Consider the following 288358-nt stretch of genomic DNA (forward strand, 5'->3'; position numbering starts at 1 on the left):
GATGTGCTATTATGGTCACTATTGAAGTTATCTTGTATGTATGTACAGGAAGATAGCATTCTCTAACCCTATCACTAGAAAGAAATAGCATATCCATGTAAAAGAATTATTCAGATTTCTGGATATTGGTTCTTTGAAAAATGTGGGCTATGAACATTTTGCATTAATATGGGCTTACATTATAGTAAACCTTTATCCATGAGGACAAACATCTCATCATAGATGTTTTCAATTAAAATTTAATAAATTATAGCCATGTTTTTCAGCGGTTGTTATTCATTAGTGGAGCTCATAATTTCTAAACTCCAGTCTGCTGAAAATAATGAAATTAGATCAATACAATTATGTTTAATGGATTGTGTTATGCAGCTCATCTGAAAGAGCTGTAAATGTACATTCTCATAAGGTCTGCATTACTCAACTCATTGACCAGAGTGCGTTGATGAGCTAATGATGTTATTTTTAGTACCTGCAAGTTTTATCCCAGGCATCTTGGAGAGAAAGAGCAAAAATGAACGAACGCACTGAATGTGGAAGCAGAATGCATTATAAAGGACTTTTAAGTTCTGTTTTCAGGAATAAAAGTTAGTCAAACTTGAGTAGTGTTGTAACTGCAGTTTCCTCATTTTAACGACTCTAGTTCAGGGGGTTGAGAATACTGCCCGTTTTTCATATTTTTATGGAATTTGTGCATTAGTTACAGGAGCAAAGAAATTGCTCTACTGGACTGGACCTGTAGGCTATCCTGTATCTAATCATGGCCAATACTAGAGGAAGATGCAAAAAATTGTATAGGTGCTGATTGCAAGTCCAATATAGATCTCAGCCTAATTCCTACTCCCTCAATTCAAGACCATATCCATGAAGTTTTCTTATTTCTACCTATGTGTTATTAGCATTGATCATTACAACCCTTATATCACTCCTACGTAGACAGGGTTAGGATTATAAGCAGGTAGAATGGAAGATCCTTTTACAGTAACTCTTTTGCTCACTTTCTAAAAAACCCAACATCAGTATTTTCAGACTCCCTTTGTAGGAATACTTTCCTCTCTTTTATTTCTCTCACTCTTCTGCGAACCCTTTGTAATTCTGCAGGAGTCTTCTTGAGATGGTGAGACCAGATGCATGCTCCACGCCGGCAGTCAGGGGGCCTTTTCTGTGGCTTTACAGAGAACACCCTTCGAAGGTACTTGGTGATACTCTCCAGTCCTTTCCTCATGCTGCCTACTAGCTTGCCTGATTTTGTGCTAAGAAATGCACATGAAACAGAAGCCTGCCTTTTTTTTCCCCTTACCACAAAACCACTTTTGCCTTTATTGACTTCATTAACAGTGTAGTGTTACAGTACCTATTCATCTACTTCGATCAGAATTCCTTAAGCTTTCTCGTCATCTTTTCTGGACTTAATTAATTTTAACTCTGTTTCCCAAAAGTAAAATCCATATCATTTTTAGACTGATCAGAGTCATAGCAGAATACTGGGTTTTAGTAGAGTGCTTTGGATTCTCATATAGAGAAAATATAAAATTATAACATAATAACAGTATGTAGCTGTGTACTATTTCTGATTGGAATTTTTTAATTCAGAAAAGATTGTGGCTGGTCCAACAGAGACCTGTTTCCCTAACATTTTCTTTGCTCTTGCTATCACTGTGTTTATAAAGACATTTTAAATTTACAAGGGTAAACGGGTTGAGTGCCTCTTAAAGAACCATGTTGGCTCAGGCCCAAACTGTTTTAAATAATTAGAAAAGTAAATATGGGGCCCCATGGGATATTTTCAAAGGCACAAAGGACAGTTAGGGAACCAACTCCCAGGGCAAATCTAAGCCTCACTGCTGTTTGTGCCATTGAAAATTTCTTTTTGTAGTAGAGCTACATCACTTTATGCAAGCTGAAAAATATGGTCCACAGATACTGGCATATTTCTGAAGCCTCAATCTTAAAAAACATCTAATAAAAAAAAGAGTGAGAGAGGAGGAAGCTGGAACAGTAGGTTGTGTCAAGAAGTAAGATTCATAATTACAGCGCAGGAAATGGCAGCAGATTATGAAAGATTTTTGGCCAGAGATGATATAGTAAAAATCTCTAACCAGCTGGTTAAAGAAACATTAACAAGTGCCTGAATTTCTACAGATCTTCTGTGTTATTGTATGTGAAGCATTTCCAGCTGAAGAGAACAAGCGAGTGTAAGACAGCAACTTTGATTTTTCTTTTGATAAATATTAGGAATTGCTTGTAACTGTATGTTTGTATTTATTCAACTGGTACTCCGTAGTGTCAGGCCAGCAAAACCAGTTTCTCTGGGCTTGTCTAGAAAGCACAATGGACCTTATGAGAGATGCTCAGTCTTGGGCTGGCCTGTGCTTATGTGTAAACTCAGTATAGTGCAAAAGATGAGAGATCTGACTGTGATATAATCACATAGACATAGCCTTGCTTCCAGACTAATAGAATAAAACCAGTCAAGAGAGAGGCAGCATCACAATAGTGTTTTGGTACTACTCTGCTTCCACCGCAGCTCAGCTGTGCTGCTACGCCCCTGTTCTCAGTCTTCCCACTGCATGGTGTGGATTTACCAAAGAGTAGTTAGGACTTATACATTTTATCCTCTATTAATATGATTGCCTACATGACAGAAAAATATATTATCACCAGAATCCTCCACTTGCTTTGCTTCAACTTTTTTCTATTTGGGTCTTATATCATGTTTAAATCCATATTAAATTGCATGTGTTCATAATAACTTGCATAATAAGAAATGTGTATATGTTTTTGTGCCATTGAAATCAACTTCCTTTCACTTCTAGAGCCTGTAAGTTTGCATGTAGTGAAATTGCATTAATATTGAGATATGACAGAGTTAATTAACTGCTTTATTGCATTTTAAAGTACAAACAGTAATTTCCTGCATGGAATCTCTCCTTAAAATGTGGGTAAATTTTGAAATGAATTCTTTAATAATTAAACATACTCTTGCGTGGTTTATTGCATTATATAAATGGAAGTGAAAAGGCAACGTGGACAAAATTGTCTTATTTCAGGAAAAGTTTAACGTAATGTTATAAAAAAATTAAAAATCAATAAAGCATGAGATTGATGGCCTTGTTTTTATGACTAAAACTATAAAGCTATTTTTAGTGAGCCTTGACATTTGCCGTAGTATCTATGATTTATTAATAATGTTGTTGTGATTGTTAGTGGAAAAACTGCATCGCTTACGCACCGGGGGATCCTGACTGTAAGTGGTCCTTACTGTGTAAACAGGTGTAAATATAAAAAAAATCTCTAAAAGTCTGTCTCTAGATGATCTTAACAGGCAAGACCAACAATAGATAGCAACCCAAACAGAACTGCAGAGCAAAGAAGTGGCTTATCTGTGGTCCCATCATACATAAGGAGGAAAGCTGAAAATAGAAGGCAAATCTCTCGAGGCCCAGCCAAATGAGTCTCAGACCAGTGGCTGTTCATTACTCCATTTTGTCTCTGACATGTTTTAGGCTTACTTCTCTATCCCATCTAACAACTACTGATCTGGAAGCAATCTGCACCAATCGAAATTTAGCACATCAGTTTTAAAGGCTATTTTTAGTCTTTCTGGTTGCACAGAAAACCTTCCAAATTCACAGAACTGCAGTAATAAGGAAACACTAGTATAGAGACTTCAAAGAAAAACACATTTTTTGCAGAGCATATAGATATATGCTGAGTGGCTTACTTGTGATACTATCAAAGTTCATGTTAAGTATATGCTCGCTATGAACGTCTACTTTGACCATGTCCTGTGTGACAGAGGCGGATATTGTTCTGCTTGATGTTGTTGGCTGTTGGCTGACCTCAAAGATGCTACTGGGTGTGTATTACTACAGTTACTTCTGCTTTATGCTAAATTAGGAAGCCACTGAATGTCCCTTTTTAGTGATAAATAATGCAGTAGAAGCAAGTTTTTACTGTACAAGGTCCAAGTAGAATTTTACCTAGCCAGCCAAAGGGGCTTGCCTCAAAATTGACTGCAAATTCAGAGACTGATTTATTTATTTGGTGCAGTTGTATACATGAAGATATCTAGAAATGGGAAGTAAAAGTAACCAGAGAGCAAGGGAAATACTGTGAATGTATTCCTGAGAGGAAGACCTATTAGAGAATGGGAAACTTATTTTGAGCAGAGAATTTGTTGGAGCACCGGACTTGGAAACTTATAGGCAGGAAACTCTTCCAATACCTTTCCTACTGGCTTCTGAGAACTTTGTTCTTCTTATACATTTCCAAGGAACAGGATGACTCCATGGAAATAATCTGAGTCATGCAATACATTTCTCTTTCAAATGGAAACAAAATGGTTTGGCTATTAGCTAACATTTAAAAGATGGTTGAAAAGGATTAAAAGGTTTTAAAGTGTGAGACCAAAAGGACACTTTCATGTGAGGAAAAGCCACAAAAGATTTGGAAATCTTGGAAGAAAAGACTATGAATCCCTGTGTCAATTTTTGGCATGACTTGATGCAGATAAGGACAGGAAGAGATGAGCTTCCCTGTGATTAGAGCCAGAAGTCTTCCACTGACACATTCTGGTTCTTGTGAACTCTTCTCTAGAGGTGCTTAGTGTGGGATAAACTGTACAAGTGGAGCTTAAAGATCACATCAGATATAAACAGGGTTGGGTGCTGCACCCATCAGAGTTAGTGACAGCATCCCTGGGAATTCAGAGTGCAGATTATGCTGCTGTGGGAGATAAGAAGTCTTTCAGAATATAAACTGTAGAAGGATGGCATTTTCTACTTTTGGCATATATAGTGTGTTATAGCACTTTGTCTTTATGAAGCCATAGTTTAAAAGTTATATTTTGTGAATTTTTAATAAACAGTGAAAAAATTTCTTTGTAACAGTGGAATGATAACCTATATTACAGAATGCTTCACATGTGATGTGCATATGCTGAATGAAAGCCTACATAGCACTTCACTAGTGAGAATCTGTTACAAGCAAAGTAAATGGGGTTCTCAAGTGAATGCCTTGAAAACAGAAATTTATTATATAAACATGAAAGAAGTATAAAGGTAGTATGGGCCACATTACCCTCTTGGAGAAAAACATCACATGTGAAATGTGACTGCAAACTCAAAGGAATTGCTGTTTAGCTTCTGCCTGCAAACACTGACATATTAATTGAATTTCTCCTCAGGAAGTTATTCCAGTCTCCTCATTCACTTAGTTAAAATCCATCTGATGTAGCAGTTGCTATGGTAACAGCTGTTTCAACATTTAAACCTATATAAATATTGCTGGATATAGACTTCTTTGATAATACAGTTAACTTGTGTAACTGTACTCCTTAGAAGAAAATTACTGTCAATATTAATAAGCAGATCAAACAAATTTGCAAGAATTTGCTTCCGAGCCAGGGAAATGCCGGTTGCGTAAAGCAAGCCTGACCCCTGGCGGCTCTTTCTGTTATACACAAATACATTTTTTTATATATTTAATACACATCCAATTTTATTTAAAATAGTGTTTTTAATTCTCCCTACATCAGGAGAGTTTTAGTTTTCTAAAATCATTCCCTATTTCTAATTTTCTCATTTTTTTCTGTATATTGTGAACAACTGTTTAGGGCTCATAGCTCGTATTATGTAATGTAAGCATATCCTTAGAAAAAACATACTCAGAATTTGGGCTTTCAGTTATAACTTCCCTGACTGCTTCTTCATGAAGTTTAACACTTAGGAAAATGCCACAAATTGGCTAGTTAGGCATGCTGATGGACTCATTCAGAGGAGAACAGGTCCTTCTTATCCCTTTCTAAATACCCTTTGTAATTTTTTGAGGTGAAGAATGAATGAATACGCAACAAATAATCTCCTCCAGGCAGAGCCTATCTGAAGCTTACGTCTTATTAAGCATCATGCATATAGTCAGTGCTTAAAAATGCCAGAAATAAATCCAGCAATCCTGTATGCTATCTATTCTCCAGGCACTTGCAAGGACACAGCAAAATCGTGGGGGGGAACTGCAGGTGCACTGCAGCACTGGTAATTCCTGAAAGCACCGTGCCTGTCAGCTCTCAAGGGCAGATGGAAAGTCTCGGCGTCAAGGAAAGGATTTCTCCAAAGACAAGCAGTTTGTACGTCCCCATTGTGGGGTATCGCAACAACTCCCTCTGTTCAGTTCAGTAGCTAGGGTGAGAGAAAGAGAGCAGAGCTTTAACTGCCCTCCCTCCTGCTCTACTTTCCTTAGAAAAGTGTTATGCTGCTAGCATTATTAACTCTGAAACTCCCTATACAGCTGTGGGCTGCAAGGGCTGGGTCTCCCGCGCAGCCGTGGAAGAGACACAAAGGTTTCCTTGTGACCGCTCATTCTTTTTGTGTCCCCACAAAAGACCAGTCACAATGTAGTGTGCTGTTAATAGCTGAAGCACAAGATGTGGTAATGTAAATGAAGCCTGAGCAGCTGAATCTAAGGTTTTGGGGAAAGTGGGGTCTAAATGGTTGTGCTTTATCTCTCTTATTGAGTCACTGCCACATGACTCTTCTGGCTTAATCCTTTCACAGCATTTTATGCACAGACACCGTGTTCAGTTGCTTAAACAGGAATTGATTATGAGCTGTATACGCTCAGATGTGCTTGCATGTGAATATGGCTTTGTTATTACTCTGTCCTCAAGTAGATTTTCATCTGCCAATGTGATAGGCACTGAGGTATTTTGGCAAAGTGCTTCATTGCAGGGCTTTATTTCCCACTCCTTGACCATGTTCTTTCATTAGCATGTGTCAAACTGCACTTTTCTGTTTATTAAGTGATTATTAAAAGCCTGCAAAATATCAAAGTGGGAGCAAAGAAGCATCATTGAAGCTATGTGTGCGGTAAAGATCCAAATAGCTCTCACTTTTTTGAGGAGAGCAGGGTGGGACCCCCCGAAAGGTGAGCTAGTACCATGAATGTCTCCTCTGTTTGTTAACTGTCCAGTCGTGTCAGTGAAGCTCCTATCTGAGACAAGCAGACCAGACAGATAATATTGTGTTTTCTGTTTTTATTCCTGCCTTGTCTTCAATTTGAAATCCATAGATTCCAGTGTCAGGATAAGGTGGGTCTAAGTAAATGGTCTCATGAGTCCTGCTCTTCTAGGGCATGGGAGTTCATGGTGTGGATATTAGATATATTTCACATTTTGCTACTATGGAAAAATGACTCTGAGATGAAAGTAAAAAGTGAGAATACCAAAATATTAGCATGAGGACAAGCTACTACAAAGACTTGGACCTATATCTAGATGTAAACTGTGTGGCCTGCATAGAGTTTCTAATTTGCAGTTTTTTTCTGTGTCAGCTTGCCAAGGTGAGGGAACAGTAGTGGCACAGGCTGATGCTATAGAGCCTGTGGAAAAAGAAGGTAAGAAAGTTCATCTTACTGATGCTATGCAAAAAGCAAGAAGGTGGAGGGCAAGGGGAAACCTTCCATGAAGGCTGCTACAGAATCATTCAAAGAACAAATCATATTTCTTAAAGCCTCTTCAGCATTTTCCTGAGGGTGAGCCAGGGGCAGAAGCAACTCTGATCTGGATGGAGAAAAGCACTCCATCATACTTACATGACTCCAGGTCTCATTAGCTGTACTAGTGGAGAGAAAAGAGTAACAGCCCGTCTCCATCATGTCTCTTCACTGTCCTGGTAAGTGGAAGATGAATAAGCTGAATAAGAGCTACTTTCCTCTTATGGTCTCATGTTCTGTACTTATTTAGACAAAGCTCATGTCCTTCTGGTACCAAGCTTCAAGTTTCTGCTCATCATTTACCATTATGAAACTGAACAGTTTTAGGACATCTGACAACTTCATCATATTGTTTATAATCTTCTGGAAAATAATTTCTATTTTTCACCTCACATTCTGCTAACTTAGGTGTCCATGGCTCCTACAGTGGAGAGCTACTGGATAGAAGCATCTGGGATAAAGACAACCACAGTAAATTATTTTTGTTACAGGAGTGTGGATATGTGAGAAGGTAATAGGCTAACATGGTCTGAAGTCACTGAAATTGTAGTTCTGGTTTCAAGGAGTCATACACAGCAACGAATAAATATGGTGGGCCACATTTTAACCATCAACTTAAAAGCAGGATGTCCCAACTCCACTTCTAGTGAAAACTGCTCCTCAAAAATCTATCAACTGCCCTGAGCATCCCCAGCACATCTGCAGGTAAGAAGAATGTCTTTTGAGAGTAATTTCCTGAGAAAGGTTGCACATAACTAAACACAAACCTGAAGGATCATTAAAGGCACATGGAAGCATACGGGAGTTCTCTAGTTCCAAGTTTCACCAGCCTTTATGCCACTCAGGGACCCTTGAGAACCAGGCTAGAGTAGTAGTTAGAAATACTAACTTTGAAGAAATTCATCCATCGGTGAACTCTTCATTAGCAGTTCATAATTAATAGTTTTCAATTACTTCTGTATTCCAGAGCAGCTCTTAGTTGCATTTTTCAGTTTACATCTCCACGTCAGCACCTTCCTTCAGAGAAAAATACATTTTGAAGCAAGCAGTCCAGATGCTGATATCTTTCAATTACTCCCTATATAGTCACCATAAAGTTATTATCTGCAGGGGTGGGGGAACTCACAGAATCACAACTGAGGTTGGAGAGACCTCTGGAGACCATTTTGTCCAACCCCCTACTCAAAGCAGGATTGACTACAGCGGGTTACGGAGGATATTGTTCAGCTGGGTTTTTAAAGTTGGAGACTCCATAACCCATCTGGGCAACTTGTTCAAAGGTTGACCACTCTCATCATAAAGAGTTTTTTCTTATATTTAAAAGCAATTTTCTGTGTTTCAGTTTGTGCCCATTGCTTCTCGTCGTTTCATTGTGCACCACTGAAAATCGTCCGGCTCAATTTTCTTTACTGCCTCCCATCAGGTATTTATACACCCTGATAAGACATCCCCCTTCTACCTCCTCCCTCAACTGGTCTCTTCTCCAAACTAAACAGTCCCAGCTCTTCCTGTCTGGGAACTCAGGACTGATCTGAAACCAGTGCTGGAATTGACAGCTTGGAGCAAATCAGTGAAATTCTGTGCTGTGTCTCCGGAAGTCATGACCCAGAAGGAAGATAGATTAAAGTAACTTCAAGACACTTTTGTGCTCCTTTAACCTTTGATTGCCCTGGGGCCTGGTGAAAGCTCCAGTGTAATCTCTTCAGCTCAGATCATGGCTACTCTGCACGGTCCTAAGGGGATGTGAAATAGGATAGCATGAAATAGAAATGTCACGGCTGAAATAGCTGTGGTGCTTTTCCTCTTGTTCCCGCTCCAAACTCTAGCACAATCCTTACAGTAGACCTTGAGAAGGAATATTATGAACAAGGCTTATGGCTTCCTTTCATAATGTGTCTACCAAAGAAACTTTACTTGGTACGAGGGATTTTAGGGCCCATTTATGCCTTTGCATTCCTTCTGTGTGAATAAAAGTGAAGATGAGGCTTTTCTGTCTAATCTCTCTCAGTTTCAGGTATCAATGGTTTTGTTTTTTCTTCTCCTTACATTGTAAGTTTTTCGGATTAAGGACTGTTTTATTACATGGGTTAGGCCTAGAGTGGGGAACTCAGTTTTCACTGGGATTTCCTAATAATGTTGGAAACAATAATTAGGACAGTTGATTCCTATCTGCAGTACCTGATTTTGTATTCATTTTAGTTTTTAGGGGGGGCCTGACATGGTGGGGGGAAAGGGAAGGAGAAAATCACTCATTTTCCCTACAGTGCCTTCTGGTGGTGAGATTCGAGATGTGCTATCACAGTGACAGCATAAATCCAGACTTCTAGAAACATTTCGGTAGGAGCTCTGTTCAGAGGCTACTGTGATGAGGTGATAATGTTTTCCTCCCCATGCTCCTGATGTCAAGCTGGAATTTATCTTATTGACCGGGTAAATTTGATGCAGGTCATCTTGGCAGCTGCTGAATTAAAGGAGTGTTAAGAGAGTTGCATAGTTTTTAAATTCTTCTCTCTAGTCGGGATACTTTTCTGTCTTTTTGCCAAATGACTGTTTCTTAAGATGGTTTACATTAAACAAAAGGAAACAACAAGAAAAGTCTTTCAAATATTTGTAAGGTAGCCCACTTCAGGATGTGGAGTATGTTTGAATAAGAACTAATTAAAGATCAGTATATAAAAAGTGAAAAAAATGGGGCTTGTCCTTGGTCTGGTGACATGTTTGTTTCCCTTTACTCTTTAACAATAATACAGATGCCATGTTAAATGTTACACTTTCACACAGTTACTCAATGTTTGTCAATATTCCCATTGTTATTCGAATCATATGTCCTACTCTTGTATTCATGCAGCAGTTAAAGTTGTGATTGCTGGATTATAACAGTCTTTATCATCATAACTACATTTTTACCTTGATTTAAGTAAAAAACTTTAATGCTCCATTAACATATTGTACATTGGATAAAAGGCAGATGATGAGATTTGAATGAGCTCATATTTCTTGATCTTTTCATCTCTGTGCATCTGCATGGAATAAAATATGGTCTTGAGGCCAACAAAAGTTGGAATGATAATGAAGAGTAAAGGATTATTTGAAACTATTTATTTAAATATTGGAGAAGGAAAATATTTATAAATGAAGGTCTCCTTGAAATATAATCATGCAGAAATGAAAATAGACACTGACAGCAGAAGAGAAATGTTTAGTGACACAACCAATGATTTCTAAATTAAGACTCTGTTCTCCGAACAATTAATTTCATTCTCTTCCAGCTTAATCACAAGAAATCACAAGGTCTTTGTCGTCCACCCATGAAGAAGTTCTTTCTCTTTTCTGATGTTGGAGGCAAAATTCAAGAAGTAAGTTAGTATCTATGTTGAACTAAAACTCTTTTGGATTTTTTTTCGTATTTTCTTCTGAAGTCTACTGAAGCCTGGAAGAAGTAAGCAAATCTTCAAAAACTGGCAAATACTTCTCTGCAAGTCAGAGAGGACAAGAGTTTTCTCATCTCTCCATGATGATTATGAACTACACTAAAAAAAAAAACTATAATTTTATTACTTGTCTAAAAAATTGTCAGAATGAGTACAGGCAAATAAGATTCTCTTGCATCATTCCTTGCTAAAATTTTTCACTAGCTTGTAGCAATTTTGAAAGCCAGCTTTACTTGTGCTCACCCTCTTTTTTCAGACCTCTTGTTCTAGCTTTTGTGCCTTTAACTCTTCTTGGGATGAAATCAGGTGACCCTCCCTCACATCGACTAAGTCCTGATCTGCAGTAGGCAGCCCAGACTGAGTTTAGTGGTTAGACAGCTCCAAATCCAAGACAACAGTAAGAATACAGCAGCTAGAAAAAAAGATTTTAAAGCAACAGTCTCAGTATATCCCTGAAATAGTCTCCTTTTCCTAAAAGCAAGCAGACCTACCTTTTTCAACCCCCTCCAGCCAGCATCTGCTTAGACATGCAGATGCTTAGACATCTTTCCAGGTGCCTTTTCCTGATAAAGAAATGTTAACTTTTTATGCAGTCAGAATTGCTTTATCTCTTCAGTTCATGGAGGACAATCAGGTGGGCTCACTGGCAGGCTGAGATAGTCCCCTTAGGGCTACTGAATCTCCTGTCTACCAAGCTTTGCCAAGAGATGCTCTATCTTCTTATTGATTCTCCACCTTACCTATTGCTTAAACACCATATTGTTTCAGCTGTAATCTCAGTGGAAATATCTGATGCTTAATCCCTGTATCAAATGTGTAAGAACTGAGTCAATACCCATATTAACAGTTAATTGCAGTGCATTGCCAATTTGGTCTATACAAGTCACTCAGGTAGAACAAATTTTCCTGAAAAATCAGGCATACACAGCCCTGAAGCCTACTAAAATTTCCCAAGGTAAATCCTGACACTCTATTTTAAAATTCAGTGATTAAAAATGGCTCCTTCTTATTTAGTTTGTCCTCTCCCTGCGAGCTAGTGTGCAGTACATAGCTGACAGACCTATGAGCAGTTGCTTCAGTGCTCTCATTATTCTGATTTTTTTCAGGCTTTTCACAGAGATATTAGAACAGTCTTGGTTTCTAGTTTATTCTTTTGGGGTTTTATTCTGAGCTCATGACCAAAGCAACAGAGTGACATGCAGTAGAGCACGGAGCAGCACGACGAACAGCTGGTGTGTGTTTGTTCTCTCATCCTCTCCTCGAGGGGACGAGTGTGTGCAGCAGAATGTTTTCATTTGGAATTATTTTTAATACTGTGCTAATAAGAGAGAAGGGAAGGTAGAAGCAATGTGTTTGGTGTTCAGAGTATGAGCAGTGAGAATGGTTATATCCTTGTTTTCTTGCTTACCCCAAGCGTTAAACAAGCCTCCAGGAAATATCTGTCTACTTCACAGACAGACTTTTCTCTTTGTAGAGAATATGTTATGGATACTGTCCCTTAGCTGCTCTAGGGAGATAAAGCTGATCATTTTCTATTTTTTAGTAGAACAATCTGAAGGAAAGTCCCCCAAAATTGAATTTCTCTGTCTCCAGATCCATAAATGGCTATTTTTCCAAGGAAAGGGTATGCTCCTAAACACAGAGAAATAGCGCTGTTATTTCAGTGAAGCCAATGACAATTATACTTATCTATAGTAGAATGTCTGTGTCTGGAACAAGATGAAAATTGGACAGGAAGTAGCAGTGAGAATTGTTCTTTTGGAAATGAACTTTGGAGCCATTACATATTGTCCATGGCATCCTGTTCAGAGCAGCAGAAATGGAACAGAATGAAATTACTGCCATTTTATTCTCGGATACTTCTTCTTTCTATCAAAGGATATTTTCTAAGCTGAACCTCATAGTCTTTAATCAGGCAAAATTTGATTCCATTGTCCTTATATCGTATCACTATAGCAACACAACATGAAATGGCATATTGGGCTGGCTATCACCAGCTGCTTCCCCCTTCGGCCCCAGTGTGACCAGACTCTGTCACAGATTCTGCACTCCCCCAAGTAGAGGGACCAGTGACTCCTGATGCCTCTAGCAATACCAGTTAGCTCTGCAAAGGAGCCTGTGATGAGCTAGAATAATCACATGGATGTTTTGACAAGTTTATACTTCCACAGGTCCTGGAGCACACCAGAGGAGCTCTAAGTCTAGAATAACTATGTACAGCACGGAGCATATGATCTCCAGGAGCAGTGTCTCTCTTTACAGTCTCAAAGTGCCTGATTCACAGGGGCTTTCTAGAGCTAGCTTGAGACCAGCTGGCTCAGGCGCAACACGCAGTGCATCTGTGGCAGCTGAGGCTTCACAGCTCAGCACGTGCCTGTGGTGGAGGCAAGGCAGTACAAGCTGAGAGAAGCTGTGCTGCTCTCCTCGCCGGACATGCGTAGGTTATGCCACCTGAGCTGTAGTGATGCCTCTGTGCTCTTTCCCTCTAGACTTAAATTTTCCCAATGTTCCCTGCAAGGCAGAGGAGGCTGATGTGCACTCAGTGCACATTACTGGGCCAGCGTGGCCTGGCCTACTTTTACTTCTCCTAAACAAATATGCTAGTAAGCTGTCTTTTCTATTCTAGAAGAGTAATAATGATTCTTTCTGGAATGAAACTTTATCCATGGCAGAATAATTACAGTGAATTAGCTGGGGCACCTTTCCAAGGCAGCAGTTCCCAGGCACTTGCATTGAGGAATGTACCTCTGCGAATGTGAGAAGGACCATTTCTGTCAATCTGCTATTGATTGCAGAAAATTGTGGAGTTCTAGTTTTACCCTCAAACATTTGTCTCTACATCGCCTTGTTTTGGAAGATGAAGCTTCAGAGAAACTGAACAGTAGGTCTTATTGATGTCAACTCTATTTTATCTAACAGCACATTTACCTCCTTCCCCCCTCTCTCTCTGCCTCCCTTCCTCCCCCTTCCTTGCTGCTGCTGGCAAACTAATTAGGCTGATCCCTCAAGAAAAATTTATCCAAGGCCATAATAGCCATATCAGACCATATCAGATGGAAGCTAGGATAAAACTCTCCACAGTGTAGGCTTATATATACCTCTCAGCTTGTAATAATGTTTCTCTGCCTGCTTTGCTTTTATTCCTCACTTTACAGGGAGAATTCTCTCATCCTGTGTTCTATGTGAGTGTTAAATGAATTAATTAAAAGAAATTATGATGTGTGTTTCCTAAAATATGCCTCTTTATTTCTCTTTATTCCTCTTTTTACTTAAACATTTTTAAGGTGCTGAATCTCAAGTTTTGTCCGACAAAAATGCATTGTATGTTGCTATATCTTTCCTTTTGTAAGACCTTAACCTTCTGTTAGACCAATATATTAAAATTCTTCAGACATAGAGTAGCAATGTTCATAATCTCCAGTTCATTATCTTAATTAGATCTGTCTTATATTATCCCACAGTTTATTCTCATTACTTTAAAGGTGATCAGCCTTAGAAGGGAATGTGAGCAGAATTCTGTGAATTCTATTGTGGCAACATTTCTCTGATCTGGCTTTGGATCTTTCAGGTGCAATAATGGTAATGCTGCTGGTGCAGTTAATTAAAAATTGCATTTGAATGGTATGAATATTCATTTTGGGGAATGAACACAGGATTAACTCATGGAGGTAAAATGTCTTCAATGGCCCAAGGATGTGAAGTGCAGCCTAGATCCCCATTAAAACACAAATGAATCATTAAAAATGATGGAAATTCAAAATCCTCCCACCGCACAAACTATTAGCAAAGTATTGCCCAAGTCGAATGTGTCTCCTCAGGTGGCATCAGACATTAATGTTCATCCTTTGGTAACAAATTGTATCACATATTCTTGACATACAGCTCTATCCAAGAGCTAATACTCTGTGCTAAATCTTCATCAAATAATTAAGAAGGCTACCGGCTTTTAAAGTTCTCAGGTTATAGTGCTATATCAGTAAGATTCAGGTTATTCTTAATAGCTTTCTATGGATGATAAAAATTGGTTTCCCAGAAAGTGATTGCGACATCTAGGATGCTGCTCAGGAGGGTACAGACAAGAAGAACTGCTGAGACCTTTGATAATGAAGCTCTCTATACCCAAATCTGGCAAAACCTTGGACTTTAATATTCTGAGCAAGGATGTTAAAGATGTATCTTTTTTTTTGTTGTTTTGTGAATAGCACTACTGAAAATATCAAAATGGTGCCTATTTTTTCCCCAAATTTATTTGTTGCCATTTTTTTCTGAACAAAGGAAACATCAAATAATGAACAGCTTTTGTAAAGCTTATCTGGTACTGCAGGACGCTTAAAAAAATGAGACTACGAACTAGAGATAAAGCCTCTTTGGCACAGGAACATTTTGTGAAGTTTAATGGGCATTTGCCAGAGAATATTTTGCTGGCTGTTAGCTAGTTGCTAGGGGAATTCACAGGATGCATATTCTAGAATAAAATGCTCTGTGAGTAAACTGGGGTCAGTTAAGGTAATTTGCATGGTGCTTTTGACTGGAGTAACAGGGAAGCCCAGAGATACTGCACTGATGTGTGGCCTCTCCTTCCTCAGACCCCATATATGTCCTTCTTATGTGAGACACTTGTAGCTTGAGGTCTGCACTAGGCACCTGCCTGGGAAAGTCCAAATTCATTCTCATCGCTTTTCACATGGAAGACAGGATGTGGCCTTCTTTGTACAATCGCCTTGATATGAAAGAAAGAGTAGCATTGTTTCCTTGCAGTCCAAGTTGTATCACTGAATAAAGGAAACAGGGGTTTTCACAGTGAGAAATCCTTCTTAAACAGTAAGGTAGATAAGAATAGAAGGATTCTACTGACTGTATCTCCTTGGGTTTGCTGAAGAGGAGATAAAGGCACTTTCTCTAGGGCACATGTAGCACCAATGTGGATAGTCTTTCGAGACAAATTCTTTTTGCATTGGAGTCTCCAAACTAAACTGCTTCACTTTGGCCAGGTGGGATAGGAAAAAGAAGTTCTGCCCTTGGCCCTGCAGTTGCTTATATTCAAGAAGGGATCTTTTTTCTCAGCTCCCATGAATTTTTTGAAATTGATCTAAATTTTGAAAATAAGAATAAATAAAGATTAAAAATGGAAAGCTACTACTAATATTTAATTCATTTTTATTAGCAGCATTATTTTTTGTCTTTTAGGTTGAATAAATGAAATAACTCAGGGTTATTGTTTCTAGATACAGTACAAAGAAAGTGAAAAATGTCTTGATATGACTTATACTGAACAACTAAGGGGCATAAACATAAGTGCCTAATGGAGATGCAGTAAGGTATGTGTCCAACCCCCCAACTTAAATGAGTTCAGTTATAGAAGGTTGCTCAGGACCCTATCCTGCTGGGTTTTGAATATCTCCAGCGATGGAGACTCACAACCTCTCTGGGCAACCTGTTCTAGGGTTTAAACAACCTCACAGTGAAGAAGTGTTTTCTTATGTTCAAGCAGATTTTGCTGTGTTTCAGGTTGTGCTCATTGCTTCTTGTTCTGTCGCTGGGCACTGCAGAGAAGAATCTGGCCCTATCCTCCTTATATCCTCCATTCAGATATTTATATGCATTGATAAGATCCCCCTGAGCTCTCTCCAGGCTGAACAATCTCAGCTGTCTCAGCCTTTCCTTGTATGACATATGCTGCAGTTCCTTAATCATCTTTGTGGCCCCTTGATAGACTTGCTCTAGTAAGTCCATGTCTTTCTTGTACTGAGGAGCCCAGAACTAGTCACAGCACTCCAGATGTGGTCTTACTAGTGCTGAATAGAAGGGAAGGATCACCTCCTTGACCTGCTGGCCATGCTCTTCTAATGAAGCTCAGGATTCTTCTGGCCTTCTTTGTGATGGGGGCACCTTACTGGCCCATGTTCAATTTGTTGCCCACCAGGACCCCCAGGTCTTTCTCTGCAGAGCTGCTTTCTAGCAGGTCGGCCCACAGCCTGTACTGGTACATGGGCTTATTCCTCCCTAGGTGCAGGACTTTGCACTTCCCTTTGTTGAACTTCATGAAATTGCTCTCGACCCATTTCTCCAGCCTATCAAGTTCTTCTGAACAGCAGTGCAATCATCTTTTGATTAGCCACATCTCCCAGTTTTGTGTCATCTGCAAACTTGCTGAAGGTGCATTTTGTCCCATCAGTCAAGTCATTAATAAAGAGGTTAAACAGTGTTGGCCCCAGTGTTGATTACTGGGGAACACCACTAGTGACTGGCCTCTAGCTGGACTTTGTGCCACTGATGACCACCGTCAACCCTGTGGCAGTTCAGCCAGTTTTCAGTCCTCCTTACTGACTACTTCTCTAGCCCAAACTTCATCAGCTTATCTGTGAGAATGTTATGGGAGACAGTTTCAAAAGCCTTCCTAAGGCAAGGCAAGCAATATCCATTGCTCTTCCTAATCCACCGAACAGTCGTCTCATCTATCAGGTTGGTTAAGCACAATTTCCCCTTCACTCTGGATTGTCTTTGACATCTTAGTTCTTATTTAGGGAAACTATTTGGATGTAGGGGCACTCAGTCCTTTCTGAAATCAGACTCCTTTGATATCTAAATACCAACAGAAAACCACTTGAGAAAATGCATGCCACATGCAGACTCTACTGAGTAACATGAGGGCTTAATTTGGCCTGCTAATTAGACTGGAGAAGGAGACGGTGGCCAGACAGCAGCTGTGGGAGCAAAGAATGAACAAACTCAGACTTTTTGTTCATCTGGTCATGCTTTTCATCTTGGTTTGACTGTAATCCGGCAATTATTGTGCATACATTTGTATTCTTTAAAATTTACCCTGCAGGTGAATCCAGTAAGTAAGGAACTGCTTGTTTCTTTCCCTCCCCTGTGGTTTCAGCCCACTGTGAAGGCTGAGCTTAAGGTGATAGGGTACCTGAACTTGCATTAGTGCCAGCTGTTTTCCTTAGGCTTTCTTTGGAAGACTAATCACATTAATTTATTCATGGAATGTCACAGTGCTCAGTTCAGAGAAGGAACATGCACTTGCCTTTCGTACCCTGCTTCAGTTCCTTATATTTTTGTGGAGTCCCTGTGTGTACTGCCTGATAGCTAATCCCATTGATAGTCTGTTTTAATAGGAGGAAAGAATGATATGGCTGCATCCTGCCTATTTTGCCCTTAGGAAGTAGATTTTTATTTGCCATCAGATGTCACTGGTGGAGCATTTGGCTTCCTTTCGTCAAATGACAATTGCAGTTTTAAGAGTACAGTACAGAGTGCCAGTTTAAAGCCAAATGTCTCAATTTGCAAGTGAGGGAAGGATAAAGTTGTGCAGCTGGAGGATGCTATTTCTTCTCAGCAGCTGTCATTGAAAAGGCTTGTGAATGCTTATATGTCAGGTGTCATAAATGCTCCATCCAGGGTTTGTCACGTGCTTGGTAATATCATGTGAAGTGTTGGATAAAAGTTTCTGTATACATTAGAATACTTCTGTGGATGAGTTTTCCTGGAAATTTGCTATATTAAAGTTTTAGTAGGTGAGAAATTAATATGAGTGAGATCAACAGCAAGATCTGTATGTTTTACCAGAGTCACAGAGCCTTTTTATGTCACTCAAATCAGAAAGTGTGACTTTGGTAGAAAACTTTCCATGAAAACTCCTCTACCTCATCCTCAGTTCCCAGACTCATTTCATATACCTATAAGGTGTCCCCTGCACCTTCTCAAGACACCTGCATGTATGTAGTGATGGCCATGAATTCAGTTTGGAAGAAACAGTATTCCAACATAAAACAAGACTTTACATGTTATGCTGTATGCCCTACATATACTATACTAGTAGTTCTCAAAGTTTTCCTTATACTACCCTTTCTCTTTTCACTTCCTTACCTCACACACCTCATCACAGGGGTAGAAGAAAAGGAGGACAACTGAAAGCATGAAAAGCATCCAGGTCATGCTCATGAAGAGCATCCAGGGCACTTGAGGCCCTTCAATTTCAATGGCTGGGAGAATTTCAATGGTTGGGAGAGCTGGTGTGTGAAGGTGACTGGGAGCTGAAGCTGAGGATCCTATGTCTCAGACCTGTGATTGACATGTTAGGTACCTTCGTTTGCCTGGAGACTTCCCAGCTTCCCAAAGTTGCCAGTAGATTGCTTTCCAGAAAGTAGGTGGGTATTGATTTATCGTGATATTCCTCACTTCGGCCTCTCTCCTCTTTCTCGAATATTTCCGTTGTGGTCTATACTTGAGAACTACTGTAGTATCCACACATAGGAAACAGAAGCACTGATTATGTCAGTGAAGAATATCAACTTAGTAAGTGTTGAACTCTTGATGCCTGGTGACAGCTGGGCCAAGGAAAGAGTGAAATTTCAATCTTATTTAGTGATCTCTTTGGCCTTGGACTCCAGTGTTAACATACAGGATTTCTGTAATGTCCTGGCCTTTTCCTGTTGGCACTGGTTGGCTTTCTGCATATATTTGTTCTGTCAGAATGTCTTTTCCTATTCCTACCGGCAGTTGCTAAAGCTACTCGAAACAGAAATGGATATACAGAAGAACACTTTCATTTGTTGTTATGTCAAGTGAGGCTGTAATGCTAGAAACATAAAGCTGTTTATTGATGCAGAGGCCACCAGACAGAGTACTGGAATTCTGCTCAAAGGAACCAAGCCAGATGGGGAGAGAAAAGTAATCCCCAGCTGTCAAGTGTCACATCATTATAGGTGAGTCTAAAGAATAAGAAGTGGCATCTCTGAGCCTTCCAGTCCATTAGTGTCTCTGCACTAGGAATCCTTTGATGACATGTGCCTGTGGTTCATTTAATGTGTTTTGAATCTTTTTAGATGAAGATTAGGAAAAAGTTACATACCATGTGCCTCCGTGTATTGAGTTCACATCAGATTTCATAAGACAAGGAGGACTGGGCACCATTACACTGTTCTCCCTTCTATCCCATGATTATAAGAGATTTAAATAGTTTAAATCAAGGACAACAAGGGCTGAGCTATAGAATTACCAGTACCACTTTACTTTTTTTTATTGCTTACTACAGGTCCACGAATATTGTGAATGACTGAAGTAATCATTATTTGTGTGGAAGAAAAACTCATCATTTTAATTAGTGCCTTCACAGAATGCAACTGATTCATGGTGCTGTAATAACTGCCTTATTAATCTTATTAAAATAAGATTGCCCCAGACTTTGAATTTCATGACTTCAAAATAGAGTTTGACTGAATTTTACAGAAATTCATCAGAATAAATTGGAAAAAATCACTTGCTGCTGCAAAAAATTATTTGCTATTTCCTGTTGTTATGAAGCAATCATAATGATATACTTTGATTTTTTTCTTATTTCTTTCAGAATCTTAGATATTGTGAAGTATTCATTTATCTACCATTAAGACTCCTCTTGAATTTTCCACCCTTCCCCCAACTGACAGTATTTCATTGTTTAAGGGAGCACTATATATAGTATTTAAAGTGTTTTTGGCTCACATATGATGAACTGAATTTACGTGACTATATTTCTTTTGATAGCTGCCTTAAGATTGTTGATGTGTTTCCTTTAGTAAAGCCTGACAGTTTTTTTTTTTTTTTGAAGCTGATTGTAGTTTGTCAAAATGTTCACCTTTTGAGATAAAGTTTTTGAGACTAGATTTTGATTGGCACTTTGGACGTGAATCATCTTTAGACTATCTGAGGAGAGAAATCACTTCACTCCTCACTTCTTAAGTTAAGGTAGAATGCAATAACCAAGAACAATTCCTTCACTGTAAAAATAAAATGTTATGTACTCTATTTTTTAAGTGTTAGCCATTGAAATAGGCTGATCTGTGCCTAGCCTTATTCTTTGGGCAAATTGTTACAGTTTCTTTGTTGGTTCTTTTGTATGGAAATCATAAATTAATTTGTAAGATTTTTTTCCTGTTGAATGTATTGGTTATTATAGTCTTTGAGGAATAATATCTGATAACATGAAAGATGATTTTCTTAATGGTCAAAGAAAAGGTTGCATGTATAAAGTTATTTTGAGGGTTTCCAAGGACTATACTTAATAAACCTTAATGAATATAACCTTAATGAATGATAAGTATTGCATTTAGATTGGGTATAAGATTTATTCACTCTTTATACAAACTTGGAAACAAACACTCTGATCACTTGACTGTGTATTTTTTCTTATAATTTTCTATACAGATAAATTTGTATTGTGTGTTGAATAAAATGTGTCTTTTAAGATGAAAACATGGTTTGATTTTCATACAAGAGTAACAATAACAGGAAGAAAAGGAAACAAAAATGTCAATCTTTAGCATATAATGAGAACAGGCTACATTTGTATTATTTCCTGTGCTTAAGTTTCATTACAGTAATTTTCCCAATGAATACGTTGCATAGTACACTATTTCCTCTTCTCATTACCATCTTTGTCATGGAGAGGAGGTTATAGAATCTTAATGATTCAGTTATTTAAACCTTTTTGATAGTCTCTGTATTCTGAATGACCTCTCTGTTTCACCTCTTCCCTAAGGTTACTGTTCCTGAGAATAGGCATTGCTTTCAAATCAAATTACTCAACAATGAAAAGGATAAGATCATTTGGATTACTATTATCCCAATTACACAGATTATAGCAAGGATGAGAAAAAAGGCACATTTTCAATCCTTCACTAGCACTCCACTGTGAAACAGAGCAAACAATAGTAATTGCTGAACGTGCATTTGATGCAAAGCTCACTGAAAATCACGGATCCCGATGCATCAGCGGTAAGGGATTGATTCAGTCAGCATCAGATCAGGAGTAGTTGGATCTGGTGTCAACGGTATCAAAAACCTAAACACCATCCAAAATGCTGGTGATCACTGACGCTGTGATCTCTACAATTTTTTCCATCTTGAAAAATGTACAGATGTGATTGATCATGTGCATTTGAAATGTTTCAGGAACGATGATTTATAAGACTCCTTTGCATTCAAATGCAGGGAAGAAAGTAGATCTCTCTAGGACAGGATCAAAGGTGCTAGCCAGTGATATGGATTGAAATGAGCTGAAAACTGCAAGGGAAAACACCATAGTCCCTGGGGGAAAAAGGAAATGTGAAAAGTACTTGGTAAAAAACATTCATTTGTGTCATGATGCAAAGTACCTTGCTGCACACTGTGGCTAAACAGATTCTTTCTGCCAAAAAAGCTTTCATCATTTAAAAGCATGACTGAGTAGCTTGTGATGCTTCACAGACATCTGAAACGCTCAACCAAGAACATTAAATGATAAAAACCAAGATTAAGGATTCAGTATTTTCCAGTATTGTTATGACCCTAAATGTGTTCACCGACCATCCTAAATAGTAAACATGCTTCACAGGCATATGCTCTGCACTTTATGGAAAGTTTGCTTTCCTACAGTGAGAAGGAACATTGCATGAAAGCCTCATGGAAAATGCACAAAGAACAAATACAGTCAAAGGATTTATTTGCAGAGAACTTTTTGAGTGCAGGGATGCTGTGTTTACTCACATTCAGCTGTCTTGAGCTGAATAAATACTGGTGTCATGGGACATGCTGCAATACTGATAATGAGTTTTATACTCATTCACCCTGAGAAGTTTCAACTGATATAGTTTGCCTATCAAATGGATTTAAAATTGTATTGTCACTGCCTTGCTTTCTGCACTGATTGCTTTTGTATTGCAGCTCCATGCCTCAATAGACACTTTGATTGTCTATATCTACCACATTGTTCACTTGAGTCTCCCTATAATAACCTGTAATAGGAAAACCTTCGTTTTAATAGTAAAACTCAACATGTGCTCCTACAATGATTTTGAACTTGGGGATACAGCAGCAAAAAATGATATTTTGTTTTCTATTCTCTATTATTTCTATGTATGTTGCATGGTAGGCAACAATCCACTTAGTTCAACAATTCAGCTTAGAATGGTGAAGGAAACATTTCAGCAGGGAGGTTATGGGTACAGCTGCAGACATTTCCATGGTTCTGATTACCATGCTGCACACAGCTATGATAATAAACCTTGACTACTCTCAGCTTAGCTGTTATTTTAAATTTATAAGATCTGAATCCTACCTCTCAGGGCAAAGTATGACTGTAGCTTAACGAATCTCTTAAGCATGTAGTCCATTTCAGACATGTTAGCTTAAAAAAATGAATGTTAAATGTTTTACAGGACTGATGTTTTAAGACCTAATACTTTGTAGACTGAATTTTATCAAAATTGAATCAACCTGCTGACAATTTTGAATGTTTGTTCCTTTTTTCCTTGTACTATTGAAGTTATCCAAAACTGTTTCAGCTCAGTCTCCTAAAGAAAGGAGCCTAATGAAATCATGAAATCTAGGTTAACCTGTGTGTGGAGTCATGTATATTTGACTGCTTCCTTTTCTTCTTATAAACACTGAGTTTTATGGCCTATTCCCAGCCAGTCTGAGAGAAAAACAGCAATCTTAAATTTCCATGCACTTTATAAAATAGACAGCTGGCAGCTGAGACAGAAAGAAGAGTCCTCTTTTTGCCCTGAGTAAAGGCTGTGATGTGAACATAGTCCTGATTAGATGCAGGAGAATCCAGTGATAGCACAGAAATCCATACGAAACCATCCATTCTGTTGCCTCTTTGTGCTATGCAGTTGGCTGCAAGGACGACCACAGTTTGTTTTGCATGACATTGGTGTAGTTATGGCGGGTGTTTTCCATTTTGAGTCTCCTAAAAAATAAATAATATTTCAGTACAGTGTGAGGAAATATATCAATGGACTCTTACGGTATTCTAATTTGTGGAACTACTTTGCCAAGGATGAGAAGAGATGGGGCAAAAAAACCCACAGAAAGCTAAAATTGAGCTAGGAGAGTGAATTTGCAGAATAAAGCATCTGAGTTTTGTTTCTTGCTGTGTGGGTCTGTCAGTTCTCTTCGTTTAAGAATTTCATAATACTTCATAAAGATTAATTATGCCTCATATTTTAGGGCCCAGTTCTCACATCTATCCTTGCTTCTGTCAATACGAAAACTGAAGTATTGGAAGGTTAAGCAGATAGATGACTGAAGGCTGTACTGCAAGTCTCTGTTTACATCTCCAGAACACTGTGCTCTGAACAAGCTTACTTGGGTACCAGAAGCAATGCAGCCATTCTAACTAAATGGCCTTTTAAGGTTGAATCACCCTCAGCAAGTGACTTGAAACTGTAGTATGTGTTGTAGATACATCCTCAGTCAGGATGGGAATCTCTGATTCCAATGCCTATGTCTTAGGTGACACCCTGGAATTTTGCCATTTCTTTACAATAGGACCAAATTTCAACCTGTTCAACCAACTTTTAATCTGTTAGAATACCTTGGCTTATTGTGCTAGCTTTTGGATATAGACTTTTAAATATGTACAACATAAAAGACCTAACAAAACCCATTTTTTTTCCTCTAAAGAAAGGTGAAACGGATATCCTTTAGATATCCTTTGAAAGGATATCTAAAAAAAAGAATCCTATACATTGAAACAGAAATATGGGACAGCAACAGTATATTTCAAGTTTTAATGCTTTTTCTAGTATGCGAACTCCACAATAATGCAATACAATTTTAAAAACTAATGAGAGCACATTATTTCTCTGTAGCCTGAAGAACAACCATTCACATTTCTCTTCGAGGCCACAGTGTCTTCAGATTTCAATACACTTTTGAGCATCTGCTGAAACACCGAAGAATTAAGTTTTAATATCAAGCAAGCATGTTCATGTCCAGTAAAGTGAAATTGTGCACGTTAGTTCTCTTTTTACCTAAGTGGGAGCTTTAAAAATTCCTAATAAGAAGACTAGAAAATGAGAAGGATATCAAAGGATCACTTATGAGAAAGATTTTCTTTTCCAAACTCATGTAATGAAGCAGCATTTATCATTTTTAATCCTTTATTTTCCCCCCAAACTAAATTCAATCATCTATTTAATGTGCACTTCAGAATTTGCATTTGAGCTTGATGGCAATAATAATCAAGTGAGATAAATTAAATTAATATCCTTGCAGATACAATTAGTTTAATAACATTGCCATTTCCATTCCCTTTTTATCTGCTTTACCACAATTTGATAATGTACTACAGTAAACCAGTGCCTCAATAAACTTCTCTCTGTGCCTAGAGTGGAGAGATTATGATTTCTTGTTTTATTGCTCAAATTGTCATATCTTGCCTTATATAGCACCTTTTATTGTGAAAGGAAGCCAACTGCTTTGATATAAAGAAGAATGACATTTCTCAGAATTGAAATGTATATACTTCTGAGATGGAACAGAGACCTTGCAGCCACCAGAAACATCATGCATACCCACAGAACTGGAGACAAATGTATTTGGGCTTTATGCAGATGGACTATGGATGGTTTGTGGAGCCGAAATCTGCTTTTTAACCTGGGGCTACTGACTAGGACTGTGAAGCTGCTTCTGCAACACTCGCCAACAAATGGCAGCCTCTATGTATGCTGCCTGCTGGAGATATTGAATTCACACAGGGCGGATCCCACAGTCTCCAAGAAAATCCTCTGGATTAGGTGTCATGAAGACCTCTTCTCTGATATTGATGATATTCCTCAGTGGGAACCAAACGCCAATTATATACATATATTTATACACAAACACTCCCCCCCACTTTTTTTTTTTTTTTTTTTTTTTTTTTTTTTAACATAGCTGATTTCCATCTTTCCTATCTGGTTTCTGTAGGATCTGAAGACTCAGCTAGGATGTCCTTCTCAGCAGAAAGGACACATTTCTGTGGGAGCTGTGCTGTAGTAATTGTGTAGGGTCAGCAGTCTATTAACACTGGCAGTTTAAGCTACTATGTTCATAATTGTCCTCTGTATGTTTACAGAAAAGATTAATGTATACACATACAAACCTTTCAGGCCAATGTGTGGGCTGGTTAATAGTTTGCCAAGTGTTATCAGCTAGCCTAGTCCTCCCACTTATTCTTGGTAGTGCTGCTGTGTGTACCTGTAGCAATTTTTAGTAGAAGGGTTATTCATTATACCAATAACTAGTGTTTGGGACCTTGAGGCCCTTCCAGATGCACTAGAAGGGAGCAAGCCACTTGAGGGAAAAGGTTTGAGTCCATTGCTGCATCCTAGACTTCTGCATGACCTTGGGTATACTCAACAATTCACATATATTTTGATTTATAGATCCAGATCCATAACAGGACTGGTGCTGGGAGTGGGGTTCACAACTTTGAGTTAAGTGCTGAATGTTTAGGGGAAATTAAGCCCCTCAGAAAGTGCTTCCTGTTGTTTATGCTTCCATGTCAACATACTAACATAATTACATCTATTTCTTCTTTGAAGCTGCAAAGAAAATATGGGGAGAGCAACTTTTATATGGAGGTTTAAAGGTGAAAGCCTTTTAGCAGGGAGTAGAAGACCCGAGTAAATAGATTTTGTACATGTTTATACATCTTGATAAAGTACAGCACATGAAGTATGGCAAATACAAGGAAAAGTAAAATTCATACAGAAAACTGAACATGGCGTGAGTTTCCTTTTATTAATGTCAATAGTTTTTCCTATGACCACAATGTCACAATTTATTATTTCTGATGTAAATAGCTTTTCTTGGAACAGTAGGGGAGGGGATAGAAAACTTGTGTAGAGCACTGTACGATCATATGTACCAGTATGATTCAAAGACATTTGAATGTGGCTGTGCTCACACATATTCGGTTAAAATTGTTTTGGTTTCATCAAGGCCCAGAAGAAGAGCTCTCCTGAGGTTGCTCTGACAGGCTATTTAACTCTGCAGAGCTCAGTGACAGCTGAAGCTAAACACATTCAGCCTTTGCAAAGGAGCTTACGCATACCAGTAATGAAATAAATAGAAAATAAAGAAGATTTCTAGATCTACAAAAGAACTGATGAGCGACTGACACAAATTCCACCCTTTAGGAACTTCCTGTGGGGTCCTTAATGTTGTTGTTTCTTAGGATTTCTGTGCTTTTTCTCTACCAGACTCTTTTAGCTTCTTTAGGGTTTTTTTGCTACTTTTATTAGCATTGCTTTTAGAATCCAGTTTTGAATACCTCTTCTCTTCTTGTCCATCCTCTGTGATGTTTGTATTCTCTATTCCTTTTTTGACTTGCTGCTTGCAGTTATTAAGGGTTAATGGCTCAGGCAGTGGCTTGGCTTACTGGGGAGAAGCCACACAAGCCTTAGGGACCTATTCCTCTCTCTCAGACAGGATCTGTTTTTTGCATAAATATATTCTGCTTTGAAAGTAACATTGAGAAACACGGTTCATAAATTAATGGAAATTCATAATTCTACTGAATAATATTCTCCCAGTCATGACAGAAGACCAGAAGTTAGAGTACAAATAGTTTTGAAACTCTCAGTAAATTGGTGGGTGACCCTGAAATAAAACCCAGGAATCTCCACACCCACTCCTTCAAGATCATATACTACACCTGTTTTTTAAAATATTTTTTATGAATATGGAATGTCTTCACATGTGTTCCAAAACTTTAAGAAATAAAAATATTTGAGGTTGAGCAAAAAAAATGATATAATAGCATCACACTGGATGTTGAGTTTCTCCTGTCAAACAGGTTTGTGGCAGTTACTAAAAGGTAATGATTTGCTATATATATATCAGTTTCTCCATAATGTATGATCATACAAAATAACAAAAGTTTGCAAAATGAGAAGGGGCTTAGTTCATAGCTAAAATTTTTCCTAAGGAGGTTTAAAAACCACGTACTTTTCTCACTTGAATCCATGCGAACCTAACAGATCTATAGCTTTTTGTGAGCCTCAGTGGACTGAGGACATCAGATGGGTCAATATGAAATTTATCTGATTTGGATGACAATCTTTGGGGACATTTACCTGTGTAAATTTATTCACTCATGTAAATATATTCATTTACATAGGTAAATGAATTTCCTATTTATCTGGTATGGTCTAAGAGCATGGACATCTAGACAGTTATTGTGGATCAGCTAGTGCAAGGTAACTATGCAAGGTTTGTATGTTGTAACTCAATCATAGACCCTAACTTTTGGATTTGAAGACAGTCACAGATCTCACTGAAATTACTGGGCCTGACTATCACTGTTCCTTAACATAAATGAGGGTAGTTAAGTGATAGTAGCTACCAAGTAATTAATTAATTCCTCTGATTTGGATTGGAAATATCTGTTCTTTTCATAGCTGCTGAGTTGCGAGAACAACAAACAGAAAGGAACAGTAAAAACAAGAGACAGAGAAATATCTGTGACATGACCTTGAATGAAAGCTGAAGGAAAAAGAAATAGTTCTGGGAGTATAATGATAGTTAAAAAGGCAAATTTAGGATTCTGGAAAACAAAAAATATATTCTATTGGAAATTCTATTATTCTAATATTCTATTCAGGGATTTATGCCCATTCCTTGTAAAGAAAGAGGGTTGTATCACAGCAATCACAGACACTCTCATCAATTTATCCCCTTAACAAAACAATTGCAAAAACCCCAAATATCTGGTTAACTACTTGGATAAAAAAATATAAAGATATAAAAGAGAGAACTGTATTTCCAGCTGTGGCATTTGCAGTGAAGTGTGTTGTTCATCTGAATTTTGCATAAAAAATACATTTATGTTGCATTTCTAATGCAAATAGCCCATATTTTACATGGACAGAACGAATCCTTGCTGGCTTGATCTTCAGCTTTTCAAATCAATAGAAAAGACTCTAATATATTTTCAATAGACTTTGGAGCAGGCCCTTCCTCCCATGCACTCAAAATGACTTACGATCAATTTATGGCAAGAATCCACTTCAGAAAGCCTGCAAACTACAAATACGCAGTTTTGCAGGGAAGCTAGCATCAGTTGCCTAAAAATAGAGTCAATTCCAATACACTGATCCAGATGCCTGCCTGTGAAGAATTTACTCCCAGTGCACATTCTAGCTAGTTTGTAGCGGCTTGAACAAACGAGCCAGAAGACTATGTTTAAGGAAGAGATGACAAGTGCCTCTTTTTGTCAAATGTTCTCTGCACCAAAATGGAAATACTCAAAGAATTCATTTTGACCACATGTTATTTCCCCCCCCCCCCAACACACACCTCAGTAACTTTTCAGGCAACTGATTTCAGGAGTGTTACAGAGAAATGGATCAGCTGCTTACATTCATACAGATGGGTCTGTAAAGAACCCTTCTATATAGTCTGCTCTAATGCAGTGACCCTTTTTTTTTCTTTCTTTCTTTTCCTTTTTTTTTTTTTTTTTTTTTTTTTTGTTTGTTTGTTTTTTTCCTGGACTGTATCTATACCTTAGCATTTGGGAGTATTTTGCAGCTTCTAGCTGTGGAGGCACACTCCAACAATGTCCCAACTCCCATTTGAGATAAAACTAGGAGAAATACCTCCCTCCCTACACCCTCCCTCACTCCCAGAATATTCTGAAGTTCAAAAGTATGACAGAAGAAGTTGAGGAGGAAGGGATAAGAAGAATTGCTCTGAGGAAGCAGGCAGGGGGCTGCAGAAAGAGCAGTGGGCAGTTCAGAGCAGAAAACTGCCTGGAGTTATTTGTGAACAGAAGAGGAGAAAAAGGATGAGGATAAAGGATTAGCATTCTGGTTTGGGAGACAATAACACACTGTTGCGTGTTTCTGAGTTCTTGCAATGTGGAATATGGGTGTTCTGGGAGTCCTGATTAAGGTTGAGAGGGGTCATGGGAGTCTTACCTACCAACAATGTTTTTCTTTGCTACATCAGTTAAAGCACATCACACCAAATTCATGATATTAACAGCCTAATGGAAAAGCAGGAATATCAATAGAGATATTGCTAAAAAGTCCCTGGCAGATTTAACTGAGTCACATTTAGCATTGTAGGAAAGTTGCAATGAGCCTCATAATACTTTGCAAGAATCCCAGTTGAGAGATGAACAGGAAAAAGAACAAAAGAGTTAGTGCCAAAAAATAACAAGTTTCGACAAAGACAGTTAATCCTGAAGTAGTTGTGAGACTGCTGTGCAAGGAAGCCTGACTCGCTTTCCTTCTCCCCACCCAACAAAGAGAAAAGCTCTTGGACAGAGAGTCACCCCCACTATGAATGTAAGAGAGAATGATGAATGCCATTGTGAAATGCCTGTCACATGGACGCACTACCAACGGTCCTTAACCAGATCCCCTAGGGTCACTTCTCTGAGAAACAGCTCAGCCTGACAAGGAAGAGGTCCAGAATGATGATGACAGAGCTGCAGAGGTACCATATGCTCACTCGGATGCTCGATAGTGCAAACAAAGAGAAAGCTGTGCTCTGGAGGATGATGTAGAGACCATTTTATTTCTTCTAAATGATAGGAAGGCACTTCTCCCTTTTTTTCTGAAAAAAAAAAATGTAACCCCCAGATTTCCTAAAAGTATCAACCCAACCAATATAATTCAGAAATACACTCCAGCACTTTTATACCATTGCAAGAACTGCCAATGTCTTGCTGATACAGACAAGGATTTCACTGAGTCACTGGAGAACAGAGCCAGAACCTGGTGTGAATGCACCTGGCAGCAAGGACTGCCTGCTACGGCTTCCTTCCTTTTCTCTCCCTCGGTCCCTGTTTTTAAAACATCTCCACCAATTGTTGACGAAGAATTTTCACTGTTTACATGCTCAGCACTCCAAACTGTGAGAGAGATGCACAAGGCGCTTGCTCATGGCCCATGGACTGGGTACTTTCTGGCATTTGCACATGCTGGCTATGGAGTCTGAATCTGTGCAGGGTAGAAAATGTTGTGTTGAGCTGGATTTTAGTGAGATTAAGTCAGAGTGGCAGCTAAGAAAAAAAGTCTTATTCTGCATATTCTGAATATCCTTGCTTCCATCAGAGTGCAGGAAGATTAGCAGTGCCTTTTTAAGTCGACAAGAATGCCACTTCCAATAAAGAGATACATAATAAAAGCAGTTTTCTCCCTATTATTTTTACTTTTATTTTTACATCCCATTTCATCCCTAAATCAGTTGCTTCTAGGCAGTGAATCCTGGCATATGCTGCCCCACAAATTCATGCTTTGATGCTGATAGCTCAGCTCTGGACGCTTCTTTTGTTCCAGACCAGATGTTCTACTTCTCTCTGGTAATAGTTAACATGGTGCTACCTCATTATACACCTCTCTCTGGAAATTATGCCACTGCTACTTCAGAATCAGCCAAGAGCCGTGCTGAATCAATGAGACAGCTGGCGCCCTCCCTGGGGATGGAGTGCTTTACCTTTTCGATTCAGGCCGTCTCTATGAGCTGAGATCCAGGATGCCATGAATGATTTTTTGTAGAGACAGGTGAGAACAAAAGAGCTTTGTAAACCTACTTCAATAGAATCTGAAGACATGGGGCTCTATCGATTAAAAAAACCCACACATACACAGTCCAGTTGCATTTTCCTCTTAGAGGAGTGAATTCTGTCAAACAAAAGAGTACACAGAAGTCTTTTCTTTATATATCATTAGATGAGTAGATTTTTGCATATACGGACAGCTGTGTTGTGTTTTAAAAAATCAAATAATACCCTAATAAAGCTCAGAAATTGTAAAACGATCTTTTTGATCTTGTCCATAGCATACACATATCCTCAGATGTCCAGAGAAGAAGGGGATGAGATAGCACAAATAAAATAAACATCTGGTTAATATATAACATCTGCAAATTATGGTTTGAGGCCAGCCCATAGTTAGTATATTTACTTAAAAAAAAGAAGGCTTTACAAGGAGAGTTTAAACAGAAAGAATTTGTTTAGAATTTGTTTCTTTTTCTGTGAAGTCTCATTAAAGTGCAGGTTGGGAAATTCTCCTGAAAACAAAAGAACAGACCACACTTAATTTTCTCTCTACAGTGCATATGCCTGCTTTCACAGGAAGTGCTTGACAAACCCCATCAGGTGTAAAGCATTCAGTTGCTACAAACACTGTATGACTAAAACAGACTGGAGGATTCTCAAGGTAGTTCCTAACATTACTTATGAGACTGCCTGGCTTGATTTACATCTCCTTCTTCAAACCATCCTAAGGAGCACTCTGTGCATTGTACTACTTCCCTCTAACTCTGTCTGTGTATTTAATTTTGAATTATAATGCTAGAGATTGGTCTTTACTGTTATTTGAAAGTCTCTAGGTCATTTTGAAACAATGACTAATAATAACCATTATCCTTCCAAAGTAGATGATCCTCTAATGTAATAACGAAATATGTTTCTGCTGTCTCCCTCTGCCAGGACTGCATGGAATAACATCTAACCATGCCCTGTCTTTACTAAGATTGTTGAAAACAATGCTAACATCTCATAATAAGTACATTCCCTTATTTCCTTTCAGGAGGTTATTTTTTTTTCAGATAACAAGTCTCCAGATCTGCAAAAATTAGGGAGATAGGAATGAAAGTGCAAAGTACCTATGGAATTAGCAATCTGCCAGCATTTTTATCAGGAATGGTACTGACTGTGTGATAGCTGACAGAGATCTCTCTGTGTTTCTTTTTTTTTTCCCTAAGTTTGATATTCAAAGCAAGCACTGGTTCTGCTGAACAGAAAGAAATACAGCTGAGTCACTTGTCTTCAAAGCAACTGCAGGAAAAGACCTGAAAATGCATTAGCGTGATGGCCTTCCTTAACAACAGTTTTTATGCATCCTGTAGAGATTCTGCCTGTCAGAGAGAGCTGTTTCCTGAAAGGAAAAATGCTGTGATTGATTTTTATTTCCTGTCTGGATTATCTTTCAATTTTTATTCTGCATAGTCAAAAACAACTTCCTCCTCCCCCAAAATGATGAGGGAAACCGAAATCTCTAAAAATAATGCTATATATTAATTGCATAGAAACGTTGTGAATTCCCCTTGTAAATACACAGCTCATCTGTATACCCGTGGTGCTTTTATCTCAACCCCTTTCAAACAAAGGCTTAAACTTCACAAAATACCTATGAGGCAGGTAAATCTTTTCATAAAAGGATTATTTCTGTTGTTACTGAGATACAGGCACCTTGAGGCTGAAACACTGTGGTTGTTTAACTGCCTGTAGCCACACAACACAAGAAGTGCGGGGACAGGAAATGAAAACCATCCTATCCAATTTAATTTAAAGGGGAAAACAGATAGGCAGAATGTAAGCTTCACAGCTGAGATTTGACCAGAGTAGAGGAAATAATAGACTTTGCAGAAAAGTGTCATAGTATCTTTAGTGACTGTAAGTAGCAGACTCTCGGTTTTACATCTTATCTGGAAAACAGAACCCTCTGCAATTTGTTGCTCTGCACATCGTCCTGAGATATCAGATTGAGAATTAGGGTTAGAGGGGAAAATACAAGCTAGTAAATTACCATTTTCCCTTCCTGAGAATCAGGTTATTCCTTAGAGGTTCACTATACAAACACTACCCAAGCATTGATGATGAGTTATGACAGTATCACAATACAAGGCGGTGGGATGCAGCAGATATTTAAAAGTGCCACTGCAGAAATGTGTCAGAGGAAAGGTTATCTATGAAAAATGCTTGCTCCTTTTCCCTAGAGTCTCCCAACTGATATCTGCCCATTTATCCATGTTTCTGTGGTGACTAGAAATAATTAGGTGTCTTAGGATCTTTCAGAGAGTTCTTCCCATCTGGCAATGAGCCTTTGCACTCAGACCACCAGGTCAGGATGGAGGAACAGGAAATTATACTTAAAGCTCTGAGGAGGCGTAAAGATGTAAGAACAAATGGGGACAAAAACGTATGGTTTGATCATGTTTGACTGAAACTGAAGAAACCGGAAGGAGGGGAGATGAGGGCAAAAGTAAACAATTGCTGTATTCAGGTTGTGTTTGTCTTTTTTGAGAAGTTACCATCCTGGAAGCAAACCTACTCCTTTTATTCATCTTTTCATTCCTTCTTGGCAGGACCTATAAACCTGCCAGAGTCTGAGGACGGTGTCTGTTTGGGAAGAGTCTTGATATGACGTGAAGGTGAGGCTGCAATGGAATAACTCAATGCTGCTGAAGAGAGGAACAGCTATGGTCACAGAGCAAAGCTTGTACAGCAAAGAGAACCTGATTGATGAGAAGCAGATGAGACAGGGCAGAGAAGCAGAAACAGTGAATGAAATCCTGCCCCTATTAAAGTCATAGGAATTTGGTTTCAAGAAAATCAGGATTTTGCTCGTGAGGAGGTAGGATATTCTGTTCTTGTTTGTATATTTGTACACTTTTATTCCATGGTATGTGCATGTGACTTCTTTATCTTTGAAGATAAGTCCTTCCACAAGTGGTTAAGGCAGTGTTTTGAACTCAGAAAAAGAAGGATGGAATATGCTTATGGAAACTCTGCTGTGTACCTTTTCTTTATGGATAGCTATTAAAGGAAACCGAATGTCTTTTTATTTGTAAATGATTTGTCAGGAGCCACAACAATTACCTTCACAGAGCTTAAACTCTTTTTTTGTGCACATTCTATAAATTATGCATTTAGCTCTAACTTCTCTGAGTGAATCCAGACAATTTGCTTTATTGTTTATGGGTGGCCTTCATGCTTCCCATGTCAAGTTACAACTCTTCCCAAGGCTCCTCAGAAGGTGAGGTTCTTCCTTTAGGGAGTCTGGTGATCTGTAGGGGACCACTATGAGAACAAGTATCACACATTCGACTTCCTCATATTCCCAGTGAGAGGAAATGCTTTTTGACAGAATATCCAGCCTTACCTCATATGGATACGTCATAGAGTTATAAAATGTTATGCAGTTTAAAGAGGACAATAGAACTGATAACTGTGGAAATTTCAAATAGCTAGTGAGTTTTGAGTCATAGGGACAAAGGCCAGTTTTAGTTATTTCCCTGTCAAAAGAAGTGTGAATTGAAGTATACATGGGGTGATTAAAATAAAGACCCTGGAGGTTACAGGCACAAGCATTGACCAGGAGAGTCTCTGAGCTAGGAGAAAGGGACATTCAGCTTTCTGCTGTTGCAGCAGCTCCTGCTATGGCACTGTCAGCTTTCTCAACCAGTGGTCAGGCCTGCTGCAACAGAGAGTGGAGAGGACTAGATCTGACCCCCATTTCAATGAGGGAGAACTGGGAGAAGAAGGGACCAACTTGCCTTTCAGCATTCAGCAGTGAAGGTCTTCACTTAGGAAGTGAAATGTGCCAGGAGAAGGGGAAGAAAGGTAGAGATTCTCCTGGTAATCTTAATGCAAGCAAGAGCTGGCCTACAAGCACAGAAGAGATCATGTTTAAAAGGGTGGAGATTCTAAGATGTACAGTTTTCACAGGACTGCCAAGAGGTGAAAGGTGAAGATGTAGAAAATGGTATGCATTTTCCATAATTCAGATTCAGTATTGTGTGCTGGAAGTTAGTGATATAACAGCCATGGAGGTGTCTCCAGCAACAGACAGTGTAAAAAATTAACTTACTTGTCTTCTTCTTCTTCTTCTTCTTCTTTTTTTTTTTTTTTTTTTTTTTATATATATATACTAAGGTCTATCATACCATTCTGTTATAGACAGAATTCTTGTTTTGAGTTATAATCTGATGCTTAGAGGGGATACTCAAAATCCTCAGCTGAAACAGTGAGAAAGGAGTCAGTTTGCATGAGAAACCTAAAATGTTTTGAATGGGATTTTGCAGAAAATTGAGAAGACCAGCTGGCATATATTACAGATTTGTGAAGTGATGCCTGGACCCAGCGTGAGTCAAATCTGCTCACAGTTTCTTTGATATATGGTCTCATCTCCTCTTCTTTCCTACTATGAGCTACTTTATCTCACACTCTGTCGGGTACTTTGTTTGCCTTCTCTTTATAGAGAGAGAGAGAGGGAGAGGAAAATGGTCTGAGGACTTACTGCTTTATCCCCAAGGCAACATCGAAATGAAGACAAGGGACATCATTGTCAATAGACAGTAAAATGATGGGAAGTAATGAGAAATACACTCAAGGAATGCCATCTAATGCTCACAGACATCTCAAGATAGTTGTAGCACAGAGCATCTTGCATTTGTCATAACGAATCATCCTGAAATTGTCATGATACTTAGCGAACTAAGAGTTTACAGCACTGCATATTTTATTATATGCTCTATGAAGAATACTGAAAGAAGTACAGTGCAGACACTATGACAGTAAATGAAATTTCTGATTAAGATCGATAAAAAATACAGAAAGTTAAAATAAATTTATGGATAGCTGAAATATCATTTCATGCAGATGTCACTTGGGATAACTAGAGTTCCTTTCTAAAACAGTTCTTTCAAAGTATTTTTGCTGAAACATTACCTTATTAAGGAGTTTCATAGATCACTTGTCACAACTTGATTGTTCTCAGGTAATCACATGCCTATTCGGGAAAGCCAAATAAATGCTATCATCAGAAGGCACAGTACAGAAGGTATTCTATGACTTGGCAGGCTGTACCTGAGGGGAAAAGACTCAGCAGAGGTGCCCTCAGTGGTATGCAAGAGGCTGAGGTCAGATTTTCTGCCTGTCCACATTATTAATTGAAGTAGCCTCAGGCTGTATGGTTGGTATTTGGGGGCGAACTTGCTATGTGAGCTGTACTATAAAGCCCAGTCAAGGATTCACTGACTTCCCTGATGGGCTCTGGCACTGGGGGTTAGGAGTCAGTCTGCAGTCAGTTGTGGTTCTGCTGTTTTAATGAAGAAATGTGAGTTGAACAGCTCAACTTTTCACAGACACTGCCAATGATCCAAGAGGTCCCTTTCAGTACATAAATTTCTAACACTGCAAAGTTGCTAATGGGATTAGACTGTTTTTAATCAGGAAAGATCATCATACATCTGTGCAAAGATAACAAAAGAGATTTCACGTCATTTCAGAGTTGGAAACACCATGGGAAGCTAAAGTCTTATGTAAGGGATAAAAAGAAAAGCACAGAGGTTGTGGTCTTGTAAAGGACAGAGAGGTTCTCACCACCCTTTCAGCACAACACAGAAGTAACCAGCTGACACCATTAATATGTTCTTATAAGATGCACACAATAGTGACATTTCTGTGTTTTCTTCCTGTTATTATTATGCAGAACCACGCTACCCAGCAGCTGCAGTTTCCAGAAAGTCCAGCTGAGGCTCAACCTCATTGTACCTTCAGGCATCATTTTAGCTAGTATCTCTTATTCTTTTACATTAGCTAAGACAAAAGTCTGTTTCTTGGAGTCTGGCTCTTCTGTTTTATGTGGGTAGGAACATCTAGGCAAACTTAGATCCATGGAGTAATGAGTAAGTGACAGAATCTGCACACACTGAAGCACCTGGTGTCCTGGCAGCCCCTTCAGAGGGATGAGAAAGGAGAGGATGTGGTTTTGGTTAGACTTTGCAGCTCTGTGGAAGGAGGAGAGGAAAGTAAGAGAGGAAGATATTCTATAGGCACCTGTAGACACAGGTATACTGCATAACCTTTCCCCCCAGTCAACACTTAGACTTGTAAAACTTCCTTACCCACTTCTCTTCCCTATACATCTACTCACATAGCTGCCTGGTTGGTCTCACCTACTAGAGCCGCCTACATTTTTACCACTGAAGTATCCGGGAAGCAATACTGTCATTTGCACAATTTTGTTTATTCCAAAGACATTTACAACATTTTTCTCTATCAGCTCTTCTCTTTGACTAGGATTGAAGCGAAATTCGGATAGAAACCTCAGACACAGCCCCTGTTACAAGGTCCTGCACTATAAGAACCCCTGGAGACCCCTGCCAGCTCTCTGTGACTTTTTTCAGCAATTTGATGCACCTTGTTTTTGTGGTTTCACATAATGACCAATGCCCAGCTATCAGTTCTCATCACTATAAGCATCCAGTGGAGACATTGTGCACAACCACATCTTTTACTAAGCGACAAACAGTCTCTCACAGCTTGCTCACCAGTACCTGTTGGTTGAATAACTTGCTTTCTTGGAAAAAGCTACCAAACCCTTGCCCCTTGATTTCTTGCAGCTCTTTGCTGATGTCTGCTTTCTCAGTGTGCTCTGATGAACAGATTCCTTTTCCATAAGGACATACAGCAGCAGATACTTTCCTATCACTCACCAGTACTTTAAGCAATTTGGTGGCAATTCCTCACATGGCTTAGTTTTTTCATTTATCATTTTTTTTCACTTGTTTCTCCTTGAGTAATACCATTTTCATATAGTCTTTTGCTAGCAGCTCACCCAGCATCAACTGATAGACAGTAGTACAGTATTTCCATTTTCAAGAACTTGCTGCTGTACATAAAAGGAATCCTTTCATCACACAGTATTCTTTTACATCTTCGTCAGTCGCTGATTCCAGCCCAATGACCTTTTCACTTCCCTTTACAATGAGCCTGTTTACAATCACAAATCATTTTTTTGCTTTCATTTCACCTGCCTCTTCCACTTCCAGTCTCTTCCTCTGTGAGGATTGTGTTATGTCACTTCTCATTGCTGAGTTGTCACCTCTTTATTCAGAACTGATCTTGTATCTTGTTTTTATCTTCTTTTCACCCCTGCCCAGTGGTACCTACAGGAAGACCATTGGGAGTTTCAGAATTTTGGCACTCCTTCCAACAGAAGAGAGCACAAAGTTAGGTGAGGAGAAGCTCAGCCAAAGCCATGCTGTTGCTGCAGTCTATTCTTAGAGTATTCAGTCCACTGAGATTCTTTTCAAAATCTTCAGCAATGCCCTCTCAAACACACAAGATTAATTTTATGCAAGTGCTAAATACAGCTGTGACTTTTCCCTTGTCCTTTGTTCCAGTCGTAAGCTGCATGTCACATATTCTTGGGTGACAGAAAGGAGATTTCTGACTGAAGAGCAGCTCAGCATGTTTTTCCTGTAATTAACGTAGGAGAAAACTCAACTATTGGTTCAGAAATGCTTGAATGCCTCTAAGTACAGGGACATTGTGAAAACTGGGTATCCAGTGGGAATTTTGATAAGAAATAGATACAAGTGGAGTCATTTTTCTTCAGGCATTTGCTAATGAGGATAATGGGTGAATCAAGTGGGCAACATATGACAGCTAAATGGTGTATTGGTCTTTTATTTATAAGTTTGCTTATTGACAGCAGTTAAATTTGGAGGGAACATCGCCAGTGGTGCTGCACAGTGAATATTAGTCTATTAATCCTCCTCTAGATGAGCCCCAAAACTACACAAATTTGTGCTATGCTCCACTATACTGCTTTTTACCATATTCAGACTGTCTGTCTTGGTACTCATTCATTCTGAAGCCTACTACAGCATCTCAGTTTAAGAGAGTGGTAAATGATCCATGATAGAAACACAAAAGTCCAGGACTCCCAGATGAGTTCAGGACTCCCAGCAAACATGGTTTGCTGTACAATCAAAGGAGGCATCTGGAGTAGGAGCATGAATACAGTCCTCAGTCACTGAAGTCTCTGTGTTAAACAGCGGATGGGAAATTGTTTTACCTAGAATTAGAAAGGCACAGGTATCCTGATGTTCTTGCACATATATTATTCATTTATTTTCAGCTAGGTTGCTGAGATGGGCTTCTCGGAGGAATAGATCATGCTACAATGAGCTTATTAAAAAGGCTTCTTATTTATATCAAGCAGCATGTGAACAATTCCAATACTGAAAACTGTATTTGAAAATAATTGCTGCTCTCTGACAGTAAATGCTCCTGGTCTATTCCCTACACACATGTGGGGGTATTTTGCACATGCCTATAACTGAACACAGACTTCATGTTGTCTCTTAGCTTGTAATTGCTTAACATTCATAGTGGAGAAAAAGCAAAGGGAAATTTTGACCATCAGGGTGATTTCAGATTGGGATCCCAAGCAACTTTTTAGAAGACAGTTTCTAGTTTTGATCATTTGAAGTAATTGGGACTCTAAGGCTAGCATTTTAGTGCCTGGATAATGTATCTGGAAGCAAAGTCAGGCAAAGAATTATATAGATATCACTGCTTAAAATGCACAATTAATGATTCTAGCAGGTCAGAGGACATAAGAAATGAATTTCATTGCCTCTAACTTCAGCTGTCTGATATATAGGGTGTAACCTATGCTGGGCCCCAAGATCTCTTTTGCAGACAACGGACAGAGATGGCATCTTCAAAGAGCAGTACACTTTGCCTAAAACAGGTGTCTAATTCGTGCCATTAAGGTAAATCAAATGTCAAAGTGCTCTAAAATTTCATGTCTGAGTTAGGTGAAGCAAACTGCCCTCTAGAGGTTTCTCCCTCAATCTTTTGTGAAGCCTAGACAATGAACTAAATCTACAAGTCAAAATTTTGACTACATTTAAATGTGAGAAATCCCAACCAGAAATGACAGTTATGGAAATACTACCCAGTATTTTCATAAGATAGAGTGATCAGTTGAACAGTCCCTCAGAGAGAAAATGCTCCTTCTTCATACTCAAAGTACATAGAGGGATGTAAAGAATATGAAAAAAATTGCTTTATTTCAATGGCCCAGCAAAGCATTTGCACACTGGATCCATCGCTGCAGCTGTCGGCACAGCAATGCAGCAGGTTACTTGCTTTCAGTATGTAGAAATTACAGTTCAGCCTTGATGCTGGAGCTAGTCATGGATTTATGCTGAATAACTAGAGTTTGTTTTTCTACTGAGGTTAGAATTTATTCAGGCCTTTACATTTTCCATCTTACAATTCCCACATAAAAACAAGTATTTCTGCTTCAGTTATTGTTGTGAGAATGAGTTGTTTAATCTTTGTAAAACTCTGTACCTGCAGAGATATTAAAACACACGAACACCTCATGCAGTTGACAGTGAAGCATTATGCATTACATAATTCTATATTTAAGGTCTGTTAAACAACTGTCATATAGGTATTATAGACATACATATACAAAAACTCTGTCAATTATAGCAGCAGCTGCCTACTGAAAGCTATATTTTTCAGCCAATTACTTCTGCAAATGATTCTATGTTTTCCATAAATAGGTAAATAAATAAAACCCAGACTATACCATACTTATTCCAAAGTGTAGACACAATTTTGTTCATAGCCTAGGCCCAGTCAATAGGGTTCTCTAGAAGGATTCCTAGACTTCATTTTGTAAGAAGTTATTGGAGGCAATGTGGGTTATAGATTCTCTTTTGGACTTAGTTGCCTGCTGCAGTGTTATGAAGAGAAGAAAATATTCACTTCAGAAGTTATAGCAGCTGGATAGAGAAAATAGCCTGAAAACAATTTTGATTGGAGGTTTTATATTTTACAACATGTCATGAAAAGATAGTGTTGTTTGTCCACAAGTGAACTGTTTTGTGGTTTTAAACTGTGGAGACTTATGCAGACAAAGGGTTTCAGTTATCAGTCATCTTATATATGTGTACATGCCTATACCTGCCAGACACTTCTCTGAGCATGCGTGCATAAATGCAGACTGTGACCCTGAAAACTATTAAATGTGTGTGTAATTTAAAGAGCATCACTGTTGCATGGTACTGCTTAAGTGAACAGAGATAAAGTAGATGCTTATAGGATCTAGACTTAAACAGAGATGTAAGAAACCTTTGTCTTCATAGACAGTCGTGTTAGAAGAACGGCATGTTCTATGTGAGTCTACCCAAACATCCCAAAACTACCAGCATTGTCCACAAAGTCGCACAAAACCTCACAGGGGCCATGAGCTGTTAGATAGAAAACCTTTAAAAACAAAGTTCTACTATTAGCCTGTCTTCTCGGAGAGTCACTAATTTTAAAGTAAATTATGCTATTTGCACAGTTCTCCCACTCCTACATAAATGTGCTGATATGATTTTGGTTTGGGAGAGCTGTGCTGTGTGTCAGCACTGTGTGTTACTGAAGACTAATCACTGCACACAAAAGTATTTTGGTACCCAGATAACACACAATTAAGCTTAGAATACAGCAGTAAAATGGTTGGATTGCTTTTTTTGGAAAAGCTGTTGTATTTTCATAGTGCTATCCTCTGCCCACATATTTCTCCTTTTTTCTTTGCAACAGTGGCTTTTGGGATGAGGCCTGAATCCTGATGTAGTGGATCTTCTCTTATACACTTTGCATTAGCAATTTCCTGCTTCAGTGCTTCTCCACTATGAGACAAGCTTTAAGATTTAGTGATCGTATAGCAGAGTTGAATAACAGCACTTCCATTTCCTTTTACAAAAATTGGCATCTCTCTTGCCTTCTATGAGCCTTAGTCACTGTCTTTTAAATGCAGCTAAACAGAAATTGCAACAGAGATTGGAAAAGTGACATCAGCCTTTTAACGACAGCTCTCAGGCATCTGTATTTTTAGGAATATAAGAACAAACAAGTTGATGTATTTGCATTCAAAGGGTTATTTTTCAGCCAGTGTAGTTCAGCAAAAATCATTGGGCTTTTTGGCCCTCTTCTGTTGGATAGATGTTGACTGCTTTCTGCTGTCACTGAAGAGTTTTATTTTACTCAAGGAGGGATGGAGGAGAATGGTGGTGCCCTTCATGTCTCTGTTCTCTTCTGGTAATTCATTGCAGCACTGTCTTTTCATCTTTTACTTTAGTTTTTAAGCATGGGGAAGCTTTTATGGTCCCTGATGACTACTGGCTCTGGAACAGATGTTCTGTAGACCTTTTCTGGGCTAGGCAGCCACTGCTACAGGTCTGTGATTCTGGGGACTAGACTCAAAAATTCGAATGCTTTCTTCCAATCATGTTTTATGCTCCAATGTGCCTATTCTATACGGGGAGCTGAACAGATAAAAGCTTTGTTTAGCCCCAAAGTCTGCCTCTGACAGTAAATGCTGAGTATAAGAACAGTTTCCCAGGTTCGGATAACCAGCAATTTACACGCTGACTGATCTAAAGAATGCAGCTGGGCCAGTGTCACTATCTGCTAGCACCTGATGGCTCTATCCTGCATGGATTTGTCTCTTTTTTAATCTCTTCATATCTATACCTTGCACATCCTGTGGTCATGAGCTCCAGAATTCACTTGCATCTTGACCTTTGCTTTCTTTTAACCTTACTACCTTCTCAGTTCACAGGGTGAGCATTTGTGCTTGAACTAAGAGAAGTAATGCAAAATCATTACCTGTGTCCCTCTCCACACCATTTTCTTCTTTGTCATTGGTTTTACAAGCTCAGGAGTCTGGTTTGTTTAGTCTTGCCCTAAGTGGAAGCTGTAACATAGATGTGATTGCTCTTATCATAGTTCCCTACAGCCTTCATAATTCTGTTAAAGTCATTTGCAGATATAGGGATCAGACCTGCACACAGTCAACAATGGGGGCATATGACCATTTGTGAGGGATGCAATGAAGTTTTCTGACTTTGCTCTTCATCTTTAAAAAATGCCTAGTATCTATTTGTATATATATATTCACTGATTGTTAAGCTGACAGTTTCATAGCACTTCCCATGCAACTATTTCCTGAGCGGAAATAACTAGTTTAAAACTGTATAACTAGTTTAAAAATGTATATATTTAAATAAGGCTCTACCTTTGAATTTACTGACATTGATTTTCACTTGACATTTTATCACTGTTTGACCCATAAACCACTCAGGAAATCAGATCCTTTTGCAACTCTTCACAGCCATATTCATTTTTTTCTCATCCTGAATAATTCTGTATCATCATTAAATTTTGGAACTTCAATATGTAGTCCTCTTCCATATCATTCACAAATAGGCCATTCTGAATGCCAGAAATGCCAGCACAGATCCCTGTGAGCCCCATCAATAATTCCCTCCATTGTAAGAGTTCTTAATTCACAACAGGACCTTCACCCTCATTCCAGAGAAGTTAAGTGTTTTTAAAGCTTTTACACAGGGAATTTGTCAAAAGCTTTTAGGAAATCCATGTACTCATCATGAACCGCAGTATCTTTGTTTACATATTCGTTGACTCCTTCAAAGAAATGTAATAGATTTATGAGGCATGACTTCCCTCCTTAAAAGTCATATTGGCCCTTCCCCAACACATTATATTTATTCCTGAATCTATACATTCCGTTCTTTAATAGACTTTCTACCAAATTGCCTATGATGGAAAACAGATTTCCTAGGTTCATGTTGACAACTATTTACAAAAATTGGCATCATACTTAACAACTTTGGCTCTGAGGCCTGTGTAAGCTTTAGGTTACCAAACAGAGCTAGCTGTTCAGCACAAGTGCCTCTGCAGCTCTTGAGTGAACATTATTTAGTCCTGGAACCCGATTTGTTACAACTCATTTTATAATTTGTTCTAAAATCTGTTCTTCTGACATTTCAGTTCGAGACAATTCATTATATTCTTTCTCCATATAAAATATTCTGATTTTTGAGCCCCCCTCAGATCCTCCACCATGAACATTGGTGCAAAAATTCATTAAACTTTTTCAGCCTTATCTTCCTTGAGCACTTCTTTTACATCTTGATCATATATCTGCCTGACTAACTAGCTGGCAGGCTTCCCACTTCTGAGGTGCTTAGAAGGATTTTTTTTATGAATCATTTTTATGTCTTCAGCAAATTGCTCCTAAAAATATTTTGGGCTTCCTTGTGGTTTTTCATTTAACTTGCCAGATTTTATGATCTTCTTCTTTATAAATCTTCTTTTCTGTTGTTTTTATTTTTAAAAGCTTTCTTTACCCTCTTGTTTACTGTAATTGGCTTGTGATTTTGTTCCTTTTAAAGTTCTTTGATAGCTTTTACCACTTACTGAGAGCCACTAATATGACATCTTAAAGCAATCTCTGCACCATATAAAAATGTTTACCCTTTAGTTGTTATTTTTATTTTTCTCCTACCCAACTCATTTCCCTTTTTTATGCAGTTTTCTTTTTGAAGTTAAATACCACTGAGGGTAATTCGTTCAACCCTTTTGCTCCTATGAGCATAGTCACTGTGCATATATTATAATAATATATTAGGCTTATTTGCAGGCTGCTTTGAAACGGGCCGCTGCTTGGAGCTGAGTCAACAGTAGATTTTTCTCTTGTGGACTCTCTGAGTAGTTGTGCTACACAATCATAAGTGGCCAGTATGTGTATCTTTTGCTAAGGCAGTCCAGCAATATGACACAGTAGGCACTTCAGACACCCTTCTGCACAGCAGCAGTCCACCAGGATCTTTGAGCACCTCTAGGAAGGTTCTTCTAACACTTACCAAGTCTTTGATCTGGCTTTATCACATACATTGTATGATCTCATCCTGCCTGGCTACCAAAAGGCCAGGGTTCTGTTTGATTTATCCACCAGCATCTTTTAGCAAAAGGAGATAATGTCTGAGGCAAATGGGAATTCAGGAGCTGAAGATTTCCTCCAGGGTATTGCATCCACAGGTGACAGAATGTCACACTGTTATTCCTTGCAAATCCTTACAAACAAAGCATCTTCTTTTTCCCCCCTTGGCTACATGCCATGGACACAGAACAGACCCTCTCTGCTAGTGTCAAGAGCACCACGCTTTTATGCCTTTTGCTTATCAAGAATGTACCAATGCTTTGGACATGTCAGCTCCCAGCCCATCTCAAGATACTTTGAAACAGGGCATTTAGTGGCTTGCACAGAGCTGGGTACTTTGGAACTGGGCCTGAAGTCAGGGACAGGGGCATCTGCCATTTGTGAAAATACTGGGATATACAGGTACTCTCGTCATTTGATTCACCTCGGCAGCTCCTCAGGTACCTGCGGCAGGTCTAGCTCCGGGGGCTGAAATGCATAGTCCTTTCTTAATGAGAATGTATCACCCTCGGAGGCACAGAGGGGAGAGAGCATCCCCTCAGATAGTGTGACAGTCAGGTCGCCTGTGAAGTGAGAGGCTCAGGTGTCCTGCCAGAGCTGAGAACTTTTCAAATGAGCCGATAGCTTGGTTCCAGTTTGGTTTTGCCTTTCTCATACAGATGTCAGCTATTCTAAAAAGCTGCAAGAATTAACTCTTTGCTTTGTTATTTCCTCAATCATACGTTTGAGCCTCTCTTTTCTCTGGCTCTGAGTGTGGCACTGAGGCTACTTCAGAGTACACAGCTGTAGTGGTCTTGGCCTTTAGCACCCTGCTTTATTAAGGGTAAGATAACATTTTTTCTTTTCTGTTCCTCCCTTTGACACTGACATTATCATGGGCAAGAGCCACCACATCCTCTTACTTTCTTTGACAAGAAACTGTCCAGATATCTTCAGAGGTCCAACACTATTACACAGGGCATGCAAATCACCGTCTAGTTTTCCCTGGCATCGGAAACCTGATAATCTGTATGCCTGACAATAGAATCCCCTGTAGCGTATTTTCATTCATAATGTGTGCTAGGTTCCTCGTCCTCAGACTGATACCCTTAGTGCAAGAGAACCATTTACTGAAGATGTTCTGTCTGCTTCATACGTGTGCTGCCCTGCCATAAAAATTTCTTTCTCTTTGGTAGCACAGGCACTGTTAGCTATCAGCTGAGACTGGGCTGTGGGATCTCCAGAGTACTGGTAGCATTATTTTGTTTCCCAAGTTCCTTCAGTTCAGCACATCTACTAGGATCAAGAATTTGGTTGCTTTGAGTGCACTGCATTTGCTCAAAGGGCAATTAATTGTGCAGATGATACCTGTGCATTAAGTGAATCAAGTCGCTTCCGCTCTTCTTCTGGTCTCATTAGATAGTTTGCTCCAAGCATCTATAAAGGAGATAGTTAATTAAGGGTAATTAATCTATTGCTGCAGTGCCCATTACACAAAAGGAAGGCAAACAGCTACCTATTTATCATTTTCTCAGACCAGCTTTATACTGGAACCAGTTTAACAAAGCTTGTTAAATGTGGATTTAACTCAGACTAGGAGTTTAAACTATCAAGCTCCAGAATTTACTAAATTATACTAAATTACTAAATTATAGTCAACAAGGCCTTAAGCTGAATAAGTTTTAAAACAGAGCTCTGCAAGTATGTTTTATCTACATGCAGTCCGCTATCTTGACAGTATTTCAGATGTAGCTGAACTTAAAATCTAATTGAACTATACTCCCCCTTAAATTTAAGTGTAATACGCCTTATCTGATCTCTAGAAACCAAATTTGCTGCTGCAAGGTTTGAAATTAGTCAGCTCAGAAATGCAAATTTTATTCTAAACTGACTATTTTTACTGAAAAGTAATTTTATACTATATATCTGAATTTGGAGATATATAAACTTGAGAAAACAGTACATCCAAGTTCCGACGTGCACATGTATGCCTAATTAGTTAGCATGTGTTTGGCTGAGATGAATATATTCATTTGTACAGAGATCTACCAGATCTGTAAAGGCAAAATGAGATATGCAAGCCTCAATTACCTGGGGAGCTGGAGCAATCATGGCCACCTTGATCTAACACTGCTGTTTAAATCAGGGCTCTGTCAGCATCTGATAGTCTCCTTAAATCTATATGCGGGTATAAAACCATGGACACATCTTATATCCTCCAGAGGAGGATGAATCTTCCAAAACTGTGCTCCTAACAATTATGTTTTATGATCCTATTATCTTATGAGTGGTACACTACATAAGCTCAGTACCTTTGAAAAAGGCATAATATATACTATCAACAGATGACATGAAACAACATATTTGTCAGCACACATTTGTATGGAGTATAGGCTGAAAAGAAAAGATGGATCTGCCAGTAGGGTAAATGGTTGATTCTCTAAAACAGGAATCCTAATGAAAGCCTTGATATGTAACGCTTCACTGGCATTGCATGATCATCTGAGACATAATTATCCAGGAAGGGCTTTGATCTTAGTAGCCACCCGCTTTAGCAACCTGGAGATTATTTTCATACACTTGTCATTTGTTAGTTGCATGGATTTTCAGACTCATGGAACAAGCAACTTGATTAACCTCAGTTTAATTTTTGATGTCCTCCAAATGTTGTTGTCATCACTGCAAATTTTGTACAGCATGGAAGGGCAGTTTCACAGTAAGATGTGAGGTGAGCCAGCCTGGGAGACTTGTACTGTCCCATCTGTGAAATACCTTTCAGAGCGTCAGTTTGAGTATGAGCTGATCTACAGCTGTTGCAGCTGCCACTACTGTTGCTGATGATGGACTCTTTGTCTTGTACTTTTTTCCTTCTCAAAAATATGCCTTTCCTGTTCAAAAAGGTTATGTCCTCCCGGTCATGTGCATATTAAATAGATCAATTTAATTTCCACATGATATATCTCTTCTCACTGCCAGCTTTAAGAAGTCCACCTGTTTGTTGATGGAAAGCCCTTGTCACCAAGGTACTATGCAAACAATACTATATTTGCATTGCACTATGCAGAGTATGCTTGTATGATTCTTGTAACAATGTCTAAGGGCTCTGTTCAGGAATCACAGTCCAATTGCTGTAAGTTGACATAATGCAGTCTCAAATTGCAGCAAGGGAAGTTCTAGTTAGGTCAGGAACAAAAAAAACTTCACAGTGAGAGTGGTCAAGCACTGGAACAGATGCCCAGAGTGACTGGGAAATCTCCACCCTTGGAGATAATCAAAATTCAACTATGCACGGCCCTGACCAACTTGATCTGCTTCGGAAGTAAGACTGCTTTAAACAGAGTTGACTACAGAACCTCCAGAGATCCCTCCTGACCAAAATTCTTCTATAATTTCTTAATGATGGTGATAGAAGGGCCTGGGGTATACCTTGCAGATAGCGCTTTGGAGAATATCTTGAAAAACCTGATTTAGCTCTTGTCTCTTGCCTGCGGCTGAGGTACAATAGCGATGAACTGTCACTCATCCTGTGGGGACATGCAAAATGATACCTCTGACTAGAAGGAGTTCTGACAAGCCTCTGCTGGCCTCATTACCCAGAGGGCTACTTTAAGGTATCCTATGTCTCATAAATGCACTTTTCGAGGACCCAGTAAGGATATGTCAGCAGTTACATTTCATTTTTGTCTCTGACTTGAGATCTTCCCGTAGCTCACCTGCTTCACTGAATGGCTTAGAGGTGAAGAATAAAGACATGGAAATAATTTCCCTTTGACCTCTTCACAGGCATTGGTGTTGCTAGAGGCAACACAGAGAGGTGTTACCTCTCTATTGTCCCTTCCATGAGATATATGGCTGAGGTGTTAGTGTTGTAGGACAGGGTGAAAAAGTTTGGAAGTAAATGTTCAGAAAAACAAGAAAAGTCGACTTTAATCTTACGTATAGATACTATACTGAGATTAAGTCACAGAATCACAGAAAGACTGAGGCCAGAAGGTACTTCTGGAGATTGTCTAGTCCAACCCCACCCAGCCCAAAGCAGGGTCAACTAGAGCAGGTTACCCAGGGCCATATCCAGTCAAGTTTTGAATGTATCCAAGGATGGAGACTGCACAGCTCACCCGGAAAACCTGTTCTGGTGTTTAATCACTTTCACAGTAAATAACAGTTTTGCTTAAGTTTAAATGTAATTTAATGTATTTCAGTTTGTGCCCACTGAGAACCACTGAGAAAAGTCTAGTTCTGTCTTCTTTACTCACTCTGTCAGGTATTTGTACACATGGATAAGACAACCCTCTCTCCTGTTCCTCAAAGCTTTCTCTTCTCCAGGCTAAACAGTCCCAGCTGTCTCAGCCTCTCCTTGTATGTCAGATGTTCTTTCCCTTAATCATCTTAGTGACCCTTTCTGGACTCACTCCAGTAGTTCCATGTCTTTCTTGCACTGGGGAGCCCAGCACTGAGCACAGCACTCCCAATGTGTCCAGATGTGTCCTCATCATTGCTGAGCAGAGAGGAAGATCCACCTCTCTTGATCTGCTGGTAACACTCTTATCTAATGCAGCCAGAAGGCTGTTGGCCATCTTTGCCACAAGGCCATGTTGTGTTCAAATGTGAGTTCTCCACACAGTGATGCATTCTGTCATCTGATGAAATAAGAGCAACAGTTTAAACCAAAAAGTGCATCCTTGCTGCTGAATTACATGGTGTGTATGAAGCAATGCTAATGTAATTCTGATAAGGCCTATTGCAAGGGCTGTTGGACTCTCCGTGGGTCTCTCCACAGCATGATTTAGAGCACATCCTTTGGATAACACTCAGATCTTTCCTCCAGGTGCAACAGATGCAACTCTTTATGGACAAAAGCTGCTATTTTGTTTTGGCAGGGGCAGAATGTTGTTCAATGCATAAAATGAAATACTGTCTTCTGACTCTCAGCTTGTTAACTTAACTTTATAGACTGTTATATGTATAACTGGCTATTTATGCTTTGTGAATGTGAAGTTTATTGTATTTTGCAGTATTATACTAAGCCACAAGGTGGCACTGGAAGATTGTAATAATCCCCTGTAATTAAGTCCCTCCAATAAATCTTTGTCAAAGTCAAATAAACCATGAATTTTTATATTAAATTATATAAACTGTGAGAATTGGTTATTTCTCTTTCTTCTGATTATTGTCTTCACTTGCCAACAATTTTTATAAAGTTTTCTCGAGAGTAAAATGCAAATGCATCTGTGTACAGTACAGCTAATACAACATGCAACAAAGTAACTCAACATATCAACATTCCTTTGTTTTTAAAATATGTATTCATTAATACTGGTGATCCTGACAGCTGCCTCTCCTTTTTTAGCCAAGTATTCATACCTCAACAGCAACTGCATGCAAAAACAGGAATTTCATTTCCTCTGTAATTTCTTTGATATTTTGCCTGAAGCTTTCTCTTCTCTCGCAAAGTAAAGATGAAAGACTATTTCAGGTTTTCTTCAAAGGTGAAAGTTCTTCCAAGATTTGTCCATTTTCTTAAAAATATTTCACAACATCCTGGTCCAAAATATCTTGCTTTATTTTAATACTGAATGTTGGCTTGGTATAGAAAAGCAGTTAATTATTGAATGCTGTTATTGGTGAAATCTGACCAGCTTTCACATGATTTTACAAAGGATGTAGCCTTTCCCTATAACCTAATGTTATATTTTTTATCCCCTAAATACTAAAAATATCAGAAGTAGTTCACAGCTGAGTAAAGTAAGAAGATACTATCCACCTGAGTAGAATGATGCCTGACTGAAGATTAAATCCTTTGCACCTGTGAATGTCTAAAACACACAAGACTTTAATGAAGAAGTCTGAGGAATTTCTATTTTTACTTCCACATACAGCAGAGGAAAACAAACTAGAAAAAAAGATCCTCCTGGATATGACTAAAAGAATCTCTTACAAGTACTCAAAAACAACAAAAAATCACCAATCTGTTGGGGCCCTTTTAACCTTGATTGCTATAGTTAAAATATAAAATCTGGATTCTGAAGCACAGAGAGGCTTGACTGGATTTAAGAGGACTCCTCGCTGGGTTTGAGAGCTGGCCATTTGGAATCAGATCCTTAGATAAATACTGTCTTGTAAAAATTCCTAGCATTGCAACAGGTGTCCAAAAAAGAATCCGAACCAAGGCTCAGCTCCACCTCGTTTGAAGGAAGTCTCAAAATTTTCATTTGTCTGAAGAGGAACAGATTGGCTACCTGAATTTAAGGGTCTAAAATATAAAACAGAGAAAATTCTGAGTTGCTTCTTAATAGCTCATTTTGTCTTGTAAGAAAAACTATACTAATTTTTTTCACTGTAAAAGATAAAATATCTCTCTCACTCAGATTCTGCCACTACCTGAGTTTCTAGTAAAACATGATAGGTAGTATCACAGTGGTAGGTAGGACTCAGTTTACAAACCCACCATAAAGTAAAAGAAAAAAAACAGAAGAGGTGTGGAGTGCCACATATCATACTGAAAGCTCGCACAGGAGCTCATTTCGTCTTCGCTACAACCACTAGTGACAGTGATTGGCACGAAGAGTCCAGAAGCTGAGCTCAGCTCTGAGGTTGACCAAGATAAATTTGTCTCTACCAGATGACTCCTCAGAGGAGAATAAACTTCCTGTGTACACCAGTGATTCTATTCATTTACCACCTGTATTTCCCTTTCTGATATCAGCTGTGTTACCTGAAAAGGCTGTTTATTGCATTATGTAAAATCCATAGCTTCAGTCTGGCTCTCGGTGAGCAAGTGAGCACATAACAGAAGAAACAGCAGTGCTTGTAGCACTGGCTGTTGGCCTTGCTCTGTTGTGCTCAGCATGAAACCCAAGGGCAGAGCGGGTGTGAGGGGAGAGCCACCCTAGACCCTTGTCACGGCTGCAGCAGAGGGAGCGGCCGTCCGGGGCTGCAGCCTGGCATCCTGCCCCTTCTTGGCTTCTGCTGCAACCGGTCTGTAGATAAACAAATAAATTCTGTCCTTGGGATGATCGACCTGGCACGGTTTTGGGGCATAAGCGATTGATGTAATATGAATGAGAAAAAATAAAAGAAAGACAGCAGGAGATTTTCTTCCAGTGGCCATAAAGCTGTGTCAGGAAGTTTGCTCCCATTTGCATTACTGGGAATGGAGAGTGTTTGACTACACTGCTTCAAAAGATGCAGTTACATTTTGGCCACGGAGCTGTCGGCCTATCTCCCTGCTCTCTGCTCCTCAGTGACCCTCCATGGAGTGGCCTTCTCCATTGAATGCTCATGGATGGTGCTCCATGGGGCGCCGGGGGCAGGTGTCACAGCAGTGCCCCAGGCTGCTCTCCATCATCGCTGGCCGCACAGGCGCTGTGGGGAGCCTTCCTGGTGCTTCCTCACCATCTTCTGCACCTTCACACAGAAAGTAAAGGCAACAGGTCTTGCAGAATCTATCCCCATCAATTTTTACTTTAAGGCAGTTTAACTCTGTTGTGTTTTAACTCTCTTGTTAAAAGTCTTCCTGGGTGATGGTGTATAAATTGGTATATATTACATACTTTATATCCATTGCAGTTAAAAAGACATACACGCTGAAAGCTTTTAATAAAACTTTCATTATCAAGTTTTATGATTTCAACAAGTGTTGCTGTCAGCTAATAATCCCTAGAGTTCCTATCATGAATTAGTTCAATAATTGGATTTTAATTAAGAAATTCACTTAGTCCTACACTATTTTTTAAATCTAATTATGTCTTTAGGAAAATCACCCAAGTTGTGGTATTTTCTGGACAACATTACTCCTTGTTTAGCGCAGACTCCTTCCATTAGTTTTCTTTAAGTTCATTTTTCTCTCTTCTTTTCTTCTATTTCCTATATTGCTATTGTAGAAAATTGTCAAGATCTAATGGATGAAATACATGTGGAATGCAAACACCAATGTTATAGATATTATATTAGAAAAAAAGCTTGCTGTGGAGATAAGATTAGAATTTTTTTTACTTGTTATAGTCAGGATCTTCAGATTTTGCTTTTTTTTTTTTTTCCCTTGGATTTTATGCCATTATTAATGAGCTGGATATAACCCTTACTGTAAATTGTGTTTGTATGGGCAATAATTTATGTATCACTTCATCTCAAGTATTTGGGGAAAAATCCTGGCTATATGTACACAAGTGTCACCTGAAATAAGTCCAGTGAAGCCTGTGGCTTGCTCATGTTTATATCACAGAAGCATTGAATGACCCTACTGTATGTATGTTACTTTTTAGTCCTTTTTGATCCTGAATGTCATATCTCATACCAACATTGTGTTACAAGAAGAAAAATTATGAGCATCATGAATTTAAGACATTTCTCTTGAGGTGATTGGAATATTCCTGTATTTTTCAATATGAAATACAGATTAACACCACTTTATGTGACTTTGACTGTAAGTAGGCAGAAATCAATGTAATAAAAATAAAAGTCTCACAGAGATATTTTTATATTTAGAAATACGAAAAACATGTACAGTAATATTTTGACCTTGAAAGATGGAAATAAAATGTGATAAGGGACTCCATTTGTTGTATTTATACTAACCATAAAAATACTCTATTCAAACATGAAGATTTCCTTGAAACAAAAAAATCTATTAAAAATCTGAAGAGGCAAAGAGATAAGGAGAAAAGAGGATCTGATGAACTAATGGTTGGCACTATAAAGAATATTTCAGTGAGATTATTTACATGAGAGATATGAGGCATCTGGCCTGTACACTGTATAGCACAAATATAGAAAAGCTGTGGAGGTCATAATCTGACATTGTAGTGCATATGCAACTCCAGTTGAATTCAATAGTACTTCAACATGCATATAGATGAGATAATATTTGCTCATAGCACAGGCTGATTTTTTATTCCAAAAGAGCCACTGTTAATATTTTAATATATCCTTTGAAGATATGGGAGAAAACTTTCATTGACTTTCATAGGGCCAGAATTTCCATCCCAAGCATTGGAGACAACCCTGAAACACTAGAACACTAAGAAAATGTCTGGAGAGGCACAAGCCATGTCTTGTGGTTAGGTTGGATCAGTTTTTCACCTTTGAAGACTCTTGTTTCAGCCCTCGGTATTCTGTCCCACCTTTGTCTTCTTTACTTGCTTTTATTTCCCAAGCAATGTTCCATTGGAACATCTAGCAACTATTAATCACTTACTATTGGCTTTGGATTTTCTTTGTGTGACCCTTTCAATTCTACAAGCCAGGAAGCTATCTTCATAATAACGGGGAAGAAGTCTAAAGGTTAGAATATATTTCAAAGCTTTAAAAATAGTTCAATTGCATTTTAAATTCTAATTGGACTTTTAAAAATCCATTTGTAAAACCTGAAATTGTTCCTCTTTAAACCTCACTAACTGACACTACCTTGCTGAGGACCTTATTGCTAAGATCCACTTTATCAAATAGCATCCAAATGGTTGAAATTAAAATTCTCTTTAAGAAATCCAATATTATACTTAAGCTGCTGTACCAATATTACAGAACCAGGTAAAAGTCAAATGACTGTGTCCTAAAGTCCTAAATGTCAGATTTTCATAAGCATTGCACTCCCTTTGAAAAATCATCACATGTTCAGAGCTGGAATCCTTTGGAGCCTTTCTTTTTAGATTATTGTTCTGTTTTGTTTTGCGTATGTGTTTGTTTGCTTGCTTTTTGTTTGTTTACTTGCTTGCTTGTTTGACAAAAAAAAAAAAAAAAAAAAAAAAAAAAAGGATCAATTCAGGTTCTCACATGCTCCTTGCTTCTGGAGAGACAATGGTAGGAAGTGACAGTCCAAACAGCTTTTCTGAAGGAAAACTCAGTTCCACTGTAGTTAAATGCATCCCAGTGGCTTTTGAAGAAGTGAGCTGGAAAGCAAAGAATCCCTTAGTGAAGCCAATTGAACCTTGAATCAGCCCCAAGCTTATAGAAAACAGTTTCATCTATCCTTAATACCTTTCCCTTAAGAGCCTGCTATCAAATAGGTAGTGCACAGGCAGGACTGTTCATAGAAGCAGCTGGACTCATTGAATTCAGAGGAGGAGAAATCTTCTCTAAGCTGAAGTCAGGAGGAGTTGTACTTGTGATTCCAATGGAGTCAGCAGTTACTTCTAAGTATTCTTCTAAATTACATATATGGATCCAAATGAGAAAAACTGGGAAGATATTCTTCCCTCAGATCTACATGATGGAGGAGTTCTCAGAAGAATATTTCCTTGCTTCCTCCAGGATGAACACGTTGATGGAAAGACCTTGGGGAAGCTATTATCACGTTACATAGACACAGGCCGTAAAGTTGAATAGCCCCTTTCTCTGGGTCTCAAGAAGGAAAATGTTGACCTCTCCACTCTCTCATTTAGTCAAGTGAAAGATGTAGCATCAAGCCTTTCACAGGTAGGCTCAAGATACTCATTCAGGAATTCAGTATATATTAGAATACGGTAGATCTTGCAGCTCACAGAAGGATTTGTGTCTCAACTGTGGAGTAAAATTGAAAATCTTTGTCATGACATTGTGAGAGAGGTTTTTTCCCACCTAAGTCTTCTGCTCTAACCACAAAGCAAGGAGTCATTCTTTCTTCAAGAAATTATATCTTCCTCAGGGCCCTGGCTCACTGAAATCAGGCAGACTTTGCATTGACTTTTCCTACTCCATATGAGCTTCAGGTAAGAGTAACCATTCTAGATCCAAATATGTGATAGTGGCTTCTTGCAAGGTCCCACGGCCTGGATCAGCAAGTTTGTTCTGTATCTGTATTGTTATGTATCACACACACACACACACACACACACACACATAATATTTATACATTACTAATTGCAGGCAGAGCACTTCATTTATGGGGACATAATAGTACCATAGATAGGAAGGAAGGAGGAAAAAATCAGCTGTGATTTTTTATTTGTTGCCTATTTGAAACAAGAAGTTTCTAGGCAGGTTTAGCCTACACTATAATGCAGAGGCTGTCTAGAGGGGCAGGATGACAATATGATTTCTCCAGGCTGAATGCTTCTGTTCAAAGCTGTGACGTGTGTATCCCACATGTCTAGCAGAAGGATGGTTCTGGACATATGGAGGTGTCCATCTTCCAGGTGTTTGGAGCAGAAATGGCCATGGGGGAGGCTCTGGTGCAGCTCTCTGAGAGAATATTCATCACCTGCCTCCTCCCTTCCCCTCTCCCCTTTTAGTACTGTTTTCCAAATTCAGGTCCCCAAATTAAAACAGTATTTTACAGATTGGTGTTGAAAACTCAGATTGCAAATATTAATCACCAGGACATTCTCTAAGAGAAGCAGGGGTTTGGCAAGACAACTGAGGACCTCTCATTTCTTGCTCCAGACGGCACTCTAGCTTGCCTCTTGGTTCCCCTTTGAGAGGTGATAAATCAGAGCTTTGCCATCGAGGCTGGGGAGCTGGTAAGGTTACCCTATGCCGTTGGCACCTTCCTCTTCACCCTGCCACAATGTCACTTTGGTAATGATATGGTTGGGGAAAGGAAGATGGCAAGAAAAAAGCTCACAAGGGGTCCTTGTAAAGAAGAACAGAAACAAGGTCGATGAGACCTTTCCCTTTGCATGACAGCTGGCAGGATTAGCCACGGCACCAGGCAGAGATGAGCTTTCCAGCTTCACTCCGAGGGACTGTCCAGCTACAGGTCCTGCTTGCAGGGCAGGAGCAACCCTTTAGTCCCAAAGCTTGGCTCCTGCCCCTGTAGCTTAGCTCTGCTCCAAGATCACAGCAGCTCAGTGCCTGGTTTACGGGTATCTGTTGCCCTGACAGGCTAAGCAGCTCTTCCGTTGCATGAGACACCCCTAAAGGGGGGGTAGGGGGAGAAGAAAAGGAAAGAAAGAGATGCTCTTCCAGGCTTCTTCACAGGGCTGGGCAGGCAGCCGTCTCCCGTGGGCTGGCAAAGGGGTGAGGAGGCTGTGCCCGCAGGCGGCAGCGCTAGCAGGGAGGACAGGCAGGGCCGGCAGAGCGGGCAGCGCAGGCAGGGCAGGGCGGGCAGGCAGAGCGGGCAGCGCAGGCAGCAGGGCGGGCGGGGAGGGCAGCGCGGGCAGCGCAGGCAGCAGGACAGGCAGGACGGGCAGCGCGAAGCAGCTCACGCCGCCCGGGGAGGGCTCTGATTCATCACCCCGTTCAGAGAAGAGGATGGGACGCCGCTAAACTCCCCTTTCTCCCGCCTCCCTTCCCCCCTCCGCCAAGCAAGCCTCCCCCTTCCGCCCCCCCCCTCCGCCGCTCTTTCTCTCTCCCCAAGCAGTGAGGCTCGGACAGTGCTCGGCTCCAGCGCTTTATTTTAAGATGATCGGCCAAGGTCTTTGCAGATAGATTTTATCAGAAGTTAAATAGCAGGCGCTCGCCGCTCCCTCGCCAATAAGTCATTTTTAATAGAGACAAATCGCCCTGGACGCCCCGGAGCGCCGGTGCCGCCGCTCCTGCCCGCGCCCCCCGCCGAAGGCGAGCGGGCAGCCCGGGCAGCTCCCGCCTCCCGTAAGTGCCCTGCTCGGCGGACCCGGAGCGCGGCTGTGTGCGGAGACGGGGAGGCGAGGGGGGTAGGCGGCGGGGGGGGGGGGGGGGGGGGGGAGCCTGCCAGCCGCCCCGCCGCCCTGCCAGTGCCTGCGCTGGATGCACAGCGGCCGCGGGACACCCCGGCGCGGAGCGCGGCGAGGAGATGCGCAGGTGCGGCGGGCTGCGCCGCGGCGCTCAGCCCCTCTAGGCTGGCCCATGGAGCGCCCCGCGGAGCCCCGGCCGCCGTCGGACCCCCCACGCCGTACGTATCCCCGCCGCGCCCCCCCCCTCCCCCCCGCGGCGGCGGGGCTGTCCGCGGGGCGCGGGGGCGGAGGAGGGCTGGGCCGGGCATGGGGGTCCGCAGCCGTCGGGGCGCCCCGGGGCGAGGCCCCGGCCCGGGGCAAGGCGCAGCGCGAGTTAGGAGCGGCGGTGGGCGCTTGTGGGGGGTACGCAGAGCCGGCTCGGGGGTCCTGGAGGCGAGGCTTTTCGTCCCGATTTTAAGCGCCCGGGAGCAGCCGGAGCCCTGACCGCGGCACCTCCTGCCCCCTCTCCCCGCTCCGGCTCCGCTCCCCTCCGCTCCCCAGCGCGCTGCCGGGGCTCCGCGGCGGCGGCGCCCTCGCGGGCGGCTGCCGCCCGGTCCCCGCGGGGGCAGGCAGGCAGGGCAGAGCTGGCAGTGGCACCCCAGAGCCATCCCAGCCCACACCACGGGGCTCTCCCGCCCAGTAAAAGGACCGAGCGCCGGGGAGCGCTGCCTACAGGCGCTCTGCAGCCAGCTCGGACCGTGCGATCACTTTGCTCTGACGCTGGATTAACTCGATTTTAATCGTTTTTTGTTTCCCCCACCCCCATCCACACTCCCCATCTCCTCCTTCTCTCCCGCCCCCCCCCCCGTTCCCTCCACACCTCTCTTTCCCCCTTGTCTCAAGCCTAACCTTGTCTTGTGGTCATGGGGTCTATAATTTCATTTTTGTCTAGGCTGGTGAGAGCTCTGCTTGTTCTGTAAAGTGGATGTCAGGTGGATCTATGTTCTGGAAGGAACAAAGAGGCAGCAAAGGCAGCGCGGGGGAAGTTTGAGCGGCGAGGATGCAGGCTGTGTACTGGTACGCGGTCCTTCTGCTGCAGCCCACCCTCTACCTGGTGAGTCCTCCTTGCCCCTCGCAAAGGCCGGGGAAGGGAGACCTCGGGGTGCCGGGGGGGTGAGTGGTGGCGGGGGTGCACCAGCCCGGAGGAGAACGAACAAACTCACGACAACTACCCGCGGCGCGTTGCCAGCCCGGCCCCGTCCGCCCGCGGCGCGAAGCGGCCGCCGCTGCTCCGCCGGGGCTGCCGCCGCCTGGGGCCGCGCCGGGGGCTCCCGCCGGGCCGGGGGCAGAGCCCTAACTTCTCCTGCGCGGCGGAGCGGCGCGTCGCCGGGCGCGGGGCCGGGGGGCTCCCCGGTGCCCACCTCCCGCGCCGGGCACCCTCGGCGCCTGCGAGGGCACCCGGAGCGCGGCCGCGGGGCTCCCGCCCTGCCTCTGGGCTGGAGGCAACTTCTTCTCCTCTCTCGCCTCCGGAGGGTGGGAGCCCTTCAGCAGGGGGATCGCTGTCAATGTGCCACTACAGGAGACGTCTGCTCCGCGGTACAACACAGCACAGGCGTGCAGACACTCGATGACAAGCACAGCTGGTATTTTCCGTGTGAAGTGTCATTGACTTCCGTAGCAAATCCCCTTTAACATTACCGGGGGAACACAAGCAAACATCGGTGTTACCTCCTTTAGCGCATACTTTATTCCGTCTACAATCACAACGAACAAAACAAGGCGGGCTGCTTCTTTGTAGCCCGCACTCCCGCTCGCCTATGATGCATTAAGCTGGCAAACGCCGCTCGGCAGCTCTGAGCAGCTCGCGGCGGGCGAAGGAATAATGAAAATAAATTAAAAAAGGGAAAAAGCAAAAATCAAACCCTTCTTCCCGGAGCGCTGCAGAAACGCGCACCCCGGCGCCGCTGTCGGCGGAAGGGCCGCGGCGGCGCTCCGGATGCGCCCGGCGGCGGGCGAGGCGGGGGCGGCGGCTCCGCCTGCGCAGCGCGGGGCTGGCTGCGCCGCCGCGGCCGCGCCGCCTGGGGGCGCTGCGCGGCAACCGGAGCGCGGCGCGGCGCGGGGCAGCGCGGCGGCGGCGGCCAATCCCGAGCGGGGCGGGGGCGGGGGCGGGGGGGGCGCGCTGCTCCCGCGGCCGCGGAGCGCGGCCCGCGCGCCGCCCCGTGTCCTCGGGGCGCGGCTGCCGGCGGAGCGCCCCTGCCCCTGCGCCGCGCCGCGCCGCGCCCCGTCTGCCGCGGGTGTTTCGCCTTCCCACGAATTTTATAGCCGGGCCGGGGGGGGGAGGGGGGGGAAGGGGGAGAAAAGTGCGCGGCAAATAATCCATCAGAAACCGGGGCGAGATCGATACGTCGTGTTAAATTTTAAATGTGTTTGCTGGCAGTTAAACTGCTCTCGACTCATTACAACAACAGTGCTGGATTTATTCTAATGCGCCGCAGTCTGAACAACAAGCGCATTAATTCTCCTTTAATTGTAAACTGGGAGCATTTGAAAACCATTCAGTGTGCAAATTATGCTGATTCAATTACCGTTTAGTTACAGACTTCATTACCTGAATGCCTTTTTTTTTTTTTTTTTTTTTTTTTTTTTTTTTCCCGGAGGGCTTGGCATTACAGAGAAAAGGAGACAATTTTCCAATTTCCCTCGAAACAATGAGAAATATGATAAAAAAAAATCGGGAATAAAAGGCAAGTTAGGGGGACTGGGTGCATTCTTCAGCTGGGCTGTGTCGTCTTCTAAGACACTAAGGGGGGTGAAGGGAAATCCAAAGGATTTCCCTATCATGATTCTTCTAAGACGATGCTTCTGTATGTATGCCAATATCTCACTCCCTGTTCTCTGTATTTAGGGAGTGACTCTGAAAGTTTGCGTTAGGCCATCGCGTGATAATAGGCTGATTATCAGCACTGAAGCATGAAGTTTTGATTAAAGCTTTAATGCAGTGACACAAAGCAGCAAGGTGCAGTATTTTGTTGCGCCTGTCCGAGTGTGTGTCTTCTGTGTGGACTAGAGCAGTTTCAAACAGGAATTATAATTTCAGTACCGATGTATTAGGAAGGGCAAATGAAATAGAAATGCAACCAGCTTTTAATAGATTTTTTTTTAAAAAAACAACTTTTTGAGAATCATTAATAGTATAGAGGAGAGGGAAAATAATATGTTTCCTCTCTGTCTGAACTAGGCAGTATTCAGCGACCGTGAGCAGCCGAAGCAAGGCTGGGTTTCCTTGAAGTTACTCATTTGTAGACATTTGGATGGCTTCTCATTTCTCTTCACCCAGCAGACTAGTGGATTTTCTCCTTTTTCTAATGAAATCTTGGGGAAAAAAAAGAAAAACAAAAAAGTGCTTCTGCTCTTCTCCCCCTTTTTAGTAGAACCATTTTACCTTATTGCCTGAAATTTATAGAGATCGCGGCCGAGCACACTGACTGCGAATTTTGCTGGGGTAGGGAAGGTTTACTGTATTATGTTCATTGATAAGAACATTAGTTAGCCTGTGCGAGACATACATTTCCTCCTTTTGTTGGACTGTGCACGGTATTGAAAATGCTATATTTGATTTGCAGTGGAAATGCACTTCCTTCGGCCTAAACGAATAACTTAGTACTTATTTGGTAGAATTATGAGTTAACCTTTAAAGGCTTGCAGTTATTTTGTTTCTTCAGATTTAGAGAGATACAGAAGTATTCAAAATACTGCACTCAGTCTTGTTTACCATGAGGCTCCACTTCACTGCTGTTCTTTCAAAAGCACCTTAGTCCTATTTTAACGGTTAATGTTTTCTTTAACAGTGATGCTGTGTCAAACTCAAAATCATCAGTAAGGAAGCACGTGAATAGTAAGAATGGAAAAGACACCCGGGGACTGTAGCCTCTTTAAGGTTTGAGCTCTGTGTATTTATAAGGACAGCAGGGTTTTACATCACTCTCTTAATCGAAACCTTCTTCTCTTCTAATTCCTGACTACTTCCCGGTGAATTTCCAGTCTGACACAAAAGGACAATAAAACACCAGGCCGTTTTTTTTTTTCATTTCTTTCTTTTTCCCGGGTAGAAGCAACATGCTGCAGGAGCGACAACAAAACATGCGGGTCGCTGGCAAAGACGGCAAGGGTTCTAACTCCAGTTATTTCTCAGTAGCGCAGGTCGAGGATGGGCCAAAGGGAGGAGGCAGCCGCTTCCCGCGCCGCCCGCGAAGGCAGCGCTGTGTGCGAGGGCGCCGGGCGGGTGCCGACCAGCGGCTCCCCCCGACGGCGGCTCCCCCCGACGGCGGCCGCTCGCCCCGTCCGGCCGGGCAGGCGGCTCCTGCCGCCGGCCGGACCCTGCGCACCCCTCCAGCAAGCCGAGGGCGCCCGAAGGCAAAGCGCTTTGCAGCCTGCAGGGTTTGGCACCCTCCCGCCGCCCCCATGATCGCAGGCTCTGCCTCCGCATGCTCTAGAGGAAACTTCCCGTGCAGTACAAGAAAGGAATAACGCTTATTTTGCTGCGATTATTCCGGGTTAAAGAGACTTCAGTTCACTACCTAGGTACTCGCTATCCAGAGCATCGGGTACACAGCCAAAACCAGCCGGACTTTTGCGTGGAAGGCTGCTAGGGTAAGAATTCCTCTCCCCTCTCTCTCCTCCAGCTTGCCCCCTTCTCCTAGCAAAGAGCTGCTTCACCGGTGGGTTTGTAAATTAAGTTTTACACCAGTGTTGATTGGCATAGCGTTTTTCCTCCATTCAGTATTTAAGCAGTGCAAGAGTGCCATTCACCCCGCGATGAGGGCTGCGAGAAAGTTGTTTCACGGAAGAGCCTCTCTGCGTGGCGCTTTGTCAGGGAAGAACAACTGCGAGGCTCCCAGGGTCTCTTGATTCACAGGGCGATGGCATTAGCGAAGGTCTTGAAAAAAAGCCTACTAGCCTGCTCCCCGTATTGCGCTGGTTTTTACGGGCTGTTTCGCACCATCATTGCAGTTTAGAGGCCTTCTGACAGCCTAGAGGAGCTTTCCTACAAAAATGCCGTGAATAGTAGTGGTTCAAAATTGTCCTTAGCGGTGGCACACTTAGTACGATATTTGCTGAGAGGGTAAACAGGAGGTTAGTGGCTCCAGAGTTTGTGTACATTTAATTTCGCTCTGTGTTGCACTGTTTGCGGTCATTTCTGCCAGGTTAATGAAAGCTAAGGAGAACGTGAAGAGAAGATAGTTCTTCCTTTTTTTTTTCTTTTTTTCCCTTTTCTTTCTTTTTTTCTCTTTCTTTTTTCTTCTCCTTCCTTCCTTCCTTCTTTCTTTCTTTCTTTTCCTTTTTCTTTCTTTCTTTCTTGTTTTTTCTTTTCTTTCTTTTTTTTTTTTTTTTTTAAGACAGGTGCTGATTGTGTTCTACTTTGTCGTGGGAGGAAAAAAAAAACCTCTATAGGCAGCAAAGATAAAAGAAAACAAAAAACAAAAGAGAGACGGCATTGTCCTATCATAATCACCACCCACAGTATTTTCTCAGAGGCACTGGAGCTGAAAGCGTTCGAGTATTGCTTTTTTTTCGCAAATAAGCGTTTTCTTGCAATTTTCAGTTTGACGTTGAAGGCGGCGGCGGGGGGGGGGGGGGGGGGGGAAGGGAGGACTGGAGGGGGAGGGAGAGAGGTGCCAGGGCTTTTTATGCAAGTGAGTTAACATAGTCTTGAGACAGTCTCGCTCCACCTCTCTCTTTTAAAGGAGTTTGAGACACTTTCGCTGTGGTGTGTAGAGGAAATAGCTACCCTTTTGGAAAGTAAGGCACGAGAATAGTAATCAGAGTCGGATCGCCTGCAGCTGGTGAAACGAATTTATTTGCGCTCTAGTTTTCTGTTAAGCGGAGGATGGTGCATTCTTTTCCGGGCTTCCCTTCTTCCTAGCCATCAGGGACCTGTGCAAGGAGTTTAAGAAGCGGTTTCCCTGAACTGAAAGTTCCTTTTCCTGGTGCCTAAGGTATAGGTGCCTATACACCGTTTTCACTTTTTCAGTCCCTGGAGAAAGCAACTTGGAACAGATTTAGCCTTTTAGGTAGGCACCTGGATATAATCTAGCATCCCCTCCTTTCTTTGATTAGCCACATCTTCCAAGTCAGTACCTAGAGGTATCCATTTTAAGCTCTTTAATATTTCCCTTCATCTCTAACCCGCCATTTTAATTAACCAAAAGCCACTTTCCCAGTCGTCTTGGAAAGTGCAGAGAAGCTAGTTAAGAAACCAGTTGCTCAGAATAGTCAGTACTTGGAGAAAATGAGTCTGTGAGATATGCTTCCCTCCCTAGAATTGGCTTCTGTTCTCCCGATTGGGCTTGGGTGAAGTTAGTGCTGTGATTTATCAGATAGTTTAACTCCCAACTGGCTCTTCTTGTAAGTCAGCATTAAACCACCTCCTGGGTGCTTTGTAAATACAGCTCTAGCATTTTTTTATGCAGCAGATTGACATGTTGACGATTCTGCTTTAAGGAATGTGACAATAAAGTGGAAAACCAAAGGCTGGCAAGCACTTCATCAAGGATAAAAAGGTTCTGCTGTAAGGATGTCACTCAATTTATTGTGAAAGTCGAATGAATTACGTTTAATGAAAGTGCTCCCCAGATGAATATTACCAGCAATTTCCTGAGTTGGCTCTGTCAGATTGATATGAGGAAATGCCAACCCATATCAAAAAAGATCTCCAATCTCAATTACTATGCAAGCTTTCGAAGAGCTGCTTTTTATTGATATGATATATATTGGCGGGTTCTCAGTGCTGTGGAAACTGCTCCCTGTTCATCAGGACAGCACATTTCCTAGTTTGTTACTTAACCCTGCGTTTTTCTGGTTGTTGTTTAAATTTCTGCTAGTACCCTTCCTTTGGAAGGAAAACTGCCTCTCATCCTCTTTCCCTTTCTGTAACCGAGTGATCGAAGTTGTGTGTCTGCCAGAGACCAGGGGCGATGCTCATTTTGAGAAGTTTGTTCAGCCTGGATGGACAAAGCCGAAGGTCAAGAGAAATGACGCGGCTGAGACAATGGCATCGGATCCCCTCATTATTAGTGCATTTCTAGGCGGCAATCCAGAGCACGGCAATATTTGTTATGACTAGCAGTCCCTATATTCCCGCTCTTTCTTCCTCATCCCTCTAGGGCTTCCTTGGACAAATTAGAAATTCACTAAGCCCATGAAGAGAGAGAAAAGCTCTTATGTCGCCTCATCTACATAAGAATTGACTTTGTGAGAGGCTTTTCTATTCTATTTTAACTACTATGACACCGGTCGCTGCTTAGAAATACAGCTTCTTTCCCCAGAATCCGTCTTCCTGGGCTTGATAAAAGGAGGGATTCAGTTAGCTTTCTTCTACCACTTTTCCCTACTCTTTCTATTTTTTTTTTAATCGAGCTGGAGAAAAAAAGAGATGGTATAGAAGGACAGCCGGCAAGTGCTCTATACTCTGCAGCAGGACAGAGGCATGGGCACCTGCACACATGGAGTTGTGCACACAGCACAAAAAAGAAGGCATAAAGAGCTTATCCTTATCCTAAGTCGGGTTATTCTGGGTTCCTATTTTTCTGTTCATTACCGGATGTAAAAAACTTTCTTCTGTGCACGATCAGCCCACACGGTGTTTAAAAGAAGAAAAAAAGGTGTATTTCCCACTCTCCGGAACTCTGAGTACTTAGAGCCGGGGAAGCTTAGTGCCAGCGCTGCCAGGAGAGCAGGCGGACCGGCGCAAGGCTGACTTTGCGGTGTTTTGCTTCCCGGCTGTTGGCTGCTAGCGGCGCCGCTTTCTCGGCGGCCCCGGCGCTGGGGGCTGCGGCTCGCTGGCGCTCCGCTTCGCCCGCCCGCCGCCGCCGGGCAGCACCCTGGAGAGCTCCGGCGGGGCCGCGCCGCGCCGCCAGCACCGCGGACAGCGCCCGCCCGCCCGGCGCGGCCGCCGCGCTCCGCTCCCCCGCGCGCAGCCCCGCGGCCGAAATTCAGCGTCGGCGCCGTCTCCTGCGCGCTTCTGGGGACCAAGACAGACCCTTGGAAACGCCTCTCTCATAGACGCCCTGTTGCTGCTGGTCCATAATTCAGGCCACTGCTGCACAGCTCTCACCTGAAACCCGCTCTGGGCTTGGGGTTTGACTGCGTTTTTGTAAGGGAAGAAGGAGACGGGTGCACACACAGATCCATCTGTTCAGTGCTATTGCTGACTGGCTCTTTTAATGCCTAAGCAGCTTCTATCTTCTGGGGGCAAACTGCCCAGAGGGACAATACATACATGAGGAGGGAAGCAGGGACAGAATCTTGGATTCATCATTGTAAGGTCCCTGGCCAAATGACTATGGGGCTCAGGAAGACTATTCTGGGGTGCTTAGGCCTCTCTCTTTCTGGATCAGGGCCATAGAATCATCTCCCTCTGTTGGGGAGTTCAAAGACATCTGAGAGGATCACAGTCCAAATGAGTGGTGGCTCATAGCTAGCACTGAAGCACATGAGATGAGAGTGAGAGCGAAGAGTAAATTAATGGTGAATTTTCCTGTCCTCTGGGTGATGGCAGGAGTGTTTCTCAGATATAGTCAAGAGTTGAAGTTATTTCTGAGATGGTGTGGTGGCAGTCTGAGATCCTTGTGAAGAGTGGCCAGATCTGTTCTCTCCCCCCCTCCATACACCTGTGTCTTGGCAGCTGAGGCTCAGGGTATCTCCCAACCTCATCCCAGGTTTCAAGAGGAGATGACTGCTGGTGAGATCCTTTACCTCTGTAAATTCCCACTTACTATCTACAGAGCTGTCTTCTAGAGGACAGGCTGCTTTGCTGCCTGAAAAGTGCTTGTCAATGAAACACCAACAATTGACAAGGAAGGTGTAAGTGGATGACTGAGGGAGACCCCTTCAATAAAGGAATGTGATGGGAATTGACTGGGCTGTGAGGGAACCGTCTCCTCTCACCCCTCCCCCACCCCACACTTTGCATCCCTATCAACTCTCTAGACAAAAGTATAGGACCATTTATTTCTGATCCATGTTCTCCCATGAGCATCAGTTGTGAGCATCAGCTTTCACTAGACATGAGCCTTTTCCAGGTCCTTCTGATTACAGCATGTCCCCTTGCCCAGTGCCTGGAAACTCCATTGTCTGCTTTGGAGACATTGCTTTTATCTTCCAAATGCCACCCTCATTAATGTCGATGTCTCACAGTCCAGCCAGTGATGAATGTCTCAGGGATGTTCATCTGCTTTGCACACTGCATCCATCTCTCCAGGCACTCTGTATCTTCCTCTCCAAGGGGTAGTTTAATAATCTCTTCTCCCTTGCCCCTGTGTCTGCTGTGAAATGATTTGTCCACTAGTCGTCTCTGTCCTGTCTGTTCACATGCTGGATTGTCCAGCTATGCCAGTGCCCTCTGGGGTGTCACTGCTCCCATTAACCATAACACTTTAAGGATAGTTTGACCACTGCACAGAAAGACAGACTGCTCTTTCCACATCTGCAGATTGCTGAAAGAGGAGAAATGAGGTCTTTCTGCTTTCAGGGAGCCTAGTAAATGATAATGATACTAGTGCCCTGTTTTCTTCAAATCTTATTTTCTAATCCAGGCTCAGTTGCTGCAAACATGTCTAAAGAAGCAAAAGGCTGGTTGTTTCATTGTGTGGGTGTGTGTGATTGGATTGTTTTGCTTATTTTTTGATGAACTTTTGAAAGACTGATAAGTGAAATAAGCCTACATTATTTCTTTGTATATTTTCTTAAACTTTAATGAGTGCTGGGCTCGTCAAATTCCATTTAGCAGCCAAAATAATACCAGCAGAGAAGTGATCTAGTAGCCTTTGTTCTTGGAATCACAAAACCTTCTTGAGATTTTGTAATTATAATCTGACACATGCATATAAAATTTATTAATGGAATGTCTCTTTAAAGCTATGTTTATGTATTCATTTAGGAAGAAAAGTAAAGAGACACTTTATTTAAGCAATACACTATCCTTGGTTGAAAATCAAAAGATGCTCTTTACCATTTCATTTAAAACATGTGACACTGATCCAGAAATCTGCTGGTTTTGGATATGGCCCTATGAGTAGAGTGATTTTCCTGATACTACATACCTATGGGACCAGTAACACAAGTAACATTACAAATAATTACTGAGTGTCGTATTTTGCAGGAATAAACTCTGTCCCCCTCAGTGTCAGCCATGCATTATCAGAGAGTAATTTTTCACCTGGATCAGTATTTCCTGCATTTATCCTGAAGATGCATAAGGACCACTAGGTAAAATATATATATGTATATCAGACATGATAGAAATATTTTTCAGAATGTTCTTGAAAAACAAGTGCTAGTGTAAAGCAAATCCTATGAACTGATCCTTCAGTATTATACAGGATAGGATTCCTATGTAAATCAATAGTATACTTGTATGAAAACTACATATTCTCTCTTCTGCTGATGACATAGACCATTTCTGTCACCAAGGATTGCTTATTATTCAGGTGCTAGCTGAAATTGAAAGTGTAATTGGCAGTTCTTCAAAAATTTTAACGGACAATATTTCTGTTATGGAGAGTTCAAACCACCAGTACCATAATATTTATCTGCTCACTCATTTTTATAAGCCATTCTTGATTGAACTTTAGAAAAACAATTCTTCTGTTAAGCTATTTTGTCAAGAAATGTTGTCATAGTCCTTCAGGTATATAAAACTGCTTATATAAAATTAATGGACTGCTTTATATATTTACAATCTCATCCATAGCATTTGAGGTCTTTATAAAAGAAGGCATGAATTTAAAATGGAAATTATAGAAAAGTTGCATCTTCGTGGTTGCTGCACAGTCAAGAGCAGTACTCTAAAATATTGGACTTTAAAAAATCAGAATGTTTGTTTGTTATTTGGCTCTAATTTAGAGTGATTTCTGTTGTCAATTTCTGCAGCTACTCTGTCTCTCATACATGGAGTTCTTAACATTTACGTGGGGAGTGCTTTTCATGTTGAGATGATTTTGTAAGCAATATTGCTAGGTAAAACATAGCAATAATATTGTAGCTTTATGAAAGACACAATTGCTGACTGAACAGATACTTAAAGAGCAGGGAAATAAGGAGTACAAACACAGAGATGTGACATAAAAGATGTGAATAATAATAGCACATCAAAATCTTCACCATTAAAAAAGATGGACTCCATCTTGCTGTCTTCATCTGTAATGTATATTACCTTACCAAGGCCTACAGTTTTATATTCTTACTTATTTCTCTTTTCTGCTTCCATAAACAATTCAATTTGCTTCAGTGGACTACTTCTAGTAGGTAGTAGTACACGTTGCAAACAGAGGTATGACAGTATGTCCCTTAAGTAACCCTACTTGACGATATTATAGAATTAAGTGATTTTGAGTTGCACAAAGGATGCCCTTAACTTCAGTGGAGCCACTTCATGACTCGCATGGCTTGAGTTACGGGCTCTTGATCATAGGGCTCTTGATGAGACATTACTCCATGGGAATCAGCTGCTGGTTCTTCTGTTTCTTCATACGGGATCAACTACTGGTACTCAGGTTTTGCTATGTGCTTCCTTACTCTGTGAGCAGTTATGCAGCCTCTACTAGCACTAGTCAATGGAATAAGATACCATTCCACAGAATTATAAATGTATGTGTGTGTGTGTGTGTGTGTGTGTGTGTGTGTGTAATATGTGTGTGTATATAAGTGTAGCCTGTGTTTGCATTTTTAAAGCACATAATATCGGCTAGCTAGAGCAGAGTGGAATTCTTGGAAAAGTTATTGGGTGGGTTCAAGGCTAGTAGCAGATTGTAATGGTATGTGTCAGTCTTTCAGATTAATGCAATCCAATGAATATGGAAATCTGTGACTAACTAAATTAGAGGAAGGTGCAAATGCTTTGCAAAAACTTTTCTTCTCCACAACTTATGAAATATTCTGAAATATTCTGAAATACTGGGTTATAGCATGACTTTTTTTCTGAGTTTTACACCTCCACTAAGAGGAGTGTCATATGACTATGCAGCTGTACATGTGTATGTTTGCCTGTTTGTAAACGTATTAATGGTGTGGGATGCTGTAACATAGTATGTAACACATTTTAAGTGTTAGAAGTCCTGTCCCAGCAAAGCATTAAAACATAGACTTCAGAATAGATGCTAATGGATTGCAAATACTTTTTTGAATCTAAACACAAACTTAACTGAAGACAGGAGAATTACTTATGTGTGCATCGGTTCTTTACTGATCTGGGAGAACAGAAAGCAAATGCAGTATGGATTTTTTATTTTTGCTTTTAGGAAATGTCTTCAATATCAGAAAAGATCATGCATCTATAATTTTATGAATGTTACAAAGTAATATCTTTGCCAAGAAGTTGCTGAATTTACCTCTAGGTAGTGGGGATCTATTACAGTACTTATAAGTAAGCATTATGCTGCATATGAGCCCTTATTCTAAACCTATTTTATCTATTATTTTCACAAAACATGTATAATAATTAATTATTTGCTTAATTTTGAATTTTTGGAGTCATGAGCTGGGACTTATTCCCACTACTAATTAAACTTCCTGAGAAATATTCTGCAAAATATCTTTATCTTTGAAATTAAATCTAAACAAAGCTTTTCAAGTAGATCACTTATGTGAATTTTTTGCTAAAAGTCTTCTTGAAGTGTTCAGGCACCATCATTGTTTTCTAAAATTACAGATATACAAATGGTGGCATATCTGAGGAAGCCACATGTGGCTTGTACAGTATAGTATCTGTGTTCTAGATGTGAAGTCTAATTGCTATGATGTTGATTTTTTTCCTTTTGTAAGAAATATGTCCTTGAATGATGATCATGTAAGGCAAAAATTTAACCTTCACAAGAAATTTGCATGTTGATTTAAGTCTATTCACACTCTTGAGGACTTTGCCATTGATTTCTTTGGTCATAAAATTGTGTATTTAGCTTGATATATATATTTTCATTTTTATAAGATGGTGGAAAATGATGATCATTCCATTTTAGCCTGAGTTACATAGTGTGAAGTGACTTTTCATAGTTAGCACAGGAAGGAAGAAGAAAACATTTCTAATATGTGTAAAAGAGTATATATGTATGGCTATAAAAATGTTAAGCATTTCACTTGTAGTGTTGCCTTTAGTCTGAGCAATTTACTTTCCCGTGAAATTACCAGGAGCTGAGTAGATTCTATTCTCTTTCATTTCTGATGTTTTTCCCATGGTTGTTGTACGCATTAGTAAATATACCAAGAAGAATGTGGTCTTTGTCCACCATGAGACTCTGTCTTCAGGTCTAAGTCCTTTAGTCCTTCTGGTAGAATCTCAATGGATACAGTACTCCCTCACCTAGAAGCATGACTACATGATTTGTCCCTAAATTTTTAGGTTTTATTTTGTTCAAGTGGCACCTTGTTAGTGGTTTACATCTGGGAAAAAGTTATTAAAAAAAAAAAAAGGATCTGTGCTGCTGGCTGTAATAGTCGGATGATTTACTTTAGCTCAACAGGTGGAGCTGTGACTTTGCTAGCTTGTGGATCTAGGCTAAAATATAGCTAGAGCCCTGTCTCACTATTGCTTACATATCTTATACCCCACAAATTTGCACCTATATTTCAATTGCTCATGAAAATTCTTTAACCTCCTAACCTATAAAAAATCCTTCAGGTAATGAGAGGCATATATGCTCACATACTCATCAGGAAAAGCTGTTCATCGGTAGGAATGTGGTGGTTCTAGGGACCCACTATGGATATCTTCTTTTACCCCAACTCTGCAGGTTAATGAGGAAATTAGTCAGAGTCTAAGATAATATTTCCACTTAGCCCCCTCTGAATATGGTCCCCATTGCATAACTGATTTAAGATCAATCACTGAATCCTAGGAATTTCGGTAGCTACAACTATGACCTGCCTTTTTGTCTAGCTCTCAGACACTACGGAAATATTTGAAATAGTTCTCTCTTAGGTATGTTTACAAAAGGCCAGTTACAGTGGATTTATATTAATAGCTTATTATGTAAAAATAGCAAACTCATTGCTTGTACACCCCAAAATTCTTGTTTTGTAGAATACTTGCATCTCCTATACACTGTGGTCTGTGCTGCCCTTTTCTCTTGTTTTAGCTGCAACAGGGACTGAAAATTGTGAAGTTCTCTGCCAAGGTTTTGGAAACTGGAAGAAGTTGAGCAAAATGTTGGTATACAGACAAAACTGGAGGGTTCTTTGCATTCCCTTTGCACCTCCAGAGTTGGCTTTCCAGTGCTCTGCTGGATGCTCAGCCACAAGAGCTGACAGAAACAGCCACTCTGACTTTTCTGAGAGAAATGAGGAAGGCAAGCAGTTGGAATAAGTCCAAATGGAACAGTTGATGAGGGCCAGTCACCTGTGTTAGCTCTTTATTTGCTACAGAAACTGACCACATACATAACATACATGATGACCATGCTACTGTACATGATCCTTATACTGTCCATGCTCTAAGCATGTTGTGCATGTAATTTAGTCTTGCATGGCCTGCCCAGACCAATGTTATTCAAGAAATGGTGTAACTGGGAATTGTATTTTGCTCTTTGTTTTCAAACAACAACTTTAAAATAGCATAGCTTTTGCCCTGAGATCATGTTGTGCTTGAGGGAAGGGATGAAGGACCTTTCTGTGTTGGGGAAATTTCAAAAAATGAGAGAGTGGATTGAAAGGAACTGGGACAATAGCATGAAGATCTAGCTATGTAAGTTCTAGTTCCCTAAAAGCTTTCAGTTCTCCTGTATTCTGATCCTTTTATATTCTATTTTATATCTTCTATGTATATTTTATATTTCTCTCCCTAATATTTTACATATATCTGTGTAAACATGCTTTGTCTGATGAATTCTGATGAATGTTTAGAGAAGGGTTGTCTCCATACAAATTTTTGTATCCCTCAGCAAACCAGTGATTCAGACATTATACTAGATGTTCGCTAATCACATTAGAAGTGTTCATGATACTGCACTTACAGTGGCAAGGCCAAATAGGGAACAAAAAGAATACTCTCTGAAGATTTCAACCCATACTATCTTCAGTAAAAAATTTCCCCCTGTGATTAGACGAAGCAAAAAGCTTCCAAACAAACTCCAGTCTAAAACACACTGAAAGTGTTTGCCAAATGCTTATGAACAAAAAGAACAGAAATCAAAATGGGGAATTTCATGACCAGAAACATAGGGTAAATTAATCAAATAAATTATATGGTATTAATAATGTGACCAGCTACAGTCAGATTTTGGTAAATATGCCTAGTGTGTGGTGGAAACGCTACCCAAGTAAAATACATTGATAATATTTTCCTAATTTCAAACGTCTTCTGAGCACATATTTAAGGAACAAAAGCTGTCATGAAAATAGTTGAGACTGTTTTATACTAGGCTATCTTTTTAATTGAGATACTTTGACAATAGTATTAATTTTCAGGTTATTTAAGGATGTCAAATATATCTCTACTTAGGTAGAGAATTCTTAGAAGAAATGTCATCAATAAAAGTGACCTGCAGTGATTATAAAAATAAACCTTAGGTTGTGCTCTTTTGTTTGTCTTCATGATAGGTAAACATGGCATAGGAGATTTCCCCCCTTTTTTTTTCCTTTTTTTAAAAATCAAACAGTTCTGCCTGTTTAATACATAAAGAATGCTAGCTATGCTCATTGCTACTTTTGCTAGAGGACTTATTGAGTATGCATATTACCGTAACTGGGAAGACAGGGATTTTTCATCTTTAATTAAAGTTTGTTACTTCTAAAATATGAATGTATCACTGAAGCTGCATGGAAATCAGTAGAGTAACCAAACAGCAATCCTAGTTCAAATCAGTTATGTAAAATAACACTAAAATATCAAAAAAACAAATAGAATCTGAATAAAGATTCTTCCTCTCCCAGTTACTCAGGTTGCAGAGTTTTGATTCCTTTGATACCTATTTCTATGAGTCTGACTCCTATAAACCTGTGTCTCTATTGTATTCTTGGCTATTGAAGCATCATTTATCTAACAGCTAGCATTAATGGGGACTGATTCAGTGTTACCCACAAACTTAAGACTCTGACTTTAATCACAGCCTTGGTTTAAGGCTGAACTCTTCACTTTGGATCCTTTGCTCATGTAATATTACTACCATCAAGCATAGTAATGAAACACTACAGGGGATCAAACTGTCCGATGAAACGACTATACAAAAAGCTTCTCTTAGTGCAATATTCTTTATGCATCTTCCTTTTGGTTGTCTTGTGTCACACCCTCTAGTTTTAATTGGTTAATTACTTCATTCTCAGATCATTCGTGCACTCAATATCTGGTCTTCGTTAGTATGATGATTTCAATTCATGAAGCTCTGAATACCATCTTTAGACATCTCTCAGTGTGCATGTCCTTGCTGTGCACAACCTTTTCTGTGGCTGGTGTAAGTCAGATCGCACTTATCTTGTTTTGATCAGCCTGGGCTCAGTTGTCAGCTTCAGTCACTTGTTCAAGCTGGGCTCTGGCATCTTATTTTCTTGCTCTAGGATATCAGAAACAACAATTGCCAGGATGTTATGGCTCAGTGCCTCTAACTCTGTGGGCTGGGGAAAGCACATTGTTATATGGAGCTGAAACGTATATTGGATATTCCATGTAAATAGCTCTGAGGGCTGGAGCATGTAAAGATATTAGTAATTTTTGGCTGTAAAAGCTGAGGTGCTTCTGGGAAGAAACAGTTCAGATTTCTACTAGACAGTCAACAAACTAGACTGACTTTGAATGGATATTTCAAGAACTGTAAAAATTATGTGCCTGACAAAAAGGTCATGATCTACTACATTTCAAAGATCTTCATCTTCCCAAAGTAAGGGAACATTAGCACTTCTCAAAGAAAAACTTTTGGCTTTCAAAGCAAGGTATGTTTTCCAGTAATCTTGTTATTTGAACTATTTTGTGGGAAACTTTCCACAAAGAACAAACAAATAAGCCTTGAGGCAGATATCTTGAAGGGAAAATTTTACTTCAAATGGTTAAAGTTCAGCAAAATCATAAGCAAATCAAAAAAGGTCTTATTATGGGAAGATTCAGACAACCTTAATCATAGGCATTGCTACAAGAACCACCTGTAATTTGTAGGCACATGTGCCCTTGTAGGCACTCCATGTGGCAGTACTCTCCAAAATGGTGTTATCCTATAAATATCTCTTGCTTTTTTTTTTTTTTTTTTAATATTGCACTTTGGATAAACCGGAAGTGTTAAACAGAATGGCTAGAAGCTTATAATTATTGTTGTTATTGATAATTTGTTTAAACAGTACCTACTGTATACTGGTTACAAAGCAGACTTTCCATAATAACTTTTGGTCATGATGTACTTGTAAAAAACAGAGGAAATGCTAGACAGTAACGGGAGGTATATATATATTTTTTTAATTAAAAGTGTCAGCTAACTACATTCCATACATACAGAATAAAAAAAATTTTAAATACCTAAATGTGGAAATTATATGACACTATACAGAGCTGTAATTATTTTCTAAGCATACTATTCTAGGAGTGGGTATTATAGTGCTGTTGATCCAGAAGAATATGGTTGATTTTTTTTTAAATACAGCTTTCTCACCCTGCCACTTCTTTAGTTTGAGGTTTCAGCTCCAAGTATAATTTGCAATTAGTTTGTGCAGAAGTAGCTAAGGGACATAAGAAACAAAGCCTGTTCTTGTTCTTTCTTATCTGGCCATCTTAAAATATAGAATTTTTTCAATTGGTAAATGAAAATAGATCGCTAGTGCCACCAGGCTAGGGTGAAATATTCTGGCAGCAGGATGAAGAAAGTTCTGCTTCATTTCAGGCTACTTGTGACCTTGGGAGAGCTTAGTTATACCTTGGGACAAAAAAAAGAAAAAAATCATTTTATAGTAGTGCCATCTTTCGTCTTTACATGGATTTCAAAATGTAAATAAAATTGCTTTCTGTCAATGGCAGACATAGAGGTCATAGTCCTATTCACTACAAAAATTCAAAGTGCCATTTGACCCATTAAGGATTCAATAGATAACAATGCAGTCTATTCATTTCCAGTAATCAAATTTTTAAACATTTTACAGCCCTATATTTTATGCTTAGCTGTTAATTTCAAAAATAAGAAATAAATCACTGCACTTCATTGCAGATTTATTTATAGAATAACTGTGTATCAAATAAAAAAGTTATTTTAAATGTCAGGACATCCTGTATTACAGTCTTAGTGGCAAAAATGGCAAGACTGAATTCTAGAAAGATAGGAGACATGATTATCAAAGGACTTTAAGGGCTCCTTCCTAGTTCTACTTTTAAGTTCTATGAGCTTATTTCATGTAATTCTTTCACAGAACTTCTTTGTAGCAGATTTGGCATAAGTTCTTTTTTTTTCTCAAAATTCAAAACAGGTAAAAGGTATCATGCCTGCTGCTTTACAGATGGGGATAGCTAAAAACTGATTGAATTTAGATTATATGGTATAAATGGGATTTTCAGGTTTTGGCAAGGCAGGACATAGGAATACGTGTGCAACAATGCAGACTACCCAGACGCCTGCAGATTTCTCTCTGGATACCTGGAACATTTGTCAGCCAAAGCTGGTATTAAGTCCGGATGGTTCCCTTGATCTGGCCATATGTGCCCATCCATACCTTCTGCTGTTGTTTCCTCTCTTGGCCAGCAGACCAACTGTTCTGAAAGTGTATAAGCTGCCATGCTTTGAAACAGAAACCAACCCTTAAATGTGATGTGTTAGAAAGAAACTTTCCTACACACAAACAGAACTGCAATTGTTCAGGAAAAAAAAAAAATAGATGTTCCTTTTGCTGGAATGTAAATCACATTTTATTCTTAAGTATTTCCTTGCTGAATTATTTAGAAATTCTTTGGAAACGTCTGATATTGGTTATAGGTAGAATCAGGATACTGGATTAGATGAACTGATTTGGCCACTACTTTGTTTCTATACCATGTGGAGCTCACTGAATACATGTTACCATTAGATTATTTCTACCTAGTTAAGAGAAACTAGTGAAGGTTAAATACTATTAGACTGCAGATGTTTTATGGCAACAGAACCATGATGGATACTACTTCACAGCCTTCCACTAAATATCCATGGGTCTATAACAAGATCTGACTTGCAGTATTAAGCTAAAACATTGGAGAATAAATCTTTACAAAAAAAATCTTAAATCTCATATTCTGGGATCTTCTATAGCTTCTTGTACTAGGAACAAAAGGAGCTGTCACTAGGGCTGGTAGTGGGAAGCTCAGCATCTTCTATAAAGTGGAAGAGATTTCTGTAAAAAGTTATGGAGACTATATTTGTTGCTCTTGCTCAGGGCACAACCTCAGAGCCAAACACAAACAATTACATGCTCAGTTAGCCCATTTTTGAGCAGTGGGACACGAAGTTTCTCGAATCTTGAACATATGTGGTCAAGTTAGGAATGGCAATATTTGAGCTAAGAAGTTCTGTCTCTCAGATGGGTAATTAGATCAGTAGATTAGTATGGGTATAGTTGTGCACAAATGTAAATGGTTGTAGCTTGGAGTTTGTTCACATATGGACAAAGTTTATGCACTGTATTGGATCATGGATATATGTTCTTGGTGAGTTGACAAAACTCAGACTCAGCACAACTAAACAAGGTGAATATTGTATCTGAGGCATAGAAGATCCATCTTCCTGAAGTGTCTCATCCTTCCTCTGGTCAAATTCTTTTTCCTGGTCTTTGCTTACAGGTGTGTTTTGTATTCAATAAGAGGTAGACAAGCACAGCATTTGTTTATAATAATCACAGTAAGTCTCAGCTTGAAGGAAAATATGTGAAAGCAAACTCATGAATCTAAAAGAAATGATTCTTGTGTTTATTAACCAAGAAGGAATATTTTTCGGAATGGATGTGTTTAAAATGAGTTTCCTGTTAAGGTCAATGAGATCTAAGAATATGTGCTGACTATAACCAAGATTGCTACATGATCTGGAGAAGTAAAATTTGTTTTGATTTTTTTTTCTTTTGCTTTTTTATGATGGCACTTTGAGAAAACTATAAGCAGAAGGGAGCCCTGAGGGTTAGAAACTGTACTGTCAATATATTACAAAAAGCAGTAAATGCGGATAGAAAAGTATGCCAGTTGTCTATGCTATACATAGAGAGATTAATTTAAAGCCTGTCACTGAGATAATGGCTTTTTTCCTACCAGCTCCAGACAAGTTTAGTTTAGGTTAACAAAGTCTTTCATCCAAAGATTCCAGAGCTTTTTACAAAGTAAAAATATATATAAAAAAGTTAACTTTCAGCAGAAGCGTCAGGGAGTAAAAGATGCTGCCACTGCAGGCACCTTTAATTTTAAATATGCAATACTTATTTCCCTCTCTGAGTGACTAATCTCATGCGAACTGGTGATGAGGTTGGAGATGGAACACAGTTCTGCTCCGCAAGTCTGCACTCTAACCACAGGCACTAAGCATAAGCCACAGTGCTGGATACTGAATGAGAATTCATATTATAGCTACAATATCTCTGTGTGAGGCAAATGTCCTAACTGCCATAAACAAGGACATTCATATACAAGTAGGAATACTTCACCAATTGAGAACAATTAACAGTATGATAGCTCAACACATTTAATCTTTAATTGAAGTTGCAGAGCTCACCAAAGAATAAAACAGCGAGGCAGAAATACTAGAAAAATATATTGATTTGTCAGTAATTGATTTTTTTTTAAACATGAATCCTGCTCTCATTATGCCATTTCAGATCGATGTTTTAGGATATTATGTGTTTTTGCAACTAACTCATCTGTAATAAAAGCCCTCAGAGCAGAGAAATTTGATTAGAAAAGGATTTAAAAGCACCAAAGAAAACTGAACGTTTCATGATGGCTTATAAAGCTATTCATAGCTCATTGTCATTGATAAAGACCTAGCAGAAAAAATGGTGAACAATCCTTCTTCTTGGTATTAGCAGAGCTGTACCAAAACCTTTACATGTCATTAGGTTCTGCTGTTTCTGACCTTGTCTGAATAGCTGGGCTGTGCTCTCTGTAAGTCTTTATATGTTACTTATGTGATTTATACATTATTTGGAAGATAATGGTAGATAAAACAAAGGCTCTTTGCAGATGTGTTCATTATACTGTTGCAAATAAATCCAGGCTGAGATTTAGTGTTAATTAATAAATCGTTTACTGTTATGATGAAGAGGAATTGCTTGATGTCATTTTTACTGACATGGAAACCCTGTTAGTTCCAGTCCATCAAAGCACCAAAGCACGTGCTTTGCTTTAAGCATGCAAGAAATCCCATGGACTGCAATGACACTCCTCACAAGATTAAACATTTGCTTCCATCCTCTGCTGGATTGAGGGCCTATGTCATGCAGGAGCATCTGTGAGTACTGTAAAAATGGATGTAAGGCTAAATTCTTTCACTAGCAATAAATTAATATTAAGTGGAATCTAATTCTTCCATCTAAAAGATTACTTCATAATACGTTTCTTAATATAATATGCTGCCGCTTTCTCTACTGTGGCATAAAAATTAAACACCAGAGCAATGCCAAAGTTCACATAAGAAACCACTGTCTGAATTGTGTATCACTCTTGAGGCAGTAGCTTAAGGATTCAAAATAGAAAATAGGCCTAACAAAGATAATTGATTGTTTGATATTGTGTCTTACAACTTTATTACTCACTTACTGGTGTGTATCTGATTGATGAGGGATGATGATGATTTTGTATAGTACAGAAGATGAAGATCTTTACCCTTTTGGCAAGACCCACAAGAAGATTTAAGTACCATCCACAGCAAGATTTAAGTAGGATAAAGGAACAGTTTGGGGGTGACTTTCTGTACATACCTGGATTTTACTTATACAGGATACTGAGAAATAAATTCAGCCCTGAGGTGCCTGAATACTTTGCTGGTATTACAAAAGCTATATTACAACCGGCTTTAATGCTAAGCCTATTGTAAATTATAAGCTGCTAAAATAGTAGAGAAAACAGTGGAATGACCATGTGTGACACACTGGTGAAAGCAGGAGGTCTACTTCACTCACTTTTTGGTCACAATTCTGTTTGGGTATTGGTTTTCTAACATAAACTCTGATGCTTATTGTAAAATGACTGTGCTCACTGCTGGGGAGTACTGATTGCTACTTGGTAGGAAATTATGAGGATCATCCTCAGTTACACCCCACAGAGTCCCATCTGAGACTCTAACTGCAGAAAGACCATATGGGCAGCCGCAGTTAGAGCCGACTTCTTCCTGACAGCTATGGACAAGATGTGTCTGAGGTTCTTAGTTTAGAGGGAAAACTTGTCTTTTTGCTTTACGTGCTTTTGCTAATGCTAGCCAAGTGTTGAGAAAAGGTAGCCCTGACTTGTCTCTGTTTCAAACCCTTGGAGAACATATGATGATTTCAGTGGATCTTGGCACTCAGTACAATGAGCATAAATATGCCTGCCACCATTTTATCTCCCCACTGTTATTATACAGATCTGTGGCTCCTTATTCTTGCTCCTGCCTCTGCTTACATTTTGTGTCAACTAGTGAGAGCAGTCCTAGCTTTATTCATGCATGTACCAGTGCTGTCCGTTACCAGTCTGCACTGACATAAACTTGGTTACCCTCCCTGCTGAGAAGCTTACCCAGCTTCCTCCACATCGCTTCTCTCCTCCCTTCCTAGAGCTTTGAGACTCTCTTCTCTAAAATGAGAAGTAAGATGAGCCACAGCCTCATTGTAACCTGATAGGAATTGTCTCCATCCCAGGCTAGGTGCTGGGTAACTTGGTTGGTAATCACCCCTCAGTTATACAGAGTGGTTTTCATTGCTATAGGAGAAGAAATCTGTGCAGAGAAAGAATGTATTTCAGGTAGACGTATTTGTAAAAACTCACATATCAGTCTGTCCACTTTAGTATAAATACTCATGCAGAACACAAAATGTGAGTGTCACACTTGGAAAACTACATGCCCTACTTGAGCTGGTGGTAATAGTTTCCCTTGTTACACAGAAATTCCATTGTGATAATGGCCACCGTATCTATGCTTCTGTGATAGTCCCAGTCCCAGTTTCTCTTGGATCTCTCAATTTCCCTGAATCAGCATCCTGGGCTGTGTATCTGGTGACTGAAAGGGCTAAAAAATCAGAAGAGTGTGCTCTGTGAGAGCTTTAGGTTTTCACACATTTAGTTTGGCCTTACCCTCCCCCAGTCCCTGGCTCTGCTCTCTCTGCTCTCTCTTTCTCATTTGCTCTTTTTGAAGTACAATCTATTGTTACTTGGCTGTCTACCTTGTTTCGGGGTGCCTTTGATTTACCGTCTCCTTTGTTGTTGTGTGGAGGAGGAATAATCCTACCCATAACTTGAGCCATCAAAATGAACCCTACCAAAGCAGGTGATTGTTCACTGCCCTGGGAACAGGCATATGTATGAGAAGTGGACCACTTGTGAAGATACCTCAAGTATCTTCAGTACAGGGCCAGACTGAAATGGTTCGGATGTTGAGTGATGGAAGGATATACTGGGCAAGATTAGAGGCTAGGAAAACAGTCTGCATATCTTAAGGAATGCATCTATATGTACATGTATAAATAAGAACTTGGACTTCTTTTGTGCAAGCCCATGCCAGGAGAGGATTCTCTTAAGACTGCCTGCCTTTTGCAGAGCCTTAGGTCAGGATTCAGACAACTGAGATGTGGCTCCCCATGAAACACCATGTTTGAAAATATTCTGGGGTGGGCTAAGGGTGGTAAGTGCCATACTTGGCTTCTACATCAGCCAAAACACAGAAGAGCACTCAGGGTACTGTCCTTAAGGCAGAACTGTCAGAATTCATTCTTTGTAAAGAGAGCAAAGCATAGAGTGAGATGAACAAAAGTCTTTTGTCTTTGACAACAAAAAAAGTTTGCAGAGCAATAAAAACTGTGACTTGTTGACGTGTCTGTTGCTCATCTCCTGTCTATCTAACTTGGAAGTGACCTTGGCCTTGGTAGTATCTCATCTTCTATTCTTTTACTCCTTTTTCGTGTGGACTCAAGAAGATTACACCTTATCTTTTCCTCTGTGCTGTGTTCTGTGTGTCTTATTTTGAGTGTTGGTGAGATCTGATGGTTTGGGATCCTATCAGTGGGAGAGGGATGCTCCATGACATCCTAGCATGAGTTACACACAGGGAGGTGATGGAAATAGATCACAGTACATGCTGCAGTGCTCTGGCCTGGGTCCTTGGGAAAATAGGTACCTGTCTGCTACCCTGATCTTGGGCTGCCATTTACAAAGTGCACATATGCCTGAAAGAAGGCCAATAGCAATGTCCACTCTGTTGTCCAGCTCTCCTTTTCCTTTGGCTATAAGTACTAGTGAATCCAGTGATGAAATTCATTGCACTGTGCCACAGCTAGAGTGTTATGTCACAGTAGTGACATAAAGGCAATGCATTTGCATATGTTCCCACTGTCTGGAGGAGCTTGGTGCTCGTTGGACAGCACAGTTCAGTGTGCTCCTTGTAACAGGGCTCACATCAACATACTAACCTTTGCCTTTTAAATGTTTCTATGGAAACTTCCAAGGTTTTTGCTCAGAATTTGGCCTTTGGTTCATAGAAGTCACACTAATTATATCACAAATGACAAAAACTCTTTTTTATAAATAATCATCATTTCACAGTACACTTTAAACAGAACCTGCATTTTAAAATCCTACATTTTGTAAGTCTGAAAGGCCTCCATCTTATTAAAGTCAAAGGGAGATTTCCACTAGACCATAAGCATGATAGGAAAGGGATGTAACTGCAAATTATGCATCTGATCTATTTTTCTCTCTGTTATTTAAAAGGTAAATGAATGGGGAGATCAGAACTACAAAGGAGTTAACATACTGGTCTAGAGTAAAGCTTTATCTGCCTACCAAGCTGTCATTGCTCACAATAAAGTGAAGCTTCTCTTCTTATGCAAACACTTTTAACAGCTTGAAAGCTTTTGTAGGCCATGCTGTACAGCAAGGCTAGTATTGCCAGGCAGAAATCTTAATTTTAGTCATATACAAGACCTACAGTATTAACATTCATGAGGAGTTTATGAATAGGAATCAAGAGGAAATTACCTACTTCTTATCAATAGTCACTATTTCCTCTTTATGCCAAGAAGATTGGGGGAGAATATTTGGTATCTTTATTATCAAAATGGCAAGTTATTTCTTTTGTGGACTTTTGAAGTGCATGTGTTGTATTACAGCACAAAGGGTGCATATCCTTTGTGCACAGAGAATATAAATACTCTATAATATACTTTATAATATTGCAGTATATAGTGAATGGAATAAAAATAACATGCATCCTTAGTTTTCCATGTATAGAAGGAGAGCTCAGCTGTTTCTAGTTCTCTGGAGGAGACTCAGGGAGTGAAGTATGAAGTTTGCAAGGGAGAGATTTGAAGGAACCCTCTAACTGCCTACTCATAAGCACTGGCTACTCTATAATGGAAAAGGAAGGGAATGGGCCCTGGACTCTTCTCCATCCTTTGCAGAGACCACTGAGCCTGGCTTTTGCCATGCTCAAGACGCTGGGAAACATATCTGGCCCTCTTCAGTAGGTGTTGCTCTCTCTCCTGAAGGAGCTTCCCTTACCCTCCCGAAGATCTTTTTTTTTTTTTTTTTTTTTTTTCCCAACAGAAGAGATGTTGGTTGCTAGGCCTGATTTGCCTCCGATATATATTTTAAAAGGGTGCAACATGCATAAAGTATCTCATGATTTACATCAAGAGAAAGTAAAGGAGGATTTGGCCCATTAAATCTTCTTGAGAACATGTGTTTTCAGGATCTTGGCACCACTTCCTACCAAGGCTGGTGAAATTTAGGGTACAAACAAGCCCTTTCATGATTTTTACCAACTAGATGTAGCTGTTGCTATTCTGTACCTTAAGCTGCCTGAGATTAGATAATGGGCAGTAACTTCCAGAACAGTATATTCTGGATGGGGAACACTGCTGAGCCACAAATGGTTAGAGAATGGAAGGATATCCCGAGGAAATTCTGGGGCAACAGACTTGCCTCGTTCTTATACTCTTCCCTAGGTATCTTTTGCTTGCTTACACTGGAGGTAGATCTTTAGTCTGACCCTATCTGGTTGTCCTTGTGCTCTTATGTGAATGGCAGTGAATTTGCTTCATGTAATATTATTCTACTCTGATTGGCGGAGGAAGGAAAATGGTTTTCTGTGCCACATCCTGGGACAAAGTACAGCCACTGAATCTGATTCTTCTCTTCTTAACCTGATCTCCACATCCATCCCTTGAAACACTGGCAAGTACGTGAGCAGCTATAAGCTGGGTATAATAACTCTTTGTAGACCATTCTTTTTTCTACATCTAAAACATGCTCATGCAGGTGGATAATCTAATGCAATCTGACTATATTTTCTGACTAAAGGAAGCATGTGTCTTATTTAAGAGACATCTGCATCTACTCCTAAAATGAAATATTCTAGTTCAACTAATAGAAAACAAAATTGACAAGCTCTAAAAAATTAACATTTTCCTATGCAAACTTGAGCTTGAGATTGGCCATCTGAAAAATGAGAGACTCATTGAGACTTGATTTTCATTTACCTAGTTCTGTTGCTGTTCTGTCTGCTTCCTTTTCTTAAAAAATGTCAAAATATATGCATTGCTGTATTGCTATTTATCCACTGACTCACAAATTAAAATTATTTACTCTTTTTTCATACTGCTTCTACTTCTGATCTGATTTGTTGTTCATCTAGCAATTCAGCATTGTATTTACAGCCTCTGTGGGTTTCTAAAACCACTGTGGGAATTCTTAACTACACAATGTTCTATAAAAAATTCATTAGATAGTATCTATTTCAAAGTTTGAATGGAAGTTTCAGCTGACATTCTATATAAAGAATGCCATATAAAGAAGTTTCAGTGGGTAACCATACTCATTACTATTTCCCTGTTTTTCTGTTCAGAAGATGACATATCATAGAGGAAATTCAATCAAATAGAAAATATACATATTTCAAAAAATAATTCAAATTAATTTTCCATAAAGTACACAATAGGTTTCTTAAAATGTATCTTTAATGATATTAAAATAGATGAATATGATTCTCTACTGCTTAACACTAATGTTGACTCATCCCTCTCTTGACCAGAACAATGATTAGAAAAGCATGTATTACATTTACTTTGTACAGAGAAAAATGAAAATCAAGTGATAGATCAAGGCCAATGCCTTCTTTTGTAAATAGGAAACTGAGTCAGATCAGCTTGTCATCATGACTGAGCCTAAAATGATATTCCTTGGTCCATGTTTAAACAGTAGAAGTTGTCAGAGATGACGATAATCTGGTATCTCCCATTTTTACAATAGATACTTTTGAGTGTTTAGTGCTTTTGAAGATAAAATCATTTGTGGAGGTACCTTTCATGTCTATGATTCTCTAGGGATTTAGGAGTCTACCTTTATACACTATTTTGATATTTCAGGACTCTGTGTGGATGAAAAGTGGTCCTAGAGTTTATTTTTGATTTTAAAAAGTGTTTATTTTTCATAGTGTGCAATTAACTTAGTTGTTTCTGTATACTGTAATTTTTTGAACACCTCAAGAACAGATAAAGAATAACAACTATAGGTTCAGGGAATCATTTTTTCTTTGTGTGAACATGACATTTCTACATGAAGCAGCTGTTTGAATTTCTGGGCATTAAAGGGAAAAAATACTGAAAATAGAAAATAGAAAATGCAAAGAACATAATCACTGAAAAAATTAACAAAATAAAAAGTTTGGAGGACATTGTTTTTGCAATATTCATATACATATACATATGTATAATATACATATGAATACAACTATAAATCTGATGTCACTGCTATCTGATTTACTTTTGTTTCCTTCACTCTGCTTATTAAAAGAAACCTAGAAAACATGACGTGTAGCTGTAGAATGCTTAGATTCAATACCAAGAAGTGCTGAGTGCTTACAGTGTTCATGGGCACAAGATTGTAACAGGGGAATCAAGAACTGCACCAACCCGCGTGAGAAACTGGTGCAGTAACTTTACTGCAGGTTGAAGAGCTTCTGCATTTTACATGTTGGGTTCCTTAATAAATTTTACTCCCCATTCATTGTCCCAAGTGAAGTAACTGAAGTGGAAAAGACTTTCCTTCTTCTCCCCCCCACCTCTCTCTCAAACGATCTCTCTACATTTAAATGAAAAGGCAGTAGAAAAGAAATATTGATTTTTATCATGTGTACAAATTCCATTTTCACAAATTAAAGTAAAAACACTTCAGAAAATTACTGAAGTTGTGACAAAACTATTTATACTCCATTAACTCTCCATTAACTCCATTACTCTGTTGGTAGTGAATCATAGATCTTAAGTAATCAAACACAAAATTAATTAGTTTGTTCAGTAGTGAAAATACATCTTTAAACAACAGTGACAACGAATCATAGTGCTAGTATTTTCACGGGGGGCCAAAAACACAGCCGTGACTTTTGGGGCCAAACATAGCTATTTCTTGTTCATGATGGGAAGAAGACTAGTTCTGGTTGAAGTAGTGGGAAGGGACAGGGAGTAACAGGTTTGTGAAGGGGATTGTTTATGGAAAGGTAGAGCTCTGGAAGGGAAGAGCAAGTGATTTTTATTGAATATGTAGCATACAACGGTGTACTCTAGACGCTTGCAATGAATGTGGCAGACTGTTTTGAAAAGTGCATTATGGCAGGCATTGCATCAGGGATATTCTCATTATATGTCTTTTTGTTGATCTGGTTGCTGAGTGAAATGATACAAGAGTGTGTCAGGGAGAAGTAGAAAAAAGTGTGCAACTAAGAACAAAATATCCTCTGAACAAGGGCAAATGGGCTGAAGCTTTTGAAACATTGATGCAAATCTGTGTCACATCTTCCTACTTATCTGTAAATGACTAGGCTATATCAAATTTGTAGAATCTGGAAATGCCCCCCCAGCTTCTGGATCAGGGTGCCTGACCTGGCCATTTCCTCATTTGTCTTCCACCATTTTTATCCTTCCTCCTCTTCCCCATTCTCTTGCTTTCACTTCCCTCAGAGGAAGGGCACATTGACTGCAGGGGAACTTGAAATTAAATGAGCTCCGGAAATGAGCTCCGGACACATCCTCAGTCTGCCTGATCGTGAAGAAAGGACTGCAGGGTGCTTCTGGGGTGCACACACTGCACAGTCGAGGCACCGTCTTAGGGAACAAAGCCTTTGCTCTTCAGCTCTGGCTCTGGGATCAACAGCACAGCTGAGGAGGAAAGAGAGGGTGTTTTAAAGCACTTTTAATTTCCTATAGCTGTTGGAGGCTGCATGCTGGCTTGACATCCTTTGTGCAGCTCCAAGAATCCAAAACAGCCATTTCTTCTAATATAGGGATATGGTTTTTTTTGTTGCTCATTTCCTCTAGATGTTTTCCTTCTAGGCTAGATGTTTTCCTTCTTTGTGCTAGTGGGAGTCCTCTATTTTGAGTAGTTGCCCTAGCTGATTGCACTGTCTTTAGGCTTGCTTTTCACTGTTAGTGTGGCAAATGATGTTCAAGTATAACTAAAGATTGGGGCCATATGCTGTCAGACATGACTATACTGGCAGAATTGAGTCCTTTAGTAATACCTGAAAAGCAAGAGCAAGAGGTTTTCTCTGGTCATATTAATGTCATGCTGCTTTTCATTTATTTTCAACCAAGTTTTTTCTTTACTATGGTGAAAAATCTCATAAATAAATCATGCAGCATTAAACAACTCAGTATGAACTAGGTATAGGAAGCATTTGCCTTTTAATTTTAGAAGTCTTTGAAACCTACTTTAGATGACTCTAATATTATTCCAAATGTTCAACAGCTGTGGCATTTCTTCTGTTTGCTGGTCTCTGCTGAAGAAATGTCTGAAAAAACACTTTCCTGGAGAATTAATTTCTATAAAGAAGGTTGCTTACTCATGACTACCTTCTAGGTCATGGTTGAACTCATCCATAGGTCAGAGAGGGAGAACTTGTACTTTAGCTGCCTGTAGTGCTGCTGACACAAAGATGGATGGTGATAAATTTGGGGTACCACATTGTAAGTCCCCTACATATAAGAAGTTTCTACTTCAAAAGTTTCTCTTGTGACAAATACAGAGGGAAAAGTCTCCATCAGGGAAAACATAGTGCATTGTTTAATGTTAACATGAGTTCTGTGACTGCACCAAAGTCACAGTGTCACTAGTAATGTTGAATTCACCCAGTTTGTGTGTTCTCTTCCTGTCAAATCTGGAAAGAAGAGAAAACTCTCCACCTAGGAACATGAAGCCTTTTCCCTCCTTGGAGGAGAAAATTGGTATCTGTAGGTTGAGGGTAACCATGAGTAGGTAATATATTTACAAGGCTGCTAGGAGAAATAAGCTTCTTGTGGCTGTGTTTTGAAACAACTGCCAGTAAGCTGGATCAAGTTAAAAATCTGTACACAGATCAGGTAGGCTAAAGAAACTCTGGACACAGATGGATCAAACATTTGCCATGTAATTCAGATGGATATGTCCCCGACAAGGTTGCCAGAAGCTGACAAGATACTGGGGTAAAGTGGATGGGTGCTACAGCAACATGGGCAGGATCAGAGGCATCGAGTTTTTGCTATGCTAAGTAAGGAAGGATTAGAGCAATCACATCAGCAGAAACAGTGATTCCAGCTTGAACATTATCATTCAATGCAGAGGGAAATTTAAGCTTTACTCTAGCAAATACCACAGGTACCTGCACATGCAGAAGTGTTACTAAAACTGGACATAGCATGTAGAAGGTGTGTGCTCATGAATTTTTGTGCAATAGACCAAGCATGATGAATAGAATAAGCCTCTTATAAATAAACAATCAATAAAGCAGCAGTGTGTTATTGCTGTGGTTTTAGATTTCTTTTTCTTTTGCTTCACCCACTTTCCTTTGAAATTTGTCTTTTTTCCCCAGACCAGTGTTTTCTATTCTCTTAGACTAATCTCTCATTTCCTTCTTCTCCAGTGCCATTTTCTTCTTCTAGAACTGTTTCCCAAAACTTTTTCTCCAGTCTAATTTTATCTTTTTTGATAACGTATCTCTATTCAAGGTTTATTTTCACTCTTTATTTTCCTGGTGTTCGTGATTCAGACCTCTGTCTTGGTTTTCTCCTACTACTTAACCCTTTGAAGACCTACTTCTTTTACTATCACTTTATCAGTCTTATGCCTTTCTATTGGCAGCAACTTTTGTCCCAGGTTTCATCATAGATGTATGAGGAAGTTAGTAAATCTTTGAAAAATCATGTGACTATAATGCTCTAGGCTTTGACATTTTTATTTGTGAAAGTCTTTCGGGTCTTTGATATTTTAAGGCAGAAATGAAATAGTCTGCCTTTCATAATCAGGTTTATTACAGAATCACACAATAATTTTAGTGACATATCAGGATTTTTTTGACAGCTTGTAAAATCAATATAATTTGTTTCACTTTGTGTAAATGCCTATAGTTTATGTAAAATGTAACTCCATTTACAGTGAATCTTTGCAGCTTCCATAAAAAAAAAATGAAATTGAAACTAAAGGAAGGAAATAAAGAACTGATATTACATTTCCAGCATAGGATAGGCAGCAGAAAAGTGTATAAAACCAAGAAAAAGGAAAAGGTTTAGAAGTCAGAAAATCAGGTATGTGTTTTAATGGTAGTCCTCTACAGTCTTCCAGTGTAGGACAATAAGAAGTGATGAGACCTCAGTAGAATGTAATGTCTTCATTTTATTCGCAAGTGCAGCACATAGTAATCACTTAACATGATCAAACAAATTGTTTATGAAAGTCCATAGGTTCTAAGAATGTGAGTAAAAGATTTCTCATATTCTGGTTAGGAAGAGGGGAATACAGATAAACATATCTTGGAATTCTTATTCTGTTAAATAAAATAACTTTTTCATAATTTTGAGACATTAATCCATAGAAAGTGTAGTAACTGCGTACTAAAGAACAGGATAACAAACAGGATTACCTTGAGCCGATTGTTTAAGGTTTAAAAATTGCATCAAAAACAGGTGAGAGATGTATTTTAAAGCTGATGAATGAATTGCTGATGAAAACCTTTTAAAGTTCCAAAGCAGCACTGCAGGACAAGACTTTAATTTTAATATCAGAGAAAAGCAATTAGTACGAAATAACACACATGAATACTTAGGATATTCTCTCATTCTGACAACCTAAAATAAATAGTCTAACAACACAAGCTATCTGTATGGGAAAGGAAATGCTGATGTCCTGTCTTCTATAGTTTTGCCTAAAGCAATCAGACTAACCCAGATAATTGTAGATGTCTTTAGTCTGAGAAAAATATCTTGAGGCTCTGCGGATTCTGCAGGCTAGAACTCTGTTGGCTACTCTGAAAGCTTAGACCCTCTTCATATACAGAGACCTACATGAACCAACTAAATTTCTCTGAATCCCATTCTCATTCTGAAAGAGGCTCTTATGAACATTTCTTATGTCACTTAATCTGACTATTGCTGGTGTAGGACGTTTGGTTTTCTGTTGCCATTTGGTGACTTTCTCCAGACTTTAAGGCAAGATGAACAACTGTGGAGGTTGGGCTTGAACCTCAAATAACATACAGCCTTAACAAACTCTTTTAGGCCAGTAGAACAACTGACAGTATTTCATATCCACCTTGCAATTTCAGCAGGCAAAACCAGATAAGATCAATTTCTCAACTAAAGTATATTTGCCTAATTCTTTTAGGTTAACTAAGCTATATCTGCTTATGGTTGCTGAGGAACTGACACAGGAGAATAGTAACATTTTTAGCAACTCTTTCATTAGCGTTACAGAATCATAGAATCATAGAATCGGTAAGGTTGGAAGGGACCTGTGGAGATCATCTAGTCCAGCCCCTCTGCTTAAGCAAGGTCACCTAGAGCATGTTAGGCAGGGTTGCATCCAGGCAGGCATGGGTGAACTGAAAAGAGTTTAGCCCCATTCCCTTGACACCTTCTCTTCAGATACTTATACACATTGATAAGATCCCCCCTTCAGTTTTCTCTTCTCCAGGCTGAAGAGGCCCAGCTCTCGCAGCTGTTTGTCATAGGGCAGATGCTCCAGCCCTCAGATCATCTTTGTAGCCCTATGCTGGACTCTCTCCAGTAGCTCCATGTCTCTCTCATACTGGGGAGCCCAGGACTGGACACAGTACTCGAGATGAGGCCTCACTAGGGCTGAGTAGAGGGGCAGGACCTTGCCCTGCTAGCAACAGTCTTCCTAACACAGCCCAGAAGGCCATTGGCCTTCCTGGCCACAGGGGCACATTGCTGGCTCATAGTCAACCTGTCATCCACCAGCACTCCCAGGTCCTTCTCTGCAGAGCTGCTTTCCAGCTTGTACTGGTGCCTAGGGTTATTTATCCCTAGAAGAAATGATTCCAAGATTTGCTGGAAGGGTGCTGTAGTAAGAAAAGTTTATTTATTTATTTCCCCATTGAAACAAAGGTATTTTACCATGACTCTATCTAAGGAAATATCGTCACTTAGAAAACCTTCTTGTATTATGCAAATATTTAGGAAATATTCATGCTCCATACTTGCAATTCATATTAAGTACCATGAAGAGTATAATGCAGAGTTTGTCTTATGTGAAAACAGAATGCGGCTTTTGTAATGGGAGGTAGGGAGAATGTCACTTAAAAATTAAAAAAAATCCCCCAATCCTGCTATTTGACACAATGCAATGTGCTAGAAAAACAACAGATTTACTATCCCTGGAAATCATGAGAATGGTTCATTTCTCAACAGGTCATGGTTGCTTATCAATATTCAGTGGGGTGTGAGCACTACTATTTCACTCTTTCTTGTAAGTATTATTTTTCAGCTTATGTATAGTACCCTGCAGTAGATAAGTTCCCCAACCACAACTAATGCTGAAGAAAGGGAGGAACAAAACCTATCGGCTATAACAAATTATCATTTGTCTAAGAGAAGTATCCAGCAGAGCCCAGTTGTAGAATGGTCCATGAAACGATTCACATTACAGCACCAGCACCATGCTGGAGAAATGTTGAAGCTATATAGAGCAAACTGCAGTGAATGTAGCATGCAGCTAATAGTATCTTTAATGAAAACATTTGTTTTTGCCTTTCTCTTTACAATTTGATTGCTAGAATTTGCAGAGATCATGATTATTATGGTAATGATAGTAGCCACTAAATTGGTAGTTGTTTGTAGAGACTTTGGTTTAGCACCTCAAAATGATTAAAAAGAGGTGTGTGAAGAGATGGTCTCTTTTTGCTAACGGCTTACTCTGTGAGGCCAGGCTTGAATCCAACAGCCAAATACAAGGATCAGAAGGAAAAAACAAAACAAAAAAAACCAACCAAACAAACAAAAAAACCCCAAGATGAGACAAAAAGGACTAGTATACTCAAAAGTGAAGGAATGTCATTGTAGAGAAACAATTGCTTCTCTATAGGTCATACATGTGTTAAATATGTTCAGTTCATTATTTTAGAATATCATGCTAACAAGTATCTCATGACTGCTAACTTCCTGTAGGAAAGGAGGGGTTAGATACCATCTAAGGACCTTTAAGTTTCCTAAAAAGTGGTGAATTTCTGTCCCATGACATGAATAATCTCTATTGAATAGATATAGAAAAGGAGTCTGGAAAGCTAAATGTCATGACCAAGGTCAAACAGAAAAGAATGGTAGAGTTGGGATTTAAGCTCACTTCTCTCCCAGGTGTCTTAACCACAGATCTAATCTGCCATTCTTTCTCTTAAATGTGATTTATTTTATAAGTCAAATTCTCAGTATATTACTCCTAAGATGTAGCAGGGTAATAAAAATAATTAAGCAGATGTTTGAATCACTAAACGAGCATCATTTTTTGTTTGAAGGCTATCCCAACATGAACTCAGATTTCAGTCTCCAGTGAAAATGTCTGATCTAATGTTGGATTTTAATACATTACCAGAGAAAAGAATCTCTAGTTACCTTCAATGTATTCAGCTATTTGATTAATTGAAGGACTCAGCAGTCAGCGGACATCTCATTAGCCACTTCACGTAGGCATGCTGTGACTATTTTGGATCACATATCCACAATTCAAATTGATGGTAAAAGTCCAATTAAAAAGTAAATGTATTTTCATACATTGTAGCGGTCGTGTTGTCGTGTGGCTTGGGTTTTTTTCCTTTTATTTCATTCCCAATTACTCATTTTAATGATGTGCTTCTGCATATCAGAAACTAATGTTCTTATTTGGAGCTCTGCTTAGAGGAGTTGTCAGGCAACCTTCCTCATACTGTTCTGCTCAGCTGCTGCAAACTTGTGTACTTTGACTACATGTGCAGAGGTTATTGTGCCAGATGGTGTGGTTGTTTCTGGGATGTGATGAACCACAGAGAGGCCCCTGAAATATATCCCTTATGTCATAAAACATCACTTTAACTGGCTTTTCAGAGATGAGACTTATAGGTATATTAAGGTGCAGAGAGCCAAATTATATCTAACATTGAATATCAAAAAGGTCAGCTAATGCATTTCCAAAGACATTCAATTCTTTTCCAGTATCACACTACTTTTTGGCAAAATACATTATTCACTAACATCAGTTTCTTGATTTGTCCGGTTTAAAAAGAGAGAATGATAATTTATCCATCAAAATTGTAGCTTGTCTCTAAATAATATATTTTGTTATTCATAATATATTCCATAGTTTCATAAAACAGATTATGAAATATATTTGTTAGTACCTCAAGCTAGGCAGAAGTATACAGTTCTACTGCAGTGGTGCTGAACTACCACAGACGATTGGTTTGGTCTAAATTACACTGGCGTGCGAGCAAAGAATTTAGGGAGCTGTGACTAGTTTTCTATCTTCCTTCCCCCTCAGCCTTTCCCTCCCCCTAAATAAATATTTGCCAGTAAACCAGTAAACTGACTTAGCTCCTTAAACAAGCCTCTTGTTATACGAAGCACATGTCAGTGCTGGACCAAAGGAGTGGGCAGGAGAGCGGACTCCTTCTTTCGAAGGTAACCTTATGGACTGAACTCTCCCACGAAACTGATCTCTCCACTCAGGACACAGGAAGGAGGGTGTGACATACTCCCATTGCCAGTGAACTCTGCTAGCTGGTGTGGACTGGGCAAGTTTGGGATTCTGCAAGTCCCTTTCTACTTGCTCCAAGGGTAATATCTGCCTGGGAGCTATTGAGTTTACTGCTGCACTCAAAGGTGTTGAAAAGGCTACGCAAGCAGTGTGTCCTTCTAGCCACAGGCAGCTATAACCCACCAAGTAGTGGATTGAAGAATTCTAAAGTATCGGTGAATGCTCAGTTGTTAATATGAGTCATTGTTTCCCCTAAAGAACAAGAATACTGCTGTGAATATGCATTTTCTTCGCTTTTCTTCATATATACAATTCCATTACCCCAAAGGCACTTAGAACAGTCCTAAGCCATGCCAACTTACACGTTCCAGTTACACTCACGATACATGAATTTCAGGGAGCTGGCACAGCCCTAAGTGGCTTATGCATTCCTTAGATTTCAGTGAATGCAAACTAACATCTGACGCAAATTGCAGTTCCCAGAAAATACTGTAGATCTTTATTAAATCTACCCACCGAGTGCATGAAGTTGTATCCTGTGTATGGTACCAGAAAAAAAAAATAAGAGAAAAGATTTACTAGTGACTGGAAACTTATGAGCAAAACGTTTTTCTGATCAGTTGTGGAAATTAAAGTTTTTTCCTGGGGCAATTCATAAGTGTGTGCAATTCAAGATCCTTACATTTAGATGTTGGCAATAAGGTTGCTACTTCAATATTTTTGATGTTTCATGGTCAGCTTCTTTCATCTTCAGTGGACTTCAGTTACTGTCAAAAACTGTACATAAGTGCTTTGAATAGAAAAGTTCCATTTGTAGATCACCACAGAATGATGAGATGAGCGTGTGTACTGGGACCAAAGTTTAATGAGATGCAGCAGGCTAATTCATTGACATAAATGGAAATTTTTGAAGTTCATCAGTCAATATCTAAAATAAGCATTTTACTAACCAAAATGCTGTGTAGATTAAACTAAGGTTTAGAAAGGTTATTCTAATTAACTTTTTATTTTTCTTATTTGTTGTTTTGTCAGGTGAATTGGGAAAATATAATTTAAATTATTTAGATGTTTATTGACATCTCATAACTTACAAGAGGGTTACTTTATTTTTCTATGTCATAAAACAATATCTTGTTTCCTTAAGGTGTACTAACTAGTCAATCTTTTCTGTCTGTCGATATCCAGTATCTGTCTGATACTTCATTTAAGTATCATTTATTCACTATGAGTAATAATCAGATCTGGGCAAGAGAGATAAAACAAATGTAAAAATATTCCTCTGTCTCTGAATTATTTCTTGCTTTCAAGGCAGAGGAAAAAGTAAAACAAGTCATTGAGAAATTAAATACGTAAAGATCAGAGGTGAGATAATGAGCTCATTTGCATTGCATGCAGGATTTGTTTTGAACTTCAAAACATCAGATCATAAACCAGTCAACATTTAAATGCAGCCATCTATATAAAAGACTAAATCAAAATGGTCTTCTTTTTCATCCCCTAATGATTATTCTCTAGCTAGATGGTTTCAGTCTTTCATTTGGTGATCTCTGGATGTGAAGTTCAGTATTGTTTTCATTTGTATTTTTTTTAATTGCTAGTAACTCAAAAACTCTACTGTAAATAGCAGTTAGCAGAGAGTACAAGAACTGTAGGATAGATGCTGTACATGAAGCAGAAGTGCAGGTATTGGGTTATTCAAGAAATTTGCTTTAATAATGCTTTCCATTGGTCAGTTCAAGGCTTGACTTAAGGCAAATGAAACCTGTGCTATATCACAGAAAAAACAGGGCTGAGGTAATTGACTCCAAGCGCAGTTTTTCTGTCCGTTAGAAGTTATGTTATAGGCTTTTCCCACTGCTGTAGATATCTGTAGCTGTTTTACAGACTGCTAGAAGAAAAAAGCTGTATTCTTATAGTTTGTGGCTTTACCTTCTGCTACAAAATAATGGAGGATACACAGGAGAGCTGTACTTGCTCTGCTCCAGGAGCAGACCAAAGGACAACCTGAACATGAGATTATGATGGGGGCTCTGTGCATGTATATTAGGAATTTACCATTAAGATTCCCATCTTTTTCTCTTCTATTCCTTGTCCCCTATTATTTTGCACTTTTTTATTGAATAGATTATTTCTCACACCCTTCTGACCTGAGATGAGGGTGGAAGATGCCCATACCTGCCTTAACTCCTTCAATTACTCGGATACATCTTTCTTATTCTGCTTACAACAGACAGATTCATATTCTGAGCAGGGCTGAGCAAGGACCTATGTTTATGTCAAGGATTTTCCTTCCTCTCTTTCTCTGAACACCCGATCAAGGCTGTGACAATTTTAGCTCACTGTGATAAACTATAGCTCAGTCACCTTACAACTATGCCAAAAGAGGGAGTTTAAAGATATAACAGGGTAACCTTTCAGGGATGCACAATTTTTCTCAAATAAATAAAATTGGAAAAGGGCACCATATTTTCCCTTGATTTTTGTCATGTCTGGAACTAATCCATGTCTCAGCTACCACATAACTATAAAGTCATTTGATTTTCTGTTATCTAGGTCTTTGGTTCAAATTCAGTCCAAGATGTCACTTGGCCCAATCTTTTATAAATTAGATACGCTTGACTAGGGGTACTGTCAGATACTCAGCAACCATAAATGGACATGTAAAATTACACCTTTGCTTGGCCGGTATAAAAACAGAGGCAGAGACAAAAAGTGATACAAGTGAAAAGCAGCTCAAGTGACTTTTTGCAGAAAGCCTAATAGAATCTACAGTCAGCTCCCCTGATAAAGCTGCTACTCCTGTTTACTCTCTATTTTTGAGTGAATCTAATCAGCCAAACAAACACAAAATAATCTTGTTTGGTGCAGACTGCTGTGTTGGCACCTGAACAGCACCTAATGTGCCAGCTGCTGCTTTGTTTTGTTTATTTATTCATTTGTTTGTTTCTTGCTGTATTAATAGATTGTCCATCACTTTTATTATCCAGTGGAAATACATTAAAGGCCATTCAGGATGTGCGGATGACAAAATGGTTTCATGGATTTGGAGGAATTTGGATGCATAGGATCTGTTTTTTGGAATGTATGATCTTCTTTGTTTTCACTTGATTACACCTGTACAAATGTATGGCCTGTTTACTGTTTTGGGTGGACATGAAGGATACACTGTGGATTTTTTAAGGGTGCCTATACACCCCAACATTTTTCAGCAGACATTCTCCAGAACTGCTGTCATCATCATAAAGAATCATTCTGTGCCTCTTTTTATCCTCTATTTCTTTTCACAAGAAAGCCTGATTTCAATCATGTTAAATTTTGTAGGGTTTTTTGGTAGAAAGGAGGAGGAAGGTTTATGTGAGTTCTTTTAATTGTATCAGCATTTCTTATGTTTCTTTTTTGCTTCTTTTCATATCCTCAACTGTCTGTTTCAGATGTCTCAGTACCTTCCTTTCTTGGGTAGTGAAAATAGCAGGAGAAAATCCAGTATCATATTATTTTGACTCATAAGACAGTCATCAGGACTAAACAAGTGTATAAAAAATGCTCATAAATGTGAAAGACATGTATTTAGGGTTACTGATAAATTTGGATGGACAAATTTTGCTGAGAGATCATTTACTTCCCCTGCTAAAATTAGTACTAATTTATCATTTCTGAAGCAAGTAAGAGATGACTTTTAGGACTTGCAAGAATTTTTGAATACTTGTGGAGGGAAGTATCAGACAGAATCTCAGAACGCACTAGTTATGGCTTTTTGTACACAAAATTGCTATTATTTTGTACTTAATCCTCATAACTTGCACATATAAAATAAGCACTGATCTTCACATACCTTTTGGCATTTACAATGTCCATTTTGTGACTTTGAAAATCATACCGTGTTTTAGACCCGAAAAAAATGATTTAGCTTGATTTAGTATGTTGCCTTAAAACATTCCCACAGTTAACAATCAAATTTGTAATTGTTGTAAATGGTTCATGAAATGCTTCATTTGTTTACTTTAAAGAGTTTTATACTGGCAATGTTTATAAAATACTTTGGAAAAATCCTTGTTTAAAAATATTAAGGTAGTAGTTGTCCTTAAAAACATTGATGATATTAAAACAGCAATAAAGGTGTAAGGACATAACATTCAGCTTATTTTTATGTCTGATAATCTCAGCCATATAACTTAATCACAGCTACACCAACTTCTTGTTCTTCAATTTTTTTAGAAAATACATTTTAGGAATAAAATATTAGACTAGTGGTTTATGGCACATAATTAAACATGAGCAATAATATAAAGTGCATAAAATTTATAAAGCATATAAAAATTTAGACAATAGTGTGTCAACAGAGACAAACAAATAGGCATTCAATTGGATACACATGCAAAGCTTTTTGATGTATCACGATATGGCACTTTTAAAATCATTATTACCAGTGTTTACCACTTGCTTGCTTTCTACTCTACATGGATTATTGCTTATTATAATTTGAAAAGATTATCTTACTAGGGTAATGAACAATAAAAAATTTGTAATTCATCCTAATAAGCTTGAATGGTAACCCACATGCCTTGGACATTTCTAGCCAGGCATAATTTATCCACATCTTTGGCTGTGAAACAGTGTGGATCTTCTTAACCGAGTCCCTGACAGATGGTTTAAGCTTTTTCAGGACTACATTTCCAATCATTTTGCCCATATTGCAAAATTGGCCTTGAAAAAGGGTAAAGAGTTGTTATGCTGCATTAACATCTCTTCTGAATTGCTTGCTGTGAAGGACATGAAAAACGAAGGAAATCAAAAGAGGAATGTTTTAAAAAGTTACAAATGTTAGACATAAAAACCATCTTAAATCACATCCCTCTTCTCAATTTGAATGTGAATGTGGTCACATTATGCATGATAATGAAAACAAAACATTCAGTTACCTTGCTTCTTAAAAATTCAGATGGCATTCATGGTATAACATGTTAAAAGTGCTGTAATTAGAAAGACTTCCTATAGTCTTAAATCCTGCTGATGGATAGCACAATTGACTACTATTAGATGAACGGGAATTTCTGTGGCATATTTCAAGATTTTTGCTACTCAGAATGAAAAGGCTTAAATATCTGCATTCATTTTGCATGCAACATGAATTGATCACACATACTATGCCAAATTCTCATTTTCTTTCGCAGCTTCAGCTGACTGGCTTCTTCATAGAGTGCTGTTCTTTTCTTCTTGCTACCTTTTAGTTTATGATAAAAATCAATGCAAGCTGAAGCCTTCCACAGTCATCTATAAAATGCAATTACTGTATACAACACACAGTAAAACTCCTGTGGTGTATATATGTTGAGACATAATTTATGCCACGTACCTCCAGAGAGGTATTGATCTTCCTCTGTGAATTCCTTACAAAAGGGCCGTCGAGTGCCAGCTCAAGGAAATATGTGGTTATTGGGCTTGATCTATAATTTGATTAATAATGACCTATTTCTTGAACTCTGCTCCTTTTACTGCACTGTTTTCTGTGACCCAGCCTTATATCTTTGAATATCCCTCCCCTGCTGATCTCTTTCAGAGGCTTACTCTCCTACCCCGTCTTGCTCTTCTGGAGGCTCCATTAGGGCCATGCTCTCTGTGATCCACACCAACGGAGCCATAGGAGAAGGCCAAAATAACCTGGCAGGTTAGGTTATTACTATTATTTTTTTAATTGCCACCAGTCTTTGCTAATCCTGAAAGCGGTGGTTGATCAGCACAGCCTGCAGCCATTTTGTGACTGGATCCAGTCTCCGGAATACCCTGCTGCATACGGGAAGGAAAAGCAATTCTGAATAAATAGTCCAGCAAGGCATAGTTAAAAACTCCATGACTTGGCTTAGTTCATGGCTGTGAGAGCTGCAATTTAGCGTATAAAACACCAGGAAAAAACCCTCAAGAATGATATAAAACAGAGAATGGGCAGATTTTATGCAAAACCTTTCAGCATTCTAGTGGTGGAAGAATAACTGCACAGTGAAAGTGCTCTGTTTGCAAGAATAACCTCTGTTATTCAATATCTCAGCACCTAGTCTTAGACAAATTCCTCAAATAAAGGATTGTTGAGTGGTGTCTCTGACCTGACAGTTTCCATTTCAAAGTTCATGTTCCCTGAGACTCTGCAAGAGTGTTAGCAATTTGCTGTACTATGTTATAAAACATTGTGTATTCATAGAATGGGAGTTCAGGAGAGTTTAATTCACTTTGGGCAGAGACCTGAGTAGCAGAGTAAGCTTCTCCATTATACGATTACAGTAAATAGTTCAACCTTGTTCTGACATAAATGTCCTGGTCTGGGATTTGACAGAAGTTAATTGCCTATTGTGATTGCACTGTAGTTGACAAGTGTTGTGATAGGGCATGATAAAATAATATTTACTGAAAACGAGAAAAATAGCCTGTTTAAGGAAGGGTAGTAATATATTTTAGTCCCAACTTAGCCTAAAGTAAGTCAAAGCAGAAATATGCATAATTTCAGAGACAGCCAGTGAAGCTTTCTTACCCGTCTATTCACTGGTGGGGTTTTGAACCAAATACAAACCTGTTTTACCAGTTCTGGAAAATCAGAAAGTGGCATTTGAGCAAAGAGCAAAGTAAAATACAACAACCTCATTATAAATATGAAAAAAATAGTCTAAGAGAACAAAATCAGAATCTGAATTTGATTTTAAAATGCCTTTTGTTTTACTAATCATGTTATCATGAAAACCTAGTCTTAATTAACTCAATAGTGTTTTTTTTTTTTTTTTTTTTTTTTTTTTTTTTTTTTACCAAATATCTTAGAGTAAGGATTACAACTGTGATTTCTGCAGCCAAGACTGTTATCCGCTTGAGCAAAGTCTGTTCAAGGCTTCCTGTCTGAGTTTTCCCACCTGTAAGAGGTTTTTTATCTTCACAACATTGCTTTCAATTCTGTTGAAACTATGAAACCTGTATTTAATGAGAGATTTAAAATCAATAAAGTTGGAATCAAATCAACGAGTCTCACTGTGGATGATTAAGTATTTTTTTCTTGCAATGTAATTTATAAAGTTTTGTTCACTCTAATGAGAAAAATGACTTTTTAATATTGAGATGATGTGAGTAAAAGGAGTGAGCAGAGTTCCTAAAACAGAGCAGCGGTCCAGTCCAACCACAGAGCAGTCATCCCATCCAGGTATGGAGTGGAAGCAACATTGCTGACACTTTATCTGGAATACCATGTGCAAGTCTCATCATTCATATTCAAGGAAGAAAGAAAAAACTTAGGTACAAAAAAAAATGATATTAAAATTACTCTAGGAAAGACCAAACCTTTTGGAGAGGAGACTAGAAGATGGTATGATAAGCCTAGCAGAAAGGGGTTATGTCTGCTTTTTATAAATACATCTGGGGTAAATACAAGAGAAGGGGGACTTTTTTTCAGCTAAAGAACAATATTTGCGTAAGAATGAATGCCTAACAATGGATTGTGAATACGCATAGGCTAGAAATCATCTGTGGAGTTGGGTTCATCTGAACTCACTTACCTCGATGAAGGCCTAAGAGAGGGTAGGCGAGTTATTTTTGATCTTTCTGATGGCAGAGAGGTTGAAGCAGAGTAACCTAAGACTAAAAAGTCTAAAGGGGTCATTAGGTGAACCAGAGCTTCACAAAATGCAGCCATGTTACTTACTTTTTTTACTTACTCTTTTCACTTACTATGCACACTGTACTGGGAATGCAGGCGAGAACATTGCGGAGGCTATGCAAAGAGGATACTGTTTGGAGGTTACTTGCCAATGGAAAAATCATCGAATAGCTGGGTAACTTTGACACCTTTTGAGCCTCTGGAATGAGACCAGACTAATTGTACTCACCCAAGTATGTTCTAGTTATTTAGATAAGTAAAAAAGGTGCTTCTATTACATAACAGATGTTGAACACATTTAATTGATCTGACAGGTTGGATCTGTAAGTTTTCTTTCATTCATATTGGAAAATGATGAATTCTGAGGTTATGAGCTGAGACTTATATCACCATGATACCATGAAGCTGACAAGCAACCATGGCTCGGTGTAGCTTGAGGGACCTGGAAGGGATCAGTAAATACAAATGGTGTTTATCCTGCATTTGACAAACAATTTATCAGGTGTGCCTGGTCGCTGGCACACTAAGTCTTGTGTGACACTGAGATTGGATGTGTTTGAGCTACAGGAACATGACATTGAGAGAATAAGCCTTTGCAATATCCAACCAGCATGTGGCCAGCAAGGGTTCTTTGGTAGATAATTACAATTCCTGATGGCAAAATTAAAGCTGATGGGAAGAAATACCTTACCTACAATATTTTAAGAATTCACAGAATTCACAGAGGCAGGGATTAGTTAAATGGTTGATTTGGTCTATCTTTGTCCATCTACTTTCCCATTTCCTGTTTCCTGCCTATTATGTTGCAGCCTGGCAAAGGATTTGGATGGTGGAGCTGGGAGTTGGCACAGGAGACAAGGGAACAGCCTCTGTCAGCCTTGTATCTGCTGTGATTCTCACTGTGCAGAGGAAATCTCTAGGCAAAAGTGTGTTCTTTGAGGGCCTTGCATTCACTTTTTAGCCTCAATGTAGCTCAAGAAGAGTTCTTACATGCTCAATTTATTTATTTATAGATGAAATAGAAATGCTAATTTCATACTGTGTATTTCAGTGACTGAAAGTCCTACCATATTTTCCAAATGGATGCATTTTGAGAGGTATACTTTGGCTATAGAAACATACTAAAGCTAATACGTTTGAAGACAGACCTTGTCCTGGTGACCTAGAAAGTACCTGGCTGTAACCAGGTACTTGACAAGCCGTAACATTTTTTTTTTATTCCATGGGCAGTATATATTACATGGAGTTTATTTCTTTACAAGATTTCTTAGAGTTTCTCTGGTAAATTGAGTGACATTTTCATACTTTTTACTTGCTAAATCCTTATTCGTATTAGCTTATGTCTAGTCAGTTTCTGTCTCCCAGTTTCAAGTACAAGATCTGTACTTAGGGAGTTTTCTAATGGTTTGTGAAAATGGGAAATTGTGGTTTTGATCTGCATTCACATAACAATGGCTTAAGATATTGTGTTTCTTTGTGATCCATACAGGCTGTTACTATGCTGCTGCTGCTGGGTGATAACTTGCCAGGATCTTAGTTTTATTACTTTCAGTTGTGTAACTGTACAACAGAAATGTTCTGTGCAACCTGGGTCAGAAAACAAGGCAGATATAAAAGCACTACTTTATTTCTGAAGCGAAGATTCAACAGCAAAAATACAAATGATTTATACATTTCTTAGCCAAGTTGTGGCAGACAAAGACAATTCCCAGGTGTGTTTAGTAGGGCTTTAGGCCTGGGTTTGCCTTGAGTGCAAGATGCAGCCCACTGGATTTGTTTGCAAGTGTAGCTACTACTATGAAGCATATTTTCTCTTATCAAGGTTGACTCAAAGGAAAGCAGCCACCAGAATGCTAAGGGAGTCCAGAAGCAGATTGGCCCCACATCAGCCTGAGGGCTGTTGCACAGCTGGGAACAAAGCCAGGGCAGAGGCTAGAGAAAGGGCTGGTCACAGATGCAGATGCCAGTGCTCAAGAAGTATAATCTGGAACCTGACAGCTGCCAAACTAGCCCTCAGAGTGGCCAAAATGGTTGGCTTTTTCTTTCAAAGAGATGACAGAAAGTGACCAAAGGGACCAGGAATGGCAATTCTCCAATTACAAGACTATAATAAAGCCAAGTAAACATTATGATTGTACTGATGTTTTCGGAGGGAGAGGCACTATCAGCAGACTCCTAATTCAGACATTCGCTGTTGTTGCAGCCATACCTCCTGAAGGGCTTGTGATTAAACCTAAGAACAAAAATGATGCTTCCCTCACTTGTCCTAACTCCATCCCTGTCCAGGGAATGGAATAATAAAAAATAGATGACCTGTCCATCTCGTAAGAGCAAACCTTCAAATTAGCAACCAACTGATACTAGTTCAGCCTTGATTGTTGGGCAGCTGGGCACCGGCCAGATGCGCCACCTCCATTAGTAAGTCCACTTGCTATTATATGGCATAAGGTATGAAGTATTTAGAAGCAGACTATGATAGCTTAGTACCTCCCTGAAGTTCATATTAAAAGCTGGTGATTCTTGCTAACCTCTCTTCTCTGGCCTGCTGGTGTGCCTGGAGCTTGTGACTGACCTGCCAGCATCCCATCCTGTGTCTGCAGACTGAATTCTCTCCCCGCTGCTGGGGGAGGACAGGGTAGGAGGAGGCCTCTGTCCTCAGCCTGAACACCTCTAGCAGCATGCTCAGCTAATGAAGCTCCTGAACTGTTGCTATCCCAAGAGGAACACTGACTCTGCCACCAAAGCAAGCTAATGTCTCTCAGCTTTATCCAGGCCTCTCCTCTCCTTTTGTCTGGCTAAGTGAGAGACATTATGCTAGGAAAGAGGACAAAAAGATGTAGAAAGAGAGAGAGAAAATATGAACAGATGATGTTTTTGAAGTTAGAAAAAGGTCTGGGGAGCAGACCGGGAGAGATATTTCTTATTTGAGAAACAAATCTAGTGTGAAAGGAGATGATTGATTTCTAAAGGAAAGGCAATATGAAAGCTATTACTAGAATTAACTTCTATACAGCATGCACCTAGTCCATATGAAGAAATTCTTTGCACCTGATACACTACAAGACCTTGCAGTAAACTATGGAATCACATGATAACTGAAGAGATTGTATTCCTCTGACCATATGCTCTTCATCTGTTGTATACCATTTGCTCACTGTCTCATCTTTTTACATTTGAGCTATTATCTTAACACGAGAGAGATGTTTCCTGCTTCTCATAAATATGGAATTTACTCTACAATAACTTCAACCAAGTGCCCAGGAAAGACATGATATAACCATACTTTTCTACATGCAGAAATGTCACTTCAGAGTACTTTATCTCAAGTTGTGGGTTACAAAGGGAGCAGCCATTGGAAAGTTTATATTCCTAGCTGGTTGATCATCTGCCTGTAGCCTAGGAGGCACTAAAACTCTACATAGCTAAGTTTTTTATATATTAACAGGCCAGATGGTAAATGGGAGACTCAAATCATAACTACTTAGGGACATTGTTTTCATTGCTTGCAAAAGTGGAGTGTAAATTTTTCCTGTCTGCATGTTTTACTTAATGGGGAGATACACTCATGGGGTTCTTTCTTATAAAACTCATAAGAGAAGCATAATGTGTCATTATTGCAACTGTTATCACAGTATCAGATAAAACATGTCTGGAATCTATTCTTAAAAAACAGTAATTTTATATAAAAAATGGATTTTATAATCTTTATAAACTGTTCTGATGCTTTACTCTCCTCATGTTAGAAAGTTTTTTCTAAGGCCTACTCTCAAGTTTCCACATTTCCCACATTCCATTATTTTTTGTTCTAATCTCTGTGGATGTGGAGAACAGTTGATTCCAATTCCTCGGTAGGATACTATTCAAGTCTGTTATGGCATTTCCTCTTAAATGTTCCCTTCTTCAGACTAAACAACTCTGATTCTTTCAGTCTTTCCTTGTGGGTCACTTTTTCCAGAGCTTTAATCCACCCTGTTGCTCTCCTTGCATTTCTTCAACAGGTTCACATATTTCTTGAAGTGTAGTGCCTAAAACTGCTTGTGTTAGTTTGCTGCTTGCCAATTCTGAAATATTTACAGACATGTTTTAACACGATATTTTACTGTCTATGTAACCTGGGCATCGGTAGTATTTTTTGCAGGGAGGGCAATATTGTTGACTTTGTTCAGCATGTGATCCTCTGTAGACCTCAGACTGTTTCCTACTAACTCATTTTCCATCTTCTATTTGCACAGCTGATTACTGCTACATAAATGTAGCACTTTCACTTGTCCTTACTGAATTGTATCCTATTGATTTCAGACCACTTCTTCAAATTGTCGAGTTTATTTTTAATGGTGAAAAATGAGGTCTCCTACCTCAGAGCCTGGCTGTGCATAGCTCAGTATGCCTACATAAGAGGCAGAAAAGAACGACAGACTTTCCTCCACTTGTATTCCCGTGCAGTGGCAGGGCACAATGACAGCCTCTCTACTGGCATGAGTTCGTACCTTGGAATAGGAGAAAGTAATCTTATTTTGTTACAGCAGAGATGAAGATGAGACAAATTCATTCTACCTTTAGAAACTGTTTTCTAATGCCTCATGTAAAGTTTCCACATTGCATTGCTTCTGGTCTTGAAAGTGGACAGAGAGAATAATGTACTCCCATTCCTCAGCAGGAGGACAGTACCTAAGTACTGTCTATGTATAAATCAGTAAATAATTCCTACCTGATAAGTTTACAACCTAAATAGAAGAAACTGGAGATGGAGGCAGGGGTCTTAATAGGTAATGGACAGATGGCAGATGATATGTTTGTTATGGCACTTCCTAGGACAGGGCTTAGTCAGGAGTTGACAAGAGAAATGGAAACCAAAGGTTTAGGGAAGGGTGCACTGAAACAAAGGGAAATGAAGGGTACTGAGCACAGAAAGGAGAACAAAGGGGAATGAAGTCGAAGGGAAGAGACTATGGAGGGAGTTTGTCAAAAAAAGTCAGACAAAGGCATACTAGGAAAGTCCAACCTGATCTATTTAACATTATCTGTGTGTCAAAAGGTCCCCATTTCATCTTCATCATACACCATACGCTTAGCTGTATCCACACTAGTGTTTTCCTTTAAGATCATAAAGCAGGAAGAAAGGCTGCAGAGGAATGGAAAAGGAGAAATAACAGATTCGTTTGTGTCTATGTGGATACAGGTGTGTGTGTCTCATTAGCACAATTCAGGAAAGTGCTAAGAGCAGGGACGGTGCAATCCAAGCTATGTTCCACACGGAGTGACATGTCCCACCCAGTGCAGCAGGCTCTTTGCAAAGGAAGTGTATGTTGTAAGTTAGAAGAGGATGATGACACAACCATATTTCTCTTCTGCTTCCGGGACATTACCTTCAGGAATTTTTGCTGTATCAGTATTCTTCTATGCTACCTTTAGAGTGTGCTCCTTCCACTTACTTTTAAAACTCTCTAGCCCAATGCCTAGAAAAACACAGTCTATTTTCTGTTATTGAGACTGAGTTGAGCTGGGTGCTAAAATGGACTGTGCAGAAGGCTGAAGCTGTAACTGTTCATTATAATTCAAGTTCTCTCTTTGTTTCTTCATTTCTTCTCCCCTCGACATAATTGGAGCACATTAACATCACTGTCTCAGTTTATTAGATCATTTCTGAAAATCGGAAATCACAGTTTTGTATTCATTGATGTCTTTTTACTTGTAGGAAATCGTTTGCAATGAAACTATTTCTAAATTTCCCACTGTGTAGAAGACTCCAAAGCTGCTTGCTTGTACTTCATCAGAAGAACTGCTGGAAATAATAGCTCTGAATTAGGGAATGATGTTGCCTGAGGTCTCTAGCTTTGTGATAATTAAGTGTTGGTCTCTCAAGGTGTTGAAAACTATCAATTGTCATGGGCTGCAGAGGGCACTGAGGAGCAACACCAGGACCTAATTGTGAAGTGATGGAGTAAGTTTTTCAGAACATGCACCAGGGCAAGTTTGTTCTGCTGCAGCACCCAGAAAAACAGAGCAAGAACAGATGAACAATATCTCTGAGACCCATGGGTAGTTTGCTTTAGGCTGTACCAGTGATGCTCTTTGCAGCATATAAGTTTATAACTGGTTGGCTCTGGTCCATTTCTATTTACATTTTACATGTGTTTCTGACAGAAAATAAAAAGAAATAGAAATTGGGAATTTGAAAAGATGACCTATAAAGAAAAGAATATATAGTTTGCTTGGGAGATGCTTTGATTGAATCTTTATCTGACCTTCACAGAGGAAGAAGAAACTCAGGATTTTCTCTTCAGGGGAAGCAATAGAGATCATTTAAAAGTTCCAGTGATTTGTAAGTTTTTACTGATTACTGATAAAGGAGAACTCTGCTCCTTTCCTCTCTCATAGCTTTTTTCTCCAGCTGCACTTCACACTTCCCTTTCTTCTTCTGTCCTCTTCATCCCCTTTTCTGTCAGTGATATCTATTCCCTCATTTATTAAAAATAAAATTAAAAAGTTTCAACCTAACCTGTAAGAATACTAAGCCAATTTAGTCTACTTGTTTTTAAATGGTATATTGACTCCAACTTTTCTTGGCTATTTCACTACTTGTTCAAAGATATTTCCAGTCACTGTGAATATACATTATATGTTGTAGAGCAGTAAGCATTTACCTGAGACTTATTACTGAGGGAGCTGAAGACTTCTCTGAATTTTCAATGTGAAAAAGACTTTTTCAGAATATTCTTGCTATTCTTGCTATTAGGTTTGCTTCATATTCTAAAGTTATCCCTTGTCTGCCTGCAAAGACTGACCACAACCTGCATGGGAACTGCATTTCGTTGCTAGATTGGCCTTGAAAGTAAACACTTTCATTGGAACTTTAATGGGCATGGAAACCTTTTAATCCAAAGTTTTGTTTCTGTGAGGATATTGTGCAATACTGCAAAGATAAGGGCTGTTCCTTAGCTTCTATAAAAGAAAGCTGAATGAAAAATGGATGTTAATGGAGATTTGTGCCACTAACACTAAAAATTCTGTTCCTGGTTTGTGGTGATTTTCAAAAATAGCAAAAACATTTCAGTGATGCCAAATACCTAAGCAATTGTAACCCATATCAGTCATAATGCATAGGGACTTCCTAAAAGAAAGTATTTTTGAAAGATGAAGTGCACTTTTTGTTTGCTTATTGTAATATGGTTTTGTGAAAGATATTGATGGTCTCAGGAGGTCTCAAGCAAAACCCTTTAAAACTGGCAAAGCTCCTCTAATACCAGGAGATGTGTTTGGCACTGGGAGATTCATTTATTAATCTCAATCAGGGACTTACTGGGAAGGTGATGTTTGGGAAGCTATGTGTTGTAAGTATCGAAATGGATAATTTTATGAGATGTCAGTAAGGATTTGGCAAGACCTGGGAGTGTCTTATGACCACGGTCTCAGCTTCTACCTATGTATGAGGAAGTGGGAAGGGAAACAAGACTCTCAGAAATCAAATTTAAATTATCAAGAAAAAAGTGCACAAGTGCACCTCTAAGCAACTATTTCATGAAATGCATCCAATTTTATCAATATATGCAGGATGGAGGGGGTGTTCAAAATCTCAGAACTGTGATGAGAAAACTGATGTAAAGATAAGGAACTTAAATCTATCTAGAACTGTAGAGAGTTTTGAAGAACAGAAAGCCTCTGCAGAAAGTCATGTTTTATCTTTGCCACAACAGAACTGAATGCTACCACAGAGAACGGACAATGTTTAGGGAGATTTTATAAAGCAGTAGCTGGAGAAGTCTGACAGATACTAAAGCGTATTCAGGTCAGACAAAGACATCTGCCAAAGACATCAGTCATATGAGATAAGGAAAATTACATTTGAACTAGGGGAGGAACAGGAGCTGCTCACAAAGGAGTATCTGAGAAAGCTAATGGTATGCCAGAACAAGATGTTAAGTAAAGGAGCCAAAAAATTAAATAAAACCTAAGTATCTTGTACAGCTGAGAAGCTTAAGTAGTTGAACTTGACTGCTTGGGCACGTGGTTAGGAAACTCCTGAAACCTGGAGAAATGACAGGTGTCAATAAAACATTTAAAATCTGACACTATAATGAGTAGATTAAGTTGTCATATGGTTGTACCTAAATTATTCTATATTCTCCAGGGAGATACAATTTCTCAGTACAGAAATACTGGCTTTATCTCAGAGATTGTTCTGTTTGTTACATTAGCAGCATCCTGACCAAGCAAACAAATATTCTTCATGAGAAAATAAAGGAAAGCAATAAGATATTTACTGATTAAAGAACACAAAAGCAATGGCACTGAGTATTTGGTTTTAAACTCAAAAGAGTAGAATGTATTCTTTCTATAACACACAAGACAGTCCAATTGGTAACAACAGCTGAGACACCAGATGTGACATTGATATAATTAAGCTGGTTTATTAAGTGACCGTGGAGTTGGAAGCACAGAATTCGAGGCTACTTTGGACAGCTCACCATAAATCTCCACAGTAATCAGCAAAGAGAAATAATACGGTAGGGAAAAAATAGAAAGATGTAGTACCATCACTTTATTAACTGTATACTCTCAACTAAAACTGTGCACATATAAAGTGGAAGAGGCCAATAGGTGCACTATGGAAATGATTAGAAGCATAAAGTAATTTTAATGCGAGGAAAATGATGATGAACTTTAAAGAAGAAAAAAGACACAGTGAAGATGTACAAGGTAGTGAATTTTAATAAGAAACTAAATCTGAAACTTCTATTTACTTTCTAAGATTTCATCAAAAGGAGTTTGTTTTGAAATTGAAAGCCTCTACAATTAAAACTGATAAAAGGAAATAGATTTTAACATAATACTTAATTAACCTGTGTCATTTAGATAGGCAATTCAAACATCCACAGTACATTAAATAGGAAACAATAAACAAAACAATAATCAGAGACTTAAGCCTTCAGATGTTAACATATTTGCCAACCCGGGAAAAAAATATCCTGCAGTGGGCAGACTATTTTATGAATTTTGTTTTTTTCCCTTTCTTTCAAGCAGATATAGTCCATTGCTATAACCAGGTTACTGGTGTGTCTGTGGGTTGTTGGTTTTAGATAGGATATAAAAAATGAGATGTTCTTATACCCCTGCAAAAGTTGCAAGAAGTAGTTTGACCTGCCAGATACTCTTTGAAATCTCAGATTCCAAATCTGAAAATACAGAATATTTTCAAAGCCCTTGGAAATTCATATGGGAGAGATATCATATACTTTCTTAGCAATCTACTTTATTTAAAAGTAGAAAAGATTTTGCTGTGCCAAAGTAAGGGCAGAAATCATTTGAATACTAACTGGTTGGTTTGTATCTGTTTACATCATTCATGCATATGGGTGAATATGGGAAGAAAGAGAGAAAGTCCTAAATATATTTAATTTCTACTGGGATTGTTCCAACGTAAAAGAGAAAAGAAGTCCTAGAACTGATTGGTCTTCACTGAATCTGAGTATTGTTTCAGCTTTTGAGGTTGCAGCTCCTGTTAGAGATGGCTTGTGGGACTGGCATGGTTAAAGCACATCAACAAGATGCAGAATGGTGATGTGATTAGTGTCTTATCCAGCTGTCCTCGAGTTCACCGCTCCTGTGACCTAATCTATATTCACATAGACTGTCGGGGGAAATGTGTGTTAGGAGGAAAGGCAGGAGAGGTTACAGCACTTGTCCACAAGAAAGTTGACTCATGTTAAGCACAATACCAAGACACACTAACTACTCTGTTTTTGTGCTCCATGAATTCCCTGGTAATGCCATTTCACAGAGCTGTAACCTCCTCACTGTGGCGTATTTGTGTATGTCTTAATGACATTTATAGTTAAAAGGCTTTTTTATGAGTTTTTATTTCTTTAATACCATGTTAATTTTCCACAGCCAAAACCAGATTGACATTTTCATATACAATTGTTTTAACAACTGTTCTTTCAGACTTGTTTCACACTATGCATACTTATTTTAGAAATCATATATAAAGCACTTTAAAATTGCATCACTAAGTCATCGTTTGGCTCTGTGAGGATACTTAAGAGGACCAGGGAGGTACAGGAGCCCATACTCGCCTCACAAACAGAGGAACGGCAAGCCTCAGGGGCTGTTACCTGTGCGTGAATGAGGTATGGGGAGAGAAAGCATTATTTCTTCCACCCAGAAAATCAGAAAAAAAAATTAACTGATAGAATGCTATATGTGTGTGTGTGTGGCGGGGGTCAGAATGCAGAGGAGGTAAACTTCTAAGAGCAGTCATTCCTGAGACGGAGGAGGGATTAGAAAGGGAGTTGTGAGTCTTAGGAAATGGTATAGAGGGATATGGCAACTAAGAATTTCCCATTTACTGGGAATGAGAGGAAATTCTCAGTTTAGTCCTTAACTGAGTATTTTCTTACAACACATTTTGCAGTGCATTTTTTCTAGGTGCTTTCTGTATGGATAATTACATAACCCTGCTCTAAGGAGCTCTTAATTTACTATCACATTGGATATTACTATAAAAGGCACAATAGGGCAGTTGGAGGGGGGAGGTCAGAGCAGTAAGGCTGGGGAGATTTGTCAGAGATGGCATGGACACAGCATGGCTGCAGATATCTTTTTGCATTTACATTTCCATTTTATGATTGTTCTACAATGCTAAGGTGGTATAAGGAGACATTGTGGAAATGAATCAAACCCATAAAATGAAGTGAATGTTTTATAATTAACTATAATAATAAAGTGAATGTATTAGCTGACACGTTTTTGTAGCAGTTGTGACAGAGTAGTTTTAAAGAATGTCTGAACATGGTCATGACATTGTCGTTGACTGCCTGGTTTGAAGAAGGCTTGCATAATACTAGAGGGATTTCCTCTAAAGATGTTTTTATCTACTACAGCTGCTCATAGACAGCAGCCCTCCAAGGTGGCTGCTCCAAAACTATTAGACACTTAAGGCTTCTATCACCATGGGCATTTTGCGGGAGGCAGTAGCAGAAGCCTGCTGGGTGTGGAAATGGGACATATTTCCAAAATATGTGTTGGCATTATATGTGCCGAGCAATTGCATTTCAAAACTGTCATGTTTTTCAACATAGGACATCTGTGCTGGTAGGCAATATCTGTGAAATGCAAACAAATCAAATTAAATGTACAATAAATATGCTCAGGGAAATAATACTTTTCAGGAGAGAAGCAGACGTGCAGAGTAACTCCTTTGTCAGCTATTTCTTTCTCTCAGGGAAGGTACTTTCTCTGTTCAACAGTCTAGCACGAAGACCAAGTGACAGGTTCTATGCTCCAGAGTGTTGCTGGGGCTGTAGGATTTTTCAGTCAGATAAGACCTGCCATCATGAAAGGTCTAGTTTCCATGCTCCTTGGTACACGCCCCTTGCTGAATGTTTAGGCTGAAGTTCCCCTCACACAGAGTGAGGCAGATTAGGTACCTAGTAAGGGAGTCACGGAAGCTCATGGGCTTCACTGGAGTAGCTAATTCATGCAACAGGATATGCCAAAAGGAAAAAAAAAAAAAAAAAAAAAGGATGCAAGCTACACTCCTCCATCAAGCCAAGATTCAGAGCCTGGAACTGCTGTCTGCATTTAGGTGTCTCTGTGATGCAAAATGTTGGGCTTTCTTTTGATGGATGGTACCTAATAAACAAGAATATTCCTGAGCCATTATGGGCACACGAGAGCTTTTACTTGCATTGTCTCACAGATTTTGCCTACTAGAAAATGCCATCACTACCACCTTTTCAGATTGATACACTCTGTTTCCCTCCCGTTTAAGCTGTGCCCCCACTTTTGAGGCAAAAACTCTAAGCACTTGGCCAGTGTATAAGAGGTGGGTATCACCCACCACCATGGCATTTTCCAGATCTCAAAGCAATTTGAGTGAGCTAAGTTTGATCAGAACATGACTAGAAGTCTAGGCTCCCTTGAGATCGCAGTATGTCCTGAATTCTTAACTAATGATGATTTATCTAAGTAGCCAGCTAAATAAAAGAGAAGTATGAGTGTGAATTTCCTCAGTGATACATCTGAGACCTACATGGGTTAGGTAGCGTTTTCCTCTACTACTCTCCTGATTTTAAGAAATTAAATTGAATCTATGTTGTGCTTTGGGTTTGATCAAAGCCTACCCATGGTCTAACAAAGGCCTATCACATACTGCTTCAGAAAAGACATGACAAGTATGTTGTGTGAATAGAGAGACTTGAAGCATTCTCAGAGCTGTAAGAAAATCTGATTTTTTTTTTTTTTACATCAGGAATGCACTTCTGGCTCTGTCTCATTGTTGCTGCAGGTAGAAGAGGAACAGTGGATGGAGAAGAAGGATCAGAGCATGAGGAAGATTGAGCTAAGCAGAAATGGGTTTAGTGGTCTTGCTGTCATCAGCAATTGCTGCTGTGATGGAGCCTCCTCCACCAACTAGTAGCAGCTACAGTCCAATGTATTCTAATTCGTTCTTCTGCAGAGCAGTAGCAGCTGCAGTACACAGCTTGGCTTTCCAGGGCTCTGGCATAGACAAAGTAGGTAGAGCGGTAAAGGAGTTTTTTTTTGTTCATGTTTGTGTGTTGACTGAAATAAATGCCTACTTGACTTTTACATAAGACAAGCGTGCCTTTGACATTGTAACACATTTATTAAGCTGAAAATGAAAATGTGCCCAAAACTTGATTTTTTTGGAGTTCAATGCCCATTCTTTGTGACAGTGGCATTAAAACAAATTCTTTCTTTTATCACACACATATAGAAACTCTGATATTAACTCCTATATGGAAAAAAATGGAAACAATTCCCTTCTTTGGAAATCTTCACAAGTCCTGTTTTGACACATCTGAAACAGAATATTTCAACTTTTCACTTTGCAAAAATTTTTGTTTATGAATTTATTTTTACATACCAAATAAAATGTATTTAAAACTCTCATTGATATCTTCATGAAGCATTTACAGATTTTTATTTGTAAATACGATTCTTTAAGGCAACTGGGAAAAAAGTTGTGCTTTGGAAAAGATTTAAAAGTTTTGCTTGCTTGTTCCAAATCAGGGCAAAAAGAAAATTGAAATCTTGCAATATTTCCCGGGTAGGTGACTATTGCTTAGTCTTCTCCTGACTCTATTGCACAAAATTAAGCTAAAAAATTTAATTTTGGTCCAGTAATTTAAATATTCAAGCCATTTGAAAAGACACTGTGATCTAGTAAAGAGTGCAGGTTACTATTGTGCAGAAATTGTCTGAAAAATATATATCAAACATTTTCCCCTTTGTTTATGGATTAGCATTGGATATCTGAACATGGCCAAAGGATAAACCAAACAAAATCACAGAATCACGGAATGGTTGAGGTTGGAAGACACCCCTGGAAATCATCTAGTTCAACCCCTCTGCTCAAGCAGGGTCACCTAGAGCGCATTGCACAGGATTTCATCCCGGTGGAATGTCTCTAGAGAAGGAGACTCCACAGCCTCTCTGGGCAACCTGGTTTCAAGAAATTAGCTTTTAGGCCTGATCTTAACAACTTGATTGATGCCTTTTAGAGAACGAATCACATATTAAGTACTGAAAATGAAGTTGATATTTTGGAACTGATTCCATCATAGATCATTACAAACAGCAGCAAGCATCTCAATGTGCTTGCTCTTCAGGAGTGAAGTGATTTATTCCCATTCTTTAAGCAGTTACACTTGAATGGATATGCTTTTTGACAAGCAAGAGTGTTTTTGTCTCCTGTTTTTTTAATTGTATTTCTGTTTATTTCATCTACAGGTGAGTATGAAGTGACTTGTAGTATTTATTTTCTATGCCTTTTGTATCTCCTGAATTTTGGGTGTCACTAGCCTTTTTTTCTTCTACATGAACGGATTTTAGCAGCAATTATTCCAGCCAGATTAGTATTTTTCTTCTTATTTCAGTGTATATGTCTTTTCCTGTTTTGCCTGCTTTATCATAATAACTAGCAGATACTGCTTACATTAAAAAAAAATCTCTTTTTTTTTCTATTCAGTGGTATATAATACCACCATATATAGTGAATAATTGGCAGGAACTTATTGGTAGTTAAACAGGACAAATGTAGTTCATTATCTTGTTGTACTCTTGTGCTTTTAAAATTTAATTTTGTATTGTAGAGATTGTCCATTTCCAGTGGAAATTTTAGTGACCTTCATCAGCGTCATTTTGTCTCCAAAGGTAATTCAAGAGATGACATTCACAGGGTCACTCCGGAAGTTTTTTCATCTAACACCTTAGTCAGGCAATGAAATTCTAAACCATGATGCTCTCTCCTCCCTCTATCCCTCCCTCTAGCTTTTGCCTAACCCGAGGAGTTGACACCTCAGTCTCTAAGGCAACTGAAGGTCTGCTTCTGGACCTGCCCACAACCATTTGAGCCCAGATGCAGACACTAAGCACATAGCCCACACCTACAGCCCAGGGCAATGGAAAAGGCATTAATTTACCTGTTTTACCTGAGAAGCTTTGTCTGACAGATATGCTGTGAAGACCAAGCGTTAATCTTTCTTCTTCCTTCAAAATAGGGCCTCTTTATGGATTCATTTGCCATCTGTGGAATTCACCTAAAACACGGGAATGTGGGGTTCAAATCTTTGCTTACCTTCCTTCCTCAGACATGCCTCCTTTCTCCCTTAAGAAAGTGCTCTTTGCTGAAGCTTTGTCTTCAGTGTCCCCTCTGTTGCCGCTTGAGATGCTGTTTTTGTATCTTGTGTTCTGAGGTGCCCAGTTTGTCTTAATATTGAACAGGGAGTCTGCATTTCTCTAGATTATGGTATGGTAAATCTGTAGGCAGATGCTTAGGATCGCTTTGGCTGTTTCCTTTTGTAAATCTGGGCCCATCAGCTTAACAAGTGAGGTGAACAGATGAAATTATTCACAAGAAAAAAATCACTTCCATCATTTATTTAATCAAATAAATTGACATTAGCAAAAGAATATGAAACACAAATTCTCGACTTGTGGCTCAGTCTGCAGTCCCAGGACACGGAGGCTTTCTTTCCTCCATGAAACAGCTTCTGTTTTTTTTGTATTGTTTTCTGCATTTTTTTTTCCAAACAATTGTCACTAGCCTATTGCTCTGTAATAAAATGTAATTACCCTCCGGAAGCAATGGGAAACAGCAGAAAAAGTTTAGCAGGAGTTTATAACAGGAAGTGCTTTACTACTCCTTAAGAAAGTAGACGTGGTGATTTAGATATGGTATAAATAGCTGAGATAAGTAATGTTTCTTGTCTGAAGTACCTACATAGCCTAAAACATTTGTTCACTATAAAGAAACTTTTACCAGCAGTAGTGGAAAGTTTAAGAAAGTTATATTTAACGTGGATAGAGAATATAAATGTCATATAGAGTGCGTTAAATTTGCAGTTGCCATTGTGTTAAAACATTTATATTCAAGATCTGTTCTATTACTTGCAGTTAGGATCATCCTTGAAAATATATTTGTTAGCATAACTCTATGGTGTACTGTATGTCAGGTTTATTGATGCTGAAGAGAATGTCCTCGGTCTAGCATTTGTTCAAATTTGTCTAGGTATCAAATTTGTTTGGAACTTCATGTTCCAGATTTAACAGAAATATATCTGCAGATATTATGGAAATGATCCTGAACTTATAGTTCCCAAGAGTTGTTTTTAATGTAGCCTATCCTACAAACAATATTTGGCTATGAAACACAATTTAATGGGTATAAGAAATTCTTCCATGCATCTTTCATTGTAATATGCTGTTCATTGATAGTGTGAAAAGTATTATTGATTGCTACTAGGTATTCTGGTACAATACTTTGCAAGGATTGAAGCTTACAGATTTATTATAGTATCATGCAGTACATTTATTTTTGGCATAATATCTACTAATCATTTATTATTTAGAAGACAAACATTAGTTTATGAGTGTGAAACAAGATATTGCTTTGGTAGAATGCACATAAATCTTTCTATGGATGATACTAGCTACTGGTATAAAAGGGATTTCATGCATTCTGGGGAAGTGATGTTTATCAAAGATTATTGAGTTTGAAAAATCAAGCCTTCAGACTGTTAAGGAATACCAGATTGTGTATATACTTCCAAAGATCTTAAATCTTTGTAATATGTTTCAATAAACTGTGATAGAATGTACTGAAATGTTGTAGATAGTCTTCACTTTGGAATTCCTTTACGTTTTATTGAGATGGCAAAATAAGACATGTTTGAGGAAAAATAATAATTCAATTTTTTAAAATGGAATCATAACATATTAACATGCTGACCAAATTCCTAACTTTCTGGGGTGACTTTTAGAGTCATTTCAGTGGTTACAAATGCTGTCCTTGGATCTAGAGACCATGTCAGAATTAATGCTATTTTTCAAACTATTACTTTTTCAAACTTTGACTGCTAAATATTTTTCACACCTGCTCCTTATTCTTTAATAGAAAAAGTGAACTGAATTCAGTGTAGGAAGAGAAAACTTGTTTTCTTAGATCTACTGAAAATCTAAGGAACAAGCCAAGTTTTAAGACTGCTATTGAGGAACTAAAATTGTCAGTATTCTAGTCCAAAAGTCTATTAGGTGAAGACTCTTGGCAACCTGAATTTCTCTAAATATGTGATTTTTCAGTCTTAATACCACACTGAGACTCACTCACGTCTTTTCAAGTAAGGGAGGAATCAAATTTGATCACTGTAAAAACAGAAGTTTTTAAGTAAGAAAAATACTGATGAGAAAAAAAATTCAGATATATAAGTAACCTCCTTTTTAACTGAATAAAGAGGTTAAGATGGAAATCAGAACTCCTCCTGTGTGTGTGAATATGTATATCCACCTACCTTTGTTGGCTCCAGTATAATGAAGCAAATTAACCTCAACTGCTAGAGATCTTACAATACGCTCTCTAGAAATAATGATTTATAGATAAAGCAATAAATAAATTTTAAATGTATAATAATGAGGAATTTTCCCATTATGCTATTTCATGACAGATTTGAAATTTACTTTTGCAAAGAGATGTTTATGAAGACCATAGCGCTTTCATGGAAAAATACACCCTATATGTAACTGAAATTGTAAAACTTACTACCCAGTATTTTAAGGATTTAGTACAAAATGTTTTGAAGTTTCAGCATATTATTACTGGAAAACTATTTTTGGCTTCAGAGACCTTTCTTTAAAGCTTGTTAAAATGAAATCCTCTTTCCTTCATGTCTAAAAATAAGTATCGGTAAACCCTGATTTTCTGAAGGTCGTGACGGACGACTGAAATCCTCATAAAACCTGTGTTAGCTATAAGAAGTTTCAGACTTGATACAATTTTCGGGTACAAGGATTGCTATGAATTTTGAATACCAAAGACACTCAGGGCTTAGCCGCATTTCCTGCCTCTGCACCAATAGTAGTGTTTATTTTTTACAAGGTTAAATTATTGTGCTTTGTCCAGTGGGCTTTGCTCTGACAATAACTATCATAAAGAAAACCCAGGCATTTCCATCCCCTCTGCAGGCACACAGTGCCTGAATAACAGCAAAACGGTGTGGCTTTGCTGTGTGTAGTTGTTAGGGAATAGTCAACAGAAAGCTCATGCAGAGATGGAAGTGAGGGTCATGTGTACTTCGAACTGTGCTCTTAAGGTCTCCATTTATTGTTGCAGAGGGAAGGAAGGCTTTACGGACTGGGAGAAAATGTGGTGAATGCAGATCTACCAGTTAACCTCTTGACAGTGACTGAGTATATAGGGAGCAGTTGCTATGCAGGATTTAATCATAAGCTTCTAAAAGAGTGTAGCAGCTCTTGAAAGCTGGTTGAAATTTTTAGAAGAATTCACAGTGTGACAAAGGTGGCTAGAAATGCTTATAAAAAGAAGAGCAACACCTGACATGTTTACCTGCTTTTTCAGTGCCTTACTGAATCAGTAGATAAAGATATGGCCATAGATGCTGTTTACCAGCATTTGGTGATGTGTCACAAAGAGGTTGATCCGTAATACTGCAGAGCATAGTTTGCAAATGATTTGTTATGCTGGAAACAAAATGAAACACATTACATCAAAAAACACATGTCAAGATGGGAAGTTTGTAAGAGGCAAGAGATTTTGGCAAATCTCAGGACTGAATCTGATTCAGGTTTTAGTGGCTTGTAAGCTGCCATGAAGATGATGAAGTGCATGTATGTAAACTCACTTTGAGAAAATTTTGATTTAAAAAATGCTTAATTATCTTGATAATCAATTTGATAGAATCAGTATATGCAGGATGCCATTTCTTAATGGATTATTTGTATATGCTGGTGATCAAGAAAAAGCTGGAGAGTCTGAAGTGAATACATTTTGACACATACATCTATGATTAACTGATGTCTTCAGTTAAGCATCAAAATACCAGGCTGTGGAGAAAAATGTGACCTTGTGAAATAACTGGCTCAAAGACTGAGCTTCAAACGCAAAAATGTCCATCTGCATGGCCAAACTGTCACTAGGAAAGAACATGTTTAAAACTCTTCTAAGAAATTAAACAAGTGCCATATGGACAAAAACTCTCCTTAATCACTCAGAGAAAGGCTGACTGGTGCCTAGAATACAGATAAGATTTCTAGGAACTCAAATTTTGGGTTGTTGATTTGTCCCTTCTGGAACAGAGGTGGCAGAAATTAAAGATGACTAGAAGGCAGAAGAACTTAGGTCAAAAAGAATTAAGAGATGACATGCAATCTTCCCCAAAAGCAGATCCAAGGAGTTTCTTAATGCTAGGGAGGGAGAAATCAGAAGTTGATGAAGAATGTTTTGAAGTCAGATATGAAAATCAGCCAGATGAAAATTAAAACTAGTCTAGAAAACCATATATGAACCATGTACTGATATGGAATTACAAGACCCATTGTTGATTCTGATTTTCTGTCTAAATCAAAGAAGTAAGGAAAAATGTGGTTAACTGGTTAACACACAGGAGGCTTTCCACTGAAAAGGTAAAGAGCCAAAATCTTTGTCCATTTCTTCAGAACTTGCTACAATCAACTTAGGAAGCTGGCAAAACATTTGAAACAAAAAGAAATTGTAGGTCTGTGAAATGTTCAGTGTTTCCTGGTTAAACAATGAATCAAGAAAACAGTGGCTTGTGTAAGAAAACTTACTCATGACACTGCCCTTCAAAGGATTCAGGTGTTTCTGCTGGAGAAATTACAGAAAGTTACAGGAATCCCAGAAAGCCCATTTTGGTAGCGTATGAAATGATTTTTTGGGGATTTGAGGAATTGTTAGCCTCTGACTCACTAATGAGACTTTTTAGGCTGCAGCAGAATATAGTACCAGAAAAAATGAGTGAATTATTCAGACTTGTCTTTGAGGCCTATATCCATAGTTTGGTGTCAAATATTTGTGTTATCTACAGCTCACTGAAGTCCTGGAAAGGGGAGAGCAAGAGATTATAGAATCTAAGGGTAATGGTGTGTCACACCTAGCCAGAAACCAATGTAGACTCCCAGAATAAACTGACAATTAACTATTTATTTATACCTGACCTGGTAGGAATCTTTAAAATTAGCACTTGTGCACTGAAGATGAGGAAAAGTTTTTACAGTGGATTTTTTTTGAGCATTGGAGTCTCCCTATACTGAAAGAATAGCTGTTCTGTATATCGAAGATATATCACAGATCCGTTAGGTACAGATATGTGTCTAGTGTTCATGAAGAGAGAAAAGGTCCCAAAGAGATGCATGAAATGCCTCAGATACTTGAAAATAAATTAAATTTAATTCCTGGAACTAACAGCCCATGCAGTAATGCAAAAAATAAAAGAAACTAATTTCACTAAACACTAGTACATTAAAGATTACTTTGAAAGTGCTTTTTATAAATGTAGCACAAAATAGGAATGCACATCACAGCCCTTTTGGAAAGGTTCTTTCCTGCTAGGAAATAAATGGAAGCAGAACAAGTGGAAGAAGCAGAACAGACATATTTAATTGCAGATACTTGCTTCAGTGTGTGTGGGCTGTGCAAATAATGCCCTAAATGGGTGAGCAAGATATTGTGCAGGAAGGAGGAGGAGTAGTGGAAGTACATCTTTGATGAAGTGTTAATCTGGGAATTGGGTTTGATTTGATGCTTGGAGATGCAACTAAGCCTATGATTTGCAGAATTGCAAAATCTATACTATTACTGGACAGTAATAGAAAAGAAGCCAAACAGATAGTTCTCGTCTCAGCTGTATATCAAAATGGTTTAATTTACAGTTTGTGCTCCTTCTCATATAAACCGGTGACAGTAGCAGGAAAATTAAGACTTAGAAGAGAAATTTGCTCTTAAAACACTATTTTTGGATTCTGTGCCAAGTACCTCAGTGTAAATGTCTGTATGTAAGCCGGGTATCTAGGTTCTCAATATAATCAATAGGGCTGTTTTCAGTTGATTAAACATTGTCATCTAGTGCCATTTGAGAATCAGACCATATTGCTTGCCTGCTGCTGGTCCAGAATGAACTGGATCTGCCATGTGTCTTATATTTACCACATTTGTCAGTTTAGGTAGCAGAAGTACAAATTTTCAGCAACTGAATTGAGCCCATAGTGAGTATTGTTATGAAGCTTAGAGATGTATCAAACTGACTACCTAGAAGATATCTGAGCTCCACTGCTCTCCATTGACTAGTATATGAGTTGGGCATCTATTGTACACGTAGACACATACAGATACCTAAAAACATGCATCTTAATCCTGGACTGAATCCTATCCTATGTGACTGGAACAGTGCTTAGGGACTCAGTTAAAGTTGCCCAAGTCAAGATGTCATTTGAAATACCTTAGGTGTCTGTGATATCAGCATGGCTTCGGCATGTATGGCACAGGGTCTTCAATACACCCATGCCCTTCTGGAGAGGCAGCTGGACACATGGCAGGCTATATCTTAGGCTGTCCCAAAGGCATTAAATACCTCTTTTTAGGCAAATTAATATTGTTTTATTTAAGGCACTAGGAAGTGCCCTAAAAAAATGTTCTATGTTAAGAAGCTATACATTTCCTAAGGAAATACAATTCCCTCCTTTCAAGTGTTCCAAAATAGAGCTAGGTTATTAGGATGCTCTGCTTCTCCTTTCTAAAATGGTCTGTTTTCCGAAAGAAATAACTGATTTTCAGACCTATTTTTAAAGTAAGAAAATTAATATTGTAATGAGAGTACTTTGTAAAGGCACATTGTTAAAGTCCATACAGAAATGGACTCTGAAGATAATAACTATGACAGAAGTCAGATTCAGACGACATCTGGAGTCTGAACAGTGCAGGTTCAGTCAAAGTCAGGGTTAGAGCTGGGTTTGGATCAGCTGCAAGGGATTTAGAATTAGAATTTATAAATGGTGGAAGCAGTGAGAAAGCAGCTGTTCTTATGGGATTTTCAATTCTCCAGTGCTTAAATCTTGGCAAAAATATGTTTTTACTTTAATGAGGTCCTAAACAGAAGGAGAATTAATTCACATCCAAGTTGGCACTTGGGACCCAAGAGTGGGCTCAGATCTAGGAATTCAGAACCAGTCATTCTGCAATTGTGCTGGGATAGGAACACCTTTCAAATTCTAGAGCTGACCAATTCCTAACTCTATGTCATTTTATAAAAAAGATCAGTATGCATACATACATTTTATATTAATAGGAGATAATGTTGTTTTTTAAAATCAATATTGTTAATGCTTAGGTCATGTCTTATGATTGCTCTTATCATTTTTTGTTTTCAATAGTAAAATATTAATGTGTGTGGGATACATGGAGGAGGACCTTGATCTTGTCATATCTTAGTGCCTTAAGCTCTTATGATTATTTTGTACATGTTAAGATTTGCTGTCTTGTACCAGATCACCAAAGCTCCAAACTGCATGCTTAAATGCATCATACCATGTTGTCTAAAAAAGTCAAACCAAAACTGAATAGCTCAAACCTTGCATGTATTAAAAACACAATATTATATTTTCAATGAAATTTCTACTGATGCCGTGATAAGATATTGTAATGCTATCAAACATAAAGAATGTCCAAAGTGTATCATCTCTCATTGTTAAAGAAAAAGATAGTTCTCTAAGAGCTCAGAAAGTGTTTGTTGGATATGAAGTATGCAGATTAAGAGGTGGAAGATAGGCCAGTTTGACAACTCTCCAAATGTCCCTCTTGTCAGTAAGCAGCTTCCAGATAAAGAAAGTTGAGAGAAATGAAAAGCAGTGTTTTCTGTAGATACAAACCAAATTTTGTCAGGTGGCAAGTTCCTTTAATCAAGTGAGTTTGGCAGCTTTCAGGCCTTGGTTAAAGGAGAACTGAAATAACCTGTGAATTATTCTATAGCTATTATTACATCTTATTTGTATGGTAAAATGACAATGCTATACTAACAGTAGAAATCACAGCATTCTAGAAGGACTAGGGAAGACCTTGGAAAAGTGAATTTATTTTCAGGAAGAATATATTTCTCTGATTCTCCACAATAATCAATAGATTGGTCTATTTTAAAAAATGCAAAGGTTCTATAATATTGATTATTTTCATAATTAAAACAAAGCAAATTCTAAATATCAACAATTTTAGTGCAAATGGCTTCATTAACATGCAGCAGAGAACATATGCCTACATTGTTGGTACCATTTTTCTTGTTTAAGCCATGGCGGCTAAGCAAACTGGCAGCACTTAACATGATTATGTCAAGATCTCACACAAGTTAGCTCACAGCCAAAGGCTGACATATAGAGTCAGGGCTAGTTATGTTGATGCAAAAAAGTTACCTTTCTTTGTGTGTGATAAATATTTCATATAGATTAAAGCATGCTTGCGCTCTGTGAATTTTACCCTAAAGATTGTACCAAAAGGTCAGTAATCTTTGATGCAATTTAATTATTATAGTGTTGATTATGCATGCCTTGTAATCTGATACTCTGATCAAAGTCAAGTGTGGGATTTGAAAAAAAAAAGTATGTATTATGACTGTTAATCACCATTTCTGCTCAATGATTATGTCTGGCAGGACCAGTAAGGTCTGCATGTTAACCTTTGAAACGAATGTTTTGACTACATTCACTGTACTTGGGTTTTAGCTCTTGTAAATTGGAGGCATTTAGCATATTCTTTTCTGGGATATTTTATGCTGTCTGTGACATGTACATGTAAGGAGGAAGAAAGCTCCTAGAGATCCTCTTAAAGGCTCAAGGATCAAACTTTTTGCATTCTGTAGAAATAAAAAATGTCCAGGGCTTCCTGTTCTCCCTTCTGATTTCATTACATTCCCTCACTGCCAACGGAAGGCATATTGCTTATTTCATAATGTTTAAGCTCATCTTTATTTTACTTTTAAGTTATTTCTTAATTTTCAAATGAGCACAGTTATTTTGCACTGCAAAAACATGGCTTAGCTCATGGGAAAAGCATGGACATGAGCATGCTGGAGGATTAACTCCCATCTTAATCTGTCTGGTTTGCTTCAAGCCTCCTCAAAATTGTACAGCTTTTTACTCATGACAATAGGCATACTGGTCACGTCTTGTGCCTGTATATTTTGTATATACGGTGCAAAGGGGTGCACATAATTGTCAATTGGTGGGCACACTTTGAATGTATACCTATTGCAAGATATCTGTCATTTTGGAAATAGAAACTGTTCAGTAGCCAGTGTAAGATTATCAAAACATCTTCATGAGCTGCTTCTCCTTTCTAAGACTCAGAAACCAGCTTTCTAACCAATCTTGATGTGTCAGTGTGCTGTGGCATAGCTGAATTCTTTCATCACTCCCCTCCTCCATAGTGCATTTCTTCAGTAATGACAGTTCACAGAAGAACTCTCCAGAGCGATATAAAATCTTGGCATCTGTATTCCTTTTTGGAGGCAAGTATTCTAAAGAGCTATCCTTGTTGCCTAATGAACCAAAACCCCAAACCCTGGATTTCATTATAGTTATGATTCCTTAACCCACTAGAGTCTCTCATCAAAATGTGGTCTCATTAAGTGAAAGAGACACTGTGCACCACTCCATTAAAATGTGCTAAGCTAACTTGTTGTCTGACATGAGATGAAATGAAATATAATTATTTCAGATCTGTTCCTAGTGGACTGGAGCATACATCATAAGCTTGAAAAATATGTAAGGCAATTTGGTATTCTTAGTTCTGGAGCCCAATTCTCAATGCATATATACAGTAACGAATCCAGAGAGGCATGATCTTCTTTTGGGTGAGGAAATTGGAAAGCTTGTGTTGCAGTCCAGAGTCAGCCAGTAACTTTTAGTGTCTCTTAGAAAAAAAAAAATCACTGAAGATTGCATTTTGCCTGGTGTTTGCACAAGTAGTGGGAGATGAGAGAGCAAGAAACGTTTCTTCACATGCATGTCCCACTCTGCAGACCCTGGGCACAAATGCAGGCTCTAATTTCTTCCACCAGAAGGGATTTTTTCATTGCTTGTGGCAGGTTTTAGATCTACTGAGTGATTCTTACGCCCTTGCAAATAGAAAGATCAGTCAAGCTGCAATATACTTTGAGGTAATAAACAATATATTTGCCCCGGAGAAGCTATGATGTAAACTAAAGACTGGGAGAGAGAAGAAAAAAAAATGTCAATATTGTATTTGATGGTCTTTGGGAACCTATTTTCCATGAAAATCTTAAAAAGATCAGATTTACAAACAGAAAATTAAAGCTTTGAGTATGCAATTAAGTACCTAATTTCAGTGTAGAATTTCTGTAACTGGGGCATGTAGACTTAACTCACAAATAGATGCTTAGCTACCTATTTACATATAAGCCATATGAACACATATTGTGGTACCTGCCTATGCAAGGACAGCTTACTATTGTAGACCCTCATTTTGGCTTTGGATTTCTATAATTGGCTAAAACTTAAAAATTTTCTCTACAGTTTGTCTTAGTAATTGTCTGGAAAGAAATCTGGTAAATTACTTTGTGTATTTCTAGATTCACTAACGGTAATGATTGAAAGGGCATAATAAAATGAAATCTTTATACTCAACTGCTTTTATACCTCATCTGGGAAGGTGGTATCTGAGCATTATGCACAATTACTGTAATTTTCAACTGAAGCCCTCTGTAGTTGTGCATCAGATATTTGGTTCTACTGTCATGTGCTGAGATACGCTGTGCATATTATCAGCATGATGGGGAAAATCACAAAACAGCATATGAGAAAAAATGAGAATTAGCATGATGTGTGGTATTAAACCATCTTCTTTTGGAGTGTTAGTTGCCAGAAGTCAGGAAAATGTACTAGATAGACTTTTATGTCCAGTGTGTTCATGCTGACCTAGGCATTCTGTGGGTCACAGAGTACTTGAATAGTTTCTTGAATATTTCAGCACATTTAATTCCTCAAATGCCACTTTAAGCATTGTGCACAAGGCTGATACAGCTGCATGGTGAGTTCTCTTTTTAACTTGGTTTAAGAATTAATTTGACTCTTCCCATGCCTGAGAACAGTACTCCTGTCTGGCTTAAACTGAAAGATTTGCAGGAAAAACAGTGAACTGAAGAAAGAGTAATGATTTGTAGGAAGCTACAGGAGGTCTGAGTCCCAAATCCAAATGTGACATTGCTTACAATTACATAAATAGTGTTCACATGCATTTATCCCAGCTGTAACCAATAGCTAATAACAAATTATAGAGGCCTGATGTGATTTACACACAGAGATTTCTTTACAGGACTTTGTGTGAATAAAAATGACTATTATTTCTTTTTCTATCCAAAGAAAGGAATCAATCGAATTCTTGCGGAGAACATAATTTTCTTCCATTTAGTTTTAAATAGCATTAGCATGGCAATCAGATGTTGAGGTGGAAGACAAATACTTCTGGACCTGGGTCTGAAAATGTACAAAACATTAGACAATAAGGAGAACAACTCCTTTGCCTTTGTATTTCAAAGGACATTAGCATTTTGCTGTATAGGCGGATAGCTTCTCAAGCTGTTTTGCCTCTGAGTGACCTAGTCCATTATTTTTAAACTGTGTTTAATGTCCTCTGAAGATCTGAGGAAAAAAACTAAAACTTTAACATTTTATCATTATTTTAATGAGGTATTTGATATCACAATATAAATATGCTTCTAATTGATGATTGCTTCTGATAGTGCTGTATCTTCCACAGCTGAAATTTCAGAGATTATTGTAGATGTGTAACAGTATGGAGAAAACAGTCTAGGTCTGTCAGGAGAAAAGGAAATGTAATACTATTAATCCTTAAACTGTGTTGGAAATTGCACAGGGAAACTGGTGTCCTGTAATCATAAAAGGCAGCAATAACAATGTGAGAAAAACAACCGCATGCGGTCATCTCCAGAAAGGTTTGCTTTTGAATCAGGGTGCTCTGCAGAAGCCAAGGTGAGACCGTGGCTTCTGGTTCATGATTTTTAATTTCTAACAGAGAAGGTTATCTTATTTCATTCTCATACTGGGTCAGGACACCTATACAGCGCCTCGTGTGAGTGGTTTTAATTATCCTTTCAGAAGGAAGTGATCAGAAATAAAGCAAGTAGGGTTAAATCTTTGGGATGCTACTCAGATTTCCCTGGTCTTTCACTGGATAGGTTCCTCTGACTGCAGTGAGAATTTGCCTAAGTAAAAAATAAGTGAGAACCTTAGGTTACAGCTTTAATTACAGGACGAAGATACAGGGAAAGTCAATGTTGCATTCATTTAAAATTGCCGTACTAGAGCATGCTATTGGCCTCACTGCCAGTGCCCTGCCTTTGTCAGCTGTCCAGATCTGAAGCAACCTGGTTGATTTTTCACTGTTTCCTTACAGGTGGATTGCCACAGTGATTCCAACTAACTGCAAGATGTGGCAGCAGCTGCTGCCAATATTGATAAACCGTGCAGCCAGTTTGACTAGGACACACTGAGCTGCCTTTGAGGTAGCGAAATAAGAGGATTTAAAGAAGAAGCCTAGAAAGAGTGATGCATAACAGTCTGCCCAGCTGTGAATGGTTGTGTTAGGTTCAAAACTGCGTTATAATGTATTACTGAAGGCTACACTGAATACTGGTGAAATGTTGAAATGTTTGGGTAAATCCTTCTTTAGGGAAGTGGAGGTTTACCTCTGCTCCTCAGGACCTACTTTTCTCCTTTCTCAAGTGGCAATGTTCCTACTGATGTGCTTTCTTTGGTTTGGTCTTCCCCCTTTTCCTCTGCTCTTTGCTTACCAGGGAGATCTGGGTTTGTAGCCTTTACTCTGTCTCCTACAAATGGGATTAAATTCAAGGAAAACACTTCCTCTGCTTTATTGCCCCATGTGCTGGCGGGAGCGCAAAGACTCTCTGATCAGTTGGCGGAAGCAGAGACGCAGCAGCCCTAGGCAGCACCATATTGCTGTCTCACTGGCATCTTTGCTCCAACTTACAGACGCTGTTATGTGCTCTTGCTGTCCTTTTCCTTGCCTGTGACTTGCAAGTAGACTTTTTTCCTCTGTTTTTATGGTTTTGTATGTGAAGGGAAAAAATCAATAAAACATTCAAATAAAAACACAGTGAAAAACAAAGAAGGAACCACACAGAGAGCCCAAAGATGTGTGCTATTTTGGTTGTAATACACTTGAAAGGTCTTTATATTTCTGTGCAAAAGGGAATGATTGCTTCTGAAGGTATATTCAAGGATATCCACAAAACATGCTTTGTGAATATCAGCGGATGACAAATTATATTGGTAGTAATCGATGACAGAAAAGAACTTGACACAGAAACAACTTTTCAGCTTACACAAGTTACAAAAATGCGGTGTAGTATAAAAATGTACTGTTGCTATCTGATTTGGAAGATAAGCAGGGAGGAAGCAGCTAGCCACACTGAAAAGGCAAACATTAGGATCAAAGATTAGAAAAGAAGCCTGTGCCATTTTGCTAGAACACCCAGCAGGCCATTTTGTTCACATGCAGTAAAGCAAAACGTTTTGCTGATGTTGTCACATTGTTTTTAGCTGGCTTTCTGAAGTATGCATACATGATAAATACGGAAGGGGAGTAACCTGTATTGAGATGGCAGGAGTTATGATCAGATCATGAGAAATCCAGATCCCTCAGCAGAGAGATGATATAGAGAACAGACTAAGATGTGACTAGACAGGTTGTGAAAAGATTAAGGTTTGCTTGACACGAAGCTATGAGCCGGTTGCACAGCATGATATGGGTTTATAAAGCAGGCTTTCTGCCCTCCTTCGAGGAGCCTTCCAGTCACTCACCCCGAGAGGAAACGATTGCTCAGAGTTTAGGCAGGGTGCCTCGCACGCCTGCGAGGTTGTGGCTGAGCAGTGGCGGAGCCGATCTCTGATGTTACGGCACTCAGTGATAGAGCGAGAGCAGGCGAGTTGCAGAAAAAAAAGTTACAGTGGGCTACCCTAAAACCATAAATGCTCAGGATAATATCTTCTGCTGGTAGAAATCGATGTAGCTTTTATACTGATTTAAAGGGAGTTTGTCTTGGAGACACGACAAAAACAACTGTATCCTCCCCTTTCTCACTCAGAACATAAATGTTATGGCTGGCTTTCTGATGTTCACCCTGACCCAAGGTGCAGGATACCAAAATGCTGATTTTCAGTGCTTCTCAGTCCTCCCGAATGATTGGTCATCCAATATTTCCCAGTTTTGTTTCTTTTAATATTGCTGCATTGGTTGTTCGTATAACAGATTAAAATTAATTAGCCAGATTCCCTTTTTGTGGAAAAAAGGAGCTCTACAATCTGTACATCTATATTGTGTACCCCTATTTACTTGGTTAAAATTTAGAACTGATTTAAAATTTCCACAAAAGCAATTTGACAGAAACTTGAGCTTTTAAATCGCTTGTTTGTTATGTGGCAAAGATGTTTTAAAGAAAAAATTCAAACTTTCCATCAATATTTAATCTTTTTTAAAATCCAAAAATTTCTACAAGAGAAGAGCTACTCCATTCACTTGTATCAAATGTACTTAAGCTAGCGAGAACTAGTAGATTATCAGCTGATATATTCACAATGATAGCAATGTCCTCTCTCTGAAATTGTTAGGTCAAATAGCACTTTAAATTTAGGGTCCTTTGTTACATTTTGCTTGTCATGTCTCTTTGCTGCCATCTCAAGATGTCTCCATAATTGGAAATAGAGTAGGGATTTCATATCATTCCTACAGGGGACACAGATGAAAGGATCAAGGCTGGAGGGATAACACATGAAAAGAAGCAGAAGGAATTATTATTGCCAAGTCCAACAAGCATTCAGAGCAGGGTGTCAGAATGGATTGACTTCAATATAAAAAAATTGCCCTAGTAACAACTGAGTTAAATGTATGAGTAAGGACCTCAGGAATTGGACTATTGTTTGATATTTCCACAATCACTTTACATGTCAGTCAGCATTAGTGACTGTCTGGGAAGCTGACACTGTCTGAAATAGTTTGCGTGTTAAGTATTGGCAATGTTCTGATTAGCCTTGTTTTTAAGAAGTGTTTGTGGTGTAGATTATTGTCTTTATCCTTGGCTTGTTGATTAGTATGTTCTACTATTTCTCACACTTGTTGCACATCTGCTTTGAATGCTTTGGGGCAATGTTTCATTCTCTAACAGCTCTTTTGCATGCTCCATCCTCATCCATAATTTATTTAATGCTGAATGGAAAACATCAGTAATGGTGGGTGTAGGCTGTGAATATATTTCTGTTAGCTAACAGTGTGCTCAGATTTCTTCTGTAACTGATAGAGTCTGAAATTATTGAAAGCTCACTCTTGAGTATCATGATTTTCTTAACCCAAGTGAATTCTTTGAGAGCTGCACACCACTAATAGACAAGCCAGTAGATGGCATGGAAAATTTGGCTTTTTATTACTCTGAATATAACTATAGAGCCTCTGTTCTCGTTTGGCTGTATTCTGATAAATGAGTATGTAAAACTCTTACTATCATAAACATGCTCCCTCTCTACACAAGCCATAGATTTATTTACAGTAATGACAGAAAAAAAAAATCTTTCCTTGTAGCAAAAGAGAGGGCTTGAAATAGGGCAAATAATATATAGTTCCCTGGAGTTGGTGTTTCCCTAAGTTTGAATCAGGTTTGCCAGAGGGTTTGCAGCTGATTAAGTTTCTGAGCTACATATTCAGTCCACTCCTCTTGCAGCATTGCAACTCCTTCTCTTTACCTCAGAGGCCTCCTTGGGACTGGACTTCCTGACCTTCTGAGGTGCGAGTCCAGGGTGCTGGAGGATAACTGTGTTCCTCCCACCACCAGCTTTTGCAGCAGCATGAGTTAACTTCTTCTGTCTTTCAACTCCTATTCTGTGGAGACAGCATTCACCCTTGCCTTAATCATTATACTTAAATAATTGAATAATATATCTGATTTATAAGAGTTCTTGTGCCATCCATCTGGCAAAGAGCTGTGTCTGGAGAGAAGGGTTGTGACCGAGGGATTACTGTGCCCAGCTAGCAGATGGCTGCCCCAATGGACTCTTGAGATTAGGAGCAGTGAGGCAAGCTACAGCACGACCAGACTTATGGCCTCTGGATCAGGGAACTGCAAAGAGAATTTTACTCTCTTGAGCTCTGTTCTTCACGGAGCTCACCGTGATGGAGCACTTAAGGTGCTGCTGTGAAGGGCTGTAGTGTGAGTAAACACCAAATCAGTGCATTAGATGTGAAAATCAGAGCACTCTACTAAGATCATTGCTGTTGAACTTTGAAGACACAACAGGAAATAGAGTGCCCAGCTACCTAGTAATTTAGCTGAATCATAGTACAACTGTCAGCAGTTGATTCCTATCATTGACAGCAATTCTTAAATTAAAAAAAAAAAAAGACCATTATTGAACCAGAACACTCCACAGATCTTGTGAATCTGGCTGTAATCACCTCCATCCTAGCATACCCAATTACACAGGACTGAAGCTGAAGTTGGGAAATCAGGTAACCTATAAAATAAAGTACAGCATGGGCCTTCCTGTGCTTATTTTCATGCCAAGTAGGTCAGTTGACAGATAGGAAATGCCTTTTCAGAAGTTACTTGCAGTCTGTTTCCTTTCTTTTTCTAGATATCATCAACTACATTCTTGTTTTCATAGGTGCTATTTGAATCACAGGCAGATTCTAATGAGGCAATGATACAAAACCTAGAGGAGTAAGGTGTCCAAATGCAAATCCATGTCAAATAGAACTTACCTCTCCTAGATGGACTCTATATAGCACAACTTATATTTCCCCACTCTACTGAAGAATATTTTCTGAGCAATCACTGGAAGGGGAAAGTAGAGAAGGACAGCTGGAACATTCAACAAAAAGCCCATTTTCCTGAAGAAAGCCTTAGGAAAAGAATTAGAAATCATATCTGCAATGATTGGGGTTATATAGACACCCATACATGGAGGGGTCTAACTTCTGCAAACAATAGTGAGGTACATGTATGTAAATTGTAGTACATTTTATATATTCAGTTTGGTTTAGAAATAAATTTGATCTATTTTATAAATATCAAGCACTTAGGCAAGTTCCCTCAGATCCTTTGTTTTATAGTAATGCCAGCTTTTTCTGCTGATATTGCAACACTTGCACTGAATTCTCAGCTCTTTGGCACATTTTGAAAAAAAGGTTGAAAAAATGCCGGAAGAAACAGGTTAACATGGACTCTTCTGGTTTTCCCTTTGTCTGTCTGTCTGATTTTATTTTTTTCTGTCTCTTCCATTAGCATGTTTTAATCTTTTCTCTGAAGGAGGCAATAAGACTCAAATGTTCTACACAAGTTCTGGATCAAATAAAATGACGGAAATGAAATGAGAACGCCATTTGAAAGCCTTATACCCTTGTCACATTGTACATGTTGCATCTATTCAGGTCAGAGCAAAGATGTTGTTATCTCTTCAAACTGGGCCTTAAAGACTGCAGTACTTTTCAGACATCATCAGGTACTGTTTTGGCTTAGGTAAACATGCAAGGTAGATTCCAAGGAAGGTGATAAAGTTGAATGTAACTGGTGGGGACAAGGGAACAAAATGTCAACAGATTTTGATAGCTTCTTGGTGGTTTGTGTCTTCTGCTATTTTTTCTCCTGCTCGTCTAGCATGTTGACAAACCCAGTCTGAATTATGAGAAAGACATCCTTTCTTTGACTTTAAAAGCTCAGGCTGAGATGAGTTTCCTGAATAAAGCAGTATGAGTATTAAGAGGAGTCTTAGGTCTTAGTGAGCAAATGGACTGGCATATTTTTATCTAATTTTCTTGGCTTTTCATAGTACCTTGAAATGAGTGGGGCTAGAGCTAGGTTTCTTACGCTCACTTTCTGAAGCTGCTTTAGTAAACAAAAAACAGTAAAGCACACAGTTTTCAGTATATTATCTCTCTCCCTTCCCTGATAAATCTACCACTGCTCTGGAGTCAGGCACCTACACTTAAGATGTTATTTCAATATTACATATTTTGTCACAGCAGATGAACCCTTCTTTCATATTTGCAACCTGTCAAATGTAGTATGGAGTTTTTAAAAAGGAATAAAAAGTGAATATATTTTCATTGATTAATATTTATGGTACAGATTTGGAGGGGGACAGCAAAGACGGTGGGAGAAACTTAGTGAAAAATAGATATGCCTTTAATAGCCATTCTTTTTTATAGTACAAGATATGTTTAGTCAATAGTGTATGTAAAGACATGACTTTCATTTTTTAAAATATAAAACCTTGATAATTTGCTAACATCATACTCGTGGCTGACAGAAATGCTGTCTGGAACAGCATCAAGTGAACAGGCATATTTACAGAATGGAATTGTCTGAGGACACTTTGCTGCAAGGCAAGTTTTGCATATCACAGAAAATCACAATTCATAGCCCGTGATTGCTGGTTAAATATGACGGGGTAGAAAAACTGACAAAGAGAAAGAATGCTGCTGCTCTGAAAGCACCGTCTAAAGTCGATGAGCGCCACAGTCCCCCAGGGAAAGGGAGCACCAGGGCTTCCTTCTGCACAGGGCCCACCAGCCGAGGCTGGAGGGTGAAGACGGGGCAGAGCCTGGGTGCCACGGGAGCCCTGCTCACCTCCCGTGCCAGCGTGCTCTGAAGATGGTGCAGGTGATGAGGCATCCGTGGTGAGCACCCTGGGGCTCTGGGAGACTGGCCTCGTCTGCTCCTGCCCCGGGCCACCCTTGGGGAGAAACTTGGCTGAAACAGCCTGAGGTTGCCCTCAGTCACATGAAGCTCATTTTCCACACGGTCCAGTTCTACTTGGGAATATACTTAGTTATTCTAGACACATTTCCAGCAGAGAGGGAGGGTAAATTCTCACTGCTGGGATACAGGAGGTAAGAAAGGGGATGAGCATCTCCCCCCTCCGTAACTCTCTGGGCAGTGTACCTAACCGCACGTCTGCTTTATACACCAAGCCATTTGCCACAGACCCATTTCCAAGCGGGGAGAGACGGTTCTCTCCTGATCTGCAACAGCATTCATTGCTGCTCTGATAAACAGATTGCATTTCAAATGAACTTGAAGCATGAGGAGATGACAGTTTGGGAAATGTAAAATTGAAATATGAATGGGTTATATGCTACTGTATGTGTGTGGGGGAGGGAAACATGATAACAGAGCAGTTTAAATAGCAGGGTTCCCCTCTGTTCCTTTTCTTCCTAGTGCTTGTGGTAAATTACGGGCTTAGTACTCAGACTCCAGCGCATATTTTACCACCTTGTTTCATAAGTCTGAATACAGCATTTAGTGGGAGGACAGCCTGTAATTATGTTGTAAGTTATCAAACAAACTGCAGATGTATAAATGTGAGGGTAGGCTTAACTACTTTGTTTTGAAAGGGAACTTTAATATTAAACAAATGTGTACTTATTGGAAATGGCAGTGTTGAAAGTCTGCATTGTGAGTCTGACTTAATAAACCTAATCTTTCCCTAAAGCTCTGTATATTAAGGAGAAGTAATAAGATATCTTGACTAGCTTAAATATTTTCTTTCATCTTAGAAAAAGGCCTCCACTCTTAAAAGTAATTATCCGATGTAACACATCCCATGTGCATGACTAGATTTTCAATGTTACCTGCACAGAAATCATTGCTTGCACAATAACCAGGCATGTGCATGCACGATAGCCATGAGCATTAAATGTTTGTGTGCACTTAGAGAAAGGAAAAGTAATTCTTTTTTGCATCTAATTTTGGAAATCCTCTGTGTTATAATCAGGCTTTGACAAATAGATTTTGATATGAACCAGCTTCCACCAAAACCAGAGACTGAACATAGGACAAATATCTAATATTTCTGATGAGCTGTAGTTTGTATTTTTTTCACTTTTTATTGCCTTCTGTTTTCCCTTTCCCAGTTAGGGTGGGGAAGAAATGTAGAAATATCCTGTGATCCTGTGAAAGGTACTATTTTTTATAAATAATTCTAATCCATCTTGAAGTGCTAGGAAACTCACTTTCTAGCCCACTTTTACACATAACAGTAGGCTTGGATCATCACGTCATCACATCTGATGAACACTGGACAATGGTCACATTTGAAGAACTACTTTCAAGCTTTCAAAGTTTTCTAGTTCTTTACCAGTAGATATGAAAGGTGTACTGGTATAGACACTGTGCAGGAAATGTAATGCAAGGATCAAGGTTGTGTCAATATCTTGTAAAGTAGTTTAAGTGGATATTAACAAATAGGCAAATCTAGTCTTTTCTGGTTTCTTGACTAATTATAAAAAGTCAAAATATTTTAAACGTGTTTCGTGTTGAGACATATGTAGTTATTGTTAGCAGGGACAAACAAGAATCAGCATGAATTATCCTGAATTAGTATTTTGGCTTTGAAATGCAGTTTGTTACTGTTTGCATGGATTTATTTGTTGAAAGGTATGCATATTTTAGGAGCAAGGAGGCAGAAGAAAGCAGTGAAGATAAGTTGTAGAAAAGCAGCATATCATTCACAGTCCTGAGGAGTGAACAAAGGAACGAGAGAGTAGAGGAGAGGAGCACAGAAATGGGAGTCTTGTAATTCACATGGCTGTCAGGGGGGAGACTGTCTGGAGACCTGAGGAGGGAGGGGGTGGCAGATGGAAGCAGAGAGTCCATTCATAACTCACACTTGAGATATTTTTGGTATTTGCTGCAGCTGACCTTTCATGTGAATGTGTCAGCTCGCCTGCTGTGGAACCAGCATCCAGAGCTTGCATGGTCCATAAGGCTACAGATATTTTGCAGTGGATCAGGCATTTAATACATTGTCTAATACATAGGGCATGCAGATTGTCATTACAGCCATCTGCAATTTTTTGCAAAGGTTAATGCCTTTAAAGGAGTTTCTTTTTCCCCCCCTTTTTTTTCCCTGATGAAACCATGCTACAGCAAATAACAGGACTACAATTTCTTGATGCAACATTTCCCTTGCCATAAAGGGGTAGAGATGAACTAGGATAAAGTGCTCTCATATATTTTTCTTTTTGTAGTGGGTAATAGGGATGTAAAAAGAGCCCAGTTAAGTAGAGCTTTAGTGTATGACTATATTTGCTGTCCACAAAAGCCAAGACTTAAGGACTAGCCACAGCAACGATTCATTATAGGAAAGAACAGTTATGGGTAGTTTTAGAGGTAGTTTTAGAATGTGTGCATTAATAGCTGTGAATATGCAGGTGATGGGTGCTAGCTTTATATAATTTCTGTATCTTTTAGGTCTTGGATCTTAGATCTGTAAGGTAGATATGAGCCCTTCATTTTAGTGAGTTTTTGTAATTGAATAAAAGGTAGATATCACACTTGTCCAGAGTCCTGCATAAGAGTGGGTAGGTAAAGTCTGCTGCATGTGAAAATGTGCTTGAAAACTGGCACAGCTTTCTATATGTTACTGCTAAAGAGCTCTGCCGAATATTAATATTTGTATTTTGACAGAAGGTAGGGACCTCAGCCTTAGAAAACTTGGTGTTAAGTGCTGCTCATGAACACAGAATGAGACAATTTTTTTTCTGAGTTATCTTGTGATCAAAACATCTGTCCTTGTTTGGTAGAAAAATTCTTTGTTAAGTTTAAGAGAGAGTATAAAATCAGATATATGACAAATTTTCATGACAGATAACATTTTAGTTACTTCTTAGTGCATGGAAAGTGAAAATATCCTCTGAAATATCTTTTCACTTATTTTTGTGGAAAAAATTAAAAGTACTACTGTACATTTCATTTCATTGCATGCACATACTGTGTTTTTATGTTTTTATTTATGTAGATTTGGTGAAACTAGAGGCAGGACTAGAAAGGTTAGGAATTAGCTTTTAATCCAGAGCACAAATCAGAGCTTGAAATGTATTGCAAACGTGAATCCATCAGTGACAATCTAATTGGATCAGGATGTCTCTGAGTGCATAAAGCTGGCGACAGCTGACCTAGTAACATATATTTCTAGTTATGTAGATATCTAGACACTGAAAAGATCATTTACAATCCATGAATCCCTAAACAGAAACAACCAAATTGCACTGATATCTGTAACATTTCCCTTACTAATCACAGAGATAGTTCCCATATGACCAACTTTCAGCAAGAAACTTTCAATGGTAAAATTTATCCACACATGCCAGCAATCTGCATGAGAAAAAAAGCTAACAACACACATATGCAGTCACAGTCACCAACAGAGAAAATGGACATATCAAATGTGTCCTCCAGAGACTGAGAGAAAAGGAAGAAGAGAGAAGACTGACTAAATGAAGAGTTTTGAAGAGCTATTTGTACTGCAGCATTAAGAGGTACTATTTATTATTGCTATGGCAGGAAGGAGAGCAGTAAGTGAGAGACTTCAGTGGCAGCTGTGCTTTGTAGCATCCATCTCACTTTTGTTCTAGAAAGGGCAGGGAGATCTGATAGTGCAGAAATAATAAATAGAGAAAATAGAGACTGTACCTTTATAGGCAGGGAGAAGGTCTAATTCCACTGGGAGGTCTACAGGGCACAGTAACTAGTGTACTGAAAACTGCCAATGATGCACCAAATAAGCATTTTTTAAAGTCAAAAATGCATGGGGGAAAGTAAAAGATGCCAGTCACTGTGATGACTCGGCAGCTGCCCAACAAACAGTGACTGGAAATGTGTGGATCAGCATTTGAGAGAAGTTTGTGCAATGAAGTTTTATTGGTTCTTCAGAAAAATTCATCTTGCCGAAATGTTTTTCTTGTTTAGTTGCAGCGAGTAAGTTCATATTTTGTAGTTATCAGAACAATGACAAAAAAAAATTTCCTCTAATCTCCTACAGTGGAATGGCAATGGCTTTGTAAATCATAATGACCATCTGATATAATCCTGCTCCTGTTATAACTGGTCCTTAGAAAGAGCTTTCTAGTAGGTATGGTTTTCTTTCTTCTCAAGTATACAATATCCATTGAGACAGATTGCCTACTCTACAGTTCGCATGTTTAATTAATTCTACATAAAACGTTATTGTAATTGATAGGAAATTTGGTTTTTATTCCACCCATCTGAAATTACTGGAAGCTTTGTTATCATTTTATTTCCTGCAAGTGCCAGAGGAGTTCATATTCTAGTTCAAACTAATTACACCATCTGCATGTACAAAATCTGAAAGGAACTTCTAGTATTTTTATGAAAATGCACTGAAATGAACCTAAATTTTCTCTGATTTTGGGGGATTATGCAATATGAATTTGTAAATTTCAAAAATTCCCTGGTTCATAGGAATCCTGGTAAAGACCAGGGCAAGAAATTGGCAGAGACTGTAAATGTTTGGTGATTGACTGACCTATTGGCTTTTATGTACAGCTTATGTTCTTTCTTCTCCAAGAATTTATTAAGACCTAGAGTCTGTGAACAGTAATTGTATGTACTCAAAATGAGAATCTTTATCTGTTTATAAAATGTCCTCTGGAATGATGACCATACCTATCTTTTTTTGATATCCTAGAGAAATCAGTTAAAAACATCTTTACATTCTGAAAAAAATCTCTGTATGAATTTGATACTGATTGTGAGCCTGTTTCTTTTGACTGATTAGACAACTGTGACTGTTTTTGAAATTGCATTTTGAATTCTGCACACATTTGTGCCTGTACAACTCTGTTTCATGACAACTTGTAGTATGTAAATATAAACAGCTAGAAGCAAAATGGTTTCAAAAAAACAAAAGAAAATTAATAATTTTGTGCATCTTTATCTGCATTTCTCCAAATTGTTCTGGGAAACATGAGCCATTTCTTAAATTTTATTTTTTCAAAAATCTGGAGGTCTTTGCAAAACTGGGGGAGGATACATTGTACAGAACTTTCATATGCACCTGAAAGATCTGAATATGCAGCAGAGAAAATTGTGTATCATGCACAATTAGCCTTCTTGTGTGTGTGCACTATTAGTCTTCCTGTGCATGTCTTGAATTTTGAATTTCCAATGTGTATCGGAGGGCCATGGCGAATAAAGCACTAATCTTCTAACTGTTTCTAGTTTCTCTCCCCCAGCTTTTAGATGATTTGTGAGACTGTCAATTGCATTTACTTTTCTGAGTTCTCTGGCTCTTTTGAAAATTTCACCTTGTATGTAACATACTACATGTCAACACGTGCTTTAGATTGAGTTCCACAGGATGATCTCAAACCATATATAATCCATATAATCCTCAGCATCATTCCTGAAGTCACTAGCACCTTGTCATATCAGAGCATTGTGGTCTGGCAGGCAAAAAGTATTTTAAAAGAAGAGAAAAGTGCCTCGTAAAAACAAACACTTTTGATCTCTTCAACTATTTTTAGTTTGTGTCAATCTTCTATAGCCTTGGGCAATGTAGGCAAAATGCCAGCCTTGGCAATCTTTTCAGACACTCTAATACACCAAGTTCTGGCAGCAGCACATTTTTATCAGAATTGTTTTCCAGCCTTAGTAAACTGTTTCAAATGCTGGTGCGCCTGTTATGGATATGACATCCATAAGGATCATGATGATTGCAATCAAAAAGTAGGAGAGAAAGAGTTAGTGTCAGTTCTGATTCTCACTGTAGCATGACAGTAAATTAATAGAGCTCAGCTTCTGCTCTGGTAAGTCTTTTCCATAAGAACAAACTATGAGAAGGCCAGTGCTTAACATTTGTAGAAAAATATTCTGGCGTGTTACAAATGTAGTGGAACCGTATTGCAAAATGCAAAAAAGTATGTCTGTGCAGTGTCATGATAAGAATGTACATGCACAGAAGAGTCCGGGAATTCAAGGTGATGATTCTCACAGGAATTTTAACTTAGTTCCCTTCTACTTGCAGAGATTTTTCTAACGCTTCCTTTGGCAGCTATTTTCAAGCCTGTATGCAATGTGGATGTTGCATTTGCCATGGGAATCATAACTTTGAATTGCTTGACATTTTGGTGAGTGTGAATTTCTTAACCTAATGTCATAAAAATATTCTTTTAAAGAGCGATTTCCTTCCTTCAAAAAGGTAAACATGAAGAAAACTAAATGTGTAAACTGTGAAGTGTTGTAAGCTTTTGAAAGAAAATGGCATGGTCTTGGAGTATTTTAAATGACTAGCTCATTGTGTAATCTGTAGCATAACTACAACTGTGCTTGCTGCAATGTATACTGCTAGGGTTTGATCAGAAGTGCTGAAAACACAAAAATATTGCTTTGATTATGAGTTATGTATGTTTAAGCTCTTCTCAGGATCTATTTTCTATCTGTTTAGTACCTAACAAAATACCTCAAGACTTCTTGACTTCACAGAACTGAATCAGTACCTGAAACCTTGACTTTCTAGCCTCAAAGCATACTCTAGTTCCATTTCCTAGGAGCATTATATCAGGATTGACATAAATATAGTGTTCCATATAGGCCAAGCCACAGAGCAAGATGTGGCCCATAGTGACTTACATTATGGAATATGTTGTTTTTATGTGTTAATGCATTTGTTTTTTATCCAACACTTCTAAACTCATCAAGTTTCAATCTTCCCAATTGATGATGATACACATACGGCATTGCCAAGCTTGCCAAATAACTTTTTGTGGATGCAGCAGTGTGCAGAAAAATGACAAGGACATTTTCTTTAAAATATGAAAGAGAGTTTTCCATGAAAGATAGCCACATTTTACTTTATTTGTCATGAAAGGTGGTAAACTCTGACCACAAAAATGAAAAAATTCAGCTCAGATGATAATATTGCTCCAGAGAAGCAAAAAAGAAGCACTCAAAATAGGATTTGGCACAAAATTGTCTCCATGCTTATATTTACTCTTCAGTTTGCTATAGAAACATGACCTTTTCAATGTTTTCACCTTGGGAGGAGACTCTTATGTCCTGTCTCCTTTCCAAAAGAAATCAGAACTTTAGTATTAATGCTTCCTTCCATTAAAAGAAGCTAGAGGCAAGACAGGACATGATTTTTTCCTTTACTAATCAATATTGCACTACCATGGACTTAGAGAGATACAAGGATATTCTTTGATTCCCAGGAAAACAGCTCTCAATGAGGAAATCAAAGGAGAAGTAGACCACAGAGCGCACACTAACAGACCGAAAGGCACAAATATTGTCTATTTGTGAAGTGAGGCTCAACCACCAGATTTTTGTGAACAGTTTTTCTAGGGCCCAGTTGGTAAGAAACAATGTCTTCTACTCTTAATGTCCAGTATCACTTGGTTTTAGACACATTTGTTTGTCAGGGAACTTCCACAATGAAGGGCCATCCAATGATATGCTGCTTTAATGAGCTGGCTTTTCATTCACCAAAGGAATATAAATAATGCAAAATGGAAAGAATGATAGATCGATAGATCTGGAGTAATATAATAGTGAGTCAAAACCATGCAGTTTTATTTCCAGAATGAAGCTAAATGTGACAGATTTCTGCTAAAGTCGATGTCACATGTTGCTGAGGTGGGTTATTGTCATATTCTCTTCTGGGGGAGGAATAGAAACTTATTTTTTGTTGTTTTTTGCTTATAATATTTATTTGTACATTCTCAGATATTGCTGACTGGTAGATGACCTAATTCATTGTAACACAAAATTTAGGGCAATCTAATTGAAAATATTCTCTGAGTATATACTCACTATATACTCCATGAAATTAAAACATGAATATTAATCAATAAATTACTGAAAACAACTGAAACAACTGCAACTTCTTTGCAAGAGTTTTCTCTTGGCTAGAGTCATCTGGCATTTCTCAGATCAGCTTTTAAAATTCAGATGTGACTGCTGTAGTTGTAATCCTTTGTCAGATACATCAACTTCACAAACACTCTTTGACCTTAAAGTCTAAATTAGGACTTGATTAATATTTAGCATGTGCCTTTCTTTTCACATTTGCAAATTAGGAACATAAGAAAATCTAGTAATAGAGTTTTCAAATTTTTTTTTCCTGGTAAAACAAAATGGATGATAATGGAAATAGATGTTTGGACTGTCAGAAACTTCATATTTAAAAATTACCTTTGATTCAACTAATGGTGAAAAGAAATAAAAATGAATTTCAGGAATTCCAGTATAAAGCAGAAGGAAAAAGGCATTATGGAGAAATACTCCCTTGCGAGTATAGAGACTGGGAACATTAGAATGTGAAAGAACATTCCTCTTACAGACCAGTAAACATTAACACAGCTTCTACATAGCTGCTGTTTTCTCTCTGAAGATACAGTTCCTGTAGTACTTCTCTGTGCTTATTTTGAGCAGAAGATCTCTACTGCTTCGGACATAGCTGACCTAACACGCCTGCTGTCACTGATCTGCTGCCAAGAGGTCTGCACAGTCTTTTGAGCCTGAACTCTCCAATGCTTGCTTTCTGCAAATTGCACAGTTGCTTCATAGCTCAGTGATATAAAGATAAGGTAATATAAGGACTTTGTAATTCAATGTATTCCACTTCTGAGAGCAAAGCATTTTCAGTTGCTTAGGTGCTTTAAATGTGGTGAGACCAAAGTGGTGTAAGCTGGACAACCGTTTGCCTAGAAATTCCTCACCTTGGTGACTCCTGACCACCATAGGCATCTGATAAATAATGCCATACTTCAGTGAAAGCTTGAAGAAGTAAGATAAACTCGATGTGGCATTAGAATAAGCTACCGGCATTTTAAAAATGTATCAATTACCACCACAGATGAGCTACTCTTGGGGTGTTTACTAATTTTTTTCTATGACTGAAATAACCCTGTTTGTGATTTTTGAGTTATGGTGCAGTGCAGATTCCTGCAGAGAGTCAATGTTAGTGTGACTCATAAGATATCCAACCTATGTTATACAATGTTGAATCTAAAGGTCCATTTAGCCCTGTAACATCTACCCATATAGACATCAGCCAAAAGCAGATGCCTAGGAAAGAATCTAAAACAAAAGCAGACACATTCCTTTCCAGAGTAATCTTTCAGCAACAACTTGGAATCACATACAGGCTAGCAAGAGGGTCTATGTAAATCTACTTTATGCTTATTTTAAAAAGACAAGCAAGCAGTTTGCCCAAACCAATAAAAATGCAATTATTTTATATTTTAACTTATGAGTTTATTCAGTGAATGTAGCACTCCAAAATTAAATGCTTACATTTCTTTCCATTGGTTTTCTCTTTAAGATATCAAACAGACTACCTTGCTGTATTTCGTGTTGAGCATAACACTTCAGTTATTCTCTGACACAATACACATTTAGGATAAATCTGGAATATGGAAATCTGAACTGCTGGCTTGGCTAGAAAAAAACCCTTCTCTCTGCTAAATCACAGCTGTTAGGGGATGCTTTGCAGACTAAATCAACACCTTCACTGTGCAATACTCCATTTAAATATTAATTAAGGTTCATTTTTACCAAAATTCTTATCTGAAATGATTTTGCCAGCTGTTATAATATATGTTTATAAAATTTCTGGAAAATGAGATTTTGAAAACTTTGGCACTTAAAAGGTTCCTTGCTAATAAGTGCCTTTGAAGGACTAGCTTACATGCTCACATGACCATGAAGAAAGACTTTAACAAATGAGAAGTCAGGAATGGAGAAAGCATAAAACATTCTCTACTTAATTTCAATATTTTACCTTTTAATTACCAGGACAATTAAGGGAAGGGAAACATTTTCATGCATTTTTGCAGTGAGAAGAGTTTGTTTTGGAAGATGCTAGTGTTCTGCATAAATGAGAAAAATCCCAGCTCTGCTAGGCTGAAAGCTTGCTTGGTACTGGCTTGGTAGTGTTCAGGTGGGAGGGTACTAGCATTCAAGATTTCAGATATTTTATTTCAGTTATTTCCTGACTTCAGCAGTAGTTTCCGTAGTCAAGCTTTGGGATTTTGCCACCTGCAAAGACATTTACATGGGTTTTATTGCTTACTACATTTGTGCTCCTCATTTTCCCTCAAGCTCTGCCATTTTACCTGGAAAAACTGAGTCCACATATGTTCAAAGAGTGGTTTAAGGTAAGCCAGAGTACTTGCCCTCCTATTGCAGATGTGATCTGCAGCACTGAGGAATCTGAGAGCTTCCACTACCAGAAAAGAGCAACAGTCTCTAACTTACACAACACTGTTGTATTGTTGCTGCAGATCATGAAAGTTTTTCTGGTGTGGCTAACCCTGACTGCTGAAAGATCAACAAACCTTTATATACGAACTATTAGTATCTTTTGCCAGAACCATTCAGAAATGGAAAACTCGATGTTCCACAGCCTGCAAAGGCATTCAATTTCTGCCTCTCTCTGGAGCTCATCCCTGCAAAGAAGAGCTGTTCTTGTCTGAAAGGAGTATCTTTATTTAAAGGTTTTTGAAGTTGTGAGACCCTTTTGGGCTTTCTATGTGTGATCTGATGGGTTGGCAGCAGCCCACTTCTTCAAGGTTGGAGAATGAGAATCAATTCTAATTATTGGGTGGTGTTGTAAATATTCACTCTCTGTCCTAGAAGAGCTGATCTTCTGCCAGAAATTAAAAGCAGTTAGTAGTCCCTTGGCTAGTATAAACACTTGCAGATACTTGTCAACAGTAGCTTTTCACTTCTCTGCCTTGGGGAGAACTGAGCCACTGCTAACAGTGCTTTTTTCCAAGGCAGTAGTGTTATGTTCCACTTCAGGCAGTCTAAGACCAGCATACAGCCTTGCCTACTTGTTGTGTTGGTGCTAGAAAGCATATGATCATGTGATGACTTACACTGAAAGCTAACCATCCAAAAATAAAAGTTTTCCTGAAAACTAACCCTCTCCCAAATGCAAGATTTCCTTTGGGTCAGTGAATTGATGTGATCCACTCACTGCACAGCTGCATTTAGCGCTAAAGCTGATGCAAAGGATGAAATAGGAATCTATGGCCAGGGGAAAGGGGAATCTTTCTTTTATACATCAGGGAAATCTTGGATTGGTTTAAGCCACTGTGCAGTGACCACTTCAGGCCTTGTGATCCCCTCTGAATCATTTCTTGGCTCTCAAGGGACACACAACTCACAGTTTTAGAGCACATTTGGGAAAGAGAAAGGAGTGAATGTGACATGATGAAAAGCAACAATGCAAGTGTTTCATTAGACCTGGGTGGTTTAATGGCTCTTTGGGAATTGCTTGCAGAGTTAGTATGAACTTGAGACTACTTTAACTTTTAGAAACTTACTCCCAGCAATCTTTTAAATTAGCCAGTGGAGAAGCATCACATGTTCCTCATTCTTTTCAGACAGCTCTAGTGGTGTTGTGGCTCTCATGCTTGAATCCTTTCTGTAACGATAAAGTGACTTGTAGTGTTTATTGCAAGGTTTGTAACTTGTCAAAAGTAACTTCAGTCTGGATGTGAGAAGGCTTTGTGCTCAGGGCAGTTTGGTAGAACAAACTGAGCCATTCTAATGACAGGAGATTTATTTCAGAGGCATAGTATTTCTGGGACTGTGTAGTTTTGACTTTGTGATTTTTTTAAGTCTTTACTGGAAAGAGTTAAAGTGTCTTATCTCTTGGATTCTTCTGCACTGGCTGACTCTGTATAGAACATCTGTCATTTGCTCAGTCTTTATTGCCATTCATACTGAAACCAATGATGAATTGCTGTTTCAGTGTCTTCATCAGATTGTGCAGATATTTTCTTTGAGTATCTACCCATTTATCCTCAAAAGACTGTCTAGATGGTTTAATTGATTTAATTTAGCACAATGGCATGTGTCAATCTACTAGCCAGCCCTTTCTTAATATCTCACTCCCATTCTCTTAATTTCGCTTTTGAGAATGTTACATCATAATAAAAGGGTAATAACTACCATACACCCTGATTGCGTAGATGTATTGATTAATTCAGTGAATCTGTTAGGGACTCAAGATCTTTCACAATGTTAAGAAAGCAGCATGCTTGTGTATTTTTAAAATAACCCTGCATTTACTTGTCAATTCAGGATAATTTTGGGGAATGTTGCCACAGGCACATCTGGTTTCACATCACCTCTCATGGTCATTGGGTTAGTGATAATGTGGTTTTCAGATTTTTACCTATCACATAGCCTTACTGTGTGGCATATTTGTTGGATGCAACTTGTTCTATAGATTTTTGCCTTACTTTTAATAAATGGGGACCACAGTAATTCTTTTGATAGAAATTTTGATTTTTTTTTTATGAATTTATAGGGAAGTCAGTGTTTATTTTTTTCTTATGCTTGCAAAACTGATTTTGGTGTGAAATATGGAAATATATATTTCAGTATCAGCTCAGAATTAGGGTCTGGATTCTAGTGATGCTCAGTTAACAAGAGATACCCTATAGGCTTCAGAAGTCTGGATCTGTAATGGTGGATTGACCTTATTGCTAGTAACCAGGTGCTAGTAACCAGGTAGTTGGAGCAAACACTAGGCTGAATTTTTGTGTGTAAATCTTTTGTAGCACTCATGAAAACACTGAGTAGGGACTTTTTCAGACTAGTAATATAAATAAATAGCCCTTTTCCCCTCATGTATTCCCTAGAAAGATTTTTCTCTTGTTGGCTCCTATTATGTTCTTTGCAGCTTCCATCAAGTTTCCCCGTTAATGCTGAAGAACCTCCTTCATGGCTGGTATGTTCAGTCTGCAATCAAATGCCACTGCTGTGACACCTCTACTTGGGATAGTTTCCTTGGCTGACGACAATTAAGACATTGTCCTCCAGTCATCTGGTCTTTACAGATCGGAGACCTTTTCCAAAATAATAATCTCTGAAAATAAATGCAATGCAGATAATACATTCCAGGTAGAAACTGGGCATGAAATGACTTGTATGAGGGCTCCCAAAGCTATTTTAATTCTCTTGTAACAATCCTTGTCTCCTGATATGCTCCTTCTACTTTGAGCTGTGGATGATAGAGTCCTTTCATGTGAGATGAAGGCTTTTGCCTCTGGGTTATTCCCAGATGCATGTAAATGCTGAATCCTAAATCAGCTTCAAGTCTAATGAAACTATTAAAATTTTTGCCTAATCCAGTACTTATAGTTTGCATTTTGACTCTGCAGATGGCTGGATAGTCTGGATTCATAATTTTATCTGTTTTTGGTCCAATCTGCATCCTTTAGAATCCACAGCAGATTGTTCATTGCCTATTTATGTGGCTAGTTCTCCAGTCTTTGTACTCCCAAGCTCCAGTGGAGATCTCAACAAAGGTTCTGATTCTAGCTGTGCTTCTATCAGTAAAGATGGCCTGGAGCATTCATTTGTTTGGCAGCATTTTGAATTGTCCATGACTTTTCATTTGAATATGAAGATGCTGTGTACAGAATGATAGGATTCATTTTTACCCAATCTCATAAAAGCAACAACAAAGAAATTGAGCAACACAACCCTGACAAATATTACACTAAAATGCTCTTGGTTTAACAAACTGACCTCTAATTCTTTATCCTCAAATTTGATTCGAGAAATAACTGTAGGTGGAATTTTTCATCTGCAAATAATTGCAGCTACATTTTACAGCACTTAGCCTGATTACGGTTCCCACAGAGCTATGGTGAAGTGCGAGTTGCATGTAGCTCTGCTTCCATTATGAGCTCTGAGTTTTTTCTACATTTTTTCTAATCCAGCTGATTGTGAAGAATCACCCTGCTTTCGTATATTTTGATGAAATGGTACTTTGCTAAAACATACCAATTTATTAAAGCCAAAATTTTTCATGGTAATGTAAGCACTCCAATAAGACTAACTGGGAAGGTTTCTTTCCTCTAGGGTGGAATGTCTGTTTAAAAACAGTAAGACAATAAAGTTGTAACCCAAGACAGCTACTATCTCGTAGTGCTTTAATGTGGGGAGAATATGAAAAAGAACCTGAAAATGAGTTTTCACCGTACTGGAGGCTGGTAACTATTTGTCAAGTTATCTGCAATTCTGAATGTTGTACTCTCATTTGTTTTCTCCTACAACCTCTCCAACCCACAAAGGAATTCACCTCAAGGCCTTTGAAAGGCCCTTGTTTTATCCCATTGTGGGAAATTTTTGAAATCTCAAAAGATTCTGTGAGATGAGGAGATTACACAGAATCACAGAATAGTTGAGGTTGGAAGGGACCTCTGGACACCATCTAGTCCAACCCCACTGCTCAAGCAGAGTCATATTGCACAGGATCACGTCCAGATAGTTTTTGAATACCCGGAGACCTCTGAATAGTCTCCAGAGATCCGCAGTCTCTCTGCGCAACCTATTCCAGTGCTCTGTCACTCTCACAGGAAAGAAGTTCTTCCCTATTTAAGGTGGTACTTCCTGTGTTTCACTTTGTGCCCATTGTCTCTTGTCCTATCACTTGACATCACTGAAAAGAGTTTGGCCCCATTCTCTTCCCTTAAGTTATTTGTAGACATTGATAAGATCCCCTCTCAGTCTTCTCTTCTCCGGGCTAAACTGGCCCAGCTCTTGCAGCCCTTTCTCATAAGAGAGGTGCTCCTGTCCTCTAATCATCTTTGTAGTCCTACTCTGGACTATTTCCAGTTGTTCCGTGTCTCTCTTGTACTGGAGAGCCCAGAACTGGACACAGTACTTCAGCTGTGGCCTCACCAGGGCTGAGTAGAGGGGAAAGATCACCTCCTTCAACCTGCAGTCAACACTTTTCCTAATGCACCCTAGGATACCATTGACCTTCTTGATATTGCTGGTTCATGGAGATTAGATGATATAAGATGTTAAATTTGGGAGTGTGAAGATTTTTTCACTATTACAAACACTGCAGAGGTCATGTCCACCTGAAAATGATGGGGCTGAAAAGAAGCAACCTACCCTCTTCCATCTTGCACACATCCTATTTGTTTTTAATAATAATAATAAAAAAAGAATAATGATAATACAGAAAGTCCAAATGAAATGTTTGGACATATTGGCAACTTGAGGAGAACTGAGAGGCAAATCAAAAGAGAAAACTAGGACTGGTTCCATGTGTGTTTTAATGCATCTTTTCTTTGTTGCTCTCTGTCATATAATTCAAGAACTCATGGTTAGAAAGATGAAATGAGAGTCATCTTGAGTCTTGTGTTAAGTAAGAATTGGAGCCTATCTGATTTCTGTTGCTCTGCACCTCTTTTCTCTCCAAGTAATTGGTATGCTGCAAGATCAGGAGTCCACAGTGAGACAGCAGTTACAATTCAGAGTATCTCTACTTTACAGCCGAAAACTATAGTACTACTGGTCAACTTTGGTCTATGGAAATTCAGCTAGATGTATTGAACTGTTCTCTTCCGGAATCTTGAACCCATTTTCATTGAGAATAGGAGAATGTTCACTTTGCCAGGCATTAGGTAATTGGAAACTGAGTACCTATACATGACTGGAAGAATTTACAGGTCCATAGGTACTTCAGCTTCTGAAAGAACAGCACAAAGTGTTTAATGATTATAGTGGTTACTGGAGTAGCACATTCTTCTGCTTTTTTCCTAAATCTTAGTAATAATAGGTTCTTAATAGTGTTATGAATTCTAAACTATTGCATTTTTATTTTAATGTAACACTAACAACTCTGATTAGGTGAGTGTAGAACTGGAGGTAGCTCATCAGGAAAAGGTAGGCTTCATTTTATCTCTTGTTTTTTTGCCTGGAGATTGTGGAGTTGCATTTGCTTTCCTTAGTTTCATTTGTGTTTGTACGTCGTACTTTTTTGCTGTACATTTTCACAATTCATATGACTTTTCAAAAGTGAGTGAGAAAGGACAGCTTTTGCTGTTATAAATTCTGAAGAACCTCCTTCATGGCTGGTATGTTCAGTCTGCAATCAAATGCCACTGCTGTGACACCTCTACTTGGGATAGTTTCCTTGGCTGACGACAATTAAGACGTTGTCCTCCAGTCATCTGGTCTTTACAGATTGGAGACCTTTTCCAAAATAATAATCTCTGAAAATAAATGCAATGCAGATAATACATTCCAGGTAGAAACTGGGCATGAAATGGCTTGTATGAGGGCTCCCAAAGCTATTTTAATTCTCTTGTAACAATCCTTGTCTCCTGCCCTCCCTCCCCTTTAAACCCAACCCAGACAGGAAATTCTCACAAGCCCTTTTTGAGCCTGGTTTGTTATATCTGATGAAGTTCTTTTCTGCTGAATGTATTTCCTTGTGGAGTTGTCCAGTGCAGTGCTTTTTCTTCACTTATTTTTCCCGAACTAATTGTGGTATACTGTTTTGAGGTTGTCTCCATTAAAATCCAGCACTTGCCAGCAAGTAGTATGCAAATCTAACAAAATCATCTTAATCATCTGTGAAGTAGGCAATATTGCGTGGGTGAGGATTTTGTTTAGAATGAGCTCCTACATGGCAGGTTCAGTGGGAATGTACATATTGCTATGGATGATACAGCATGCTCTATCAGTGTTGAGTCTGACAAGCTCTTTAAGCTGAATTTGTAAGGGAGTTTATGGTTTCAGGATATTTTTATCTCTTTGTCCCTTCATAGAAACTTGACTCCTCAGAATACCTGACAGATTCCTATAGGCTGAGGTCTGGACAGTCATCTCTGGAGTTCCGATACTGGGACATTTATCGTTGGTTTTAAACATGGGCAAATATTGATATTTTAGTACATGCAGCTATATGAATATCCTATTTAATAGTCCTGCAGGGCATCATGCTAGTACTCAACAAGACCTAGTGCCTCAGACTCCTTACAGTGTGCCAAGTGACATTGATTATAAGGTAAATATCTGTTAGGAGCTGGATTTGAGACTACCAAACATTTACATACAGTTAACATGGTTGCACTAGCTTTTCATGAATGCATAGCTTGCAGTGGTTAATATCTACGACAGTCTACATTCTGATGTGTTTGGGTGTCAGTGCTTGACCTATGTTTATTCTGCCTGATCTATTTTGTTGATGATGGCTTGCTCTATTAACACTGTTTTGTGGAATGTCTTGGGATATATGAAAACAAAAGAGCTATGCAAATTTATACAAGTGTAGTACGGTGACACTGCTTATGTATCAATTTTGGCACAAGAGCAGGCCAGTTGGGGGATGGCAAAGGCTAATATTCAACAGATGGCAAAGGCCTAAATCCCATAATAATAGCTGCAGTTATTTTCATTACTGTTGTTTGATGACACATACAATAGTGGAAAAGACTTGAACAGGATAATCACAGCAAATATACTCCAAAGGACCAGATGCACTTCAAGCTATCAAAATGGTGATGGATGTTCAGGCTGAGTGCCACTTTTGCCCATATTCCAGGTATATTTATTTCTGAGGACTAGAAACAACATTACTTGCTGTCACACACTGGTTTGGCATTTTTCCTTTCCATAATAACCAGGAATAAAAAGTAAAAATTGGCATCCTTTGTAAGTGGAAAAATTATTCTATATTTCTGATGAATCTGCCTACTGTTATCACATATATAAATTTAGTTCACAGATGTTTCAATATGAAGATCAAAACATATTAAGAAAAAGAAAAATGTTTGTTGTGGAAACCTAAACACTTTTAAAAATAGATCATAAGCTTCTCTGAACGTTCATGATAGAAATCACACCAATTTAGGGGAAAAAAAGCATTAGAAGATTATATCTCAAAGTTTTACAAGGTTAAAGGTATTGTTTTGTTTTGTCCCTACAGCTTAAGAAGGCTGTGAAAAGTTTGTTGTTATCCTTATAGGGGACTTTCCTTTCATAATTTGAAGTTTTTAAATGATTTTTCTCAAATTTGAAGAAAAAAATTATGATAATCTGTGTTCTGGCAGAAAGACACATTGGCTTTTAGATAATTAATTAGATCATATTTGAATATTCTTATTACTACTCTGCATCTGTGTAAAAATAGTTCTTGTTGATTACCAGGAGATTTAGGAATGACCTACCATGACTCAATTTAAAAAAATGTACAACAAAGCAGGCTTTTTTCTGAGCTATCTACTATAGAATCTACTGTCATGTTGTGTTCACAGGCTTTGGATCAGCTTGTTTTTACAAGGGTATAGTGATCCCTTCATATTTATTTTCTTTTTCTAAAAAAAAGAAAAATAAAATAAAATCATGTTGCTTTATTATAACAACTCTGTACCCAGCTCTCAAATACTACAACAAAGCTGGAATAGTTCGCATCTGCCATTGGTGATCTAACACTTAATATTAAGGCAGCTCCAAGTGTGACATATTTTAAACCATTTCTTCCCTCTGCTGGACTAACAACATAATGGGGATCAGGAAAACAGTTCTGAACATGGCATTGCTAAAATCCCTGCAAAAATTTCTGGTTAAGCCTTCTTTCTGACCTTACTTTCTGTAATTGGTGCAAAGCAGATTGAGAGAACCTGCAGAAAAAATCTTGTTAAATCAGGCTGCTGTTTTGTCAGCTGGTGTTGAGCTACTTATATGAGATCCTTGGTGCAAATCCTGATATATTCATGGCTTCTATAAAGTGGAGCATTAAAAAAGCCATAAACAAGGGGTGGAATCCATAAAGCAACCTGAATGGGAAATTGAAATTATAACAAGACTTTTACAAATCTCCTAATAAAATGATTTTTTTTTAACTCTGCAATCATGACAGCCAAATGGAGTGCATGCTTCTGTAAAGGGTTTTCTTACTTTTGCAAGTAGGTTGTTTTTGTATATATGTTTGGCACCATCAAGCCGCTCAGATCTGTAGGAAATCACTCCCTGTGATTTCAGTGCATCTTGGATCAGGCCCATCAAGCTCTTTTAATTTATTCAAGGCCTCTACAGAATTAACCTGGACATCTGAGACCAGCCTTTGAAAGCTAATTTGCAGCCAACCAGGAAAAATGATCTCACAACCAAATGTATTGGATCAGGACTCATGAATTTAAGATATGTTTCTGTGATGTCCTGCGTACACTAGGGAGAATCATTTTACTTTATTATATTGTTATTTGATTACATGTTTATAATTATATATAATGTTAAGTAGCTGCATCAGTCCAGGAGTAGCTCCAAGAAGCTGTAATTCAGAGGCAGAGACTATTTTTTTACTGTCCCTCTCCAGCATCCTTCTTGGTCCAGGTCTGGGAAATATTTTTATGATCAGCAAATTAGTCTACCTATTGTAAAACTGAGGTACTAAGACCCATCATTACTTGCACTAGTCCAGGTCTAAAATGATGTTAGTGGGTGTGTTTTCCCTGCTTACTCAAAATAGTTATATTTTATAGTTACTTGAGGCTTTAAGGAATGTTATTTCTTCCTTTAAATCACTATGGACCTCTATATTCCAAGTTTCAGTCTTAAGAAATCTGGGCTCACTTCTGCTGCCTTTACTGGGTCTGGATGGTACCTTGTTCTGTACTCAGAATAGAATGGTTTGTCTGTATCAAGCACATGTTAGAGTCAATTCCTCTGTGTGCAACAGAATTAATGACAGTCCCTTAATTTTAAAATATTCTGAAGATAAACAAATGACCACAAATTGCTGGACTACTATGGCATTGCGGTCGGTATTAAACATATAGACAGCCAAGCTGAAACAGAGTAGCATAGTCACAAAAATAACAGTCATTCATTCAAATAACCTTTCCTCCCAATGTGTTTGAATAGATCTGAACCTCAGAAGTATTTTGGGCAAAGGTTATGTTCAGATTTCCTCTGAATTCTTTTTTTCCTTGGACTTAATGAGTACCTTGGAGCATTGTAGTCAAGAAAACATGCCATCTGATGATAGCTTTTGTACAAATGAAATAGAGGGACATTTAAAGCAAACTTCTTGATGCAATAGTAGAGTTTTTGTTTGTTTGTTCTATTCTATACTAGTCTAGCATCACTTTAGAAGCACAGTTTTATACTATACAGGTCTAATACTAATTTAAACCAGTCATTAGGCCATTAAGAATATATCTACTGTTAACAGTTGATGTCTCTGTTAAACTGAATGCTTTTCAACCAATTGGAAAGATATCCATAAGAATTTTGACCTTATACAAACTTTAATTAATAATATTATAATGGAAACCTCCTGACCTTTGCTCCTAATTTTTAATAGATTGGCATGATTTCACATTCACTTGCTGTAAAAGCAGGCACAAAATTAAAAGCACAAATGATTGTCATGCTGGTACTGGAAACCATCTCTGTCTAGAGATGTGAAAATTTCTGTCTCTAGCCTTTTAATTTGTATTGTTGAATAGGATAAAAATCATATTGATGTGCAGAGATAATGTGGGGGAACTACGCTAAGCTGATCCATAGGAATCAGCTTATGACAGGTTCACAGAGGTAATTAGGAGCTCCAAGTTCTGTTTTTGTGCTTGCATACTCACTGCAATCAACAGGAGTTCAAGCGACTGGAGCGCTGCTGTGGAACTAGATAATTTAATGTCATTTGATTCTTACTTTATTTCAAAAACTGATCATTTGAAACAAATACTGAGGCAGTGCACAGGAACACAGCTCAAGATCATCATCGCTCTAAAACAAGACTGGAGTGTATGGATCTGGGCCTTTAAATATCTAATGAAGCCAAGTGTCACCTAAGAAGTATTATGGCCTTGCTATTTGGTGGTGCTGTGGTGGCATTCTCTTGAACCTCTTTACCAAGTAACTATCCCATTGCAGTGTCCTGGATACCAAGATGCCTCCACTGACCCCTTCATCTCCATTTTATTTCTTTTCCTACCGCCTTTTTTCCCCCTTTAATCTTCTTCCTTGCATGGACTTCAGTGGGGACAGAACTCTGTGAATGAGCCAGATGGCTGGTGGGATTTGACACGTGTATGGGGCTTTGCTTGCCTGAGAGGTGAGCAAGGTCCCCAGGTCCATGTTCATGTAGCCTGTATGCATGTGTATGCACACAGGGAGGGATTCTGAGTTGCCTTGATAGAGCCACTGATTTTGTATGTTTTGGGTTTTCAAATGAGATTGAGACCACATTATATTAGATTATGCATTATGTAAAGTTTAAGAGACATGGTTGCCACAGAGAGCTTGAAGTCTAGACAGAATAAAGCCATAAGGGGGAAGAAACAGTAAAACACTGAAGGTCACATAATAAGTGGCTGAGTTGGGATTAGCTTTCTAGTCTTTGAAATCCTAGTCCCCTGCTGATGCATTGCCTTGAGCACTAAGAACACTTTTATACGGAATGAATCAATGAGGTTTTAGGGACAATCGGTTGCTTGACAGTCCATGATCTGAAACAGTCAGTGAAATCACATATCACTTGATTTGTAGTTATTGCCAATGTGCTCATACTTAGACCGCCATATATATGCCAAGTAATTTGGGTTTTTAGTCCTCTATCATTAGTTTAACATCCAGTGATGGTCCCTGAGATTAGGGATATCTGTGAAATAGGGTAAATATAGAGCTAAATAAATTTATCTTGTCAATAACTTTCTCTTTTTAGCATCCCATGTAGGCTGCTCTCGCTTCCCTACTGGGACTGTTATAAAGTTATCCTTAAAAGATTGGTAACATTTAAAAAATCCAACTAGAATTGCCATCAACCTTTGTTACACTAACATCTTTTCTCTTTTTTCTTCACTTGGTGCCAGAGTTTGGGTAGTAATCCTAAAGCAGTCTTTAATTATGAATATCAAGTAGTGTTTTTATTCCAGCTGCAGCAGGTACCAACAGCTTAATTTCAGAATTTAAAACTTCTGCATATAGAGAGAACAGGATTTCAATCCTCCATGAAATAAATCAATAATGAAAGAATTTATTTATAGGATTTTCTTTTCAGCCACTTTGCATGGCATTTTTTTTTGTAGATCTGAAACTTGAGATTGGTTTCTGTGTTTTTGTAATGATGCTTCTCACATAAGCTAAAAATATAAAGACAAAAGATAAAACTTTTCTCCCTGTTTACCTAGGCTATTATTTCTACAAGAAGGGAGAATTTCTACTTTCTAGCCATCTGTGTGTGATCTGAGTACCTTTGAAATTCGTGAGAATGTTTCCACTAACTCCAGAGAGTACTAAAGCAAGGCCTTCCTGTGTGGCCAAAGTAAGTAGTCTGTAGGTAGCCAAAACAGAATCATGGCTGGTTAGGACTCAACCCTGCTCTCATTAAAATCAAAACCAAAATTCCTAGTGATAAAAACAATGTAATAAATTACATTTTCCAATAATAACTTCTACTGAAGGGTGCCAAACTCCTGATATCTCTAGATCTCCCTTGAAACCGGACTGTGAAGCCTCATTTACCTCTGGAAGATAAGTTCCTGAATATCTGAATTTGGGATCCATCTGAAGTATGAAACTGCTCCTTAAAAATGTGTCTCTGCCTAACAAAAGCGTAGTTAGACTATTTGGTACATTGCTAAAAGATGGATTAGACAGAAATGGATTACACAGAATTACTGGAGTGTAATCACAAAGTTAAGAAATAGGAAAATGTTGATGTTAATACATCATCATCAGAATAGGAATTTTGATGGTCATATCTTGCATAGTTCAAATATTTTATTAATGACTTATAGGTGAAATGTAGACTATGCATACACATAACGTCTTTGGAAATAGAAAATATCTCTCCGGATCTTTATATTGTACAGAGTCTGAACCTGCTCACTACTTATTTAGTTCACACTATTTAGTGAGTTTAGAGCTGTCCCACAAGGAAGCAAACAATTTACATAAAATGATAGGAAAGAAATAAGAACAAATTGTTCTGAACAGATAGATTTTAAATCCATTGTTTGCAAAGCTCTTTTATCATCAGTAGTGTGATGGATTGGTTCTTTAAGGGAAAATGACAGTAATTAGTTATAATACCTGAGAGAATGTAATAAATATTTACTAAATTAAGATTATTTATTTGTATTCTAGGAGTGTCTAGAAGACTCCCCTGAGATCAGAGCCACATTGTTTTAGGAACTGTGTAAGAACAGCTGCTATCCTAATCAGCATACAGCCCAAAATAGATGGCAGGGAAGACAGGAAGGAAACAGAAGCACACAGAATCAAAATGAATTGTCTCCGGGCACAAAGTAGGTTAGTAGTAGAGCTACAACTCTGTTCAGTTCTCTTCAAAGCCATCCTGGAGCTTTATCTACTAGAGCAGATACCTCCTTTTCTCAGCCTGTCTTCCATCCTACCCTCCAGTACAACCACAGACCTCTGATGCCTTCTATCAAGGCCTTACTCAGATCCTTGTGGATACCTCAAGTCATGTTTTATATAGAATCTTCCTCTTTTTATTGAGTATAAATCGATGATAATCTTCATTTCCTTTGAACTTGTTCCTCTATCCACACTCACAACCACTGTATTATACTTAGATAGTACAGCATGTTTGCTTTAGATTTCCTGATACTTTTCACTTCTTTTGATCACTCTTTATAACTTCCCTCTTTTGCCAAGTATGCCACAGCATCTTGCTGGCACCTAAGTCTTCCTGCCTGCTGTTTTCACTGCCTGTTTGCTCTGCTGTTCTTAAACTGACTCTTTATAAATGTCTGGTAAACTGTGAGTCAGATAAGAGTCTGTGCTTTGCTGGCATTTTCTAGACATTATACTTCAGATCTTCTGTTAGAAGAGTAGCCTGTGTTGCTCTGTCCTTTTTTGTGGCTGATGACTTCCTCAGCTGAAGAGGACATGGAATAGTCAGCAACCTAATACACAAGAGGAGGAGGCAAAGCCATGTGGACATCTATGTCCTGGATAGGGTCCTACACATTCTCTTTCTATTGTATACCCCTAATTTTAAAGGAATTTCACAAACAGCAGTTCCAGGCAGCTGAACTAATAAGAAGTTTTGGGCAGAAGCAAATGGGTGAAGAGAAAACTTAAGTGAAACTTAAGTGAAATTACATAGAGAGAACAGTGCTCAGCATGGAGTCACTTCATCTTGTGTACTTAAGTAGCAAAAAAACAGGGAGAGGAAGTGTCTTGGGGAAAATGGCCCTGTTGTAACAAGAATCTATGGCATTCTCTCCATCAGCTTCTCTTAGACTATATATCTATATGGGATTTATCTTAACCTTAGTTATTGCCAGGACATTGGCCCTCCCTTCTGCATAGGCTGGACTTCTAGATCCTATATCCTTTGGTTCAAGTTCTGCCTTGGTTTACCAAAGGTCTACACATATCCAAGGTGGACAGTGCTTGCACAGAATTCTTCCTGGTAAGCGCCCATTGACCAAGATGCTGTCTCTAATCTAGATAGCAATTAAAACAGCCTTTTGCCATGTTTCTTGAGATACTATTCTTTTCTTTCATCTTACCTTTGAGAATCAGGCTATGTGAGATACTTACTTGAAGTTATGTACTGATTAGGTAGCTCATATCTTCAAGTTAGGCTTTTCTGTGCTTCTGCTTCAGGATGAGCTAAAAAACTAAGTGACAGTAGCATTAACCCCAGGGTTTGAGGGTGTTTTTTATGTTACAGAGTGGTGCTCTTTTTCTGTAGGGAATCAAAGAACTTTACAGACATTCCTAGAAGCTGCAAAAAAATTGGAAGTAGATTTTGTGATGAATATTCCCTACAGCTGAGCTACTGGGGAGTCTGTAGCAAAGACATTCAGCATAAATTTCTAGACTTTACTTCAGCTTCAGTTTAGCACTGTGGTTCACCTTTAACTGTTAAACTGCTCCACTCTCGAGTCTGGTCTTCATATCTTCTAGAGAAAAGCTTTTGTGAGCTCATATCATAAGATAGACGCATTAGCAGTTGTATGCACAGATTTTTGTTAACAGATTTTTTTTTTTTTTTTTTTTTTTTTGCCTTAAGTGTGTGATACCTTTTCTATTAGGTAAACTGTGTACTGACAAGTCAAAGTATACACTCCCGTTTTGTGCCAGAAACTGATAGAAATCTATTTGGTATTGATTTACAGTTGATGCAGTATCCAGGAGATTATAAAATGAATTTTTCCAACTCGAAGAATGACCTAAGCTGGCAGTGAATGAATATCCAAGATAAATTTCTCCTTTTTAGAAATCAAATTCTCTAGAAAAATCATAGTTGCTGTTTAGGCAAGAAAAACAGCAAATTTAAAACTCTTGATTTATTATATATTAAATATAAAGACCCCAAAGTGTGATCTATTCCTGACCAAAAGAAAAAACAAACAACAAACAAACAAACAAACAAACAAACAAAAAAAAAACAATCTAGAGATGACCAGGCCTAGGACTGAATCTTTAGAATAATGAAGAGGTATACTGAGGTTGTAGCAATTCTCCATAGGGATGGAAATACTATCTCTCATTGTTAATTGTAAGTTCCAGACCCAGTTACATTTGAACATTTGAACAGATAAAAATCACAAGAAACAGGAAGGGCAGTCTCACATGCTTATAGTTATTTCTGATTATTTTCAACATATCTCCAGTTCAGCTGAAATCACACCTAAGATAACTAGCTAGCTCAGATGCGTCAATGGGACAGACAATAGTTGTGTATGGGATGCATGGAATTCATTGCCTAGTCACTCCGAGAAAGATTCACATATCTAAATTTAGATGTCTAGAGTTGTTTTTTGTTATCTTTGAGTATCTGAAATCTTGGATATCTTAGAGTGTCTAAAATGGCACTAAATGTTTATGTTTAAACATCTAAATCACTTTTGCAGTGTCTCAAATACATTTGGCAACTTTTAGTCAGCTTCATATTCCTGGTTATGTAGTTCCAGAGTGCGCTTGGTTTGGCATATGTAAAATGTGCATTGAAAACAGTATGGGGGGAATCATGTCCCAGGGAAAGGATAATAACCAGATGTACAAGAAATCTCATCTTCTGCTTTTTGCTTAGTGTGGATTTCCTTGCATGAAGTCTTGAATTAATTATGTTGAATTAAAAAGGCAAAGGTTTTTTATGTGCTTAAAGATACTGTTAAGTACAGTGGGGTCTCAGAGATGCATAGATGCTCATTTTCTTTTGCTTTCTGGATACACATCTTCACACCTTAGTATGTCATCATAGAATCATAGAATCAGTAAGGTTGGAAGGGACCTCTGGAGATCATCTAGTCCAACCTCCCCACTCGGCAGGGCCACCTAGAACACGTTAGACAGGGTTGCTTCCAGACGGGCCTTGAAGATCTCCAGAGAGGGAGACTCCACAACCTCTCAGGGCAACCTGTTCCAGGGCTCTGTCACTCTCACAGTGAAGAAATTCCCCCTCACGCTCAGGCAGAACTTCCTGTGGTTCAATTTCTGCCCATTGCCTCTTGTCCTGTCACACGGGGCAACTGAAAAGAGTTTGTCCCCGTCCCCTTGACACCCTCCCTTCAGGCACTTGTACACATTGATAAGATCCCCCCTCAGTCTTCTCTTCCCTAGGCTGAAGAGGCCCAGCTCTCACAGCCGTTCCTCATAGGGCAGATGCTCCATCCCTCTGATCCTTTGTAGCCCTACGCTGGACTCTCTCCAGTAACTCCATGTCTCTCTTATACTGGGGAGCCCAGAACTGGACATAGCACACAAGATGAGGCCTCCCTAGGGCTGAGTAGAGCGGCAGGATCACCTTCCTTGATCTGCTGGCAGCAGTCTTCCCAATGCATCCCAGGAGACCATTGGTCTTCTTGGCCACAAGGGCACATTGCAGGCTCATGGTCAATTTGTCATCCACCAGCACTCCCAGGTCCTTCTCTGCAGAGCTGCTTTCCAGCAGGTCAGCCCCCAGCTTGTACTGGTGCCTAGGGTTATTTTTCCCTAGATGCAGGACTCTGCACTTGCCCTTGTTGAACCTCACAAGGTTCCTCTCCGCCCAACTCTCCAGCCTGTCCAGGTCTCTTTGTATGGCAGCACAGCCCTCGGGTGTGTCAGCCACTCCCCCCAGCTTGGTATCATCAGCAAACTTGCTGAGGAGGCACTCTGTCCCCTCATCCAGGTCACTGATGAACAAATTGAACAGGATGGGACCCAGTACTGAGCCCTGGGGGACGACCTAGCCACAGGCCTCCAACTAGACTCCACACCACTGTAAGAGCATTTGAAATTTTTGAAAATTCTAGGAAGTCAGAATCTATTTCTTCAAATGTATTAATAACTTGACAAATTTTGCACTTCATTTCCATCCGTAAAAGATAGGTGAGAGCACTCTGCATATCTCAGAGATGTTGTGAAGTGAAATCCACTAAAAAGGGGTGTGCAACCTGATCATATGCAACTGTGAGTTTTCCATTATTTTAGTGAAAGTCTAATAGGATCAGATTGTAAATATTGCCTACTGGCAAATATAGAGTTGATCTGTTTTCTTGCTCCAATTTCCTATATGAGGGCACTGGCCATAAATCACAGCCTACAGTCAGGGTAGTCTGGGCACTTCTTCCCAGACATGCTAAATCAGTTCAAAAAGAAAGCAGGGACATCCAAATAATCTGCGCTGGCCTACAAAACTGACTGAGCTCACAGAGAACAGTGTGCTGTGTCATCCTTTTGCCAGTCAGAAGTCCTGCAAAAACCTTGTAGTCAAAAGTTTGCAGCAAAATGTCAAATCATGTGAAAAATCATAAGGTTTAACCCTAATTTTACAGCTTGAACTGGGAAGGAAGTTTCATTTGAAGTTCAGTTGACACTTGAATGACAAGCTAAATCAAGCTTGAAGTTAGGAACCTTTCCATTGTAGGTGAGCCTTTGCAAGGTGCGGTGTCCCTGTGCTCTCTGCCGTGTGGTAAGAAAACTCTGCTGTGTCATTTCCTTGGATGCATGGTCCACGGAGTCTGCTTGTATCTGGCTCACTGCATGATAAGTATGAGAGAATAGGTGAACTGTGTTTCTAACTCAGCTCCATTGCTTACTTGTTGATTTGCTTCAAGGATAGATATTAAGCAGGGAGCAGTTTCTCAGTCTCCTTAAATGCAGGGCCAGTTATTACACCAAGCCTATTTTGTTTATTTATTTCACAGATTGATAAATGGAGGCAATAACAAAAAAAATCCTTCAAGTTTCTATGGAAACTTATCTGGAGATATAGAATTAGAATCCATGACTACTCGTCACACTTACCTCTTCAAAATGTTATGGTACAGATTGGCTTTGCTTGTTTTGGAATTTTAAGTTTGAAACAACAACAAAGAAAATGATCATGCGCAACAATTTTAGTCTACATTCTGTTGTTGAATTTTTTCTTTCAGAAAGTATTAAAATATTTAAAAATTTTTGCATCCGTTATTTCTGATAGTCTTAAAGATGTGAATTATCCAGATGAGTAACTACTTGTCTGTCAGAGCTTGATTTTTGAGATCCACCTATATGGGTTACTCTTTATATATTCAGCTGTAATTGCCCTTAGGTACAACTAGAATTGCTACCCAAACACAGTAGCGTAGCAGCTTCATAGAAACAGTGGAAGGTGGTGTCATAGAGATATATAAGGATGGAAACACCTGCAGAATTTGTGTTAATTCAAGTGCTTAATGCTGTAAGGTACTATGAAAACTAGAGAGTCTTTTCTAAAATTCAGCTTAGGTAAAAAGAAAGACAGCGAGTGATACAGAAGTGAAGGTTTTTATTCGTTTAGGTAATCGAACTGCGTTTTCATAATTTGTGTTGCATTGGTTTATACATTTCAGTTATAACTTTGAATATCTAAGCTTGGGTAAAGTGTTTCTTTAAAGCAAAACAAAACAAAAAATCTTTGAATGAACATAATTATTTTGTTTAAAGCATCAGATTCCTTTGATCTTAGAATCATCACTTTGCTCCTGCAGCTTGAACTTGAGTATCCTGTAGTCACACTCCTTCTTTTGGCTTAATCAGAAGGCAGAGTTTCCTTTTTTCCATTAAGGATATTCTCTCATGAAATATATTTAATCTTTGTGCAATAAATGGCACTCTGAATTAGCAGATGCAGTTGATTTTTATCTGTATAGTTAAAATACAGTCTGTGATTTTAGAGGTACATTTAAAACAATATTTCTTAATACGCATGATTAGATCAGATTTAATTGGCCAATTCCTGATTTGAATGCTGAAGGATTAGAAAAATCTTAACGGTGCATAGTTGAGTCCTGGAATTTATTTCTTCTCTTGGCTCAACAAAGACTGCATGTGTTGAACTTTAGAGCATTCAGTCGTTGTTTAAATAAAAGGGCTACATGGAGCCGAATTTTATTCTGTTGTCCGAAGAGATATCTCAATGTTTTTGTTAGTTGTAATATTCAGTTGTAACTTTCTTAACTCGTCCACATTAGGCAGACATTAAGGTAGGCAGAAATAGCAAATAAATAAAATAACCAGTGGAGAGATCTTCCAGTGATGACATTGTATTCAGAAAACATTTTAAAGATCATTATGCCACCTTAGCTAAATGACCCTTTCTTCAGCTAATCTCTCTTGATTAAGAAAAATTATTGATGGTCTGTGAAAGTAGAGCAGGGGCAAACTTTGCCTCTTGAGAAAAAAATCTCAGAATAGATCAATGAACTATTCACCCTTTGTTTGGATCAAAGATGACAATGTTCAGCTTTCTTTCCCTTTTAAAGTTGTTTATTTAAAAGATATGAGAATAAGAAACTGTCTATAGCAAGGTAGGCTAATCTCCAGTAAGAGTATCAAATGTCTCATCTGCTGATTTTGAAATAGCAATATGACTTGTCAAATCAAAACTGGTAACAAAGGAACTCAGTCTAACTGGATCTAACAATTGCCTAGAGGGATAATTACTACATAAAGAAGAGGGACATGAAATGGTCACTGAAAGCAAAAGGGAAGGCAAAAATGATTCAGGTGGGTAACTCTAATTAAATCAAAACAGAATAAAGACAAAGAACACTTGCATCCTTCACATGAATATTAAAATCACCCCATCAGCAAAATTCTAATGTAATGAAGTACGGTATCAAGTCAAGTCTGACAATAATTCAGAAACACACCTCAAATAAGGTATGACTTCAAGGGCAGGCCATAAATAACAGCTATAACAAAGGAAGGTCTAGCCCGATGAATAAATGCAACTTACTACTGAGTTTATACTTAGCCTGACTCCCTATTGAAATTATGCTCATGAAACTATCAATTTCAGTGAAGGTCAACTATTAGAAAATTGGAATATCACTGTGATGAATCAAGTTCAGATTCCCTTTTCTCCTCTTTCATCACCTTGACATTAAAGGTTTTTAGTAGTCCTTGCCATATTTTTCTGCCTCCTTCTTGATCAGCAATTTACATGCCTATGCAATAGCTGTTTAAGAGTGGTTTTCCAAGAGATTTGTGATGGGAATGTCATCTCAGAATTCTGGCTGTATGCTTTGCTGCTGAATTTGCTTGAGACTTCACTTTTTTTACTCACTTAGGTTCCTCATAAACTCCCTACAGTTTTTTTTTTTACAAGATCTTATACACGCATAGCTTTGCCTTTCTTAATCGCATAATTCTGACCAATCGCATAGAGATTTCACATGTTTTCGTTTACTTTTCAATCATATAACACATAATTGTATGCCCTTAGTAATTTTATAAGGTATTTCTTTCACTAGAGTACAAAGACCGTTTTGGAAAATCCTAACACATAGTTCTTAAAATCTATTTTAAATGTGTATGTTGATCATACTAGATTTTTTTTTTTGTCCCTGAAGCATTGAAAATGTCGATACTTAGAGATGAAAGTTATGAAATGTTATATACGCCTGGAAACAATTGCATTCTCCTATTGTTTGTTCCCTAAAAGGGGAAAAATATATATAAAAGTCTTACATATAGGACTCTGTGAGTCATAATCTCTTTCTTAAATTGTTTCCATTCTTGAAGTGAGAAATATGTCTGTTTCCCTCAATTCCTATAGCATTTTTGCAGATCTCCATAGCAAGTGAATTATTAGATGAAGCCTCTAAGAGTATTGCTTCTTGTTTTTAATATTTCAGCAGCAGCACTGTCAACACCTGGTGCTTGTTATTCCTAAGAGTTCTGATTGCCTCTTGAATCTCTTCAAAATTTGGTTCAGCTGTCTGGAAAGTGGCCATTTGTTGTTAGCCTTTTCCATTCTCTTTATGGAGCTTATCTAAGTACTCCCACCATCTTTCTGTAGTTGCAAACCTTGTAATGAAAAGATTTCCATTTTTATCTTCTATCAAACTTTCTCACCATTGATATTCATTCATTGATACTCTTGTAAAATTCTTACGCAGTCTCAACCTCCCTAAATTCAATCATCAGATGCAAATTCTCTACAAACTATGCTCCGAAACAGATACAATCTTGCCTGAGGAACAAATGTGCAATTTGCCCATGATCTCCATCACACCACAATAAATATCCGCTACAAAGGAACCATAAAAAGTCTTGAACCTTATATTTGAAGTTCCCAGAATATAACACATTTCACCTAACACACCAAATACCCTTATGGTAACTGAGGAGGTGAAACTGAACAATGTATCTGCACTCTCACTGAAGGTCAATAAACACTCAGTTTCCAAAATTCATAAATCAATCCCTCCCTCTCTGACCTTTCAGATCTTATGCTCAAAACTATAAAATAACTTCAGAAGAAATTTTTGGGAAGCAAAATTCATAATGCTATTGGATACTAAAACTCAAGAACTTAGCACAGATACTGATTTTATGGAACATTATGGTCACTCTTTTTGCACCAATTTCTTTACATTTCTCAGATAATAACCAACTCTGTCTCTCGCCTTATTACCTACCGTCTTACTAAAAATTCTCCGTTTCTCAAGTATTAAGTAACTTTTTTTTGCTCAGAATTTGTAACTGTTTGTTAATATATATAATTGTTTATAGCCTACATTTAACTCTGAATTTAGTTAGTTCTATTCCACATCTGAAGAAGAGCTTACATAATGACAATATTGTCTTTTTTTTTTTTTTTTTTTTTTTTTTTTAATATCTGGAGGTCATCTACCCTAGCATTTTGATCAAAGCATGGCTAACTTCTATGTTAATCTAGTTGCTTGAGGCTATGTTCAGTCTACTGTTGAAAATAAAGATGCTATAGCCACTCCGAGCACCTGCGAGTGCTTGACCACTCTCATGGTGGACTATTTTTTCCCTTATGTTCAACAGGAATTCTTCTTGTTGTGGCTTGTGGTTATTGCTGCTTGTCCTTACAGAACATTTCAAGAAAAATCTGGCTCCATCATCTCCATTGCTCCTTTTTACGTAACGGAAATGTGCTAGTTAAATCCCTCCTTACAATTTTCTCCAGATTAAAGAGAGACTTCCTTCAGCCTCTCTTCATATGTCTTCTGCTCTAGCTCCTTAACCATAATGGCACTTTACTGACCTCTCTCTAGTTTGCTAGTATCGTTCTTGTGCCAAAGGGTCCAAAGTGGAAATGGCATTTCAGATGCTGTTGATTATGTCTTTAAACCATGAGGACTGCAATACTCACAATTTTATTTTATGAATTTATGAAATAATTTTATTCTGAGGCATCCTCTCCTCCAAGTTTTGCATTCATAGACTTTGTATTCGTCTTCATAGACTTCCAGCTTCTCTTTCAGCCTTTTCATGCTCTTCAGTGTCAGACTGATTTCCCTGGCACACTGTCCATGTTGCCTGTTAGTTCTAATTTACTTGCTTAGAATCTTCAGTACATGGATATATTTCTAGATGCTGTCCTTTTGTGTTACCCTTTATTGTGTCTGTCTTTCCTGTTGTTACCAACAAATCTGCAATTTAATATAGCAGTCTCCAGAAAGTTTATCTGATTAATACTTCACATTTATGTCTACAGATTGGATTATCCAAAACCAATCTATTGTATATGTACTCATATAGTTTGCATTCTGCTATTGTGTCATTTTTTGTTACAGTTCTTTCGCAAGAGTGTGGTATGAGTTAATGTTGCCTCCCCAAGGTTTTTGATGCAAGGAGACAAGAGATTTCTGTCTTGACTCAATAAATGTGTGAGCAGCCTAACTGACAGTAACCCCATCTTTTCTAATCGTGGATATTTGTGTCTCAGGAGAAAATACAGTACTTTGTAAAGGTACTTCACTAGGTCTGTTAAAATTAATCTACTTCCACTATCACAAAACACTTTTATTTTTTTCATTTATTTTGTATGTCTTCATTTCCTGTGCTAAAACTGTAGGAATTGTGAGACATCATATAGTTGTTGAAGATAGTCAGTTTTAGTAATATTCATATTTTAGTAATATTTATTTTTCTTCACTGAAGGTAGATATATTGGTGATGTCACTACTGAGCCATCTCCTTTTATTTTTTGTTCTGTGTTCGTTCACTAATGGCTTCAAAGCTTTTTCTGTTGCTAACATATTTCACTATTCTCATTGCATGTCTTACAGTCTTTCTTCCATTGGGAATGCATATTTTACCGCATTTCTTTATATCTTATCTCTGAGGAGTCTATGAAGTGTGCACCTATCTGCTTAGTTGCTCTATAAAAGTTTGGGGAACTTTTGGCCTATGTAAGATCCATGTTTCTAAACCTCATTTTTTTCCAAAGTTGATGCTTTTTATTCATGTTATTATCTGCATTTTTTCTGAAGTTTTCTTCAGAAGTTATGTCTCCTTAAAATTGGGCTTTGCTGTTGATCAAAGAAGCCATTATTAAGTTTCTTTTTCTCACATACATCCTTTTAAGCTGTGGATCAAATCATTCCTAATCTTCTGTAAAAGTACTGAGCTCCTGGAGTCTTTAGCTATGAACAGATCTTCAGATCCTCTCAGCGTGCTCAAGGCTCTTCTGTGAACTCCCCCCACAATTTATCAACATTGCTCTTGAAATATAGACACCAAATAGAAAAAGTGTTTTCTAACAGTGCTTATGTCATTGCCAAATATACAAGATACATTGCTACACTTCTCTTTGAAGTTTTCCTATCTATATGTCTAAGGATCCCGTTTCAGGGGGATCTCACTTTCAGCTGACTAGATCTCCTCTCTGCCCAGTGGTATGATTACATGGTATGATCTGAGAATCTGACAATTCTTTGGTCATAAAGTTTATATTTTTGTTTGGCCTTTAGAAAATCTCTTCAGTTGCTTTTCCTAAATTTACCGAGTAGTCCTAATGGATTAGTATTGGCTAGTTATCTAATAGGCTTGCTACCTACTACTTCCTTCAAAATTTGAATAATCTAAAGACTTTATTGGTCATGATTTATGCTATCTTGCGGATCAGTAATAGATGTTTTTAACAATGTTGGGCTATAAAAATTGCAAATTGTTTGTCTCAGGTTTAGCATAAATATGTTGTCTTGGGCAATTTCTCTAAGTGGTTAAATTTCCTTCTTTTTCTCTTCATCCTTTATTTCTACTACAATAAAGCTCAGAATAAAACCTACAAAGCTAATAAACATTTATTTTAAATTAAGTCTACACCAGGCAGTTTGACATTTTACACTTATTTTACTTTTCCTTTACTAAATGAGCTCTGGTAATGCATATATTTTGTGTACTGGAACAGGTCATGTCCCTTTCTGTCACAGTCCACCTTGTTTTGTGATTGTGCACCCTTGGATGCATAATGGAGATATGGTCACTTGTGCATAAAGAAACATAGGTTAAATGAACTGTAAAGCTTTGTGCTTTATTGGACAGCACTTTGTGAACTTTTTTTTCTCTGAGTGAATTATTCAAAAGAGCTGTGTAAATGGTGCATAACTTTAAATTGGGTTCATAGACTGTAGATCAGAAAATTGATTCTCCTCCTTAACTTCATCTGTTACATGACAACAATATTGCTTTATCTGTTTTGATTTTTTTTTATATTGGTATTATTGAGCAAATATTATAAAGTAGCATCTAATATCTTAATCTGTTGTTGCATTACATTTCTTCAGCTCATTTAAACTACCCTTTGTGCTGTCCTGTGAGGTCATTTCTTACTCAATCAGAACACTATTTCAGGTGAAGATGTCTGGATGAGTTTGGAGAGAGACTGAAATTGATAGTGATATGAGACACATTTAAAGCGATATTAGGAAAGTGATCAAAACCAACTATGAACTGAGGAAAATCAGAAAAAACTAAAGAGGAGGTTCTAGATTTTTTTTTTTATTATTTTTTTTTTTACCAAGAGCCTGTGATTTTCTTCTTAAGGTGACTTAACAACTTAAGATGAAATTGTTTGCTTTGCAACACACAAAATTGTCTATACAATGCATGGAGTGAATGTCCATTCTTTTTAAATATGTGTTTATCAGATTGCATAGCTGCTGGCACGGCACTAAAAGGTGCTGACAACAGGAAACAGCTGTCTGATAGGTACATTATCCATTATTATTTTTCAATATATTTCTGATGTGAAAGTCATAAAAACATGAATTTCTTTTGGAACAATCATCTACAGTTAAGTGGAAATGGTTAATCAGGCTACTATAATGTTGTCAATCAGGGAGGGAGAGTATGTTTGCATGTGCTGTCTTTGTAGAGTGAGTTTATGTTAACAGCATGGAGTGCCTCACTCCAGGAGAAGCCCAAAGAGGCATTCTGCTGCTCTGCAGTTACGAGTCAAAAATGCTTCTTCAAGAAGTGAAGGTTACACCTGCTCAGCGTAGCTGTCTCTGAAGTGCTACATTCTGTGCTGGAATAGCCTCTGGCTCTCCCAAGTGCTTGAGCTGCTGTTCCAGGCTTATCTCCCATGGATGTGCTATGAGATTAACAAACTATTTAAATTGTTATAATTAAACCATTGTCACGTACTTCACATTGACTAAAAGCATTAGGTGCAGAGTTTAATCTGTTATGAACATGGCCAATATAAATTGTCAGCTTACATTATTAATGTTGTTCACAAAATAGAAACACTGAAGAGAAATTTTCCGCAAGTCCATTCCCACTTGAGCAACAGGAAGTCTATGAGGTCTGGTGTCTTTTTCTGTATGTAACGTACAGATATCAAAACTGTAAATATGAACTGACTGCTTACATACAGGAATGAATAATGACTATATGGTTTATTGATATCTATGGATATTTGGAAAGGTTTATATATTTACAGATTTTTTTCTTAGGTGAAAATATGTTTCTCTTCAATAACTCTGCATCTCTTTTTAGAAAGGTGGTAAAGTTCTTTTCTAGATGATAGACACTTGCCAACAGAACAATATTAATGAATTGTACTGAAGTACAATCTGAAGTAATTGCTACATTTCTATGTACTGTCCACAGAGAAAATGTGTCAGACCAGAGAAATAAATATCCTCCTTGTGAACAGAAGTCATTTCTTGAACAATACATGAGTGTTAGAAGAGTAAAGAATAAAGTTTTCTCTGGTAAAGAGAGCAGGAATAGACAAAGTGCAAAAGGGAAAATACAGTGTCTATGAGCATACTGTTTATGGAGAGGATTTAAAAGCCAGAAATATAACATCACCCTTCACTGCCAGTCTGCAGTGGGGTTCACTGATAAAAAAGGGCTTCTGTTATTGCAGATGCAGAACTACCAGTGTAAAAGTGCTTTGGGTATGTTTTTTATGGAGCAACACAAATACCTTGAAAACTTGAACATGGAAATAATCTTGAGCCAATAAGTTGTGAGATCTGTGTGAGGAAAGCATTCACTATTCATTCTGCTCTTCATCATCAGTGGAAGAATCTTGATTCATTTCCTTCCTCAAGGAAAACACTTACCTTCCCTTTCAGAGGAAAGTATTGGAGCAGGAGTGTGTGCCCTCATGTGCAGCAGGTCCTGGACCGTACCCAGCAGGCAGAAGCAGTCGAAGAAGTAAGCAAGGAAATCCTCACTCCACAAGAAATACCTCATCCTTTCTATGAAGAGATTGCTATGAGGAACTTCATGGAGAGAAAATGGAGTCAAACTTTTTGGTCCTCTACGGAAAGAAATGTGCTGAAACACCCAGAGCTTTTTCCTTCTCTCTCATAGTTTTCTTTGTTGTTTTGTTCTGAAAACAAGATGAATTGGCCCTTCACTTGTGTGTTGCCTTGTGAAAAGGGAGAAAGGACTTTGAGATTATATTATAGTGCTTTCTGTAATTACTTGCTAGAAACCAGCACAAAAAGGAAGTGTGAACATGTTTCAGGAGCTAGCAGTGCATAATGAGGAGAAGCCTTTTCTTCTGATTATTATTTACATTATCATAGTACCAAAGAGCTCTACATCATAACCCAGGACCACATGGGGAGGTTATGATTCAAGTATAAGATGAGAGACAACACATGGAACCAGACAGCCAAAAGAACATAGAGAAACAATGAGGCAATGTTGGTCAGTATGAGGGAAAGTGTCTTAGCACATTATTAGCCTAAACATTTTCTTGTGTTTTTTGCAGGCATCACAGCAAGAGAGTTTTAATGAGGGATTTGAAGGAAGATAATGAGGTTGTGTGGCAGATGCTTGGAAAAAAATCACAGAGGAGCTTGTTTAAAAATATCTGACAAATTGGTTGTGGAAGCCAACATTATGGTCTAAGTGGAGACAGAGCTCACTGGAGGATGATAGGTAGGATAAAAACGAGAAAGGACTTGAAAGTGAAGGCAAATAGCTTATATCTGAATCTTTAGAGAATCATAAAGAGGATTGGTCAAAGAGGTCGATATTTTTGTTGCATTTGATTCTGTGTGAAGGGACCAGGATTAGCCAGAGAAATATATGTCATAAGGGTGGAGATTGGAGGTGGATGATGACAGACTGGACAAGACCTTTGGCTATGTGGGTGAGTAGGAATGGACATCATTTATTAGAGATGCTATGCAGAAGCTTTTACAAAATTTATGCTGTGATGTGGGAGAAATAATTTAATGCTTAAGGCTCACTTAGCACACTGAATTGTCTGCGAAGGAGATGATGCAATCTCAATCCCTAGAGGTGTCTGAGACAAGTTTATACAGGAAAAAAGGAAGCACTGACTGGTGTCCAGAGGAAGTCAAGAGATGTCAGAGATGCAAGTTGTCCCTTTTTTTCTAATGCCAAAAGCCAGAAATCTCTTGTTTGAATGAGGGTGATGAAAAAAGTTAAGGAAATATAATATCAAAACACAGTAAGATGTATACAAAATTACAATATGAAAAAGAGAATTAGCTACAAGAAATGGTAGATGAATATATACAGTTCCCAGGCAATAGTGACAGAAACTCACTTCTGTCCATTATATTTGGACAGATAATTATGCAATCCCGGGGATTTTTTTTTCAAAAGCTTTAGCTGATTAGTTTGATTTCTCACCATTGGAAGCTATGTTGTAAGACTGATTATATCAAAATGCTTGCAAAACAGTTTAGATACCCTGAAAATCAGGGAATTAATACAAGGAGAAATTAATATACTAATTAAGAAGACCGAGAGCAGTTACTACCTGCCACAGTTGAGACCGGATAGCTAATGAGAGATTTGGAAAAAAAAATACTGCATATAATAGATTACTTCTTTTGCTTTTATGGAAGAAGGAAGCAAATATGTGCTCTTTGTGGGAAGCCTGAACTAATAGAAAGAGTCAATGTGAGAGAAGATGCACTGAGCCATTTTGTGGAGTCATTTTAAAGTACTTTACATGAGAAGTCCATAAAGGAAGCAGGAGTAAGAGACTAGTAAAATTAATTGAAAGAAACTCTAGACATTAGATTAATGATTTGCCTTAGCATTCGCAAAGGAGAGTGTGTGACAGATGCTGGAAATGGATGCAAATTTCCTAGGAGAGGAAGAAGAAATATTGAGGGAAATCAAGGCCATGCCTGAACAGATGATCAGGATATTAGAATGTCTAAAGACTAACAGAGCTCCAGGGCCAGATGGAGTCAGTCCTGGAGTTCAGAAACAGGAGAACATGAGCAGCTATAGTCAAAACTCTCCTGAAATCACGGGAGCCCATGTTGACAGACTTAAAAGTGGTGACTCTAAACTGGAAGACAGGAAATTACTGATATTTTATCATCACTTCTGCTCTTAGGGACAGTGACAACTAAACATTCCTTTACAGAAAGGAATCATGATCAGCACACACTCGTAAAAAGAAGATATTTAAATATTTTAAATTGTTGTCTAGTTACCTCAACTAGATTAAAAGTTAACTGGGGGAAGGAAGAGGTGGGCATAATTACAGTTGATTCTAAGAAACTTTGGCTACAGTACAGACTAAAAGACAGATCAAAGTTTTAAAAACTTTTCTAGCCAGACAGCATCTCTTTGCAAATGTATATCCCAGTACCTCCTTTTCAGAGCTGGCAACTTGAGGATTCAGTGGCGTCAAGATGGCTCTGTGCCCATCAGAGCTATGATACATTTGGTGCCAGTTTGGGATAAGTATTAGACAGTGGCACCTGCAACAACCACCGAAAAGTTCAGTTGAGTTGGATGAGGGACGTGATTAAACCTCAGCAGATGACACTGGAGTTAGCAGGTAATGGCAAACCTAAATGAAAGTGTAATGATAATTTTCATTTACTAGAGCGGCACATGGAAGGAGAAGCATAGGTGAGCAATGTGAAGTGAAGTGATAATGATTTGCAGCTATGAAGAATTTGGCATGATAAGGGAGGTAACCAAAATAATTTACACTTGCTTAGGAGAGCTCAGGAATATGGGTCAGGGAATTGGTTTGTATATTCAAGGTAGAAAAATACAAGAAAATAGGAGGAAAAATAGGAAAAAAATGTAGAAATGCCCAATCCCCTGTAGTCATATGTAAATCAGCATTAATCAGAAGGATTATCTAGATGGAAGAATGGTAGGCATATAACTCATTTTTCTATGTAATGTGTAACAGCAGCAGACAAAGCAAACAACATCAAGGATACATTAATATAGCTGTCGAATATAAATTACTTTAACATGCTATGAAGAACCACTAAATCCATGATGAAAAAATATCCATTGTGTTTGTCATTTAAAATCTTATATTAATATTTTGATGCAAAGAGAATGTCTACATAAACATACTCAGGCTAATCTATAAAAAGAAACATATGAATTTGTATTTATTACAGTCATATTTATTTCTAAAATGAAAATAAAAATGTGTTTATCATCTCTCTGGAAAACAGCCAGTCCAGAAAGTTGGCGACCAACTAAAGGCCATTAGTTCCATACTTAATTTGTCATTGACCCTTTCTATTTAAATACAAAATTTATTATTATAATCAAGCAATTGTGGTATGGCTGAGAGTATGTTCTGTTGTCAAGATTGTATTTTTTGTCTGTTTTTCTAGTATAGAACCTTTCTACAGGACCCACAGTTCTTAGCAGTGTTGATTAATGACCTAAGACCAAAGTCTAGCAAAGTTAATGGAAAGACTTCATTGTCTTTTCAATCAATCCATCTGTCCTCTGGCATTTTGGACTTGCAGCTTTTCCATTCAGTAAGAAATGATTGCAATTGTTTCCTCTTTACAGAGCGTGGGAGATTACTTTTAATCAGATTTCACCAGTGAAGGATTTATTTCTCACAAGATACAAGCACAATTTTCAGAGTCAAAGTAAGTTGTGAGAGGTCTGAGAGAGGCGGGAGGAAGACTTTGTTAAAGTGTGAGAGAGAGCAAGCTGAAAGATCTTGCTTCATTTTCTACTTCATAGTTTTGACATTTGAAAGAATAAGCTGGAGGACTTGAAGTCTTTCTCAGGGAGAACTAATCATATATTGCAGTATGGGAAAGATACAGAGTCAGTGGGTGGATTGGTGGTGTTAGTATAATGAAGAAAGCAACAAAGTCTCCACATTTATGATGAAGCACACTCTTCTCAGTGATGAAGCTGGTAAAAGTCTCATCACCATCCCTTAATGCTTCTGGAATAAAATCTCCTCTTTCTGACGCTAAATGATTGTAGTAGCTTCTCAGCCATATGAGCAGATACCTTTTGCCATCCCATTGCCATTGCAATCTGGTCTTTGATGCCACCCTTCAAATCTTCTAAGTTAGACCTGCTTAGTTTGCTGACAAAAGGAGATTTCTCCATTCAGTCCTCTGGAGCAATAAAAATGCATCTATAGTAGAGCAATTCTGTTCTGCATTCTGTTCTCCTTGATGCACCATAATCATCAAATTGTAAGCTGACACAAATCCAGAAAATGTTGCCGATAACAGCTGATGTATGATGCAGAAAAAAGTTTAAATTGAAGTTGTGAATTTGAGCTCTTATATCCATCAGACATGAAAATCTAGTTTTGACTTAAAACTTAAAATATTGTATGTGGAAGCCACTGAAGGCAGTATATATGGAATGCAAAAACAGTGTTTGTATGGTCAATTTTCTATCCAAATTAGCCTTCTTATTTCTTCTTGTCAGTTTACCATGACTGTATTTATTTCCTTGCTGCTCCTCCTTGTACATTCCTCTAACTGTAAATTTTCTCATGTTTTTACAGACATATTCTATTGCTTGCTATGCAAGAAATGGCACATCTTAATGATTTAATACAGTGGTTACCATCCAAAAGACAAGAGTGTATTACACTATCATTGCGATATTACATTTCTAATTCTTATTTTAATACTATGTTACTGTGAACAACTTTAGGCCATTACTAAATTTTAAGGCCTCTCCTTACAGAAATATAGCTTCTCAGGACAGCATTTAACACTAAACAAGTCTTTGATTTAATGATATCCTTCAGGAATTGTCTTTGCTCTGTCTTTGCTGGCTGGCTAGTGTTGTTTTAAGGCGTAGGGAGCTTGCTGCAGTGGAAGCTAAGGTGTGATCTCAGATATTCTGTAGCAGTGGTCTATGCTCTTGCTCTCTCCTTGTGATAACTTACTTCTCTTTTGTTTATTAGTAAATGACCTTGACATAGTTTGCATTTACCACGCGCTAAGGGCAGGCACATAGCCTCTTACCAGACAGCAGCTGACATAAGGTATCTGATTCCTTTATGACTACTTGTTTAAGTATCAGCGAGATTACAGCAGATTTACAGCCAGGATTGCACCTTGCCTGCAGCCACTGTGCATTGCAGCTTCAATATTTATATAAAGTTGTGCTACGGTGTCTTCGGCTGGTGCTCTGCTCCTAGTGGCAGGCGCGACCGAGCCTTGACTAACTGGCTTTGCTACTGTGGTACCAGCTTCCCTGAAACTTTGAGGAAAGGGCTATTCTTGGGGGTTAAAAAGGGTATTTTTAAAGGTGGTTAAAGGTTATTTTCTGACAGTAGTAAATTTATGAATCAAAGAAGCTGGAAATTTCTTGACAAAGCTCTTCTTTATCAAGACAGAGGATACTCAAAGAAATTGGCTTTGTCAGTTTGAATTTAAAATCCTCTTGTCAGTTTGAATTTAAAATCTTCTTAAGCATGTTTGTTTGGTTCAGAAGGAGCTTTCTTTATCACAAACAAATGAAAGGGGAAAACTGTTGGCAGTAGGGACAGGTGATGGTAGTATGTCTGTCTCCATTTACACAGCTGGTTGTTTTTTGTTCTTCCAGTACAAATCCACTTAAATATTGGCCATAAACCTTGGCTGCATTTTAATATTGCCAGTGTACTTGTGATCTTTCTCTACCGATGCTTAAAAAGGGCATTGGCTCTTCCTTTTATTTGATTTCTGTCTGCTGTTATAAAATTAATCTCCCAGCTCATGCTGCAATGAGCTGTGTCAGTGGAAGAGAGATCAGTTTCATTTTTTGCCTTAAAACTTCTTCCAAAGTTACAAGGAGTTTAGCACATTTATTTTTTTTTTCTTTTCAGTTTTAACAAAGCCCTTGTCTTTTTTTCTGCATTTCTATTTTATCCATGTCATTTTGGTTCTTTTGTTTTATACTTCACATTTTTTCCACACTCTTTTTTTCCCCCTTCAAGCCTAGTTTATAGTCTCTGTCAGGATTCTCTCTATGCTATCTGCCAAAACATCTGTTCCTTTTCTGAATAAAAAGCTTCCTTCTCCAGAAAGTGTCACACGGGTCCACACCGACTATAAACCTCTCGTTCTCTCTGCAACTTTGCCAGTGATGGACCAGCATCGGGAAGCTTTGTATTCTTGTCTGTCTTGTCTCATTTTTCTTTATGCCCAATTCAGGTAGTTTATTGGAGGAAAAAAAGAAAAAAAAGGATTTTGCATCTTTTGAATTTCAGTGTACACACTTCCTTTCAAAGTCTGCTGTTAATTCTTTGTACTTTCTGTTCTTAATCCTGCAATTATTTCCTGAATTTCTGATCAAAACAGATATTGATTAGCTTAAAAAATTGATTCTAGTTAAACAGATTCTGTTGTCTGTCCTTTTTGGGAAGATTACTTTTGTATTGCTATCCTCACCAAATATGCAGCATATAATCAGCTAGCCTTGATTATTCTTAGTTTGATTTTCTGATGCTACAATTTTGCAGTCAGAGTAGCATTTAGAGCAGTTTGGACTTTCAAGTTCCCTTGAACAAGTTGCTTAACTTTCAATACTTTGGTTTTGTCATTTGTCAGTAATAATGTTTAAAACAGTTCTTAGGTACTAGGTAGACTTGTTTATATTGTAAAGCACTTTGACATCTTCAAGGAAAAGTGCCACATTTCAGCAGGATATGATTCATATATTATCTTCCCACAGCATTACAAATTCTTTTTCACTAAATATTTTTCATGTCACATTTTACAAGTGGTCAATATTAACAATGAGTCATTTAAATATCTCCTCAAAATACTGAAAGAAATATTTATTGTTTCCCATGTTACAACGTAAGTCAATGGTTTTCATACATATTTAGCTGTCGCATAATTTCCTGGTAGTATGTTGCTGAAATTATTGTCTTTTGAACTTCTTTTTTTAACGAAGAGGGTTTGCTAGTGAATTGTTTAAGTTCCTGCAAACATCTGAGCCTTAATATTGTAAATAATATAGGAGAGCAGTGGACAGAAAATTCCCATCAGAGTAACTGTAGATATTTCACTTTTTCAGTCTCCTGAAGTTTTTATTAATTTTCATGGAAAATGAATGGGATTTTTTTTTTTTCAAAACCTGCAAGAAGTCTCCCTATTTTCTGTCCAGGAAACCTATGTATTTCCATTGTAAGATTTATAGCAATTATTTAGAGGATTCCAGTGTCAATCTGTTATAGGGTTGGGGAAATGCACAGTTCTGCTCCATTATTGCCTCTCTCTGTTGGACACACTGGGAGCTTCTCCAGGTGGCAGTGGTTTGATATATGCTGGTAAGCCCTGCAAAGAGAATTGCTAAGGAAATTGAATTCAGCCCCTTTCCATGGCTTGATTTCCCTTAGAACAGGTGGCCTGGCATGCTGGCCACTAGTTCCTGTTGACTGAGTCCATCCAAACCCTCATTCCCCTCGTGCGGAGGATTTGTTTGTGGAAGCTGGCAAGTGGCCTTCCTGGAGGAGCTGTGGCAGCAGGGGGAGGGCTGGGAATAATAGCTCAGAAGTCCTGAGTCTTTTCACGGCTCTTGTTGTGTTTTGCTGGTTCTTGGAAGGGCCTGAGAGAGACTGTAGTATGATTTATTATATTAAAGACTGCAAAATTCCCAGTTGAGGAAATATTTCCCAGGTAACAAAAAATATTTTCTCAGACAGCTTATGATGAGCAGCTTTCAGTTGAAGGACTCAGGTTTGTTTCCTGCCGAGATCTTAGGACAAGGTTTGAGAGGGTTTTTTTTTTTTTCTTTCTTGGCTTAAAATGCCCCATATATCAAATTTTATTTTTTATTTTTTATTTTTTTGCTTATGAAGGCCTTTCCCAGTATGTGAAAGACAGCAGGGAAGGGAGAGTGTTCCAGTCCTGAGAAATATTAATTACCCAGTTCAATATGCTGATATTCGCTGGGCTATTCAGACAGTAAGTGGAGCAGATTAGAATTTCAGTCATGCCAGTGTAATTCCAAAGTAACTCTACTAAAGTGCAGTCAACTGATTCTATAAACTGCTTTTATTTGTACACTAGAAAAATGATGCTCTCTTTTTGTCCCTTAAATGCAATCTGAGCAGCCTACTGGGAAGTGTCATACTGGGAAACACTTTTCAGTGTGTCCCTCTATGTGAACCAGCTACTGCCTGCTGAAGTCAAAGAGATACTCCAGTTGGATTCATGAAGCACTGGCCTGAATTCTGTTTATACAGGAAATGCCTCAGTCCTGTGAATGCATACAAATACTATGGTTTGCATTTATCTTGGAAAATTTTCATTTTCCAATGGATATTAAGGAAGAAAATGAGGGATGTGCTTATACTGTGCAACAAATGCAGTGCAGGTGTATGAGCTAGAACTCGACAAACCATCTCCCAAACCAGAAAGTATAGAGCTGCATCAGCTCTGGCCAAACTAATGGCCGAAATGATAAGCTCTGCTAATAGGTGGGTCTAATGATTTTCTGTGCTGCCTTAGGATAACACAGGCTGTCTGCTTTGAAGTACCTTGCTAGTACCTTTAGCTGCTGTTTAGATCAGCCCTGTATCAGGGCTATGGGCTGTGCGTACAAGTTTGCAATGCTGATATGCTTTAAATATTATAGAAATGTAAACATAATCCATACGAAGAAGTCTGACAGAAAGGAATACAGTAGAAATGTGCATCTGGGCTGAGTTACAAATATGTACAATCTTGTACAAAGGCAGTAGATATTGACATACATAGGTAAGGAGTGCAAAACTATGTAGTAAACTGCCATGGTATTAGGCACTGGCATTTCTGGGGAAGTTAATGTCAGTTTAAGGCCAACATGCTGGCAAAACTAATGTTTTTCCAGTTTTAAGCTTTACAATAAGAGCTCCATGCCTTGCTATTAAAATATCTGTTATTTGGGTGCTGAGTGTATGGCAGACCTTGTAGCCTCCATGTTTCTTCTCTATCAATTAGTAAATGCAAATGTGAAATATAATTGAATGTAAATTTGAAAATAACCAGAGAAGAATAGATCTGGAGATAATGAACCTAGAATAAGATAATCATATTCAGAAGTAACTCAAAGTAATGATCTTCATGCTGAAGCTTGAAATGTTGTTCATCTCTTTCTATATGATCCCTTTTTTTTACAATGAAATCCAAAACAACACGAGTTTCAGCTATGTTGGAATTATATTACCATCTAGGGGTAGATTTTGATGCAAGCCAAAACTAACAGATTTCCACGCAGCCCCTTAAGAATTCTAATTGCCAGGAGCTAGGCATTTCTTAGGAACGCACTGACAGTGGAGTAGTGGGAGTCTGCAAAATCTTCTTGGCTGGAACTGCTTTTTAATTCACATAGGAGACCTTATCTAGAGGTTGGCCCAGTGGCCAAATTTTTCAAAGTTTCTAGTTAAATGATTTAGTCTATGCTTCATCTGGAAACTACAGCCAAAGCTGTAATTAACACTGGCAAATGTGAGCATATTCTTAAAGATCTTATTGGTTAAAACCAGCGAGGGGGGCAAGATGCATGCCTCAGGGACTCTACAGTGTACTTCAGAGTCCCTCTGTAGGGACTAGCAATTAAGTTACGAGTTCAAATCCAGCAAAGGTCAAGAGTGATTAACACTCTTTTGTTCTATTGGTTATTGGGAAACAGATGTAAAATGCAGTGATGATCAAAATCCAATTCCTAGTAGATATTTCACATCATAATCACCAAACTCCTAATGATCCCTTGCTGGCAATCTGATTAGAATGGGCAGTAATTGAACAGGCACGGAGACTGCCATGCAGTCCTTTACTGCTGCTCCCCATAATGTAAAGTACTGTCATTTTAGGTCTGAAGGACGTGGTGGAAAATTGCAGTCTCTCAGCCTGAGCTTTTTATGTTCTGTTGGTATATTTGGAAATGTTCCATCCTGAGTAATATGAAATTGCATTTTGGACCAGAAATACAGTTTAAGATTATTTTAAGTGATCTGAATGTAGAAGAACCCACAACTTAAAACTGACACTTTTATGATAATTTTAAATATGTGCTATCAGATTATCAAATGGATTAGTCTGTCATGGATCTGCTGAAAAATTAATTAAGCTATAGTTGATGTTAGCTAAGGATCTGATTCAGCATTACTGAAAGTACCTATTCATACATGAAAATACATGAGTAATTATAGAAAAAGTATACCATAATTATAAAATGTGCACATATATATGTGTGTATGTTTGCTACTGTCATATAGAGAAGCTGAAAAATGAAAAGCTTGAGTTTATCAAATTATCCTGCAACTGGTGAGAGACAGAATGTCAGTCTTGTAGCCGTGATGTCTTGCAGACCAAATCTCATGTATATCCAGTGTTCCATGGAAAAAATGTTCTGAAACTACCAGAAAATCCATTTTCTTTGATTCACCCAGGGTATTACTAGGTTACACCAGTTGAAAATCCTTCCATGTTTGACCACCAAAAGCCATTAGATGAATGTACAGATAATTTTGAATGAATGGATAAAGTGCTTACAGGATCTTGCAACAAGTACCACATTGACATTTCTTGCTGTCTTACAGTCCCTAGTCTTTAGTTACTCACAGCAAACTAAGAAAGAAAGCACTCAAAAAAGTTAATTATTTGAATAAAGTTAGTAAAATGTTGCTTTTTTTAGTAAGTTTATATAAATCATATCATTAGAGTAAATCATATCATTAAATAAATTAAAAACAATGGAAAAACATTCTTGTCACTCACTAGATAGCTTACAATCTATGTTAAATTATATAGGTATAAGTACTCTCCCTGTGGTTCTTATCAGAGCAGCAAGTCTCACTGCAGAGGGCAGGATTCCTTGCTCCTGAAGAAAATTGGGACTTCTTAATTCTCTACTAGTTGGTTTCAGGGTTCTTGATGATGTGAAACCGTAGGTTCAATGATACAACTCTCCTCTGAGCTGACCTTGTGTCTGTGAATGTGTATCCCTTTCAAAATAGCTGGTGGCATTTTTTATATCAGCCAGTTATTGTAATCAATCTTTTTTGAGACCTCCTGGATATGACCTTAGAATGAAAAGTCCAGAGATGTGTACTAAAACCTAGCTCTGCAAGTGAGTTAGAAGATCATTGATATTTATTCTTTTATCTTTGCCTTTGCCATGTCTGTTTGAATGAGAAAGTTCCCTAGGGCAGTGACTAGGTATTTTTACAGTTCCTAGTAAACCCTAACTCTGACCATAGGGTGGTCCCTGAGCATTGCAGTAAGTAATAATGTATAACACTGACTGATGATTTTGAAAGAATGTCTCTTCTGCTAATGCATTTCAAAGAAGTGTGTGAAAAAGTGTCATTTATTCCCTGAAAAATGGAACTGCTAAGCATTTATATTTAAATTAAATGCTTTTATGAGTTCATTGAATGTTATTTAGCAAGTATATTATAGTGAAGGCATGTTACCTATTGCCTTAGAATGAGAGTTTTATCATTTTTTTCATAGTTATCTTTTGCATCAGCATTTGGCAGGTAACAAATGAAATTTACTTGCTAAGGTTAAATTGTTTTGTGCTGCTGCTCAGCTGCACTGATACAGAGGATGAGACAATGGAAGAAAGTTATTTGCTTTTTTGGGGCAGACATAAGAATATATTAATATACTGTGATCTTGCCCTGTCTTTGAAGAAATGTTTATTCTCTAAAAGGCAATGAACTCTATTTCTAAGTCACTGCATTGAAATCCTGTTCATCCTAGAGCCTGTATCAATGGAACTGCAGACAAGATTGACCCAAATAATTCAGTATGGCTGAGGTGGGGATGCTTAGAATGATCTGAGGTCAAAGCAGAATGGACTCAAAATATTATTCAAAACTCAGAGATAAAGGCTGTCAGGTATTTGGTATTAAAAAGTTCCTATTTTCTATCCATTTGTAGTATCACTGTATTTACTGATTCATGCATATTTGGGACCAAAAATGGCTCATTTTTTTCCTGAATATACTGAGTTATACCTTAAGATCACTAAAACACGCTTTTGTTAAATACTAAAGCCTAAACTTGTAAGGATTCTAGTCTAATCTTTAGACTAAGATTTTTCTTTAAATCTCAAAGAGCTTCTGAACACCACACATGTTGCAGGCTTCCCTTTATTTTAAGCACTTTGTCCATTTTTATAGGCCAGTTGAATTTTTTTTACACACCTGCAAAATCCTTGTGATGCAAGGTCAGAATAATAAATTTTAATTTTTTATTCTTTATGTAGAAAAAGGTAATATAATGCCATCACTACTTTATTATTCTGCAGTCATTCTCCTACTGTGCAACTTAAAATATTTCAGCCATCAACATTTGGAGAAAGTTGGTAAGTATAGGGTACTTCATAACCATTTGCCTTTAAAGACTACATTTCCTTCAGCCACACTGCCTAGAATGGCTGTTCCACATCAAGATGACAGAGAAAGTTATGAATGAGATAGCTGAGGTGAGCTAAGGAGAAGCTAAGCAGAGTCTTTGCACCAGTGGTGAAAGGATCCTGCATTTCTGTTTAGAAGCTCAGTTTATATTTCTTGTTAATCAGAAATTTTCGGACCTTTCTGAAAACTGTGAAAAAGTCTCAGAAGGGTTTACAAAACCGGTACTCAGGTTTGTTTAAAAAAGGAAAGTCTGTCTGTAAATTGAAGATGCTTGGCAAAAGTTAACGAGCATAAAATAACCCCAAAGATATCAGTCTAGCAGACCCTGAACCAGCTGTATTCAGCTTGATTCAGTACAGCATAGTATGACATTTAAAGCAATGTATCAAAACTACTATGTGCTACAGGGGAGGACTCATTTTCTGTTCTCCACAAATTCAAAGCCCCGTTTATTATCTTAGAAATAGGTGTGCTGAAGCAGTGTTCGCATACTTTCTCCCTAAGTTTTTCCTTTCATTGTGTAAAACTTAACAATGAATAACCTACTTCAACATAAGTGTCAATACCCAAAGGACTCTTCTTTTATCACAATTTAAATTAATGACCTTTTTGATAGTACTAGCAATTGGACCATGGTTCTCATGAGTCAGTCATTTACATATGGAATTTGATTAATTCTGATGACTGTTAATTTTTGCTTTTAATTAGGTATGGCACTATTACACAAAGAAAATACTACACTGCTTAAGACAACTGTCAGTCAATGACAGTGTTGATTTTCCATTGGGTAATCCTGTTTTGTTTGTGCTAGGATCCCTCACAATGTCTGTTTGGATCAGCTCAGAAAGCTATCACAAACCTAAAATACGATGTATGCAAGTAAAGAGATAATCACTGCAAAGAATTACTTTGAAGAAATATTACAAATTTTTAAGAGGTGCAGAAATAGGCGTAGAGTATCCGCTTGTTATGCTCTGCAATGTTACTCCTCATGCTGGAATAATGGCTACCATAAGATATCTGTGTCGGAGTTGCAGAGAGCTCAGCGATGCAAGAAGAAAGGAAGCACTACTTTTTCTGAGCCTACCTGGTCTCAGCACAGCAAATCAGTGCTGATGGTGGAATCCTGTTCAAAATTTGGATCATGAGTAAATTTTGCTGGGATCTTGCAAAGATCTGGCACCAGATGTCTCCTAGTTTCTGTGGGACAATCCATACTTTGAGTTCTCTGTACTGGGGGAGTACTGACTGCAACATGCTTCTGTAAGTCGTAGCCAGAAAAGCAACATGTAGCACTTGGATTGCTTAGCAGAGCTGGTGCCCACAGCTTCCTGCTGAGCAGACCTCTAAGAATTAGCAAACCTTGGCAAAATTGCCAAAAGAATCTCAATAAGAATTGATTGAGTACCCTTGCAATAGAATAGAATAGATGTTTAAACTTTCCCTTTCCCCTTCCTTACTAGAACAACGTTAAAGAAACACACCTCCTTTCTCAGAGATGGATTTTTATGTCCATTGACAAAATGAATGAACAATCAATGACTATTAAAAAACTCAATTAGGAAGGGAATACTTCTGATTGAAATTCAAGAAGAAAAGCTTATTGTCTTGGTGATCACAAAAGACTTCAGAGAAATCAGTGCACGTATCTGGCAAAGATATAACATGAAGATGAAAGCATACCTGACAGCAGTGAGGGGCCAATCTCTTCCTGGACTATGATATGACTTCCTCTGTGCTTTAAAATGCCTCTCCTAAAGTAGACAGATGTTTGTAAAAACAGTAAAAACTGATAGTGAACAAAAGGTAGTTTTTATGAAAGGAAACTATTTTTGCAGGAGAATTTCATATCCTTGTGCAAGCTGTTTTTTTGTGTTTCATGAGCATCTCATACAGATGCAAAATTTCTTTGTGTGGAAATGTAAACTCTGTCAACATCAGTGGGAGTTAAATCTCCTCAAATGACAGGTTTGTTCAAGTTTCTAGAGCGCTCTTATGAATAACCACCCTGGAAACTGACTCAGTTATATCAATATTCTAGTGCATTTCTATGAAAGATAAGGTGTCAGACATAGCAGTAATAAACTATTTGGGTAATATTAACATGGGAGCATTTTAATTTTATTAAGGTTTTACATTAACAGTGAACATCTGGATACCGGATGTAGAATAGCCCATGTTAATAGTGTACAGTGGCTTTGATCACTGTGGCGTACTGGAATAGCCTTCATTTAACCAGTACAGAACACATTATATTATTTTTCAGAAGATATGTCTAACCATATGAACAGGACATTTTCTTCAGGGTGTGCTATATGTAAACCCAACTACAGTACAAATTTTGATTAAAATGTTGCTCTGTGGCCTTTCATATAAAATCTAATTTTATTTAATATTGCTTTCTACATGTATGCAGAAAATGGCAAGCCAATATTAATAAAAGAAGGCTTATGAGAAAGTGCAATGAGAGCAATAGATCCTTGACAAAATTTATTTACCTAGTTAGACTTTCATTTTAAAGTTAGTAGCACTCTGTGATACCAGTATAATATAGAGGTTTTAAAACTCTATTAGACTTTTTTAACCCACTTTAATTTATTCCATGGAAGTTTAATCTCCTGCTGAACGGAGCAGGGGTGAATTTTCAAAAGTCATAATCCACTGAAGTAAAAAATCTTTAATGACAACATAGGCAGCAGGCTTCAAGAGTTTAGTTTAAATTCTTTCTAAAAATGTAAAACACAGGGCAAGAGTTAATAGGATATTTCATACAGTTACATTTCAATCCTTTTCAAATCTCTATAAATTCACTTGCATCACCACCATTAGAAATATTTGGGCTGAATTCCTTCACTTCTAAGGCAAAAAGCAGAAAGATAGAAAGCTGTAAAATTGCAATATGACGATTTTCGCAGTGTATTGTAACTCAGTTGGTCTTCAGCTCACAAACTATTATATGCAACAGTATAATGTTTTTTAAATTGAAAGAGAAATGACATGCTTCACATGCCAAACAATGTCCATTCTGCCATAATTATATTACTAGGCAAGAAAATGAAAACAAACTACATAACACCACAATATACATTTGCTGCTGCTCTGGGAGTTTAGTAATTGACTTTAGTGGTGGGTCAGGATTTGGCCCATAAACTGAGCAGAGAGAGTTCATACTTTTTCACTGTGTTCCAAAAACACAATTACAAATGTGCTTTTACTCAGTGAATTTTCAGTATGTCATTATATACCTATAATGTTCATCTAGCACTTGTTTAGGATTTAGCCCGAGGCGTATTGTGAGGGTGAAAATGTTTAATCTAACACTTAATCCCCCTACTATTTCCCTTGGAGCTGCCTAGTTCAGGAAGAACCTGTAACTCAGAAATCTTTCTCCCCCATCCTCCCCACCTGGAAGCTCATCTGGTGCCAGCTACTCTGAGCTATAGACATTTATAAGTCTGCCTGACCTGAGCAATCAGGCACCAAGCTCCTGCCTGAGCCCTACTAGGAAAATGCTGCTGCTGTAGTAGATAGTGTTGTATCCTGCTGGACAAGGACTTAGGGTGACTTTAAGTGAAACTAGCAAGTTGATGGTTCAAAAGAACAAGAGGAGAGGATTCCTAAAACAGTGTGGAGTTAAGTGATGGAATATCTGGTCGCAGGGTATTTTGGATGCTAGAAATTTCAGAGATTTCTACATATAGAACATGTTCTACATGTTCTACAAATTAATGTAAGTGATATTTGTTGAAGATTATAAAATGCATAGAAATCATTCCAGATCAAGAAGTCCCTGATTTGAACAGGGTTGGAGGATGGGAGAGATTTTCTGGAGGAAGCGCTGTATACGTTTTTCTGTATATGCTTCCCTGCATTTGTATTCTTTGCAAAAAAATCAAATTTTAGCTGTTGTTGGAAAGATATTGCATGGACTAGACAAATTTTTGGTTTGACTTGGAAATTTTCTCAAATTTTTAAATTAATTTGACAGTGACAATCACCTCCTTGCTCTCTGGGAGCTACATTTTTGAAGAAAAACAATACAATCCATTCATTGAAAGAAAAGAGTATTAGTGCCAATCTCCACATCTATGTCCGAAAAGGATGGATTGTTTGTTCTGGCTGGCTTTTCATGGCTTCTTGCTGTGGAGCAGTGGTTTTGGTTTATGATCCAATGACTAGTTTTCTCCAGACCACACAGAAGGGCCTGAATGTTTAACTCCAAGTCTGATTTTCAGCCTGGAAGCCTATGAAAGGAAAAAAAAGTCATGGGTTCTTATATAGAACTACAGGGCCACAGCTGAGAGGGCAATACAGGGAAAGGGAACTAGATAAAAAGGAGGAAGAGAGAAATATCAGTTTGGGCACTGCTGTCAGAAAAATTGTCTCCATAATCACAGTCTGACTGATTCCAAGTTCCTGTCATATCTTTAGATGCCTAAGTGCTTTTTAAATGCCTTGTCATTAAACATTTGCTCTAGACACTAGTCTAAAAGTAGGCTAAAAGAGACTTATTTTTCAGATTCTGAATACCTATGAAAATGATTTGTATGATCAAATCAAGCCCAACAAGGCCACAGTAAAATGCAAAGCTGTACTGTTTATGAAGCGAAATTTCAGTATGGTAAATTTCTAACATCTGAAAGAAAGGGTAATACTGCCAAGACTGTACACCTTGTTGCACAGGTAACACAGCATTTGCCTGAGTGTGCTCATAAATATAAATGTACAGGGAGTAGTGAACTTGAATACTACTAGAGAATTTCATAGAGGATTAGAAAGTGTGAACATTGTACTCCTGCTAACCTGCAGTCTTTGTATTGCCTCTACACTATCCTGATAAAATCATAGGTGATATAAATCACAGGTATAATTTTTCTTACCTACTCTTAGGCATTTAAATGATGAGCATTTATTCAATTCTTGAAGCATTAACAGCAAATGGAGAAAGATGAGGTAGTTTACTCTGTTTCTCTCTCTCTCTCTCTCTTACGGAGTAAGCTTAGATGAATAGTTTAGACCTAGCACCTACATTTCAGAGAAGTGAGGTGATCAGTGAGGTGGTTCTTACTCTAGATCATGGACAGGGCTGGCGCAGAATATGTTCTGACTCTCCTAAATTATGGAGACAGGCTGCTACTTTCTTTCGTCAGTCTGTTACTCACTAATCATAGGGCCTGTGGAAATGCCCCTGTTTAGCCCACAGGTGACATGGGTGCAAGAGAGAGGAAATGAGACTTTAAAGTTAAATTTGACATTGTCTTTGTAAAGTATTCTGATGAGAGGCCAAACATTCAAGGTTCTGCATCAACTTTACACCCACTGAAAATTATTAGATCTACTGGTTTCAGGAGGCTTCTTACATTTTGTAGAAGAATGTTCTATGAATGCTTCTGTGAAGAATGTTACTTGTTTTAGTTCTTTCTTTGTCGCAGAACAACCTATTGCAATATCTTAATATTTGATGATCAGCAGCTGTTAAGAATTACAATGTCCCTAAAAAATAGCTCTTATGATGATACAGAAGCAGACTCCTTTTTGTAGCTAGAAATCATCAGTTTTCCCACACTGGTACCTGTAGAAAAAAATTTTAAAGTGCATGTAGCAGCAACAAAAAGGTAAGAAATAGCATGGGGCACATGGATAGAGACTGTCTTTTCCATTTTCCATTTCAAAAGAAGGCAGCAGGACCTGGATTCAAAACAGACAGAAAGAGGGAAGAGAGCCGTGGGACTCATTGGTGAAGGCCATTATGGAAGTTAAAATTCTACAGAGGGTCAGGGGGGAGTGGACAAATGCATAGAAGAGCAATCTACTAAGAATTACTGAAGCAAAACACATACAGATAAAACATATCTAGCTCAAGAGGCTAAAAATATTTGGCGGGTGGAAAATTTTAGGGGTATATTATCTGCTTGACCTCTTCTAGTCTTCTACAGGCATCTCTTATAGCTGCTACTGGAGACAAGGCATTTTTCTAAATGAAGCTTTGGGCTGATCCTTCATAGCCATTTTTATGTTCTCATTTGACACAGTAGATCAGGGTTTACTCTTCCATTTGTCATACTCATTAGGGTTTGCATATTTCGATTGACTTCACCAACCCATAGCAAAAAGGCTTGTAAGTAAGAAAAAAAAAAAAAAAGGTCTGTTTATGTGGGGTAATAATACATGGGGCTTATGGGGTTTTCTGAGTTTGTCCTTTCTTTCCTAAGTATCAATTTGTAGCAGATGTGAGTCCTTAACTGTGTTTTACTCCTCCTGTCATAACCATGTTACCATCAAATTTCAATCTCAGGTTCTATTTTACTATCGAATTTTGGTAGAATATATATAGCTTTGGCTTGTCTGGAAAGTATTCACTACATAAAATCTATCCTTGACATTAGTAACTTGTTAGATGGCTTAGATAGCTATAAGAAGAATAGTTGATCAAAGTAAAATAATAAAAAATAAAAATCCAGATTTTCCCTAGATTGGACTATTTGTGGGTAAATTGGGTCCAACTAACATTTTCTTAGTGCTATCCTGACTTAATAATAGTCCAACTTACAGTTATATATTTCAGTACTCAAATACTAATACGGTATCTGAGGTATCTGGCCAAGAAAATAAAATTCTACATTCCTGTGTATGGTGAATATGCAAACACAGTACTGCCAATTTTACCATGCTGTGCCAGCAAAAAAAATCTGTTGTTTTTTGATTCATTATTTACCTGAAGAGAGAGATTTTCTACCTTGAGTATTAGATTGTTTACTTTTCCATCTGCCCTTATGTAGTCAAACATTTAGAGGAATAAATACATAATTTCAAAACCAGTGCAGTAATTTTATGTAATGAACTGTCATAGAGCTAGAAAAGAAGGAAAAGAGTAGAAAATCAGGAGGCATTCTGTACCTCTGATTTTTTTTTATCTCAGATTGATCAATCTTAATTTAATGTTACTATATCTGTCAATGCTGTTACAGTGGGAAGAGAAGAGAGCCTAAATTTACCTCTTGAGGCCTTGGTGGTCTCCTGAGAGCCCCACCCAGCTTTGTTTTCTCTGCTTCAAATGTTCAAGTTTAACCTAACTAAGCTTTGAGATTTGAGTATCTTTAAATAGAATCCTGGGGTTTTTGAGGCAAATAACTTTCCTATCCCCTAGCAAATCCTAAAAGAAATATACATATTCATTAAAAAACACTTAATGATGTTAAACATCATTGTAAAAATACCTTCTCTCTCAAAAAGGAAGATACAGAATGATTGGACTATTGTATTTGAATGGAGTGAAAACTGAATTACAGATCAATTCCTGTGTCTCTCTTAATAAAGCTTTGGGATACTGTGTTTAATGAAACTACTGTCTCCACTCTTCCCTAGAAGTGAAAGAAGAAGTGGAACAGCAATTTGTCCTTATTCAGGGGTAAAGAATTACCAGGCAGTCAGCTCCCCATACTTTCTTTATATCAATAAGCTTTACTGGGTAGAGGAAATTCATATTTTCTGTTAAAAATACAAGATCTGAACCAAAAGTCAGGCAATTATACTTACTGAGTGCTTTTCCAGTGACATTTGTACCTTTAGATAGCATCTCTAAATCTTTTTTACCCTTTACTGTTCTGTATGGATACTGCTAACATCATTCAAAAATATTTCTAACTATTAAGTTGCTGAGGAAATCCCCCTCCTCAGTCCTTTTAAAACACGGTGGTGGGCAAAATTTTTCAACATTTCATGCTTACTTTATCATTGCTATTTCATTACAGTAAAGCTTAAAGCTACCAATGATGGTTGGAACTCTACCATGGTAGACATTGTACACATCCACAGTAAAAGATGAATCTGAATCCTGAAAGCTTCAGCTAACGGAAACTGAAATAATACTACTTATTTTTGTATCATGAAACAGATATTAATCTTGATACTTGCCATCTCTGCAAGTTTATATAACCTAAAGATAGGGAGAAATATTCATATCCACCCCAATCTTGTATAAATTTGAATGGTCCCGGTGAGTTGTGTTGTTACTGAAAATGAGGTAAATAGTCCAATGCCGTAAATCTCAAATTGGAACTGGCACTTGGCCGTGGAAGAGAAGGCAACTCCAGTTACGGTGAATTAATCATTATGGTTACTGTGCACGTTTCCAAATTATATTCCTATATACTCAGGGGAGAGGAGAAAAAGCCATTGTAGAATTTGAGCTGCTTGGTGTTTTAGTTCTTCAGTAGCCTTTTTAAATTGCCCCCCTTTTTTTCATTCTAAAATCCATCTGTGTTTCAGCAAGTTAATTTTCATGCCACCAAGTGCAGAATCTCATGGATTTGCATGATCTTTACTGTGTTATGATAGTCTTGTAGTGGGAATGAGGAGAGGTAGAAGAAAACTGTGGATTATTTCATGTGAAAATAACTGCTGCTTTTGCAGCAATCCTATTACACAACAATGCTCTGTGTTATCGGGTGGGCAAAGTCTCTGAGGATGCACATAGCTATTTTCTACAATATATAGTATGCTAACAGTATATGAAAAAGCAATTGACTGGAAAATGTAGTGAAGAATGAATTCTAGAGCTTTTTTATTAACCCTTGTGGGCTATTTTTTCTAGTCATTACAAAGACACTTTACCAGGAAGGCGAAATTCAGGCCTTTAATCACGAACGCTGCCAGTTATCCTCACCGAAAATCATGAATAGAGGTCTCAGGGCTAACTGCATGACCAGAAGCCTTTCAGATATTACAAAATCAATGACAGTAACAGTCAATTGCATTTGTTAGGTCAGATATGAAATAGTATAGCATGCATGGAATCTGAATTTTCCATTTGCATGAAATACACTGCTTTTAAAAACACATACTAAATCAGTCAGCAAGTATTCCAGAAAATACCTACTTCCACTCCTGGGTGTTTAGTTTTATGTAGCTAAAACATAAAAATAGGGAGACCTTCTCTTTAAATGATATTTATACAGTTATATCTTATTACATGGGAATTTGTCACGTAATCCTATGAAATGGAAATTATTGGATGCAGAAAGGAAAACAAAAGAAAATGAAGCTGGGAGCAAAGCAAAATAGAGTGGTAAGCAATTTGTTGCTTGCAACCTACAAATTGCAGGTATACTAGCTTCACTAGTTAACTGCTTAGATTCATAGCAGGCTGACAGATTCATGCTAGACAGGCACAGTTTTTCTTTTAACCACATTTCTCCTTTTATTTTGCACTTCTTCCCCATATGCTACTGCAAATTATATTCTGAGTCTCTTTTTCTCTCCCTGTGACATATTCACTGCTACTTCATTAACCAGTGCACCATCAGCGCATTTCATTGCAGATTCTCTCCTGGCTCACTGTGTTGATGCTAAGCTGCAGCACCAAACTGGTTATCAGAATGCTAGGCTGTGATTACCTTTCCTTCTGTTCAAGAGAGGTGAAAGTCATCCCCTTGGCAAAATTCTAAATAAAACTCATATTTTATCTATTACCTTTACTGGCTCACCAACCTGCAATGCTCTGGGGACATACAGCACGGGATATGACAGATTTATTTACTTATTTTGTTTACTGTAAAAGGCTGGGAGCATATCTCCTATCTGATCAGTATGTTAAAACAACTTAGACTGATTTTATGTATATTCCTTCAACTGACCTTGAGAGAGTACTGAAGTTAATGAAAGCATGCTTCAATTCCACGATTGTTAGGAAATGAAAAGGCCATGCTGTGATAGATATCCACTGTGACATATATCTCCAGTTGTACCAGTAGGGAGGGGCCATGGTTTAAATACTAACTGGTTTTCAACGAGTTCCCTGGATTGGAAATACATCCAATTCATTTTTAAGTGAAGAGAAAGATAAAACTGCAGCTATGATAGGGGCATGTAATTCAGCTCCAGACCACAGAGGCATAAAATATGCATATTCAGAACGAGCTATGTAACGATGAAAAGAGAAATGAGAGACTGGATGGCGTCTTTAGAACAGTTCAACTGTTAAAAAATGTGGCACGTGTCTGGTGTGAATTTTTTAGTGGGAATGGGAGCAAGGGTGCTGCAGATTCCCCCCTCCCCTCCGCTCATTGCCCCTTGCCGGTTCCAGGCCTCCCCACCGCGCTCCATCAGAACTGTACCAGTGCTGCCCGTCGGACAGCTGTGAGGCTGCATCTGTTCTCTGTTTTCCACACAATTAAGGCAAAGAGAAAAAATAAATATGACAAATTGCTCTGACATGGAGTTCTGTGAAAAACTACCTCTGAACTTTATGGTTTGGTAGGAACTTGACACAAGATTTCCTCTTTTCCTAAAATGTGATTTGCAGGTTTTTTTATGGTTACTTTTAAAATTGGTGGCCCTGTTTTTCTTGAAAATACACAAGTGGTTGTCTGTGTTGCACAGATCACTTTGGTTTGGGGAGGAAAGTGTGAAGAAAGAAGTCAAGTGAGGAAGGAGAAATGCGTGTCATACTAAACACAGATGAAGCAAATCAGTAGTCATTCTGTAAGGGACCATAAGAGATTGTGACTCCTCTTGAAATTCTGCAGGTACAGCACACAGTATGTTTATTGCCATCAATGCAGGACTCATTAAAACTTTTTATTATTCTATTATTTATATTGTAGTTGTGACTGAAGGTCCCAGCCAAGAACACAGGACAATTTGTACTTACAAAATGAGTGAGGATATATCTGTGCTGATATTACTAGATTTATAATGACATAGGCTCTGAGCATGATCAGGCTGGCATCACCAAGAAAGCAACTTGACAGTGGAATCTGGGGTTGGCAAAAATAAATGGGTGTGAGTCTTATGATGGACAACACAGTCATAGTGTAGACAAAATATTCAAGCATGTATATGTCAGTTTGAGATGAGAAGCAGCCAGTGAAAACCACATACACAGTGGAGGAGAGGAAGGGAACTGAAAATCAGATGACATAGTTATGTACCTTGATTTTTACAGTACTTCATTATATATTTATTATTTGACATAATATGCTTATTACTTGAAGACTTTTTACAGGCATCATGACAGAAGTAGCTTTTAGGCTGAAAAATAAAATGAATGTTCGGGATTAATTCTGGAGGCTAAGTAAAAGACCGGCGAAGGAGAATTGGATAATAACCACTTGGAAAGAAGAGGCAAGCAGACTTTTCAGTTTTGTTTTACTTATGTACAGAGGATATAATTAAATTTATCCTAAAAAAATAATTCTTGTTAATTTTGAATTCTGATCATTCAGGTCTCAGGTGGGAATGATGAATTTTATATTACATACCTCAATATTTCTTTTCTTTCTTCTTCCCTTCTTTCTTCTTCAGGTTACTTGTGCAAATTTAACAAGTGGTGGAAAAACAGAACTTCTAAAATCAGGAAGCTCCAAATCCACACTAAAGCACATATGGACAGAAAGTAGCAAAGACTTGTCCATCAGCCGACTACTGTCACAGACTTTTCGTGGAAAGGAAAATGATACAGATTTGGACCTGCGATATGATGCCCCAGAAACTTATTCTGAACAAGACCTCTGGGACTGGCTGAGGAACTCCACAGACCTGCAAGAGCCTCGGCCCAGAGCAAAGAGACGGCCCATTGTCAAGACTGGGAAATTTAAGAAAATGTTTGGCTGGGGTGATTTTCATTCCAACATCAAGACTGTGAAGCTAAATCTGTTAATAACGGGGAAAATTGTTGACCACGGCAACGGAACGTTTAGTGTTTACTTCAGGCATAATTCCACTGGTCAAGGGAATGTATCCGTGAGCCTAGTGCCCCCTACAAAAATAGTGGAATTTGACTTGGCACAACAGACAGTGATTGATGCCAAAGATTCCAAGTCCTTTAACTGTCGAATCGAGTATGAAAAGGTTGACAAGGCTACCAAGAACACACTCTGCAACTATGACCCTTCAAAAACATGTTATCAGGAGCAGACCCAGAGCCACGTGTCATGGCTCTGCTCCAAGCCCTTTAAAGTAATCTGCATTTACATTTCCTTTTATAGTACAGATTATAAACTAGTACAGAAGGTGTGTCCTGACTACAACTACCACAGTGATACACCCTACTTCCCGTCAGGGTGAGGAGAAACGTGTGTCTGAGACTGAAGCCTGGGGAATAAAAGAGGCCGTGTGACAGGGCTGTTACCTCGAGGAAGAAGGCCACATCTATTGCCTGGAATGTGTCTACCCGCTGCTGCTGATGTCAAATGGCTGCAAATATGTTAGTGGAAAACAATCCAATGTAATTTTTGCCCAGTCAGCTCCATGTATCAACCTAGTTGTATTTCACTATGGATTTGAAATAAAACCATGCATATACACAGAGACACTCTTTTCAGCTCACCTCTGGTGAGATTCCTGTTAAGAGAGCTTTCATTGTCTGATACATAAGGTTTCAGGATAACCTATCATCAAGCAAAATGGATTAACTAGACAGAAAATGGTTTCTAACACAGACTGTTATGGAAATCTCTTTCAAAGTCTTGAGTACATGCCAATCAATAATCTCCGCTCATGCGTTCTACTGCTTGGAGTAGCTGTACTGGTAAATAATATTGTAGGAGTAAATGCTTGTTAAAATGGGGGAAAAAATGTGTGTCTAGAGTTCAGTATTCCTTATTATATGAACACAGCAAAGCGTAGTGACTCTTTTTCCAGCATACAGTAGGCACATTCAAGGTGGTGTTAGGGGGCTCTTTTTCTGTGGAGCGAACCTGTTACTAGTAAAGATGGGCAAGCATTTGGAATTTACATGTGGGCAGACATTCTGGTTTCATGTTTCTCTGACTCTTTAAGCTCTGATTCTTTAAACCTGGTTGAGTTTAGGCCAGCTAAGCTACTTAAAAACTCTCCAACTGATCACTAAGAGGGAAAATGCCTGATGGAGAACATGTAAGTTATAAGTGGCTGTCTTATCTTTATTACAAACTATTGTAACAAATTCAATATCCTAGTCTTCATTTGTATGAATGGTTTGTATTGTACATAATTTAACCAGTGTTATTTGAGCTGCTTATTAATATTAACTTGTAATTGTCTCTCTGCTTGTTATTGGTTAAAAACAAAGAAATGAGGAACCCATTTTATCAATGTAGCTGTAAACTCCATTGAAAGACAGAACTATGTACAAAGCATTTATTCAGCTAAAGTATTGTTGAAAGCTATACATATACAACATTACAGTCTGTCTGTATTTAGATATTTTATTTCCAGAGAAAAAATGAACTGTACATAAAAATAAAAGATCTTAAAGTTGAGTTTCAATATGTGCTGTGCAGATAGTAGTTTAAATGGTTCTGGCAAGGCAATAACACTCAAAGTCTGGCGTGCTTTTCAATATTGTCTCTTTGCATATGAAGGGAGGTTGGACTAGATGATCTCCAAAGGTCCCTTCCAACCTTACTGATTCTATGATATAAATTTATACATATGTGTGTGCATGTTTGAGAGTGTATATGTACATGTGTGTGCGTAAGCGTGTGTGTATATACACATAGACATAAGTGTAGATATATAAAACTATCTCAGGCCCTATTCCTTGCAAGCAGATCTCATTATGACACAAGGACTTGCTGATTTGAGTGGAATCCCCCACTCAGAGAAGAAATTGCAGGAGTAGGGTTTCATTTGAACAGATTCATTATTGCTCAGAAGTGGGGAAACGTGATGCCACTCTCTGTGTAAACAGGTCTGCCTTTGCCTTAATTCTAGCCTCCTCTGAGGCACTGATCTCTTTTTATGGAATGAAGAGACCTCTTTTTATGAAATGAAGGAGCTTTCTTCCTCTAAAAAAAAAAGTTAATAGCTTTTATATATTTTTTTTGTGTATAGTGGCATGCTTTATCCCCAGTAGCAAGATAACCAGCAACCATAACATGTCCATGCCTAAATGAAGGCTGCCCAAAGAAGAACTCAGCATTTCATCTCATATCTTTCAGAAATATCATTCCTTCCCTCTCCTATCCTTACCCCAGGTTCTGTGCTCTTCTGTCAAAATTGTGAATGCAGATATGGGTCAGCTTACAAATATACACATCATGAACAACTTCTGCAAAGTCCCACCAAACACTCCACTAAGTTTCAAGAAGTGAGGAGTTTGAAACTACTTCCAGTTGTGGACCTCTGTTGTTGAAATATGCAGAACCTAAACAAGAATGAAACAGATCGAATGGATAAAATTATTAACAAGTAAATATTTTCCCACCAATGTACAAGTAGGAGAGGAGACTTCCGTATTATCATTACTTTGGCTCCTTCAAATCAATATGCTTCTGGGAATTACTGCTTTGTTATATGTGACGTTCCCCAGGAGAACCTTGTGACCCTGGACCCCGTGTAGATTTGGAGAAAAAGATGGTTCAAGCCATATGGCCAGATTCTGATCTCATTCAGGAATATACTGAGCTACAATATATATTTTTTCTTTAGAAGGAACTGTGATTATACTGGTAGTATTTCATCATTTGTGCTGTATGAGAAGTAACTATTCTGAATATAAACATGAATTTGTGCTATGGCCAAGAGTGAAATCTTAGCTCCATTTTAGTCAATGAGAATTTTACTATGGAGTTCAATAGGGTTTCCATTCAATGGTATGTAGAATTTCATTGTTAAACATGATTAGCAATCTGTATTATGATTGAGCATTACGCATTTTGTGTTCTCATTTATGTTTTTGAAAAGTGGATATAAAATACAGCTATTGGTCCAGCTTCATCATTTTCTTTTTAAAAAGTTCTTACAGCTCTATGAAATATGCTTGCTCATTCTATATACCAACATTTCAAGTAACTCAAAAAGAAATTATTCATCATGGAGTGGATTTTCTCCTTCAAAATGTGGTAGCTGGCACTTTTTTCTGCCTCTCTCACAGTCAGTTGTATTATCTTTTAGTCTAAAGCCTTTGAAAAGCTTGATGTTCTACATAAACGTTCTGGACTTTGAACCTGGAAGAGCTCTTTCAGTGATCTGGTTGTGAAACAGTGATCTAATATCAAAATGCATAATGTATTACTTAGATGCTAGCTCATTGCTGGAATCTCTTTGGGAAATATTTTGTGTTTGCTAACTTTGTTAATGTATGCTTTTAGTGTTCCCATGTGAAAAGGCAATTTAATGAACATGAATATGTTTCATTCAGTTAAGCACCGTACTTCTGGGCATCACAGTCTTGCACATGAACAATGCCTTAATGGAGTGCTAGGCCAGGCAAATATTGCAACATTAAACTCACTGATTCTAGACATATGAATATTTATATTTGTAATGAATATTATTAGGATTTAAGGAGTTTGAGTTGTTTATTTTTAAGAAATTAGGAGAGTGGTTCTGTTCACTTTTAATTTTGTTATTATTTTTAAAGAGTGCATTGTGTCTTCTTTTACTATATAGAGAAATCAAAAATATGGATACTTCAATGAAACCAGCCATTGCTGTTACAAAAGTTCATGGATCATGAACTTGGGCAAATATCAATATATTAAACTGTGCCTTGAATGGGTCAGTGATAGAATTTATGTGTCAGTATCTTTGTTTATGTAAAAAGGATTCCAGGATAAAAGATATAGATGGAATTACATTGCAAATTCCCTGATCATAGTTCTGAACAGCAATGGAAAGCTGCAAGATTTTCACTTGTTAGTTTTATCAAAATACTTCAGGGCAGAAAATAAACTTTCTTCCCTCCTTATGAAGTCACTCATAAAATATTGTCCTTTTCTCCCCTTTTCCCCAACTTTGCCTGGGTAAACTGGCAAACTAATGATTATATCTTTAAAAAGCCCTTGTCTTTGAAGTTTCTTTTGCTTAAAAAAGTACCATACCCTATATACTGTTGAAATTCACTAGAGACCTATTTTCAGTGAACTTAGAAAAGTGAAATCCCATTTATAGGAGAGCAGAATGGAAGCTGTATAGTGTTTTTGTGCATATTAACCTAGAAATTTAAACAATAGTTGCCCAAGGTGCATAATCAGAGTGCAGTTTTGCTGTGACTAAATCACTACATCCCCGCACATTCTCTGAGTCCTGTGCTGTAACTTGGAATCCTGTAAGAATATCATGAATTACTCTTAAAACAATGCTTAAGAGGATTATGAAGGAAAGCAGAGGTTACAAAGTGTCTGCTACTTTTACTTGGAGAGCAAAAACCAACCTAAAGTTTGAGCATCTGACCTAAAGAATTATTCTTCATCAGCTGATGATAAGCAACGAATGCAGTCTTAGCACTGAGTGGGTTCGCCCTGTCATTCTATGACAGAGCTCCAATTATATCTGATAAGGTCTAGAAATGAAAGACAATTTTATCTCTAGTGATCTGTACTTGTCTGCATAGCTAATATTGCCAGAGACATTAGATGACTGCATCAAGACTCAACTGAGCTAGAATCTGTATGAATATATAGAAACATGTATATAAAATACATAGTCAAAAATCGTTTTGTTGCCAAGGCTCACAATTTTCAAAACTGTGTATTGCAGAGTTCTTGTAAACCATACATATATCAACTTGACATGTATTGTTAATAAAATTAATTTTAACAAAAGTATTCAAATTTCTCAAAAAAGTACTACTTTTCAATACTTACACTTTAATATTAAACCAAAGGATATTTTACAAGTATCCTTAACCCTTTGCAAAATGTCTTATTCCACTGCATCAGTCTGGAATTCATGAAGAGTGATGTAACTGATTCATTTTACACAAGTATTCAGAAGCTGAAATCTTGATTATCATTATACTTAAGGACCTTTGACAGGTTACTCTGTAATTGCTTTAATGTGTGATTATGAGTACTATTTCCAGAAGCATTTTGACATAGGAAACACAGACTGTTGCCTATAAAAAGGGGAAACGTTTTAAAGGATGAGCAATGTCTTATCGAAATTATAGTAAAATCCACAGATGAGTTAAATTTTCAGATAATTTAGATAATTTTGAGAAAGTCAGTATCTATGGAAAAGGCTAACACCTTTTCTTTTTCTTTTCTTTTCTTTTTTTTTTTCCCTGATTGTGAAAGGAGTACTTGTTAAAATTCAACCATGACATCTAAGGGACAAATAAATCTGAGGACCATGGGAATACTGTGTATATGCTTGATAATATGATCTAAGAGATGTAACATGATCTCTCCAGAAGAGTAAGTTGCATCCTATGCACTGAATAAAACTTTCTCATTGCTTTCTGTATTCCTTGCTAATTAGCTGAAATATTATCATTACTGGGAGACCACCTTGTCTTGTGTAAGAGTTTATTTTTCTCATTAGAATACTAATAAGTCTCTTCAATTTGTTTGTTTTATTTGAAGGGCATGGCTGGTGGATCTCTAGTATGACCTCAGACTGATGTACAGTAGATGGAACATATTATTTTAAATCTTTTAACTTAGATCACCTTTGGGATAAAGAAATAAATGTATTTGTTTGTGGGTGCTTTTTATCAGGGCAAAACCAACGTCTCACTTCAACTTTAATTTTAATTAGACAAAAAATGAGTAAAAATATAGGATGATTAAATAAAGTCAGAGTTGTGAGATAAACAAAAGGAAATTGCAAATTCAACCTAATGGCCCTTTTTGCTGCTCCTTCCATCCTGTATGTGTTGGATATTTGATTTTAAAAGAAAACTTGAGCCTTCTTTTGTGGTTTTGTTGATAAGGATGCTTCAGTTCCACTGCAGAAGATCATTGCTTTGAGGAACGGCTTTAGCAGCATGTGAAGTGAACAGCTGTTTATTGTTAGCGGGAAATTAGAAGCACCAAAAAATTTCATAAATGTGAAGCAGTTCATACACATGAGTCAAGACATTAAAATTAGCCATTTGGAAAGAGGAATCAAATAATTTGTTTGATATTTCATGGAAGGGCTATGAATTCCTTAGAAAAGGCCAGTGTATTTACAGATCTGCTCTTTCTAGAAAACAGGTTAAACCGGGGTGATGGAAGCATGAATCACATAAGAGTTTCAGCTTCTCATCTATCTCACGTCATCTTTAAAGTGAGATACATAAACCTTCTTGGAAACTTGTAATCTGAGGCAAAATGAGGTCGCCCATGGAGAGTGAATAAAAAGCCATATTGACATTTATCTAATAGTATCTAATAGCTATAGTTATGGTGAGATTTACTATGTAACATTTTTGAAGCATCTTTGAATTTCTTGGGTGGAATTAAATATTTTGATAAGTCATAGAGCAGGTAGGTTCTGAGAATAAAGCTAGAATTTGTTGCAAGGAAAATTCAAAAATTGCAGCATACTGCCTCCAGTGATGAATGCTCTGGTCTGACCAAGGGGCATTGTGCAGAACATCCTATTTTCCTAAGCGTAGTGGGGTGCATGGAGATCTGGAGAAGAAAACTGTACTCTGTTATGAGCTTCCCAGGACTATGGCTTCCTCAGCATTCAAACTCTACTCAGGGAGACCTGAGCCTTGCCAAGACCCATACTACATCACATGGAGACAAATTAAGTGCCAGTACATCTTCAGGCAGAACTTAACATTCTTTTAGTTCTGTCAGTACTTTAAACTTTGTTACAGAAAACAAACAAACAAACAAACAGGTATTTTATACTGTTGGGACTTACTGTGTTCTGTTCAATAGTGACAAATTTTTCAAGGTAAGGATGGAGACTATCTAGCCATAAATTACTTAAAGTGATGGTATAAAATACCATATGTTCAAGGTTCAGTATATATGGTATATCTTTACCTCAAAGATATAGAATTTGTACATAAAACATACTACTTTTCCTCAGATTCTCTGCCCACTAGCATTTGCAGGGCTTCTGTTTAGATAAGCGGTCAGTCCCTGTCATATTTTTGACAGATGCTTTTCCCAATAGCAGTTATAGTGAGAAAAAATCTAAATAACACTTCAGTTTGGAGCAGAAATCCCTATAGGAATTTCAAGACACTGAAGACATCTTTCTGAAAATCAAGCAGGCTTTATTACTGTCAGCACTCAATAGACTAAGTTGCATTCTACCAGGTACACTTAGATCTGGAAATATTGCTGCTGATGACGAACGAAGCAGAAATAATAAAGCTTGACTGTCAGGGACCAACGTGACCTTTAACACGTTACAGTTTTATTTGCATTTTACTAAATCAGGAGTTATAGGAAAGACTTTTGCCTAACAGTCCTGAAGGATCTGTATGAAATGGTCTGACACATAGGTGTATGACATTAAGCACACTAATCTTTATTTTGTTAGTGAGACATAGGTCATCCCTGGTTAAGAATGTGGGCAGTCTGCAGCAGCAGATTGTGTGCGGGTGAGACTTGAACAAGGAGATTCCTAAACAGACCTTCCATGACATAAAAACAATTAATGAAAACCTTTAGCTGATGAGCTGCAGTGAGGTAGCTATAGCCCCTGACAAAACAGGAGTAACAATCTCTATTGGATATTTGATGCAAACTCCAGACTGCATGGTTTTCTTTGAGTTCAGTAGAGTTTTCCAGCAGTAATACCATTTATATTATGGGACGATGATATGATCCACTGCGCATATAAGCCTTACTTTGTTTCTTTAATCAAAACTATTCCAAACAGAAACATCTTATTACATAATATCTCCTTTTTTAATTAAGTATTATTTTATCAAGTTTTGTCTAACAAAGCTTTGTTTTGGAAGTCTCCACTTTTTCCTCTGCAGACCACGATAGTATGTAATGCAGGTCTCTGACATAATTCTTTTCCTTCTGTTGAGGTAAAAGCTTTCCTTTCTTTTTTTCATGGGAATCATACAAAATTTCTCTGCTTAGATCATTTTGATAATTGCATAAATATTACCTATATAGAAATGGATGCAAAATGGCAGGCGGAGTCCCAAAGATAAAGTGACTCATCATCTTTCTCTAAGGAAATTCATCCATGTTTGCAGTTCCAATGGTCCTCAAACTATGAACAAATTGACCTTTAATGAGCTCTCCACTATTAATTTTAATAGAAAAATAACAAGCCTTAATTAATTAGGCTGCTTTCCAGCTCTCTCCCTCTCATTCACCATTCAAGTTTTGAGCTAGGAGTTTTCAGATGCCTTAGTAGCTGCTTTTTCAAATTAATGTTTTCTGCAGTTCTTCCTCTTTAGGCCTTTTAAAAATATGTTTCTAATTTCACAGATGTATGAATCATCTGTGAACTTCATTAGAAAATTACTAATACTGTTACCATACTGTAAGCTTATTCTATTCCTTCCATTTCCTTTCATTCCCTCAGATATTTTTAATATTATTTTTAAAAAAGTCTTCACATTGTGTTCTTATTGCTGCTCTTATGGGGTTCAGAACATCTGAAGGCTGGTTGCCAAATGAAGGCAATTAACTTTCAGTTATCATCCTCTCGCCTTTTACGTGTCTTATTTGCAGGTTTCCATATTTTTTAGTTTATCTAGTTAGCATATTATAAACCTTCTCTCCATCCTTTCCAGTAGATACTGATCATTCATTTTCCAGGTTTTGGACTTTTCCATCTGCTATCATTGTGGAAGAGAAATGCAGTCAACTCAAGGGCTTCCTTCTTTAGGTTAGCTGGGTCTAATGCAAGATGTGTTGAACTCATCATAGCATGCTAGCTGTAAATTTGGTATAGACTCAGTTTAGCTGTACAAAATATATATGAATGACCAAGAGACAGATAGAACATTAATTAAATAATCAAATGCAAGTGAATAATAACACGTATACATAAATGTTTAACTTTGTATAACATCATAATCAATATTTTATAAATATTATGATTTTCAATAATAGACGTGATATCGTCATCCCCATACATATGGAGAAGATGAGGAGTTTAAGTAGGGAACTGAAAACTGGGTGGTGAATAATCAGAAACAAAATCAGAATCCTAGTAACTTTTTCTCGTACTTAATTAGTAGACATTTCTGCCTTATGTATAGTCACAAAAAGAATATTTGAGCAAAGCATAGGCCTCTGTAGTATAGGTCTACATTTTTAGTGTGATAGCTATAGATTAAAAGATATAAAGGAGAGAGTGTTGCAAAACTTATTCTTCTCCTTCTCAGAAAAAGATTAAAGAATACTTATACCACACTGAAAGATGCTTGTCTAAACTCAGAATTATTTTTAGGACTCTCCAAGGTGCAGGATTCCTCTGTCTCTCAGGGTAACCTGGCCCAAAGCTCTGTCATTATTTTTCAAGATATATATTCTTGTGGCTTATCCCCAGGGAAAGTTTGAGTCCCTCTCTCTCTCTCTCTCTCTCTCTCTCTCTCTCTCTCTTCCCTGAACTAGAACTGCCATGTCTAAATGTTAGAAATGAAAGTAATAAATCCATTTCTTCTTGCTCCTGTTGTTGACCTGCTCTTGTACCCCTCAGGATGCTACATTTCAATATTTGCAAAATGCTGGAATTGAAAATCACCTTCATTGCAATTGGAGCAATTATTTTCTTTCAAATCCCTGTGGGCCAAAAGAATAAACAGGAGGTTCTTTTTATAGCACTAATTTTACCTGTTTGAAGACTGTTATCATCCTCAGCCATCACCCATAGCTTTTCTAGACTAAACAAACTCAGTTCTTTTAACCTCTTTGTATAGGTCATATTTGCTAAACCTTATAGCGTATTTGACTGCTTTCCTCTAGCTGCTCTAAAACTTATCCACCCTTCCTTAAAATGTGGAACCTCAAAGTAGACTATTCTGGCTGAAGTGTTACTAATAGAAAGCAAGGCAGAAAAAGAATAATCCTCTTCTGTTTCTTTCTATATGCTAGCAAGAGCATTGTATTTAATAGCAATATCATAGTTATTCTTCATAGTTTATTGCTGACTATTGCCAGACTTACTTGTGCAGTAGTGCTGTCTAATTTGTAATTCCACATTGTGTATTCATACATTTGATTTTTTCTGCCTAAGGGAGAATTTATACCACTAAATTGCAGTAAGATAGGGTATAAATTTACAGCACGCTAGCTTCTGCATGCCAGCTTCCCAGTGGATACTTGTAGTCTGCACTAAGACTGGCTCTGTGCACATGTGGAGTAAGCGACATGATACAGAGCTATACTTAGTGCTTAGTAAAAGTGTCAGCATGAAAAGTTAGTATGCAGCAGCAAGTGCACTGTAAATTCATGCTTTAGTTTACTGTACTAACCCACTTGTGTAGACAAGCCCCAAGAGTAGTGTTTGGCACTTGTCTTTATTGAATTTCTTCTTATTGATTTCAGACCATTCCTCCCATTTATCAAAATCATTTTGGTTTTCTATAATGTATCCCTCTCCTCCTCTTTTCCTTTTCAGAGTTACAACATCAGCTCTTCATAGTTTTTAATGATATTATAAATCATTGCTAGATGGCACAGGTGGGTCTTAGTGTTGCCAGAATAGCCAAGCTGGCATTTTTACAGTTACAGTTTTCAGATTAAAATCACACAAGTTTAAAGAAGTGATTATGTGGTGACTAAACAGAAGACTGATTACTCACCACAAAAGATAGCTTTCATGTGTTGAGGAAACAAGATTTTTTAATCTTTTATCTTTTCTCAGGGAGGAAGGAAGGTCAGAAACTTAAAACCTTAAGTACATTTTTGTGTGTAAAATCAGGGCAGAAAATTCTCTCTCTTGAAACTAGCTACAACTAATAGAGACCTAATTCTTTCTCATATTAACAAGTGAAGTAATTCTCCAAAGAAGGAGATTTGTAATCTCTTTGGGGTTTATTCTGACAATTCCTAACGGATTAGAAGTAGCCCTTGGCTTTGGTCTGTAGGTATATGAATACCACAAATACATTGCCTGGATCAGAGGTTCCAGTCTGGGGGAATGGCTTTTGTATAACTCTAAGGCAAGTTCTTACATTTTAATGAGCACTTCATGCCTAGGAGAAGCTATGCAAGGTTGCGTTAGACGTTAACCTTTTCATCAAAACATGGATTTTGACCTTTAAAAATGTTATTTGGTCATTAAATTTTGGTCATTTAGTTTTAAACTGAATTTGGTCTTTGTTTATAAGATTTTTAATGCTATTGTTTGAAATACAAAACTCACTTGAGGCTACTCTTTACACTGTTTTACTACTATCTGACAGCTCTCTGTTTACCTCAGGTTCGGCTGTGGCTATGCTAACTATCATATGGAATGGCTTCATGTGAAAACAAATGTATAGGTCTAGGAGGTGATTTACAGGCTGACCCAAACTTTGCCAATGCACTGATCAGAACAGATGCAAGGAGGAAGCCCCAGAGCTGCATTAGCACACACTCCCGTGCTAATAAACCTCCCTGACAGGTTTAAGTGTGAGAAAATCATTGAAGTGATGCAGTTACACAGCTTTTGGGCTGGAGGGAGTTGGTACCAGGTAAGCTCAGAGGACAGGCAAAATGACTAAAATGAGCTCAAGCCTGGCTGTTAAAAAAAAAAAAAAAAAAAGGCTGTGGAGCATGAGCTGAAACTGAGAATGTGAGTGATTTCATTTAACACCAATCTGTTTGCTGCAGACTGCTGGTAAAGGAACTTTTCTGTTTCTTCCTCTCCTGGCCTGTTGTCTCCAACCACTCAGTCTTACCTTTCTCTTTGTATCAGATCTCATGACAGCTGCATCGTGAGCGTCAGATCAGCCCTAAATGTTTTCTTTTCTTCAAAAAACTGAAAAAATCTTTCCCTTATAAATATATAGGGTAGTGTTCATCCTCACCTTTAATAAGAGAATCACCTAGTTACAACACTTGTCCAGAAAGTGGAAGAAGTAAATTCAGTTCTCTGCTCTGTCAACTTCCCAGCTGTAACTGCATTTTCTAAGGCTATGAATACTGTTCTTTTCAGTTCTTTATATTCTGAAAAAGAATACCAGATGGAACACCTCCAGGGCTTCAAGAAAATAAATGTCTAAAGCTAGGCATATGCTAGATATTGAAATGTTCAATATGGTCAGTACTTAAGCAGAGTCAGAGTGACTTTCAAGTGTCCTGCAATTTTATTGTTAAAAATTGTGAGAAGTTACACAGATAGTGTCTGAGCAAAGGCAACTTTGGCTTGAAATCTTTTGAGAAGCAGGTCTGGCTATTCAAGATGTCAGATAGACATAAGCTAAGCAAGAATTTTGAGAAATTTTGGGCTTAATGGTCAGTAAGGCGAGTCTGATGAGATTCAAGGTGCATAAATCCTTCTGCAAACCTGTTCTCTAAAGTTCTGAATTAAAGAGACGAAAGATACACATTGCAATGGCAGACAGTATCCTTTTCTGTTTACTTGTTCGCTGATAGTCAATTTAGTCAGGGTATACTTGCAGTGTTATTCACTATAAGGACTAAGACGTCAATTATTCTCAGTTGCTTCACAGTCTGACCATCATAAATTCGCTCATTTGCTGAAGATGTTCTGTCGGAGGTTGGTCCTTCCACTCTTCTATTATTTATATTTCTGTTGTTATTAGTCCCGTTAATCATCAGTCTAAGTAGAGAACTGTCTGGACCCTCACTGTTCCGAGAGCTACCCTTTAGGGAGGAAACTGTAACCTCCAAGCTGCTCTTTGGTGTGCTGCTGTACCGGCTCTTACAGCTATATGGTCTGTTCTCACGTATGCTTCTTCCCACTGTTCAAGTAAGATGGATCTGTATCCTTTTCATACCCATGGCTGTTTCTGTGCGTGCTACGTAGAGATCTTTATGCTTCCCAGTGTCGACATCACTACTAGTCTAGACAACTATGTAAGGGCCTTTGTTTGCACATATTCCACTTGAAGAGAAGCCATTCTGCTGAGAAATGACAGCATTTCTTCATCTACAATTACAAGTCGTTGTTTCGAAGTTTCTGAAAAGAGCCATTGAAAAGCATCATCATTGCCAATCTTTTCCTTGTAAGTTTGAACTATCAGATGCCTTCAGTGTATTGAAAAAATCTTGTATGGACAATCTGAATCACAAAGAGTAATTTTGAAGGTCTGTGGACTGAAAATAAATTGCTGGTTGCAAGAGATTTGGCTGCAAACTCTGTCTGCCAGTCACTCGATGTAAACTAGCTGGACATCATCTGCAAATGGTATATTGTACTTGATTTGAGATTTGACATTTTCTGTTGTGTACTTTTTCAACTCTGGAATAAGATATCATACTCTAGCATTTCACTGTTCAGGTATGCTGTACTGCATCATGTTGTTGGGGCTTATTGTTGCAGAGTCATATTTATACTCTTAAAGGTTCAAGTCTCCATAGTATTTGCAATCTTCTCATTTGTCAGTTTTTGGTCTGTATTTCCTGCCATCCTTTACTTAAATAAAAATATTGATATGGTTTGTAGTTCTTAGTGTTGTGGCACTCCCACAGGCAAATTTGGCTGTTCATATGATACCTAACCTCAAGTACACTGAAATCTATGACAAGATTCACATTAGAGTCAGTGGATTTCTTTGTCAGAATTTTAGTGAAGAGAGTCACAACCCAAAGATGTCACAGGCTACCTAAACATGTAACCATCTCACAGAGAGACATTACTGAATCTCCTCAATGGGAAGGACAAGATAACCTCATCAGTCTTTACTGTTCTGCTATTGAAAGGCAAGGTTTAGAATCAGTGTAAATATTACCTCGTGCTTCAGCTTTCTCACCTTTAAAACTTCATTCTACTCTCAGGGAACATAAAGAGCGTAGCACTGGCACTGCAGCAAGAAAGCTGCTACAAAAGGTTCTGTGTCTTTTCCAGAGCACTACAAAAGAGGAATGGGGCTAGCACATTTGGCATTTGTGAGATGGTTACTTATTTATTGCTTAGCATTTGCGTAATGTGTTCTGCAGTCTCAGCCACTGTGCAGCTACGTAGACTGAAGTCCTATCCCCCAAACTAACTGAACTGAAATGACCGTTTGAAAGTGTGTATTGTGGGCAATGAAGAAGGGAGGCTGGGGAGAAAGAGGAGAAAAGAAGATACAGGGAAAAATTAAGGTAATCACATAGGAAAATTATATGCACATTTAAAAGTTTCTGAATTTTTGATGAATTCTATAAATTCATCATATAAAAGAAAACATACAACTTCAGCCTGACTGCCATGAGCCATAAAGGTTGGTCACAACAAAAATGCGTTTTGAGGTTGTTTTAAAGGAAGATTGTGACACTGATATACTACTGAGAGATCTTAACACTTTAATGGACATCCATTAATCACAGCTCACAGACCGGTTGAGGTTGGAAGGGACATCTGGAGATCATCTAGTCCAAACACCCTGCTCAAGCAGGTTACTTAAAGTGTATTTCCCAGGATTGTGTCCTGGCTGCCTTTGAATAGCTCCAAGGATGGAAACACACCCACATCCACATCCACATCCTCTCTGGGCAACCTGCTCCAGTGCTTTGTCACTCTCAGAGTAACGAAGTTCTTCCTCATGCTCAAATGGAAGTTCCTGTGTTTGAGTTTGTGCCCATCTCCTCCTGTCCTGTCACCGGGCACCACTGAAAAGAGTCTGGCCTCATATTCTTGATATCCTCTGTTCAGGTATTTATACATATTGATTCTACCTGAATATGAGGATAAATTTCTTTACTGTGAGAGTGACAGAGCACTGGAACAGGTTGCCCTGAGAGGTTGTGGAGTCTCCTTGTCTGGAGATATTCAAAACCCGCCTGGATGCAACCCTATCTAACATGCTCTAGGTGACCCTGCTTGAGCAGGGGTTTTGGACTGGATGACCTCCAGAGGTCCCTTCCAACCTTACCCATTCCGTGATTTTGTGATTCTGGGATAAGGTCCCCCTTCAATCTTCTCTTTTGCAGGCTGAACAGGACAAACTCTCATAGCCTTTCCTCATAGGAGAGATTCTCCTGGCCCTTAATCATCTTAGTAGCTGAGCTTTCCCCAGTAGCTCCATGTCTCTCTTGTATTGGGGAGCCCAGAAGTGGACACAGTACGCCACATGTGGCCTCACTAGGACTGAGTAGAGGGGAGGGATCACTTCCTATGACCTGCTGGTAGTGCTCTTCCTAATGCATGCTAGGACACTATTGGCCTTCCTGGCCATAGAAGCACATTGCTGGCTCATGTCCACGTAGACTCCTAGGCCCTTCTCTACAGAGCTGCTTTCCAACAGGTCAGGCCCCAGCCTGTACTGGTGTATGGGGTTATTCCTTCCTAGATGCAGGACCCCTGCACTTGCTTTTGTTGTACTTCATGAGGTTGCTCTCTGCCCATCTTTCCAGCCTACCAAGGTCCCTCTGAATGGCAGCACAGCCCTCTGGTGCATCAGACACTCCTCTCAGTTTTGCATTATCAGCAAACTTGCTGAGGGTGCACTGTGTCCCTTCATCCAGGTCAACATATTAAATTCTAAGAGAGACTGTTAATGGGATGGATAAGGTAAGATGGAAGTTTAGGACACTTAGGGAAATCTAAGTCAGGAAGAACAGTAAACTTTTGATAGGATTTTTAAAATGAAGGCAATTTAAGGATATGTTTTTAAGTATATCATCTGAAAATTGTGATGCTCATAGAGAAAGTGTGAGGCCAATGGTCTTGTGAGGTTACTGTGTTCTAGTTTCCAAAGATGACATACTGGAAGAACAGTGTATGAGAAATAAAGGACATTTCTGAAATACCTAGGAGAGTAAAATCAAAACTGTAGCTTCAAATACACTTAAGGCAAGCCCTTGAATTAGGAGGACTTCTGTTTTTGATCAACATTGCATTGTTTTTGCTCTCTCTAAGTACTTTGTGATTCTTCTTCCTGCTTTTAAGCAACTTTATTCAGCCCTACCATATCATGAAAGTATTTAAATACTCAGTTGTCACAGTTAGATTTCTTCTCGCATGTCTCCCATTTCAGCTTTTCTCTTCCCTTCATTCTTCCTTGTATATTCTGACACTGTCCAGTCTTCTCCTCCTAACCAAAAAAAAATAGTCTAAAATGTCATAAATAGTCATCTCTTTCTGTTATTTCTGAGATTTGCCCAAAATCTAGCTTTTTATCTATGAAATATTACCAAATGAAGATTTTTTTCATAGTTCTGTGGAAATACAATGCTCACTAAAGTAGAGGTCTTAAAATATGTTGCACTTGATTTATATATGCTCCAGAGAGCATGTCTGAGAACTATTCTCTGAAATCCCACTTACTTACACTCAGACATTGTTGTTTCGAAACCTCATTAACTGTGTGATGACTTTGTGCTGAATATATCTTTGATATAACAAACCATTGAGGGCTTGGATAAATACTAAATTCATTTACTCTTTAGTTTATGAGTTCAGATGAACTTGTAGTCAGAGGCCAAAAGCCAGTATTGTAATTCAGTGAAGAGCTGCCATTAATCAAAGATACAGAGACAAATTCAATCCCAGTGTAAGTGAGCACAGATATAAATATGAACTGTGCTTCTTCACACCAGGATACATGCTACAGTGTAGCATCCTTCCTAGAAGACTATTTTGCAGGGAGATTGGAGTTGAAGAGATAACATGTGCAATATGTCTTTTTTTCAAAAGTTAGGGATGAGATCTGAAAAAAAAATAAAAAGTTTATGCCTTTAAATCAGAGGCCACTGAATCTCATATTTTCTTAAACCTCCTAAGGTCTTTCGCTTCTGCTGGCTAGTATCTCAAAACCGTCTAAGTGCTACCACAATCTCTTGCTAGGGAAAATGTACATCATATGAGTATGCTCTGAATTGGTCTCATCAAACCTTGATACCTTGCAGACTTGTAAAATGAGAGCCTCATGGACAAGCACAGGGATATCTAGTAAAACAACACTCAAGGCAACAGCAAAGGAATGAGCATGAGAAAGAAATCTAGCACAAAAGTAAGATAGAGAAATATGTAATAACACCTGCCATCCTATTTCTGCAGCTGTGTGCGGGTTTTCTGTACTGTGCTCCATTACACTGAGTGTAGATATATCTCCAGTTTTAAGCCTCCTTTGTCTTTTATATCTATTCTCTGCGCTCCTTCAGTGGCTGTTCCAGTAAATAGCAATATATTGTTGTCTCAGCAGCTGTGGTTTTGTGGAACTGAACCTTCACTGGAACAGTGGTACTGGGCTCTCACAAATGTGTAGGACTGTGCTATCTCACAAGCCAGGAAGTATGGGGTAGGTCACCTTGTGTAAAACTCCCTAGCCTGTTTCCAGAATGACTGTGCCAGTCTTGTCCTAGTGTGTAAGAAAGTGTTTTCCACGATGTACCTTCTCAGTCCTTCAGTTTTCTGAAGAGGAAGATACGTCTGAGTGTGTCACAGTTTTCTCTTTTGCGTAACCTTACTGGGAAATAGAGAGTGGCCTGATCTCATTGACAGGGAGCGGTAAGGGACTCTCCAGAGCACCCCTGCACATACTGCAGATTCAGCCTGATTCTCTCAACCACAGTATATGGCTATCTTCTGAACGCCTTTTCTGAAATACCTAACTATATCCCACACCTAGCTAGCGTGGGGCCTCTTGGCATCCTCACTCCCTGTGGGCTGCCTTAAGTTTAGGTAATATGCTCTGCTGAGTGCAGTAACACCGAAGAACTTGTCTACATGGTCAGAGGCTGCCATTTGTACATTAATCTTGCCAGTGCTCTGAGCTAGTCAGACTGGCTCATACCAATAATAAATCCAGCTGAGGAGCAAGACTTGTCAGCAGGGACAGAGTCACATAGCGACCTGTCTAAATGGCTCTGGAGTCTCAGCTAGCTTTGTCTCCTCTGGCTGGAAGCATTAGTGGAGCAAGTACATAATGGTCACCACCTGTCCATGGGGACTGGCGCTAAATCTCCTTAAAAAGTTGGTCCTGAAGATTTATGCAGTCCAGGAACAAAACCTGCAGCACAATCTTCTGGAGTGCCTTCTGTCGATTTACAGCAACATGTCATAACCCAGATGAGGTATAATATAGTTACCTAGCCTTAAATTCCATGGAGTTGCATTTAGCTTGTATGTATTAGAAGATGCTAGACTATGTGAATGAGCTTATGAAACTTTTTTTTCAGATCTGATATCTGCTACTAGACCTACTATCTTCATGTATTATGACATACAGAAGTTGCATGAATTGATAAACAACTTCTGTATCCGTGAACCGCTGGATATTGTGGTTTACTGACTACTTGAGGTATGCCTGGGTAGTTTGGCACATATTGTGCAGAAAACACAGTAAACTGCTCACTCATGGTTTTGCTAGGATTTTTTTTTTCCAGAGCAATGTCATTTTATTTTCTGAATTCATTCTACTTACGTTAAAGTTGTTGTCTATTACCGTTTCAGTCCTTGTGATTAACTGAATTTTTAGTACATTTTGTGGCAGAAACCATTATGAAGCCTGAAAGCATTTCCATCAATTATGTATATCCAGACAACTTCAAGTGATTTTCTTCTAATGCAAATTTTTTCTTTCATGGCTCTAAAGAATGTTTGATGTGCTTTTGACAACATAGTAATTTTAATGGGTAGTAGAAGAGGTGCTATAAGTGAGCACACTGTCAGTTTTGTAAAAACATGCAACATAACCCACATTTGGATCTGTATTTTTGGTACAGTGTCTGAATACTCCATATCCATTGAAAATCATCTTTAGAAAACATATTTCAGCTCATTTCACACTGTGTTAATTGTGTAACATGCTGTAACCATTACCTTTTACCAGCCAAAATTGCTCATCTAATGGGAAATGATAACTTTAACAAGGAATTATTAGATCTGTTTGATCTGAGAATGCACATGTGGACAATGGGGGCTGCTGTCTGGAACATGCACCATTTTCCCCCCCAATGAGTACATAATTGAATTACAAGTCTCATTTCAGGATTAAAAAAAGTGTCACTATGCCTTATGTTTTGCAGCTAGCCATGCCAAATGGCAAATACTTATTCAAAATTACTGAATAAGTATGGGGCATTTGGTATCAATTCAAGGCAGATTTAAAAAATATGGGATTTTCAAAATGGAAAGCCAAATAGGCAAAATTCTTTTGATTGTACCTTAGAAAAAATGTGGACTATATTTTTATGAAATAGTGAAACAACTTTCAAAGTCTGATGCTGGGGGTCAGCCTCTTGCAGTTTTACTACCTACAAGAGGAACAAGTATCAGAAAGTACCAGAAAGTAATATTCTGTACTTCATCTAATGAGAAAACAGTACTTCTCAGCAATATTCCTCTTTTAAACTCTTTTAAATTTTAAATATTTTATTTTATATAAATAAAATGTCTCTGGTTTTGTTTTTTTTGGGGAAGTGAGAGACATACAGTCTTGTTGCAAGACAGATGTCTCACAAGACCATAACTCCATAATGCACCATATTTAACCCTACAAATGCCATCCATTCTTGGCTCATGGAAAAATCATTTTTGTCCTAGAATTGAGAAAAGGAAAATAAAAGCCATTCTAAAATGGTCTGGGTACCTAAAGCCTCATTTTCATAAGTGTCTGAGAGACATAGAAGTTTCAGGATATCTACCCTTTACAGCAAAGATAGCCCTAGGATTTTCTTAACAGAAGCAGCTCCAGAGCAGGAGGTATGCAAGCCTCAGTGGGCTCCTGAGCCCAAGCTAACAATTCCTCCTTACCCCTCAGAGGGTAAATGCTTTTACTGGAATGGTCCTGAACTAAGGTGACTACTCTACTGCAGGACCTGAGCTATTACCTCTGTGAGAGGTACATACATTACAAGCCATACTTGGTGTAGCTGTATCTCTAAGTCTCCTTGAGAGTAATTTTCCTAGGGTTTTCAAAATAATTCAGGCTCCCAAAGCAGCAGATTGGTGCTTGGATTCATCGTGTCAGCACTGCTGCTGTTGTTTTTACAGGTACAGCTACAGCCTCACCTCCCAAGTGCCCAATCCAGTTACGTGCATAGTCTCCTGCAACTGGCATTTTCAAAGCAACCAAAGTACAACTGCCACTTTCCCTGCTGATAAGCTGCTCCGAGCACTAGCTCCAGCCTTGAGGCCTTGAAGACAGACTACTACACGAGCTGGAAACATCTAGTTTTTGAATTACATATAATCACACAAACATTTTCTGCAAGTGCCTAATCCTTGCTATCCTTCCAACTTTAAACTCTGCAGCAGGAGGGGGAGATTCAAGGCACTAACAGCTGGAACATCTGTATAAACAACGGCCAAGGGACAACAGGTGTGACTAAAAGAGGTACTGCAATTGAGAAGAGAGAGCAAGAGTTGAGGAGTGAGAAGAGACAGTGAGAGAGCCTTATGGAACTAGAAGCTCTATATCTCCATATTTTATTTACAAAGGGCTCAATCTAAACATATAAAATCAGGCATTTTGGCAAGAGGTCTGATTTTCAGTAATGCTAAACTCTCACACATCCTGTGACCAGTATTTGAAGTTATTGACCTTGGCCATTAAGGTACTATACAAAAAGGAAACACCTGACATTTCTGTAGTCAGTGAAGTCACCTTAGTTCCTATCAGTCCAATCATGTTTATCAATCAAGCTGCCTCATTATTCTGCCCTTACAAGGTGCTATCTTCTGAATACAAAGACAATATAAAGTCATTTTTAATCCAGTAAGCTATTGCATTTTCCTGTCTGAAATTGGTATTATTTTGAATTCCTCTCTCACTCTCTGCATTGGCTTTGGGATTCACTGCTTCTTAGAATATGCTATCAGAAATGTCATTGCATTTCTGGGCAGCTTAATGGAAATTTTTTTGTAGCTTTGATTTTTCTTCATTACACTATTATTTATTTAGCTTATATGACGGAACACCGATAAATTGGACTTTGCTCATATTCCATATCACATTGGTTTGAATTACAATGCTTAAACCTCCCAGTAAGTGCAAGAAAAACTGAAGAGATTACATCTTTGATAAGATTACAATCCCCTCATGTAAGTAATATTAAAATTGACTCTCTGAATATAATCAAGAATTTGTCCAGTTATCTTTAATTGATCTCCCTGGAAAGATAGTACAAACTGCAAATGAAATTGCAGTACACTACAAATCAAAGTAATAATACAAAATCAGAGAGTAAAACAAAATAGTAATTTGTGCCTATCTTAGACCTTAAATGTTATAAGTTGTCTCTAACTGACAGGAGAGGTCATCTACTGTTTAAGTAAAGTGAGAATGGGACAACGCAAAACAGTATGTTCAGTTTTAAAGACAGTGAAAAAGGTTTTACATCTTTCTGTAAGTGGTCAGACTACTATAATAAGAATGACCAAAATCTGGAACAAAAAAATGGGACCTGTATTTCAGTAATATTTCCATAAATGTTTTCTTAGACATTACCAATCAAAGTAGACTCAAGACAAATTTTATTTGAGATCATTCCAGTACACTAAATGTTAGTTTGCTGCTGCGTTTTCCAGAAGACTATGAGTGGGGCCCCCAAGCTTCAGTCATTTAAAATATTTAAAATCTGATGTGCTGGTGTTCGTTTGGAAAGTCTCTCAAGGGCTTATTGGTTCATGAGGTATATTTTTAGACCTTTAGTTTTTGCAGTTGCTGTCTTCATGGATGTGATCCTAGATACACAACCTCTTGATGACAGGATATGCTGGTGGCATAGCACAGATTTAGCCAGCTCTTTTGGTTCCCAGTTCACAAGTTCTTGCAGATTTGACAGGACCACTGGTGTATCAGTTCTTGGGAGACTTTCACATGCTATCACTCAGCTTACATTTTTCAGCTCTTCAGCCTTCTGTTCTCTAGTAACTTTTTCTCCATCCACACCTATAGGTCCTTATAAAAACAATTCACACACCTCTTTCTGAAGAAGAGGTGACACCTCTTTCTTCACTAAAACTTAAGTGCACATGAGGAAGATGGCAAAGAGGTATTTGTCTACAGCCTGACAGGAAAGGATAACCAAGTTTATGAAATAACCTTCAACAGTGCTGATACTTTCTGCAGATGCTGTTTAGGTGAAATTCTGTGTAGTCACCAACAGGTTGAAATGCATATTTATAAGTAGTTCTAGCTGTATGTTTATGCTGATATTCCTGTGACTGCATCTTAGCAAGTCACTATTTCATAGGTTATGAAATGGTTGCTTAAATTATTTTATGTCTGTCATATGCTGTGTGGTGGTGCACATGTAGGTGTATAAGAACATAAGGAAATACGTGTAAATGCATGGTGAAATTCTCTTTGACAAGTAGTACATTTCTAATGTTGAAATGTCCTGTTTTATGTTAAACAATTTTAAATGCTTACTTAGTGGAATACTCTTCTTTTTACTATTTATGATCTATGCTACTCGAGCCTTTAAACCCCCTAACCCTGCCCCCCTACTGTGTTAGGTACTGTGAAAACTTAAATCAACAGAATAAGAGCTTTCTTCTTTGGCTCATATACTGTCAGAGGTATTTTTCTAAAAAGAGGAATAGGTGTCCAATTTATCTACATGGCATTTTAAGTGCAAAATACCACAACAAATAGTTCAGTAACTTTCTCCTTACGTCTGTTAGATATAGAACCACTGCTTCATTGGAAAATTCAGGGTGGAGGGAACCTTCTGCTCAGGGTCAGTCATGAGGTCAGTCCAGGATACTCTGGACTTTATCCAGTCAGCTCTTGAAAACCTCCAAGGACGGAGACTGCACAGCCTCTCTGGGCAAACTGTTCCACTGTTTCGCTGCCCTCATGGTGTAAAAGCTTTTCCTTACATTCAGGCTGAACCTTTCTAGTTTCAACTTATGCCTGGTTGGTCCTTCCAGCATGTATCTCTGAGAAGAGCCTAACTCTTCCTGATGACCTCCTCATATGTCCTGGCAGGCGGCACTTAGGTCCCTCTGAAGCCCTGTCTTCTCCTGACTGAACTGACTTCATTGAAACAGTAAGCTGAAATTTCACAAATAGTCGTGACACTTTTGTATAGGAACCTGTTCAAAAGATATATTTTATATTATTTGACTAAATAGTGAGTTTTTGCTACCATGTGAACCTGTTCATGTCTGGTTTCTATGATGTGTGTATTCACCTTGCACCCATTGTGCCAGAAGGTCAAGACTGTTAAATCTTTTAATTTGTTCAGTAAAAGAGAGACTTTTAGAACGGAGGGTTCTTTGCTTTATTGCTTCCTGTGGCAATGAAAACCATGAAAATAGGATAAGTAGAATACCTGTCAGCTACTGACATACAGAAAAAACAAAGGAATAATTATATTATTCTGAATCAGAGTAAAGAGGCAAAACCTGCATTTGAATGGCTGATAGCTTGTTGTCTAAGGATATACAGAGCGTGATGTGTACAGACGTTTCCCCTTTGGTGGGAAAACTCTTCTTAGAAGCAAGAGACAGCTTTTATCACAATTTCTCTATGAGACTCTTCCAGGAACATAACAAGACAAATTGCAAATTATTTGAGCTGGTCAAATTCCTTTCCAAATCCTTTCAGATACTAACTCAAAACGATTATTCAGCAAAAGTAGCTGTTCCTTTCTGGTTCTCTAAAAGACAAGCTAATGCTCATTATCCAAATTATTTTGTAGTTTATTCACATATTATTTGAAACAAATTATTTGATATTGAAAACAGTTTTCACTCTGCACAAAACACACAGAGAAAATGCAATCTTTGCATTGAAGAGGTCAGGATCAAATCTAATGGCATAAACAACAAGACAGCGAGAAAGAAAAATTGAAAGGGGAAGGGTGAAAAAGTTTAATAGGTTTGTGAGTTTGTCACACACACACCTGGATAACTACAAATCATTTATGAGTTTGTCTTGTTTTACGAGCCTGACTAGCAGGTTCATTTCATGTCAGTGTGTAAACAAGCAGATGCAGTGAAAAGTGCTGTGTGTCAGATCAGAGGTGCTGGATTTCAGTGGTGAGAGGTGTTTCCTCATATGCTCTATATAGCCACTTTTTTTTTCATTTATTAAATTATCTGACTAAATGAAGTCTTATAATGTTTCTGAGCCCTAACATCCAGTACAGATTATAGCATATACTTAATGTCATACAACTTAACCTGCATTTTTCTGTCCTTGCAGAAGGACTATTCTGTCACATGGAAGGAATTTGTTCTTAACATTGTCAGTTTGACACCATATAAACCCATTGCTCAACTCAGTTCTTGTTTCTAGGGTTGTTTCTTCAAGATCTCCACAATGAGAGAAGTTTTTCAATTTAGAGCTTATTAAGTTAGCTGTGTTTCTTTGATCTGTCAATACTTTTTAAAAAAATATTCCAATTCTGCTTTAAAATCTAGAATTTCAATGAGCTGTGTGTAGAATGGCCAAGTTTCTTGGCCAAGTTGTGGTCAAGAAACTTTCAAAGTGAGTTATGACTCTGTGATTTAATCTCACCTTTTATCACAAAGCTGAAAATTTCTATTTAGTTAGTGAAGAAAAATGAACCAACAATGAATATTCCAAATTTCTAACTGTAGTTGGTATATTCACAGTTCAACTTAAGAGAGTAGCATAAGAGTCCTTTTAAATCATCCTTGTCAAAATCACTAGAAGACAGGCACTGTAAAAAGGGTGGTGCGGGGAGAACAGTATACAAAGCTTCTGGCAAATGACTGGGGTTAAATTAGGCTGAAAGCAGAGTCTTCAGTGGAAACTTTAGGAAACATAAAGCTATAGATTGGAGGGTTAAGTACTGCTAAGCATAGTAGGACCCACATACCTTTACATGTCCTTTACCAAACAATTATAAAACCAATGAAAGATATAAAAGAAAGAAGAAAAAGAGACAATATGTTGCAATGAACTTAGGTGACGACTAAATTTTGTTTGTTAATGCAGAGGGAGCCTGGGTAAGCTTGAGGAGCTTTGACTTCTATCGGCTGAACCTTGAGCAGTTAAGAATTGTAGTTAGTTATTTAGCACAAAAGATCTCAGAGGAAAATCAGAATCCCAAAATCAAGGAATACCATTTGAGTTAATCATGCTCGTGGAAGGTTAAGTCATGCTGCAAAACACGGAGAAAGGCTATTAGGGTGAGTAGATGAAAGAAAGGCTGTCATATAGTATGGTATCGGAGGTTCTCTGGCCTACTGGCATAAAGCTTATATTTGTCTTCTGTATTTATTTCAGAGGACTAAAAACCAGAGAGTGATAAAAAGTAGTTTAAGTAAAAAGAAAATATTGGCAAAAGAACAAATGTAGAGCAACTGGACATGCAGATATTTAGTCTAGAAATTATCAGAACATTAGATGTCACATCACTACAGTTCTTTCAGTAGAGAAGGTAGGAACAAAAAACTAATTTTAGGGTATCACTGATTATAAATCTGTAAAAGAGATTATGTTACACAGATGACCCAGGAGAGCCCTTTCAGTCTTTATTTTTTTCCAGCCCCAAGTCATTATGGGCCAGCTTAATTTCTTAAGTTAAAACATACATGCAAAAAAAAGGTTGGTATGGCAAATGCGGCAGAATGCTCAGCCCTTCCCTCTGTTAGCTGCTTCTATGAAATTTCCCAGTCACCGGTGAGGCTTTTTGACCTTGCGTTGCTAAGGTTTGTTGTGCATCCTGGGTGGCATGAAATGGATCTTGGCTTTTGGTCTGACATCTACTTGGATGCATATGTAAAAACACATCCTTGGGATATGTAAACCTTTCTGTGCACAAGAATCAATAATCACGGCAGTGAAATTGCAGGAATCAGAGCTGAGATAGAGTATCTGGGAAACTGATGCGCCTTGTATCTCAAAAGGGTTCATTACAACAGGAGGCACTAACACTAGCAGATCTGTATGGTTTCTGTACCAGTGTTAGCCTGTCGAGAATGCAAGACTGAAATATCACAGAATACAATAGAACAGGTATTATATTTCACAGCAGCTATAAGGCATCTGAAACATCAGCAATTATGAAAGGAATACGGGTTGCAGTGGATTAGCATAATACTGAGGACTAAGTTCAGATCTGACTTGAATAAATGGGCATACATAAAGATCCAGTGGTTACTACAGATGGGGCTTTTACTGTATCCTCCCTGAGAAGATCTAGCAGGCAGTGGGTTCACCTTTAATATTGTTAGGGCTACATTTTGATGTGTGTAGAGGCTGTGCTGTTTAATTGTGTTATTTCACTTGTATTTACCTAATGCTGTTGCAAAGTTGGTTAACACAGTTGAAGTCATGTTAGTTGATCACGTTGTCATGTCCCAACTCCAATGTACTCATCTGAGGCTAATTGAGTTTGAAATATGGTAGCCTGTTTTGTCAAGGGCCTTTTTAATTGGGTTAAGGTCTCCTGAGCAAGCCTCACTTGGAATTTCATTTATGGCCTGAACATAGGGCATAAACAGAGAGTACAGAACGTTTGCAAACCTTATGGTATTGGATGAGTTTCTCCTTACAAAATCCCCTTCTCAGCTAAAAAATTAAACATAAAAATGGGTCTTGTGCTGTTTAATTGTATTTTAGAATACCTAGTAAGATGTAAATTGGTTTAGAAAATTAGGCTGCTGTGGGGAAACTTTGATTAAATCCCTAGAAACAATAAATCAGCTATAAAAATAAGCAAAGTAAGACAGGTTTTCTTTTCCTTATGGATGCCCTATTGTGAGGGAAAAAATACAGATATTATATTGGAGGAAGACAGAGAAATGGCGTTTTACAAAATTACAACAGTCCTTAACTCTATGAATACATAAATCGGTTGTTCCTTGCACTCTGACAATAACAACTTAAAGAAAAGCTTTCCCTGTAATTTCAAGAAGCATTATCTCTAGCTACAGTATTTCAATGATTTTTTTTCGTATTTTTAAACAGCCTAAGCACAAGGTAAGTGATTGATATGGCAAATAATGGAAAGATACTGTAAAGTGATCTCTTCATTCTCTGTGATAGATCAGCTCAAGGGAAATCACTTTTGGGAGGTATCTAATACTTAGCAACCATTTATGAGTATATCTAAATTAAAACATTCTTTACTAAATCCATTGCTGACTATTTAAAATCAAACCTGCACTTTCTGCAAGAACCCCCAAATCTAGACTCACTTGTATATTATTACAGTGTCATTCACACACATTTTATGAATATCAGAAGAGCCTTCTGCTCGTGATGATAAAGGTGACAACTACAGACAAGTTAACTTACGAAAGAATTGTATATTGTGTTTTAGTTCCTTAGACATACTTTTATTTACAGTTTTGATTAGAATGCTAAATCTTCTTTACCTGCATTGAAACCATATGGAATGTTTGGTGAAATGGAGAAAACTATTTCTGATGTCAGGCTCAAATTTCTTTTCTGTGTTGGACCAATCCAGTGTGGGTGCAACACTTTCTAGATCATAAACAGGAATTTCAGATGCTTCTTTAGCACAAGTTTTAAGAAATAACGACTGTTTGTAAAATAATCAAAAAGATCTAGAAAATCTGTCAAATCCATTGGAATCATTTCTACACAAGGAATGATTTAAAAGATATATAAAGCACATGAAAATTTCTGTCACATACAGAAATCAGGATAACTCTACTTTAAATAGATCTTGAGAGCTGAGGCTAGCATTATTTTTTGTTGGAAGCTTACCTATACATATAAAGTGCTACTGTTCTAGTCAAACAGGTTTATATCTAATTCATTCAGATTTTTCCCGAAAAAAGATTCCTGTTATCACTGTGTCAAAGACATTTGTGTTACCTATGTCTAGCTCTGTCACATCAGTGGAAAATAGAGTACCATAAAAAGTGATCTCCCAAAACTGACACGCTCAGTGATCTACATTTACATAAATGGAATTGAGGGAAATTTTTTGTCTACTAAGAAATGGAGAACAAAGATCTAGAGTGGACTGGAAACAAGGATAGAGCAGAGATTAAAAAATGAGATCATTAGGTCAAGTCCTTCAATCAGCTAGTCTATTTTTCAGACCTAAGCTAACTCACTGACAAAAGAGCATTATTACTCTTCAATCATACCTCAAGTCTGCAAGCCTCTTGATGTCTAGAAACTTTGAATTGTTTTGCATGATTTATGCAGTTACATTTCAACTTAAGAACTTTAGTCTGCTCAGCACCCATTATTTTACAGAGGAAGTAGATGCTAGGGTTAAAGCTATACCAACATAATAAAATTTTTCTCTCTTTTTTTTTTTTTGAATTTCTGAAGTCTAATCACTTTGTAAGAGAGGTAACATTAAAAATGTTATGTGAAAAAATTATGTAGACAGAACTAAATCTGCATAACCAAATTGAATTAATTAGAAAAAACCTTTATACCCTACATGAGGATTTAGTATGACTTTGAGGATATGTAATCTCTGAGAGATAACAGTTTTGAAAATAGGAGGATTATTTTCTAGTCTGAATGAATAAAAATGCTATAAATAACTCCTGCCACCCCCATAAAATGACAGTCAGCTAAATGGTGATATATCTGCATGTGCATTGGGTAGAATGAGACAAAATGGTCCATCTGCAGATCCATTGTCCACTCCCATTAGTCTTTTCATTTAGCAAACTGAACATGAATCGTTTCTATCTGGCAGATCTTATGCAGATAAGATCACAGCAGTAATAAAAGATGTTGAAATGCTAGAAAGTCATCCTCCCAGGAGAGTTTTGCTAATTAGGAAAGAACTGAGAAGCCTGACTTATAAGAGGCAACTCTCTACAGTTCAGAATCGTAAATGGGAAAGAAAGGTGTGAGGGGGAACAGGAAAGAAAAGAAGTGAAAATATGTAAGAGGAATTTGAGACCAAAAAAATCGAAAAAATTACAACACTGGCCCAGCTGGTTGTATATACTGAAGTGTAGAAGCTGATTCTAAAGATCTTGATCATTGAGTAGCTGCACTTTTTGCCAGTCCCATAAAGGAGTACAATTTTTGGTCTACGTCAGACCCTTTTATAGACTGTGGTAGAGCTAGCCTTGTACTCAAGTGGTTCAAAATCTCTGGTAGATTATCTTTCAAATACTATTGTAAGATAGGAAAATAATATTATTAACATTGCAAAGAAACTATTTAGCATGCCCAAGGTCATAAAGGAAGTCAGCGGCAGAACAGAAAATCAAGTCCTAAGTTTTCTTCCCTAAGCGTGGAGCATTCTCTTTTCCTTGATCATCTGTCTTGCCTTTTGTGATAGTGATGCACACCCTTCAGAAATCCGTATTATGTCGTGCTTCAAAGTGGAAACTTAAATCCTCTCATGACAATAAAATTATCATTATTGAATTTTAGATAGGTTTTTAATATATGCTTTTTACTGTATGGAGGCATTTCAGCACCACAGCAAAATCAAATCTAATTGGATGAAGCTAAATAAGGATTCAGAGTAGACACATGTAGTTAGCCCTTTGAGTATAGAGTCAGTATATTCCAAGCTTTAAGGACTCAGGGTAACAATTTGGAATGCATTTCTGCATTTAAGTGTAATTAGAAGAAGTGATCTTTCCCTGAAGGTGTTAGAATCTGGGCAGACCACACAGACCCAGACAAGAGGTGAGTTGCATCCTGTTAGGTATCAGAATAATGGCAAGGCCAGGGTAGGGCTCAGAGTCCTCTGAAAGCCTTAAGCACACAGATCATGCTGCTTTCTTATTCAATCTTGAGAGTAAAACATCTCCCCTACAGTGGCAGTTGTAGAAAGCGATTGCTATTCAAAGCTTTGCTGTCTTCAGAATATGATTAAAATCAATTTCAGAACAGCGTCTGAGTCCTCAGCTCCTGGCAGCTCCAATCACCCAATATGAGTTTAGCATAGCACTGACATCTATGTGGATACGAACTTTAAAGTATATTTATTTAAGCCAATCAAAACTACAGTATTTGTATCTAGCTGTAAGTTTGACTAACATTCTAAATATTTACTTCCAAAAACTGAAGCATTAGGATCATGCCTTCTGACAGACAACATTTCTCCTTCCATATCATTTCAAAAATAAGAAAACTTTTACCAAGGATGCAATTGTGCTTCAGGACAAAGTATACAGATTGCTTACTACTGCTGGAAATATCCTGATTTCACTTGTTTAATACAAGAGGCTATTCTCTAAGTCACAAAAGCAAGCCATGAAGCAGAGCATTCTTTGCTGTATGAAAAAGCAGTTTGGTATACTTTTGCGAATGGTTGCCGTAAATCTGTTTCCTCTTTATTATTTACAAGAATTAGAAGTCATTGTTTTCTTTGTGAAAATGTTGCTAAATCCCAAAATTGGGCAGGAATTTCATCAAGAATAGATTAATTTGCATATCTGGGGAGCATTAGTCTTTTATGATTTTTGTTTCTAGTCTCCTGTTTAAAATCCTGCTTTGTCCGTTCAAGGAGCAGGAACTATACCAGGAATCAGATGAAAAATGAAAACCCTTGAAAAATGATGGTATAATTCACAGACATTACAGTGGGTGACAGTGCTATATGTAAAACAATTTGTTGAAAATATTTTGAATAGCAAGAACAGTCTGAGAGAACAGGATAAGTTTATATACAGTTCACAAAATGCTGTCTAGGCTACAGCCATGGATGTGGGTTACACTCCCAAAGCCTATTGCCATTCTTGCTGTCAGCTGCCCTCCTTATCTAGTGGTAAAAGCTGCAATCCTTCTGTGATGCTTGGGCAGTGTGTTAAGCAGGCAGGGAATTATCTGCAACGCCTGCCCCCAGTTTTTGCTCCAGTGCTGTGACACTATGAATTTACGCATGGCCAATACTGCAGTTTCCTTCTTTCTCCCAGTAGACACAGCAGACTGTGTGCTGCTTCTGGTGCAACCGTGCGACACAAGCTCTACCCAGTATGTGAGGTGACACTGGGTTGTATATTTCCAAGTGATGTGACAAAAACACGTGTTCCTGTTGCGAGATCAGAGTGGAAATATGGTTACATCTAATGTATGTGAGAACAAAGGTCTTAGCCCTACCATTGACTCTGGGGTTCTGTCTGTGCTTGTGTTAGATATTTGAGCCCAACGATCCAGCACTACATTTCTCAAGCAAAATGTGCGTGGAGGGTTCGTTATCCACATGATCCAGAGGCTTCTTTACACAGCTCATCTGTAGCCAGGGAGCCTGACGAAGGCAGAGCAGATGAAGCTCTGAACTCAGCACCCCCAGTTCTTACTTTCCTATTTTCAAATAAATCTGCCCCATTGTGTTTTAGGACTTTAAAAGAAAAAGAAAATATTTAGGCACTTAAGATTCTGTCAAGCTAATGATCTGTGAATTAAAAACTTTCCCAGTAGCATCATTCTGATGAATTCCAATGATTCCCATGGGGCTACCAGAGGATCAGTTCACAGTCGTGCGGACTTCCAGTTCTCCAAACATGCCTTGCAACAATTGGCTATGAGTGAAACTGGAAAGATGTGATTTCTCATTTCACAAGGACACAGATGTGCATTATGAAATATGATCAATATTACATTTATTTTTATTGCATAACTTATTGATATAATAAGGTATGAATGCTGTATCTTTAGACCTGATTCTGCCATCCCCATACTATTGAAATTGTGTAGGATTGGATTTTAGGTAAAAACTCTTTGCCTTTTTATCGTAAAGGAGGTGAAATAAAATATTTATAGCAAAATACATAAAATAGGCTACCTTTATGGAGAAAAAGTAATCTGCACAAGCTGTAGATGCCTAAGAACTGGATGTTTAAGTCAGAACTAGACATTTGAGCCTCCCTTTATAGTCAATATAAAAAAACCCAAGCACCCACAGTTAATCTGACCAATCTATGCCCATTTTAAGAAGCTGAATTATTGTCTTGAGGTGTCTATTTCTCCTCTATTGGCTATAAGAGGATCTTGGAGTGACTAGCTCAGCCTTAGAGATCTAACTTTTGGATATCTTAGCTTGGGGAGATAAATCATCCACATCAATCATTGATGAAATAGTACCAATTGGCACTGGGTCTAATTTACTTGTGGCATTTTATATGAATTAACATACTTTCCAGGCTACCTGAGCAGCACCTCAGGAGAGTAATGCCTAGTAAAAAGAAGTTCCTTTGTCACCACAGTAATCAAAACAGATGGTAGCTTGACATACTCAGTACACCCATTGAGTCCTGCAGCTGATATTCTGCATGAGAAACAGCTTCATAGCCCTCTCTGGGCTCACTTGCTAAAGTAAAAAGTAAAATAAGTAAATAGTAGAAAGCAACACAAATGAAGCTGAATTGGCTGAATTCCATAATGCTGAAGCATTATATTTAATTTTAATCATTGGAAGGGAAATATAGAAGGACACATAACAAAATATTTGTTACAACTTCATTTTTAGTAACATTAAAATATTAATTTGTGAAGAAAGTTATAGGAAGACAAATTTTTCATATAAGGCTGACCTAATTAACTTCAAATGGCAGACGAGTTTCTTCTGGAGTGGAAAATTCAATGTCCAATCTTTCTTTTACCAGAAAATAATGAATGACCTAGCTTTGCAGCACTGTGACAGCTATGAAGTTCTACTTTGTTACGGCTTCATTTTACCTTGATTTTAATCTTCTGGAGGGGATATATGTAGAAAGAAAGTAATCTCTGGTCTCTCACAGGAATATCATTAAAAACAGAGAAAAATAGTTGGCATGTGACTTTATTTTAAGCAGTGGATCTGCTACTGTACTCCAAATAAAATTGCCATGAGATACCTCTATATTCTAAATTAAACGGTAGAAAAAAATGAAAAAAATGTTTCCTCTTACTATATAGCCATCATTCAGCTCTAACTTAACTTGCTTTTCCAATAGAAAGTGCTTATTTCTCCTTAAATGCTTGATGGCTACTGAATCCAAACCAATACTTCCTTTTTCAAACAAAACATATAAATGCAACAATCTTTGTTATATGTAGGAAACTTATAACCTAGATGGCCAGATCCTGCCGTTTGGTCTTTGCTCTATTGTTGTCTAGATGCCAGTTAAGGTCGATCCATTGTGTTTAAATTGTTGGCCATCTCTCTTTTTTCAATTGACATCTCACCGCAGGAGGGAATTTCAAAATGTCTGGCAAACTCTTTACTCCTCGCAACTACTGCTGTGCTCACCTAACTGGAGTTGTGGCAGCACAAACCTTAAAAGGCTGACAGTATACTAAGTATCATGTTCACTAGTTTGCATTCTTCTTTTTTTTCCCTGATGTTTTTACTTTTCCTTTCAAAAATTACTCTCAGAAGAAACTTTCAGTCACCTGAATGCAGGCGAAATCAAAAGGTAAGCTGTTTTAAATGGAAAACTGAGGTTACAAAAGAGTAACTAATTTTAAAAATACTATTTAGAGAACAGAGAAATAAGTTGTTTGGATTTATTTGAAAGAAAATCTCAACTCCTAGTGGGAGCTGTGGAAAATAAATGGAAATATCAGAAAATAGACTAAATAAAAGAGCAAAAGCTCTAACTATAAAAATATTGTCAGAAATTCCTACTAAATAAGCAAAAGTAAAAAACCTGTAATGCTGAAATAAAAGTATAAACTTACTACATATGCTGTAGCAGATCACCTATTCATGAGCTGAAATTGCTAACAGGATGAATCTATGAAAATGTTGAACGAGTGAAAGGATTACAATAGTTAATTCTGAATCTGGCCTAGCCTGCAAGAGTTCTTTTTTCTTTATTCCATAAAATTAAGGAGAGAAATGGAAAAAAACCTCCCTGAACTGAATACAGAACTTGATCTACTTCCATCTTCAGCTTCATGATGTTGATGACAACCTGCTGCTAAGTCTGACTCATAAACAACTTAAAAGAAGTTTATAACAAACCATCAATAAACATCATGAGGAAGCTGGGATAACAATATAATTATACTAACATGGTTTTGAGGTCATGCATTTTGGCTGAAAACACAGCTAAGAATTCAGCACACGTTGTTAAAATTAATTTGTAAAATAAGGCTAGGGAATTAGGTTGGAATGCACTCTCATTTGAAGTTGTTCACGCTAAATCCTGAAAGTGGAGTAATCTTTGTTTATTGTCATTCTAACAATGTTTCATTTCCTCTTTACCTTTTCTTAAGCATGGACTAGTAATAGTAAAACTGAAAATGCAGAAGTGCTGCTATTCCTACTGCAGCTGGTGTCAATGCTTGTATAGCTATTTTGATATTTGGAGAAATGCTGCTGTGACACACTAGGTCAGCAAACACCTTCTGATCATTGGCCATAGCCAAGATCTGGATGTGACCATTGATCGTAACCAAGATTGGTCATCGTCTTTAATGTGGTGTCCCCAACACTCAGTAAGTTACCTCTTTGTGACTAATAGAATAGGAGTTTATAAACAGAAATTAAAAATATTGAAATACCATTTCTTGTTTCTTTAGACTAATTTTTTTTTAGAGAAAAGAACTTGGCAGTCAACCAGCTAGAAAACTGCTGTTCACATGAAGTGTCCTTATCTGATTCTTCCTTATCTAATCTGGCTGCTCACTAGAAATTAAATCATGGGGGTTTCAAAAGGATGGGTGCTTTTTTTTGATGTGTCTTTCAAGGTAACTAAATTAAGTTATTAGCTTCTCTGAGACAATGCACTGTCTTCTTTAAATTCAGACTGACATCCAAAATCTTATATGAGTGGCTTAGTTACATGAGGAGGTTGTCAGATGCTTAAAGATTAGATCTAGGACTGTTTTCTTTCTAACTTACCAAAAACTAGTCAGAGGGAATCCAGGGTATCCAGGGTATATAGGAAACCTGACTGCCTTTTGGGAAGTTAGATACCAGGGCTACTAAGAATTGTAGTCCCTTCCAATTTGATATGCATACCCTGGAGCCCTCTCCTGAAATAGATGCTTATATCTTTTCCTTTTCTGCATCTGCTGTTATATCTCGCTCTTCTCCTTCCTCCTTCCCTCAAACATTTTATGTGACTTTAATTTTGCATATAGAGATGAAGACAAAGGCAAAATTTGGGTATATAAATTGCCAAACGGCTTGCTTAGGTGTTCGTATTCCCTTTTGAACCCTGAATCTCATGCTGCCAAAGCTCTTAAATAAACCAAATTTCTTTAATAGGCTGAAGTTGTAATCCAGAATCCACTGAAGTCACAGAGAAATTTACCCTAAATTTCTATGAAACCAGAAAAAGCAGAATTAATCCATGAATATTTATGCTTGAGTTCTTTGTTTCTGGAGTATTCTGATAAAATCTATGATGTTCTAGAGCTAGGACAAACTCATTCTCCTTAAAATTTCAGGTAAATCAATCACTGTGCATTTTAATTTTCTCTTCAGATTTCTTTGATGGGGGGGGAGAAGGAAAGGAAGGAATGACATCCTCTTTTTTTTTCCTTTTCTTTTCTTCTGCTTTGAATTTTCTTCTATTTGTAAAAAGTACAGATTTTATTACTCCTGTTTAAAATAAGGGACCTGACGTTGTCCCTGTTTTGTGTCTTTTGCTTTTTTCCCAGTGTAATTTCATTGCTGCTAAATGATTCACATTCACCAGAGTAATGCCTTGATGACTGAAGCCTTAAAAGGTAAAATGAAGCTACGCAGATCTTTATATTTTGAGGGACAGCTATAGTATTGAAAGGATGTTCCCTGGAATTATATTACCAGTCAAAAGCTTCATGCCACGTCTTCTGAAGACCAAAGACAAGAAGTCACATCTTTAACTGATGTAAATCTTCATATCTTCAAGATAAACCAGTAGTACTATTCTGCTTTATGCCAGCTGAGAATCCAGCTGCTCGTTGCTCATGACCACATATGATTTTCTTATCTGACCAAAACACTTGTCTAATTCCTTTTTAAAACTAACACACAGTACACTGGAGATGAACTGAGATTGGATTATACTTCAGGCACCTGGAGCTGCTCTTTATTGTTACTAAAAAATCTTCTTACTCATTGACACTCCAAACAATGTAATGTTTTTTTACATTGCTTTCAGAAAGTTTTCACTGTAAAAGGTGATATTTCAGCCCCATAGATGTCACAGAGTATGCTAATCAGTAATGAGTTGTTTAGTGATCTCTTTTTCATTAACATGTTTTACAGGGAGATACTTGAGAATTATATAATTCAAAATGTCAGCAGCTATTGGTTCTGAGATTGATTTGATATTTAAATGACAATTTCACATCCTCAAAATTTTGGTGTGATCAGTCACACTGTACCTCCACTTATGAAAACCAAATTTCAATCCTGATTACTTTAATGTTTTGTCATTGTTTTGTGTGCAAACAAGGTCGGTCTTTTGGTTCAATCATTCTTTTTTAAAGGAAATCTGACTCTTGTGTTTGACAGAGATATATAGATGCTTGGAGTTCAATAGTCATGGATATTAAGATCTGTTGTGTTCATACTTGATTATTCTCAGCCTCAAGTTACAGATTTTGTATGGCCGAACAAAATCAGAAATGTTCAGCAGCAGAGACTTTGACTTCTGTGCTATACATGGCAATTATACTCCAGCTTTATGTTGACATCTGTGTTTCTTCTTCGAAAAAGCACTAATAGCCCAAAGGTTCTGTTTTTCTCAGGTTCCTCCAGGGCACATTTGTAAGTGTGTACTATAGGGTGTACCTTATATTAGCAATTATTTCCTTGGCTAATCCTCAAAAAGGGTAGAAAATTACTTAAAAATTAGTGACCTTAAATTTGCCCCTCCAATTGCATTCTGTATGACATTTTATTCTAGTACTATACTTCTATCCCCTTTTTGATTTTAAGTTTTTTGCTATATAGTATTTTAAGTTTAATCAAAAGTCAACTTAGAAAGGCCATTCTGCCTAAGGGATATTTTTCCATTAAGTATTTGACATATTGGTGGCCTTGAGGGATTATTGGTTTTTGAAGAAATATTAACAGCTGGAAATTTGCATTTTAATACAGTTCTCCTCAACTACTCAAGCAATTTTATTTTTAAGACCTGTGACAGGCTTCAAAGCCTTAGTTCTAAAGCAATCTTGCCAAGTAGTAGCTAACATAATTTTACTACAAATGATTAAGTTTCCTAATAGGTTTTCCTTTTCAAAATCTTGTTTGAGGTGTCTGTGAAATCAATAGAAAACTTTGTGATTCATACTAGAACTAGCATTGCTAATTTGGCTGAAACAGGTGGAACTGGAAATACTCAGACCCTCAAACTCAAAGAAACAAAAGTGAAAACAAAAAATAAACATCACAGTTACACCAAAATATTGTTCTCTAGAACTAAGGAGAATGAGAACATCTGTAAATTAGTATCCTTGATCAGTGTGTTAAAATTATAACTATAAAATAAGCCATCATAAAAGTCTGTGTGGTTTACTAATATCTGAGGTATTCAGATGAATCAGATGCAGGAACAGAAGAGACATTCACAGTAAAATTGGAACAGAGAGCACACTTAGGACTGGCGATGTCATTGGTTAGAGTGTGGTGCGGCTAATGCCAAGGTCGTGGGTTCAATCCCTGTACGGGGCTATGCTGAGGGTTGGACTAGATGACCTCCAGAGGTCCCTTCCACCCTTACCATCCTATGATTCTATGATTCATTGCTGTGTTCTCAGAGTCGGCTCCAGCTGCCATTCAAGTGCATGGAAAGATGCTCATTGACTTCCGTGTACTTTATTTTATGTCAACCCAATAATGCATTTCCAAGTCAGTGACGGTTTTGAGAAGGGGTTGGACTAACTTAATCTTTCCTGAATTGCCAGCATTGCTTGTTTAAATTAAACAGATCCAAACTGATCAGATCATCGTATGTTATTTGGGCTAGATTAGATAGAAGGGTTATCTTAAGAAAGAAATCATAAGGCAAAAGTTGGATGATATAGGAGGTCAGCTAAATATTTAAAATTTAGAACACAATTAAACCCAACAGGTTACATATACAGAGTAGAAGAGGAAGACACTAACCGGGAAAACACTGCTGAAGTTTTCAAGTGGTCATCAAGCTTGATGTAACTCTATTATCTTCAATGAACTAATCTCAGGGGAAAATATGATATAATTTCCCTTTCAGAAAATAGAATACATAAGGCTGATCCAGTCCACTCTAACTGCTAGGAGTTTTTCAATTGACTTTAGCAGATCTCACATCAGGTCTGAAATTTGTTACTATATTCCAAAATATTTTATACAGAAGAACAGCGGTTTCAGTTCACAGACAGAACTTTACTAGTTTCCATAGGAAAAAAAGACTTTTTCATAACAGTGTGATTAAGACACAGTCATGGTCTCATTGTAAGAAAGTCTCCCTGCTGGTTATTCTGTTCTTTTCAGTAGTTCACATACCAACACAGAAGAGCATGGCTGAATATCACAATGGAAATTATATTGGATATTTTGAAAAACAAACCAAGACTACGTTTCCAAATGCTGAAGTTCATAAGTCAGCTATCTTTTCCAGAATACTCATGAATTTAGCCTGAAAATAATAAGATTAATGAATGTATTTTGTGTGTGTCACAAAAGCCAAGAGATTAATGCTGCATGAGTACATTTTGCCAAGATTGCCATCTTCTGATTCACAGATAGTCCCAATGTCTACAGTGAGGTGAAGAAAGAAATAAAGACGCAGTCCTTAAAAGAGTTAAGATATTTCATTATCCTTTTGGTCTCATATAATGACATTCTCATGCAGAAGAAGAGGGATAGTTACTTAGACAGCCTGTCTTAGATCATGGCTTGAACTGACTGTCTTAGAGGGCAAAAATACTGTAAAAATAATTTTGAATAACTTACCTATTAAGTATTTTCATTCAAAGGTCCTCAGGAATTGTTTTAGATCTAAACAAAAAGGTTTTCTATTTCTTTTAAATGTGTGTTTCTAATATAGCTATGATTTTTTTTTTAACAGTGGTAGCTCAAACTGCTATGAAACTGTTTTATTCTTACATTTCATTAATAACCTTGTGGATTTCATAGCTAATTCAGAATTGTTAAATGATAAGAATTATAAAAAGTGTTTCTTTGCCTCAGTTTTAGAAAACCTTTCTCTTCTTACTTGTATTTTAATTTTAAATTCAATTGCACTAAAAATATCCAAAGAAAGGTCAGAAAATAAAAACTTCAATTATATAGAAAATTAAACTGAAGAGAGCTAAAAAGTTTCTTTTGAATGTGGGAGTAGTCAGAATTGTTCTGAAAGCCATGTGGAGCTGAGAAATATTAAGAGGAAACTTAGAAATATCTCACAGATTTACAGAAAAAGATCTCTCATAAGCAAGTGGAGATGAAATCTGTTTGATGTAATGATCTGTAAAATACTGTTTAGAAAGAAATGTGAATTTCTACACTCCTATGTGCTCAGTAATATATCCCTATCCTTGCAGCAGGAGTTTGTATTTGGGGACCGTAGCTGCATTTTCTGGAGAGTTATGTACATATGTCTTTGGTATATTTCCTAAAAATGAGTGCCTTTCAATGTCCTAGTGCCCGAATACATCCCAGACCTTCCTTTTAAACTCATAACTATGAAACAAAATATGTATTTTGTTACACTTGATAAGACTAGTGTGAGGATTCAAACACCCCAGGCAAACAAGATACACACATAGGAATATGATTACAGCTAGAGGCTGTAAATTTATTAACTTAATTAACATAATGATAACCGAGGAGATGCAAAACAGCTATTTCACCCTATATCACCACCTTACAGGAGTGCTACAGAGTGCTTTTAGGATATGTCAATGGAGTTAATAACAACAACAAAAAAAGAGCTTCATTTAGATTCCTCACCAGCTGACAACCAAAACCTTCTTCTCTCTTCATTTACCAAATATCAAAATGAAGGGTCCCTCAGCCTATACTCCAAACTTTTCCTTACACAGAGGCAGATCAGTCTCTAACCTGCTATAAACTTGAAACTGCCTGAAAATGCCCTTGAATCACCTTGTACCTTATACAGTAAGGTCCTACATTACAAATTGGCAAAAACTGTAAGAAAGGCATGAGACAGCTGTCGCCTTAAGCCCCCTAAGCCTGCTAACTCCCTCAGGTGTGTGCACCATGAGAAAATTTAAATTGTAGAAAAAAAATTCTAGACAAAACAAAGGACAAATGAAACTATGTACAGTACAGTCAGGAAAGCCAGAAAGCAAGCAACACTGACTATAAGCCAAAAATGCAGAAAGAAATAGACACTAGACAGAGTCCCCTTAGTAAAAGCATCTAGGATGCCTGGATTAATGCTAACATTCAGCTCCCATAATGGTTGAGTTTAATTTGCAGATGTAGGAAAAATGGAGTCATGACTGATTTTACTTTCATCTAATAGGCTGTAGATGAAATATACTTTATCACTAACTCCAGGATTTATTTTTGTTAAAGATATTCCTATTAAGGAAGACCTTGATAATGTACTATGACAAGTTTTATTGGTCCTAAAACCTCAGGAACTAAGTAATGGGGCTTATAAAAAACTATATTAGAAAATGTTTCTTTTTCATAGAAAATGCTGATGCATTAGAATGGAATTTTCCACACGAATGTACCATTTTTGTCATTATTTTTTTAATCAGGAAAGATTTCTCAGCTTCAGCATTTAATTTCTTGTCAAAACCAGAAAAAAAAAAAAAGTCTATCATTCCCAACAGATAAAAATGCACTGGCAATATGGAAAAGCAGATCTCAGATTGATTTGGACAAATGACTTGAACTTCCAACTCTTTCATCCCAGGGGAGCACCACTTAGCTAGTGGCTCTTCTGAGAAGAGGCTATCCATTTTCTCCATAAAAACTCTTGAGAAGTCTCAGTCTTGTATTGAGGCAGAATTATCACAGGCAAAGATAAAAATTTCTTACCCAGTTATTCAAGTGCTCATGCCTTTGAATGCTATTTACCAGCACTTATTCTTAATAACTAGCTAATATTTACAAACTTCTTTCATAGCAAGTATAAACTCTCTGAGTCAACTGAAATTTTCTTTTTGTGGAGTTTGGATTTATGACCGAATACCAGAGGGCTATGAGGTTAAGCAAAGCCTGATAACGAAAGTGGAGATTTTTTTTCCCCATACACAGGCAAACGTTTATAGGAAATTTAAGTCAATCTATGGCAATGTTCCATGTTTCTACCCTCTTCCCCAATGTCTACTGTAGCCATGTGTTCATAGGCTGGTTTGTGCTGCGACTGATGATTGTCTGATCCTGTTGAGAAATCTAAAAGTAGATTAACTGAGAAATCTAAGCTAGCAGGGAAAAAAGTAAATGGTTTAGATTTAACTGTTTGTCTCCTCACTTTAAATAAAAGGATTTAAGAAGAAAATTTACTTGGAATTGCTTAGGCAGCTTAGCCAGTTTAGTTTTGAGCTTTATTCAAGGTTTGCTAAACAAGTTTAAGACCATTTTGTCCCCTAAAATAGGTGTTAATTTCCAAAGTTATCTCCTTTTTCTTATTCTATCTTGTCCCGCACTTAGTACCATTCACTGGACTTACTCTATGACTGAAATCAATCATGTATTTCAGAAAAGTTTTTGGATTTGTCCAGACTTTTATGCCTTTCCAGGAGCTTGAGGACAATATGGGCTAATGGGTATAAAGTGAAAAGTGCATCTGTCCATAAATGATAAATTATTTGATCATTTAAGTAAGGCAGCTTCATACTGTAGCTCTTTATCACAGTTTTTAGAGTTTCTGTCTGGACACTCATCGCCTTAGGCATCAGAGTCTACATCCATCAAAAATATCATTGTCTTTACTTTCCTCAGCGTCTCAGTATATAAAAATTACATTTTACATTAAATTCTGATGATTTACAGCTCCTTTGGCTCCTCTTTAAATTGGTTCTAGCAGCACATGATGACTCTATTCTGTAAATGGTTTTGCATTCTGTAAACTGAAGGACATGAGGCTTCCCAACAATGTTAATAGAGAGAGGTCTGTGAAGTCAGTGAGTAGGTCAGTTCTGACCAGCACAAGTTTCAGAGTGATTCAGCAAGAAACAGTCTCTGGTGCTCCACTTTAGGACCAGGATGGACCACATGGAATCGGAATGGTTTTTCTCTTTGCAGAAGCCACTTTTTAGATGTAAGAAATTAAGTAATAAGGAGTTTAATAGAAAGATTTACTATGAAGGGAATTCCATTCATCAGAAAACCCCAAATTTACTCCAGCTCGGTTTTCAACACGCCACTATGCAGATTTTAAAAATACCTAAGGAATGTGGAAGTAGAAATTCCAAAATCTTAGCAATCAAACTTCAGTTACCTCTAAAGTGTCCCCTAATCTTCTTGATGAGGAAGGAGAAAGAATGGATTTTCTACCTTTGCCACCTGGTCCATGAGCCACATACATGGTTAGAACTTGATTACTTTACAGAGGGTGCTTATGAGAAATCATATATATTGTGGAAGCTAGTTTACAGAAAAAAGCAAAGCATGCCTTTTTTTCTTTTGAACACATTACTACTCAATACCGAAGATATGCAGCATTAGTGGAACACACATGTAGAAAAAGAGATATATTGAGGAGAAATTTGTTAGATGTTCTGTGAATAAAAGACACATAATTCACTGAAGCCTCAGAGTAGCTATAAGTTATATTCAAACAAATCACTATTTGTTCTGTTACTGTAGTGAACTATTCTCCTAGCAACTACTGTTCATGTACAGAAAAGACTTTCTTAAAAGAGTATATACAAATGGATGAAAAGGATCTTTATCTTTCCTTATCTTATCCATAAAGCAAAATAGTTATTTTTCAGTTGAAAAAAAAAATCTTTTAGTGGATCCAACCCTAGACTTTTGAATGAAACGGTGGAAAAGTAAGATGCAAAGAAAAGCAAAGAAAGAATACAAAAAGTGGTAAGACAGCAATGGAGGAGAAAACATAAAACATCATATAATTAGCTGAAAATTAAAATATAAAAAAAAAAAAGAATGATGATGAAGGCTGAAATAAACTATTTGAGTTGTTATATAAAAATAAGAAAAAACAGTACCAGTTAGTGTTGCTGGATGCTTTGTGAAAATAAAGATATTTTATTTTTCCAAATAAAAAAGGTTATTTGGGTACAAGGGGTACAAAAAAGAAATGATCATGTACCTCTGTTATAGGTCATCAGACTTGGAATGGAAAATTCCTGCATCAACTCCTGAAGTATTAAAAATCAGAAGATATTGTATTCATGAGGGACTTAACAATAACCATTTTGAAACCCATTAGGTAATGAAGACAGTAAAACATTAAAGTAGTTCCTAGAATACAGAGAAGACAGCTTTATGATCCAGAAAGTTGAAAATCCATCCAGAGGAGAAACTGTCCTGGTTCTACTTCTTCAATAGGGAGGAACTAATTGAGAACGTGAGTATAATACAGAGCTACTGGCATTACTCACCAAATGTACTGGATTGTAAGAAAGCAAATTCTATTGAATAAAGAAACCCAGGAAACGAAGAAAGAATATGAGGCAGACTGGAATATATCTATGCCAAATTATCAATTCTACTTTGCACTCCTAGGGAAAAGAAGGTGTACAAGCTCTAGGAATAAGACTGTTGTACTACATGCAAAAAGTTGTGCTTCACAGCAATGATGCTTGACACATCATTGCTAAACCAATACTAGAGGTCATTAGCACTAGTTGTCTATTAAGTTGTTTCTATACTGCAGCCTGCAGTACTGTGTAGAAATGCCAAAGCTAGGTGGAGGTGAGTTAACTGGTGAGTCAAAGCAATGTGGAGCATGATGAAAACTAAATTATCTATTTTCTGTAATTTAAGCTAACTTGTTTTAAAATAAGATGCATGTATCTGCCGTTGCCACTGGCAGGCTGCTGCCAGGTCCCCTCAAAGCTGTCTCTTCTCCAGGCTGATCACTCCTAGCTCCCTGCAGCTCCCAGTCTTTTCTCATAGGGCAAGTACTCCAACCTCCAGCCATGCTGGTGGCCTGAACTCATTCCCATTAAGCATTTTATTTTTTTATGTTGGGGAACCCGAAATAGGTGTGTAACCAGATGTAGTTTAATGAATTCAGACAGACAATCCCTTCAGATTACCGGTTTTGCTCCCATCCACACAGATCAGCATGCCGTTGGCTTGCTTTGCTGCCAGGACACACTGTAGGCTCATGTTCAGCTCACCGTCTATCAACACTCCCAGGGTCTTCTCAGCGGAGGTGCTCCCCAGCTGGGCAGTCCCCAGCCTGTATCATTGCAAGAAAGTCTTCCTTCCCATGTGCAGGACCCTTCCTTTGTCCTTGCTGAGGCTCATTCCTCCAGCCTGTCTAGGTTCCTCCAGATGGCAGGGCACAAGCATGTCATTTTTTCCCCCAACTTGGTGTCATCTGCAATCTTGACATCACTTTTTCTCTCTCTTAAATATTTTTTGTTCAGGCTAAATCCACTTCAGGGGAAGGACTGTCTCCTGCACCACGTTGTATGAGTGCCTGGCTAAGGGATCATAGAGGGCCACCTTGTCAGGAGTTTTCCTGTTATATCAGGAATGACAATGATTCAGCTGTAGCACAGGACACCCCCTTGCATGTTTAAGCTCCTGACTGCAAGCTTTGTGGGCAGATTGTGGGGTAGCTGCGATGCATTTCAATTCTCGGGCCAAACGGTGACACCAGCCACTGTGAGAGCTGGACTTAAAAAAGAAGGGATATTCTAAGGAACTAGATACAGTGAAATACTAAGAGCAGATACTATTTGACTGTAATAGAAAATATTTCTGGATTTTTGACAGTTTTTTATCTTTAAAAATTTTCAATAATTTACTGGGCATTTAAGCCATGCTGCCTTCTTTTTAAATCATTTATTTTTTATTACTCTTAACACACAAAGGTTTAATCCTGTCAAAAATTTGACCTCATTATTCAGTTAGTTTGACTAGCTAATTTGGAAGACCAAATCTGGCAGAAAAAAGTGAAGAAAATCATCAATTTTTCACTTTTTGCCTCAGGCATGTTAACTATGAATGATTCATAGCACTTGTTGTTCTGTGACAGATTCATTATTAAAAGTTTATTTAATTATCAATACCGTGCTTTACTTCATTAAGAAAATCATATTTTATATTGACTATTACTTGTGAATGAAGTTATCAGTGTCATTCAATCCACTTGGAATCCTGAACATCTGTTTCATTAAGCTGATAGAGTTTGTTATCGACATGTTTAATGCAATATATTTTCTGAGGGTATATTGGCAGTTTCTCCATGTGTTAAGGGAACTCTCTGGTGCAGACTAGTAGTATACATAATGCTGTGAATCCTGTTTGTTGTTATTAAGGTATTTGGAGCATTTTTTAGGCTCAAAAATCCTGAATGTTTCTACTGCAGTGCCCACTCCAATAGCGCTAGATTAATTTATTTCATTGCTATTTTCATTGTAAATGCATGACAAGGAACACAATGATCGCAGTATGTAAATTATATCTGGGTGCAGAAAGTAAAGGGATTTATTATCTGCTCTTAATGTTTAGTTGCTTCCAGTTTGCCTAAATACATTAAAAACATATTATGATATTATGCAAACACTAACATTAACATATTTTAATGTATGCTCCTATTTTTTCTTCATTTCATTTCAGATTAAAATCCATTACTACTACCAATGTTTTATCTCTTTTGTGCTAGAAATTGAATTCTGCATTAAAGAAGGTAGATAATGTTTAATAGGAAAATTAGAAATATTCTAAAATAGAAAAGGTTTATTTTGTTTCCTTTTTGTTCTATTTAAGATTGTTGTCATGCTCAAATGATGTTTTCTGCTTATTTTTATTATTCTCAATAGCTTTTATGTTGGAAAATTCTCAGGCAAATAATTGCCTTTTTCTAAATGGAAACTCCAAATGGAATCCAGAAATTTTGTTTAAAAACATGAGGTATAATTACAAAAGAATGCTTTTACTTATTTTTTAAAATATATAGAGAACAGTCAAATCAATGGCCTTTTTTGCTCACTGCAGTGCACTAGCTGTGAGTTTAGTTGCCAAAATATGTTACATTATGCAGAACCAATATTTTGTCTATATTTAAGGTTGCTTTCCATGACAAGACAAGTATTGTACTCTGCTATTAAACATTTTTCTTTCTCCAAATTTACACATATGATCTTGGCTCAGCAGATGCTGTCATAAAGTTGATGTCTTTTTTGATATAGGAAAATATAGAAGAACAAGTATTTACGATATTTTGAAGTATTATCATGTTTCAAGTGCTCTCAGTTTTGCTGTTTTATTTTAAAGTTCATTTTTATTGTACCAGCTTTGGAAACACACCGAATGGTTTGTTATAAAAGCTATTGTGATTGCCACCACATTAAAGAAAAGGAAACACATTTCTTGATCATTATTTACTTTCTGGCAGGTTGGAGCATTTAGGTGAGCTGCAAAGTCTCAGTTTAATAACTAGCGGAAACACAACTCTTCAATTTATATGCATCAGTAAGTCTCATGATGCATCTCTTGACAACGTTTAAAGTATAAAACAGGAAGTCTGCAAATAGTCATCAACTAATTTGCAGTTCGAAACACAGACAACTTTCTGTCCTGATCATCACAGCCTTTTGCAGTAAAACCTAAGCAACAGTTATAAGAACTGCTAATATGACTGTTCCCTGAATTTTCATTTTGCTCCTTCTGAGCACTGAGGAAGGCAGATATCAGTGGAAGATACATTTTTTCATCACAATCTTCAAAGCATCTGTTTTAAGATACACACCCAACCTCAATGGGAGAGATGACAGCGATCTGAGACAACTACTTAGTATCCCCTTGACCAGAGCTAGTAAGAAAAATTTCCCTTGGAACTAAGCTGCTTCAATGGACTGTACCACTCCCAGAAGACATTTTCAGAAATGTATAGAAAGATTCATTGGCTCTAAAATATGATATTTGGCCAACATTAAAGAGATCTAAGCCAAAATAACTAGTAGCTTAAAAAGTAGAAGTTTGAAAGAGTTGGGAACTTGACACCAGGTCTTCCTCAAACTAAATGTGTCCATCCAGTTTATAAGTACATCATATTGGTTCTGTCATGGGGACAGTGACTGTTTATAGGCAAGTCTCACATGCCTCATTATTAAAGCTGCTGATGAATTCTCATTCTAACTGTTTTCATTCAAACTGAAAGTTTTTGGTTCATGTCTATCTGTGCGGTGAAATAAGATCCCTAATTATCAAAGAGTCTTTTTCAAAAGTAGTATGAGGTCAAGCAATTAAGAACATCACCAAAAACCAAAGCGTTACATTGTTTAGTGACTTTAATGTGTATGTTTTCCTGTTTCTCAGTGCCTTAATACTGTGTACACATTTACAGCAGAAAATAGATAGAACCCAAACAAGATCCAAACCCCACAAACACTACTATTCTAGTTGTTATAGTCATAGAATAATCTAATCAATTGAATAGAAAATCATTAAATGACAACAACTGATCTAGGAAGGCAGTATCTTTCCTCCAATTCTCCCCCTGAAAATGAAAATCCTACTAATGTTCATGCCACATTAACCCTGTCACACTCATCACAAGAAGCAAACACTGAGCATGCTAATATCATAAGGAAACAGATCTTATCAGAGCAACAGCTGGCAAACCTAGTCAACGAAGGCAGCACAGTCAATCCCTGTCCCACAGAGAATATCACAATTCATAAATCCCACAAATGCTTCCTCTCGATGACACTTCATTCATTGTGCCCAATGCCACATTGAAGCGATGTAGATGAAGCAAAGCAACTCATGTGTCAAAATGGATTCACCTGTTCAACTAATAAAGAAAGATCAGTAGGAGAATATTTTTAACAAAATAACCATTTGCTGATCTTCAGTTCCAAAACCTGAAGAACTACAATGCACCTGCAAAGAAAAGTCTCTAAACTAAAATTATAACTCTAAAAAAATGCTTCAATTCATGGGCCTAATATTGGTTTTCTAACACACTGCAGTCTTTCTTTCTGTCATTTCTGGTTCATTCTTCTTTTATACTTGTCAGCTAGCTCATCCTTGCAAATCATTCAGTATGCTGATTTAAATTCAAACTGTGGTTTTAAATTGCTATTTATTTTGAGTTTGCTGCTGTTTCATTAAATCTAGGGAAATAATTGAGAGTTGTAAACTTGTCTGCTATTTCCAGTTACAACATCTGATGCACTAGATGATATTACCTTCCTCAATAAGTCTAGTTTACCTGCAATGAACTTATTAGACTTTTTACAGTACTGGGAGTTTTTGTGTACCATTAGTAACACAAAATCAAGAAAGAGATATCAGGAAACATCTGTTGGAGGCACATAGTTGCTGCCACTGAAAGATGCAAAGTTCCTCCTCCAGCAGCTTAAAATGTATAGCCAGCTGTGAGATGTGAGTACTCCTTGTCCACCAGCTTCATGCAGCAGCAGCACTCCACAGTTGATGGAACAGATGGACAATTGCAGGTTGGAAGGTAGCTGAGTATTTAGCTGAGGATTAACTGCTCTCACCTGAACGTGATAGATATTTTTGGGGGTGATGCATGCTTAAAAGTTCTTTTAGATATCAACTGTGAAGTTTAAAAGGTGGAGATGTGATGTCCCTTTTCTCTACAGCACAAAATGTCTGTAGATCTTCTTACTTTCTTAGGTTTTCCTGGACAGAATATATGCCTTCTAGACCCAGTGTCCAGTCTCAGTAGGTTATATTTTACTTATTGTATGTCTTTCTCTGTCCTTGCTGATACTTTTTGTAATCTTAGTGCTTGCACTTGTTCAGCAACAGTTGCTTTAAATAAAGCTTTCACTGATTCAAGGCCTGCATTGCTGTCTGCAGTGACTCCTGACTGACACACAGTATACTTCATGGACTATGCACAGATCTTGTCAAGTTTCTTATAATATGTTTCAGGAATTATTCGTATGGTAATATTTTCTGTTGTCTGTTTCTATCATTAGGAAAAAAATCAGTTCTTCTATTGTATACTCATATTGTGTATTTTTCTCAATACTTTATGTTGAAATTCATTTTAAAGGATACCACCAACCTCCTCCTCTCCCCTCCCCAACCCACCCCAAACACACGCTCCGTTAGGAGTTATGTCTTGAGGTAAAATATATTCTAAATTGACATATTTTTATAAGGATTGATTTTTATTTGTTTGTTCTCCCCCCCCCCCCCGATTTCTTTGTTTTTATTTTCCTAGGTTGTTTTCCTAGTTATACTAGCCACAGTGGAATATTGAGAACACTAGCTACGTTTCAAAATAACCAATTTAGAGATGTTCTCCAAAATCCTTCTGGAAAAAAAAATATTAATTTTGCATTAGGGTAAAATAAACACATGAAAATATGGCCAAATATTTTCTCTTTGACATAAAATACAAATGTTCCTTTTTTTTTTTTTTTTTTTAATGGTGATCCAGAAGCTGCTTTTCAGTCAGACTGTAACAAAAATTATAAGTCCTTTCTGAAACAATCTAAATTCAGGTAGTACGATTTTCTGTTGGATTTAGATGAAACAAAATATATGTTTCTATGTGTTAGCAAATGAATTGGCAATCTTTCTCTCCTCTTCAATGATAAAATTTTCTGTACAAAGGAAATAACTGAATAAGTAAATTTTTGGCACCACAGGAATTAATATCTTCAATTACTTTAAACAGATATGCTCTACTAGAACAAACTACAATATAGCTTGCTGATTCAGCAGAGCATGTAGGGTTAACTAAATGTTTTGCTTCAGTACATTTATACTTATTAAACCGCTGCTTATTTCAGTGAGCCATTTTTGATTAATGTTGCTATTTCTGTTTGATGGTTTTGCCGCAAGGTTCTCACTGTTTTATGAAACATATTGCTGCCTTAGTTTGTTTGATGAATCAACTCCCAAATCAGGTAGTTATAACAATTTACAAATAACTTTTATTTTAGACTTTTAAATATAGTTGATGTGCTCTTTAGTGTGAATGATTAATCTTGAATTTACTGACGCTTCTCTTGCAACTGACTTGCTCATGTTATTTCCATGGCTTTTTTGGCAATAGAAATTAGGGATACAGTATGTATCAGGAAGATTATACAGGGCAGTGAGTTTAATTTTGAGGAACTTAATTAAAGTTCTTACTCTGCTTTATATGGAGAAGTACTTTGTATTGTAGTTTCAAATTATTTTGAGGAATTAATTACTCTTTGTGATGAACTTGTGATATATGAATTGTGATACGTTTCTGGATAAAATAAAGAGCAGATCTAATGCAGCAAACAATAGAGAAATGATCTGCTGATTTTACATAAAGTTGAGACTTTCTTCAAGATGAGGAAGTTCAGGGAGGAGTTCAGGAGCTGATGGCTTCAGTAAGTTCTCCTAGTCAGCAGCAGATGTGAAATTAGCTTAGTTATATCTGTGAATCTGATAATTTTAAGAGCTCATCAGTGTATTAGTAGAAGAACTGATTCTCTTTCACTCTTTTCAGATGGTCTAATTGCAGTGCAAACAACAAAAACAACAGAAACTCAGCCTTCTTGCTAAGATGTTCAAACCTCATTTTAGCAGCATTCAAACTGAAAATTGAAAACCTGAAGAGTTAAACATTTATTAATTCCCAGAAAGGAAAGATCATCTCATTCTTAACTTAAAAAAGTGGGAGAACTATTACTACTCCTTATGGAAGGAGATAATGATTTCCTGAGAGCAATTAAAATATTTTTAAAATGCTTGACCAAAAAAGAGATATTAAGGCAAAAATAAATCTATGCTAATTTATTTTAGCACGTCTCAGAGGAAATAGAGGGTTAGTTGTATACTGAGATAAATATATCTAGTAACTATAAACTGCCCCAAATATAATTAGTGTGGAAACAAACTGATAGTGGTAATCGGTGGCATTAAGCCAAAATCAAAGATAACATGAAGCAGTTCTTCCCTCTCCTCTTCCTTCTGTCCAAGAAATAAAATCTTAGCTACCCTTGTTTCAATCCAAAGATAGTGTATTAATCAAATGAGCTGACATGAAACTGAAATTATAATAATGGAGAGTATAAACAATTTAGTCAGGATTTCAGGAATCTGAAATGGAGGAAAAAAAAAAAAGCCAACAGCCTCTCCCCCCAAACTCTATAACATTTCCTTGGTTGATTTTCACTTTTGTTTTCAATCAGAAGTCCATGAGTCTTACAGGCCTTCCGTATCCTGTGCCTCAATCTATATGATTCATAACACTGCCATAATTTGATTCTCAACCCTTTACATGGGCTAGCTTTAATGGTTACCTGTTTGCAGTCAGTTAAACACATTTCAACTAAGATAGCAACTGAGAAATGCTGATGTCCTTCCTAGCCAGGTATTTTTCAATTGTGAGCATCTGCTAATGTTGTTCAAAGGAAATATATCCAACTGTTGCACAATTCCTCTCTTTTAAGATGATATGATGAATCAGATACTAAGGCTCTTGCATCTTGTGGTGTTCACCTCCATCATGCTCCTAAAGGAAGAAATGCTGTTGGCTGGTAAGTCTATTAGCTGACTAATGAGCACGTTTATGTTAATAGCATGTATTGTCAAGGGTTGAATAATCTATTGATTTCCCTTAGTTGAACTACTTATCTTTTCACTTATAGCTGTTTACAAACTCTATATCTTATGTTGTTATACTGTTTTCCATGCTGAACTGTATCTTATTCACAGAGCTGTTCCCTGGAAGGACAAGTAGGTGAGGTGAAGGGTTGCTCAGAGTGGGTAACTGGATTACAGTGAAGCCTCATGTAAATTTTTGGTCTCAAACTCAAAAGCTTGTCAAGTCTTGTCAAGCGCTTGACACCTCAGTTCTGTGTGATTCCTATAGTGTAGGAAGTATTTTCAGAGCAACAGCTCAGTTACCCCCTACTGCATAGGGAAGGAAGGCAAAAAAAAAAGGATGAGAAATTACCTTAGAGTGGCTCCTGGCCTCTAAGCCACAGGAAATGCTATTATGGTCTATGTTGGCAGGACATGGATCCTCTGAGGTAGGTCATGAATTCCTGAAGTCATGAAGAGGCAGGCAGAATTGCTCAATGTCTGGCTTGCTTTATAAGCAAGGTCTATGTATAGGGAGGAAAGGAAGATGCTCTATGGTAATTGCATGGAGGGGACGAGCAAAGGGTATGGGAAGAGCCCCGGGTAACCAGAAAAAAGTCAGAGGAGCTCTGCTGTGCTTGACAGGGGTGTATTCTTCCTAGAGATTTTAGAGACCAGTGTTTTCCCAAGGGAGCACATATATCTTGAGTATATACAACTGTTGCCATATTGGTTTATCTACAGTTTTGACACTTAAAGCTACAGATGTAGCAAATTTTATGCTATTATCCTGAAACTATTATCTCTCTGTACAGAGAGACCTGGACAGGCTGGAGAGTTGGGCAAAGAGGATCCTCATGAGGCTCAACAGGAGAAAGTGTAGAGTCCCGCACCTAGGGAAAAATAACCCTAGGCACCAGTACAAGCTGGGGGCTGACCTGCTGGAGAGCAGCTCTGTGGAGAAGGAGCTGGGAGTGCTGGTGGATGACAAGTTGACCATGAGCCAGCAATGTGCCCTTGTGGCCAAGAAAGCCAATGGTCTCCTGCATTAGGAAGAGTGTTGCTAGCAGGTCGAGGGAGGTGATCCTGCCCCTCTACTCAGCCCTGGGGAGGCCTCATCTCGAGTGCTGTGTGCAGTTCTGGGCTCCCCAGTATGAGAGAGACATGGAGCTGCTGGAGAGAGTCCAGCGTAGGGCTACAAAGATGGTCAGAGGGCTGGAGCACCTGCCCTATGAGGAACAGCTGTGAGAGCTGGGCCTCCTCAGCCTGGGGAAGAGAAGACTGAGGGGGGATCTTATCAATGTGCATAAGTGCCTGAAGGGAGAGTGTCAAGGGGACGGGGACAAACTCTTTTCAGTTGTCCTGTGTGACAGGACAAGAGGCAATGGGTAGAAGTTGAACCACAGGAAGTTCTACCTAAACGTGAGGGGGAATTTCTTCCCTGTGAGAGTGACGGAGCCCTGGCGCAGGTTGCCCGGAGAGGTTGTGGTGTCTCCTTCTTTGGAGATATTCAAAACCCGCCTGGATGCAACCCTGTCTAACATGCTCTAGGTGACTCTGCTGAGTGGGGAGGTTGGACTGGATGATCTCCAGAGGTCTCTTCCAACCTTACTGATTCTATGAAACAGATGTGGGTAACATATGGTTACTAGTCAAGTATCTGTAACCTGTATATTGGAATGCTATTCAGTTACCCAATTAGATGGCCTTACTGAGATATGTTAGACAAAAGATACCTATATTCTTGTTTTTTCAGGTATTCTTCGGTATTGCAAATATAACTTTGTCATTCAGTAGTGCTTAGGCAGAGACACATTTAGGAAGCACAAGCAAATAGTCAATTCACTATAATGTGTAATATGAGGTGGCTATCATAAGTACATCATTTCATTTTTTTGTGTGTGTATATATACGTATACACAGAGAGAGAGAAAGAGAGAACACAAGGATTAGTGAGGCTAAAAGAGTCACCTATATTCCATTGTGACATTACTGTTTAAGTTCACACCTTACTGTGATAGCTTTAGTACTTTGAAATAGATCTGAAAGCACAGGTAGCTGATGGTGATCAAATTAAATTTATTTTACTGGAGACTAATGACTTGTAGGTTTTAGTGTTAGCCAACTTTGTTGAATTTGGTAAAAAGCACTGTATTTATACTGTCAAAATATGGTGGTGATATTAATAATTCTGTTATTTATTTTTCTACCAGTGAAAAGCATATATATTCTCTGAGTTAAAACATTTGGTGACCCTTCAGAAGCTAAGACATGTCCTTAATATTCTTTAATTTTTTAAAGATTAATAATAAAATACTAATTTGCAATAAAAAGCAAGCAAATTATTGCAAAGTTTGGAAAAGATGTTAACGCTGTAGAAATACAGTTTAGAAAACAGAGATTCAGCTCTTGATGCTCTTATTTCTTGGGATGGTTGACAGAATAACACATGTGACAGTCAGTTTGAGTGATTTTTTTGAGAGGACAGGCTATTATTTTTTTTAGGGCATCATGAAGGGTAAGTGATTTCTCTTGTAACTGCAGGGCAAGTTTTGTGGAGATACATGACCCGACCCATAATAAGACTCGGTGAAGGGCATCAGTGTAGGGAAAAGGAGCCTTTATTTTCCAAGTTGTGCTGAATTACAGATGGCTGGATTAGAAACTTTTTCTGATGTAATACTTATAGGTGGTGTGTTTTACTTGCTGTGCAATGCATGAACTGAAAAGATAGATTTTTTTTTTAACTCAGGGACACTAAAAGTTATTAAATCAGTGTCAACAGTTGTGAATTACTTTATACTGCTGAAGGAGAAGTCAATGCAAAGCTTACTGTTCCTGTACTTGCTACAAGAAAGAATTACAGAGTCAAGAAGAATGAAGAATCATGGCAGATGATATAAAAGGGCCTTTTTCTATTAACTTGCTTCAATAGTTTTTTCTTTCTAAAGTTATAACATTGTTAAATGCACTTTCCTTAAAGACTATTTTAAGGCTTTTCCAATTTGTCATTATTTTTTAGAATGTTTTTGATCCTCAGGTTAAATTCTAAGTATTCAAAATGCTATTGTTACTTATTATTTGTATTTTTCAAGATATCATTGTTTACTTGCTAACCTTATTTTCAGATAGTCTGGTCAAGCTGTATAATGCTTATTAGTATATAAAAAACAACATTGGTGCTGTAAATAAGTTCTCCTGAAAAGAAAGGACAGAGTTGATAACAATATGATAATGCTTGTAACCAAAATAAATTATGCCTTCAGAAAAAATGTAATTTGCACAATTAAATGGAACAATAGAATGTTCCATAATTATGTGCCATACAATACAAGTGTAACCATCTTTAATATTAGCAGCATGCAAGCCTTTCAGACTTCATTAAAGAGTTTCATTGGAACATGTGAATAATAGGATTAATATAGCTACGGGCGCTGCTGGGTCAGCTGGCTATAGATCAATCCAAAACGTAGAACATATTAAAAGGATTATAGATTAGCAATTAGAGGGCTTTTTCATGAGCAAGGAATAGTTCCTCAAGCTTTGCCAAAGGTTAACAGAGATAGGATGTCGATTTTTCCAGTTTATAATCCAGTAAGAGCCTTAAGGTGAGGGAAATTGTGGCATTTTCAGGCTGATAAGAATGATATGAACAAATCACAACAAACCTTCTAGCATCAGTGACTTAGTTTCACAAACAAACCATTTGCACAGAAGGTGGAGGATATAAATGTGCAGTGTTAATAAATGCATCTCTAATGAAGAAGATTTCTAGTGTTGAATTTTCCAAAAGGTCATATGCAGTTCTTCAGCCCTTGCGTACAGCATTCAGTTTGAAAACATTTGTTGCATTTCAGAGAACACATAAATGAGTTCTCTAATTCAAACTCTGCGAATCAGTGCTGAGCATTACTAACACTACACGCTATTGGAATTATAGTTTGACACTTTCTGTTTGTCAATAACACAGATATCTAAGAATCTCTTTTTTTTTGTAGTTTCCTGATGGAATACTGGATGACAATACTGGTGTGTTTTCAACTACATAAATAGAATGTAGTATGTGGAATCAATATATATTGATTACACTGGGAGCTGAGTTTCCTCATTTCTAAAAATGAGGTCACTTATTTGTATGCCTAAGTATGCTTTTATTTCAAACACCTAGCTTTGAAAATGTGGGCCCTATGTACAAAGACACAGTATATTTGTGATGAAAGATGAAATGGACCTTCAAATGGGAAATAAATCAAGCACACCTGGAAATTTAAGAAAAACAGTGAATAGTTTGTTCAACAAATTCAGACATTTTTCTGCTCATGAATTCCTTAAGCAGATTAGGACTCCCTTGTTATTAAAGTCCCTTATTATCGTCATGTGGGAATTCTGAACAGAGGGCTGACTGTATCTATTTGTTACTCAGTTAGAACGATGTTGTTGAGTTTGCTGGGAAAAGAAGTAAGCAAGTAAATCATGATAAGCTCTTGTCTGGATAATTTTTCTACTAAGAAATAGAGTTCAAGTTTTAAGAAGTGTTTTCTGAGAAGCAGAAATATTTTCAATGTTTTTGCAAACAAATTTCTAGTTGTTTATTAAGAAATATAATCTTATGAGAGATTAGATCTTATGGTTCTTCAGGTTATCTGATATTGCTTCTGATTTTTGACTAATGAAAAAATAACCTTACTGAATGAAGCCAGATGCAGTTGCAAACCTTTTCAGAAATATTACATAAAGCCATGCTGGCTGTCACTCTACCACAGCACTTGTGTAGATCCATGGGCTGGGTGGGAGGTTTAAAACTAGTTTTCCCTTCTTATTCTGCCCAAAGCAGCAGTTTTGTATGGCCTGTAGCTGCAACAAGTAGTTTTCTGAATGATCCAACACTTTTTTTAAGGATAAATGTGTTTTAATGATAAATGTGTTCTGAGGACCCGACAAAACTCTAACACGGATTCAACCTTCTATTCTGAATGTCTAATTTACCAGATTACATTTTATTATTCTAATGATAAATACCTCAACTTTAAACATAGAAAAGACCTAATAGATAGAAAGTGTATGTTATCATATAGTATATATTTTCAAATACCTGATATACATACATATATATTTATATACACATAAATCTGTGCACGGTATTAATTTCTAATGCTGGGAATGTATAGTAATATTTTAATATCAGATAACTTCCATTTTTCATAATCACACCCAGCACTTTAAAAACGAGAAAAAGGCAAGTTTTTTTTATTAAAAAAGTTTCAAGACTCTATTTCTGACTGAAATCTGTATAATTACTATGACTTCAGATAGAGTATACAGGAAATTTTATAAAGTATGCATTTTTAATTATACTTCTTTTCAATTTATTTAAATTGTGACAGCTGCTCTGATTTTGACAGACAAGGAATGAAGTGTTTATAATGCCATGACAGCAATGTCCATGACATTAATTGCATGTTTTGTTGGAAAATGTCATGAATTACATTTCAGATAGGATCCATAAGGATAGCTCTTCACTTATCTTACTTTGCAATAGAACTCTGAAACATTATTCTTGTCTCCATTAGACTAATAATTCATTGAGCAACTGTAGACACTGATATGGTTAGCAGTCATCAGCAAAAGCCTAAAAACTCTGGTCAACACTCTGGCTTTATCAAACGTTGTTTGGTAGGCACTGCTCCTGAGTAGGCAGAGGAATGTTTATTTTCTTGTTAATACAGGTAAATACATAGAAACAAGGAAAAAGTGACTCTATATGATCTTTTCCTTTTAGGACTATTTTAAATACGAGATAAAGTAGCAATTACTTCCAGAATTGAGGCATCTGTGTCTTTTATCAGAATCAAAAAGTGGCAGATGCTAAAGGTGGAATCTTCTTAAGCTCATAAATAACACAGGAACAGAAGGCCCACTGTTTTTCTATGGGATGTGTGCTTCTAAATTCATTTCAGTTTAGACTCTTTAGAGTATTTAAGTGGTCGTGAGATTTATTTTTGCATGTTATGCTTTTCATCCTGGGTTTTATTATTTTAATTCACCATTAAAGCTGGATACTTTTGTAAGCTTCACTATGAATCTTTATCCTTGGGTGCTCACATACGTGTATAAATCTATCCTGTAAGGAGCCCAAGGGAATTAAAAATGGCAGAGAAAGCCAGGAATGGCAGAACAGCCAAGTCCAATAGTATGGCTTTGGCAATAATTGACTGAGCCTTTAAAGCTGGAGAAAATGATGTCTCATCTTTATAACATTTCTTATGTTCTTTACACTATGTACAATAAGCAGAAAGAAGCTGCAAAAGAAGTTAAGGAAATGGAAAGCTGTGATCTTAGCTGTTTGAAAACTGTTTTGGAACATAAACTGAATTTACAGAGCGTTATCATTTCAGGAAGGATGATGATGGGGACATGGAGACAAGGCTAAGCTTATAAAACTGCTACAAACAGGTAGTGGTAGCTTTCACCTAATAACTCAATATTATCAATGTATTCTCCTCAGATGTACTCCACTAGGACTTCTTTATAACTCAGTGCTTGAGAGAATTTGTCAAATCTGCCCATATTTCCCATAGCATCCAAGCACTCTTCATCCTAATGTTTTGCTGCTTTACAATAATTCTGACATTGTAAAGGGTCACAGTATTAAAATCTTTCCTGGGCTACACAGCATCTTAGTATGCCATGACTAACTCCTGAAGGAAAATCTCATGGACTGAGGTTGCTGCAGCTGCTTATTGCTTATCTATCAGTGCATTATATCACAAGACCTTTGTCTCTCTTCTTATCTGGCTTCATCATTTTCTTCCTTGCCAACTAACATGAATGTCTTTTTAAACTGTCACCTTCTCTTTCAATTACATTCTACAAAGACTTCCGACCTATGGAGGTGAGCATGGGAAAGTCCCTCTTATCAATCTCTGTCAGCTGGCTTGAAACTGCCTGTTCCTTTTCCCTTTTCAAAGGACAGTCTCTGTCCTGCTGACACATAATGGACAAACTTTGGACAACGACTGGAGCCTTACAGCCCAATATATCAGTTCATGCCATACTAGCAGGGTAATAGAGCTGCATGTTAAGGCTCAAAATTTTTAATTTGTGTGCAAGTGGAAGCAGAAGTAAATACACTCCCTCCCCGAGTAATCAGCACATTTCACTGTCTAGATAAAGCCTTCTCACATAGGCTGACTACTTTATATTCCTCCTTCACTTGTGAGCTTTGCCTAAAGGGAGTTACAACAATTAGTGAGTCTTTCCTCCCCCTAAGTCATTTTCCATCCCTGTTGTTTCTCAGAGTCGGCTGTCCTTTGCAGCACAACATCATACAGAAAGTGGTGCTGTAATTTTTTGTGTTATATCCACTGCAGGTCAAATGTAGCTATCCTTTTGCTCAGAGTGGATCATTTCATGGCTTATTCTGTTTCTCAAAGGATAATCTCCTTTTGGAATTATCTCAATTTATTCATAGTGTGGAAAAAAAAAAAAAAGCACACCTAACCAGGAGAGAAAACTGCCAGAGTATCACCAGAGGAGGTCTAATAGTGACTGTCCTTCTCTGCAGAACCTCTTACTAAGGTTTCCACTCTTCTCCGTATTTCTAGAGTAAGTAACTGCAATGTGCTGTTCGTGAGCTGTCTTCCGCTTCCCCAGCAAGGCTTTGAGCTTGGTTTATGTGGTCATATGATACAAAGAAGGCAAGCTCCACCACAGAAATAACAAGAGAAAGTAAAGCCCTGGATAGGGGAAGAGGCTAAAGAAATAAGGATCTGAAAGAGCAAAGTGGGCTCATTAAAAGTACAAAAAGTGTATGGTGGTGGGTGGCCATAGTTCATAGCTCCACAGTGAAAAGGAGGGGGAGTTGTATTAGTGTTGAGAATGTTACTGGAAGAAGACAGAAGTCGCATGGTGGAATTCTTCTCACCGGTCAGAGAGATGTGGATGCAATGGCTGAGTATCCCTCTGAGAGACCTGCAATCTCTCTGAGCAGCTCAGCAGCTTCTCTGGTGGCTTGAGAGGCTGGAAGTGACATGACTAGAGCAGAGCTGTGTATTTGTCATTTTCTGTTTTGATTACAAAGAACCGTGCTTTTCATCCTTCACCCTTAACTGCCTTTGCTTCCCACCTGCTTGCTGGCCTTGTTAATAATCAATCACATTTTATTCATTTAACCTCTTTTTGTCTGCTCCCTGCCTCGTGCTTATTCAGGTCACAGTAGATGGCACAACTTCAACCGTTGGTTGACAAATGCACACTGTACTGCAGCCATGTTAACTCCCTTGCTGAGCACTGTGCTGTAGCCACTTTAACTGCTTCTTTACATATTGATTGAACCCTGCTTGCGTTGAGTATTGACTGCCACAGACAATGTTCCTCACTTACCATTATCGCCCTTGTTTCTTTCTCCCTTATCACCATTCCCTTAAACATTGATGTTCATCTGGCTTCTCCTGTCCTTGTATTTGTTCACCATCTGTATATTTGTTTTATTCTCATACTTGTAAATTAACCACATACAATCATTTTCTTTCTTTTTTTTTCCTTTTTTTTTTTTTTTTTTTTTGCTCTTATTGCTTGTGAGGAACATTTCTCCTAAACATCAGTATGACCAGTCTCAGGAGTTTGTCATTCAAAAATTATTAGTCAGTCTCTCTTTTCTCTGAGATCAGGATACTGATCTAATATCTCAGAAAAGCCTCCTTTCATTTGTTTCATAGGCAAATAAAAATAGGCATCTTGCCTCTTAAGTTGTGAAGAAAACCTACAGAATAGTGTCAAGATATTGTTCACAACTCTCAGGAAAATATTTTATCTTAATAATAATAATAATAAAAATATAAAGTGCTGATTATCATTGAATACCATGAGTATGGGATCTGAGGTTTGAAGACAAACATCAGCTAAGATAAACATAGAATGCAGCACTGAAGAGTACTAAGGTGGGGTAATCAACAGGAGATGGTATTGAAGATCTCAGGACTAAAGAACCAATAGTCTTTTAATGGAATGCTACTTTGGGGGTTGGGCAAAACCAGTTTTGGGGCTAAAAAGAGAACAAAGAACAAACATCCAACATATCTAAAGCACTCTGTATGCAGCATGTTTGGATGTTATATGGAGATGAAGACCAACGAAGAAAGGTTTTGATACAAAAACACATTGGAAATTGTAAGACATAGCCCCATGTGAACTCTAGAGTGAGGAGGAAGAAACTGTCAGCGTAATGCACCTTCTGGCAAAGGAGAAGAAACTCTTGTTGTCAACATCAAATTCCTCCTAGTGAAATACTCAGAATGCTGATAACTTGTTGCAGTCTCCTGCAACTTAAGGAAGACTGGTGCTGTCAGATGTAGGACTCAAAGAGGCAGAGGAAGGTTGAGAAAAACACCAGAGCGAAAGAGTTAGATCCTAGAAAATGTGTTCATATATTAACTGGATTATTATTGATTTTTTTCTATAATGGTAGTATTTTCTTTATTTTTTTTCTTTTTTCTATAGTAATTAGATGTTTACTAATAAGAATTCTTTAATTAGATTCTTAAGATTGTAGTTATACTAACAATAAATTCTTAGTTTTTCACTTAAGGTTTCTTTTTTGCTTATGGGATTTTGAGTGTAACAGATGACCCGATACTTTTTGAGTGTGAAACTGAACTAAACGCCCTCCACGGGTTCCTCTCAATCACATTCTTGGACCAAAGAAATCTGCAATTAAATTGTGAAAATAGGTAACATTTAATCCTGTTTTCTGTCTATATTTTCTTCCTGTTTCTTCACCATCTTTTTAATTCCAGTCCCCAACTTATTGAAAGTTGTCTGTCAAAATGCTTTCTGGGGAATGGTTACCATACAGAAATATATTTTCGTTGTAAAGATTCATTGAACCTTCATTTGGGAACATCAAAAGAAAAGTTGTCTTGAATTGAATTATCTTAATTTTAAAAGGTAATCAAGATATTTTTATCTCGGACAACAAACACCACATTATGATAGTTAGAGTTTTGGAGTATCCTGTTCTTATTTTTTCTGATAGCTCAAGTACTTTGTCTGGATCACATTTCCCATAATGTATCATAGTCTCCTGCTTGCTCCATTTCCAAGAATGTACTGGGAATCCTATAAATTTGATATTTCTTGAGAAGTATAGTTTGGCAAAAGTGCCCAGCTCATAGAAAAATAAAATCATTGGGTACCCAAACGCAACTATATAGGGAAAGTTTGTCTATCATTCTGAGATGTACCAAGAGAAGATGTGGGAAGTGCTAAAGATAGGTCAAGGAAGAAGGTATCCTGCTGCAGCTTCCCAGTTATACATGCCAGCACCAAGAATAGGAGAGGGGACAAATTTGCACAGGCCATGCTGGGGCAGCAGGAGCTGAAAGCAGGGTTTGCTGAAGGGTGGTGAGATAGAGCCAGCTGTATTGGTGAACTGCACCAAATTAAACACAGGAGATTCTGACAATGTCAAGTTGCAGAAAGGCACTGCTTATTTCCATATGTGGTGGGGAGGGGAGTGGGAAAATAAACCCATAAACACTTTCTTTTTGTTGTATGGAAATTTGATTGATAACTTTGTTCCACGTTTTTTTTTTTTGTTTGTTTTTTTTTGTTTTTTGTTTTTTTTAAGATTATAATGGAATGCAGAACTAAATTTTTAACATTTGTAGTGAAATTTGAAGAGACTGACCTATTTTATTGAGTTGCTATAAAATTCTGAGTTTCAACTTTCATTTATGAAAATTATTTGCTGTGCCTTTAGTTGTGAAATAAGGCTGAATATTTGACCCAAACAGAGCCAATAAGTAAATAGGGAAAATATTTATTTTTTTGATTTTAAACTTTTAAGTTTAAAGGCCTAATCTTTGAAGGGTATAATCATCATTTTTGATGATTACAAGCAATACTCTTCTACTAAACAGTTCATTTTCCATTTCTAGCTGACATTGTTTGCTCAGTCTCACCTTGAACTGTTTGATCCTGATTCAGAGCCTATATTTCCCTTAGACACTTCAAATCTTCCTATTTCAGGCTCTGGTCACATTGTTGACTCTGAATGACTTTGAGCTCACCTTGCTTGTTCTTGGACTTCTCTATATTCTTAGCCTATGTTATAAATTATCCTTTTCTTTCTGATTTGTGCACTACTTTTTGCTGTCACATTGGTCACTTGCCCTCGTCCTCATTCTCTGACATCTTTGGGATTTTTTTTTTATTTTTTTGTTAATCATTCCATTTTTTTCCTGCTACTTGAGAACAGCACCCTAGTTTTGTCATTTTTTGCTCTCAAACTTGATGTGAATGTTTATAATAAATTTCCATTTCCTCAAAATTAAGCTCAAGCAGGAAGACTTAACTCCAGCGAAGATGTTTTTAAAATGGTAATAATATACGCAGCGGGGTGATATAAGAGACCTATATAACTAGCAGTAAACCAAGAGAATATCTGCAGTTTTCATTCACACTATCATAGAACTGGAAATAGAAGAGTGTCATGCAGGTGATGAATCTCTGTCAATGTGTTTATAAATTTTGCTGTTGATGTATGACTGAAAGTTCTGTTTAATAAATGCTAAATCAGCTAAATGCTGATTTTCTTGGCCTTTGGTAATTACCCCGTAGGAATACACTTGAGCAATCCTAATGATAATTATGTAATGACTTTTTCTGTGTGATATGCACAAAATTCAACTTAATGGATACTGGCATTTTCATATGCTCTTTCCCATGCACTACTTTTGGGAATGTTCCACAGTGGTACGAAGTTTTCTTACTTAATTTCATTTTGTTGAGACCTAACTGCTTTTCAGAGACTAACTGCAGTTTTGATAAATGTTCTTTCTAGACTAGTTAATTTCTTAGGCTGATAAAAGCTATTTTAATAAAAAAATGTAGCTTCTAGCTATAGCCTTGTTTCAAAAGATAAGTCACATCTAGATTTTTTTCCTTTTTCTTCTCTTCTTTTCTCTTCTCTTCTTTTCTCTTCTTTTCTTTTCTCTTCTTTTCTTTTCTCTTCTTTTCTTTTCTCTTCTTTTCTTTTCTTTTCTTTTCTTTTCTTTTCTTTTCTTTTCTTTTCTTTTCTTTTCTTTTCTTTTCTTTTCTTTTCTTTTCTTTTCTTTTCTTTTCTTTTCTTTTTTTCCTGTATTAGTTACTTTAGTTTAGGGACATTTTTTTTTTTTCTGGACTGATTAAGAAGAAAGATTGACAACTTGAACTTCAGTTTTACTCTTTCACCAGACTAATGCAAGGAGCAGGTAATGAGATAATTTATTGTTAGTCACAAAGAAATTTCTTTGAAATGAAACTTGTCAGACTTACTTATCTTTTTAACGGACACAGAGATTGATACAAACAAAAGCAAGACACTTATGCCTACAGTTTCCTCCATAGCTGTTAAACCAGCTACTGTGTAACCACACAGTACTGCATATCCACAGTTTCTCAGAGCTGATACTAATTTGATACAAATTTGTATTCTTAAAATTGCATTTCTCAAGAGTAATTTTACAATAGTACACTTTTTTTTTTTTTTTTTTTTTTTTTTTTTTTTTTTTTTTTTTTGTAAAGCCCCAATACCTTGCTGTGGTGCCTCGCATAACAGTACTGGACCTTTCATATCTCTCCCCCCAAATCTCAGCTCTCAGGTTTCCTGAAAACTGAATGTTTTCTATATATTAATTGCTGGGAAGAGCAAAGACACAAAATAGCAGGGATCAGGACTCCCAAATACTCAAGGTCTGATTAGCAACTTTCCTGGATATTGAAGAGCAATTCACTTTTCCTGTGAGCAGGCAGAGTTTAACTATGTTAATGGAATGTGCTCATTTACAAAAAAAAAAAAAAAAAAAAAAAAAAAAAAAAAAAAAAAAAAAAAATCCTTTCAACAATGGCCTGACAGATTAGAAAGAAGACATCCCTCAGGTTTTTCAAAGGTAAGGACCTGAAAACTGCCTTGAATGATTTTCCCATGTTTAATAAGTGTTGGAGGAAAAGAGGTAGGAATATTAAAGCAAATCAGAACATAAGAGGATGGAGAGGGAAGAACTAGTGGCTTAGTGATAGTCACCATTGATATGGTTAAAAGATATGGATGGTTAAAATTTTTTTTGCTGCTTTTTCTTTCTTTCTTTTCTTTTTTCTTTTCTTTCTTTTCCTTCTCTCTCTCTCTCTCTCTTTTTTTTTTTTCTCCTCCACTCATGTCCTCTTCCACCCTCTTGCCTCTATATATGAAAGATACTCTCCAAGCTTGGAGAAAACAAGCACTCCAAAGAAAGCACGACAAAGGCTCCTTTCCACACAAAAAAATCTAATTTTATTAACTTTACCTTTTTTTTTTTAATCTTACTAAAGAGTGCATTTTTTTCTATTTACCAATAATCACTTTCTTATTTAAAGGTAATTCCTCCTCTTTTATTTATTTATCTATCTGTCTATCTACTTATTTATTTATTTTTTAAACTGATAAATTTCTCTACTTTCATCCTCAGCAGAATTTGTACTTTACGCTTCAGGACACCACATTCCTCTTTTGGGTTATATGAATCCCCCTTGGGATGAGAGGGGGGGAGTGAGAAAGAATGAGAGTCAACCGCAGCATGTATGAGGAGACCCCAAGAAACCAGGAAATCTACTTTACAACTTGTGCATTCTAAATATCCTTCTCACACACAGATTGGGTAGATAGTAAAAATGTGCTGCTCATAAAGAATCTTGAAATGCAAGTTTGGTGACATAGGGAGTTGTGGTTTTTACTTTTGGGAGCATGAGGTTGCTGTTCCCCAGATAAGGAAGGCATCTTTACAACAGTGAGTGAATGAGTCCATCTCATTCCAGTCCTAAGGCTACTTTTTTGATGCATGATCAATATATTCCTCCATCAGTCCTGCTGTGGGAGTAAGAGACACTGCTCACAATGCCAAAATCCACATCTGCTTTGCTCCTGCTGGGATGCTTCATGTAAGGAGAACTCTCAACAGCAGAGATATGGCTCCTTACTGTCCTCCCTTCCACTGTGAAACCACAAAAAGAAGACTGAGTGCAAGAGAAAATCTGACTCAACATCACTAAAAATACCTTCTTTTTAAAGCAAACAGAGTGTGCTTTTATTTCCATTTTAGTCTGAAACAGTGTCTGTTTCCCCTCGGGATGAGTTGATTTCTCCTTCCTGCAGTCCTTGTAACTTATCTCAAAAAAACAAAACAAAACAAAACAAAACAAGCAATGCCAATGTGAGGTGAAAATCCACCAGCTGCTCCTATGTAGATAGGCAGCTTGAATATTTGCAGCCCCCTCCCTTTTTCTACAAATTTTGTGTTCTAGATTTGCCAGCAGTTGGCTTAGCATATGATCCCTCCAGGAAAGTACACCTAAAATGAGGTGGCACCCAGGGCCCTTGTGAGGCGTTAGATCTGCGATGAGCAGTATAGTCTGATAGCACCATTTAGCCATGTTGTACTATGAGGTATTTATCAAGACATTAATTTTAAAGAAAGAGTGACTCTGTTTTATTCTTCTTTTATTTCCATTTTTTTGAGAAAGCCCTCACGCAGTGCTAGATTTTAGTGGGTGCTCTGTGGGAGATGGGGGATGTGAGAAGCTTTTCCTCCATTTCTAAAGAGACAGAGATACCCCCAGTCTTTCCATCGGCAGCAAGCTCAGATTCCCACTGGTATGCCACAGTGCATGTGGAGTTTGTAGGCAGTGATGCACCTTCCCTCACAGTAAATAACTGCCAGTAGAAATTAAATCTGGTGGAAGGGAAGGATTGCCCCAGAGTATATGTGGGGAACTGATAAACAAGGGAAATTAAGTGGTTTACCCAAAGTTAAACAGGAAAGAAGAGGTGACAACTGGATACGTCTCCCATATCCTAATCAAGTCGCCTACTCACTAAATTAATCTTATAGCTCTTCCTCGTGGCCAGAAGAATCAGGCTGGCAAGCATAAAAGGCACACGGCTGCCTGCAGGAAAGCAATGGAGTCTCTGGCTCTGCCGGCAACAAAACGCCAGCGTCTGTGCTACCTGCTTTGCCAGTGTCTGAGCCCTGGATAGGCATATAGGTTTCAGCAATCGCTGCACATAAGGGGTTTGGGTGTGAGAGGAAAGATTGCCCCTATCCCTTAGACATCGATAATCACAATCCTCACCTCGCCCATTCCCAGCTAGCGTGAGGAAGACCAAGCCTGCTCTTTGGGTCTTTTCCCTGCAAGGTACACAGATGTGCTCCATCTCTACCCCCTCACAGGTCTGCTAGGGCTCCAGCTGCTAGAGCGAGGAGGAGCAGGCCCCAGTGTTGTCTCTGGCAGCAGCGAAACTGAGTTTCCCTGCCGCACCGAGGGAAGACTTCATGGGGCTCTGCCCTGGTGTACTGTAACCCTAGCGTTTCTTTGTCTCGATTTAAGACTGAAAATGTTTTTACTGCCCTCTCAAAAATATTTACATACTGCCAGTATATAAGTAATGTTTCTGTATACTAGAACTTTCTTTTACAATGACTTGGAAGTATTTAGACTTCACTTTTAATTAAAAACGAAGGCAGAAAAAGCAAGTGGCATTTGAAATAAATAACTCTTTCAGATAACACAAAAAAGGAACTTCTTATTACATAGTCTTTGGAATAGAAAGCCAATCAAAAGTGAACCTTTCTAAATTTGATTTCTAATAAGTCAGCATTTTCACACAAAATAGCATTTCCCGGACAATTTCCTAAACAGCTGTAGTGTTGCTGGACTGTAGGTGAAATGAAATGCCTTTTCTTTAGTACTGCGCTGCCTTTTAGCCTCAACGCACACAATAGCCCTCAACTTTAAGCAAGTTTAGCTGGTTTATCTTTTAATGAACTGAAAAACTTGCAGTTTTGGGATATATCCTATTTTCAGCTTTCTAAATATAGGATCTTGTTCCCTTAAAAATAAGAGAGGTACTACTCAGGGCTGATTCCAATGTGAGTCAGTCAGGAGGGTCCCAAGTAGCAGCGGGGTGATATATGCTAGCACGGCAGGCAGGGTCTCTGTGCTGCAGTAGCCTGAGCTTTTCCAGGCACTTCAGGAAAGGAGGTTTTTAAGAGGATAGTGAAACATGCCCTCAGCTGGAGGAACAGGAGCAGAGAAGGTGTGAAGGTGCTTATTCAGGAGAGCACCAAAAAGGTGGTGAAGGGTGGGCTAATCAGGAGTTTGGGGCTGAATCCTTAGCCACGAAGGAAAGACAGTGAGTAGTTGTAGGGTACAGTGTTTAGGACATGAAGGAAATACTTTTACTTTAGATTTGATAGAGAAATGGGAATCAGTGGTGGGATTCAATGAGAGAAGTGATATAGTTAAAGCAGAGGCCTGTGTAAATGATTTTTGATTAGCAGAATAGATGATGAGTGGATTTTAGGAGACTGCATTGCTATGACTGCAGATAGACATGGGCATATACCCTTTCACTGTATCGCAGGACATTCATGGAGAAAATATTCAAGGTTCAAACGAACAGAAGAATTTTCTGTAGACACATCACAATGTATCTACTGTCAATGAAGGCTGATTTACTAATCAGTAACAGCCTCACTGCCTATTTTTAAGATCTGTAAAGTAGCACTGTATATTTGTGACATGGTTTTTGACAACTGTAAAATTTTTGACTGCACTTAATGTTCACAAATTTATAAAGTATTAGAGCTGTTAAAACTATAAATAAAAGGAATGTGCCTTATTTCCAGTCTCTGTACATTGTAAGTGCAATGTTCATTTCTGGCCATCTAAAAAAGAAAGAAATATGTGGCCAAAGCATTTGTTCATATCTGTTTACTCCTCCAATACCTGTGAGGGACCCTGAATAACTTTCCTCATGCTGTATTTTCATTTCCACTGTGGAGTTCCCTTCTATTCAATTAATGTATCATATTTTAAAATTACACTTTTTCTAATGTGAATAATTTTATTCCATAGGGCAGCACATTATAGATGTTACGTTGTGACAAAAATACAGCTTTTTATTCAACTCTGCAGCCATAACTGTGATTGTATGCTTGAAACAACAATAGAAGAATTTAAATAATGATAAAAAATAAACTTGTTCACTTTTATCATCACTGGAATGTTAGTAATGACATAAAACTGGCTTGCTGTGTAGTGTCTTTGTGCTGCAGGCCTGATAGGGTGCCATGATGAGCTTGCTCTTTCAAGCCTAAGGGCTTAGCATTAGCAGCATATGACAATTTTCTTATCAGAGTCTGCTTTGCAAAGCACACAGAGAGGGGGAAGTGGACTGGATGCTGTTATATGTGGGATGGGGTGGTAATTAAGCAACACTGTTCAAGCATGGAGAGAGCAAAAAACAAGGGTTTCACTGTTAGGCTTTTTGCATGATGGCAAAACACAACAGTTGTATTGCATTTTTGCCTTGCAATAAGAGACTTTTTATTTTTGAAAAAAAAAGTGCAGTTATTAAACTCAGCATGGAGACAATCTGAAACAGGATCTTCATCAATCAGATTAACTACTTTCCGAGATGAAAGTAGACGAGGCACAGTGTGAGCCTGAGAAGATATTTATCAAAACCCATATTAATAACCACTTTCAGCCTTCTCCTGACAGTTTCATCTTAGCTTCCATGTTTAACATTTGAGTATCATATGTTTTTGTCAGGATGAGGCTGCGAAGAGCATCAATTAATTAATTCCTCTGAAGTATGATTTGGAAAGGTAATAAAGTAACATTCCCTAAGGCCAGGACCAGTGATGGTAAGCAACATTCTAGTGCTATACAATTTGTTACTTCAGAAAGAAATTAAAAGCACAGAATCATTTCCACTTTTAAAAGCAGAATATATTCTACTTTATTTTAATAAAATTGCTAACAGGGATAAAATTTTTTAAATACTTTCAAAGCAGATAAAAATGTCACTGCTTTTTATTTGTTTTATTTTAATAGGAAAAAGTAGAATGCCTATGGCAAAGTGAAAGTGAAATAAAAGGCAAATGATAAAAATACATCTCAATATTGTTATTTATTTATTATCATTATTATGACTTGCCTTGTTATTTGGGTCTTACAGTTCTATTCTGGAATTTTCCCTGTAGGGTGAGGGAAGCCTGCTGATGATATCGAGAAATTAACCCTTTCTTTGTTCTTACCATAGTAAATATACATTTGAAATATGGACAATGCCACTTAAAAAAAAATGTATTATGGTGAAGTAGCCATTTCCTCTGCCATCATGCTTATGTAAGGAATTTTAAATGTACCAAAACTTCCCCTTTTTCTCCTACCTACAAAACCAGTTTTAGTTCTTACGTGTTTTACTGTGTAGAAAAGGAGTCTTTTTCCTATAGGGGTGAAAAAAGCAAGGATAAAGAGCTATTTGATGAAATAGGAAAGCCTCATGGATGTATTTCTGTGCAGTCCCTTTTTCTCTGTTTTGATATTTTTAAAACCATCAGCAGACAAAAAGTGAACCTGAATACTTTACTTTAATCTTGCAAAACATACGCATCCTTTTATTTTCACATATGCTGTAGTACAGCCACAAATAATATTTCTATGCAAAGAGACATCTTATATGTATGCAAACTGTTCTTTTGCCTGTGGGGAATGTCAGCCTATGTAATTAGTGTGCCTTAACGATAGCATGTGTCAGGACTAAACACTCTGCTCACCAGTCACTAAGGAACTGTCTTCAGATATTTTCTCTTCATGTACTTCAGTCTGGTCTCGCTAGGGAATGAGATCCAAGTGACCATATTCTATATATTTGTGTGAAGTGTGTGTATGAGTGAGTCTGTGTGCATGCCCCTATCAACTCTCTTACATAACTTCTGAGCACTTTGGCCAATTTCAACCAGTTTTGGGCAGCAGCTCTTGGGCAGACATTTGGCATCATGGAAACTTACTATTCTATCCCACAAGAGAGTTAGACAGTCAGTCACTGCAGATTATGACAAGTGATTGCACCCAAATAATGCCACAGGGAGAAAGGCTGAGAACAAGAAGCAAGAAGTTTGGTGATGTTACTTTGCTAAAGATTGAGCGGGCAGAGATTTTTTTTTTTTTTTTTTTTTTTCTCGCAAGAAGAGTTGGGAAAGTCTCTCACAAACTTGGAGAGTCTAAACCAAAATATCTAAGCCTGAAATGCTCATGATGTCTTTTAAGAACTGTGTTGATTTATGCTGGGCTTCATCTGGACAACATCATGCAGGCACAGCAGACTAAGGAAGCCTTGTGTACTCTGTCTCCTTCCTTCAAGAACGGAGCCCAGACTAGCGTGCCCACCAGACACTGTGACACCAGATATCATTCTTCAAATCAACTTATTTTTAGAGTATTTGAATTTTTTAGTAAAAAATAATTTAGTATTCAGATATCTGACCCCCCCAAATTATATTTTGTATGGCAAAAGTTTAACTTTGACCTGTTCTATTTTTTAAGAAAATAGCATGTTTCCTCTTTATTGCAAGGAATCTCTCCTTTATGGTTTGCTGTTTGTGTTGGGAGTGAACAGGACTCAACTTTCCCCTTCTTCATCCAGAAAGCCAAATTCTCATCTCCTAACAGGAGCTGGAAGAGAAGAGATGATTCTCTGTTCAGCTGTATTCGCTTCACTTGTATTCTAACAGTGCATGCAGCTGGTAATCCATCATTAACTTCTGGAAATCCATTCAATAGGAATCATAAAGGATGACTAGGGTAAGTTCAAAATGCATTGCAGGGTCTGCAGAGAACTTGCTAAAACTTGTCTCTAATAGCTGGGCAAAACATTCTCATGACATAAGTGTTGCATGTTCCTGGTCTTCTAGGAGATATTCCCAGGTAGCCTGTGGATCCTCAACTTTTATTCATCAGCTTAATCAACTTTTTTCTAGTGGGCCCGGGGCAACACTCATGAGTAAATGCAACAAAGGAGGGAAAAGGTAAGAAAGAAGGGCAATCTGACACAAGATTTTTTAAAGACAAAGTTTAGCGTACCCTGTAAACAAATAACAATATCTGTTTTCTGAGCTGTTGAAAGTTGTTTCTACTTGGGTTTCTCTCATCAGTAGTTGATATTCCTGAAGATTTATGCATATTTGGCAAAAATGAAGTGAGAATAATAATTTGGAGGTTAAATAAATAATCTCCAGGCTTACAGCTAAACTATGCTCATACTCAAGGTCAGGAGTGAGGGACAGAAATGAAGATGGACTCTGGCCCACTAGCTGTTCTGATCTGAATCAGATCCAAACTCTTCTGGGATTCTCTTGGCTTGGAGCCAAAATCTTTCTCCATAAACCTGTTATGGATGAATTCAGCTCTAAATGACAATGCAGTGATATATAAACTTGAAAGAGTTTGGTTCAAATTCTTTGCATCACTCTGTTCTGAAGTTTAAAGTAGCTACAAGTGAATTAAGGAGCATCTTCTATGTAATGCAAGGGGAATTTAATGGGAGCATGAGAACTGTTTAACAGCGAGCCAGAATCACCAGCTGAGGTCCCCTGATTTGCATTCAGAGGTTACAGAACGTGCAGCAAGAGGGAGGATTGTGGAACTGAAGGGTCTTAGGCACAAATACTCTGAGTTTGTAAGGGCTGTAAAGGAAACTGAGAAAAATCTTAAGAAGCTGGGAGTTGAAACAAAACCAGTTTTTGTTATATTCTGATTTGGTTTCAGAGAATTAAATATTGGTCTCTTCTCTAAAAATCAGAGATTGAGGCTGAACTCTGGGAGTATCAGAAGATCTACTCTTACTGTCTTCACTGCTAGGGTAGTTGTTGCTGAATAAAGGTGTATTCCAAAGTAGAAGGATTCTACCTGCTATTCCAGTCTGCAGTTCTGCAAATGCAGTTGATTATTCTTGCATTTATAACCATTAAAAGTTGATGTTTATAAATGCACAAAACTTCTTGCTAAGCTAGTTGCTATTAAAAAACATTCTCAAACCAGGATGTCCACATGCTAACTTGACCCAAAGCTGTGTTGCTATGCTGAAAGGTAAATTTTGCTAGCTGGGGTCTGTGAGGCACTAAAATGACTACACAGCTTAAGGTCAGTACAAAGCATAGGCACAGACTGGCAACAGACTTTACACTCTGAGTATGGTTAACGCCCTAAAACGTCTTGTTGTAAAAAAATAACCTACAATTTCTGCTACAGTATCCTGGGAATCATAGACCTTTTTAAAGAAACATTTCCTTTCATGAAGTTTTCTGCTGCACTCCACAGGGTCACTGGGACAGGTCAAAAACATGATCACAAATATCTTCTCTGTTTCTTCAGCTTTAAAAGTATTTCTCTACTGTTTGCAGACTATAAGTTCTTGTTATTTTATGTTAGTCCTAGAACCTGAGGAATGAAACAGAATATCAGCATAGTGCTGTTAAGCACACAAAAACACACAAAGAGGAAAAGGAGAAAATGAAGCACTTCAAATCTCTTTCAGTGTTAATAAAATGCTGGGGTTATACGTATATGCCTATGTGTAACAGCACAGCGTTTTCTAATAGAGCAGCAATTCTTAAGAAATTGATTTACCTTTCATAAATAAAGGATTATTGTCAGATATGGTCAGAATTCTTGAATATAATAATGTAGTCTGTGATTCTTTAGAAGATCCAAATGGATTTATTCTGATTAGTTTTTCATCCTGTTGTGGTCCACTGCATAGCAATGTTTGCATACTCTCTTAACTTCTAAGTTTAGTTGGTGGCACTTTCAGTCCAGGTCAAATTACAGGTCCCTTTGAGATTAAAGCAAGGGAATCTATGAAATTCCTCTCTGAGCTTCACAATTCTATCTAAGAACTTGTTTATTAGTTATGGGTGATATGGAGCTTTTTTTAACAGATTACACAGCAATATTTGCCTTTTCTTTCCCCCCAACTAGCAAACTTACATTCATGCCTCTCATTAATTTTCTTATTTCCTTCTTCCCATATTTTTATTGTTTACTGTCTTTATAAAACGCTTGGCCCCACTGTGGTTCTTTATCATGCCTCAAAGCAGAAGAAGTTTATGAGGTCTACATCTATGCGTGATGCTCATTTTTAATAGCTCAGAGTCCCTCTTTGACCTCACTATAATTTTAAATGCTCAGACAGAATTTCTCTATCCTTTCACTTCTTGTTCACAATCTTGACCAAAGGCAAGTGTACTTGCTGATAACAATGATGTGCACAGAATGACTTGAATTTCCTTTACCAAATAACACAGCTGTTGATTTGCTAGTGCAAGTTTTATATATTCAGCTTTAATTCTACTTTCTAAGAAACATCTCACATATGAACCTGCAGATGTTCCACAGATTCGGAGAAACAACGTGGAATACATCTGATGCACATTTTAACAGAAAATAATATCTCCAGACCACAATGGAATATTTCAGAGCTGGTATTAGAGAAAGATTGTCAACAATGAAACCAAAAGAATTTATTTGCAAAACCTAATCTAAAACATCCCCTAGACTTACAGTTCTTTAGAAAAAAACTAGTCTGTATTACTGAACTTTTGAAAAAAGCTTGCCAATTTTTCCTTATTATTAAATCTGATAAGAAGCATAAAACAAAATGTTCCAGCTGATCATTAAAACTCATCATATTCCCATCAATTAAAGTACTGAAATTAGGATGAACTGTAGAACTGTATCCTTATACAAACTACTGATCTCAGTTAAACAAACTTTAAAGGTAACAGGAGATGACTCTTGGCTCTTGGTATCTCTTGGCTGAAAACATTTTACCTGTAGGAATTAGCTCATGCGCCTTGCACCTACAATTATAATACCATCTGGCAGATTTGATTTCAGTACTAAGTTCTTAATGAGATAAGGTCGAGCCAAACACGGATTCAGGGTGGAACAGAGTTTAATAATCTTTTATTCATCGTAATGAACATTTACATATACTTTATGAGTGCACTTCTTACAAAGAACTTTTCACCTTCCAGCATTGTTTATAAGACTGAGGTATATAGTTCATTCTGAAACATCCACAGTGTTTTTATTTCTTTTTATTTCTTTTTTTCTATACCTATATTCTTGTATTCATCTACTAGGATTCAAATTTATATTAAAATTATATTCTATTATGTCATATGCAATCAAATATATTTTTATACCTAAGATAATTAACAGCAGAATACTGGAGATCCAAATTTGTCCTTTCCCATCAATTTAAGGAAGGACAATCAAATGTTATTGTTAAAAAAATCTCGGCTCTGAAATCCAATCTTTCCTCATGGTAGTGAATTGAGTGAATTATTATAAGCATACAAGAGCATAGTTTGATTGCTAAGAGTGTGGTTATATGCATATTCACACTGGTTCACACACAATTATGTGCTCAAACTTAGATGGCTTGCCGGTCTCGCATTGCTAAGATACACCTTCTTTTATCCCTTTACATGGGAGCAACAATATTACTAATGTCATGTCTGACTTCTCTCAAGCGCTTAGCCTAAATAAAGGCTGAGGCAGCTTTCAGCTCAAGTTCAGGTGAAACAAAATAAAGAGATTTAAACAAAAAGATCTTGTGCAGGCGTAATGTGTACACTGTCTAATGCAGTAGTGGATGTTCTCATTATCCACATAATGGAAAGGCTCTGGTTAGGATTTGTCTTCCCTTGGTTACATGTAATGCAGGTGCTTGTTTGAATTATGTTTAAATTAATTGTTTAAATTCCATTATAGTTGATGAAGATCTTGCCAATACAGTCAATGAAAACCAGAGAGCTGTTCATCTTGTCCTAAATTTGGTCAGATGAATTATTCTTTAGACTCCATTAACTGTATTGATTAGCTCTCCAATGATGATAACAGTGTCCAGACAGTAAGTCTGTTATGGACAGTAAGCTAGATGGTAGACACCTAGAATAAGAACTTCATGCTCTTTGCTATTCTCCACTGCTATTCAATATAGTGGAAAAGCCTGCGCTTTCGGTGTTTCAATGTCAGTTCAACACAAAAAGAAAATACAAGTTACAAAGAAACTTCAAAGGAGAGAAGTACTTTATCATCACAGCTCTCGTTGCCTAAATAGCAAACAGGGTTGGGAAAAAATTTTGATTTCTGCTTACTGTTTTGGTTACCTAGAGAGGCCCAGGAGATCCTTTTCACTCTTAAAATCTGTACTCTCACATGGTGTTTCAGCCTAGCATAGGCCAGGCTCAAACCCAATGGAACTTTTTCCATCCTCTGAATGTTTTCTCTGGGTCATGTTCAGACCAAATGCTGTAGCATAGTAATGAGCTTGGCAGGTAATTTGCACAGAGCTGAAAACAAATATTTCATTGTCCTTTTATCCTGACTTGCCTCCTCTCTATATTGTATTTTTCTTCATAAATTCTGAGATTTTAGAGCCAAAAGAAATCATTATATTCACCCAATCCAACTTTCTGACAGGTTTGGCCATAAGATGCCATAATACCTGTTTGAATCTAGAACACATCTTGATTTAAAAAACAACTGTTGGTGGAGAATCGGCCACTATCTTTAGTGCACAGATCCAGTTAAACTTTCCACTTTATTTCACATATGAACATTTCTAGCCTTTATAGCGATGAAAATAGTGTGCTGGAATGGAAAGCTCTCTATTACTGTTTTCCCTCTTGGCATGTAGTTACAGATTGGGTAAGATGAGGTTTCCCCTCAGACTAGGTACATGCAGTAGCTGCCAGACTGTAGTGTTTCTTTTCCAAGCTCTCCTACTAGAGCTGTTTCATATTAGAAAATTGCTTAAATATTTATCACAGCAGGGGCTGGGGCTTCTGTTTCTTCCTTCTCAGGGGAGCACTACGATCATTGGGTCGGCTTCTGAGTAGCTGGCCCAATGGATTATTTATGCAGAATGTCACAGTGCCAACCAAAGGGCTGTGATAGATCCTCCTTCCCCCGACAGGGTACTCCGCTGTGGTGTAAAAAATGTCCTTCAACTGAATTAAGCAAAGGAGGATATTAAACTAAGGGCTTCTGTATGCACGTAGTTGTACAACTACTGAGCTATGACTGCTCTGGTCTCCATTTCTTTTGCTGCGAGAAAATTCCAACATGGACCTAAAACTTTTTTCCAATGTAAATTTAATTGCTATGTGTTCATTTCAGAAGCTTGATTTTAGGAGAAACATCTTTTTCTCCCAGAAGATTGGCTGTTTAGAAGTTTCCAACCAGTTGCTTTTAAGCTGCTTTTGATGATTACGATCCCCTATTTACATAGGAAAAAATGCACTTATTCTTCCATTGTCTTCCTGGCCTTGTTTTTTTTACTCAGATGTAGTACAAGAAACCAGATCAATATTTTGTTTAATATTTTCCAGTCTCCTCTCACTGGAAAGTCTTCCTTTCCCTCTGATTTTGCTTATTCCTTCTCTCTGAAAGTATTATGTTTTTAAAGGCTAAATAATTCTACTCTTCCTTTCCACTGATTCCAAGATAGTTTCTTCTCAGCTGAATGTTAGATAACAATGACAATTTTGTGGTTAAAAGCATAAAGTTGACTTACATGATATTCAGATAATGATTTATTGTCCCAAGTTTTTGAATACACATTGATACCATTAGCTCATCAAAATTGCTATTATTTTTCCTTAAGACTATTTTTACAGTTAAATGCAGAATCTTGTATAGGCACAGCAAAAACATATGGAACCACGCTTTGGCTCAAAGCACTTTCAGTTTAGGCAGTCAAGGGAAGCACAAACCTACAGGGACAGTCATATGCTAAAGTGAATGCAATTATGTGCAAATATATGTTATATTTGTATGTCATATTTTACTTTGTATAAATACGCATAATTGCTTCAAAGCTCAAGCATCACTTTTCATTGCTTTTAAAAAAAATGTAATACTCCCAGTGCTACAGCATTAGGTATTATGCTAGGATTTGAAGGAATAAAGGCTAGTACCTTTTCAGGCTTGTTTTATAGAGAGCACCTTGCAAGAGGGTAGCTACAATTTATCTCCCCTGCTCCATGCCAGCTCTTGCACAGGGCTGCCTCGCCGATGTAAGCGGATATATAGCTGTCAGTGGGGTACCTGCGAGAGAAAGGACATTGCATCTCTGCTTCTTCCACAGCGTGGCAAGTGCCTGCCTGCCTTCATGGCCATGCTCTGGGCAGCAAGGTGAGGCGGAGGGAGGCACTCTGCAAGTAAGCAGGCCCTGGCTTCTTGTGAGCAGGTCTTAGAGCTCATGAGATCCCCATGCTCTGCTACCTCAGGAATTGCTGCTGAGCAGGTGAAGCTGCCACTGATGGAGCTGCTGCTGGGCAGGTGGAGTTGCAGCTGCTGCACTGAGACCTGGGAAGTTTTCTTTCCCTTACTCTCGATCTTACCACCTCCTGGCAGTCCTGCTTACCCCCATGATTGCTTTTCCTGTACCTACAGTTATCACATGTTCAGGGAAGGTTTTGTTCAATGTGGGACCTGAATAAAATCTTACTTGATCATTAAAATGCCTTCTTCTATGAAATGTTGATTCTTCAGAATTTTCTAACCCACAGAAATTAATCTTTACCTACTTTTCAGATGTTATTTATTTGGAAAGAACAACATTTAACATCTTAACTTCAGATTGGTGGTATCTTTACAGTAGCTTTCAAGAAGGGTAGCTGATATGCTGTTGATGTTGATGACCTGCACGTTACATCACTGCATCCATGCATGCAGTCATTTCCTTCACTCTCCACCCCACCTCCACTCTTAAGTTATTTCTGGCATTCATTTTCTCTGCAGTAACCTGAACTTGAGTAAAGATTTTTATTATTCCAAAGATCTGGTTTCATAAGAAAAGCTTCAGGGGTTCTTAAACTGTATGTAAAGAAGGGTAGAGATTCTCCAGCGTCACTGCTGGAGAAGTGAATCACAAAGACAAGTTTCCAGACAGACTGCAGACAAATTTCAGTCACCACTGAATTTCAATTTTTCTGTGTTTATAGTTAAGATAATTTTGTTACAGATTGGTCTCTGTTGGTCCATGGCATAAAGTAATATTATTTTTCTGTGTTTTCTTTATTTTAATGTGAAGTTTGCCTTGTGTTACCTTCCCTTTACCTCCCAGTTTCCTCTTTTCTTACAGCTGGCCTGTTTTCACTCTATATGAGCAGTTCTGGGCAAGGTGAGAGACCCCTCTGAAGCAGATAACAACACAGCTAAATCTGATATCCTGCCTGTAACAAGGTGCTGGAGGGGGCAGCCTGAAGAAGCTGGGGCCAGGTAACTTTGCTCAGTTTTCTGACTCTGGTGACAACATGTGAGGATGGAATATAGGTAAAAAGGACAAATAAAAAGCTCACCAGTTGTTGGCGGTGGGGAACTCCAGGATACAATGATTCTTGAGACTGAGTCTAAAGCAGAAAAAGCAGCACAGAATGAAAAATATCTAGACCGTTGCATATACTGAACATGAGAACAGCTTCTGTGCTGTGGTACTTTCCAATATTTTACCTAAATTATTAAGTCTTGGAGGAAGGACTTGAAAAGGTGCTTTGACACAATGGTACCCTTCCCTAGGGTAGGAGAAAAAACAGGAGCCTTATAACCCGATCTAAGACTAGTGTCGAGTTCCAGAGTAAATAAGAGACAGAATAAAGGAACAACAAAGAAACAGGAAAAGCTTTCAGGAGTTAAAATAAAAACACTTGGTTAAAAGGAAAACAAACAGTGGGAGACCACTAGTATGTGGTGAAATTGCCTATCACAGTATACTGTGGAGCTAACCTTTCTGAACCACTGAAGATGGTTGTTAAATTTGAACCATTTAGCAAAGCTTAGTGATCAGACAAGAACCTTACCATTTATAAACATCAAACTCTGTGGAGATTTTAAAGTCTCTTAATATATGTGACATTTTGTCCTTTTGTCACTACCTTCAAATCAGAGCGTAAAACAGAACATATGTACACATTTGTATTAGCTGGATCTAATCTAGTTGGTATTCCTTTTCTGAGTACGCTTTATGACTTCTGCTTCTATTGATTTTACATTCATTAGTATTTTTGTGATCTCCGTAGTCATAATCTGAGTGAAGTTGGGGTGCTTTCTGCTTGTTCACTTATATACTTCAAACTTGAATATGAGAGCTTCACTTTAGCATATTCTGCAATAAGCAGTTGTTCTCCTGAAGCTGGAAAAGTTGATAGGAATATTTCCATGAGGTAAAATTGAATATATTTTGCTTTTTGTTCGCTTATCTATGACCCTCAAAAATTTCAAATCAATGTGCAGCCTCAACCACTGGCACATGGAGCCAATATTTTTAAGGTAAAGAAAGTAGATATTTCACAATATTAATAAAAAAAATCTAGTATAAAGTTTGGTGTACAGACAGATAAAATCTTTTGTATACATGAAATTTCAAAAGCAATATTTTGATAGAAAAATAAACTTACAGCTTTACATCTCTGCTGATTCTGACAGGATATCGCTGTGGCCTTACACAGCAAAGAAAGGAGAGTTTCAGAGCAGCCCCATATGGGCATAGGCAGTGTTACAGTGTTATAACGATGTGCATATGTGGTTAGCTGGCTTTCAGTTCTCCAGCCATAGAAGCAGTCATTTTGCATTCAAGCAGGATTACACGTCTGAAGGTCTAGGTAACATTTACAAGGGATCAGGCTTGTTTTCCTGTAGCAACTGTAACTGAGAGGATTACTAAAGCAGTGAGTTGGTGTCAGAAGAGTAGGATTTATTCCTTACTACCTGTATCACTCTGGGCAATTCACTTAATCTCCCAGTGCTTCAATTCCCTGAAATGGGGACAATAATGCTTCTTAACTTACAGGTATTTCAGAAAGATACCTCATTTGGGCTACAGTCCTCAAGAAATGAGAAAGGCTTACAGTAAAGTAACACACCTGTGTCTTAGCCTTCCCCTCTTTCTGGCTCTTAGCTTGATCAAATAAAACTTTTTTTTTTTTTTTTTTTTTTTTTTTTTTTTTGCTATTGTTGTGTCTAATGTGTCCAAGTGTATATAATTTTCAATCTTTTATTTCTTTTGCATCCAAGAGCCCCATGTTGCATCTGGGAACATTCTGGACAGAACGGAGCACTGCTCCTTGCTGACTCAGGTACAGCCGGCGTGATTTCTGCATTAAATATAAAGGATTAAATCCAGTTCTTGAATATCACCTATTATCACAAAGAGATTCCTAGAATGCCAACACCCTTCAAGAACACTATCCTAAGTAAGACTCCTAGGAATACCTTATTGTTCATCATTAAATTTTGCATCTTCTTGATTGCAGATAAAGGAGGCACAACATCAAAGTTCTCTCAAGACTGCAGGTAAGACATCTGGCCAGTGGTTCTTTAGATGTATCAGTAGCAAACAGCACATTGTTATCAAAACCGAATCATTGCTTTTGATTCATGATAGTAGAGCTAGCAAGCTAGAGCTATTGAAGTTTAGACAGCCTAAATAACAACAGGAAAGTCTTCTATGTTTATCTCATAATTTTTTTCACTAGTGTCTTTTGAATGCCTTACAAATTTCTCTCCTCTTTTCTCTGTGTCCCTCATTGGTTGATCTTTTAGGGAATGTAGTGCATGTACTAACATCTTGTTCTGGGGGGGGGGGGGGAAGGCCCTCAAATTACTTGGTTCTGATATGCACTGAAATAAGAAAACACTGAAAAAACATTTTTGTTGTTATTAAAACATGTATCTGAATAGTTTCTATCTTTTATTTTTTCTTTTTTTTTTCCAAGTATGTGTTTATGTATACACGCCAGTAAAATCTTTGTTCCATCTTGGACTAGAAGCTAACCTGAAAGTCCGACTTGCATCCATATTTTAGAACTGACATTTTGGAGCCGAGCATGCTCCTAGTCATTTCTTTGGTGATTTGCTATTCCTTGTTAATCTTATTGTATTTGTGAGTTTACTGACACCGAGCCAATTAAACACTTACTCAATCAAAACTCCCACTGAAGTCAATGGGAGTTTTACTTAAGCTCATGGTAAGTGAGAGTTTTAATTGGAGCTAGTGTTATTTATAATATGCTTCCTTCAAGTTTATCATGTTGTATTATCTTGCTCTTTTTCTGCTCAAAATTAATGATATTATAGAGGGATACAAATAATAAGAAATATAAACAGAGGAATTAACTGTAATATGACTTTGTGTTTCACGGTAAAGGCTCTGAGTAAGGAATCTGAAATCTCAAGGTACTACCCACCCAGGAGGATGCAAGTCAAAGAGCTGCTCCACTTCCACAATCCCAAGAGATTCTGAGGATGTCCTCGCAATACCAAGGACACCAGTGGGATCATCCCATCTACATGGATAGTTGGGAAGATGGAGAATTGTCACCACCTAGGCAATGCACCTTTTAGCTGGTTGCTGGAATATGATGTCATGGTAGGAGACCTTGGCATTGGGTTATGAAGCTTCTCTTTCTCTGTGAATCCATAGCCCAACAGTAGAGGCAGTAGAAGACGACAATAGACAGTAAGAAAGTCTCATAGTCTGAGAAATCTGAAGTTCTTATGAGTGAATTAAGAGTCAGCAAATAAAGACCTGTCAGGTCTATGGTGAGTTGGTGGAAAGACAGACAGCACTGACTCCCAGAGTCCCTCTGGAGCTAAGTGTCCAGAAAGAACTTTAGCTATCTTTTTTTACAATGTGAGAAGTAACAGAGACTATTGAATCTCCTGTACTTTCCGTCCTTCAATCACAGAGTAATCTAGGTTGGAGAGATTTCCGTAGCGCACTTGGTCCAACACACTACATGAAACAGGGCTAACTTGTGCTGTGAGACTTCACAACTTCTCTGAGCAACCCATTCTGCTGTTTCACTGGTCCTACTATGAAAAAAATCCTTATCACAAAATACTTTGAAATCCACAGCAATGGGCACTAGTAGACCTGTACCATACAGCATGAATTTTGGAGAGATCACTGACAGATCCAGAGATTTCATATTTACCAAGTGGATTTCTTGGCTGTAACTGTTCTGTCAAAGAATAACAAAGTTCATGGATAGAGTATAAAATGAAACCTACTCACAAAAAAACGTGTGAAATACTTTAATCTTTGATGATACAATAATGTTTTATGAGGAACTGCCTGCCTCACTACAGAGAATATGTAGACACAGGACTTTCTGATGGGAACATGCCAGTTTATGGAGATAAACTGTGTATCTTTGCCTCACTGCAACGTAAAGTGCCAGAACCTCTCATACAAATCAATTTCACAAATTGTGTAACTAAACACTGAAATTAATAATAAAACATCCCAAACAACTGCAGATGCAAACCTGTGGTTTGCAGTTGCCTTTGAGCTCAAGATCTGACTGTGCAAATAGGCAAGTAGGCTTAGGCCTGATCAGCAAAACATTCTTTTGTCAATAGATATTTAAAATGCACTTTTGATTTACTTACACTTATGCTACTTCCAGGATATTCCTTAGGGTTTTTTTGGGGAAGGAGGAGGAGGAAGGAAGGTAAATATGCCTGATATACTTATGAAAATATTTTGCTTACAGCACACCAGGCACTAATACTTCTGAAAGGTTAGTAGATCCGGGTATTTAATTTGATGTTACTTTCTTTCTTTTGAAAGACAAGAAATGAAGTGGTAGAATCTGTGACTCTGAAGTTAAATTACCATTTTTCCAGTTGCTCAGAGGAAAGTCAGACTAGAAGGGACAGCACTGAAGTGATACGTTCCATTCTTACTACCTCTGCCTTTTGTTTTTACAGTCTATCAAGTCAGCTTCAGGGTCTATGTCTAATTTAAAAATAATGTGGTATGTTGGTTAAGTAGCTTGATTCAGTCATTAATGGAGGTGGTTTTGTTCTAAATTGATTGTTTTCTATCTGATCTAATGTTATAAAGAAGGGAGGTCTTGGCAGATTGCCTAGGTTATACAACAACGTACACTGGAGAAGACATTTTTTTTTTTTTTAACAGAAAAATGGTTTAGGAGAAGAGGTCTGAAGTCTGAAGTTTATGTTTGTTCTTATTGCTGTTTGTGTGTCTCATACATCAACAAGAAAGCAAACAGTTTTTCTGTTAGTAGCTCAGTTGAAAGCTGAGCGACTGGCTTACAGACCCGAGAAAGCCACATTCAAGTAGAATTTTGGTAACTACTTTGACTTTATGGACGAATAAATTAACAAAACCATGCACAAATTTTATTTCTAATTCATTGTATCATTTTACTTTTCATTTAGAGTTGCTAAAGATATATAGAAATTAAAATTGGAACGTGCTTTTGTTCTGAAAAAAGTAGGTGATGTAGAAAAACAACTATTTTCACCAATTATTTCACCTTTATTTAAGAAAGAGGATCTACAGTAAGTCAAATCTTATCGATGGAAACACTTATACGTAAAAAGATTCTAATAAGAGTCCTAAAGAATTCTGACAGTCATACTTCCTGTCTTCCTTTGTATTTTTTAGTACATTTCTAGACCATTTACGAAGTAGCGCTTTCAGTCACCAAGACTGTGATATCTGTATTCTTGTACCTGTGCTTACAGTTTGTGATCTCAAATCCAATTAACTGTAATGGGCATGTTCATTGAATGTAACCTATAAACAATAACAATCAACATTTGCAGTCCAAAGGCACGTTTTTGTCATCAGGGCCAAATGATGAACATTTTGGGATATGAGAAAACTCAGATTAGACAGTTCAGCATGAAATAAAAGCAACTGAGTAGTTCAGTTGCGTAGGAATAAATACTTCCATAACACTAGTTAGATTGATCTCAAGAGTAAGAAACATTTGCTTCTACCTCACCTTTTTTAATGGTAGTTATAAGCCACCTGACATACAGGTGTAAGGACTTGGGGAGAACCAGGGTTCTGTTATTCAAGGGTACTTGAAGAAAATGGGAAAAGACGTGATTCTTCTTTCTCACCTCTACACACTTCAAGTGGAGCTGGTTGGAAGAGGGAGGGAGGGAGGTATGTTTGAGCTCTTAGAGGAGTGCTGGTAACTAATAAACTAATAAAGCCACATATAATAACATCATAGGTCCAGGATGCACCTTAACTCAAGTGCTGCAGTGCTGTGCCTGGCACAATGTACCTGTTCACCACATCTCCTGTGCTGGAGAACACTTTCTGAACCTTAAGCTTTAGGTGCCAACTAGTATCAGCATCATCTCCAAATCATTTTTAGAAATAAAATTGCAAACAAACAAACAAAAAATTCAGAAACCACCCACCATGGCTGCATGGTCTAGCCTCTCAAATCACCTTTAAATTTAAGCTAATTTAAAAAATCTTATATATTATGAATAAATAGAGCTGCTTGAAAGATGAAAGCACATTGCAGTCTCATTTTGGAATATTGTATGTTTCTTTTGTACATTTTGTTTTGAAAGATAAATTTGTGAGAGAGCTAGTCTAAAAACTGAACAAATTGCTCTGGGAAGTACCATAAAACCTCCCAGAGTGAATGAGTTGCCTCCAAACCTTTGAATAAAATATTAATCTTTTCTCTCTCTCATTTAGGATTTCAATTATTTTTGGACACATTTAAGAACTTGTATCATGTTAAAGAAAAAAAAAAAACAACACTTAAATTCATTCTAACATTCTAACTGAATGTAACTTCCAAGTAAATATTTGTATTTGACTGTATTTGATTCATTTTGGAAATTGTGGTCTTGTTTAATTCATTGAGAATAGGTGCTTGGATGTGATGCCAAAAAGACGATCTTTCAATCTGATCTCTGTACAAAACAGGCCAGGAAATTTAACCAATGGTGATTAAGTTGTAAATGGCAATATTCACCTACATTAGATATGTAAAACATGGCCAAACTAAAAATATAATCCAGATATCAAGTCTTAAAGTGATAAGGACTATACTGTATTCTCTATTGAGCTTCACTTGCACTTAATTTCATGTTTAATTTCTCTAATATTAAATATTTGATATTCAACATAAGACTATATTGACTTCTAGTTCTTTGGTAAAGTATTGGTCTCCTTCCCACCTTTATCACAAAATATCTTTTCCAGACCTAAATTTTTCTTGATGACAAGTGAACATTCAATTCAGCCTGTAATACTTCAGTTTCTCAAAGCTCTTTGAACTTGTTAGGTTTACATTTTTCTGGCTTTATTTTTACAGCAAAAGTCTTAAAGTGATAATTAGAGCACTTTCTTTCTCATATTTAATTAATCAAATTAGAACTGAATAAATACCCTAATGAGAGACAATTGGTTTCATTCACAGAGCTTTAGGCAGTCCTTGCGATTTTTTAAGAAATAGTTGGGGACAGTTCCCACTTTGTTCCTTGTTTTTGATAAATATGTTCAGGATAGTAAGTAAATATCTGATTTTTTTTTTTGACAATTTAATGCTTTATTTCAAAATGCAGGGCAGATCCTCCTAAAGGGGAAAGTATCAGTAAAAGATTCTTCATGGCTGCTAGTATAGAGGAAGTATTCTACAGAGAGCAGCAGAGAGAGGGAAATTGTGTAAAAGAGTAGGAAAAGAAAAGCTGAACATGCTGAGGAAAGCATGTTATGAAAAAAAGAGAAATATCAGAGCTTGCAGTGGGAAAGCTCTTCTGCTAGTGTTACATGCCCTGAATGAGATTCATCTTATTGAACTTCAGTTGTCTAAAAGTTAAAGATCTAAGTTGTCTTGGCTTCTTCGGTGCTGAATGGCAGGAGATACACATCTCCATAGAACAATTAATCTATCTTAGAACTGCATGAATCACTGTTTAGAGGTAAATTGATCACAGAGTTTCTGGATAGCTAGTTTAAATTAGATATCAAAATTAAATAATACAATGAGGAGAGCTGGATCCTAGCCTTCATGTAAATCCCTATAGTGATTCCATTATTTTATGAAATAAATAAAAATATTCCTATGGGTGAAAATATGGACAATACCAATATCATTCCATCATTCTGAAATGATGCAACCTTACTGCAACCTCATTAAACTTCGTGGTTCATAGTAATTCTTTTGAGCATTAGTAAAAGTCGATCATTTGCCTTTTGAAAGTTACTGATGACAAGAGAAAACATGCTGTCATAATTTCAAGTAAATACAGCTTTCTGTATTTTTACAGTATCAGCTCTGCTCTGCACAAGTATTATAGCAGTACGGATTTTACATGCTATGAGCTGCTACTAAACAGATGAGAGTGAATAGTGAATTCTAAACATATAATTATTGATGAGTAAAATTTATTCAAACCATGTTTATTATTCCTCCAATACTTCCAAGTGGTTGCAAGGCTTAGAGGCTTAGAAGTTTTGACAGCTTAACCCCCCCCCCCTTCTTTCTATTTATACATCACATCGATGACAGCATTTATGATTACAGGATTTGCACACATACCAACAGGTAACTAGATGTGCTAATTCCACACAGTTTATTTAAACAAATAGTCTATATACATTTGTCCTTATGGAACTGACAATGAAATTTGGCAGTCAGCTACTTTTGTCTATGGGAGTGATAGGGGTGCAATGCTTTTCCAAGTATCTCTGAATGACTCAAAAATATGAACTACTCTATACTACTATGCACTAATATGGACAGGAGGTCCCTCTTGAAATTCATTTGCATACAAAGGTCTAGAGTGACAAACAAAATTGAGATTCCCTTCAGATGTCTAAGTTTCCCCCTTGACTTCCCAGAAAATGTCTTTCTCCAAAGAGGGAACATTCTTAAGAAGTCTCTTCTGAAACATCTTATCATGCATGTCCATAAGTGTCACACGGTAAAAGAAGAAAAAGTCACTCCCGAATGCATCAAAAGGCTCTGGGCCTTTTCCTACTGCTGCTTTTCCTATTGTTAACTGAAATGCATGAGCTCGAAGGTCCACTCTCCTAACTGGTAATTTGTACCTCCAAATGCACAATGTATATAATGCAAATGCAGCAATCGTTTTGAGCAAGGCCTAGGGAACTCAGACCCATTAAAACTTTGCTGAAATGTTTTATAAGGTAGCGCACTGACATATCAGGAAATGCAGCTGCCACCAGCCTCATAAACTGAAAAGCTAATCAAACAGACGGATCCAAGAACTAGGGACATTTTACAACTGGCTTTGGTGTCTGAAAAAGCGGACCATAATGTGTACTAGGGAAGAGAACTGTAGAATGAATATCCATTTATAATTACTACCCAAGTAACTTATTTAGCAGCCAAATATGTTCCCAGCAGTTTTGCAGGTCATATAAAAAAATTAATGAAGCAGCTGCAACAAAGAAAATCATAAACCCTGCTAACCTCACACACTGGCCACAAGGGTATCTCATTCATTTAATACAAAAGTACTGTTTTGTGAATAATGTAAGACTGACACAGAGTAATAAATATGTAAGTTATTATAGTAGAAAAAGTTTCCCTCTTCTGCCACCAGCCTTTTTTTTTCCTTTACTGCATTGATTTTCTTCTGCTACTACAGTACTTTACCTCTCATATCAGCTGGACTCCAGTTACCTGTTATAATATGACTTGCTTCCAGACACCGTGCTGATAGGTGTCCTAGAATTTCAAGAATAAAATAACATATTTATCTCTTTGCAGCGTTCAAACATGGTACGCATTGCTAGGCTGGGGGCGAAGGAGAACTTCTGGAGTAAATTTGGGTAGCAGAGTACGGCATTATGAACAGTACTATGTGCGTTTCGGTCTCCTGCAGCTGTTTTACAATTTTGGCTAGCAAGCAGGTGTAAACCACACAAGGTGATAAATGCTTTCCTTTCACCCACTCTAAGTTGTCTGCCCTTTGAGGCCACCTGGAAGCTAGGTTTGAAGACAGATGATCAAAACATTATATAGTCTCAGGAAATGATGAAGAGCCGCATTTCAGGTCGCCATCTGGTGGTTTTGCATACAATGGCAAGTATTTTGGGAAAAAAAGATCTTTTAAGGGCAGGTATGATGTCACGAGCTTATTTTTTAAAATTGCACCAAGCACAGTAAACATTGACACAAGCAACTTATGGGCTTTCCAAAGCAAGGTCAATGGATACATAAGAATAATATCTATTAAATCATTTTAAAAGGTAATTTGAGTAGCTCTTTGAACATATATATAATAAAGTTGTAGCTCTCACCAGTGGAGAGTTTCTCTCTCGCTTGTTCCGTTAAGCGCTTGCTAGAAGTAGCTACACAGCAGCGTATTTACCACTGTCCAAAAGAACATACTTTTTTGACAAGCCCTGCTTTACCTGCTCAAGAAAAAGCTGGAGGGTTGCTGAAAATCCTAGTTTAGTATAGGTAGGCCATCAGACTGAGACACACAACAAAACCTAAATGCCAGCTTATTACCGGATTTTCAGTCCCTTAGGAAAGGCAGAGATCTTGATATTGAAAGGGCTGTGTGGTCAGTAGTCAGTGAACTGAAGGAAGAGACTGGTAAGTCTGAGCTAGATTATTGATTTAGAGCCAGTAAAAGAAGAGTAGACATTTTCAGAGTAGTAGAGGGAGCCGTGAGAAACCTGGAAGGAAGGGGAAGAACTAACTGTCCGAGCTGGAGATGGGAATAGCAGTGGGACAGAACTGAAAAGTCCATGTGGATTATCATTCTCTGAACTGGAGGAGTTTGGATAAGTGCTGGATTCAAGGTTAGAGCTAAGCAGTGGGGAAAAAAGTCCTGAAGAGGCTGATGCCAAATAACATTTAACCACTTCCAGGCAGGAAATAATAGTGTAAACACACAGAAAGCAAAAACCACTCAACAGTAGCCTGCTAAAAAGAACATAGTTTCTCCAGACATTGTCTGTTAAGATTTTAGGCAAAAAGAGCTCTATAGTCCGTAATTATTGCTGAGAAAAAGTCTTTTAGACATATTCATCAGACTTGCGTATGCCCTACCATTTGCTATTGTTCACTCCTATACAATACAGAGGACTGTGGAAGAGCATGGTATCAAAATGTGAGAACGAGGTGAGTATTACAGAGTACTGAGTAACAGTTTGGTTGGTGGTAATTAACCAGTTGTGATTCTGTTTACTATATGAATACTTTTGTTTATCATTACTACAAGACTTTACCAGTATAAACAACAAAAATGAATAGAAAATGTATATATGAATAACAGAGCCACTTTCCTGTATTTCTTTGGCTTCCATGATCATACATAGCAAAGAGTTTTAAAGAACAGTAATATATACAATATATCATAGCAATTAAGGTTTTTCCAAGTAAGTTTTTTATACAATCTCAATATATATCAGGCTCAGAATAGTTTCAGTGGAATGAAGGAAAATTTTTTTCTGATCTTTATGCTTACTCCTTTTGCATCCTAACATAATTTTCACTTGGAATAATTTTCAGTTATAATTTATTGAGAGTTCTAACAATCTTTTGCTCTTTCACACTGATTCTAACAAGGTTTTGACCTGAATCCTCATGTGTTCCACATCATTTCCTTCTGGAGATTACCAGGCCAGGCTGAAGAGTAAATGAGTTGTAAGGTCAAGAGATTCTCACTGTGAGACAACTGCTGAATTCCTGGTAGTTATGATTGCATCTTTCCATTACACCTTAATCACTATTTGACAAATTCCAATCAGAGATTCATAAATTAATGTGACTTATTTTAATTAAGGCAATATGTTGCCTCACTACAAGAATATTAAAAATACACAGACCCTGGAAACAATAAACATTTCTTAAAGGGATGGTAAAATGACACAACCTTAATCATGACTGACTTCTACAAACGTAATCTCTGATTTAAGGGTAGGCACAAATCATCACCTAGTATTTATAGAAGCAAGAAACTAGATTTGAAATTAATCTTTTTTTTTTCTTTTAATCTCTAAATGCTTTTAAGCCTTTTCAAATAAAGGCAAATTCACAGAGGAGAATTTAATGACTTATATGAATGTTACTGAAAAATATATTCAAAATGCAATGATTTCTTTTACTTTTTTCCCTCATATTATTACATTAGTAATAGTTGAATACAGTTTATGTGAATAGCAATGTTCTCTCAAGAATAATCTCTTTTTATGCTAAAACACTTAAGAGCCTTGATCTCGTGAACCAAAGAATCAGATTCAGAACCCTCCTTTATTTCTGACATTCCTACTAGCCAGAATCAATGGCATCACCTTTTTGGTAGTAGAATCTATCCTAAAAACTGTATTCCAGATTCGTCTAGGAACTGTCAGAAACATTCACTTAGCTCCTTTGATGTCGCTTAAAAAATTCTTTGCACCTAAGGCAACATTGAGACCAACACAGTTAAGCCTGTAGAGCCTCAGTGAGGTTGTATTAAGGCACACCTAGTTCTACAGCAGTGGAAAAAAGAGGGACAAGACTTGCAGGTAAGTCTTAACGATTAGGCACCCATTCAGCGTTCAGATTTAGACAGTGAATCCAGAATGGGGGATTCAGACTCCTACCTCTGAATCAGTAGGAGGAGAATGTAATCATTACTCTTTCATCACATTTGTATAGGAAAAGTGCCTAAAATACTTATACAGCTATTTGTATGTCTAAACTATGCACTATATTAAGATCTCAGAGTTTGCTGACACCATAATAGATTGTTCTACAAACTTGTGATCAGAAAAGAAAATATATGTTGTTTCCATCTGATAGACACAGAAGTTAAAGCATAATCTCTATCCAAATTCACATGACAGCATACAGGAATACAAGGAATAGAATTTAGGAATATCTTACCTAGTAAGATTTTATAAGGCAATACAGTTTCTTTTTAAAATAATTTTTCATTTTTCCAGCAGAATAAACACTACCTAGAAAATAATACCAAACAACCACCTACATGCAAACTATTAATTGTATAATAAATAGTTCATCCAAACATAAGACAGTAAAAATATCTTACTCAATTTTATGATTCCACTTTTACAAATGACTATAAATATTAATTCCCAAGGCAAAATTCTGTTGACTTTAGATCAAGACAAACAAGGGATGTCTTTAATGCTATCAGACTTCTTGAAAATCCAATGAGCTTGTGAAATAGTTCTACTGACAATGTATACTATAATATCAATTTTCATTCAAACTCACTGTAATCCATGTTTGCTTTAAAGATTATAGACATAGTTGATGTGGGAATCAAAACCCAAGTATAGGTCAGACGATGATTTAAGTTGCTACACCTTTGTGTTTCTCTAGCAAATCCTTTAATAATATGTGAACTCAAACATCTATAGATTCTAGTAGTTGAAAATTGATCCTTAAAACAGGTGGACCTATGATCAACTTTGGCATAAATTTAGAAGTAGAATTTGAGTGAATATTTAAATATGATTTCAGTTGTTATAATTCACAGGAGATACCACTCAGGATGGGTCTAGAAACTAAGTGTATAGGGCATAGTTGGAGAAGGATAGTTAACAAAATAAAATATGTTTTGCAAAAGGCTAAAAATTGCTGATGACACAAATGATTGGGGAAGAGAGATGCAGAATAGAGAAATATGGTGCCTTGACTACATTAAGTTCATAGGCAGATAATTGTTTCAAAAGATTTCCATTGTAAAAATAGAACAATATGATCCCAGGAATTATTTCATAGATCACAAATAAGGTTGGAGAAATAGGTATATCCTGTGATGTGTTACCTAAAATAAAGACTTTATTCACATTTTCACCCTGGATTCAAACCAAATTTAAAATACACCTTTTTCAGATCTCAAGAAAGCACAGGTTAATAACCCATTAAATGATGAAAACTGTAGTATTTCTCCTTTACTGTATGTTTATACTAGATACAGATTTTTTATAGAGTCATCTTATACTCTATCATAATACTTTGCCAGCCAAATTACTACCAGGCATAATCAGATGGTTTGAATCGTTTAGACACAGATGAAATCAGTATAGTTATATTGCTACACTATCTTAGTATCTGTCCCCCAGCTTTCCACTAATCCATCAGTTCTTAAAGCTCCACAAACATTTTTTGTCAGTCTCCTCTGAGCCCTTTCTGGTAGGCAGCTGCTCAATAGTAAGATAAACTCAAGTGAATCATCTGATCTGCATACAGTATTCATTTCATCTGAAAGGACTACTATGTCTCTGGTCTGTGCAGCGATCACTTGTTGAAAAAAAAAATGTTTTATCAGCATGCCTTACCCTGTTCTACCTTTACTGTATAGTACTGAGGCAGATTAGTCTAGGAAGCCTGTGTGTATTTTGAAACTAAGGATGTGAATTTTAGGTGATTGAGAAGTGGCAATTGATTCTCTTTTGGCTTCCTCTTGTCTCTCTTGACTTCCAGCTTGACTGGTTATTTCAGTGGCCTTGTTAAAGATTTGTCTTTGGATGTTTTGACCCCATCTGTTTCCTCTGTTATAGATATTTTTCGACCAAGATCTAAACAAGGACTTTTTAATGTCCTTAAAATGCTTGTTTTAGCCAGGTCATAATCAAGTTGGCCACAAACTGAAGATCCTTGAAATCTTTTTTCTTGGTTATATGTCTAACTCAGTGCAGATGAAACCTGACTGTGAAGGTTTTAGTACTTTGGTGCTTAGGGCACTTTGTTATCGCACTGTTCGCTACTCTAGAGTATGTTTGCATTGCATATACGACTTTGATCAGGGCCCTAGACATTTCGCTGTTGAAACGGCCTTGCAAACTTGGGTCTCCTTGAAACA

At 37.9% G+C, this 288358-nt stretch overlaps 1 protein-coding gene across 1 annotated transcript; it reads left to right on the forward strand.

Annotated features, from left to right (window-relative positions):
* Positions 1-58639: 58639 nt before the first annotated feature.
* Positions 58640-195707, forward strand: NXPH1 (neurexophilin 1). Its single transcript, XM_062567766.1, has 2 exons — positions 58640-58693; positions 194946-195707. Exons 1-2 carry the CDS (start codon positions 58640-58642, stop codon positions 195705-195707), a joined length of 816 nt encoding a protein of 271 aa, XP_062423750.1.
* The last annotated feature ends 92651 nt before the right edge of the window (positions 195708-288358 follow it).

The sequence above is a fragment of the Rhea pennata genome, chromosome 2, assembly GCF_028389875.1.
Source record: "Rhea pennata isolate bPtePen1 chromosome 2, bPtePen1.pri, whole genome shotgun sequence".
NCBI classification, from domain to species: domain Eukaryota; kingdom Metazoa; phylum Chordata; class Aves; order Rheiformes; family Rheidae; genus Rhea; species Rhea pennata.

What these genes read in the sequence shown, in the direction of transcription:
- NXPH1 (XM_062567766.1), top strand. Translation starts at nt 58,640, where the DNA reads ATGCAGGCTGTGTACTGGTACGCGGTCCTTCTGCTGCAGCCCACCCTC. An exon ending in TGCAGCCCACCCTCTACCTG is followed by an intron (nt 58,694 to 194,945) that starts GTGAGTCCTCCT and finishes TTTCTTCTTCAG; the next exon opens with GTTACTTGTGCAAATTTAAC.